Here is a 288358-nt window from a genome sequence, read left to right as displayed (position 1 = left end):
TTCCAAGAATCTCAAATAGATAACCCCACTCCACCTATCAAACGTCCATTGAGACAATACTCTCCGGTCCGGGGACCGGGGAGGGGGATAGGACAATGTTTAATAACCGATGTATATTGGTGTAGAACTGCCTACCCTTGACAAAACTAGTCTGTTCTTCCGAGATCATCCCGTGAATGTAGGACACCAACTGCATGGCCAATACTTTGGCCAGCAGTTTAGCATTGGCATTCAACAACGAAAGAGGCCGATATGACCCAAATTCTGTAGGATACTTAACCTTCTTAAAAATCAGTGAAATCGAGGTCTGTGCCAATGTAAATGGCAATACCCCTAACCTCCAACCCCTCCCCCAGCCAATGTATCATTAATCATATTCATTATCAGAGGGATGAACTACCCCACAATCGTCCTGTAGATCTTGATGGGTAATCCGTCTGGGCCCGGAACCTTCCCCAACTGCATTACACCAATGCATTTCAGAATGTCCGAAGGGTTCAAGCGTAATTTTAAATTCCTTTTCCACGCTCCATCAATTGGAGAAGGACAGCACATGCACAAACTGCATTATGGGAAATTCCCCTCTGGGGGGCTCCGATTTGCAGAGACTTTGAAAACAGTCTTCAAATATAGCATAAATCATCGCTGAGGAGGAAACCAACCTGTCAACCGAGTTCTTCAATCCCTCGAGGCAGCCTGCTGCCTCAGCTGGTGCGGTAAAAGGCGACTGGCGTTCTCCCTGTATTCATAAAATGTCGTCCTTGAGCGTCGCAGCTAGCTCACGGGCTTAACTATTGAGAGTTCCTAAAACTGGGTCTGCAACGTTTTCAAATTCGCATGTACTCCGGAGTAGGAGCAAGCGAGTACTGGCAGTACACCTGAAGGATGTAATGCACCAGCCTCTGTCGCTCCACCCTCGCAGGCCTTTCTTTGTGTGCCTTATAGGAAATCATCTCACCCTAATGACTGCCATATAAGTGCTTCCCACTAAGTAAAAGGTGAGATGACCCCACTCTTATTAAACATGATGTACTTCCCAATGGCGTAAAGTTTATCTGTTCCCCAAATCCAATGGCGGCCGTTGAGAATTGCTCGGCTCTAACATCAAATTCTCAAAATGTAGGGCAAGATCTGAGATAATAATTGCAGAGTACATCACCTTTTTCACCGAAGGAAGACGAGATCTACCCACCACGAAAAGTCAATCTGGGAAGAGACCTGATGGACCTGGGAGAAAAAAGAAAAATTGTTGCCAAACGGATGCAGAACTGCTGCAAGTCTGCACCCTCGCCCCTTCCACGCCCCACGCCATCCGCTCCATAAACGCCAATGATTCCTTTGCCACTTCATTTAAAAAAAAATGTTTTATTAAAGTTTTTCCAATCAGCATTTTTACATCAGAAAAATAGAAATACAGATGGTAATTAAAAATAACAATAAGCGTAGCCCAAAACTTACGATAAAACTAATCACAAAACAGAATTAATAAAAAAACAGAACAAGGTGGGTTTTGTCTCCATGCCCAACTCACATTATATCAACAGTACCCCCCCCCCCCCCACCTGAACACCCCCAGGATGCTGCTGCTGACACTTACTGCTCCCCTAGAAAGTCAAGGAAAGGTTGCCACCGCCGGGAGAACCCCACCAAGGACAATCTCAAGGCGAACTTTATTCGCTCCAGGCTGAGGAACCCCGCCATATCGCTATCCCAGGTCTCCACGCTCGGGGGCTTCGAGTCCCTCCACATTACCAGAATCCGTCTCTGGGCTACCAGGGAGGAAAAGGCCAGTACCTCGGCCTCTTTCGCTTCCTGCACTCCCGGATCCTCCGTCACCCCGAATATCACTACCTTTGGACTCGCCTTCAGCCGAGCGTCCAAAACCCTAAACATCACCCTTGCAAACAGCTGCCAGAATCCTTTAAGCGCCGGGCATGCCCAAAACCTGTGGCCATGATTCGCCGGACTCCCTGCACACCTCGGGCACCTGTCCTCCACCCCAAAAAACCTACCCATTCTTGCCGCCATTTTATGCGCCTGATGCACCACCTTAAACTGGATTAAGCCGAGCCTGGCACATGATGAGGAGGAGTTCACCCTGTCCAGGTCATCGGCCCATAGGCTCTCATCCAGCTCCTCGCCCAGCTCCTCCTCCCACTTCTCCTTCAACTCCCCCACTGAGGCTTCCTCTATCTTCTGCAGCTCCTGATATATGTCCGCCACCTTCTCCTCCCCTACCCAGACGCCAGACACAACCCTATCCTGGATCCTACGTGGGGGCAGCAGCAGGAATGTCCCCACCTGTTTTCTAAGGAAGTCGCAAACCTGAAGGTATCTGAATGCATTCCCCGGGGCCAGGCCGAACCTCTCCGCTAGCGCCTGCATGCTGGGGGAAGCCCCGTCTCTAAACAGGTCCCCCATCCTCCTAATACCTGTCCAATACGTGCCTTGGTGCACCCCATCCATCCTACCCAGAGCCAATCTGTGGTTATTCCGTATCGGGGTCCACACAGAGGCCGCCTCCTCTTCCCTGTGTCTCCCACACTGCCCCCAGATCCTCAGTGCCGCCATCACCACCGGACCTGTGGTGAATCGCACCAGCAAGAACGGCAGCGGAGTTGTGACACGTGCCCCTAGACTGGTGCCTCTACACGACGCCACCTCCAACCGCCACTACGCCGCCCCCTCCTCCATCATCCATTTCCTAATCATGGCCACATTGGCCGCCCAGTAATAGCTGCAGACGTTCGGCAGAGCCAGTCATCCCCCCTCCCCCCCCCTCCCCCAGCTACACTACAAGTATACCCTTTTGACTCGTGGGGTTTTATTCGCCCGAACAAATCCCTTAACAATCCTATTCACCCGCTGAAAGAAGGACTTAGGGATGAAAATGGGGAGGCACTGAAATACGAAGAGGAAGCTGGGGAGAACCGTCATCTTTATAGTCTGCACCCATCCCGCCAGGGAAAGCGGGAGCATGTGCCACCTTTAAACTCTCCCTCCATCGGCTCCACTAGCCGGGTTAATTTGAGCCTGTGCAGGGCATCCCAGTTCCTGGCCACTTGTATCCCCAAGTACCGAAAGCTCCTCTCCACTATCCTGAGCGGGAGCTCCCTCAGTCTCTCCTCCTGGCCCCTACCGTGGACCACGAATAGCTCACTCTTCCGCACGTTCAATGTATACCCCGAGAACCTCCCAAAGTCCCCCAGGATCCGCATGACCTCCCCCATCCCCTCTAACGGGTCCAAAATATATAACAGCAGGTCACCCGTGTAGAGGGAGACCCGGTGTTCCTCCCCTCCACTCACCAGCCCCCTCCAATCCCTCGAAGTCCTGAGCGCAATGGCCAATGGTTCAATTGCCAGGGCAAACAGATACGGGGACAGGGGGCACCCCTGTCTCTCCCCCGGTGCAGCCTGAAATATTCAGACCTCAGCCAGTTTGTGGACACACTCGCTACAGGGGCCTGGTACAGCAGCTTGACCCACCCGATAAACGCTTCACCGAATCCAAACCTGCCTAGCACCTCACATAGATACTCCCACTCCACCCCGTCAAAGGCCTTCTCCGCGTCCATCACAGCCACCACCTCTACCTACCAGCCCCCCCCCCCATCCCAGGGCATCATGATGATATTTAGGAGCCTCCTCACGTTCGTGTTCAGCTGCCTGCCCTTAACAAAAACCGTCTGGTCTGCCCCAATCACTCCCGGGACACAGTCCTCTGTTCTGGTGGCCAGAATCTTTGCCAACAGCTTGGCATCTACGTTCAGGAGTGATATCGGCCTGTTGGACCCACACTGAAGTGGATCCTTCTCCTTCTTCAGGATGAGCGAGATCAATGCCTGCGACATTGTCGGAGGGAGGGTCCCTTTCTCCTTTCCCTCATTGAGGGCTCTCAGCAGGAGTGGGCTCCGCAGCTCCAATAACCTTTTATAAAATTCTACAGGGAAGCCGTCCGGGTCCAGGGCCTTGCCCCTCTGCATGCCTGCCAGCCCCCTGACTACCTCCTCCAACTCAATCGGAGCCCCCAGTTCCTCCACCCGCTCTGCTTGCACCCTTGGGAATCTCAACCGGTCCATCAACTGCCTCATCCCTTCCGGGGGGTGGGGGGGGGGGGTTCCGACTCGTATAACTTCCCACAGAGCTATCTGAAGACTTCATTAATCCTCTCTGGGATCAGCAGCATGTTGCCTTCCCTATCCCACACTCCCCCAATCTCTCTGGCCGCCTCTCTCCTGCGCAGCTGGTGCGCCAGCATCCTGCTCGCCTTCTCCCCATACTCATAAACTGCCCCATTCGCTTTCCTCAGCTGCGCCTTCACCCTCCCCGTGGTCAGCAAGTCAAACTCTGCCTGTAATTTCCGGTGCTCGTTCAACAGCCACCCATCTGGGGCCTCCGCGTACCTCCTTTCTACCCTGAGCATCTCTCCCACCAGTCTCTCACTCACTGCCCTCTCCTTCTTCTCTCTATGAGACTTAATGGAGATTACCTCTCCCCTAACGACCGCCTTCAGAGCCTCCCAAACCATTGCCACCATCACCTCTCCTGTGTCGTTCGCTCCCACATAATTCTCAATACTCCTCCTTATCTGCCCGCACACCCCTTCGTTGGCCAGCAGCCCCACATCCAGTCGCCAGAGAGGGCGCTGATCCCGTTCCGCCCCGAGTCACAGGTTCACCCAGTGCGGGGCATGGTCCGAGACCAGAATGGCCGAGTATTTGACCTCCTCAACCCTCGGGATTAACGCCCTACCCAGCACAAAGAAGTCTATTCGTGAATAGACTTTATGGACATGGGAGAGAAAGGAAAATTCCTTTGTCCTTGGCCGCGCAAACCTCCAGGTGTCCACACCCCCCACCTAGCCCATGAACTCCCACAAGGCCCTGGTCACCGCCGGCCTATTTCCCGACCTGGACTTGGAACGATCTAAGCTCAGATCCAAGACCGTATTAAAGCCCACTCCCATTATCAGGTGACTTATCTCCAAGTCCAGGATCCTACCCAACTCGCGCCTCATGAAGTCCGCATCATCCCAGTTCCCGTCATATACATTCACTAACACCACCCGGGCCCCTTGCAGCTTGCCACTCACCATTATATACCTGCCCCCCCTTGTCCGCCACGATGCTCCCCGCCTCAAATGCCACTCGTTTATTGACCAAAATGGCCACTCTTCTGATCTTGGACTCTAACCCCGAGTGAAACACCTGTCCCACCCATCCTTTCCTTAGCCTCGTCTGGTCAGCTAGCTTTAAGTGCATCTCTTGCAACATGGCCACGTCCGCCTTCAACCCCTTGAAATGCGAGAACATGCAGGACTGCTTGACCGGCCCATTCAGGCCCCGCATGTTCCACGTGATCAGCCTGGTCAGGGGGTTGACCACCTCCCCCATTCCGCCAACTAGCCATCTGCCTTTTTCGGCCAGTCGTGTGACCCCGCCTCCCTCCTCCAGCTCTCCCCTCGGCGCCATCGGCCCGCCCGACCCTCCATCTGCACCCCTCACCTGGCTCCCCTTCAGTCACAAACCAGCACCCCCCCAGCCCCCCGGACCACCACCCTGCCAAGCATCCGCTTAGCTCTGGTTTCCCCCCCATTGTGCTTCCGTGAGTCAGCTCACCCATGCTGACCCCGGCCGCTCCCTTCTCTATATACCAACCGTTAACTTGCTGCCTCCTTTGGGACACCCTACCCCCTCCCCCGCAGGGTAGAGGGGCAAGCGCCACCTGGGACCTCCCCATGCACTGGACAAACCGTCCTGGGCGTTCCTTGCCCCCCGAGCACCGAACACCTGGAAAACAAAACACCTGGAAAACAAACAAAACAAACAACAAAACCACCAACCAAACTAGGGCAGACAGGCCCATAAACTTATGCTTTACCCTCTGTCCTCCCGTCGGTCCCTCCCCACCTGCACATTTCACCCCCATACAACTGTCCCTTAGTTCAGGTCCAGCTTCTCCTGCCTGATGAACTACCACGCCTCGTCTGATGTACCAAAATAGTGGTGCCTGTCCTGGTATGTTACCCACAGTCTCGCCGGTGCAGAAGCCCAAACTTCACACCTTTACTGTGGAGGACCGCCTTCGCCCGGTTGAAACCTGCATGCCTCCTCGCCAGCTCAGCTCCCAGTTCCTGGTAAATTCGGATCTCGCCATTCTCCCACTTACTGCTCTGCTCTTTCTTCGCCCACCGCAGGACTCGCTCCCGGTCTGCCAAGCGCTGAAACCATATCACCATCGCCCTCGGTGGCTCGTTTACCCTCGGCTTTCTGGTGAGAAACCTGTGCGGCCCATCCAGCTCCAAGAGCTGCGGGAAGGCCCCCGCGCCCATCAACGTCCCCAACATTGTGGTCACCTACGTGCTCGCGTCCGCCCACTCCGCTCCTTCGGGAAGGCCCAGGATCCACAGATTATGGCTTCGAGACCTACTTTAAAGGTCATCCAGCCTCTCCTGCCATCTCTTTTGGAGCGTCTCGTGTGCCTACACCTTCACTGCCAGGCCCAGGATCGCGTCCTCGTTCTCCGCCACCATCCTCCTCACCTCCTTGATCTCCTTCTCCTGTCACCACAATTCTTTCCATGGAGGCCAGCATCTCCGTTTTCAGCTCCATTAAGCAGCTTTTAAGGAGCTCCTGCTGTTCTCTGGCCCACTGGGCCCACACCTCCCGATCTTCTCCGGCCGCCGTTTTGTCCTCCCGGACCTTCTCGACCTTCTTCCCCGCGTTCGCGCGTCTGCCGGCTCCGCTCCTGGTTCTCTCCATGCACCCCCGGGAAAACCTCTTCCACGACCGTTCCAGTGCCGGTCCCTCCCGTCAAGTACCACCGCCGCTCCTTTTAGCGGCCCGAGAAACCGATCCCGGTGGGAGCTGCCGTTCGCCCGACCGAGCAGGTCATGGCCGCTACCGGAATTCTCCTTTGCCACTTCTGATGGAATCAGAGACTTCTACCTAGATCAGTCAACTGAGGGTCTAAAACACAATTCACGTCCTCTCTTCTCAAGGATTAGCTAACGTGACTCCTTGTGGATTAGAAGCCAGGAGTTTATTAATAAAATCTGTATCGTCCCAATATTGTGCATAAACATTAATTAGAACCACAGAGATGCGCGCCAAATACCCACTGATAATCACATGCTTCCCGTTCGGTTCCGCCAATATCTTAGCAGCTGAAAAATGAAACCTTTTCTTAATCAAAACGGCAGGCCCCCCGGGTTCCACCATCGAAACCCGAGTGGCATCCCTTTCTCACCCAATCCTTCAATAACGTTGTTTGGATCCTGACCATCAAATGGGTCTCCTTCAGAAACACAACATTCTCATTCAAACTTTTGAGGTGTGCAAATACCCTTGAACTTTTTACGAAGTCATTCAACACCCTTGCATTCCTAGTGGCCAGACGAACCGGGGATATTCTACCCGCACCCTTTTCCAAACCAGTCAGTCATTTCCGCCATGTGGGGCAATCCAACAACTACTAAGGGAGTATTGGCAATGATTAAGATGGCCGCAAAGACCCCCATCAGGTCGAAATAAAGAAAAAGCTTGAACAGCATCTGAAAAGTAACTTTACCCAGTTCGGTTCCCACATCCTGACAGAGCCTGGTGGCGCGCCCCTCCCATTTTTACTCCCGATGATCATTCACCACCCCAAGACTCATTCAACCTTCTCAAAACGAAGGAATCTCAGGATAATTGCCCGAAGCAATTCACCAGAACGGGGTTTCTGCCTGAGTGACCGGAGTGCTCGACCCAGTTCTGGAGGACACCAGTCCACCCTCACCCACCATATTTACAAACATTTTAGATATGTAGTCAGTCGGAATTGGGCCCTATGATTATTTTGCCATTCCTGATGGAGTCAGAGACTTCGGCCTAGTTCGGTCAGACTGAGGATAAAACACAATTCAAGTCCTCTCCCCGCAAGAATTAGCTGTCGTGAGTCCAAGTCGATTATAAGCCAGGAGCTTATTTTAAAAGTCTGTATCGACCCAATATGGTGCATAAACATTAATTAGACACACCGGCTGTCCTACGATTTTAAGGTTTTGTCTCCTGTAGCGATTCTCCAGATACTCCACCCTAGTCCTCAGTGCATTTTCCCCACCGGCCAACATTGCCATCTGAGCTTCCAAGGCAGCAATCTGATACCTCAACCTCGAGAGAGCTGCCTCCACAACCTGCATCGCCGCGCCATCGGCCTTTAGCGTCTGGTGCGTCTTCGCCAGTGCGAACGGATGGGAATAAGCCACCGTCTATCGCCTTCCCGAGGTCATCGGATATCCCGCCGCTATTCCTTAAACTCCGGTGCCAAGATGCTTGTCAGTATCTCGACCGTCAGTGGAGTGGCCCGAGTCGCGATAGTAGTCTCTGCCATTTATTGAACAGAAGATCCTCGAGTAGCTTCCGAATCCGTCGGCGATTTGTTGCTTGCCTGCTTTCTTGCCCTGGACTTTCTGGGCATTTCTCTTCTGTGGGAACGTCATCCCATCGAATTAGTACAGTTTTAATCCAAATAAGGCACAAACACGTGGGCGAAAAGCGCTAAAAATAAAGTACCGAGGCGGGAACCGCCTCGCGTACGATTACTACCTCCATGTCGCCACCGGAAGTCCCCCACTTTATCCCTTTCTTAACGAAAATTGATCTAGCTCCGGCGTTAAAATATTCAAAGTTTCTGCCTCCACTGTGTTTGGAGGAACAGTGTTTCAGAAACTGCAGCATCTGAGAGAAAATCGAAATATCACCTCATCTCTGTCTTGAACGGGCAATCCCTGACTTTTAAGCAGTGAGCCCCAGTTCTACACTCCCCGACAAGAGGAAAGAGCCGCTCCCCATCCACCCGGTCAATACTGTCAGGACCTTTAAATTTTCAATCAAACCGGCTCTTACTCTTTCAAGCGCCGGTGGCTGCAAACCTAACCTCTTCACCCTTTCCGCCTAAGACAACCAAGACACGTTAATAGGTGCAATGGTTGAACTGATGGTGTTAATTCTAGATATCCTTAGGAGGGCATATAACTCGAGGTGTTCTTTGATTTTTAAATGTATGTCACTTGATTGGAATTAACAAACGCAATTGGTGGATCTATATTTTTGTGTGATCTGAAGCAGTACATTTTTAATCTCACTCCTAAATACCATTCCGCTCGTTTTGTAATGTTAGCAGTATTCCAGCATGGTACCTTTATCTGTGACATAGCGCACACGTGCCTCTGTAGAAACACAACGTCAACAGTGAAGGAATCAGAAACGTAATTCCTTCGGATATTTCCTGCCACTATGAATTGCAAATAGTGCTTGATCTGTTATGTATATTAAAGCACATGGTAGGCGACCTCGTAGGGAAAGAATGTAACTTTCCGGGTTTGTGTTCAACGTTACGACTACCCTCATTGTAAATATGCACGCACCTGAATCTAACGAGACAATAGAGTCTCGCACGGTCGTAGCTGGACAGGAAACAGGCATTCACTCATGAACTCGGTATGAGGTAGCACTGGACATTTAGTGATCATCAACATTATTCCGTGCGTGCTAAACAGGTGTTGTGGCGATGTTTCTACGGAATGATCGAGAGAGCACTACATCGAATGGAGCTCCGAAGCCGTTCTCTGCCAATTCACAGTTTTGCAGTACATTTTCTACACCGAGACGCAGGTAGACAGAACATTGCATCTATTCAAACATTGTCGCATAAACATTGAAATTATAAAGATGTTTCTGGTTCCATATGGTACGAAGATCACTAGGCAGAGCGCCTGCGAGCTTAGACATTATCAGTCCTCCCCTATTTTCTCAGAGGTTACAAAAAATATATGTTGTGACATATGTTAATTCTACCATATGTAGTCACGGTATCGTAGTTGGTATGTTTTATCAACTTTGATTCTTGAGAAGAATAAGGCTGGTCTGGCAACTTATTCGATTGATCTCATCCGCCAATGTTTCGCTTCATTCGTGTAAAGTTCATTGCCCTACATTACCATGTAGCTAGCGGTGCATTTTACTCCACGTGCATGCAAACTGGTTATAATTCATTTAATATTATTTATGATCCCTTTCAATAAATTCGTTCATTCAAGTTATTGTTCCGAACAAGCGTATTGTTTTCCTTTATAGAAAAAGAATTAGATGCGAAAACGAAAGGTAAATGTTTGGCGAAAACCGTAAATTCAATTCTTCAAGCGATGTTCCTATAAAAAATGTAAAATAATTTTTATTTGGATTCTGATAACTTATAATTATCTCAATATGTTGTGCATGGATTGCATTGCAGAAAACAAACCCTGAATGCCGGTCAATGAACTCGAATGTGACGAGTTGTTATGTACCATGTCGCAAAATCTCGGCACTCGTTTGAACTTCAAAATTAAGTAATAGTTGCAAACAAACAGACCGTCGGGGGAAATAGCAATTGATTCGAAGGAAATCATGAGTCGCAGCAATACCATCGTTCCAAGTAGGTGAAATAGGAACAAAACTGTCAATTGATTATTAATTTACACAGACCATCCTGTACCATTTGCAAATTGCAGAAGTTCCAATATTTTCCCGTGCTATGAAACATATCATCATGATGGAACATTGTCCCACTGGTCTTATTCTGAAACAATTATTTTTAGGTCTACAACGCGTATAGATGGATGCGCTTCCACTTTGCGGATGCCATTGAGTCATAGAATCATAGAGTCAGAAAGCACAGAAATGGACCCTTGGGCCCATCATGTCTGTGCCGCTGATCAAATGCCAATAAATACTATGATCATTTTCTAGCACTTGGTCAGACCCACTATGCCTCAGCGATTTAAGCACTTGTCTAGATGCTTCTTAAATGTGCGAGAGAATCTGCCTCCACTTGGAGAGGCAATATTTGGTTATGAATAGTCAGCATGGCTTTGCCAGAGCGAAGCCATGCCTAACAAATTTGATTGAATTTTTTGAGCACGTGTCTAAGCATATAGATGAGGGTAGTGCAGTGGATCTGATTTACATGGATTTCAGCAAAGCATTTGACAAGGTCCCACATGGGACACCTTTAAACAAGGTTAATTCACATGGGCTACAAGGGAACTTGACAAGATAGCTTCAAAGCTGGCTGAGCTGTAGGAAGCACATGGTGAAGACAGACGGCAGCTTTAGTGACGAGAAGCCAATGTCCAATGGCACACCACAGCGGTCTGTGCTGGGTCCCTATTGTTCGTCATTTATATAAATTACTTTGCTGGCTAGGTGGGGTGTATTGCAGATGACACAAATATGCGGCGGGTATTTAACAGTGGGACTGAGTCTTAGGTTAAAGAACGTTATAGACGGGATGGTCAAATGGGCAGATTCTTTTAATCCTGAAAAGTGCAAGATGTTACCCTCTAGGTGATTCTGTTGGACTACCCATGGTTCTGGAATTTGTTGCCCGAGGGCGGGGGTGGTTGGGGGGGGGGATACTTGGTCCTTGACCGGTCCCCATTTTGTCCTGGGCCTCTTCATGCTGGAGGATCTGTCTTTTTGGCGTTGTTCTTGCTGCCCCAACCTCCTCCTTCCCCCACTCGTCCTGTTCCTTGGTGTCTTGTTGGCCCCTGTGTGGCCCCTGCCCTCGCCCTCTTGGCTTGTGGCTTCGAACAGATCCTGGAACAAGTTTGTGAACAGCCGCCACGTCTTGTGGACTCTCTCTACTGGCCCTCGGATGGTTAGTTTGATTTTCTCCAGGTGGAGGATTACCGACAGGTCTGTCAGCCAGTCTGCAGTTTTGGATGATGCTACTGATCGCCAGCCAAGCAGGATTCTTCAGCGGAGGATTAGGGAAGCAAAGGTAATTGTGTCAACCCCTTCCCTATAAATATTTCTGGTTGGCCTGATAGCTGAAGACTGCCACGTTCGGGCTTGCTCCACGCTGATCCCACAACATTGGACATTGCTTCAGACAAGGCTGTCCGGAACCCGACAAGTTTGGGGCACGTCGATGTGATTCACAGGGCCTCCCTTGCATCGTTCACACTTCTCTTCCACCTCTGGAAAGAACTTGTTCATTCCGAATCTTGTTACGTGCGCTTGACGCGCCTCTTTCAGTTGCATGAGGCTCAGCCTTGCGCAAGTGAATGTGGAGTTGGCCCAATTCATTGATTCGCTGCAGAGTCACCACCCTATTTCTATCCCTAGTTCTTCCCCCACCTATCCCATGTTTTGAACAATGAAAAACTTGCCATTTCTAATCGTCCTCCATACAGGTCCCCGCAATTCCCCCTCCCAGAATGCCCGCATCCAGTATTTCCCCCCAACATTGTGTGTCTCGGGGTCCATGGGTATGTTTTCGTCTCCTTGCAGAGATGGTGCTTTACCTTTTATCTTTTACTAAACGTTTTATTGAGGTATTTCTTTGGCATTGTAACAACAACAAAATCAACAATGTACATAACAAGGAAAATATTAACATAATGCAAATACCGCCTTCCACTCCCTCGGGTCCTACTACCCCTCCTAATCTATGCTAACCTAACCCCCTCCCCCCCCCCCCCTCCTTCTGATGACGATTAATTCTCTGCGAGGAAGTCGACGAATGGTTGCCACCTCCAGCCGAACCCTAACAGAGATCCTCTCAAGGCTAAATTCGTTTTCTCCAGGGAGAGGAAACCAGCGATTTCCGAAAGCCAGGTCTCCGATGTCCGGGCTTTGAGTCCCTCCATGCTAGTAATATGCGCCTCCGGGCTACCAGGGAAGGAAAGGCCAGAACATCTGTCTCTTTCTCCTCCTGGATTCCCGGATCCTGCGACACCCCAAAGATCGCCACCTCTGGACTCATTGCCACTGTCGTATTTAATATGGTGGACATGGCGTCGGTAAACCGCTGCCAAAACCCCCTCAATTTTAGAAATGTAGAACATATGGACATGGTTCGCTGCCCGCCCTCCCCCACCCCTGCCTCACACTTCGCACACCAATCCTCCACCCCAGAAAATCTGGTCTTCTGGGCCTCTGTCATGTGAGCTGGATGAACAACATTGAATTGGATCAGGCTGAGCTTGTCACATGTTATGGTCGGGTTGACTCTACCCAACGCTCCCCCCAGCTCGTCCTTCAACTTTTTATCCAGCTCTTCGGTCTATGTCTCCTCTGAGTCCTTAAGTTCTTTATGTGTGTCCGAGAGGCTGCGCTCTCCTATCCATCCTCTAGAAACCACCCTATCCTGAATCCCCCTGAGTGGCAGGAGTGGGAAGGTTGGCACCTGCCTCCGCAGAAAGTCCCGCACCTGTAAATATCGAAATGCATTCCCCCCCTGCCAATGCGAACTTCTCCTCCAGCGCCCTCATACTCGGGAAGCTTCCTTCAATTAACCAGTCCTCCATCCTCTCAATCCCCACTCTCTGCCAAATTCGGATCCGCCCCGTCCATCCACCCTGGGGCAAACCGGTCATCATCACAGATTGGGGACAACACCGATGCCCCCTCTGCTCCCACATGTCTCCTCGACTGCTCCCAGACTCTCAGGGCCGCCACTACTACTGGACTGGTGAAGTACCGCGCCGGTGGGAACGACAGAGACCTGTTTCCAATGACCCCAGACTTGTGCCCTTACAAGAAGCTGCCTCCATGCGCACCCACGCCGGCTCCCCCTTCACCCCCCTCGCCCCCCCTAAACCCCACCAGCCACCTCCTCACCATGGTTATGTTTGCCTCCCAGTAGTAATTGCTGAAATTCGGCAGCGCCAACCTTCAATCTCCCCCGACTCCACTCGAGCATTGCCTTCTTCACTCGCGGGGACTTGCCCCCCCCCCCCCACTCCCCCACCCCCCCACACACAAAACCCACAGTAATCTCATTGATCCGCTTCAAAAAGGACCGCGGGATGAAGATGGGGAGGCATTGGAAAACTAATAGGAATCTCGGGAGGACCGGCATTTTTATTGATTGAACTCTGCCCGGCAGAGACAACGGGAGCACACCCCATCTCCGGAAATCCTCCTTCATCTGATCCACCAACCGGGCCAAGTTCAATTTATGTAGCCGGTCCCAATCACGCGCCACTTCGATACCCAGGTACCTGAAACTGTCCCCTACCACTCTGAGTCCCCTATCAGGGGAAAACAGCAGCAGCCAGAGCAGTGGCACCACGGCTGGCTCTGATGTTCAGAAGGGAGGGTCAAAGCGCAGAAGAGTAATAGTTATAGGGGACTCTATAGTCAGGGGAACAGATAGGCGCTTCTGTGGACGTGAAAGAGACTCCAGGATGGTATGTTGCCTCCCTGGTGCCAGGGTCCAGGATGTCTCCGAACGGGTAGAGGGAATCCTGAAGGGGGAGGGCAAACAGGTAGAGGTCGTTGTACATATTGGTACTAACGACATAGGCAGGAAGAGGCATGAGGTCCTGCAGCAGGAGTTCAGGGAGCTAGGCAGAAAGTTAAAAGACAGGACCTCGAGGGTTGTAATCTCGGGATTACTCCCTGTGCCACGTGCCAGTGAGGCTAGAAATAGGAAGATAGAGCAGACAAACACGTGGCTAAACAGCTGGTGTAGGAGGGAGGGTTTCGGTTATCTGGACCACTGGGAGCTCTTCCGGGGCAGGTGTGACCTGTATAAGATGGACGGGTTGCATCTAAACCGGAGAGGCATAAATATCCTGGCCGCGAGATTTGCTAGTGTCACACGGGAGGGTTTAAACTAGTATGGCAGGGGGGTGGGCACGGGAGCAATAGGTCAGAAGGTGAGAGCGTTGAGGGAGAACTAGGGAATATGGACAGTGTGGCTCTGAGGCAGAGCAGACGGGGAGAAGTTGCTGAACACAGCGGGTCTGGTGGCCTGAAGTGCATATGTTTTAATGCAAGGAGCATTACGGGTAAGGCAGATGAACTTAGAGCTTGGATTAGTACTTGGAACTATGATGTTGTTGCCATTACAGAGACCTGGTTGAGGGAAGGGCAGGATTGGCAGCTAAACGTTCCAGGATTTAGATGTTTCAGGCGGGATAGAGGGGGATGTAAAAGGGGAGGCGGAGTTGCGCTACTTGTTCAGGAGAGTATCACAGCTATACAGCGAGAGGACACCTCAGAGGGCAGTGAGGCTATATGGGTAGAGATCAGGAATAAGAAGGGTGCAGTCACAATGTTGGGGGTATACTACAGGCCTCCCAACAGCCAGCGGGAGATAGAGGAGCAGATAGGTAGACAGATTTTGGAAAAGAGTAAAAACAACAGGGTTGTGGTGATGGGAGACTTCAACTTCCCCAATATTGACTGGGACTCACTTAGTGCCAGGGGCTTAGACGGGGCAGAGTTTGTAAGGAGCATCCAGGAGGGCTTCTTAAAACAATATGTAAACAGTCCAACTAGGGAAGAGGCGGTACTGGACCTGGTATTGGGGAATGAGCCCGGCCAGGTGGTAGATGTTTCAGTAGGGGAGCATTTCGGTAACAGTGACCACAATTCAGTAAGTTTTAAAGTACTGGTGGACAAGGATAAGAGTGGTCCGAGGATGAATGTGCTAAATTGGGGGAAGGCTAATTATAACAATATTAGGCGGGAACTGAAGAGCATAGATTGGGGGCGGATGTTTGAGGGCAAATCAACATCTGACATGTGGGAGGCTTTCAAGTGTCAGTTGATAGGAATACAGGACAGGCATGTTCCTGTGAGGAAGAAAGACAAATACGGCAATTTTCGGGAACCTTGGATGACGAATGATATTGTAGGCCTCGTCAAAAAGAAAAAGGAGGCATTTGTCAGGGCTAAAAGGCTGGGAACAGACGAAGCCTGTGTGGCATATAAGGAAAGTAGGAAGGAACTTAAGCAGGGAGTCAGGAGGGCTAGAAGGGGTCATGAAAAGTCATTGGCAAATAGGGTTAAGGAAAATCCCAAGGCTTTTTACACTTACATAAAAAGCAAGAGGGTAGCCAGGGAAAGGGTTGGCCCACTGAAGGATAGGCAAGGGAATCTATGTGTGGAGCCAGAGGAAATGGGCGAGGTACTAAATGAATACTTTGCATCAGTATTCACCAAAGAGAAGGAATTGGTAGATGTTGAGTCTGGAGAAGGGGGTGTAGATAGCCTGGGTCACATTGTGATCCAAAAAGACGAGGTGTTGGGTGTCTTAAAAAATATTAAGGTAGATAAGTCCCCAGGGCCGGATGGGATCTACCCCAGAATACTGAAGGAGGCTGGAGAGAAAATTGCTGAGGCCTTGACAGAAATCTTTGGATCCTCGCTGTCTTCAGGGGATGTCCCGGAGGACTGGAGAATAGCCAATGTTGTTCCTCTGTTTAAGAAGGGTGGCAGGGATAATCCCGGGAACTACAGGCCGGTGAGCCTTACTTCAGTGGTAGGGAAATTACTGGAGAGAATTCTTCGAGACAGGATCTACTCCCATTTGGAAGCAAATGGACGTATTAGTGAGAGGCAGCACGGTTTTGTGAAGGGGAGGTCGTGTCTCACTAACTTGATAGAGTTTTTCGAGGAGGTCACTAAGATGATTGATGCAGGTAGGGCAGTAGATGTTGTCTATATGGACTTCAGTAAGGCCTTTGACAAGGTCCCTCATGGTAGACTAGTACAAAAGGTGAAGTCACACGGGATCAGGGGTGAACTGGCAAGGTGGATACAGAACTGGCTAGGCCATAGAAGGCAGAGGGTAGCAATGGAGGGATGCTTTTCTAATTGGAGGGCTGTGACCAGTGGTGTTCCACAGGGATCAGTGCTGGGACCTTTGCTCTTTGTAGTATATATAAATGATTTGGAGGAAAATGTAACTGGTCTGATTAGTAAGTTTGCAGACGACACAAAGGTTGGTGGAATTGCGGATAGCGATGAGGACTGTCTGAGGATACAGCAGGATTTAGATTGTCTGGAGACTTGGGCGGAGAGATGGCAGATGGAGTTTAACCTGGACAAATGTGAGGTAATGCATTTTGGAAGGGCTAATGCAGGTAGGGAATATACAGTGAATGGTAGAACCCTCAAGAGTATTGAAAGTCAAAGAGATCTAGGAGTACAGGTCCACAGATCACTGAAAGGGGCTACACAGGTGGAGAAGGTAGTCAAGAAGGCATACGGCATGCTTGCCTTCATTGGCCGGGGCATTGAGTATAAGAATTGGCAAGTCATGTTGCAGCTGTATAGAACCTTAGTTAGGCCACACTTGGAGTATAGTGTTCAATTCTGGTCGCCACACTACCAGAAGGATGTGGAGGCTTTAGAGAGGGTGCAGAAGAGATTTACCAGAATGTTGCCTGGTATGGAGGGCATAAGCTATGAGGAGCGATTGAATAAACTCGGTTTGTTCTCACTGGAACGAAGGAGGTTGAGGGGCGACCTGATAGAGGTATACAAAATTATGAGGGGCATAGACAGAGTGGATAGTCAGAGGCTTTTCCCCAGGGTAGAGGGGTCAATTACTAGGGGGCATAGGTTTAAGGTGAGAGGGGCAAAGTTTAGAGTAGATGTACGAGGCAAGTTTTTTACGCAGAGGGTAGTGGGTGCCTGGAACTCACTACCGGAGGAGGTAGTGGAGGCAGGGACGATAGGGACATTTAAGGGGCATCTTGACAAATATATGAATAGGATGGGAATAGAAGGATACGGACCCAGGAAGTGTAGAAGATTGTAGTTTAGTCGGGCAGTATGGTCGGCACGGGCTTGGAGGGCCGAAGGGCCTGTTCCTGTGCTGTACATTTCTTTGTTCTTTGTTCTTTGTTCTTTGAAATGCCTCTCGTGACCTCTCACCTGGACCACAAACATCTCGCTCTTCCCCATATTGGATTGTATTGTATTGGATTGGATTTGTTTATTGTCACGTGTACCGAGGTACAGTGAAAAGTATTTTTCTGCGAGCAGCTCAACAGATCATTAAGTACATGAGAAGAAAAGGGAATAAAATAAAATAAATAATAGGGCAACACAACATATACCGCGAAAACTGGCCGAATTCCCCTAAAATTCCCATAATTTCTTCCTTCTCCTCCATTGGGTCAGAGACCTACAACAGTAGGTCGTCCGCATACAACGAAACTCCGTGCTCCACCCCGTAGGGCGTTCCGACCAATACAACCAGCTATAAAAGTCCCGAAAGGCCTTGCTCACCCCCGCCGAGTCCCCAACTAAGATCCCATCCCAGTCAATAACATTCCCTGTTTATCTAGCTGCCTCCCTCTTTCAGAACTGCTGTGCAAGCATCCTGTTGGTCTTCTCACTGTGCTCGTAAATCACCCCCTTCGCCTTTCTGAGCTGTTGCACTGCCCTCCCGGTGGTTAACAAACTAAATTCTGCCTGTAGCCTCCGGCGTTCCCTTAAAAGCCTTGCCTCTGGAGCCTCCGCATACCTCCTGTCAACTCATAGAATCTCGTTTCCCAATCGGCTCGTTTCTGCCCTATCTGTCCTGTCCCTGTGAGCTCGGATCGAGATCAGCTCTCGTCTCCCCATTGCCTTCAGTGCTTCCCAGATCACCGCTGCTGAGACCTCACCCCTACCATTTACCTGCAAGTAGTTCAGCATGTACTTCCTCAGCCTCTCACACACCGCTTTGTCCGCCAATAGCCCTACATCCAACCTCCATTGCTGCCTGCCATCCATACTAAGCTGAAGGTCCACCCTGTGTGGAGCATGGTCTGAGATCGTAATCGCCGAGTACCCCGTGTCCACCACCCCTGCCAATAGGGCACTACCCAAGAAAAAAAAAATCGATCCGGAAATACACCTTATGTAGGTGGGAGCAAAAAGAACATTCCTTCGCCTTAAGCTGCCTAAATCTCCATGGATCCACCGCTCCCATCTGCTCCATGAACCTTTCAACTCCTTTGCCATTCCAGGCACCTTGCCCGTTCACAAGGATGACCCGTCCAGACCTGGATCAATAACCATATTAAAATATCCTCCCATAATCAGCTTGTGTGAGTCCAGGTCCGGAGCCTTCCCCAGCACCCTCTTTATAAAATCCCCGTCATCCCAATTTGGCACATGTACATTGACCAGCACTACCTTCATCCCCTGCAGCTTGCCGCTAAGCATAATATATCGACCTCCCACATCCGAGACTATTCATCCCACCTCAAATGCCACTCGTCTGTTAATCAGAATCGCAATGCCTCTAGCCTTTGTATCCAGCCCCGAGTGTAAACCCTGACTAAGCCAGCCTTTCCTCAACCTGACCTGGTCCACTAGCTTAAGGTGCTTCTCCCGCAGCATTACCACATTCTCCTTCAGTCTCCTCAAGTGCGCAACCCCCCCCCCCCCACCCCCCACCGCCGATCAGCCATCCCCTTTCTTGGGCCCGCCTCCAGCCCATGCGCAACACCTCCTGCAGCCCTCCCTACGGCGGCCCCCACCCCGACCCCCTCAGTGTCCCTCCATCGAAGTCCTTCCCTCATCAGCAGAACCCATCCCCCTCCCCTCCTAGCAACACTAAAATCCAACCGATCTAGTAAACTAAGCGTATACACCCCCCCCACCCCCCACCCACACTGTGCTTCCTTGAGCTAGCTCACCCAGCTAGCTTGCTGGCCCCACCCCCGGCGCCAAGAAGTCTCCCACCTATTGTTCCCTCATTCCCCTCTCCCCGCTCATACAAACAAATTCCCTCATCCAACAATCCCCAAACAAACACCCAACAGCACGAAAACACAAAAACAAAATCACCACCCACCGAAACTCAAACGGGCACGTCTCCATCCCACAAAAGAGCACATCAATAAAAACACAAAAATGACATTGCCAACATGTACCGAGAAAAATAACCCAAAAACGAAAAATTGATTTCCCCCCTTTTCCCCTAAACAAAGCTCCAAAAACAGACACAAAACAATAAGAGACGGCATAAACAATTTAAAAACCAGGAAAACAAAACCCACAAAAACCAAAGGAGAGAAAATAAAAAACACAGAAAAACAGAAATAACGGGCCCAATATTGGCCAACAAGTTGTCTCTGAGTCCGAGAGTTCTCAGCCCCCCCCCCACCAGTCCTTTTCTTTTAGCAAAGTCCAACGCCTCATCGGGTGACTCAAAATAGTGATGTTGGTCCTATGTATGACGCAAAGACGCGCCGGATACAGCAGACCGAACTTCACCTGCTTCTTAAAGAAAATAGCCTTGACTTGGTTAAAGATTGCCCCCTTCCTCGCCACCTCCACGCTCAGGTTCTGGTGCACCCGCAGGTTGCTGTTGTTCCATTTACAACTCTTCGAGCGCTTGGCCCACCGACGAATGCACTCCTTGCCCAGGAACCTATGGAATCCCACCAGCATTGCCCTCGGAAGTTCCCCTGCCCATGGCTTCCGAGCAAGCGCTCGGTACGCTCTATACACCTCAACGGCCGGGGGAATGCCCCCTCCCCCAGCAGCTTTTCGAACATACCCGCCACGTATGCCTGAGCATCTGCTCCCTCAGCCCCCTCCGGGAGCCCGACTATTCTTATGTTCTGCCGGCGGGACCGGTTTTCAAGGTCCTCCATCTTCTCCAGGAGCCTTTTCTGCTGTTCCGAAGCATCCCCACCTCCAGCTCCACCGCTATTTGATGCTCCACTTCTTCAAGCAACGCCTTCTCCACGTTCAGAATCCTGGGCGTCCAGTCTGCTCCCTAACCGACCAATTGATTCTTTAATCTGGTCCAAACATTCCCGCTTCTGCCTGGCAAAAACATCCTGAATGGCCTGTATTACTGGTCGCTGCGCTGCCACCCCAGGGGTCCGGCCCTCGGCCATACTGTCTCCCGCAGCAGCTTTAGCACAGCTCGTGACTAACTTCTTGTTTCTGCCCTTTCGTGTACTTCTAGTCCTTTTTTCCATACACCGACGCGTGGAACCGGTGCCCAATTGCCTCAGCCTTCGAATTTGCCGTTTGAAACTGGAATAAAGGCCGGGGGAAAGGTCCAAAAGTCCGACACGAGCGGGGGCCACCAAATTGGGAACTTACTTCTTCATTGTCGCCACCGGAAGTCGGGAGTGCTTTACCTGTCGGTGTCACAGTTCGTTCCGGTTGGGTTGTTGCAGTTTTTATATCAGTTCCTCTAAGGTCCCTCGCCTGTCCTCTGCATAGAAGTCCCGAACAGTCAGCGTCCCCCCTCCCTCCGCCCATCCCAGTTCTGTCCCCACCTTTGAAAGGCGGCGTCTCGCATGGCTGCCGTGAACTTGTGGATGCCACACATGGTGGCCATAGTGGATATGTTTGTTATGCCGAAGTCCTGTCTCATTTGATTCCATGTTCGGAGTGTGGCTACCACTGCTGGGCTTGTTGAGTGTTTCGCTGGGGATGGGAGTGCTTCTTTGGCGAGGGCTTAGAGTGTTCTTTCAGCATAGGAGCTCTCATTCATCCTCACCCATTCCTCTTCCGGTTCTTTCGCCCATTCCCCTCACTCTTTCTGCCGTGGCTGCCCAGTGGCAATATTATAGATTTGGGAGGGCCAGGCCCCCCGTGCATCCTTTTCTTTGTAGGCCCTTTTTGGGGATCGTTGGAGTTCCTCCCCCAAACACACGCACAAACGTCATAATCATTTTAACGACCAAGTTAGCGAAGATCTCGAGGAGATAGATCAGTATGGACCTGAACAGGACGTTTATGTTGATCATCTGTACCCTCCTCGTCAGGGAGACCGATAGTGTGCCCATCTCTGTACATCCTCTTTGATTTCTCCTGCCAGACTGGCCAGGTTCTGTTTGTGGATCGTGTCCAGTCGTGGGCAACCTGGCTCTCCAGATAGCGCAATTTGCATCGGCCTATTTCAATAGTAGTTCCACCAGTTCTGCCCCTCGCACTTTCCGGTTCACACGGAAGACTGCACACCTTCTCAGGTTGAGCTTGGAATCAGAGAAGGCTCCAAACTGTCTCAGGAGCTTCATGATCCCTTCAATGCTGCTTTGCGGGTCCGAGATATGGAGAAGCAGTTCATCTAGAGTGAGATTCTGTGCTCTCTGTCTCTTCCTTGGATTCACTTCCAGGTTTTCAGCTCTCTGAGGGCGATCGTGAATGTCTCAATTGCCAGGATGAATAGGAGCAGGAACACCGACATCCATTCTTTGTGCCTCTGTGCAGCTGGAAGTATTCAGAGCTGGTGTTGTTGAGAATTCGCCATGGTGTGTTGTGAAGGAGTTTCATTCGTGATGTGAACCCTGTCCCTCACGCAACCCACTCTGTTACCTCGATGAGGCACTTTCACGCGACTCTATCGAAGACCTTTTCCGCGTCTAGGGAGATAATCACCTCTGGTGTTCTCTCACTGGATAGGGTCATTATCACATTTAGGAGTCGGCTGATGTTCGCTGTTAGCTGTCTGTCCTTAACATAGCCCTTCCGTCTTCTGCGGCCAGCTCTGCTACTCTGTTCTCTAGTCGGTTAGCCAGTTTTGCGAATATTTTGCATGCACATTGAGCAGCGAAGTCTGCTGTCTGCAGGAGCTGCATTCGGTTGAGTCTTTGACTTTCTTGGGTATCAGTGATTATTGGTTTGTATTAGCGTTGGAGGGAAGGAGCCCCTGCCCAGTGAGTCTGCGAACATCTCCTGCAAGTGTGGGGCTGGAACTGGAAGAAAATGTGTGTAGACGTCCCCTGGGAATTCCTCGGGTCCTGGCCCCTTCCCTGTCTGCATGGAACTGATGGTGTCGATGACTTCTCCCAGTTTTGGCTCTGCTTCCAGCCCCATCCTCCTATTGTCCCCAACGACTGGCATGTCAATTCCATCGAGGAATGGCTTCATCACCGAGACGCCGTCGGGGGCCTCGGAGGTTTGCACTCCCAATTGAAAGTCTCGAACGTTTCATTGACCTTTCTTGGTTCGGCTAACAGTCAGCCGTTTCCATCCTTCATATGTGCCATTGCCCTCATGGCTGCTTGCTTTCTAAGCTGGTGTGCCTGCAGGCGGCTGGCTTTGTCTCAATGTTCGCAGAAGGTTCCCGGTGTCTGGCGGGGTTGCTGCACATGCTTCCCTGCTGGATAGCAGGTTAAAGTCCATTTGTAGCTTTTTCCTCTCCGCCAGAAGTCGGGCCTTGGAGTATTTTTTGTCAACCTCCAGAATGGAGTCGATCAATTGCCGCCTAGCCGCTTTCACTTCCTTGTCCATGCCTGCCTTGTAGGCGACAACCTCTCCTCTAATCACCGCCTTCAGGGGCACTCAGAACCGGAGGGTGTTACCTCCTCATTCTAGTTGATCGTAATATTCTCGTCCATGGCCTGTATTGTTTTCTGGCAGAAGACCTGGTCAGAAAGGAGCACTGTGTCCATCCTCCATGGGGGGATTTGAGCACGGCCCGTCTCCAAACTCACATCCGTGCAGTGTGGAGCGTTGTCAGAGATTATGATTGCAGAGTATTCCACCCGTGCTATCCCTGGAAGCACCCATTTTCACATCACAGAGGTGTCGATACTTTATAGACCATGTGGATATGCGAAACGAATTGACAACTTCTTTTCACCCGGGTACATGAACCTTCATCTGTTCCATAAATGTTCCTAGTTCTTTAGCGATGTGAACCGTATTCCCTGTTTTGGGGGTGAGCTATCCATCAGTGTGGCCTGAACACATTTAAAGTTCCTCCCCTCCCTGCATGTTCAGCCGGCGTGTATCTATGTCTGTGATTTCTGCCATGGTCTGCTTTATAAATTCCGTGTCGTTCCAGCTGGGTGTATACATGTTAACTAGGACCACAGGTATCCCATCTAGGACACTGCTGGCCATCACAAAGTGTCCCCTTGGGTCCGAAATTTGTCGCATTAAATGCTGTCTTCCTGCTCAGTAGTATGGTAACCCACTCGATGTCGTCCCATGACATGAATGGTAAATCTGTCCCACCAATCCCTATCTTACCTGCAGTCGGTCCTTCTCTGTCAGGCGCATCTCTTTTGAGAAGACAATTTCGGCTCCCTTATTTTTCAGTGAGGTGAAGACTTAGCATACATTCACTGGGCCATTAAGTCCCATAACGTTCCAGGTGCCTATTCAGGCGGGGGGGGGGGGGCGGGGAGGGGGGTGGCGGTGAGGGGCGGTTTGTCCCTCTCCCTCTTGCGTGATCTACCAAAATTACCTTGTGGACGCCACTTGCTTTCTGGGGTTTCTCTTTGTTAGGGCACTATCCAAAATTGCCACGGTGACTGTCCTCACAATGAGGCCGGATCCCTGCGTTCTGGCGTTTTTCTTTAGCTCGGGGCCATTCAACATGGCCCCGCCATGTGTGTGAGACCCTCCATTCCGGGTTTCCCCTTTGTTCAGGGACCCTTAAAGGTGGCTGCTTGCGGTGCGCCATCTTCTTCGTTTACACGAGTGACCTGTTGAAGCTATTCGAGAGCCCACCAGCCATTTTGTTCCCCACGCGGTTTTGTTCCCCTTTCCCTCTGCTAACCCATCTCACTGTTGCCCCCCCTCTATTTCACTCCCCCCTCCGCATGTCCCAATGGTTGCATCCCCTTGCTGTTGTGTCCCCCCTTGCCAGGCGCTCTCTCCCTGCTGGGAGTTGCGCCGTGGTCTCGCCCTCACTCATATCTCCTTTGCGCTAGTTTTCTCGCTGATATGGCGCGGCCCCTCCTGGGGTCGGTCTGACCCCCTCCTATGCCTGCTATGCCAGTTTCCCCTCTGTCTCCTCCTAACCCTCTCATATGCTCTGCGCCATTACCCCTCCTCTCTGCGAACTAGTTCCCTGGTTCAAAACTTTGTGGTACAATTCTTCGCAAATTGTTTGATAGTTTTCTCTGCCACCTCTGTGCCCGCCTAGCGCTGCCTCTCTTTGTGCTTATCCAGTCCGTTCTTTTGGACGAACTCATCCACATTTGCAGGGGCAGAAAAATAATATTCTCTGTTTTGGTACGTTACCCACAGCCTGTCTGGGCACAGCATCCCGAAATTGATATTGCTCTTGTACAGGCCGACTTCGTCCTGTAAACTTGTGCCCGGGTCTTTGCCAGGTCTGCCCCAATGTCTTGATAACCTCTGATCCTGTGACCCTTGTAGCTGCAGCCCTTCGTTTGCTGGGCCCAGTGAAGGATCTTTTCCTGTTCTTGGTGTCGGTGTTACTTGGCAATGTTTGCTTTCGGCTGTTGCCCCACCTTGGGTTTCTGCCGGAGCAACCTAAGGGCCGTGTCGATCTCCAGCGGCTTGGGCAAGCAGCCCTTCCCCACTACGTTCCCCAGCATCTGGGCCACGCAGTCGGTTGTGTCCATGCCCTAGATTCCTTCTTGCAGGCCCACTATCCTGATCATCTGGCGTCTTGACCGGGTTTCCTGGTCCTCCACCTTCCCCTTCAGGTTCCCCTGAGTCGCCACAAACCTCTTTATTTCGGCCTCCAGGGCGATGATTCATAGAATTATCATAGCATTTACAGTGCTGAAGGAGGCCATGCGGCCCATCGAGTCTGTACCGGCTCTTGGAAAGAGCACCATACCCTAGCCCACACCACCCTATCCCCATAACCCAGTAACTCCACTCAACCAACACTGAGGGCAATTTGGACACTAAGCACAATTTTATCATGGCCAATCCACCTAACCTGTACATCTTTGTACTGTGGGAGGAAAGGAGGAAACCGGAGTACCCGGAGGAAACCCACGCACACACGGGGAGAACGTGCAGACTCCGCAGACAGTGACCCAGCCGGGAATGGAATCTGGGACCCTGGAGCTGCGAAGCAATTGTGCTAACCACTATGCTACCGTGCTGCCCGCCGTCCATTAAGGCTTTCTGCAGGTTATTTATCGTGTTCGCCATGGCCACTAATCTGTTTCCCATTTTGCCGAGAGCCACATTCATGGTGACTCGTGCCTCCGTCTCTATCAATTTGACATCTTTATATCCTCCTTCATCTCTTTCGGTTCCCCAGAGAGGAACGTCTTCCATCCACCCTCTGGCCGAGGGGGAGGGGGCTAGTTTTCCGAGTCGCTGGTCTTCCTCTCTTAGGAGTGGCTGGAGATCCGTCACCTTGTGGGTCCACTGTCCTGCTGGATCGCCGCTCTTGTCCCTTGCCACCTTTTCTCGTGTCTCTACGGCCTCTGGAACTGCTGTGTCCTGGCATATTTGCTGTTCTTTGCCGTGTCCAGGGTGAATGGGTATTTCCGTGGGGTGTTTGTGACCTAATTTCGGCGAAATGTCCCTAAATATGTCTTTCAGATGATAGCCACTGGATGTGTGACTGCTCAGCACATCGCTGATAAACGATGTCTAACACCTCCTTCTTAATTGTAAATTGCTCAAGTGTACTTGTTACCTGCTCTCTCACATGGACCTTTTTGTAACCTTTCATTTTGATAACGACACAGGAATGTACTCCGTTACTTCTGCTGCCTCCATCTGCGAATCTCTGCTTACATCCCCAGTAAGCCCTACATTTTAATAGACTTTTATTATTTACATCCTTACAGAAGATATTAAGATTCATCTTTATGTTAGATGCTTGTTTATTTTAATCCTCCCATATCACTTTTCTGATTAGTTTCTCAAATTCCGTTCTGGTCCTTTTAAATACGGCCCTCTGCTCCATTGTATTACCTCCTTGACATTCTTATCGGCTTTCATCTTTCATTCCCCTTCACCACTATCTTTCTCCTCATTCCTTGGAATTTCCTGCAACACGCTCTTTGAATGTAGCCTATTGTTCAGCAACCGTCCTTTCGACCACCATTTGATTCCTGCTCATTTGAATCAGATGCATTCACCTGCCATCGAAGCTGCCTTTCCCTCAATTAATTTCCTTACTCTGGATAGATACTTGTTCATTTCCATGGTCTACCAAACATTAAGGTACAGCGCACACTGTCCCCTAAATGCACTGCAACTGCTTTTGATGAGGTTGGTCCAACGGTTTCTGTGGAACCAGGTCCAACAGCGTCCTCCTTCTTGTTGGACCATCACATACTACAGGAACTTGCACACCTCTTCTCCAGTTGCATAATTTGGATTGCGGTTTATTCCGATACTTGCATTTGTCCATTATAATTACTCAGTACCTTTTGAACCTCTCTGCAATTTATTTGCAAACATGTTTCCATACATCACGTCCACTAGTTGGTGGTTTATATAATAATAATTTTATTGTCACAAGTAGGTTTACATTAACACTGCAATGAAGTTACTGTGAAAATACCCTAGCCGCCACACTCCGGCGTCTGTTGAGGTGCACAGTGGGAGAATGCAGAATGTCTAATTCACCGAACAGCATGTCTTTCGGGACTTGTGGGAGGAACCCGGAGACCTCGGAGGAAAGCCACGCAGACACAGGGAGAACGTGCAGACTCTGCAAAGTCAGTGACCCAAGCTGGGAATCGAACCTGGGACGCTGGTGCTGTGAAGCAACAGTGCTACCCACCGTGCGACCGTGCTACCGTACCACTCAATTGAATTGCACTTTTTACATTCTTACCTCCCATCTGAGAGATTATTTGACGTCTCTGGAATTTCTTTTTAACCATTAATCAACATTACGAGCCCGCCCCACACCCTCATTTTTCTCTCCTGCCTCTCTGAAATACATTGTATGCAATATTACATAACGTCTAGTGCTGCCCATCTTTCAGCAAAGTCTCTGCTATTGCGATAATATCATAGTTGCATTTGACAGCCTGAGACTCACATTATCCTGATTTACACTTTCAACTCCCCCCTTACTATGCCACCTCCTCGAAGACTTCCTGCAACCTGTTCTAGTTCTATCAAAGTAATCGAAAATTATATTTATCTTGATGCTGCTCTCTGATATATGGTCCTTAAAACTTAATAATTTTCGACTTTTCTACTTCCCAGTGTCAGATTTCCTTCTCCACTCTCTGAAATTACCTTCAGGTTCCCAATTCCCTTCGGTTACTTTGGTGGTTACATATTCGCTCTGTTCCTGTGCACTTCCTAGCTGCAATGTGATCACCACTTCCACACGTGCTATCCGTGTAACCTCAGCCTTCCGGTGTCACCATATTGACTCCAGCTGCCCCTTAGTTTCTGCGACGTGGAGCTGACGTTTCTGCAGCTGATGACACTTCCTTTAGATGCAGCCATCGAGGAAACCTTGTATCTGCACCATATTCCACACCTGATACGAAACTTAAATGTTTCTTGATCAGGAATTTTTGTATGTCAGTGTCGAGATCCATGGTAGGTGAATTAACTTTATTGCGAGAAGCAACAAGGACATCAGAATTTTGACGGACTAACATAATAATATGGAAGATTGTGGGAGGCCAGAAAGGCGTGTATTGGAGTACTCAAATGTAGAAGTACGAACGACTGAATACGACTTTTAGCAGCAAATGCATTGAGACATGGGAAAGTCAGGCGAAGTGAAGCTTGTGCACATTTAAGAACTGGCTTGGCCATATCGTCGGTGGTTGAGTTCGAGATGAAATAGAGAGTCAGAGAGTTTTCCACCAGAGGAAGAGACCCTTCGGCCGATCGTGTATGCGGCAATCGAAGAGCTATCCCATTTTCAACCATTGGAACAAAGCGTGATAGAATGAGACGTTTCAGTGCTCATCTTAAATGTTTCAAGGATTCCTGCCTCTACTACAATTTGAGTCAGTAAGTTACAGATTCTGATCACACTCTGTGCGAAAACGTTTTTCCTCAAATCTCCTTTAAATCTCTTGCCACTTACCTTGAATTACATAAGATCCTGAGAAGTTAGTTTTGGTGATGTCATTCATCACAAAATGTAACTGGAAATCAATATGAAAATTAAACTCATGCAATACTTGCAGTCAAATAACAAGTCTGCTCGTGTTCATACTGTGGAAGAATCGAGAGAGGTAGACCGGGGTGTCATAGAACCATCTAATCCCGACAGTGCAGAAGGAGGCCATTTGGCTTCCACACAGACAGTCACCCAAGGCCGGAACTGAACACAGTTCCCTGGTTCTGTGAGACAGCAGTGCTAACTACTGTGTCACCGTGCCGCCCCACCACATCGTCAGTGTAAATCTGAAAACCAACACTGTGCTTTCAAATATTTTCTTCTGATGAGCAACCTAATCAGGAGTAATGGGTGGGGGGGGGGGGGGGGGGGGCACAATGATGCATTCGTTAGGAACCAAAGTTAATTACGTTTCGGCAAATAATAACTCACCGCACGTGATCCATTGGCTCCGACAGGAAACGAATAGAAGCCGAGGAAGGCGCCCAATCCGCTTGAAATCTGGAGAATAGAATTGCTGGAGAATCCTGTGGACAATCATGGCAAAGGTTGCAGATAGACGAGTAGTGCCTGTTTGCCTTTGTCACGATTATTAAGCAGTGGATTGTTAGTAATATGTTCCGTTTTTGTTAATATTCTTTAGTATGTAGGATTTAATTAGTATGATTTTCACACATTTGGCGCTATATTTAACATAATCTTCGCTCTTCGATTTTAAATCATGTTTAATCCATTTATGTATGCACATAAATCCAGTTTTGGTACATCCGATACAGGCCGTATATTTCAAGTGGCAGGCAGTGACTAGTAGGGTTTTGCACGGGCCAGTGCTAGGACCTCAGCTATTCACAATGTAAATTAAATAATTAGATGAGAGAACTAATTGTAATATATCCAAATTTTCAGTTGACACAAAGCAGGGTGGGACGTTGAGCTGTGAGGAGGATGTAGAGATGCTTGAATGTGATTTGGACAAAACGAGTGAGTGAGAAAATGCATGGCTGATGCAATTCAATGTGAATAGATAGTTATCCAGTTTGGTAGCAAAAAAATGAATAAAGTCATTTTCCGAATGCCATAGATTGTGGGAGGGGAGTATGGAACCAGCCTTGGGTGTCCTTGTATATGGGTCGCTGAAAGTGCAGCATGTGGTGAATAAGTGTGTTCTTCTGGTAAGGCAAAAGATATGTTCGACTTCATAGCGAGAGGACTCAAATGCAGGAGCAGGACTGGCTTGCTGCAGTTGTATAGGGCCTTAGTGAGCCAACACCTGGAATATACTATGCAGTTTTTGTCTCCTTGCCTGTGGAGGAATGTTCTTGCTATGGAAGAAGTGCAGCAAAGTTTTACCAGACTGATTCCTGGGATGGTGAGACTGACGTATGAAGAGCGTTTGAATCGGTTGATACAATATTAGCCGTAGTTTAGAAGAATTCAATGGGAACTCATTGAACCCTAAGACATTTTAACACGAGTAGAAATGGCAGATGTATGAAGGATTTTGTCTATGCCGGGGGAGTCCCCAGAACCATCGTTCACCGTCAGAGGATTCGGGGTAAACCATTTAGAACTGAGATGAGGAGAAATTACTTCACCCACACAGTGGTGAGAATTCAGAATTCATTATCACAGAAAGCAGTTAAGCCCAAAACTTTGTATGTTTTCGTCTAGGTGTTTTCTTATTAGGAGAGGTTGAGTCGACTAAGTCTGTTTTCATTGGAGTTTAGAAGACTGGGAGACCTATTGGGAAGACCTATTGAGACATATCGAATTCAAGGATGCTTTACTTGGTAGATGCTGAGAGGTCCTTTCCTCTTGTGGCAGAGTCTCGAACCAGAGGGCATGATGAAATTGCACTGGGCCGTCCATTTAAGATACAGATGAGGAGGAATTTCTTGTCTCCAATGGTAGCGAATCTGTGACCTTCTTAACCGCAGAGCACTGTAGAGGTTGTGCCGTTAAGTATGTTGAAGGCTGAGAGAGAACGATGTTTAATCATTAAGGAAATCAACGGGTATGGGACAAGGCGGGAAAGTTGAGTTAAGAATTACATCAGATCAGCTATGAAAGCATTGAATGGTGCAGCATTGTCTTTGGGCCGAGTGGCCTACGTCTGCTCCTAGGTGTTTTAAATTATGACAATGAGTTGGATATTGCTTTTGCGACTAAAGGGATCGAAGAATCTGGAGATTGGGGTGGGGGAGAGGGGTTGGCGGGAAGAGGTTAGTGCGTTGGTTAATCAGCCATGATTGTCATGAAGTGTGAAGCAGGCACGGAGAGCCGAAAGGCCTATTCCTGCTCCTATTTTATATGTTTCTATGTTTCATTCTGGAAATTTTTATTTTTTATTTAGCTAACTGTTCTTGTTTAGGCCAACTTATGTTTATTGCGTGGTAGCCATACCCCACAACACTACATGCACCATAACTATTTGCGATATTCGCATCCTGTCCTGTGGAATTACTTGCCAGTCCTTTTGATTTCCCCATTATTTCTACATAATATTGTGCCAGTGTTCAATGCTACCGAATACCTCTCTTCCTCAGCCTATCTGTTAATACGTATGACTCTATTTCAACAAATTTTGGAAGATTGTATAGAACCTTAGTTAGGCTATACTTGGAGTATAGTGTTCAATTCTGGTCGCCACACTACCAGAATCATGTGGAGGCTTTAGAGAGGGTGCAGAAGAGATTTACCAGAGTGTTGCCTGGTATGGAGGGCATTAGCTATGAGGAGAGGTTGAATAAACATCGTTTGTTATCACTGGAACGAAGGAGGTTGAGGGGCGACCTGATAGATGTCTGCAAAATTTTGAGGGACACAGACAGAGTGGATAGTCAAATACTTTTTCCAGGATAGACGGGTCAATTACTAGGGGGCATAGGTTTAAGGTGCGAGGGGCAAGGTTTAGAGGAGATGTACGAGGCAAGTTTTTTACACAGAGGGTAGTGGGTGCCTGGAACCCGCTGCCGGAGGAGGTCGTGGAAACAGGGGCGATAGTGACGTTTAAGGGGCAGCTTGACCAATATATGAATAGGATGGGAATAGAGGGATACGGACCACGGAAGTGTAGAAGATTTTACTTTAGATGGGCAGCATGATCGGCGCAGACTTGGAGGGCCGAAGGGCCTGTTCTGTGCTGTATTTTTCTTTATTCTTTGTTCTTTCATTGCATATTATTTCTTTCTCGTGCTTTCATTATTATATATAACCTTAATGTTGTTAGACAGCTTTTCCGCTCATCGCCAAAATTCTGGTTCATTACATTTTCAAACATTTGGGTGCTCTCAGGGCATTCATATCATGGAAACATTTTGCAATTATTTTAAACGTTTCTTAATGCTTCTCTCGCTTTTTTGTCCAATTGATACCTGTGTCAGGTGCATTTCATTCTTTCAGTTTGGATTCAAAACATCCTATGGGTGATGAATGTCAAGTTGTTCTAACTTTTACTGATCCTTGGGGGTGTCGCTCATATGCGCAAATTATTGCCTGGGAAGTCAGTTTTCAATTACAGTACTAGAAGGGACATTGATACAATTAGAATAAAATAGTTGTTTACATTATGAAAGAATAATCTGCAGCCCGGATATTCTCCTGAGTCAACAAACCAAATATCTACTTTAATTACCCTAATTCGAGACAGGTAATTTTTAAACAAATCTCAGATTACATGGAGAAGCTGTTCACAGAGAAAATGTAACTTAATCTGCACAATGCTCTCCTACTTTCCGCTATTAACCTTCCTATCTGTGTTCCAAAACAGTCATTCGTATATCTGTTGATCGTTCCGAGAAGCGTAAATGGAGACCAAGTTTGAAAAGGAACGTGGATGGGTTTTCTCAATAAACTACTCAGCAAAGCGGCAACATTGCACAATTATTTCGAAATCCATCAACTCTGTGCTTTCGTTCTCTTTATAGCATGTGCTGGCATTGCACCAACACCCACGCCACCAGCACCTGGAGGTGCATCGGCCAAAGGTAGGAATGCAGATTTGTTGGTAATTTTCAAGTTTCTGTGTCAACTGGTCCATGATGAAACACGTTCGTTTTGCCTTCTTCGCAAATACATATTCTTAATAAAGTAGGTATACCTCAGTCTTTCAAAGATAAATCAAGTTACAAATGAGTAGTCGTTGCAGAACCTACAAGATTATTCGTTGTACGTACCCTAGCCCCGACTTCAGGAACCTTCAGGAATTTTCATAATACAAGCCTTTGGGAGAGTTAAACATATTGGATCAGAAAAAAAAAACTTTCGGATGTTAAAGGTATAATTTGCCAAAAGTAAAAAAGAAAATAATCCACCTGAAAGAATAGCATTAGGATTATAGATTTTTGTAATTTGATGCCTGTGCAATTTCCACCAGGAGCAAAATGATATTTTCACATTAAAGTAAACGGTTCTTAATATAATACATATAACACTTAACGTTGAGGCCAAATTTAGCAAATTGCTGTATAATTAGTTTCTGGCATAGGAAACAAAATTCTATGTTGTCGGGATCGTATTTTGTTGCTAGTTCATTTTGCGGAACGTCTGCTCTTTCTTTATCCTATCAAATTTATTTACTTTTTTATTGTAGAATGCGAAATATGTATCACATGTGACAATTTACGAGTCAATGGAGACGAAACATGCAACAGCCATTTAAATCACCGACCCTGTTCGGCCATTCAGTGAGTTTATCGCTGCTCTGAGAACCAGATCCCTATGCTCTACTTGGTCCCATGTGTGTTTACATCTTCGGATCAGGAAAATCCATATTAGACAAGTTTAACCTTTTGAATTAGCGTAGTGAAAGTGTGTTGTAACATTCTCCTACATTGCGTTCGAAGTTTGTTTCCGAATCTTATTCCTGAAAGTTTTGCCTCTTTAGGTGGACATGGCCAAGTTTCCCCACATTCTACGAGCAGCGAAATTTCTGTATTTCTATCTGAACTATTGACGTTGCATTACGTCTTAAAAATGTTGATAAAATCACCGACCAAATTTTCTAATTTAGACAAAGAAATACGACTTTGTGCAACCTCCCCTGAGAGCAGAACCCTAGGTGTACAGATATGTTTTGGTCAATTTACATTGATAAGTCGCGAATGTCAACATCAATCTCATAAGATCTGATGCACGGAGCTGCCAACAATATTCTCGGTGTGGCATAAAGAAGGCCTGGCATAGTTGAAACATATTTTCTGCTCCACACTACCTTCCTCTTTATGCGCATACTAAGATCCTATGAAACGTTATGTTCTGCAACATCAGGATATTTTATTGTTCCATGTGACTCGATCTAATTTAACTTTCAGAATCCGGTGATAACTATAAGTTGTATACCTTCTAAAGCTACAATACGTTTCTGAAGTTGTGGTATCCAGAATTTTGCCGAAGGAGCCTAACATGGGGATTGTATAACAGTAGCATAAGAACCTGCTTGCACTAAAGTCCTCTGGATGTAAAAATTAAAATTTAATTAGTATTTTGAATTAATATTCTTTGTGTGATCATGACGTTTCAGTGATCATATATCCGCACTCCCCACTCACAAGGCCTCTACCGATTGTAGTTTCATGACTTACAATTACCACGTTTTCTCCACCTCTCACCTGATTGGTAATCATTCGATTTGTTGGATTGCTGCAGTTAATTTTCTACTCATTGCAAACCGCAAAAACATAGAGAGTTCGGATTTAATATATTGTGTGTTCATGATGGATCTTCTTAGTTTGCTCAGATTGGTATGACGCCTAATATTCATGGAAAACAGATGCTAACAGCAAATAGACACTCAATATCCTGGTTTTTGGAACACAAACGATTCGCATAATTAATTTCGCAATTAGAGGATGCATAGTCAGAGATATATTATAATATGCTACCGCTTTTTACTTTTCAGATCTGGCTGACTGTCAGCAAAAACTAGCTGATGCAGGTAAATGATATGCCACAACAGTAATACAAATCCCAAACGCCCTCTTGTTCTGCAATAAAAAAGGGAACATGCTGAAAATTCACAGATTGCTCGCAGCCATTAGCGAAGAGAAAATATTGGCTATGACATCAATATGGAGATTGTTTTGCCTGTCTGTTAAATACTTAGTTCCCCCAAATGTGTTATTGGTAACAGATTAATAAACTTTAGGAAGCTTCAGTTTAGACTGCAACACATGAAGGATTACAATGGCGCAAAATTTATATTTGAAATGTGATGTCATGCAAAAACCAAACATTTGCTGATCAGATGCCTTTATAAAACGCAGGTTTATTTTATTTATATCCCTTATTCTCTTCAATTAAATCGGGAGTGCATGTTCTGCTAATTGTCGGTTTTATCAGAGTGCTTATAGAATGCCGACAATGCCGATGTTGAACATTTGGCCCACCGACTCTGTGAAATAGCATATTATCTAGACCCATAGCCGACCCCCTACGCCCCCCCCCCACCGGCCCTTCACCCCCAGAGCCCGCTGAACCTTTTGGACACTAAGAGGCAATTTAGAATGGCTAATCCACCTGACCTGCATATCTGTGGACTGTGGAAGAAAGTTGGAACATACGGTGGAAACCCACGCAGACAGGGAGCGAATGTGTAAACGCCACACAGACAACAGGGTCCCTGGTGCTGTGAGACAGCAGTTCGAGTACTGTGTCACCCACTTCTACTTAAAGGTAATTAAATTAGAAGCCACCTGAGACCAAATTGTTCAAAATTACCCGAGCATGTGTATATCTAAAATCAAAACATACTGAAAAGTCTTAACTTATCAGTCAGCATCTGCAAAAAGGAACACAGCTAACTTTTCATTCAAACCGCTCAACAAAACTGGAAAATAGTAGATGCTAATAGTCAGGTAAATATCTTTTGTGACAGGGGTCCACTGAAACAGGGTGAAGAATCTTATAAAAATACGTTTCCACACATACTGGGTCTGTCTGATCTTTGACTGAATGAGAATAGGCTGTTGATTAACCCTGCACAACCATTAAATCACTATCGCAGCATCACGCACCGGATAGACTCTGCCCTTAATGTCAATTCGTGTTTATTCGAGTGGAAACTATCTTTCCTCGTTTGTTTCCTTGATTCCTCCTAATGTGTAAGCAATGCCTGACCGGAAGCGAAACATGCTATTTGTATTAGCACGTTGAACAATTCGGAAGGTCGACATGTATGAGTTGAACAGCACTGAGATTAAAGTCAGCCGATGTCTAAATTATCTAATCCAATGCGATTGGAGTGGATAATTAAGTTCAAGGGTAGGAAGAGTGGAACGGGATGGAACTGGACCGATATCGTAGGCTACGGCCAAGCACGAAAAAAGAAAATCCGTGCGTTGGGCGGCTTCCCTCAGTTAAATGGCGTGATCCTTTCAATATTGCAGGCACGTTATGGGATTGCTGGTGTTCACCTCTGCAGCCGCTTTCAGCCCTCGTTCAGATCACTAGGGATTATTGACAATTCGCGGGAAGAATTTAAGAGGTCCGCTGAACTCCTCCGTTATTTTTTCCAGCAGTCAACGAAAAAGGGTGGTTCTTGCTGTTTCTCTTCTGTTTACAATTTCCAGTTATTATTAATCATGTTTTTCGTGCAAACGTAATGAGAACAACGCCACAAACAGGGGGCATTTTTAATGGACATGGAACCTGATCCCAGTGAATTTTACATGAATTTCCGAAATATTATGGAGGCACCGAAGCATTATTCAGTTACGAAAAAATAAATTATCGTAGAAACGAATTAGAGCGAATAAAGCAGTTTTGTCGGCCACGAGAAGAGAAGACCATCACTCCGGCATCGTTGGCAATATCCGTGTTCTATTCAGTGTCTCTGTAAACAGTCGAGAGGAAATGAGAGTTTTGAATAAAAAGGCCAGAAGGGTAATAGTCAGTTCCGAAAAAAGTCTGAATTAGAGATACTGAAAGAATCAAACTTTACGTTTCTCGTGAATTTCACGAATGGAGATTAAGATGGGTATATTGGATAATTCCAAATGTATTAAATCCAGTTCTACTAAATTATGATTCAGAATAGTCCTCAGCAATGAATATCTTGGCCGTTTTACAATTGACTTAACCAAGCCGAGGACATTTCGGAGAATGGGTAATTAGACCGGAAGGCAGATCGCCAGGAATAAACTTTAGATTTCAGGGCATGACACGATATCTAGGTGGTTATGTTGTTAAAAGCTGACAGCCCATATAGTTATCCAATATCTGAAAACTACTGAAAATTTTCGGCGTGTTGGGGCTAATTTTATCTTTTTGGCATTATCCGAATTCGGGCAGTGTCAGCTTAATCGCATATTTTACATCACTTCTGATTATCGAAAGTATCGGGCTGAAGATTAAAAACAGTTCCATTTAGATTAAAAACATCTTTGAAAATTAGCACACTGATTCCTATGTTCAATGTAATTCCCGCGTTTGTATTATAGTCATCTTACATTTCATAATAATAGAAGTAACATTCCGTTTTAATCCTTATTTTCATTGCAATTTAAAGAAAAAGGTAAGCACTGCATCAAGCTAATAATTGCTTAATTGTGTTGTTCACAATAAACATGACATTAATTGCGTTTATCTGCTTTAAATATTATTGCTCAACGCAATAATCTTTTATGAAGTTACAAAGTCCTAGTACATTCACTATTTACATTACAGACATAAGGTCTATGTTCCTGTATTCATAAGGGCAAGACAGTACAGAACAAAAACGAATAATTAAAAAAAAAATCAAAATGCATCTTTCGCAGCAGAGAATCCCTCTAGAAATGGTATAATATTTGATCATATGTTTACATCCATTTAGGTTACGATTGATGCAATTGCTGCTAATGTAATCGAGAATAGAGTCCCGGGACTGCATTTCTAAATTTCCGTCCCATCCTTCAAGATACTTGGCATTCACTCAAACACACTCGAGAATTTTATTGTCATTGCAGAGGTAATCGCCCTCCACCATTTCAAGACAATCGTTGAATGTGCGTTTGCAGATTTTTTTCATAATAATTTTCCTTTAAACTTGGAGGTATACGTACCCTCCAGAAAGAAATACTGTTGTATTATAGAATTTAACAGGGCAGAAGGAGGCCAATCGGCCCATCGAGTCTGCACCAGCCCTTGGAAAGAGCACCCCTCTTAAGCCCACCCTATCCCAGTAACTTCGCAATCCCCACCACAACCTTTTTGGACACTAAGGGAACTTTATCATGGCCAATCCATCTAACCTGCACATCTTTGGACTATAGGAGAAAAGAGGAGCACCCGGAGGAAACCCACCCAGACACGGGGAGAACGGGTACACTCCACACAGACAGTGACCCAAGCCGCGAATCGAACCTAGGACCCTGGAGCTGTGAAGCAACTGTGCTAACCACTGAATCACTACCGCATACGTTAATATGCTACGTGCAATAACGATTCAAGCAGGATTTTCTATACTAGATGCGCACTTCTTTTCCTATTGAATAAATAAAACGCTATTATGGTTGCTGCGGCCTTTCAATTCAGCCTGTGTTGCTGTCTGTTGCATTTTAACACCCAGTCATGAAAAGCACCTAAAAATTATCGTTTTTTGTTGAAGTCTGCAGGACGATATTAAACAGACTTTAGTTTGTAAATAACTTGAATGCTTAAATGTTGTTGAAAAAAGTAATCTGGAATCTTGGCATCCTGGAGTCATACGGACAATTCGTAAGACTATAAATATAAGGGGAATGTATACGCTCAGAGAAGACTGATTGTGAGAAGACAGTGCAGATTGTTCGACAAGTCGGCTCTGATTGATGGGAGCATTACCATAAAAAATGTACCAATTTATGGTGATTGAGTTAACTCCCAAGCATTATTTGTCATTGAAATCAGACAGCTTGACCCTGGTGTATGAAAACATTTCATTGGGGAATTAAAATTAACTTGATAACTCCAAATTTCAGCTTGTATAGTGAAGGATAATGAATACACGAATTTTGAATACATTGAAGTTTGCAATAATAGAGGCTGCAGTGAATAGCTGCAGAACGACATATAACGGATTAGTTAGATTATATAAGTATTTGTTCTTTTTACAATTGTACTATAATTTCAGCAGCATTTATTTATCCACCTAGAATATGGAAATGTCTTACTACGAAGCTGTATTGATGGCATTGTAACCTTTGGAGCTTCGGTTCATCAGGATTTGTGATATCGCAAGTCATGGCTCAAAATGAGGCAAGTCGACAACCAGGAAGTATCATTAAATTATCATACGTGAACCGGAAAATTAAAAGAAGGAATTGTATACGACGGAAAAATATACACTGGATTGCAACTTTTGGGGGCGCTGTTATATTGTCGGTTGATTAATACAACTCACATCCAGTCACCCGCCCATAACACACTTCACTTGATTGTCTTTCGAAAGACTTCGATCAAAAACAAATTGGGAGAGATTCGTGACGGCAAGATGATGCCATCGCAGCTAAAGTTACAGGACCAACCTTTGAATTACCTCAATTGAAATATCGCTGGGCGGAACACGAGCGACAGATATGGAAATAAATGCAAAGGGAATAATTCAACAAAGGTAACCATTCACAGTTAAATAGTAGAATGAGTTTGGACAATAATTGAGCACGAAATGTAAACGTTATTTTTTTTCAGACATCAAAGCATTACAAGCTAGCTCGTCTGCACCTGCCGGTGAGGAAAACTTCTCGATTTCTCATTGATTGTATGATTCAGTAAGAATATTCGAATTATCGCAATGAAAATAGACTGTTGGTTCCACATGTTTTATCTAATTTCGATTGATCACATTAGCCGCCTCAATTGGCACAGCTCGGCACACTACAGTATTAATTGAAGCAATATTGAACTGCATAATACTGAGATTTAATAGAGAGAGAACGAAGAGCTCTCTGGTGTACAGGGCCTTCCGTGCATTAGTACAAGAATCATAAAAAAATTGGGCGCAAGTGGAATGTTGTTTTTTATTGCAAGGGAATGTAATATAAAGGAGGGTAAGAGTTCCCTAGTAATACAGAATATGAACATTGCTGTTAAAACAGGAATGCTGTTTAAAGCTTTTCATTTCGCATTGAACAGGTGAACCAACTTCAGATTTCAAAGGGAACAATAATTCGTATTGCATGAGAAGGGTTTGGGGCTTTTGATTCATTGGCGCATCGGCACATGCACCGCCAAGCTACCGTCCGCCATGCTTTGGTGGGATCAAAATGTCCACCGTTTGGACATAACCCTTTTGCCTGCAAGTCACTGGTGCATGCATATGGATATTTGCAGCTACTGGAAAGTTGAACTAAGTTTCATGTCGACCAGACTAAATTCTTAGTTCAATCGGGATTGTTCAGCAAATGCTGCAGAGTACGTCTCACACGTGATATTAGACAGTGTTGTTAGGAGGTCAATTCCAAGATTCCGAACATTGTGGCACTGAAAGAATGGCGAACTATCCCAAGTCAGCGCATCGTATGACTTGGAGGGAAATCTAGATTTCCTGATCTCACATGTGCCATTTACCTTTTCCTTCTCGGTGCTGGTGGCAGCGGGTTTTCAGAGTAGCCATGACGAGTTCTTCCTAATTGTAATTTAGTTTGCGAATATTGCAGCCATAGTACATGTGCTGAAGAAGGAGAGACCATGAATGTAATGAATTGGAAGTCGAACATGACGTCGAGTTCCTAGATGGTGCAGAGTTTTTTTTACATTGTGGTCACAGTCGTGAAAGGAAATGTGCTTTTGATTTCAGCATCACCATTGTTACGTCACAGCAGGAGGCTATTTGCCCCACGTCATTGCTCCAGGTCTCCAAATGAGCATTATGGCTTTATGCCAGACTCTGACTTTTCCCCGTAACTCTACTCTTGTTTATCTTCAAATAATCATCTACTGGCCTCCAGAATGTATCTATTAGACCTACCTTTACCACATTTCAGGCAACGCATTCCAGACCGAACCATTCGTTGTGTGAAAACATTTTTTATCTCACATCATTTTTGCAAATCACTTCAAATATGTGCCTTCCCCTTCTTGACACTACACCAGTGGCAACGGTTTACCCCAATTCACTCTGCCCGGTCTCCTCAGAATTTTGAATTTCGCCGTGAACTCCCCTCTCAGCCTTCATCTCTCCAAGGAAGACAGTCCTAAACCCTCCAATCCATCCTCATAGTGAAGTTTCGCATTCTTGGAACTATTCTAGTGAACCTCTTTTGCATTATTCCCAATGCGTTCACATCATTCCTTTAATGTGACACGCGCAGAACTGTACATAATGTTTCATCTGAGTTCTAACTAGTGACGTGTATAAATTCAATATAACCTCGTTTTCCTTGCACTCAATGCCCTGTTAATACATCTCCGACTACTATATGCTTTAATAATTGCTTTCACTACGGTCCCTGCCGCCTTCAATGATCTATGCACGTGCATATGTCCCTCTGTTCCCACACTCCCTAAATAATTTGACCCTTTATTTTATTAGCGGTTTCTCCATCGTGTTTGCGTATTGAACATCAGCTGATATCTTTTTGCTCACTCCACAAATTTGCCTATGTCCCTTTCAGGGTCTAAACTGTCCTCTTCACAGTTTGCAACACTTCAAACTTTTGTATCATGGGCAAACTTTGAAATCATCCCCTGCACACCAAGATCTAGCGCATCTATATATATCAGGAAAAGCAAAACTCCCAACACCGACCCCTTAGGAACATTATTGCTCACCTTGCCCTTCCTGAGCATTGTTCATACTCTCTGCTTCCCACCATTCAGTCCATTTTGTGTCCACATTGTATGGTCCATTTATGGCATGAGCTGCAACATTTCTCACAATTCTGTTGCATGGTGCTTTATCGAATGTCTTTTCAAAGACCATGCGAAAACAACAAGAGCCTTAACCCTTACTGCTAGCTCCTCAAAAAAACCCCAGCAAGTTGGGAGTCCTTGTCACGATTCTCTTGAGGTTAACGTGCAAGTACAATCGGCAGTTAGGAAGACAAATGCAATGTTAGCATTCACGTCAAGAGGGCTACAATACATGACCAGGGATATATTTCTGAGGCTAAATAAGGCTCTGGTCAGACCTCATTTGGAGTATTGTGAGTACGTTTGGGCTCATTATCTAAGGAAGGATGTGCTGGCCTTGTGAACCTGGAGGAGGTTCACAAGAATTATCCCTGGAATGAAGACCTTGTCGTATGAGGAAAGGTTGAGGACTCTGGGTCTGTAATCGTTGGAGTTTAGAAGGATATGAGGGGATATTATTGAAACTGACAGGGTACTGCGAGGCCTGGATAGAGTGGACGTGGACAGGATTTTTCCACTTGTGGGAAAAACTAGAAGCAGAGCACACCATCTCAGACTAAAGGGACTATCCTTCAAAACAGAGATCAGGAATTTATTTAGCCAGAGGATGGTGAATCTGTGTAGTTCCTTGCCGCAGAAGGCTGTGGAGGCCAAATCACTGAGTGTCTTTAAGACAGAGATAGATAGGTTCTTGCTTAATACGGGAACCAGGGCGTATGGGGAGAAGGCAGGAGAATGTGGATGAACAAAATATCAGCCATGATTGAATGGCGGAGCAGACTCGATGGGCCGAGTGGCCAAATTCTGCTCCAATGTCTTATGGTCTAAGGTAAACATGATTTGACATTTAGAAATCCATGTTGCCTCACTTTCTAATCAACAGTTATTTTTCCGAAAATATGGTGGAATTTGAATTTTTGAGGGACATAGTTAGGGTGGAGAGAAAGGAACGTTTGAGCAGCAAGGTAGCACAGCTGGATAGCCCTGTGGTTTTACAGCACTAGGGTCCCAGGTTCGATTCCTCTCTGGGTCACTGGCTGTGTGGAGTCTGCACGTTCTCCCCGTGTCTGTGTCGGTTTCCTCCGGGTGCTCCAGTTTCTTCCCACAGTCCAAAGACGTGCAGGTTTGGTGGATTGGCCATGCTAAATTGCCAATCGTGCCCAAAACGTTTTGGAGGGGTTATTGGGTTACGGGGATAGGGTGGAAGTGAGGGCTTAAGTGTGTCGGTGCAGACTCGACGGGCCGAATGGCATCCTTCCACATTGTATGTTCTATGTTGACTGCTGTCTTTCGCGAATAACTGCTTCCAGCAGCTTCTCCACCACTGATGTTAAACTGATTGGTCTGTAGTTGCTGGGGATGTGCTTATACACTTTTCTGAACAAGGGCGCAATATTTGCTATTATCCTGCCTTCCGTCACCTCTGCTGTGTCTGTGGAAGACAGGAATATTTTGCAGAGCTCACCTGCAATTTCCATTTTAACTTACTTCAATATCCATGGATTCAGCTTACCCTTGTCAACGTAATTACCGACAATCTGTTCAACCCTTCCTCCTTATAAATTTCGTACCATTCAAGTGTCCTCGTCTATTGCCATGGCATGAATTGCAGTTAGATATTTAGTTTCATTTACGCAAACGAGGTGATTTTGGAAGACAATAGTGAGCGTTGAGTCGGCGAGTTGCTCTCGTAGCCTCGTAGCCTTCTCGCAGAAATAAGGGACAACTTCACGTTTACGGTTGTTATTTAAGAGGTAGTGTTCTACGTTCAAGCATCTTTACATGCTACATCAACATCATAATAGTAATCTTTATTATTGTCACAAGTAGGCTAACACTAACCTTGCAATGAAGTTGCTGTGTAAATCCTCCAGTCGCCACAGTCCGGTGCCTGTTCGGGTAAACAAAGGGAGAACTCATAATGTCCAATTCATTTAACAAGCACGTATTTCGGACACGGGGAAAACGTGCAGAAGCCGCACAGTCAGTGGCCCAGGCCCGTAATCAAAAGGGGACCCTGGCATTGTGAAGCAACAGTGCCACCATGCCTCCCATCATTCCGATCATTATAAGGTTGAAGATGGTTATGTTCGCTGATGACTTGACAGTGCTAGGTCCTGTCTAAATATTCCAAAGATACTGTCATTGTGTACAATGAAACGTAGACAACACTGAGGCTTGCCATAACATGCTGCAAATAACCGCAGCCCAACGCAAGTGCCTGACAATGACGGTATTTAACGAGCAATTAATTAATTCCCCACCATTAATATCCCGGGATTAGTATCATAGAACATTGAACAGTACAGCACAGAACAGGCCCTTCTGCCCACAATGTTGTGTAGACCATTTATCCTAATCTAAGATCAACCTAACCGACACCAATTTGCTGCTGTCCATGTGCCTGTCTAAGAGTCTCTTAGATGTCCCTAATGACTCTGACTCCACCACCTCTTCTGGCCGTGCATTCCACACACCCACCACTCTCTGTGTAAAGAACCTACCTCTGACATCTCACCTATACCTTCCTCCAACCACCTTAAAATTATGTCTCCTCGTGCCAGCCATTTCCACCCTGGGGAAAAGTCTCTGGCTATCCACTCTATTCATGTCTCTCATCACCTTGTACATCTCTATCAAGTCACCTCTCTGCCTCCTTCGCTCCAGTGAGAAAAGCCCCAGCTCCCTCAACTGTTCTTCGTCAGACATGCCCTCCAGTCCATGCAGCATCCTGGTAAATCTCCTCTGTACCATCTCCAAAGCATCCACATTCTTCCTGTAATGAGGCGACCAGAACTGGACACAGTATTCCCAGTGTGGTCTACTAGAGTTTTATAAAGCTGCAGCAAAACCTCGCAGCTCTTAAACTCAATTCCCCTGTTCATGAAAACCAAAACACCATACGCCTTCTTAACAACCCTATCAACAGGGTTTGCAACTTTGAGGGATCTATGTAAGTGGACCCCAAGATCCCTCAGTTCATCCACACTTCCAAGAATCCTGCCTTAACCCTGTATTCAGCATTCAAACTCGACCTTTCAAAATGAATCACCACATTTATCAAGGTTAAACTCCATCTGTCACTTCTCAGCCCAACTCTGCATCCTGTCACTGTCCTGTTGTAACCTGCAACAACCCTCAACACCATCTACAACTCCACCAACTTTCGTGTGATCGGCAAACTTACTAACCCACCCTTCCACTTCCTCATCAAGTCATTTATAAAAAACACAAAGAGCAGAGCTCTCAGAACAGATCCTTGCGAGACACCACTGGTCACCGACCCCCAGGCGGAATAATTTCCATCCACTGCCACTCGCTGTCTTCTTTCGGCCAGCAAATTCTGTATCCAGAGAGCCAGATTTTCCTGTATCCCATGCCCCCTAACTTTGTGAATGAGCCTACCATGAGGAACCTTATCAAATGCCTTACTGCAATCCATATACACCACATACACTGCCCGACCTTCATCAATGTGTCTCGTCACATCCTCAAAGAATTCAATGAGGCTTGTGAGGCATGACCTGCCCATCACACAGCCATGCTATCTATCCTTAATCAGACTATGTTTTTCGAAATAATCATTCATCTTTTCTCTCAGAATCCTTTCCAAAATTTTGCTCACCACAGACCTAAGACTGATGGGTCTGTAATTCCCAGGGATTTCCCTATTCCCTTTCTTGAATCGGGGAACAACATTCGGTCGCGCCAATCATCCGGTACTACTCCAGTGGAGCGTGAGGACGCAAAGATCATCGCCAACAGCGCAGCAATCTCCTCCCTCGCCTCCTGTCATAACCTTGGGTATATCCCGTCAGACCCAGGGGACTTATCTATCCCGATGCTTTTCAAAATTTCCAGCACATCCTTCTTCTTACTATCAACCTGTTCGAGTCTATTAACTTGGTTCACACTGTTCTCATGGGCAACACGGTTCCTCTCCAGTAAATACTGAAGCAAAATATTATTTTAGGGCCTCCCCATCTCTCCAGACTCTAGGCACAAGTTCTCTCCACTATCCCTGGTCGGTCCTACTCTCACTCTGATCATCCTCTTATTTTTCATGTAAGTGTAGAACACCTTGGTGTTTTCCCTAATCCCTCCCGCCAGAGCTTTTTCATGCCCCCTTCTAGAGCTCGTCAGTCCATTTTTGAGTTCCTTCCTGGCTACCTTGTAACCATCTAGAGCCGAGTCAGATCCTTGCTTCCTCAACCTTACGTAAGCTTTTTTCTTCCTCTTGACGAGAAGCTCCACTTCTCTTGTCATCCAAGGCTCCTTCAACTTACCATTCCTTCCTCGCCTCAGTGGGGCAAAACAAGTCAGCACTCGCAGCATATGCTCCTTAAACAATCGCCACATTACTGTTGTGCATTTCCCCAAGAACAATTGTCCTCACATTATGCTCCTCAGCTCCTGTCTACTAGCAGTATAATTTCCCCTCCCCCAATTAAATACCTTCCCATACTGTGTGTTCCTATCCCTCTCCATGACTATGGTAATGGTCAAGGAGTTGTGATCCCTGTCACCGAAACGCTCTCTCACCGACACATATGACATCTGGCCTGGTTTGTTGCCGAGCACCAAGGCCAATATGGCATCCCCCCAAGTCGGCCTATCTACATATTGAGTCAGGAATCCTTCCTGTAGGCACCTGACAAAATCTGCTCCATCCAAACCATTTGCACTAAGGAGGTTCCAGTCAATATTAGGGAAGTTGAAGTCACCCATGACAACAACTCTGTTACTTCTGGACTTTTCCAAGATCTGACGCTCAATCTGTTCCTCTATCTCTCTGCTGCTATTGGGGGGGGTCTGTAGAAAACTCCCAATAAATTAACTGCTCCTTTCTTGTTTCTGACTTCCACCCATACTGACTCAGTAGACAAACCCTCCTCAACTACCTACTTTTCTGGAGCTGTGGTGCACTCCCTAATTAACAGTGCCACTCACCCTCCTCTTTTACCTCCCTCCCTATTCTTCTTAAACCATCTAAAGCCCGGAACATCTAACAACCATTCCTGCCCCTGTGGAATCCATGTCCCCGTAATGGCCACAACATCGTAGTTCCAAGTACTGATCCATGCTCTAAGTTCATCTCACTTATTCCTGACACTCCTTGCATTGAAACCGACATACTGTAACCGATTCCACTGTGTACACTTTGCCCTATCAACTGTCTACCCTTCCTCACAGACTTTATGCATACTATTTCTGCCTGTGCAACAGCTACCCTATCCTCTGATCCATAGCTCTGGTTCCTATCCCCCTGCCAAACTAGTTTAAGCCATCCGAAGAGCTCTAGCAAACATTCCACCCAGGATATTGGTGACCATCCAGTTTAGATGCACTCCGTCCTTCAGTATATTTCCCACCTTCCCCAGAAAATATGCCAATGATCCACTTATCTGAAGCCTTCCCTCCTGCACCATCCCTGTAGCCACGTGATCAGAAGCACTCGCTCTCTGTTCCTTGCCTCACTTGCACGTGGCACCGGCAGCAAATCTGAGATCACTACTCTGCTTGTCCTGCTCTTTAGCTTCCAACCGAACTCCCTAAAATCACTTTTTAGATTGTCTTCCCTTTTCTTAGCTATGTCGTTGTTGCCTATGTGCACCACGACTTCTGGTTGCTCCGCGTCCCCCTTTAGAATCCTGTAGACTCGATCCGCAAGATCCCTGGCCCTGGCACCCAGGAGGCACCATACCTTCCGGGAGTCTCGCCCGCGACCACTGAATCTCCTATCTATTCCCCTAACCATTGTGTCTCCTATCACTATTGCTTTTCTATTCTCCCCCCTTGCCTTCTGAGCAACAGAGCCAGACTCAGTGCCAGAGACCTGGCCGCTAGGGCCTTCCCCTGGTAGGTCACCCCCCCCCCCCCCCAACAGCAACCAAAACGCTATACTTGTTCTGAAGGGGAACGGCCACGAGGCTTCCCTGCACTGTCTGCCCGTTTGTTTTCTTTCCCCTGAATGTAACCCAGCTACTCTTGTCCTGTACCTTGGGTGTGGCTACCTCCCTGTAACTCTTCTCTATTACCCTCTCTGCCTCCCGCATAATCCGAAATTCATCCAGCTCCAGCTCTAGTTCCCTAACACGGTCTCTGGGGAGCTGGAGGTGAGTTCACTTCCCTCAGTTATTGACATACGGGAACTCCGCCCTTCGACTCTGCTCCGAGTCAGCTGTACTCTCTGTAAACTCCCGGCTCCCTTCACGCTCTTTGAGGAAATATAGGAAATGAAATGAAAGGATCACCTTGCTACCTACTCACATCACTCCCTCAGTCACCAAACTCTCACTGAAGGACTCAAATGCGCCCAAATTCAACACAGTGCAAACAAAGTCTGCACTCGTAGCTGGCTCACCTTTATACTGTGACTCTAACTTCTGAAAACTGGCCTAATCCAATTAACTAATTAACAAGCTCCAGCTGCAAGTAGCTACAAGTAGAAACTTTGTTTAAAGCTGATTGAAAATTCACCTTCTTCTAGACCAAACAGCAACTTTTAAATTGATTAACTAAATAAAAGAAAGACTAGACTGCAGATAAAAATGAACCCGTAATATCTCTCGTAATAAACTCTCACTGTAGCACTCAAATGCGCCCAAACTCAGCACTCAGTGCAAACCAGTAAATTGTCTTCAGCAACCATATAAATACATTGGCTCCAAACGCGGATAGATGGCTGGCAATTCTGCTGTTGATGGCTTTTTCCCTGACGTCACAAGGCATCAGTACCATCTACAATTCTTAAAACAGACGGTTGGTGAATTTATTTGTACTCGACGTGAAGATTAGAATGGGAACTCTGTAACCTTGAAGCCATTCAAGACTTTGCCGCACGCTTGATCGTTAACCTGTTCAGGATTTTAAATATTGATTCGATGGCTTGCATATGGACATCGAAACAATGATGAAGCATTCAGCCCCTCGAGTTTTCTCCTCAATTTTAAAAAATAACGTATCATCTAACATAAACCACAAATCCCACTTCCCCAACCCTCGATCAACTAACACTCGCTTGTTTGCCTAGAAATTATTCACCTGCTTGAAAAAAAAAATTCAAAGATTCTGCATCCACGATTTTTTCAAAAGCACAGACAAACTTAAATAAGTTGGTTTAACGTGATTTGCATTTCGTAAAACCACGTTGGCTCTGCCTGATTACTTTGAGCTTACCGAAGTGCCCTGCTATAACTTCTATAATAATAGCTTCTAAAATTTTCCCGACGATAGGTGTCAATCTAACTTCTCTGTCGGTTCTGATTTTCTGTCACGTTCTCTTTTTGCATTATCCCGTTCATTTGCTATCTTCCAATAGAATGGGACCTTCCCGAATCTGGGCAAATTTGGAATTTATTTAAGATGTGGAGATGCCGGCGTTGGACTGGGGTGAGCACAGTAAGACGTCTTACAACACCAGGTTAAAGTCCAACAGGTTTGTTTCGATGTTACTAGCTTTCGGAGCGCTGCTCCTTCCTCAGGTGAATGAAGAGGTATGTTCCAGAAGCATACATATAGACAGATTCAAATATGCCAGACAATGCTTGGAATGCGAGCATTGGCAGGTGATTAAATCTTTATAGATCCAGAGATGGGGTAACCCCAGGTTAAAGAGGTGTGAATTGTGTCAATCCAGGACAGTTGGTAGGATTTCGCAGGCCAGATGGTGGGGGATGAATGTAATGCAACATGAATCCCAGGTCCCGGTTGAGGCGGCACTCATGTGTGCGGAACTTGGCTATAAGCTTCTGCTTGGCGATTCTGCGTTGTCGCGTGTCCTGAAGGCCGCCTTGGAGAACGCTTACCCGGAGATCAGAGGCTGAATGCCCTTGACTGCTGAAGTGTTCCCCGACTGGAAGAAAACATTCCTGCCTGCTGATTGTCGCGCAATTTCCTTCATTCGTTGTAGCAGCGTCTGCATGGTCTCGCCGATGTACCATGCTTTGGGACATCCTTTCCTGCAGCGTATGAGGTAGAAAATGTTGGCCGAGTCATGCGAGTATGTACCGCGTATTTGGTGGGTGGTGTTCTCACGTGTAATGGTGGTATGCATGTTGATGATCTGGCACGTCTTGCAGAGATTGCCATGGCAGGGTTGTGTGGTGTCCTGGTCACTTTTCTGAGGGCTGGGTAGTTTGCTGCAAACAATGGTTTGTTTGGGGTTGCACGGTTGTTTGAAGGAACATACCTCTTCATTCACCTGAGGAAGGAGCAGCGCTCCGAAAGCTAGTGACATCGAAACAGACCTGTTAGACTTTAACCTTGTGTTTTAAGACTTCTTACTGTATTTATTTAAGACGCTACGTTGAAGTCCATCATGATCCGAGGGCTTTTCAGTCGCCAACTCCAACAATTTGTTCACTACCAATTGTTTGGTGGCTGCAACCTTTCTGCGATCCCCCTTCCTTCCGTTTTCTGGTTTGCAACTCCTACTGGGATATTGCTTGTATCATCTACAGTGGATAATGTTGCAAAATGCTTGTTCAATTAATTTGCTATATGCTTATTTTCTATTAACTATTCTCCACATTCAATTTGTTTTTTAACTCATTTATTTTCTCAATATTTACGAACACTTTTACTATCTGTTTCCATATAGCTGGCAAGACTTCCTATTCGTTCTTCTGTTACCCTCCTTATTAATCTCTTAGCCATCCTGTGTTGTTCCTTATATTCTGTACAATGGACTGATCTTCCATCAGTCTTTGCATAATTTATGTTTTTTTCTTCAAGTTTGATACTACCGTTAACCTTTTCAGTGAACCGGATATGCTGAGCTGTCCTTTCGAATTTTACTTGCTCCTTGCAATGAATATATTCTGTGCATTCTGAAATATCCCCTTAAATATTTGCCGCTGCGCATCTATTTATCTATCACCTCTCTATTTGAGAATTCACTTGAGCCAACACTGCCTTCATGCCCGCATGATTGCCCTTATTTTAGTTTCTAAGCTTCATTTCAGACGCCCCCTTCACTCCTTTAAACTATTGTAATATTACATCATATTATGACCGTTGCTACCGAGGTCTCCCTTCACAAAAAGATCAGTAAGTAATCCAATTTATCAGCACAGTCCCAGGTGCAGTATAATTAGCTCTATGGTCGGCTCCAGAAAATGTCCTTTTACGAAACTCGACAAAGTAAATGATGTACTAATCTTGGCCACCTTTCTCCAACTGACATTTCCAGTCTTCGCCTAAATTGGTTATCTCACGATTCCATCGTGCCTTTCCGACAAGCTCCGATTTGTTCTTCCTTTATCCTCCATCCTGCTGCGTGCTTTCTGTTCGGGAGCATGAACATGCCTCTGACGGTTGATTTCTAGTAACGAGCAAGAAGTGTGCCCCTCCTAGAAATGTACTGGAGCATCTTGTCAACGGGCCTTGGACAGAATCTCCAAAGTCCCCAAACTCTCCGAATTCGAAGGGCAAGTGCCGGAGTTGCATGGAGCACCAACATATGCAGAAACTTGTGCAACTTACAGTATATCCACACTAAAAGGCATACCGCAATTCCTTCAACATCGCTTGTTCAAAATAATATACCAACTGCACACAATCCCATATATTTGATGGAGGTCAAGAAAACATCCCTTTTCCAACCGTCCAGCGAACTGTGCCTGTTCAGTTATTATTCCCTTGACACAAATCACTTGAGCGAATTATTAAAATGTATTTAAAACTTTAGGACGATTCTAAACATTCTTCGTTGTCTAAAATGCAGCTTATGGTGGCCTGAGTTCGAAATATGCTCTGTATAGACAGTTATTAAATTTCATTATTATTCTATTTTCATGGATTAGAATCACAACAGTGCAGAAGGAGGCCATTCGGCCCATCGGGTCGTATCAGGCCCTCTGAATAAGCTCTCTACCACTTCCTCGAGACCCTTTAAACCCACCTAAACATTTAGTGTTAGACCTAACGTGCACATATTTGGACTTTGGGAGGAAACTGGAACACCAAATCATGTGAGGAGCGGTTGAGGTCTCTCGGTTAGTACTCGCTGGAGCTTTGAAGGATTGGAACATACGACATAGGAGCAAAATAAGGCAATTTCTTTGAAATTTACAGGACACTGAGTGGCCTAGATAGAGTGGACATGGAGAGTATGTTTCCACTGGGAGGAAACACTAGAACTGCAGGGCACAGCCTGAAACTGAAGGGATGATCCTTTAAATCTGATTTGGGGAGGAATTTCTTCAGCCAGATGTTGGTGAATCTGTGGAACTCTTTACCACAGAAGGCTGCGGAGGCCAAAATACCGAGTGTCTTTGAGACAGAGCTAGATATATTTTTATTAACAAGGGGTTTACGGGTTATGGGTAAAAGACAGTAGAATGGGGATGAGAAATATATCAGCCATGATTAAATGGTGGAGCAGACTTGATGGGCCGAATGGCCTTATTTTGCTCCTATGTCGTATGTTCCAATACACGCAGACACGGGGAGAAAGTGCAAACTCCATACAGACGGTTACCCAAGTCTACAATTGAACTCGGACCCTGACGCTGTAGGCAGCAGTGTCACCGTGCCATCCTTCAGTTCATGCTCTTCTTCGTCCCGTAGTTAATCATTCCGACATTCCAGCACAAGTTGCCAAGTGGATTAGAATGGAAAAATACATATTCTGAACGTATTTTCAGAATTTGGAATCAATGTATCTGAATATTTTCACAGGTTTTTAATCTGAAACATACACACCCGCATTTTCTTTTTATGTTGTTACCAGGGAACATTATTTTCTTTAATGCAGTGTGTGATCTATTATGCTCACGAGGCTATTGGTTTAACAGTTCACGTCTGCAGATACAATATGCTCTATTAGGTGTCGTCTGTTTTCAATCTCTTTTTAGTCACAATATACACCAATATTCAGACGAAATTCCTTCGAGTCCATCCTTCTCTCTCAACGTCACTCAAAGTACATGCATCACTCACAAAGCAAGGAATGTAAACAAAATATGAATTGCTTGCCTGGATAATTGTTGAATTTGTCTCTACTTTTCCAGAAATCGCTAAATTGAAGAAAGATGTAAAAGATCTAGGTGGGAAAACTACCGAATATATATTCCTCCCATCGTGTTCGACACACTGCCAGGTGTGGTTCCAGATGTAGCTGCTTCGTATCTGCTGTAATATTGTGTGTGAAATTCTTACAGGAAGAAAATGATTACATAAATTCCCCGCTGCAACATTGCTTGTGTCAATCAGTAAAGTATATGTTCGACGTTCATGCAAAACCGTTTAGTACGTTCGAATGATCAACAAGGAAAACTCGCTTCTTTTTAGGCACTGCATGGAAACAATTCAGCCTTGCATTATGTTTCAAAATACGAAGCAACCTAAGCCATGTGCAACAGCAAAATACTGCAAATGTAAGTCTGAAATAATACACAAAATTGTGTAAATACTAAATACGTCTGAAAGCATCTGTTGGGAGAGAAACAGAGTTGAATTTTCAGCTCGACGCAATCTCGGTCGAACGGGAAAAATGGAGAAATGCAAGGTGAATAAAGTTTGTCGAACTTTCTTGTGTAGAAAAGAAAGTAAATATGACAGGTCCGTCGTAGTACGCAAGACAGGAAACATTTAATGACTAAGGAGTTGGTGGGTCACAATAAAGATAATTGGTGTTTGGACACGAAATGAAGCGACATAAGTTTCCACAACAGGGTGAATTTTAGAATAATGCATAACTGTCCCGAAAACAGAAGAAAATCGAGGTGAATATTAAGAATGAGCCACGTATTAAACAGGCAATAGAATGGTGACAAAGAGAAAGGAGTGAATTTCCTTTACACAATGTTGAGTCGAGACGTTGTAAAATACCTAAGAGAAGGAATAATTACTGTTTCCGAGCACCCCCAAGGTTAAATGGAATAATATAGCTGACTGAGCGTGGGCATAGTGTAAGGTCAAGTTGAAAAATGTAACTGCTCGGCCATGGGATGTTTGGGTTATATTTGCGGATTGAGCAAACGTTTTACATGAAACCGCCACAAAATCCTTGTTTGTTTTTGGAATCTGGAGCAGGACGTAACGTGTATAACGAATACCGGTTACTCTATTGAAGCTGGTAGTCGAGCCAACCCGAGCCTCAACCTCCCCATGCCAATATTCTGCCCCTTCTCAACGGCACTTTTACATTCATGTGCAGGAGATTCAACACCTGTCCTGTTAAGTGATCTCTCATTATCCAAGTTCAGACACACTCGTTCGCGATGAAACAGTGAAGGTGTTTCAGTTCAGCATATTGTGTTCAGTATTCGAAATGCGTTGTTCAGCTGCCAGAATGACCTCGGGCTTCTGATAGTCTGACATCTGAGTTCGCCGTTGAGCGCTGAAGCAATTTCTTCTGTAATTTACTAGTGTGGTATTGCAGTGATGCTCACGGAAACCTGTGCAGTAGTTCACCCTTCTATCAGGTAACTTACAGCCTTCTGGTGTCAGCAGGATGTTGAAGAATTGCAGGTCACATACTTGCCAGCAGTTGCATCCTAGCACTGATTGTCCCAGTCTTAATCATGCCTTCCCCTATTCCCACCCCTCTTGGGTTGCAGCTATTATAGTTTAAATTACAGCTCCGTTTGTCATTAATATTGTTTGGTCTCTTGACCAAAGCGATTGCGCCCCACGACCTATTTTATTATTGACTGTATCAGTTCGAACGGCATAATTCCTTTTGTTCTATTTTCCACGCTGACCCCACACCCGACCCAACACGCAAATACACACAATAAGTTGAAAGCTCATGCATTCGAAAATCTATGTCTGATTCTCTCGACACAGATGCTATCAGAACTGCTAAGCCTGTTAGACACTTTCTATTTTATACCATGATATACTTCGTGTTTTCTGTGGCGATGATTCAGAGCTCCAAATATTTACTTTCATTAACACATCACAACTTTTGGCTCTATGCGTATGTAACTTGACATATCTTTTGATATTCGTAATAGGGCATAATAATTTGTGTCTGTTTTTCCGAAACAGAACTTGACAATGAGGCGAAAGACAAAGGTAAATGGCGAATGAATCGACACATGTAATTTAATATTACTCAGTAATATTTCTGGTCTTGAGTGTCGTTAGCCATAAAATCACCGAGGGAAGTTAACATTCTTCCTGAGAAGAACGGTAGACCGTTCTTTAGAAATCCGGAGATAATTTACTCCGCATGGAATGGTCCACTTTGTATCTCTCGTACAGTTTCATGACTTAGTTTGTTGCCTTAACTTTTATTGTAAATGATAACCATTTTTTACACTCGCAAAAAGTTATTTCTTGGATGTCAACGACGAAAATGCCAAGGGTAATTATACATCTTATTTCAGTAGGTACAACCATTTACTTGCATTTATATCACCCCTGACCAGGATGCTGTCCATATTTTACTTCATTTGAGCTCGGACTTCTTTATCGAAGGTGCTGCGAATTAAAGTGAATGCTGTGCAATCATGAGGGAACATGACAAGTTCTTACGTCATGCTCGTGTTATCATCGATATCGTTATGCTTAATAGTCAATGCTTCAATAATTCTCGAGGAGCAGTGCTAGTCACGTACTCTTAAATACATTACCTGACAACTATGAATATTCGCTGCTTCGTACTTTTGGGAAGAATTCCTAATTCGGTTTGGAAATTCGATTTAACTTCCATCAATACAACATCAGTCTCGTATGAACTAGAAAAATACCTTCGGAACGTTCAAATGACGAGTGCCCATGGACAACCCACGCTTTACAACTTGATTTGAAATTGATACGATCACATCAATCAGACAAGGCACAAACATTGCAAATATTCGTGTTCTCTCTTTGGTTAGTTGAAATGTTTGGAGCTGTTCTGTTTCATAGAATTTACAGAATTTACAGTGCAGAAGGAGGCCATTCGGCCCATCGAGTCTGCACCGGCTCTTGGAAAGAGCACCCTACCCAAGGTCAACACTTCCACCGTATCCCCATAACCCAGTAACCCCACCCAACACGAAGGGCAATTTTGGACTCTAAGGGCAATTTATCATGGCCAATCCACCTAACCTGCACATCTTTGGACTGTGGGAGGAAACCGGAGCACCCGGAGGAAACCCACGCACACACGGGGAGGATGTGCAGACTCCGCACAGACAGTGACCCAAGCCGGAATCGAAATTGGGACCCTGGAGCTGTGAAGCAATTGTGCTATCCACAACGCTACCGTGCTGCCCTGTTGTTCTAGTCTTTGGTATGGACACCAGTTAATTTCCAAAAGCAGAAAGAAGGCTTATTTCTCTGTAATCTTTTTCTTTCACTCTTTCAATTTCATTAAATTGTGAAGAGGCCGGCACAAATTTACAGAAGAGCGGTGTCCATTTTAACTCAAGAAAGTTTGAAAATCATCGTTCGGGGATGTGCAACATGTTTCCAACATGTTTCCTTTCGATATCTGGCATAGAAAATTAGTTTTCTGGTGACTTGTCACTCTATAAAACCATTATTCTCTTTTTGCCTTTTGTTTTTCATAATTTAGCTTTATTGACACAGGACTCTCATTCAAGATTCGTTTCATTCAAATATCTGGCATGTTATGCCCTTATTCTGCTGTATGTATATATGCAAAGTAATACAAAGAACAAAGAACACAGCACAGGCCCAGGTCCCTCCGCCCACCAAGCCTGCGACAATCCAGATCCCTTATTTAGACCTACTACTTATTGCCCAAACGACGTGTTCCGATCCCATTCCCTGCCCGTTCATTTGTCTATCAAGATACATCTTCTTAAAAAATATTTTTATTCTCCTTATTCACTTTTTCATCAAATTTACACCCACCAATAAATAATCAAAAATAACAAATACAATGGCAATCGCCTGAACAACAATCCCTTCATCCTACCCACACTAAAACAGCCGCCAACATTTTAAATACAAAACAGGAAATAAAAATAATCAGTAATCCACCATCAACCCATACATAATCACCAATAACCTAAACATTCAACCTCCCCAATCCCCACCTCCCGCTATTGTTCGATGTCATCCAATTCTTAAAAAACGCATCATAAACAACGCCCATGTATTGTAGAACCCTTCCAAACTTCCCCTCAACTCGAACTTCACTTTCTTGAGCCACAAGAATTTCACCAGGCCCCCGTGCCATGCCGAGGCACGGGGCGGAGAAGCTGACCTCCACCCCTTCGGGCGATCAGCGAGGTGAAGGCTGAGCCATACGCCTCCGCATCCGCTTCCAAACTAGGCTGATCCGACACACCGAATGTTGCTTCTAGAGGACTTTGTTCGAGTCACACGTGCACCACCTTCGAGATACCCTGAAGACCTTCCTCCAATACCCCTCCAGTTTTGAACACTGCCAAAACAAATGGACGTGATTTCCGCCCCCACCCCCCGCCCCCACAGCCTTCACAAACATCTTCCACCCGCTCAAGGAGCCGGCACATCCTCGTTCTTGTGACGTGCGCCCTATACACTACCTTTAACTGTATCAGCCCCAACCTCACGAACGATGTTCAAGCATTTACTGTCCGGAGCACCTCACACCACAACCCCTCGCCCATACCCTCCCCCAACTCTTCCTCCCAGTTTGCCTTAATCCTCTGCAGCGATACTTTATCCTCCCGCTGAATCACCCCATAATTCACCGACACCACCCCGTTTTCTATTCCCCATGTCCCCATTGCCAACAGTGTGGAGGCTTGCAAACCGGAAGGCTCTGTACCTCCTTCTGAGCGAAATCTCGGACCTGTATAAATCTAAACATCTCCTCCTACCCCAACACACACTTTTCCCCCAGCTCCACTACTCACAAACCGCCCCCCGCCCCCCCAGAAACAAATTATTTAATACCCGAACTCCTATTCCTCCGAACTCCGAAAATTCCCATCCCAATTCCCTGGCACAAATATATGGTTCACACGAATCGAGATTCCCTTTGAACCCGCCCATAACCTAAAGTGTGTGCGCAACGGCCTCCAGATCTTCAACATCGCACGACCATCGGACACCGCAAATATTTTAAGGGCTATCGGGAGTGGGGCTGTTGCCAATGACCTGAACCCCCACCCCCAGCACAGACTCCCATCCATTTTAACACAGTGGGAGTCCCCCCACTAACCTAAATCCTCGCCTTTTCATCATTCACCACCCAGTAGTAATACAGTAAATTCGGCAGACTCAACCCCCGGTTTGCCATCCTATCTGCAACAGCACTTTCCTAAACCGAGCAACACCCCGCCCCCAAATAAACGAGTTAATTATCTTTTCCACTTCCTTAAAAAACACATTTGGCCGAAAGATCAGAAGGCACTGAAAAATGAGCAAAAACCGCGGCAATACATTCATGTCAATTGCCTGTACCCAACCCCCCAACAACAAGGGAAGACCATCCCACACTGACAAGTCCGCTTTCACCGTCCCACCAAACAGCACGGTAGTTTTGTGGATAGCACCATTGCTTCACAGCGCCAGGGTCGCAGGTTCGATTCTGGCTTGGGTCACTGTCTGTGCGGAGTCTGCACATCCTCCCCGTGTGTGCGTCGGTTTCCTCCGGGTGCTGCGGTTTCCTCCCACAGTCCAAAGATGTGAAGATTAGGTGGATTGGCCATGATAAATTGCCCTTAGCGTCCATAATTGCCCTTAGTGTTGGGTGGGGTTACTGGGTTATGGGGATACGGTGGAAGTGTTGACCTTGGGTAGGGTGCTCTTTCCAAGAGCCGGTGCAAACTCGATGGGCTGAATGGCCTCCTTCTGCACTGTAAATTCTATGATAATCTATTATACCTACGAAGCCCCAATCCCGTGCCACCTGCTCCCCCAGTTATCTAAAGTGAGTCTCGCCATACGGCATGCCTCCCCCCCCCCCCCCCCGCCCAACCAGGCGGCTGAAGCCCCGGTCGGTACACGATAAAATATTCGCTTTTGTCAAAATGTTGCTTAGACCCGAAAAAGACCAAAACACGCGAAGCAGCTCCAGCGTACCACTCATCGACCCATACGGTTCCGACAGACACAATAACAAATCGTCTGAGTACAGATACTCAGTGCTCAAGCCCCTCCCCCCTCACTCCCTCTTCCACACCCCGAAACGCCTCAACGCGATAGCCAAAGGCTCAATCGCCAGTGCAAACAATAGGGGAGACGCAAGACATCCCGACCTGGTCCCTCGGCGCAGAGCAAAATACCCCCACTTCATATTAATCGTGCAGACAATCACCCTCGGCTCCCTATATAGTAATCTTACACACTTCACAAATCGCGGTCCAATCCCAAACCGCTCCAAAACCACCAGCAAATACCTCCACTCTGCCCAGTCAAATACCTTCTCAGCGTCATCCAACGGTGCCACCACTTCTGTCTCCCTCCCATCCGCCGGTGCCATAACTACATTCAACACCCACTTAATATTCGAAAAGAACTGCCTCTCTTTCACAAACCTCGTGTGATCTTCCCAAATTACCTTCGGGAGATACTCCTCCAACCTACCCGCCAAATCCTTTACCAACACCTTTGCATCCACATTCAAGAGTGACATGGGCCGAAACGGCCCACATCCTGTCGGATCCTTATCCTTCTTGATCAACATGAGGATCGATGCCTGCCCCAAAGTTTGTGTCAACACCCTCTTCCCTCTCTCCTCCTCAAACATCCCCACCATCAGCGGCGCCAACGTATCCCTAAATTTATTACAGTACTCCACTGGAAACCCAATCGGCCCTGCTACCTTCACGACTGCATCCTCCCAATCACATCCTTTATCTGCTCCTCCCCTGTTGACCCCTCCAATGTGGCACTTTCCTCCTCCTGCAACTTCCGACCCATCCAGGAATTCTGCATCCCCCGCTCGTCCCCCAGTGGTTCCGACCTATACAATCTCTCATAAAACTCCTCAAACACACGATTAATCTGGTGCGGAGCCACGAACAACTTCCCTCCCCTATCCCGCAGCTGAACAATTTCCCTTGTTGCCACCTCCCTCCGAAGGTGGCCTGCCAGCATTCGCCCTTTCTTCTCCCCATACGAGTAGACTGCTCCTCTCGCCCGTCTCAATTGGCGCACTGCTTTCCTTGTGGACAGCCGATCAAATCTCGTCTGCAACTCCTTCCTCTTTTCCAACAGTGTTAGATCCACTTCCTCTGCACACTTCCTGTCCACCTCAACTATTAACTGTTGTCATTTCAGCCTCTCCGCCTTGTCCACCTTTGCCTTAAACTATTTCACCTATCCCCTCACCCTTGCTCTCAAGCTTCCCATACCACCGCATTCGACACCTCCCTCATACAAATAAACCCCACGTATTCCTCAATTATTTTCCCAATGAAATCACAAAACACTCGGTCCCCCAACAAGCCCTCATCTAAGCTCCCCGCCGGCCTCTGTACTGCTCCCTTCTACAACACCATGTCCACCCAATGCAGCGCCTGATCTGATATTGCAATTGCCGAATATTCCGACCCTTTGACCCCGGCCAAAAGTGCCTTCTCCACCGCAAGCAAATCTTTCCGTGAGTAGACCTTATGCATGGAAGAGAATAACGAATACTCCCGCTCCCCCGGGTGCAAGAACCTCCAAGCGTTCACTCCTCCCATTTCCACCATAAGTCCAGAGAACACCACCCTCCCCCCCAGCCCGCAGGATGGGCAAGTGACCGCGGCCGCGACCTGCCCAATATTGGCTCCTGCATCAAGTTCCAGTCTCCACCCAGTATAAATTCATGTGAATTTAAGTCGGGAATGGCCCAGCACACATTCCTTACAAACCCTAGATCATCCCATTGGACCACACACGCTTATCAACTCCACTAAACTACCCCCAAAGTGTCCCTGTCACTACTTCCCTGTTCCTCCACCACTTTCTCCATTTGGAACTGCACAATTTTACTAACCAGGACAGCCACTCGCCACGCCCTGCCATCAAAACTCGAATGAAACACCTGACGAAGCCAACTCTTCCTAAGCATCACCTGATCCTTCACCTTCAAGTGTGTCTCCTGTAGTATCGCCACACCAGCCTCCAAGCTTTCCAGATGCGCAAGCACCCTTGACCTCCCAACCCCTCACGCTCCATGTAACTTTAATAACACGGGCTCTCTCCGCTCCCTCTCTTTCTAACAACCATCATCACAACTCAGGGCCCCGCCATATGAGCCTGAAACGCCCCTATCCAGTGTTAACATCGAACAACCATTTCTCCTCCCAGAATCTTCCCTTGACTTCCTCTCGACAAAGCCTCACCCAGTATCGCCCCTCCCCCCTTTTCACACCAACTAAGCCCATTGAAACCGGCTCACCAGGCTTCAATGTCCGCAGCCGCCCCCCCCCCCCTAACACACCTCCGTTCACTAGCCGGTTTATGTTTTTTCGTGCGAGGGCCCATGCCCACATCTCCCCTCCCCTCCAGGCCCATTCCCAGGAAAGCAATCGAACATAAATCTCAGACAGAACTGTTGCTTCAAAGAAGAAAAATAAAAAAAACCCTCTAAAACAGAATGAAGAAAAAACATAAATCAAAGGATAAGGTAGCTGTTGAACAAGCAGAAATAGTTTGCAGCGAGTCTGGGAGGAGGGATAGACAGTTGATAGGGCAAAGTTGCACTCAGTGGAATGGGTTAAAGTGTGTCTGTCACAGTGCAATGAGTGTCAGGAATACAGGCGATGAAGTTAGAGCGTGGATCAATACTTGGGACTACGATGTTGTGGCCATTACGGAGACATGGACTTCACAGAAGCAGGAATGGTTGTTGGATGGTCGGAGGTTTAGATGTTATAAGAAGAACAGGGAGCGAACTAAAAGGGGAGGGGGAGTGCCACTGTTAATTAGGGAGTGCATCACAGCTGCAGAAAAGGAAAAAGCCGAGGAGGGTTTGTCTACTGAGTCAGTATGGTGGAAGTCAGAAACAAGAAAGGAACAGTCACTTTATTGGAAATTTTCAATAAACCCCACAATAGCAGCAGAGAGATAGAGGAACAGATTGGGCTACAGATCTTGGAAAGGTGCAGAAGTAACAGAGTTGTTGTCTTGGGTGACTTCAACGTCCCTTGATTTGAGCCTCCTTACTGTAAATGGTTTGGATGGAGCAGATTTTTCCAGGTGTGTACAGGAAGGATTCCTGACTCAACTTGTAGATAGGCCGACTTGGGGGGGGGGGGGGGAGGTGGGGGGAGGCCAAATTGGATTTGGTGTTTGGCAACGAACCAGTCCAGTTTTCAGATGTCTCGGTGGGAGAGCATTTCGGTAACAGTGACCACAACTTCTTGACCTTTACCATAGTCATGGGAGAGGGATAGGAACAGACCGTATGGGAAGTGATTTCATTGGGGAGGGTAAATTATACTGCCAGTAGACAGGAGCTGAGGAGCATAACATGAGAACGGTTGTTCTTGGGAAAATGAACAGCAGTAATGTGGGGGTTGTTTAAGGTACACTTACGGAGAGTGCTCGAAAGATTTGTCCCACTGAGACGAGGAATAAATGGTAAGGTGAAGGATCCTTGGATGACAAGAGAAGTGGATCTTCTCATCAAGAGGAAGAAGGAAGCTTATGTAAGGTTTAGGAAGCAAGGATTTGGCACGGCTTTGGAGGGTGCCAAGGTAGCCAGGAAGGAACTCAAAAATGGACTTAGGAGAGCTAGAAGGGGACTAGAAGTGAATAAGCCCTGGCGGGAGGGATGATGCAAAAACCCAAGGCGTTCTGCATTTATGAGAAAAATAAGAGGACGATCAGAGTGAGAGTAGGGCCGGTCAGGGCTAGTTGAGGGAACATGTGCCTAGAGTCTGAGGAGTTAGGGGAGGTTCTTAATGAATATTTTGCTTCAGAATTCACGAGAGAGAGGGACCTTGTTACTCATGAGAACAGTGTGAACTAGGTTAATTGACTCGAACAGGTTGATATCGAGAAGGAGGATGTGCTGGAAATTTTGAAAAGCATCAGGATAGGTAAGCCACCTTGGCCTGGCGAGATACACCCAAGGTTACTACGGGAAGCGAGGGAGGAGATTGCTGCGCCGTTGGCGATGATCTTTGCGTCCGCACTCTCCACTGGAGTAGTACCGGATGATTGGAGGGAGGCGAATGTTGTTCCCCTGTTCAAGAAAGGGAATAGGGAATTCCCTGGGAATTGCAGACTAGTAATTCTGATTAGTAAGTTTGCAGACGACACAAAGGTTGGTGGAATTGCGGATAGCGATGAGGACTGTCAGAGGAAACAGCAGGATTTAGATTGTTCGGAGACTTGTGCGGAGAGATGGCAGATGGAGTTTAATCCGGACAAATGTGAGGTAATGCATTTTGGAAGGTCTAATGCAGGTAGGGAATATACAGTGAATGGTAGAACCCTCAAGAGTATTGAAAGTCAAAGAGATCTAGGAGTACAGGTCCACAGGTCACTGAAAGGGGCAACACAGGTGGAGAAGGTAGTCAAGAAGGCATACGGCATGCTTGCCTTCATTGGCCGGGGCATTGAGTATAAGAATTGGCAAGTCATGTTGCAGCTGTAGAGAACCTTAGTTAGGCCACACTTGGAGTATAGTGTTCAATTCTGGTCGCCACACTACCAGAAGGATGTGGAGGCTATAGAGAGGGTGAAGAAGAGATTTACCAGAATGTTGCTTGGTATGGAGGGCATTAGCTATGAGGAGCGGTTGAATAAACTCGGTTTGTTCTCACTGGAACGAAGGAGGTTGAGGGGCGACCTGATAGAGGTCTACAAAATTATGAGGGGCATAGACAGAGTGAATAGTCAGAGGCTTTTCCCCGGGGTAGAGGGGTCAATTACTAGGGGGCATAGGTTTAAGGTGAGAGGGGCAAGGTTTAGAGTAGATGTACGAGGCAAGTCTTTTACGCAGAGGATAGTGGGTGCCTGGAACTCGCGACCGGAGGAGGTGGTGGAAGCAGGGACGATAGTGACATTTAAGGGGCATCTTGACAAATACATGAAAAGGATGGGAATAGAGGGATACGGACCCAGGAAGTGTAGAAGATTGTAGTTTAGTCGGGCTGCATGGTCGGCACGGGCTTGGAGTGCCGAAGGGCCTGTGCCTGTGCTGTACATTTATTTGTTCTTTGTTCTTTGTTGTTCTAGTCAGTCATACGTCTGTGTTGGACAAAATATTGGAAAGGATTCCGAGCGACAGGATTAATGATTATTTCGAAAAGCATAGTTTGATTAAAGATTGTCAGCATGGCTTTTTGACGGCGGGCCATGCCTTACAAGCCTCATTGAATTCTTTGAGGAAGTGACGAGACACATTCATGAATGTCGGTCAGTGGATGCGGTGTATATGGATTTCAGTAAGGCATTTGATAAGGTTCCCCATGGTAGGCTCATTCAGAAAGTTAGGGAGCATGGGATACTGGGAAATTTGGTTCTCTGTATACAGAATTTGGTGGCCAAAAGAAAACAGCGAGTGGTAGTGGATGGAATGTATTCCACCTGGAGGTCGGTGACCAGTATTGTCCCGCAAGGATCTGTTCTGGGACCTCTGATATTTGTGGTTTTATAAATGACTTGGATGAGGAAGTGGAAGTGTGGGTTAGTAATTATGCCGACGACACGAAGGTTGGTGGAGTTGTAGATAGTGTCGAGGGTTGTTGCAGGTTACAACAGGACATTTACAGGGATGCAAAGCTGGGCTGATAAGTGGCAGATGGAGTTCAACCTGGACAAATGTGAAGTGATTCATTTTGGAAGGTCGAATTTGAATGCTGAATACAGGGGTAAAGGCAGGATTCTTGGAAGTGTGGAGGAACAGAGGGATCTTGGGATCCACGTACATAGATCCCTCAAAGTTGCCACCTAGGTTGATAGGGTTGTTAAGAAAGCGTATGGTGTGTAGGCTTTCATTAACAGCGTAATTGAGTTTAAGAGCCGCGAGGTTTTCCTGCAGCTTTATAAAACCCTGGTTAGGCCACACTTGGAATATTGTGTCCCGTTCTGGTCGCCTCATTATAGGAAGGATATGGATGCTTTGGAGAGGCTGCAAATGACATTTACTATGATGCTGCCTTGACTGGAGGGCATGCCGTATGAAGAAAGGTTGATGGAGCTCGGGCTTTTCTCACTGTAGTGAAGAAGGGAGAGAGGTGACGTGATAGAGGTGTACAAGGTGATGAGAGCCATGGATAGAGTGGTTCGCCAGAGACTTTACCCCAGGGCGGAAATGGCTGTCACGAGGGGACATAATTTTATGCTGATTGGAAGTAGGTACAGGGGAGATGTCAGAGGTAGTTTATTTACACATAGAGTAGTGAGCGCGTGGAATGCACTGCAAGCAGAGGTTGTGCAGTCAGAGTAATTAGGGACATTTAAGCGACTCTTGGACAGGCACATGGACAGCAGTAAATCGAAAGGAACGAGGTTACAATGATTTTAGATTAGGATAAATGGTCGGCACAACATCGTGGGCCGAAAGGCCTGTACTGTGCTGTATTGTTATATGTTCTAAAACTGCATATATACACTCTCCCAACTCCAATTCCACAGTCCACAACACCTCCTCAGTCAAATTCTTCCCTTCTGCCCCAAGCCTTCTGCCTTCGCAAACGCCTCTGCCACTTATACCGTCTTAAAATTGAAGTCTCTGGAGTTGTAGATCACCCTCAGCCTCGCTGAATACACTACTCGAAACCACACCCCACTGTTTAAAATACATCTTCACTCGGATTATATCATAATATTTATATCATAATCCGACTTTGAAGTTTGTGTTTCAGTTGGGATATAGGTTTTAAGCAACGGATGAACGAAAACGAGTGCTGTTGAAGAGTTTCACCGGGTTTGGTCTAAAGACAAAGGTCTGGTTGTTAAATTGGCGCGGCATTCTCATTTCCGTGCTTGTGACAGTGGCAATCGTTAAAGTGAATGAGGTAACATTTTTTTCAGATTTACGATTATTCTATATTAGCGGTTTAAAGTCATCCACAAATATACAATTCAAAGAACAAAGAAAAACACAGCACAGGAAGAGGCCCTACGGCTCTCGAAACTTTCAGCGACCATGCTGCCCGTCTAACCTAAAACATTCTGCACTTCCGGGGTTCGTATCCCTCTATTCTTATCCTATGCATGTATTTGTCAAGCCGACCATGAAGCGTCACTATGGATCCTGCTTCCACCACCTCCTCCAGGCACCTACTGCCCTCTGCAAAAAACTTCCCTCGCACATCTCCTCCAAACCTTTCGCTTCGCACTTTAAACCTATGTCCCTTACCAATTGGCTCTTCCATCCTGGGAAAAAGCTTCTGACTATACACTCTGTCCATGCCACTCATAATTGTGTAGATTTCTTTCAGGTCATAGAGAGCATCATAGAAAGACCAAAGAGAGCAACGTACCTGGCTGCATTGCAGACTGCGATGGCAACTGCTCGGCCCAATACCGCAAGAAACTCCAGAGAGTCGTGAACACAGCCCAATCTATCACACGAACCTGGCTCCCATCCGATGTGCCCATCTACACCTCCCGCTGCCTGGCGAAAGTGGGCAGCATAATCCAAGACCCCTCCCACCCGGCGTACTCACTCCTCCAACTACTTCCATCGGGGTAGGAAATACAAAAGTTTGAAAACACACACGAATAGACTCAAAAACAGGTTCTTCCCTGCTGGTACCAGACTACTGAACGACCCTCTTACGGACTGACCTGATGAATACTACATCCCTGTATGCTTCACCCGATGCAGGTGTTGTGTAGTTACATTGTGCACCTTGTGTTGCCCTATTATATATTTTCTTTTCTTTTTATATACTTAGTGAACTGTCGAGTTGCTCGCAGAAAAATAATTTTCAATGCATCTCGGTACACGTGACAATAAACAAAATCCAAAACCAAATCCAGGTAGCCCCTCAACCTCCATCGTTCCAGTGAGAACAAACTACGTTTATCCAACCTCTCCTCATAATTAATGCCCTCCATACCAGGCAACATCCTGATAAACCTCTTGTGTATCCTCTCCAAAGCCTCCACCACACCCGTCTGGGAGTGTGGCGACCAGGATTAAACAATGTCTTGAAAGTGCAGCCTAATTAAGGGTCTATTCAGCTGCAGCACGACTTGTCAATTTTTATACTCAGTACCCGGGCCAATGAAGGCAAACATGCCGTGTGCCTTCTTGACTCTCATCTTCACTTGCGTTGCCACTTGCAGTGACCTATGCACCTGTTCAGATTCCTGTGCCTGTCAATACTCTGAAGGATTCTGCCATTTACTGTACAGTTCCCACCTGTATTAGACCTTCCAAAATGCATGAACTCACATCTGTCTGGATTAAAGTCCACCTGCTACCTCTCCGGTCAAGTCTCCAACTGATCTATATCCTGCTGTACCTGTGACAGTCTTCTCCGCTATCCACCTTTCCACCAATCTTTGTGTCATCTGCAAACCTACCTTTCAGATCAATTACATTTTTCACCAAATCATATAATTTTCTACAAACAACCAATGTCCCAGCACTGATTCCCGTGGAACATCACTGGTCACAGACCTCCATCCTGAAAAGCACCATACAGTGCTACCCTCTGTCTTCTATGACCGAACCAATTCTGTGTCCATCTTGCTAGCTTCTTTACTACTATACCACGAGGGGTTCTTGACAAGTCTTTCCTGAATCCATGGTGACAACATCCACTACCCAACTTTCATCAATCACCTTCGTCATTTCCTCGAAAATTTCGATCATATTAATCAGACACGACCTACCTTTCACACAACCATCCTGCCGCTCGCCAGAATGGGAGTAAATCGTGTCTCGCCAAATGCTCTCCATAATTTCCTACCACTGACGCAAGGCTCACCAGCCTTTAATTCCCTGTATTATCCTTGCTACACTTTTGAAACAAAGGAACAACATTAGCTATTTTTCAGTCCTCCGAGATGTTACCTGTATCCAGTGAGGACACAGCGATATATGTCAAGGTAATTTCCTACCTTACCACGCTCAATATTCTGGGATAGATACTATCAGGCTCTGGGGACTCATCTACTTTAATGTTTTCGGGACGCCGAACACCACCTCCTTCCTAAACTCAATTTGGCCCAGAGTATCTATGCATCCTTCCCCAGAGTTATCATACACCAAGTCCTTCTCTTTGGTGAATACTATGCAAAGGATTCATTCATAAATAGCAGTAATTTATTTTTATAAACGATGCAAATTATCATTAACGCCACTGCCACACTTTTGAGCCATATCGAGAGGAAAGCATTAATCCTTCTATTGCTTCCAGAAATCAAGAAATTAAATAGCAATTGCCAAAACACAGGTGAGGGAAGTATGGAGCTTCGAATCGCATTCAAAATCGGTATTCGTCTTTGAGTGGGTCGTCGGATTAGTTTGAATCGGGGTGCGGTGTCCCGTCTGGTTGGGGTTTCCTCCGCTCGAGTAGGAGGTATCTAAACTGAATGGGTTTGGGGACGTGCAGATGGTGTCCAGGGTGCTTTGACGGGAGTGGTGGATCGGGAGAAAGTGCTAGGTGCCAGATTGGGAGCTGGCCGAGTCGAATAAGCTGGAGCGGTGGGCCATTTCGTGTAGGATGTACGTAGGGAGTGGAGAATAACTTGAGGTTGAGCTTACTGGGAGAAGGGTGAATGAGTCGTCCTCTGTTCAGTAGGAAGCGTGGAGGGAGTCCTTACCTGGGATGTACCACGGTATATTGAGCATTGGTATAATATTGGCATTGGTATAATATTGTAAATCTCAAACTATCACCAGGAATTTCACTACATGTGCAGTATCGCAAATATATGGATGCTTTGTCGAATGAAGCAACCTTTATTTAATGGAGATTTTTTTTTTGCATTTTTTTGAACAAAAGTCGCTGCAAAGGACAAAGGTAAATCTATCTATCTATCTATCTATCTATCTATCTATATATTTATCTATCTATCTATCTATCTACATATCTATCTATCTAGCGATCTATCTATCTATTCTATCTATCTTCTACCTATGTAAAAAATTATATATACAGTAAGCAAAATACAGCAATTTTGATCAGAGACGTTTAACGTTCTGAAAAATATCTGCAAAGACTATGACTTTACGCGCAATTGCAATGCATTTGTAAAAATACTGGAATGATATTGATGTTGACTTGTATTATGGGATCCAGATCTGCAACGATTAATTTTGTAAAATACAAAATCAATGACAGCTCTATTTTTACCAATATTTCTAGTTATCCATTTAATTTGTCGCTATTGTTTCACGAAACAATCGATTTTTCAATGCTGAAATAATTTATCTATGTATCTATGGGTGCGCCGTTTAATCTTTTTTTAAAGTGCCATTTGAAAGCAGTCATAGAACACTGCACATAAGAAAGGTTGCTTGGAAGAACATTGCATACGACAAAAAAAAACTGACGTCAAAGTGAAAAATAGGATTGTTCCGTGTTATGAAGATTGCTTAGATAGACTGGTCCTGTTTTCCTTGGAGCAGTGTATACTGGAAGGGAGGAGCATGGTTGAAGTGATTACAATTGCGAGGGACATAAAATAGCGGACAGGAATAAACTTTTCTGATTTGTGTGTGGGGGTGGGGGAATGCTCAATTAAATGAACGTGGCAATGTTAGCAAACTTCAATGTTGATTTCCAGGGGCAAGAAATAACCACACTAACTGACAAACCTAGGGTTGTAGATATCAACATATTTATACAAATGCAAATAAATCATAATTTGTGGGTGTGCTCCGTTCCTATAGCCAAATTAATGCTCTATTCCCTCGCCTATTGATGCTTTTGGATGCATTCCTGGGAGATTGTTTGCTCTAGCGCCCATGCTTCATTGCCTTAAGCCACCTCGCATGTCTTGGAAGTTCAGATTGTGTGTGTTGGCTTTCCTACATTCCTCTTCTGAGTTGGCATCTATATTCCGACGGCCTATTTTCATTCTGTTCGGGCACAAAGGAGGGCAATTAAGGAAACACATTAAAATCAATGTTATGTCGCTTTTTTACATCACATTTTCTTTTGGGGCCTGTGCACCGCAGGCTAGTCCTGCAATTATGGACCATCCCAGGTTACCCTTAGGAAACTGATGGTGAGCTACCTTCTTGAACCGCTGCCCTGCGGTCTAGATACACCCACAATTGTATAATGGAGGGAGTTCCAGTAATTTGACCAAGCATAAGTGAGGGAAAGGCGACTTCTTCAAAGTCAGAATTGTGAGTGCCTTGTAGGGGAGGCTTCAGTGAGTAGTGGTCCCAGGTTTCTGCTGCCTTTGTCTTTCTAACGGGCAGTAGTCGCAGGTGGACGTTGCTGTCTAAGGTATCGTTTTGATTTCCTGCAGTGCATCTTGTTGACGGTAGAAACGGTTGGCACTGTTCGGCGATGGTGGATGGATTGAATGTTCATGAAAGGAATAGCACTTAAGCGGGCTACTTTGTCGTGGACGGAGTCGAGCTTCTACAGTGTTGTGGGAGCTGCACTCACCCAGCCAATTGGACAGTATTCCATCACACTCCCGACTTGTGCCTTATAAATGGTGGGCAGAGTGTGAGGAGCCACCTCGTGAGTTCCCTGCCGCAGTATTCTCGGACTTTGTCTTGCTCTTCGAGCCGCAGTATTTATTTGGCTTTTCGATCTCAAGTCAATAATAACCTTCAGGATGTTGGTAGTGGGGGATTTAGTGATGCCACTGTCATTGGGTATTAAGGCACGATGTTCAGGCCACCTCGTGCTGGAGATAGCTTGTGTGGCGCGAATGTTACTTGCCAATTGTCAGTTCAAAAGATACATAACTATTATAACATCGGTTGGCATTCATTGTTCCAACTATGTTGACGCGTTAAGCGAATGTGATGACCATGGAATGCGATAGAGGGTTGAAGAAAAGGCAATCTCGTGAGCCAGAAAGAGCCAAAATAACTTTTATAAAAATATGAAGAAAGCCTGGTCCAAAGTAGATTATATATATTTGGGCATAAAAATGTGCCTCCTGGATGTTTTACCTGATCTCACTATCCGACTCTTTAATGTTATAATTCGTTGAAAGAAAATCGAACACATGCGTCACAGACGCATGTCTTCTATATTTCCGCCAGTTAATTTTTTTTCACCAAAATATATCAAATCAGATGTATTGCTGTTACCCATTCGTGACACTTCTAAAATTGTTGCACTCAATTCAGGATGGCGTGAGCAGTACTGATGTTTACCTCAGAGTGCCGAAAGATGTGCTTCTTTGGTGAATTAGACGTTCTGAATTCTCCCTCTGTGTACCCGAACAGGCGCCGCAATGTGGCGCCTGGGGGGGGGGGGGGGGGAGGGGCGGGGTTCTCAGTAACTTAATTGCAGTGTTAATGTAAGCCTACTTGTGACAATAAAGATTATTATAAAAAAGATCGAGATTAATGTGTGGTCCGTAAGACAGGCTAAGCGGCGGTTTCGAAGGCCGGGGTGCTACAAATATTTTAAGTGAAAAAAATAAACTGTTCTGAAATGCTATCCTGAACACTGGGCATGTCAAAACAACGATATTGTACTTCGGGACCAACCACGCATAATCCGTCTTTTCTATCGGTATCTGCACCGACCGATCAACACAGTACACAGTGCCGGGTCCTGCTGGGGTCCCTACTTACCATGATGACCTGTCAAGAATTTTATTGTGGAATTTTTGTGTCGGAAGTTATCCTTCGTCTCGCAATAACTCAGAAATGCAGGTTACATTAGTCAGCGGGCATTCAGGATCTGTTGCGAACTAATCAAATAGGGATCGAAAAACAAGTAATTCTGCATCACTTTCATTCTCCATATCTCTGTCCACAGATCTGTCTCGCTGCGCGAATATATCACCCGCCTTCTCTGTCTTCTGAACAGGTAGCACTGTTTAAAGCAATGAAGTGTAATTTTCTTTAAGGAATTCATAATTTTTAAATTCCATTTTTTAGAAATAAAAGCTCTGCAAAAACGTCTGAAAACAGCAGGTGCGAATGATGTCGAAGATATATTATTCCCATATTACTTCCTGATAGACTGCAGTTGCTCATTTCAGCTGCTTAAATATTTCGATCGCGCGAATAAATCAATCGAGACCTGTCAAATACATCTTTGTAGCATTCACATTGAAGCTTTCCAATCATTTTCAGATCTAAATAAACTTTGATTTTAGAGATTTTAAGCTAGCGGTTCGGAACTGAACGATTCGCGGATTGAAACACAGGATAAAATAGTGGTGCACAAACGAAAATAGAAATTAGGACTAGGAGGAGGTCACTCAGTCCCTCAACTCTTCCGTCCTGTCTCCCGGAGAAAACCATCTTTCTAGCTCTGCCTGAATAATATGCAAAGTTACCACTTCCACTGCCGTTTGAGGTAAAGAATTCGAAAGTCCAACAACTTTCCAGAGTTACACAAAATAATCTTCTCTCACTGGACGAACCCTTATTTTTATAAACGCGGCCCCTAGCCCAGACTCTCCACAAGCCGAAACATAATTTCCACAACTATCCTGTCCAGCCCCCTCATGTAATAAGAACATTTTAGAAGAATTCTGCATTTGTTCTCCCACAATTTTGAACGTCACTTACTGCCTGTCTTAATTTTGACTTTTGTGCAATAACCTTCGAACAAATATATCCTTCGCCTAATGTCTCGTGAGAAAAAACACATCCTGATATGTTTGTACATATCTACTCGACAGATGATACAGTGGCAGACCAAGACAGAGGTGAATGATCTGTAAATGCAATATTTCAAAAATAATTTTTCGTAAAGTATATAAATAATGGCACATTTCAAAAAGCTGAGTGGGTGGACTGATATTCGGCAACTGAAATAAATACGTGACCCACCACTGCCTATATTGCTAATGGTCCAAAATGTCACCTTTGACCTATGGTTAATAAGGCAGCAAGGTACAGTTACTCACCAGAGGTGAACATATTAAGTTATATTATCGAACACTGTGATTTATTTAACTGCACAACTAATAGTAATCTTGTGCATGTTCGTATATTGTTCTTTAGAGCAGTAGGTGTCAAATCCGAAATTACTGTGGAGGAATATTAACTAGGCACGAATTACATTTCATAAATATGGAGAAGAGTACCTTTGGAGTTCCTTTCGCCGTTTGTTAAATTTTCCTATAATAAATTAACATTGAGAGAATCTTATGTACATATTGATGTTATCAGGGAATTGTATTTTTGTTGTTCATAATTGTTTCTAGTTAAATTCAATTCGCATTAATGAGTTACAATAATGTGATTGTGTGACCTATATGAACGTGTTCCATCTTTGAACGGTAATATTTCATACATAATGCTGTCAGAGTAAGAAGTATAGATTTTCATTCTTAAGTGGGATATATTGGAGAGCGCTGTTATTTAATTGTTCAATTTGCAAGATTATCTTTCATTGTTTGGTGCAGATGACTGCGACATAACTTCTGACTTCAATATGATAATTCCATTGTATTATAGTAGACAATGGCATTTATGCAGGCATGGTAGCGAAGGAATGGCCTCAACAAACCATACATCATGTGAGACACCGTGTTGAATGCAATGCTTGCGAACATTCGTCAGCCGATATTAATTATATGCTACTGTGCAACTAGTTTATAAATTTCAAGGCACTCGAATTTCAGCGCACATAAGTAAAAAAAAAGAGAAATGGCCTGTGTCGGATTCCAACCATGTGAGTTCAAAAGACTTACTAAAACCTCGATGTACTGCAAAATGTTAGTTCGAAATCCAATAATTGAAATAAATTGTATATGAATCCAAAAAGCAAGGTAAATAACAACACAGAAGGGGAAGTAATGATTGTCAGCTCATCTGAGAACTAAATTACCAACAAAAAATAAAAGTTGTGCGACAGAGGAAATACGTGGAAACGATGGAAAAAGCTATTCGCAGAGTCGAAAGAAAAGAAGATAAAATCACGGCAATTATTATTTTCCTCGGGTTCTTATTCAACCGTTAGAATTAAGCATTTTAAAGAACCCAACCCGCCTTCGGAAAGCAGACTTTTATTGTCAGCATCATCAATCTAGAATATTACTTCAAAACCACACTTCAATGTGTTTGATTTCCACTGCCTGTAGGGGTCGATTTTGCTTACTGTACACGGAAATTTTCGGAACGTTTTAGTGAACCAGATGTTTGTAATTCTCTTCTGTGCTGCTTTGGGATCAGCTGCGGAGCCCAAATTTCGAATTATCTTCTGCCTGTTTTTGGAATTGTTCTTTGAACCTGGTATTTCAAGGTTGTTAGCCCAGTATGATATCAGCATTTTCCGACATTCGATTAGTAATCTACATTTTTTTCTGCTGCAAATAAACTCTTACATTCAGACATTTCCACTCAAATTAGTGAGATACATTAGAAGTATTTGACACACGAACTTTTTGCTCACGGAGCTCATTTCCATTCCTTGCTGTTAACAATTTAAATTTAACCTATGGAGCTGCAATTTAAATGATTGTTAAAATTAAGAGGCAATTCGCAGCAAATGCCACGAATGCAGATTTCTTCCCTTTATCCTTTGAACATTTAAGTGCTCTTCTTTTTCCAGATTTGAAGAAATTGAAAAAAGATTGCACAGATATGGGTGAGGAAAATGAATTTAACAACGCATTCACAATTTAGCATAATACCCTAAGGAATAATCGCAGGAGACGGCCGTTTGGCCCCTTGAACTTGATTCATCAGGCAGGGTTAAATTGGAACAGATGTTTCGGGAGTTCACTGTACATTTCGTCGGCTGCCATAATACTTGGCAGCCTTGTCGATTAGAAATCTGTGCTATTAACCAATATATTGAATCGTCAATCCTCCAATACTTAATTGCGTAGTGAATTCCAAAAATTATCGACGCATTGAGGGGAAACGTTTTTTCTCACTTGCATATTAAATGCGATAAAAGGGATACTTTAAACAGATGCCGACTAACCCTAATGTTTTGGACGATCGGGAACGATCTACACTTTCAAGCGCCGTCAAAATGTTATATGTTTCTATAAGATTATCATAGAATTATAGAAAGTATCACGGTGGCGCAGTGTTTAGCATCGCTGCCTCACAGCGCCGAGGACCCAGGTGCGATCCCGGATCTGGTTCACTGTCCATGTGGAGTTTACACATTCGCCCCGTGTTTGCAAGGGTTTCACCCCCACAACCCAAAGATGTGCAGGATAGGTGGATTGGCCACGCTAAATTGCCCTTAATTGGAAAAAATGATTTGGGTACTCTAAACTTATATTAAAAAAATAATTGAATCTGGATTGGCGCAGGCTTGGAGGGCCGAAGGGCCTGCTCCTGGGCTATAATTGTTCTTTGTACTTTGTTCTTTGAATCATAGAATCCCTACAGTGCAGAAGGAGACCATTCGGCCCATCTAGTCTTTACAGACTCTCCGAAAGAACACCCTACCAAGACCCAATACCACATCCTATCCCCGTAACGCCACCTAACCTTGGATACATCTGGGGCAATTTAGCATTGACAATCTAACAAAATTGAACATCGTTGGACTCATTACATCTCATTCTTCTAAATTCCATTGAGAGTCGGTCTAACCGGTTGCAGATTTCCTCATACGGGAAACCTCAATCCAAGCAAAACAACGAGTAAACATTTCCCGAACTGTTTACCATTGCATTAAACTGTATATTTCCCGAAAGGAATAAAACATTACATCACGCAGCACTCCAGTTGTGACTCAGAAATATCACCTGAAGTTGTAACAAGAGTACGTTCATACTATTTCAATGAAGGCCCATGCTGCTTCATCTTCGACATGCATTCTAAATTGTTGCAATTCTGTGATAGTCTTCCCATCTAAGTGGAACACTTCCCATTTTACCATCTTTATTCTTGATCGGGCAATTTTTGCCCATATACTTACCCTATCGAAAACAATGTTTAGGCTCTTTGTGGTCGCTTCACAACTTGCCTTTCTACCTTGCTTTGCACAATCAGGTAATTGAGCTAAAGCACTTTTCAGGCATGATTATATATTGTAATTAGTCGATTTTCCAGCACCGATCCAGGGGATACCACACGAGTTACAGGTTACAGTTTGACAACCGGATTGGGTGCTCTTTCGGAGGGCGGTGCAGAATCCATGGAACGAATGGCCACTTTCTTCACTTTAGGGAATCTATGATTCTGTGATTGCAAGGAGTAAACATGCCAACTCTTCACCCAGTTTATTTAAAGATACTAGAACGGATGGAATTATGTAAACCCAATAGTTTTGCTGGTTCATTTCGCACAACGATGGTGAATGTTGAAATGAAAATCGCTTATTGTCACAAGTAGGCTTCAAATGAAGTTACTGTGAAAAGCCCCTAGTCGCCACATTCCGGCGCCTGTTCGGGGAGGCGGATACGGGAATTGAACCGTGCTGCTGGCCTGCCTGGGTCTGCTTTCAAAGCCAGCGATTTAGCCCAGTGTGCTAAACCAGCCCCTGTTGAGTACCTTATCCTCCCTATGCTACTTCACTTTCTTGCAATTCGTTCTGTGTCATCTATATTGAAGAGTGAGTTTAATTATTTGTTCAATCCTTCTGTCATTTTATTGTGAACGTGAAATGTCAAAGCTACCGGTTCCTATCTCTGTATTTTAGTGCGATTTGCACAGTGAAATCATTAGGAAAAGATGGAATGTTGCAATATATCATAAATATGCATTCAATTACCCACACGTATATCTTTAATTTTTGCATGATTGCTTTCTTATGTACTCATGTAAACAGAAGCTGCAAAGGACGCAGGTAAATGCATCAAGTAACTATAAAGTTTAAAATAAAAATGAAACTTCGGATTGCATGTTCTATGCATATAGATTTGAACGATTCTTAGTCCCTCTGTTAACTTCCCTGCACCTGATGAGCAACACTCTGAATCAAATCCTACGAGCTCTGTCCAGCAAAGTTTTCACGGATAGGTTTTATCTCAGAATTTCTATTTATCTTTGCAGAATGTTTGTTTCTCTTCACGTTAGTTGCTGACCAAATTTCGCAGTTTCTTTCTTTCGCCCTGCTCTCCTTTCTATCTGTCTATATCCCCACCAGTGCATTCATTTATTTATCTATCCATGGCTTTTTCTTTAGCTGCATCAAAAATGAGAAACAACACCCATTAAATTTCTGTGAAAGAGTGATGAAATGCAACGCCTCAAATTATCTTAATAGTTGTCATCTGAGGCCTTTTAAATTGAATCCGTAGCATTGACGGTATTTGTCTAATGGCTTGACATGCAAATAAATGCTATCAGAAGAACTGTACTATAAATGGTTCGGGTTTCTAAGTGTTCAGTTTTACTATTTAAATGCTTCGTTTAGAGAACATTTTGTATTATGCAAATCTAAGATACAATGTTAAGCTTCTCCGACATTTCAGTATTACTTCCGTTTCATCATTCATTTTATGGGCGCGATACTTGAACATTTTACGATTGAAGACCAATGTTTTTAAGTGTCAGTGTACGAATTGACCCTAACCAGAAAGTGACTCTACTGCGTATGATCTGTTTATAGAAAATAATGGTCTATCTGGTGATCTTAAAGCAAAAGAACGTATTCTCTAAGCATATGCAGTTGTTTCCTTGCAGTAAGTATTCCACCTGTACGTGGCGCACAGCATCGAGTGCAAGGTTGGACGTGTGGTGCCGCGGAGCGAAGGTGGTGTTGGAATCGTGACATGAATGGCATGCAAATATGTAAACACATAAGCGGTAATTAGTCACGGTTTAAAGATGGTGGTTCAGCCAATAATATTTGAAAAGTAATGCCTGGGACTTATCATGTCTCAGGAATGTCCATATTGCAGCTTGTTGGGCAGTAATATAAATGGACTGATGGAATAACTCCCAGATATTACGTAAGCAATGTACATAAAGATTGCATGCGTTGTCATGTGTTGAATGTAAAGTTGAAACATCAAAGCCCACTGGTGTAAGTTGATACCTTCCTATAATTCCGTCCGACTGAGACAGCAATCTGCATATTGTCTGTTGGAGGTACGTCTGTCCCTATTGGAGAAGATCGGAAGCCTTGGAGAGCTCGTACGCTTGTAAAAGGGTATACAATTTAGTGAACGAGAGCATTAATATTAAGCCATACTTGGATGAAGTAGACATTTTCTGCACTTCCATATCTATTGCATCAATTGTTCCAATTGTCTTTCCGTACATCATATCTGAGCACCCCGATACTTTTCCCTTTCCTGAACGATTCTTCAGGCTGTACCCTTGTATACCCTTGAGATACATTCGAAACGCATGATTTATTGTCAAAAGGTTCGCCTCATTTTTATCAGCGGTGAACTTTTCATTCAAGTTCGCATTGATCCACTGGACGATATGAATGATCTCCAGGTACTCAGGCTCAGAAAAATGCAATTGCAAATAGGGCAACACAATTCTGGCAACGTATTTTCGAGAACATTTAATTGATGAACGTCATGATTACTGACGTGCTAACGTGCTTTTCACTTGTAAGTATGTTACTGTACCCATCCTCGCTTCTTACCCTGTGACTTCGAACTGTTCCTTCAGATCATTAAAAAATACGTGAATTGCTCTAAAAGTTGCAGTATGGACGTTTATGAGACATATTAAGTCTGTTAAGTTTCTTTCAAATCACGGTTATGTCACAGGATTTCGCAGTGTGATTGATCACTGTTTCAAAGCTTCCATGGTTTTCATTTGCGCAGCTTGCTCCAGGAAGAGTTTCCACCCATTGTCCCCGAAATACTCCTCTTGTTTGATATTCTATGCCAGCGACAGTTGGATCATTCACTACTACGTGGATAATTGAATATGTTCATGGAATATCTTTTATTGATATGACCTTTATTTTCCCATTAAAAGTTAGTGAGCAGTATAGTCAGTTTTTGGTTAGGGCCATTATTTTCCTCCTGTAACTCTTCCCTTGCTTCTGATGAAGGCACTTGGCGCTTCATATCATTTACCTCTATTGATATATATGTACATCACCTTCCTGTATAGATGTAATCCTATGCTAAGGGGCAAAATCATTTGCGGAAGAAATATAATATGTGCCATACCTTATGGATCAGCGCTTTCAATAATTCTGCATAAATGACATAAGGCAAAATCACATCGGTTAACCAATAATTGTTTGACCGATATAAGTACAAAAGCAAAGTTATAATTCCAGTCATCGTTATCTCAAGAATATTCGAATATCTGGTGATCTCGTTTTGCTCATTAAATTATGGCAAGAGGGATTTTGTTTAAACACATTTTATCCTCCGATTGCTTAGCGGTGGGGAACCGACTTGGCTTTGTATAAATTGTTGAAGCTGATACATCTTCTTCAAACTTTGCATCCTCAATGGCAATATTCAATCTCAATTACTTAAGTCGTTGTGCACTGTGTTTTCCTGTCCCAACACGGCCCAGATGACCCTTCGGGACTCCAGAGCTCTGCTAATTGAATTGGCAGTCCACTTTGTGCAATATTCTAAATAAAATCAATTGCCAAGTGGAAGTGCAATTACCTGGTAGAAAATATGCTTTGGCCTTAATTTACGCGACCTTAGATGTTAAGTCGAGCAGTAGAAAGGAAACGCTTTTTATTTGTCATTTTATTATTAATCTCTGCAATCAATAGTTTATTGTTAATTACATATAATGCCATGGAATTGAACAGAGATTGCATGAACAACTGTTGTTCACTACAACCAGTACATTTTGCAGTGTATGCAGTTCATCAGTAACTTGGGCATGCAGGTGATCATATATTACTACACGCACGTATAAAACTGTTAATGTATCCTTTATTAAATGCCCCTCAAATTGGCGACGTTATTTTATTTTTCGCAAAACCGTTCCAAAACAATTTCATTGGTTTGTCTTACTGAATATTGCAGCATACGCGTGTGACTGGTGTAATCATTAGCTATTTCAACTAAATCCACCACGTTTCATTTATTAAGATTTTGTTCTATTCCCAGCAACCTGGGCTCAAATAATTTACTGTGACAAATTGAATTAGAAATGAACAATGGATATTTCTCTGGGCAAAATGCTGAGAAGTTGAATTACGTGCAGAGAGTACTGAGGATACTCAGCAGGTCTGAGTTTACCTGTGTATCGGGAGAGAGAGCAAGCGTTTCAGATTGTGCCTTTCATGAGGCAGTGACTTGAAGCGGCAATTTTTTGTTTTCCACAGATGCTGTCAGAACTCTAGGGTACTTGCAGCATCGTCTAGTTTATTTTCGTAACAGAGATGTCCGTTGATGTACAGAAAGAGTAAAACGTGTGAACAAAATTAAGTCTGAAGCAAGTCATGATCGTCTTTGGTTTTAAGCTAAATTGCTTTCCATAAATCCTGGTCTGGAAACGTGCGCTCTAAATAAGGGAGGAAAGGTATAACTTGGATGCTAAATACATAATAGAGCACATCGAAAGTGAAAATAGCGTTCGGTCCATCGAATCCATTCAGGAGCTTTGTCCAAAATTTTAATATGAGGGGTTTTCCCAGGGTGGAAGAGTAAATTACTAGGGGGTACAGGTCCGAGGGGCAAGGTTTAAAGGGGCTTTTCACGGTAACTTAATTGAAGCCTACTAATGACAATACACGATTATTATTATTATTAAAGGCGATGTACGATGCGAGTTTTGGACACAGAGTGTGGTTGGAGCCTGGAACACACGGCCGGGGGAAGTAGTAGAGGCAGATACGATAGTGACTATTAAGGGGCGTTTGACAAATACATTAATAGGATGGGAATAGGAGGATATGGTCCGGAGCTTTAGTTCAGCCGGACAGTATGGTGGATGCAGGCTTGGAGGGCTGAAGGGCGAGTTCCTGTGCTGTAATTTGCTTTGCTCGTTATTCTTTGGTTGCACACAGCAATCAGTTCTGCGTCGACTTTCTAATTACACGGTCAGCTTATATTCGCCTGAATGCCTTCTTGAGACACGTACTGCTGGGAATTAACACCTTGCTTGTTCGAGTATTTGTGAGTTGCTGGCGAAATAACGCACAAGTCCACCCGAGAGGATGAACCAAAGTCTTTAATATCACCTGCCATGCTTTCGATCTTTGAAACTGCTTACAATGTGCTTCAAGTCTAGTCTGTCCCATTCTTTCTTTTACTTCCATTCTTTGTCTCGCTGTCTGAATCTGGTACCTTTCTTTGTTGCAGTGTGAAGAACAGATATAATTACTAATTAGTTCTTACAAAATTCAATAGTTTAGCAATTACTTCTTTTTTCAGATATCGCAAGACTGCAAAAGCAATTAAAAACTTCAGGTGCGCCATGTGACCAGTTTCAACAATTATCTACTTTGCCTTTTCCATATACTTTAAGGTCATCACTTGAACATTGTATCAGCTACAATTGTGTGGCAGTAATGCTTTTAGACTAAAACGTATTTTGGACATCCCAGCTGCTGAAATATTTGTTGGGTGTGAATTAATCATGCATTGTTCTGAATCAAGCAATTATCTTTAGATTTTAAAACATTCCTAATTTCTTAGAAACACATCTGACTCTGCCCCACAGAAAACTCTTTAATTTGTCCAATTGGAATGGAGAAACTCACTTTTAAACCTGGCGGGAGAGGGCTTAGGCGTTAATTCTGAGTCTCCTTTAAAATTATATTTTCTCTGGCAAACACGTCTCCAGTTCCTCAGTTCGTTGCTTTTTGTTGTCCGCCCAACAGAGGACACAGTCGACGATAGAGATGCAGGTACATGATCAATAATCTATTGTCAATACTTCTTTATTCAAACAATTATTCAGTGTTTCTAAATTTTCTTTGAAACAATGGAGAAGATTTGATAATATTAACCGCATGCAGTAACTTGCTGTGTAACATCAGTTCAAGATAGACAAAAAACAACACGGTGTAATACCCTCCTTTTCCTTGCCCCATCAAAAACATCGATAGTGGAAAAACGTGCCGATGGTTTGCTGCTAATTTGACTACAACACAAAATCATTAAAAAAAATTAAAATGGCATTTTGGAATCCTTCAACGTCATTCCAGACGTTTTAGATAGAAGGAATTTCTAATATTACGTGTTACTTTCGGTCAGCCAGAAAATCGGAATTATTCTGCGAGAGATATGCAATGAAGTTTGGTGATCGGGTCCAGTTCTTTCGTTTAAAGCTCAGACAAATTTCAAATTGAGGGGCAACAAGTACTTGGAACTTTTAGTTTCGCCCTTTCTAATGTTCTTCAAAGAATTCAGTCAGAAACATGAATTTCATGCATTGCATCATTCGTCGATCACATCTGGTTTTGCATAGTTATGATCATGTCATTTCTGTCATTTCTTAACATTAAATTAAATTAGACACAAATTAATCGCAAAAGCAGCTATGTTTTGTGTGTATCAAAAATACAGATACATTGTATGAATGATTGATCATGTTTCCTGCATATTTCTAAAATTCAAACAGGGTGTGGACTTTGCTGGTTAGGCCCGCATTTATTGTCCATCTGTTCCTCTCTTTGGTGTTGTCTCTTAATTTGGCTCTGTTTAATTACGTTTGCCCAAGAGTTGACAGGTATCTTTTGACACCGCCACAAGGTTCAGAACCGAATACTGATCAAAGACTCGATACACCAGTTAGTACGTTCAAAAGCAATGTTCATTTATTTACACACAGTCAAATCTACTCATGCATAAACTCCACAAACTAAACTATCACCTATCAATAAAGCCTATACATAGCTTCGGGTGCCCATTCAGTCAGAGGAACAATGGCCGTTGCTCGGTTCTGAGGCTGCTGGGTTGAGCTGTTTACAGGATAGCAACTAGGAGCGTCTATCGCGTAGCGTGCATTGACTTGGAACTTACTTGGTCTGGCGAGCTGCTAGGCTGGTCTCTCTTCGCTGAGAGCCAAGACCAAAGAAGAAAGATTCTCTCTTGGGGAATAACTTTTATACCGAAAAGGGCTTTGCGCACTTTTGGGCGGGCCTTGAACTTGGCCTCAATTAATTGGGGCTTTCCCAATCATTCTTATCGATCTTCCTCCAATAGAGGGGTGGGTTCCCTGGTTGCTGGGCGTGTCCCTGGTGGCCGTTGGTTTGCTTTGTTTGAGTCTACTCTGGCGCCGGGGTGTCTGCCTTAACATTGTTTATCTAAATGTTTGCCTTTTGTCCCCGGAGATGGCTCATTAGTATGTAGATGGCTTACCAGTTTCTGTCCTGTCTGAGAGCCAAGGCTCTAATCAACAGACAGACCTTGCACCTGCTTGTTTTTCAGCATTGTCCAATTTTCCCTGCATTTTTTGCAAGTGTCCATTTTGTAAATCAGGACGTGGCCATCCTAGATGGCTACACATCCCAAGTTTCCCATACCATGTGGCCTTGACACCTATCATTGTGAAGTGCTTCGAGAGGTTGATCATGAGACACATCAAATCCATACTTCCAGAATGCCTTGCTCCACTGCAATTTGCATGCCGCCACAACTGTTATACAGCAGGCATTATCTCCATGGCCCCAGGCTCATCCCTGGAACATCTCAAGCAACAAGGACTCCTACCGTAGACTCCTATTCATTGACAGCAGCTCAGCCTAGAACACTATAATATCAGTCAAGCCCATATCCAAATTCAAAAACCTCGCACTTGGCTCCTTTTTGTCCCCGGAGAGGGTTCATTAGTATGTAGATGGCTTACCAGTTTCTGTCCTGTCTGAGAGTCAAGGCTCTAATCAACAGACAAACCTTGCACCTGCTTGTTTTTCAATATTGTCCAATTTTCCCTACATTCTTTGCAAGTGTCCACTTTGTAAACGCAAAGCGTGTAGGATCACACTACTGCTTCATCGTCATCCTCTGACCAAACGGGGCACCCATACTTAGGCTCTACACTGTCCTATACTATACAACACAATTTTACCTAAACCATTTTAAATACATTCGTTATCATAAAACTCTACGGGATGCTATGACATTAATACATGCATTACAGAAAAATAAAAAAACTGGAACCTCCAACTATTCGCAATAAACTATCCTCATTCAAACAATCCAAAAATCTACAACATCTTAAACTGTACAAAATAGCAGCACACAAATTTCTCTGGCCTGGCAGTCAGACACAGAGGTTTACATCTCTTTATTCCACAGAATACATAAAGAAAAATGGAGGCACTTTAATCCGCCCCAATGGGTTCGCGGTCAGGTGAAATCCCAAAATGGGAGACCTAAGCCTGTATACCGGGGTGCGAGAGTGATATGCTCTCTTTCGCCATTTCCTAACTCTAAATGTTTGCACGACACTGCAAAGTATCGCCAGCACTAACAGTACTTCGACTACATATGAGAGAGAGTACTAGGTGATAAACTTATCACACCAGGTCGGGGTATTGCTAGCTGTCGTGGGGATAGTTAACTCAGGGTTCCGTGTATTGCAGGGGTGAGAATTGCTTACAGTTTGTGTGGTAGGAGTCAGGGGAGGGGGCATCCGTGTGCAACTGAAGGGATTCTGTTAAGATCCATGTGAACACAAAGGCTGTCTTCATCTTTGTCGGTCTCCTTCTTTGTCTTCCTCTGGGGTTCCTGAGGTTCCGGAGTTCTGTGATCAAAAGCATAATTTCTGTTATTATCTTGCTTAAGATCTCGTATGCCTATCTGTCTGTCCTTTGGTGCCAATTTCCCTTTATAATTGGTCACTATCTGTGACTCCCTCATTTAAAAAAAAAAACCAAATATTTGGACAAGCAGTCGATGAAAAATACTGACATAGTGCGAGCTGTCTCACAGCCTGTACAATCTACCATCCTAGTGTTGAGGATGTAAATAGCATACCTAAGCAACCAAAGGCTTGCCAAAACTAAACAAAAGAATTTTGAACGTAACGCACCAAAATGGGGTGTATATGGGCCGCGGCGGGTAAGAAATGGGTGGAATCCCCGGGTAGGACGGTGATCAATGCCGTATGTGCTCCACCCGAGCGTAGCTGACCAGAGGGGGGGGGGGTCTTCAGGCAGGGCGGGGACCAATGCCGTTTCTCCACTACCTGAGCTACTGCCAGGAACGGGTAAGAATGTGGTTGTTGTGGGGGCTCCCTCTCGCATCAGGAGAGTAGCTATGAGTTGTGTTCTGTCGACAAACTAGTTCCTCTGAACGGTTGTCTGGCGACAAACCTGTACCTTTAAACTGGTTTCTGTTGACAAACTAGTTCCTCTGAACTATTGTCTGGGGACAAACCTGCTGCATTAACAGGCATTGGGCGTCAAAGGCGTGGTGACGTGGGGTCATGAAAACTTTCGAGTTTACGAAGAAAACTTAACGTTAACACTAACGGACAAACATACAACGAAAATGGTGCAGGTTCCAGAAAGGACACCGTATCTCTCCATCGGTTCCTTTTTTCTCCATCATCTGGACACCTCACTGCTCGTTGGCGAACAGGGATTTCTTTGGTGGGAGTCAGACTCTAAGTCACCATCTTCTCCCAGATGCCAAACTCTTGACTGTAATAACCGTGCTAAAGCTGCTTGGGGCGAATTGGGGTCCATCTCATCATTCCGGATGAACCTGAACAAATTGTCTCGTTGCCAGGATTGTGTGTCGAGGTTGGAGCTACTATGCTTCAATCTGTAATCGTCGGGCGGTTGGTCTGGGTCAGGGGGTTTGATATATGTAATCTCGAAGGGGGTCAGTGGAATCATGCTCGGATTCGCTGGGAATGGGGCCTGGTACAGGGGTATAGTCATAACGTGGTGTGCTGTGGCTATTGTCATCGTGATCGCTATCACTGTCGCTGTCACTGCTGGTTGAGGGATGGGAGAGGCGGAGTCGTGCCTCTGGGGGCGGAGTTGAAGTCGTGGCTGAGGGCGGGCTGGACTGGGTGGGGGAAGGGTAGGAAAACGTCATCTGTGGGCGGGGCATGCTCATCTGCTGCTGCGAGCAGAATGTGGTGTGTGTGGTTATTCTGCGAGCGATAAGCCTTGAGCTGGTTTATATGAAACCACGCAGACTTGCCATTGGGATAGGTTATTTTGTATACTGAGGGACTGACTTTGTTCGAAATGGAGTACGGTCCGGAAAATTTTGGGGAAAGGAATGAACTGGGGTTGTAAAGAGAAAGCATAACTTGTTGCCCTACTGTAAACTCAGTGACGTGCACTGTTTTGTCGAAACAAGCCTTGCTCTGTTTCTTCCAGGTTCCAGGTCTCACAGCTGCTGCGAGTTGGGCTGCCTTTATGTTCTCTAACAATTGTTGAACCGCATTTTCATGCGTGAGGGCTGTAACTGCGTGGCTGGCCAAATACGATCCTAATAAATACTCTGTCCCTTTCATGGGGCGTCCGGTCATGAGGGTGTGGGGGGGTGTATCCTGTGGACGTGAATACCGTGCTTCATACAACCATTAAAGCAAATTGGAGAACTGAATCCCAGGTGCTGTTATTCTGCTGTACCATCTTCGTGAGGGCTTTTAATGTCCTATTCATCCTTTCTACAATACCACTTGACTGGGGGTGGTATGCGATATGAAACTTTTGTCCAATGCCGAAAATCGTGAGGACGTTTTTCATTACACGTCCAGTGAAATGGGAGCCTTGATCGGACTCTATACTGCGTGGGAGTCCCCACCTTGTAAAGATGTGGTGTGTTAATATTTTAGCCGTTGTCTTGGCCGATTTAGTTTGCGGTGGAAAAGCTTCCACCCATTTTGTGAAGGTGTCTATGACCCAACACATACTTATAACCGTTTCTGCATGGGGTAGGGATGCTATATAATCTATCTGGAGATTTGTCCAGGGTCCATTAACGGGGTCTTTTTAGCATATCTGTCCGGATTGTTCTGGGCAGAGATTAAGCAATTCTCTATGTAGTGCGTTACATTGGTTTTTAAATCAGGCCACCAGCAGAGCGGTCTGAGGTGAGCTAGGGTGGGTTCAATACCTTGGTGGCCATGATTGTCATGGTGACGAATGTGATATAAAATAGTTACTTTAGAGATACTAGTTAATGTAATGTAGAAATAAGCCACTTTGATTTTTGCAGTTAGGGACAAAGGAATTTGGGACCGCATGGAAAAAGCAGGAAGAGGTGTGTCTATAAGAGTGAGGATGCATTGATAGGGGCCAGAGAAAGGGATTGGAAGTGAGCCAATCAGAATGGATTAAACAGGTCAGGAGGGACCTAGGCTGACCTATGTCCGTCGAGTATGTGAAACTTGATACCATTTGAACTGATTTTGCAGAGATTCCTTTGTCTGTTAGTTCAGTCGTTTTCTGGAGTGTAAGAGGCAGGACGTCCTGTTACATTCTGTAAGATGATAAAGCTTGCAAGCTAAATAAATAACTTCTGTTTACGTGCGAATCCGTCTCAACTTTTATTGAGGCCAGACTGACAGAAAAAGAAAATAGGAGATCAACATTTGGTGCCGAAAACCGGGATTTCTCTGGGCGATCCTGTTCCAACTGCGAAATCAGAATTAGACTGATTATGAACAGGAGGACGGGAACAAAGGGCCCTCAATGTAGAAATGGAAAACGACCAGCATTGATTGTTCCCCTCTTCCTATTGTCTGATTAGTCTGGTCACTCGCGGTTGGCACAGAAAGACCGCCTCGACGAAATCACAGGTCAGTCTGGGGATTAGCACTTTAATTGATGGGATTTCATATTGTTGTTTCGGCTTGGGTTAGGGTTTTGGGCTGATGTGACTTTAAATAATAAAGGTTCAGTCTATTATTGGGGTTCAGAGGCTGATGTGACTTTAAATAATAAAGGTTCAGTCTATTATTGGGGTTCAGAGGCTGATGTGACTTTAAATAATAAAGGTTCAGTCTATTATTGGGGTTCAGAGGCTGATGTGACTTTAAATAATAAAGGTTCAGTCTATTATCGGGGTTCAGAGGCTGATGTGACTTAAATAAATGGGGGTTCAGTCCAGTATAACTGTTTTTAAATCTGAAGATGGTTCAACTCTATGTGTGAGTGTTTTAAATATATAGTTGATTAAGCTAAAATTGTCTCCTTGGACTGTAAAGTTCCGAGGTCTAGTTGAGATTGTGAGGTTGAAGCAGAAGTCTCTCAAAGGGTTAACAGCAGCAGGCGGAGTTGAAAACAGACAGTGCTTCTCACTCAGGCCTTGAGATAACAGTCTGCAGTGTAATCGGATACCTTTCCTTTGAGTCAGTGAACACCAGCAAAGTTACGTTTTGAATTAATTAAAGGAAACCAGTGGGTTTCTCCACCTCTTTGATAAAAGTTATTATTTTCGAAAGCAATTGATTGAAATTGCCAGAATCTTAAGTTTTACTTACTTGAAATAAGGTTTATCTCATTTTATCTGGAGATTAATAGAAACTTAAAGAAGATCATGGACACCATTTTAAAAAGTGTAAATCTGGAAATTATAGTTGATTTTGCTAATACTTATGTGTATGTAAAAGAAAAAAAACTTGTTAAAAGAAAAATTGTTAAGATAAAGAAATAATTAAGTTGTAAATGTTGTACAAGTTTGTGTTAAGCAAATTGTAAATTTAGTTCTGAGTTGAGATCAGAGCTGAGCTTGCAAGTTGCAGTAATCCAATTTGAATTTTCAAACATTTTTAAGTTTTGGAAAGGGGCGCAAGTGGAGGAGGGACACGGGTCACACGGGAGATGAGCTGCGTGGTTTGGTGGCTGGCCTTGAGTTGACAGAAGAAGAGGGATTCAATGATTTGGAAAAGTCGGTGGGGGTTCCGTCTGCACCCATAGCATGGTCTGCGCTCATTCCAGAGCCACCAGAGTGCAGTGGTATATGCCCAGTCATTGCTCCCCAGATTTCAAGTATGCCGGAAACTCAAGCCCTTTTGGGTGATGGTGTGGGTCCTGTTTTGCCAACTTCACAACCGGGGGAGCAAGGGGAACTTTGTCCCACGGGCCCAGTTGGCTCTGGGACGGGATCTCGGACAGCGGGAGAGGGGCTTGAAGCTCACCGGAAACAATTGAGCATATCACCTCAGTCTCCCCAAACTAAGGAGAAATCACAAGAGTTGGGAACAAAGAAAGCTGAAACAACTTCGGTTGAAGAGAAAGAACTCCCCCTAGTGACAGGGAGAGACGTTGAAGTCTTGGAACAACCAGGGGAAATACCTAGAGTGCCCCCTGGTGACATTCGGAGACAGTTACCGATTAGGAAGATGAGAAACCCCGATCCAGGGACGGCGGCTGCAAACCCCACAATAGACGTTTACTTCCCATGGACACCCAGTGAGATGATGGCTATTATGACTACAATCCCAGATAGAAAAAAATCTCCTGCTGCCTTTGTGGATTCATTGAGAACTACTATCTCAATTTATCAAGCTGATTCAAGGGACCTCTGGGCCCTAGTTCAGCAGATTTTAACCCCAGCAGAGTACCGCACTTGTCTTAACCACCTGAATTATGCTAGTCATGCCGCACTCCAGCAGGCCTATGCGTTAGACGACGATAGAAGGACACAGATCTTGAATGCGTTGAATAGCACATTTCAAAGGCCCATAAATCTTTCTGTTATCTTAGACCTAAAACCTAAGAAGAATGAAGACCCAGAGGAATTTCTGGGGCGTTTTAATGAAATCTACAGGGGCCAGTCAGGCGATTTGCTGTATCAAAATGGTCAGAATTCCCCTCCATACTGTGCTATGTTAATGCATTGCCTACCACCTTCTGTGGTTACTGCTGTGAAATGTAATAACATGAATTGGACGGAGAACGACCCTTCCCAGATGGCAAGGGCAGTCAGATTTTACTGGAAGGAGGGTGTAGGCCCAGAAGGAGGCTCAGTTACAAAGGTTAAGACTGAGTATGTAATGAAAAAGGATGATCTACGACCCCAACAAGCGGCAGAAATGGTAGTTTACCAGCAGGAGCCCCAATATAGTGACTTTGGGTGGGTGGATCAGCGAAGAGGAGGATACCAAACCCACCCAAAGGGACCCTCACCCCCTTTTTATGGCCCACCGAACGAATCAACAGCTCTACAACCGCAGCCCCCTCTGAGGGGCCATTGGTCTACTGGAAGAAGAGGACGGGGCAGCCATGTCTTCTGTGCAATCAGCACTTAAATTACCATTATCCGACCACACGCAGCAATTGTCAGGGTTCCAAGGACAGGTGTGTGAGTATCCTATTTCTGAACCTGTGACAGTCACTTACGAGAATAAGTCTGCAGAGCATCAGGTTGTAGTGACTACTGGATTGGACTGTAATTTGTTGGCCCGAGATTTACTGTGTATCTTCCAGCTACAGCTAGAATGCGGAGATGAGGGGGTAACGGTTACATCATGGAGGATGAGACAACAGTGCTATATTTCTATCACCCCCCAGTGGTGGACGTTAGACATTGAACAGCCACTATCACTGCATCACGTTACCCTGGCCTATGACAGAACTGGACGAAACAGGGAGTTGGAGGACAAATACTGGCCATTACTTGAGACCGAATGGCCAGTCAAGGTTACAGCCACAGTCACGGGAAAAGAAGGTACAGCCGATTTTGTTACAATATCACCACATTTATGGCCACAGTCAGCTTCGGTAAGCCCTCATATTACACGTCAGGTCCATGACCGGTACCATGCCAGGGATATGGGGCGAATGGTCAGCATCTTACCGCAGCTCGTCAGAATAGGTATGAGATATACCTTTTGAACAATCCACGTCTGACATTTAAATACTGTACCACTATCAATCCAGCCTGTTTTCTTAGTGGTCCCCCTATCCATGAAGACGCACCTGGCCACGACTGGTTAGCCTTGATTCAGGAAACTACCACAATAAGGGGCGATTTGAGTGACATTTCGTCAGAACAACCTGACATGATTATGTGTGGTCAAATATCCCACCGGGGTTTAGTTAATGACCTACTGCAGGCCCTCCTTCTGCCAGCGCAGATTTCCGTTATTAAATGCGCTGCCCACACGAATGGTACAACCCCAGTTGACGTTGGTAATGAACGAGCAGATCGTGCAGCGCGCACAGCCGCACAAATTCAGCAAGTGATGGTGCCTAAAATGTTAAGTCAGACTAAACGATCTACTATGAATGTGTCTGCTTCTGACAAGCCAATGCCAACCATCCAAGACGTCATAAGGTTACAGGAGGACGCTCCTGAGAGTGATAAACAAATGTGGAAACGGTTAGGTTGTACATATGATTCTGTTTCCTCTTTATGGACCACGCCTGCACATCAGACTTGTATGTCTGATGTGCTGGCTTTATGGGTCATCGAATGTGTACACTTTGCAACTCATTGTGGGGCTCGGGGGACTAGTGATTTGTTGCTGGACACTTGGTGGCACCCTAAAATGCAGGGGTTGGCCCAAAGTATCAGTAATCGGTGTTTGATTTGTCAGCAATATAACACCGGAAAAGGTATCCCTTGTGGGAAGGGGCAAACCCCGTTGCCCAGTGGTCCCTTTGAGACGCTCCAAATGGATTACATTGAGTTGGAAAGGTGTCAATGTTATAAATATGTTTTGGTCATTGTGGATGTGTTCAGCAGATGGGTTGAGGCGTATCCGACTATCTATAGTAAAGCTGCTACTGTGGTTAAAGTCTTGATGAGGGAAATCATTCCCCGGTACGGTATACCAGCTCAGTTAAGTTCTGATAATGGGCCTCATTTTATTGGACAAATTAACAAGGAGTTTTGCTCCCAGTTGGGCATACGCCAGCAGTTACACTGTGCTTACAGACCGCAGGCAGCCGGGGTGGTTGAAAGACACAATCAGACCCTCAAAACTAAATTGGCTAAATTAAGAGCAGACACGGGACTGACATGGCTTAAGTTGCTCCCCGTTGCCCTCTTCCAGCTGCGGGTTACACCTGCGGGACCGGTCCGACTTTCTCCCGCCGAGATTCTTTATGGCAGGCCTCTTAGAACTCCTTGGAGCCTGCAGGTTCCCAGACGGGTTCAGTTTCATCAGATGACTGAGGAAATGACCACCTATGTTCTGGCCCTTACGCAAGTGCTCAAGGAACTCCATGGCCAGGTCCGCGCGGCTCACCAGCCATTGGCCCCAGTACCTAGCTCACTTTCAGTCCAGCCCGGTAGTTATGTAATGGTCAAAAAATTGGACTAGGAAGGGGTCGGAGCCGCGATGGGACGGGCCCTTCCAAGTTCTCCTTGCCACCCCCACAGCAGTTAAAGTGGAGGGGCGAAGTGCTTGGGTGCACCTACATCACTGTACATTGAGTCCATCTCCACTACTGTAAAAGGTCGGATACTAACCTGCCTCCCTTCTCCAGTGCTATTTTACAGGTGTGGAGCATGATGGAGTGGCTACGCATCGTCTGTCTGATATTTGGCCTCACTTCGCTTGGCGTGTTATTGGCGATGGACATGGAAAAGGGGAATATTATGTATCTGTGTAGCCCCAACCAATCTACAAGGATACATCACCTATGCACAGGTGATGTTCTTCACTGCCCCCATATACGAGGACATGGTATCGACTCATGGAAGGTCATCACAGGTAAGGAGAATGCGGGAGTCATGAAGCAGCTGCACCGGTCCCGGCGATGGGAAGGGAACATTATATGGACATTGCCTTGTTTTTGGAATACATGTAAATTCGATTTTGGATGTGTTAAGAGTGGTGCAAGAAAGGTAATATCAGGCTGTCAGAAGAGCGTAGGAAGAGGCTATGAGGAAGTGAAAGGGACTAGAGAGAGGATGGGGCGTATGAGAAGGGAAGTACAGCTAGAACGTAGGTTACCGGGAGATACACTTAAGTTAGTTAAAGGCCAAACTGAGGAAAACACGGGTAGTAAACCTTGGGAGCCCTCGGGGCAATAACTAAGGAGTTGTCTCAGCTACGGTTGTTTGCAATGCAGAACCGGTATGCTCTTGACTATCTTCTGGCCCGTGAGGGTGGGGTATGCGCCATAGTACAGGGCAAGTGTATTATGGGTGTTCAAGACTTGACCGCTAACATCACTAAATTTATGGATCGCATACGGGATCACTTGGACGGGATGCAGGATCCTGGCTCTTGGGGTAACTGGGGATTTGGGGGATGGAAGGACTGGTTGATAAATATGGCCATGTATCTAATGGTAGCTATCGGCTGCATCTTTGTGGGCCTGGCCATCCTTAAATGTGTGATGGGTAGAATGCGGGGTGCACTGGATCAGATCACCACCCCAATCACCGGCCAAAATTTAATTGTTAAAATCCATGAGGGTGAAGCAGATGAAGGGGGGCTAAGACAGGAATTGGAAATGCAGCGACGAATCTTTTTAGATGAGGAACCGTAGCTATAGATTGGATAGTTCGGTTATCATGGAATGATAAAAGGAGGGAATGACGAATGTGATATAAAATAGTTACTTTAGAGATACTAGTTAATGTAATGTAGAAATAAGCCACTTTGATTTTTGCAGTTAGGGACAAAGGAATTTGGGACCGCATGGAAAAAGCAGGAAGAGGTGTGTCTATAAGAGTGAGGATGCATTGATAGGGGCCAGAGAAAGGGATTGGAAGTGAGCCAATCAGAATGGATTAAACAGGTCAGGAGGGACCTAGGCTGACCTATGTCCGTCGAGTATGTGAAACTTGATACCATTTGAACTGATTTTGCAGAGATTCCTTTGTCTGTTAGTTCAGTCGTTTTCTGGAGTGTAAGAGGCAGGACGTCCTGTTACATTCTGTAAGATGATAAAGCTTGCAAGCTAAATAAATAACTTCTGTTTACGTGCGAATCCGTCTCAACTTTTATTGAGGCCAGACTGACAGAAAAAGAAAATAGGAGATCAACAATGGAACTGACAAACGATCTGGTTCCTGTCCTCGCTGGGAACTATATAGATGCCATCTTTTAAAATCACACCGTCGTGTGTGGTGATTGCGTTCTTGTATTTGTCATACGGGGCTGGGAAGGTACTCTTTAAAACTAGGGCTAGGGCGTCTGCTTTAACGTTACCAGGGGGGGATGAACGATGATGACTGCTAGCCTTAATTATACCATATTTCCAATACTTCACTGCTTCTAAGATATGGCGGAGTAATGGGGCTGAGGGTAGGGCTTTACCTTCCGCGGAAACAAATCCTCTTGTTTCCCAGACTGGTAGGAACTCTGTCAAACTATTACAGACATTCAAGTTGTCCGAATAGATGTCTGCTGGGGTCGGGAACGAGTCGGGGTGGTCTACAATGTATGCAATCGCTGCCAGTTCTGTTGCCTGCGAGCCTAAGTGTCCTGCCAACTTAAATGAAATTTCATCTAGGGCGCTTCCCTGCATGTCCTCTACATATATACCGCAACCGGTAATTCACTTTCCATTTAACACTGTGGAGGAGCCATCCACATAAATCTTCAGGGGTGTGCACGTGTCTGTGGGCTGGGGTCTGTGGCATGTACTACCTGTTTTCCTGGGGGGGGGTTTGGTAATAAATGGGCCTGTGTTCTGATTTGTGGTGATGATCTCACACCCATGAGGGGTGCCTGCACACTGCAAATTATCGGCAAGAAAGGTGTGGGTCTTGGTTCGTTTTACTGTCATGTCCCGTCCCTGTGAAAGAAGGGTCCAACGGGCTGCGTGGATTTGACAGACTGTGCCATCCTTAAGTCGGCCGTCCAACAATAGCTGTGTCGGGGTGTGTTCTGTGAGGATGGTGATGGGGTTAGTCCTGTAATGTAGGAGAAGTATTGTACTGCCCAAAAAACTGCGAGCAGGTACCTTTAACAGGCAGAAAATCCTTGCTCTACGGGGTTTAACACGCGTGAGGCATATGCTATTTGGTCATGGTGTTTCAGGAGGAGTACGGCCGAAAGGGTTCGGTCGGTGCTTGCAACTTCGATTGCGTATGGGGAAAGTGGATCTGGGACCTGTAGTGCGGAAGTGGATCTGGGACCTGTGAGCTCTTTTTAAAGCATCCACGGCATCCCTATGCTGTGGAAGCCATTCCCAAGGCGCTGCTTTAGTGGCAAAACCGTCAATATGGCTTCGGCAGTAGCCAATCAGTCCTAGAAATGACCGGAGGGCTGAGACATTGTGCGGAAGGGGCAATTTGGCGATCGAGTCAATTCTCTTTTGCTCGATCTCGTGTTTACCATGAGTGATCACTGTTCTCAAGTTAATCACTTTTTCTTTCAAAATCTGGGCCTTCTACGGTTGGCATTGCAACCAATTTCTTTTAGGAGTCCTAGAAGTGCGACGAGAAGCGAAATGTGCTCTTCCTTTGTGACTGTCTGTAGTAACAAGTCGTCTACATACTCGACCTGACAATCGGGGCGGGAATATTTTGCTAAACCATTTGCCAGCTGTCGGTGGAATATGGAGGGGGAAGCCTTGTGGAAGGCACGTCCACGTATACTGTTGCCCTTGGAATGTAAAGGCGAATTTGTACTGGCACGCTTTAGCTAATTGAATGGACCAAAAGCCGTTATTAATGTCCAAAACCGAATTTTTTTTTGACTGGAGTCCCTGTTTGAGCATGGTCTCGGGACTCGTGGCTACGGTGCGGGCTGCTGCTGGGGTTGCTTTGTTCAGTTCCCGGTAATCAATGGTCAGTCCCTATGACCCATCCGGTTTCCTGACGGGCCAAATTGGTGTGTTGTTTGCAGAGGCTAATGAACTGAGTACGCCTTCATCCAACAAACTCTCTATCACTTTGGAGATTTCTCCCTCTGCTTCCTAGGGAGATCCGTACTGCTTCTGGGGTTTAGGGTCGGGACCTGTAATGTTCACAAAGCTGTCCAAATTGCCACAATCGTGCTTGTGCTGTGCAAATGCTGCTTTATGTTCCTGCAGGACTGCCCGAACCTGTCTGTCTGCACTAGTGGTTCGAGGGTCGAACCAGAAGTCTTCTACTGAGCTAATCCCGTTTACGTGCTCTCCAACTGTGAGCGTGGCAGGGGCTCGTGCTGCCTTTGCCATTTTCCAAACACACTTGTTAACTGGGTCAAAGGAATGGTTACGGGAGCTCATGAAATCGATCCCAAGGATATGTTCTGCTGTCTGGGGCAGATCAACCAAAACTACGGGGTGCTTAATCGTGATGTTCCCTATTTGTATTGCGACAGGGGCTGTGATGTGTCCTTGTTGTAAATGGCCTGTAAAGTCGCTGAGTGTGATGGTGTCTGTTGTGGGCCACGTGTCTCGCTGAAACATTGTGGAGGAATTGAGTGTGGTGCAGGACCCTCCTGTGTCCCACAGAAATTCTACGGGGTGTCCCCGCACTTTGCCTGCCACTACCGGTCTACCGGACTTGTCCCAAAGGGTGTCACAGACCCAAGTTGGGGAGCCTGAACACCATCAGTCGGTGCCGTTCATGTCTGCCTTCTCTGAACGGGAGCTAATGCTATGGATCGGCTTTGCCGTATTCCTGTTTAGGCTGCCTATCTGTTATCTTCTCTGCTGCCTTTGGGACGCATTGCACTCTCATGCAAAGTGTTCTAGTTGACCACAGTTGTAACATTCCTGAGCTTTGGGCTGGGGTGGGTTTTTCCTGCCCTCATTTGCCCATGCGGGGTTCTGGTGCGCTTTAACTGGGTTCATCTCTGCCTGCTCTTCATCGGGCGTTATAAATGCGGTTATGCCTGTAATTGATTGTTCCCAAGCGCGGGACAATCTCTTCAAACCCCATTTTTCATTGTGGGCCTAATCTGAGGGGTCATAATTTGCGCAAACCTTTCGTCTTGCTTCTGTGGCGTGGGAGACTAGAATTCGGGTCCATTTGCCCATATTATCTTGGGACAAATGGGCACGGGCTAACTCTCCAAAAACTGCGGTGAAGTGAATCCACAAGCGTCCAGCAAACGCTGTGGGGTGCTCTGTTTTCTTTTGCCTACACTTGTTTCGGCCTTCTACGGGGTCTCCTCTGTTAAAGCCGATCGCATCAAGGATCGCTGTGTGCAGCTCTTGGAGTGTGCCTCCTCCTACGTTCTGTGGGTCGTGAAGGGCTGCCACGAATGAAGGGTCGAGGCTCAAAACTGTGAGCTTCACTTGCTCCTTTTCGTCCAGGCAGCGTAATTGGGTCACGGTTAACGGGGTTGTATAAAGGAAATCTGCTTCTCCTTCTGCTGTGGCCCTGCGGTGTGTGGTTACAGGGTTCATGGGGGGGAGGGGGGGGCGGTGATCTGCCTGTTCGCTTGGGGGTTGGGGCACTTTCCTTTTCTGGCAAACATGTACATGTCCTATGTACGTATCTCTGGGCAATCTCGTTCAATTCCTGCCAGTCGGGGCCGTTTTATTGATCTAATTGTAGTCCAAATGGGCTTTGAAACCCATTTTGAACGGAAAGCAGAGATTGCAATTCTACAATTTGCTTCCGGCACTTTGAGTGGACTACGGAGCTCTGCCTTTATTGCATCGTGGAAATATGGAGGGCTGGTAGGGCTGCTTTTCAATCATTGCACTGTTTCTGCAATTTCTAGACTTGCTGTTCTGTCTCTTCTCTTACCAAGACCGCACGTTGCATGTCCTGGTAGGCCTTATATTGCGTCTGAAAACTGTTCAAATGCGCGAGACAAGACTGATGTGCCCGCTTGGCATCATCCACCTCTGTGGCCCTTGCTGCTAACTGCCCTTTTAAACCTCGATTTTCCTTCTCTACCTCGCTCATGTCTACCTCACTACTTCTATCTCTCTTCTCTATGGTGCGTCCTAACAACCTCCTCTGTGCCTCGCAATTGTGCCAAACAGGACACGATTGCCATTGGCTTGCGAGCTTTCCCTAAGCACTTCTTGTGTATCTCTGACAGCTTCTCCCACCAAGTATGTCCTATACTCCCGGGACCTGTTTCCTCATTCACCCAGAATTCACTCCAAAGGCGCCATCCTTTCCCTTTGAGATATTTCCTGATTTCATCTTCCCAAACGGGACACTGTCCTACTCTACTGGTCGCTGCGACCTCGAATTCCTGGGGGTTCATAAAGCGTTCATTGCCTTCATTGCCATTTTCTCTATCTAGGTTCTCTGCTGAATTTGGAACAGGGGGTGATAAAGTGGTGATGTAAACACGGGTACGGCTTATGCTAATTTACCCCTGACAGTTTTACGCAACAAAATCTCTCAGGTTTACCTTATATCCCTGTTAGTACGCATGCATTAACTCACTTCCGAATCTCAGAGGCTTGATCAGTACTCTTCCTACGCTTGTTGTTTTCCTTTCTGTTCCCAATTGGATTCTCAATTCAAATTTCGGTTCTCTCGGAGTGGTTATCCCACTTATAAATCGAGTCCCGGCGGAGTCGCCAGTAAATGTTGCTCTCTTTGGTGTTGTCTCTTAATTTGGCTCTGTTTAATTACGTTTGCTCAAGAGTCGCCAGGTATCTTTCGACACCGCCACACGGTTCAGAACCGAATACTGATCAAAGACTCGATACACCAGATAGTATGTTCAAAAGCAATGCTCATTTATTTACACACAGTCAAATCTACTCATGCATAAAATCCACAAACTAAACTATCAAAGAACAAACAAAGAACAAAGAAATGTACAGCACAGGAACAGGCCCTTCGGCCCTCCAAGCCCGTGCCGACCATACTGCCCGACTAAACTACAATCTTCTACACTTCCTGGGTCCGTATCCTTCTATTCCCATCCTATTCATATATTTGTCAAGATGCCCCTTAAATGTCCCTATCGTCCCTGCCTCCACTACCTCCTCCGGTAGTGAGTTCCAGGCACCCACTACCCTCTGCGTAAAAAACTTGCCTCGTACATCTACTCTAAACTTTGCCCCTCTCACCTTAAACCTATGCCCCCTAGTAATTGACCCCTCTACCCTGGGGAAAAGCCTCTGACTATCCACTCTGTCTATGCCCCTCATAATTTTGTATACCTCTATCAGGTCGCCCCTCAACCTCCTTCGTTCCAGTGAGAACAAACCGAGTTTATTCAATCGCTCCTCATAGCTTATGCCCTCCATACCAGGCAACATTCTGGTAAATCTCTTCTGCACCCTCTCTAAAGCCTCCACATCCTTCTGGTAGTGTGGCGACCAGAATTGAACACTATACTCCAAGTGTGGCCTAACTAAGGTTCTATACAGCTGCAACATGACTTGCCAATTCTTATACTCAATGCCCCGGCCAATGAAGGCAAGCATGCCGTATGCCTTCTTGACTACCTTCTCCACCTGTGTAGCCCCTTTCAGTGATCTGTGGACCTGTACTCCTAGATCTCTTTGACTTTCAATACTCCTGAGGGTTCTACCATTCACTGTATATTCCCTACCTGCATTAGCCCTTCCAAAATGCATTACCTCACATTTGTCCAGGTTAAACTCCATCTGCCATCTCTCCGCCCAAGTCTCCAGACAATCTAAATCCTGCTGTATCCTCAGACAGTCCTCATCGCTATCCGCAATTCCACCAACCTTTGTGTCGTCTGCAAACTTACTAATCAGACCAGTTACATTTTCCTCCAAATCATTTATATATACTACAAAGAGCAAAGGTCCCAGCACTGATCCCTGTGGAACACCACTGGTCACAGCCCTCCAATTAGAAAAGCATCCCTCCATTGCTACCCTCTGCCTTCTATGGCCTAGCCAGTTCTGTATCCACCTTGCCAGTTCACCCCTGATCCCGTGTGACTTCACCTTTTGTACTAGTCTACCATGAGGGACCTTGTCAAAGGCCTTACTGAAGTCCATATAGACAACATCTACTGCCCTACCTGCATCAATCATCTTAGTGACCTCCTCGAAAAACTCGATCAAGTTAGTGAGACACGACCTCCCCTTCACAAAACCGTGCTGCCTCTCACTAATACGTCCATTTGCTTCCAAATGGGAGTAGATCCTGTCTCGAAGAATTCTCTCCAGTAATTTCCCTACCACTGAAGTAAGGCTCACCGGCCTGTAGTTCCCGGGATTATCCCTGCCACCCTTCTTAAACAGAGGAACAGCATTGGCTATTCTCCAGTCCTCCGGGACATCCCCTGAAGACAGCGAGGATCCAAAGATTTCTGTCAAGGCCTCAGCAATTTCCTCTCCAGCCTCCTTCAGTATTCTGGGGTAGATCCCATCCGGCCCTGGGGACTTATCTACCTTAATATTTTTTAAGACACCCAACACCTCGTCTTTTTGGATCACAATGTGACCCAGGCTATCTACACCCCCTTCTCCAGACTCAACATCTACCAATTCCTTCTCTTTGGTGAATACTGATGCAAAGTATTCATTTAGTACCTCGCCCATTTCCTCTGGCTCCACACATAGATTCCCTTGCCTATCCTTCAGTGGGCCAACCCTTTCCCTGGCTACCCTCTTGCTTTTTATGTAAGTGTAAAAAGCCTTGGGATTTTCCTTAACCCTATTTGCCAATGACTTTTCATGACCCCTTCTAGCCCTCCTGACTCCTTGCTTAAGTTCCTTCCTACTTTCCTTATATGCCACACAGGCTTCGTCTGTTCCCAGCCTTTTAGCCCTGACAAATGCCTCCTTTTTCTTTTTGACGAGGCCTACAATATCATTCGTCATCCAAGGTTCCCGAAAATTGCCGTATTTATCTTTCTTCCTCACAGGAACATGCCTGTCCTGTATTCCTTTCAACTGACACTTGAAAGCCTCCCACATGTCAGATGTTGATTTGCCCTCAAACATCCGCCCCCAATCTATGTTCTTCAGGTCCCGCCTAATATTGTTATAATTAGCCTTCCCCCAATTTAGCACATTCATCCTCGGACCACTCTTATCCTTGTCCACCAGTACTTTAAAACTTACTGAATTGTGGTCACTGTTACCGAAATGCTCCCCTACTGAAACATCTACCACCTGGCCGGGCTCATTCCCCAATACCAGGTCCAGTACCGCCCCTTCCCTAGTTGGACTGTTTACATATTGTTTTAAGAAGCCCTCCTGGATGCTCCTTACAAACTCTGCCCCGTCTAAGCCCCTGGCACTAAGTGAGTCCCAGGCAATATTGGGGAAGTTGAAGTCTCCCATCACCACAACCCTGTTGTTTTTACTCTTTTCCAAAATCTGTCTACCTATCTGCTCCTCTATCTCCCGCTGGCTGTTGGGAGGCCTGTAGTATACCCCCAACATTGTGACTGCACCCTTCTTATTCCTGATCTCTACCCATATAGCCTCACTGCCCTCTGAGGTGTCCTCTCGCTGTATAGCTGTGATACTCTCCTGAACAAGTAGCGCAACTCCGCCTCCCCTTTTACATCCCCCTCTATCCCGCCTGAAACATCTAAATCCTGGAACGTTTAGCTGCCAATCCTGCCCTTCCCTCAACCAGGTCTCTGTAATGGCAACAACATCATAGTTCCAAGTACTAATCCAAGCTCTAAGTTCATCTGCCTTACCCGTAATGCTCCTTGCATTAAAACATATGCACTTCAGGCCACCAGACCCGCTGTGTTCAGCAACTTCTCCCCGTCTGCTCTGCCTCAGAGCCACACTGTCCATATTCCCTAGTTCTCCCTCAACGCTCTCACCTTCTGACCTATTGCTCCCGTGCCCACCCCCCTGCCATACTAGTTTAAACCCTCCCGTGTGACACTAGCAAATCTCGCGGCCAGGATATTTATGCCTCTCCGGTTTAGATGCAACCCGTCCATCTTATACAGGTCACACCTGCCCCGGAAGAGCTCCCAGTGGTCCAGATAACCGAAACCCTCCCTCCTACACCAGCTGTTTAGCCACGTGTTTGTCTGCTCTATCTTCCTATTTCTAGCCTCACTGGCACGTGGCACAGGGAGTAATCCCGAGATTACAACCCTCGAGGTCCTGTCTTTTAACTTTCTGCCTAGCTCCCTGAACTCCTGCTGCAGGACCTCATGCCTCTTCCTGCCTATGTCGTTAGTACCAATATGTACAACGACCTCTACCTGTTTGCCCTCCCCCTTCAGGATTCCCTCTACCCGTTCGGAGACATCCTGGACCCTGGCACCAGGGAGGCAACATACCATCCTGGAGTCTCTTTCACGTCCACAGAAGCGCCTATCTGTTCCCCTGACTATAGAGTCCCCTATAACTATTACTCTTCTGCGCTTTGACCCTCCCTTCTGAACATCAGAGCCAGCCGTGGTGCCACTGCTCTGGCTGCTGCTGTTTTCCCCTGATAGGCTATCCCCCCCGACAGTATCCAAAGGGGTATACCTGTTCGAGAGGGGGACAACCACAGGGGATTCCTGCACTGACTGCCTGCCCTTTCTGGTGGTCACCCATTTCTCTGCCTGCACCTTGGGTGTGACCACACTTACATAACTGCGATCTATGACGCTTTCCGCCACCTGCATGCTCCTAAGTGCATCCAATTGCTGCTCCAACCGAACCATGCGGTCTGTGAGGAGCTGCAGTTGGGTGCACTTTCTGCAGATGAAGCCATCCAGGACGCTGGAAGCCTCCCGGACCTGCCACATCTCACAGTCAGAGCACAGCACCCCTCTAACTGACATTGCGTCAATTAATTAAAATTAAAATTTGTCTTTTTTTTATAAATACTTTTTTTTTTTTTAAATTACAAAGTTACTGTCAACTATCTGTTTCCTAGCACTAGATTTCTAATAGAAATGCGATAGCTAACTATAATATCCTCCGATCTCTGGCTTAGATATCCTCTAAATTATAATTAAGTTATTATGTTTAATTAGTTCCCAAATAGTCAAAAAAATTTAGGTTAGAATCCCAACCAGCCACTCAGGTCACAGCTTTTCTGTCCCCCCCCGACACACACAATTTGAAAAAAGGTATAAAAGTAAAAATCACTTGCTTACCTTCTGAGATGTTCTCAGGTTCTCTCGCTGACAGAGACTGCTCCTCCACCTCCAATCCTTGGCCTGCACAATGCTAATAATATATAATATAATATGGCACTTACCTTCCACCAATGGGTCTTATTATTAGGTTAGAGGAGGAGGGTGGGTGGGAGACACTACACTTGTAGTGTCTCGGGTTTCCTCTCCACCAGAATTTATTGGGGGGGGGGGGACTTGCCAGAGGTCGAACTTCCGGTTCCCGCCGAAATCCAAAGGGCTGCTCCTGTAAAGGTAAGTGCTTTTAAACTCACTACTCACCTCCAAGAAGGCCCCTGCGCACCGCTGCCGCCGAAATCCAATGGGCTGCTCCTGTAAAGGTAAGAGCTTTTAAACTAACTACTCACCTCCCAGAAGGCCCCTGCGCACCGCTGCCGCCGAAATCCAAAGGGCTGCTCCTGTAAAGGTAAGTGCTTTTAAACTCACTACTCACCTCCAAGAAGGCCCCTGCGCACCGCTGCCGCCGAAATCCAATGGGCTGCTCCTGTAAAGGTAAGAGCTTTTAAACTAACTACTCACCTCCCAGAAGGCCCCTGCGCACCGCTGCCGCCGAAATCCAAAGGGCTGCTCCTGTAAAGGTAAGTGCTTTTAAACTCACTACTCACCTCCAAGAAGGCCCCTGCGCACCGCTGCCGCCGAAATCCAATGGGCTGCTCCTGTAAAGGTAAGAGCTTTTAAACTAACTACTCACCTCCCAGAAGGCCCCTGCGCACCGCTGCCGCCGAAATCCAAAGGGCTGCTCCTGTAAAGGTAAGTGCTTTTAAACTCACTACTCACCTCCAAGAAGGCCCCTGCGCACCGCTGCCGCCGAAATCCAATGGGCTGCTCCTGTAAAGGTAAGAGCTTTTAAACTAACTACTCACCTCCCAGAAGGCCCCTGCGCACCGCTGCCGCCGAAATCCAAAGGGCTGCTCCTGTAAAGGTAAGTGCTTTTAAACTCACTACTCACCTCCAAGAAGGCCCCTGCGCACCGCTGCCGCCGAAATCCAATGGGCTGCTCCTGTAAAGGTAAGAGCTTTTAAACTAACTACTCACCTCCCAGAAGGCCCCTGCGCACCGCTGCCGCCGAAATCCAAAGGGCTGCTCCTGTAAAGGTAAGTGCTTTTAAACTCACTACTCACCTCCAAGAAGGCCCCTGCGCACCGCTGCCGCCGAAATCCAATGGGCTGCTCCTGTAAAGGTAAGAGCTTTTAAACTAACTACTCACCTCCCAGAAGGCCCCTGCGCACCGCTGCCGCCGAAATCCAAAGGGCTGCTCCTGTAAAGGTAAGTGCTTTTAAACTCACTACTCACCTCCAAGAAGGCCCCTGCGCACCGCTGCCGCCGAAATCCAATGGGCTGCTCCTGTAAAGGTAAGAGCTTTTAAACTAACTACTCACCTCCCAGAAGGCCCCTGCGCACCGCTGCCGCCGAAATCCAAAGGGCTGCTCCTGTAAAGGTAAGTGCTTTTAAACTCACTACTCACCTCCAAGAAGGCCCCTGCGCACCGCTGCCGCCGAAATCCAATGGGCTGCTCCTGTAAAGGTAAGAGCTTTTAAACTAACTACTCACCTCCCAGAAGGCCCCTGCGCACCGCTGCCGCCGAAATCCAAAGGGCTGCTCCTGTAAAGGTAAGTGCTTTTAAACTCACTACTCACCTCCAAGAAGGCCCCTGCGCACCGCTGCCGCCGAAATCCAATGGGCTGCTCCTGTAAAGGTAAGAGCTTTTAAACTAACTACTCACCTCCCAGAAGGCCCCTGCGCACCGCTGCCGCCGAAATCCAAAGGGCTGCTCCTGTAAAGGTAAGTGCTTTTAAACTCACTACTCACCTCCAAGAAGGCCCCTGCGCACCGCTGCCGCCGAAATCCAATGGGCTGCTCCTGTAAAGGTAAGAGCTTTTAAACTAACTACTCACCTCCCAGAAGGCCCCTGCGCACCGCTGCCGCCGAAATCCAAAGGGCTGCTCCTGTAAAGGTAAGTGCTTTTAAACTCACTACTCACCTCCAAGAAGGCCCCTGCGCACCGCTGCCGCCGAAATCCAATGTCACTATTACTAAAGCCTTTACTTAGCTTCGGGTGCCCACTCAGTCAGAAGAACAATGGCCGTTGCTTGGTTCTGAGGCTGCTGGGTTGAGCTGTTTACAGGATAGCAACTAGGAGCGTCCATTGACTTGGAACTTACTTGGTCTGGCGTAGCTGCTAGGCTGGTCTCTCTTCACTGAGAGCCAAGACCAAAGAAGAAAAATTCTCTCTTGGGGAATACCTTTTATACTGAAAAGGGCATTGCGTGCTTTTGGGTGGGCCTTGAACTTGGCCTCATTTAATTGGGCCTTTCCCAATCATTCTTATCGATCTTCCTCCAATAGAGGGGTGGGTTCCCTGGTTGCTGGGCGTGTCCCAAATGGCCGTTGGTTTGCTTTGTTTGAGTCTACTCTGGCGCCGGGGTGTCTGCCTTAACATTGTTTATCTAAATGTTTGCCTTTTGTCCCCGGAGATGGCTCATTAGTATGTAGATGGCTTATCAGTTTCTGTCCTGTCTGAGAGCCAAGACTCTAATCAACAGGCAGACCTTGCACCAGCTTGTTTTTCAGTATTGTCCAATTTTCCCTGCATTTTTTGCAAGTGTCCATTTTGTAATCAGGACGTGGCCATCCTAGATGGCTACACATCCCAAGTTTCCCATACCATGTGGCCTTGACACCTATCATTGTGAAGTGCTTCGAGAGGTTGATCATGAGACACATCAAATCCATACTTCCAGAATGCCTTGCTCCACTGCAATTTGCATCCCGCCACAACTGTTATACAGCAGACATTATCTCCATGGCCCTAGGCTCATCCCTAGAATATCTCAAGCAACAAGCACTCCTACCGCAGACTCCTATTCATTGACAGCAGCTCAGCCTAGAACACTATAATATCAGTCAAGCCCATATCCAAATTCAAAACCTCGCACTTGGCTCCTCCCTCTGCAACTGGACCATCAACTTCCTCATCCATAGACCACAATCGGTAAGGCTGAACAACGTCACCTCCTCCACGATAGTCCTCAATACCGGGCCCTACAAGGCTGCGTACGTATCCACCTATTATACTCCTTATACACAGACAACGTTGTTGCAAAATTCAGCTCAAACTGAATCTACACGTTTGCTGATTCCAGGATCGTGGTGGGTCGGATCTAAATCAATTATGAGACAGAGTACAGAGGGGAAGTAGACGATCTAGTGGCATGGTGCGACAGCAACAATCTCTCCCTCAATGTCAGAAAAACTAAGGACTGATCATCCACTTCAGGAAGTGAAGTGTCGAACACACCCCTTTCTGTATCAATGGTGCCGAGATGGAGATGGTTGACAGCTTCAAATTCCGAGGTGTACACGTCACCAACAATCTTCCCTGGTCCACCACGTCGGAGCTAAGAACACAACAACGTCGAGACTTCCTTGGGAAACAAAGGAAATTCAGCATGTCCACATTAACTCTCACAATTTTTTAAAGATGCACCACAGAAAACATCCTATCTGACAGCCTGGAATGGCAACTGTTCGGCCCAAGACGGTAAGAAACTACAGAGAGTCGTGAGCACAGCCCAGTCCATCACGCGAACCAGCCTTCCACCCATTAAATCTGTCTGCACCTCCCAATGCCTTGGGAAAGCTGGCAGCATAACTAAAGACTCCTTCCATCGGGAAGAAGATACAATAGTCTGAGAACACGCACAATCAGATTCACAACCAGCTTCTTCCCCGCTGTTTCCAAACTACTGCATGACCCTCTTATGAACTGAACTGACCTCTCTGCACATCTTCTCTCCTGTTGTAGCGCAATATCCGGAATGCTTCACCAGATGTCTATGTCTATGTTTTTACATATTTATTTTGTGTCCTATGATTTCATGTATGGAACGATCTGCCTGGACTGTATGGAGAATACTACTTTTCACTGTACTTTGGTAAACATGATAATAAATCTAAATCTAAATCTAAGAAGGTGATCGAGTTTCCTTCTTGAAGCGCTGGAGTCTCTGTGGTGTAGGGACACACCGTACTGTTATGCCAAAAATGTAAACGAAAGAGTTGGTCCCGATCACATTTCATCCGGAATGTGCCGTTGCTCCCTTCACTTAGTGTTTTTTAATCCACCCAATCTATTACTTTGGCATTAAAAACTGCATCGTTTGGTGCGGCAGGTGGACGAAATATCTTTTTAACTTTAAACTGATACATTAAAAGGGTTACTGCCGCCAATGAAGCTTTAACAGGCGCAACACAACACGGATAACGTAATACTGAATGCACTGTAGAATGTGGGTGTAATGAACGCGATCACTGGCTGGCCAACATGAATAATGAAATAAAAACTTAGGGACTGGCTGTTCCATTTCAATACTTGCGCTTTGCATGGTTTTCCCAATTTAATTTCCTGGTTGGAAATTATTCTGGAAAGAAAACATCTGCCATCCATATGTAGCATTTCTCCCTGGTCATTTTGGCACTGTAGCAATTACAAAAAGTGTGAGAATTAAGTGAGAAAAATTATTGAAATTAGAATTAAAATAGTATGAACAAAACACAGGAGACATTCTAGCGCCGAAAAGTGCGGGTCAATTTCGATTCCCATGGTCCCCATGTGTAGCTCACATGACGAAACAAGAACTTCTCATGAGGGTGCATGAACATCAGGAGGGAAATTAATAATAATTGGCACAACATATTTCTCGATTATTACCTGAGCTACACGACAATTAGTAGGGGCTAGATCAGTGAGTTAACGAAGAGGCCCAAAGTTTTAGATTGGATAAGCGGGTTTCGATGCTTAGATTGCAGGCACCAGCACTGAGGAAAAGTGGATTTGTATCGTTTGGGCAGGTTTCACGTGAGCTAGTATCATGGCGAATGATGTATGAAAGTCTTTAGAGAGGGCTTCAGGTAAGATTGTGGGGAGATGTGGTGGAGTTCACTTGATGAGAGACTCTGCACATTAAAGATAAATCAAAATAGCGCTGAAGTCTTATTGTACCAAAACTGTTGCACAGATTGTAAACAGATAAGCGAGCTTCAGCAACGGAATAAAAAATCAGAGCAGGCAAAATGGAAAAATAGCAGAATTTAAAGCAGTTGCTTTGAATTAACGTATACCAAGCACAATTCCTAGCATCATATGAGCCGGAAATTCTCTTTTTACGCTGGCACGGAATTCCATTGAATTTCTGGCAGCATGGGGTGCTTCAATGGGAAATCCCGGGCGAGATTTTCGGCTTGGGAGACTCTGTTTTCTCGGTGGAGCTCAATTTCTACAAAGTTGCACTCCGGAGCGCAAATCAGGAAGCAATTCACAATCTTTCCATGCAAATATATGGAAGGCGAGGATTGGAGAGATTCGCAAGAAAATCCCAGTATCAGGCCAACATTTTGAGAGGGCAGCCTGACATCGAAATGCAACTGCTGGCGAGCCCCGCCCGCCCCCCACGCCATCCGGAAGGTAGGTCAGCCACCCACCACGGATTTTCTGGAAGCCTTCCCTCAAATCCGAGATGATCCTACCCGTCAACTCCCTAGGCTCTCCTAAACAGGGAGACCTGCCAGGCACCCCGTAAATAGGAATACATCCCCAGGGACCCACTAAACATGGAGATCCCACAGAAATACACTATCTAAATGGACCCCCCACAGAGAGCCCCTAAAGAGTGAAACCCACCACAGGACACCTACCTAAAGGGACCACCCATAGGGTCCTATAAATAGTGAAAAACCGCCAGGTACGCCCGAACAAACGAGACGTCCCAGGGAATACCTAAATAGGGAGACCACCCCCATAGAGATGCACTAACTAATGGAAGCCTACACAGAGACCCCCTGAGTAGGGAGACTATCTACAGGCACCCCTTACCAAAGGGATGGGCAGCAGGGAAGCATTGTGGATAGCACAATTGCTTCAAAGCTCCAGGGTCCTTGGTTCGATTCCGGCTTGGGTCAGTGTCTGTGCGGAGTCTGTGCATCCTCCCCGTGTGTGCATGGGTGTCATCCGGGTGCTCCCGCCTCCACCCACAGTCGAAGGATGTGCAGGTTAGGTGGATTGGCCATGATAAATTGCCCCTATTGTCCAAAATTGCCCTTAGTGTTGGGTGGGGTTACTGGGGTATGGGGCTAGGGTGGAGGTGTTGACCTTGGGTAGGGTTATCTTTCCAAGAGCCGGTGCAGACGCGATGGGCCGAATGGGCTCCTTCTGCACTGTAAATTATATGATAATCTATGAAAGAGACCCTTGCGGGTACCTTTTACATAGGATACCCCCACCACCCCCCACAGGGACCCCCCAACTAATGCGAACCCCCACAGAATCCCCAAACGAAAGGGTACCACCACAGACTCCCGTAGAAAAGGGACACCTGTGTGGAAGCTAGAGAGCAGTACAGATAGCGGCAGTGAAAACAACTCTGATGTAACACTCACCTGGAAGCATCAGCTGCCAATTCCTGGAAAGAGAAATGCAGCAACCTGCGTTGAAAGCCCTGAGATCCGTTAGCTGCATTTCATTTCTATTAGTGAATGACAGCTTATCCAGAACAGCTGTGCGCCGTGGTTTGTTCATCTTTCTTCGTGGATGAGTAACTGCCCACCGTACGTATACGCATCAACCACATGTAAGAGTTTGGTTCTGTTAATCTCCAGCTCAGCATCTCAAAATTACTCATGTCCGTAGGGTGTTGATTGGAATCCAAGGCTAGCCTTTCAGAAGTTAATCTTCGTCCCACTGCGGGGTCCACCACGTCGGGACGACGCTAGTAAATACCAGTTGTGAACTTGTCCATGTGATTCCAGGCCCAGAGGAGCGGGGATAACGTGCTGACCAGGAGCTCTGGTGCCCCGCCCGCATTTGTATCCTCCCACTGGTGCACGGGTAGAAACCAAACCCCACCAGCGGCGGGGGACCGGAGCATCGCGCGTTTTATTCTGGGTGCCCGTGGCCGGATTCTCCATCAGCCAACGCCAGAATCGGGAAACGCGATTGGGTAGAAAATCGCACATGAGGCGAAAATCATTGCTGGCGCTGGGTGCCCGTCAGAATGCCATGCTCCAGTGACTCGATAGTGGCGTCAATCCATTCTACTCCGCACATACAGTTAGCACCGTTGGCATATCATTAGCGGGCCTGACTCTTTATTCTCCCTAGTCTCTGCGATGCCCCGCCTTCGCCAATAGAAATTACCGATGCCGTGTTTCACTTGTGGTGTTAAAAATCGGAAACAGGCGCTTGGCTGCTGAGGGACAGAGAGGAGATAGGGCATGCAGAGGCGTGACCGTGGACTGCCGAATCTGCCACTGGCAGGGCTGGCTGGGAGGGGAAGGGCGTCTGTCAAGGACAATGCAAGCACTACGGGGCGATGGAATGACCAGGGGATGGGCTGTGGATTTGGGGTTACCCTCCTGGATCGGAGCTTTCAGGCACGGACAACTATTGCCACAGCCTGCAATGGAGGCAGCTTGCTGCGCACCCTACTGGCCGCCCACCATGGCCCGTGGCTACCAAGAGTGACACCGGCCATATTGATGCCCCCACCCCACTACTATGTCACGAAGTGCACTCTACCACTTTTCCTAGGGTAAGCTATACTTCGCAATTCTTTGACAGCAGAACAAGGGCATTTTTGGAGAAATGGCAAGCATTTTGCTGCCGGGCCTTTACCTTTGCAAACCTTTGTCGAAATAGACCAATGAACCAATGTAATCTCAAGGTTTTGAATCCAATTGCACGTATTAGGGAGATCATAAAATCGTGTGATCGTAAAGAGCGGATATTGTACTTACGTGAAAGAGTGACAGACAGTGTCAATGGAAACCGGCTCGAATTTCCAAAAGGCGTATTAAAGGTTCAAACTCTTCTTGTCTAAGTCTCTATCTTAAATATGTTTATCAAATCTGCTGAGTCTCTAAATAGTTCATGGAAGAACTTTTTCTGCAGCATATTCCCTCACTTACATGCCGGTAACCCGTTACGAATGGTGCCCTTGTCGATCAAAATTCCTCTGTTAATCTGATCATACACTATGTTCCTTAAATGTTCTCTGCGCAGTAGAATTCAAAAGGATAATAATACACGGAGAGAAGAGCTTCCTCCATATTTGTGTCTTGCGTGGAAGACCAATATTTCAAAACGTTGTCCTATCATTATAGTTAATCCACAAAGGGAGGCGTCCTCTGAAAACTGACACTATCAAGCCCCGACAGATTACTTTGCATATCATAAGATAAATGTTGCTACTCAATTGATTATCGGGCGAATTTGGCCATGCTTGCATTAGAAGACACTCCTTTGATCACTTTACACAACCTGGTGCACATGCTCCAAACAACGTCGAATGCAATATACCCCACGTCATGCAAAGAGACCAAAATGCACATATACTGTATATGCACACGCCAATACCTTGCACAGTTCTAACAAAACCTCTCAATATTTCCAGACCGTCTACTTGCAGTAAACACAAACATTCCTTTTGACTTTTGGAATAATTGCTGACCTTCCTGCAAGTTTTTTGTATGCAAAGAAGTTCAGATTTTTTTTGCACTGCCACTTTCTGCAGACTGCCTCGATTAAAGTTGCATGCTGATTTTCTATTCTTCTTGATTCACGTTTTCCTCTATTTCATTTAATCCATACTTTGCCCTCGAGTGTTCCACATCTGGATTGTTTCCTCTTTGTTTCTTTCTCAGACCCTGGCAAACTTGCCCTCCTATTAATCTTTCGATTTTGCTAAATTTGGCTAAAATGTAGTCTATTCTTGTAAGGTATTAAGTTCGTTCATATATATTTGACGTCCCGGCACTGATCCCTAAGGACTACACTGTTTGCGAACCTGAAAATTACGAATTTATCCCAAGCATCTGGTTCTGTTAGTTGACCAATTCTCCTACCATGCTAATATACCATCCCACCAACAGAAACCCTTCTGCAATAATATTTGTTGTGTCACTTTGCCGAATGGGTTTTGGCAATCACAATGCAGTACAGTTACGTTATTTAATATTTGTTGTATCATCTTGCCGAATGGGTCTTGGCAATCCAAATGCAATACATTTACGTTTTCATCCACCGTGCTTGTTATATCCTCAAAAACTCGAAAACGTTTCTGACATAATTTCTAAGAAGGTGTTGACTCTGACTGTGTTAGGACTTTTATAAATGATATGCTGTTACCTCCTTAATCATGTATTCTAGTAAAGTTTGGACTAACGGGCCTGAAATATATTTTTATCAGTCTGCATTGATTCTAGATTTCGACATAGTATTGCCTTTCTGGAGATCAGTATGGTTTGTTCAGCTGTATTTGTTTTCAGGTTGCAGGTCAATGATAAACAATTGATGGACGAAATCTATTACCCTATATTGATATTAGAAATTATATGTTTAAAGCGAAGAGTTGCTTGCTAACTCCAGCGTCATTTTTACATTGCTGTTTGTTACATAAGATATAAACAGATGCTCAGGAAAAGTGCAGCTGTGGTTCCCCTGGCTGACCATTCAGTAGCAGCTTAAATTTAACCCATGAAAAGTATATATGAAAAGTAAGATTACTAATTACCATGAATGAAAAGGAGTCAAAAGGAGCACTAGTTAATGGTACGATTTGATCAATATTAAGACGAAAACATGCATTGCTTTCCTTCCAGAAATCAAAAAACTTAAAGACGAATGTTCGAAAATGGGTGAGAAAATGCGACGGGTTTCATTCTGCAGTTATAATTTCACATCAAATTTTGAATGAACTTAAAATGATTTTAAAGTCAGCACTAAAACCTCTTGATTATAATCTTGAGTCAATTTAAAGGCGTGTCTCTATTTCTGTTTGATTACCAAATGACGAGATTCGTTGAAAATGTGCACTGGAAACTGTTAAACCTGAGTGAATGTTTAAAGGTGAGATTGTCGATAAAAAAATCATGCGCTTCAATACATCGAAATATACTTTCAGGATATTTATCATATATCTGTCACACAAATTGCCGTTTCTCTAATATTGTAATGTTTGTTTTGACACATTGGTAAACAGAAGCGGCAAAGGACGCAGGTAAATGAATAAAGAATGAACAATGTTCGCAGACTTAATCAGTATGATGGTTTAGGTGTTAGAGTTCATTTTCTTTGCAGTTAAAATGCAATGGTTCGTGGTTTCAGAAAGTATACCCGGACGTTAAACATACACATTATACAAAATCCCATTCTTCCATTGGATTTCCAACTACCTTCATATATACAATTTTATGCAGAGGCCTACAAGCTGAACACAATCAGTCTCAGAAATGAAACAAATTGCAGCCATACCTGTCATTTCATTTTTAAATTAGTGTAGGAATTAAGGCGGCATTATAGTTTAGCAGGGACTGGATTCGCTGGTCCCCCAGCCGCGTGTTTCTTGGCGGGGCGCCGTTCGCTGGCTGCGAGATTCTATCTTCCAGCCGCTTGTCAATGGGATTTGTGACCACCGAGAAACCCGCTGGAGGGGGTGCGCTGCTTGCGGGAAAACTGAATCCCCACGGCCGGAGTCCTAGATGTTCAAATATCTCCTCTGGAAACACACGTTACTGTAATATTAATTCTTTTCATCAATGTTTCGATTCATACATTTTTATTAGCTCACGGTACTATGCGATATGGGACACAGTTGCGGTAAAATAAATTGGAAAATAAACTAGTACATTCTAATTGCATGGCACACAGGTTTCAAGGATATAACTGTTTTCCACGTGGTTCTGTTACATATTATTCCACGTGATTTAGGCGCTGGTTTGCTCATCCATAATTGCTCTTCAGCAGTCAGTTTTAAACTACCTTCTAAAATCCCACAAACCCCTTCTGTCCAAGTGGTGGCAGTGCCTCCACAGTATTTTAGGAAGGAGTTTCATGGATTTGAACCAGTCGAAGTTAAATTGAAGTGTTTTTGCGCTTTTGCATGCCACAAGCCGAATTAATTAAATTCAGTTACAAGCCTGGATCAGGTGAAATATCGCAATTGGCCCCTGCTGATACGTCCATCGGCAAAGCCTGAGACATTCAAATCAATGAATTACGTCCCTTACCTTTTACCCTCAATTTCCTGTAAAGTTACCGAAGGATCCCTAACAATGCTGTTTGCGGGGTGCGGGGGTGGGGGGTGGAGGGGGGAGGGTGTGGTGGCTAGCGGTGAGGGAGGTTTGAGCGTGTATTCAGCTTTGACCTGTTCAAACACGCTAAATCTGGGTGGCATCAAATCCATTCAGTTAAATGCCTCATGCCAGCCTCAGTACAATTCTGGAAACATGGTAGTTAATTCCAGATCTACCGCAGTACCAAGATCATTAGGTCCTAAGGACATAGGATAAGAAGTAGGCCATTCGGCCAATCGAGTATGCCGCGCCTTTAAATAGATCATAGCGGATCTGATACAATCCTCAACTACAATTTCCCGTCTGACCCCCTAAACACTTGATCCTCATACTGATTAAAAAGTAGAATTTGGATGTCGCGGCCACAGGCAAAGTGGAGACAATCAACATAGGAGAGGGTAAATGGGAACTCACTGCTCGGTAGCGTAAGATCAGGGAAGATCGTATGATTGTTGCTATTCTGGTCACCTACCTCAGCCAAAGACATAACTGCATAAGGTCCCTGTGGTTATTTTCTGGTTTGAACAAACTTCATTTGCTTCATCAATAATTGACTCTTTATCACTTCCTTTCCGGTGAACTTACGGATGTCTTCTGATTTCGCCTGAAATGCTGACATCACATGCAAGATGTTAATATAAAATTCGAGCATAAACCTCTGAGAGTTGGCTCAGCATGTGGACGTAATCAAATATCTTGGGGCGTCTTTGTAAATAGCTATGATAGTGACCCTGTCAAGAAAATAAACCCATTGCATGCGGGATAACGCCCCATTAAACTCAATGCTTTATTCACTTTAGTCGGAATATGCAAAAGATTTAAACCCACGACTCTTAAATTATAGACTCTCCCAAATACTTGTAATCATAAATGAGGTAAACGGATCGATAGTTCCCTGCTTTAAATATTCGTCTCACAACTAAAGAGTTAGCTGTGTTTACTCAATTTGAATTAATTTTGAACGTTTTGCAAGTAGATAAGCACCTTCCTTCCTTTCTTTCTTTCTTTCTTTCCTTCTTTGTTTCTTTCTTGCTTTCTTTCTTTCAGTCTTTCTTTCAGCCTTTCTTTCTTCCCTTCCTTCTTTATTTCTTTCTTCTTTCTCTCTTTCTTTATGTATTTCTTTCCTTATTTCCTTCTTTCTTCGCCTTCATTTATCCCTCGACCTGTCTCTCTATAACTCTGTTGTGTCAGGCCATTCATCATCCACCCTATACTTACCTTCCTTCCTTCCTTCTATCCTTCCTTCCTTCATTCTTTGGTTCCTTCCTTCCATCCTTCCTTCCGTCAATCTGTCCAGCTGCCTGTCTACGTTTCTATATATTATATAAATGTCATGCCAATTGTTGCTTTCCATAATATCCACGTAATTAAACTGAACGAGGGCAAAATCTGCTATTATTTATATTTTAACATGCAACTATTATAAAAGTGCTGATTTAGTTGAAATTCAATGCAAGTGATTTGATGGGAACATGCCCCTTGGCACGATCAGTCCATGCTCGTGTTTATATAAAGAATCGGGTAATCTTCCACAGTTTATGTGCTATATCAGTCCTCATAGAATTCAATACTCCTTTTCATTTCTTCAGGAGCCTGCTCGTTTTGATGTTATTGCCTTCGGAATCCAAGTCAAAATATATGTTAGAAAAATGTTGCTGGTTTGCAAGATTACGTATTGTTGACGGGGCCTACGGCGCTGAGGACTGGTGTAACGCTCTGTGTGGAGTTTCCACATTCTCCCCATGTTTGCGTGAGCCCCCCTCCCCCACACTCACAGCCCAAGGATGTACAGGTCGGCTAGATTGGCCAGAGTACATTGCCCCTCAATTGGAAAAAATAAGTGTGTGCTCTAAATTTTTAAGAAAATATGATGACAGGCATAATTGTCAGTTTTGTTTTCCGAAAATGAACAATATGACATTTATTAGTATTAAGTAATGTTCCTCGCGAACTTAAAACAGAATGTTTTTTTGCGCGGGGTCAGGGATATTCGGCAGTTACATCTAAGTGTGAAATCAATATTTGACTCAACACCAGATCAAACTGTATCTGAAACACATTTCCCAATAGTCTTGCATTTTCGCTAAATTTTCGGAGCATGCATTCATAATATCTTCCTAAAAATGCAGAGAGAGGTCTTAATTTTAAATGAATCCTAACTATGCATTTTTGTATAACCGTTTTTCCTTAAAATAGCAACCAAAGGCAAAGCAAAAATAAACTTTGGCAAACCAGCGACAGTTTTTTTGTTCAGTTTGTATTTGTATTAAAATGTCCCTTTGAACTGACTTATTTATCCTGATAGCCACTGCTGCAAATCGGAAGATTGCTGGTCAAACATGAGTCTCCAAAACAAAATTTAGAATCCTAGTTCACAGGACCCATCTGGGTGTGAACGTCAGCCAAAACGCATTTTAATTATTCAATCCCTTGTAATTTCACGAACATCCTGTTCGTTCATTTTTTCACGTTCCTAATCTATTTTGCTGTTCCAGTGTTTCTGCATCGATCACATTTACTGTCTGAAAGGCAAGGACCATTAAAATGGAGACATTTTAAAATAAGTCAAAAGCTGGGGGCGTCACTGGCGAGAGGATCATCAATTGTCCAGTCCAATTTACTTGGGAAGTTGGAGCGGACCTCCTTGTCAAAGACAATAGCGGATGGGCAATCAAGCCCCATGAATGAATAAAACTTGAATAATATAAAATATCATTTTTTTCAGAAATCGCAAAATTGGAAAAATTGAAAAAAGATGCAGGTTTGACATAAAGCGCAAGCATGCCATTTCCAAGTCAGTTGATAAAATAATGCAACATTATCGTTTTAAATTTATTGAGCATAATTAATTGACATTGGTCGTTTGTGTCTTCAATTATCTCATGATGTTCCCAAATAAGATATTTTTGTAATTTTAATTTTTATACATGGGAGCGAACTGCTTCGCTGAGGCCAGCCACTAAATGTTTTTGAGAAGATGGTGGCGAGCTGCAGCTTGAAACATAACAGTTCATGTGGTGTGGTTCCATCCACGTTGCTGCCAACGAGGTATTTCCGGCAGTTTCGGTAAAATAAATGTCGTAATCTATGTCTATTTCAGAATGCTGTATGACTTGCAGGTTCATTTGCACACGGCTCTGTTTTCATGCACGCATTGCTCGGCGCATCTCTGCATAGCTTTGAAGGTACTGTTGACGGAGTCCTGGCGAATTGCTGTATATGTTTTGTAAATGGTACACAGGGCTACCATTGTACGCCAATGAATGATTAAGTGAATTTCTAAGCAGAAGGAGAGAGATGCAGATTACACGAGCTGAATTTCTTCCCGCCTTATGTAGAACTTCTGAGTATTCTTGGAGCCTCAGTCATCCAAAAAGCGTGGCGATTCGATCACACGGCTTGTTCCGTGGTGATGGCGGACTCAGTTTTGGGAATCAATGGTTGGGTCACTGACAACAGAATGTCAAGCATGCAACGTCAACTCTTGCAGCCACAACTTTGACATGTTTTGTTCTGCTCCATTCTGGTAAATCGCAACTTTGATGGTAGCAAATACTACGATGATTTGAATGACAAGAATAGCTTGTTTGACTATCGCTAAAGACAGATAATAATCGCGTGGCAAAAGTGTGACGTCAGCAATGCCTTTTCCTCATGATTCAAACCTTGAATGTTATCTCGGCCTTGTGGTACGAGGGGGCAGACTTCCTGAGTATCTGTCAAGTTGCAAACAATTGAACACTGCGCAGTGGTGCCCCAAATTGTTTTCTGGAACAGTATATTGAGGAACACGTTAGAGAACGTGCTTTGGATATAGAATTGCGCAATTGTAATGTCTCAATTCATAATTGTAAAGTAGTGTTTAGGAAGAATGTCACCGACGTAATAAATGCCTCGTTAAGTTTAGAAAGTGACATCGTTCAATCGAAAAACGGATTGTTTAATGTAAATAATTGAAACCACCGCGTTTGGAGCAGCAATAGTCTGAGGTTGATTGTTGAACTGAATTGTATAATAGGACGATAGGCAGACATTTCTTCATGTTTAAATAGTTAGTTTTAGGCACAAAATGTACAAGCCTTTAAGGTACAACATGACTGCAGCAAATGTTGGGGGTGGGGGTCGGGGTGGGGGGGGGGTGGTTGGCAACAACTAGTTCGATTGTAGATCATAACGGAACTATTATTCATAAAACATAATCCGAGAGAAATTTATTGAAATAAAGGTTGACCATGGGCAGCACGATGGCGCAGTGGTTAGCATTGCTGCCTCACGGCGCCGACGTCCCAGGTTCGAACCCGGCTCTGGGTCACTGTCTGCGTGGAGTTTGCACAATCTCCCCGTGTTTGCTTGAGTTTCGCCCCCACAACCCGAAGACGGTAGGTGGATTGGCCACACTAAATTGCCCCTTAATTGGAAAAAATGAATTGGATAATCTAAATTTAAAAAAAAGGTTGACCATCCTCCTGACAGTATTGAATTTCATTCGGTTGTTGAAATAGGGGCATGACAAAATAATGGGTGAATTGGGGACCATTTTTCACAACACTATTGATGCTGGAGATTGCCTGAACATTGAAATGTAGTAAAGGTAAACCAACGATTTAAGAAATGAGAGAGTCAGGGATTATAGTCCTGTTCCCCTAAAATCAACGGTAGATGAAATGCAAGAATCTATTTTAATGATGTGACTATTGCTGATATAGGACAGTTAGGACGGATTTATGAATGGGTGACCATATTTGTAAAACACATATTTTGCTAACCTCGTGAAGATTTATGAATGCTTTAAGTTCAATTAATAAGTCGATTAATTGTGATGAATGGGGTACCACAAGGGTCACTGTTTGGAATCCAGATATTCACAATCAATATCAGTTATTTCGATGTACATTAGCAAGTTACTGAAGACGCAAAACCTAATGGAAGTCGAAGTTGGTAGGAGAATGCTAAGAGTTGTCAAGGTGATTTAGGCAGGTGAACGAGTAGGGGCGACAACATGGCAGGTATAATACAACAAGGGGGAATGCAAAATTATCCACTTTCGTAAGAAAACAGACATGAAAAATATTTATTTAACTAATGTTCAAAGAGATAGGATGTTCATGTTCATAAGTCATTGGCATCTAACATGCAAGCGCAGCAAGCCATTAAGACAAATAGTCGTTCACAATTTTGCATCGGGATTTGAATATAGTCATGAGGAAATGTTGCTGAAGTCTATAGAACCTTGTTATGGCCAAATCTGGAATGTGCAGTTATGGTGTCCTTTTGCAAGGGTCGAAATATTGACAGTAGAGTGGTTACCAAGGATATTCGCCGGTATTATAGGGGGATTGGCCGGACTTCCCTGTGAGCAATGATTGAGGAGACTGTGCCTTTATCCTCTGGAGTATAGAAGAATAAGAGCTGATCTCACGAAATTGTACAAAAGTCTTCCAAAGTTTGCAAGTGTAAAAAAACAGGGTAGATAATTTCCTGGCTTGGACGTCTAAACCCATGATGCATGATATTTCGGACACATATGAGGAGGTATTTCTTCAGTCAGAAGTTGATAAATCTTTGCAAATGTCTGCCACAGAGTGTTGTGAATACGTTTCATTGAATGTGTTGCGGCGGCACCGTGGCACAGTGGTTATCACTGCTGTGTCACAGCGCCAGGGCCCAGGTTCAATTAGAGTCTCGGGTGACTGTGCGGAGTCTGCACGTTCTTCCCATGTCTGTGTGGGTTTCTTCCAGGTGCTCCGGTTTCCTCCCACAGTCCAAAGATGTGCGAGTTAGGTCGATTGTCCATGCTAAACTGCCCCTTAATGTCCAAGGGTGTGCAGGTTAGATTATGGGATTACGGGGAAAGGTAGGCATGGACACTTGTAAATGGTTAGAGTGCTCATTCGAAGGGTCGGTGTAGACTCGATGGGCCGAATGGTCTCCTTCTGCAGTGTAGGAATTATATGATTATCTCAAAAAGTCGATAGGTCACTAGGTATCTGCGACATTAAAGGAGACAAGGATAGTGCCGGACAATGCTGCTGAAGTACAAAATCAGCCATGATATTGTTACATGAAGGAGTCAGAATCGCCTGCACATCCTCTGATATACTTATGTTCATAATCAGTGAGAATCGACTTCTGGCCTTATATTGGAGTTAATCTCATTGATGAAGCTGCCGCAAATGATTAGGCTCCAATCACGAAACTATGGAATTCTGGATTCCCGGGGCTGTCAACCACAAAAACGACCTTCCTTTACGGCCCTTGTTATAATCCAACAATTCTGTTGCTTTTCCATTGTTTGCCTTTGATTTCCATTTTACTAGGTATCCTTGATGCTATAATCTTATCAATGCTTTCTTGATGTTCATTGCGGCCGCGGCACTTCTGGAACATATGTCTTTCACTCACGGTTTGGCCAAGGTACTGACAGCTAGCGCTTGTAATATCTCCAGTGAGCATTGCCGAGCAGATTGTTTTCTGATTACGTGGCTTATTGGGATTGTTTCCAACAATTTGTTGATACTTGAGAGTGGACTGATATAATTCATTTCTTTCGATTTTCCCACACTTGTGTGCCAAGTGTGGGAAATTCCCAACTTTGTCGGATATTTGCAAGTTTTGTTGTTTTACTGGAATTACTTGGACAATGCGATGGCTAGTTCTGGAGAACCAATAGTCAGTACTACAAACGGCACAATTTCATGAGCGATAGCCTTCCCTGTATCCAGCGAATTCAGGCATGTATTTGACCCGCATAGCTTGAATGGCATTGGCTGAAGATTGGCGTTTATATTCCAGGGATGCTCAGGAGAAACAGGGATATAACATCCGATCGGAACCGATGACTGAAAATAAGTGGAAATGTTTCTGAGTGTTACTTAGCTTTGAAATGTAATTCATAGCTAAACGTGCGAAGCTTGTGACGTGTTTTCCTCTGGCTGGTTGTTTAAGGTTTATTACCATTCGCGATTGAATGTGGAAGGATTGAAAAGTTTTGATCTACTCCAATAGTTGTGGGAGCTTTGAGTTCTGACGACACCAGGTGGATTCTGTTTTTTAGCATGTATCTCATCTTACGTAGTAGATTTGGGAGATTGGCAGCTCAACTTTACGTGAACCTGGCTTTTGTTTCCTGCAGTCGGCCTGAATGATAGTTGTCCCAATCGCTTCGTACTAAATTCAAGATAAAGGTTATGCCACCCGAGGAAGTTACAGGTTAGTTTATAGAATTTTGCTGCTTATGATGTGCAGTTCCTCACAAAATAAAATATCTGGAATCTAATATTCCAGTCCGACGCAGTTCAAGTGCACAACAGGTGGAGCGGATTTATTGGGTGAAGATAAGACCTAATCTCCATAGCGCATGTATGATGTTCACTTCTAACAACGTTGCCATTGTCAACTGCACTGACTGTGACAGATAAATTGGCAAAGGCAGCGGTAAGCAGTTTTCACCATCACTTTGTTTGTCTAACCACATGCCCTTTGTTCCGTCTGGCACTTTTGACCTGCATTAATCAGTCAGCACCATTAATGACCCTGGTGATGGACTTGACTGCCCAATCAGAGGTCATAGATATATAGATAGATAGAATATAGGAGCAGGAGGAGACTTTTGGCCCTTCGAGCCTGCTCCGCCATTTATCACGATCATGGCTGATTAACCAACTCAATGGACTAATTCTGCTTTCTCCCCATAGCTTTTGATCCCATTACCCCAAGTGCTTTATCTAGCCGCCTCTTGGATATATTCAATGCTTCAGCATAAACTACTTTCTGTGGTAAGGAGTTCCACAGGCTCACCACTCTTTGGGTGAAGAAATGGCACCTCATCTCTGTCCAAAGTGATTTACCCTGAATCCTCAGACTATGACCCCTGGTTCTGGACAACCACCATGGAAAACATCTTCCCTGCATCTACCCTGTCTAATCCTGTCAGACTTTTATAAGTCTCTATGAGATCCCCACTCATTCATCTGAGCCGAGCCAAAACAATCCTAATCTAGTCAATCTCCCCTCAAGTGACAGTCCCGTCATCCCTGGAATTAGTCTGGTAAACCTTCGCTGTACTTCCTCGAGAGCAAGAACATCCTTCATCTGAAAAGGAGACCAAAACTGCACACAATATTCTAGGCGTGGCCTCACCGAGGCCCTATGTAATTGCAACAACATATCCTTGCACCTGTACTCGAAACCTCTCGATTTAAATGCCAACATACCATTAACCTTCTTTACTGCCTGCTGCATCTGCCTGCTTACCTTTAGTGACTGGTGCACAAGGACCAGGCCCCGCTGCACACTCACCTCTCCCAATTTACAGCCGTTCAGGTAGTAATCTGCCTTCCTGTTTTTGCTCCCATACTGAATAACCTCACACCTATTCAAATTATTCTGCATCTATCATTGTTTTGCTCACTCGCCCAACCTATCCAGATCATGTTGTAGAATCCCAGCATCCTCGTCACAGTTCACACTCACACCTAACTTGGCATCATCTGCAAACTTTGAAATGTTACATTTTATTTCCTCATCCAAATCATTAATTTATATTGTGAATAGCTGCGTCCCACACCAATTCCTGTCGCACCCCAGTAGTTACTGCCTGCCAATTTGAAAAGGACACATTCATTCCTACTCTTTGCTTCCTCTCTGCCAACCAGTTTTCTATCCATCTCAATATACTTCTTCCAATCCCATGCGCTTTAATTGTGCGAAAGCAGGATGAGGCTATTGAGTTGGATGAGCAGCCATGATCGTGATGAATGGTGGAGCAGGCTCGAAGGGCCAAAAGGCTTCCTCCTGCTCCTATCATCGATGTGTCTACATGGATCTGTGTATCGTCGATATACTTGCCATGTAGAAATGCCGCTGCACTCCGAGGTTTCCGTTTGTTTAGGGGCCACTCAAAATCGCCATTTTTGACATCCATGTTCCGACCTCACCATGTGCGGCCTGTTGCAACCTACCCTTTCCCCTCCGGCTCCTGCCCGTCGGCCTTCTATTGTTCTTTTCCCACAATGTTCGTGTCCCTGTGAACATTCCTCCGCCCCCCCCCCCCCCACTCCCCAAATTTCCCTCCTCCTTCTCCCTGATCTAGCGTTTTATCCCTCCCTTTCGGCAGGCACTCTCACGCTGTCAGGAACTGTGCCCCTCTCGTTGTCCTTCCCCGTGCTAGCATTCCCGTTAGTCCCGTTCTGGTACTTTTTTTTCTCGTCCACTCCTTCCTGGGGCAACGTCACCTCGCGTCCATTATTACTGTTGCTACTACTTCCCTAGCCCATGCTTACATACAAATTCACTCTGCTTCACCCAGTATGATGAAATAATGTTGTTTATTCTGGTAGGGTAACTATTGTTTGACACAGCATCCCTAACCGAAACTTGCTTTTAAACACGGAGTTTTTTGCTCCATTCAATTTGCCCAGGTGCTCGGCCTGGTACATTGGGGTGAGTGCCCTTCCCTTTGCAAGAGTTCAAGATTCGTTCCTTATCTTGGAACCAATGGAGCTTGATGTCAATGGCCTGCGCTGCTTTTCCTGTTTTAGGCCATGGCCAGAAACACCTGGCGGCTTTGCACTTCTGGAGGCATGGCGAAACAGTCGCCTCCAAGCATTCGTGCCACATACTCCATAGGGTTCTGCCCTCGGTGCCCGCAGGAAGAACCAATATTCGAAGATTCTGGTCGCCTGGCTGATTCTCTATGTCCTCCACCTTCTCCACCAGAATCCTTGGGTCGCCATCAGCGTTTCCACATCCGCACCCAAGAGGCGAGCCGGTTGCCTTGATCGGTAGCCGCCTGCTCAAGCTCCCGTATCTTGCATCTGCAGCCTCCGCTTCATCCAATCCAATGCCTCCTTGGAGGAAGCCACGGCAGTGCAACAATAATTTCGGTTTTTTATGGCGCCTCTATGCTGAAGGAGTTCCTGCGTTATGAGTTCAATGCATTGGCCTATTGGCGCGAAGGGCGGAATTGGTCTCGGCGACATTGCTTCTACAGCCAAGTTCCGTTGTACCTCGCTCCAGCGTGACCCCCGTCTCTATTTTTCTCTCCTGACTCCTGCTGGAATTACCATCGTTCTGGCCCTTTGGCTGGTTTGAGGCCATATTTCCGCTTCAGTGGTGGTTTCGGAGAAGGGTGATGGTGGTAGTGGTGGTGGTGGGATGGGGTATGCTGCTTTAGTGGTCAAGTTTCGGGCTAAATGTGCCTCACTCCAAGTTTCCAAGAGGATAGAACTTTCCTGCGTCTGCTCAGCATATCCCCGCCACCGAAAGTAGACTGTATACTATTCTGCAACCATTTATTGTAGACCTTTCCTGCTAGTGGGGCGGAATATACCCAGTAATGTGATCGGAAAATATGAGTCATTGACTAACCGATTGTGCGGTGTGCTTGAATTTGTCACGTTCATGCCCATTTCGCTGAAGGGTTATGCAAGTCCCCAGAATGTGCATAGCTTTGGCATGTCGATCTGGTGCCTGCTGTACACGACACAATTACTGATTGTGCTCTGGCATTTCACATGATAGCGTTGAGCGTCATCAGAAAATAGTAAGGATAGGAGAAGCAGCAGGCGATTCAGCCCATTAGGCCCACGCCACACGGTAGCACAATGGTTATACCCGTTGCTTCACAGCTCCAGGTTCGATTCCCGGCTTGGGTCACTTGTCTGTGCGGAGTCTGTGCGTTCTCCCTGTGTCTGTGTGGGTTTCCTCCGGGTGCTCCAGTTTCGCCCCACAGTCCAAAGATGTGTAGGTTAGGTGGACTGGCCATGCTAAATTGCCCTCAGAGTCCAAAACGTTTAGGTGGGTTTACTGGATTACGTGGATTACGTGGATAGGTTGGAGGTGTAGGCTTAGGTAGGGTGTTCTTTCCAAGGGCCGGTGCAGACTCGATGGGTCGAATGGCCTCCTTATGCACTGTAAATTCTATGATTCTATGATTCATTACGATCATGGCTGATTACCCAACTCAATAGTCTAATCCCGCTTTAGCTATATCCTTTGGTCCCCTTCGCCCTAAGTGCTGTATATAACTGCTTCTTGAAACCATACAATGTTGTGACTCAACTACTTCGTGTGGTAACGAATTCCACAGACTCAAGACTCTCTGCGTGAAGACTTTTCTCCTCATCTCTGTCTTAAATGGTCTATCCCGTGTCGTCAGACAGTGACTTCTGATTCTGGACAAGCCCACCATCGGGAACATTCTTCCTGCATCACCCTGCCCAGTCCTGTTAGAATTTTATAGGTTTCTATGAGATTCCCTCTCAAGTTTCTGAACGCCAGCGAAGACAATCGTTTTTTAAATAATTCTTTGTATTGGCATTTTCCACATTTATCAACAGTTATGTACAATTTTTGGCGCGTTAATTTATTGTATTATACAAAAAGCTTCATCCTGTCCTCCCGTTAATTTACTTTATGTACATGTTGCCGCCCTGTGGCTCGGCCTTTGGTCCCTTCCACCCCCATCCAGTTTCTCCCTGCCCCCCTCCCCCCCGCCTTCTGTCCTCTCCCTTTCCGTCCCTCCTCCCTTTTCTTCCCCCCACCACCGTCGACTTCGGTTGTGTTTGCTTTGTGGTCGGAGAGGGCGGGTTGACCCCCTCGCACCTGGTTTCCTTTTATGTGGCTTTCCAACCTTTCCTCTTTGTCCTCTGCCCCTTTCCCTCCACCCGGTTTGCGCATTCCTTTGATACCCCTTCTATCTTTGTTTCCCCCTTGTCATTCCTCTTTTTCCTCCTATCTCTCTCGTTTTTCTATCTTACTCTTCGTTGCTGGCCTCAACCAGGTTTTGGAACAGGCCGACAAACTGCCCGCAAGTATCCATGACGCCTTCCTCCGACCCTCGGATGGCATACGTAATCTTCTCCAGGTGGATAAATTCTGAAAAGTCAGCGAGCCAGTCTGTAGCTGTGGGTGATGCTGCCGATCGCCAGTCGAGCAGGATTCACTGGCGTGCAATTAGGGAAGCGAATGCTAGGGCGTTGGCCGTCTTCCCCATGTGTAGCTCTGGCTGCTCCTTTACCCCGAAGATAGCCACAATTGGGCATGGTTTCACCCTCACCCCACAACCTTGCACATTGCCTCGGAGAAGGGTGTCCTGAACCCAGCAATTTTGAGACAAGCCCTAAACATGTGGGTCTAGTTGGGCGGGACCCTCTGGCACCGTTCACATTTGTTCTCCACCTCCGGGAAGAACCTGCTCATTCGAGTTCTGGCCAAGTGCGCTCTGTGCAGCACTTTGAGCTGCATTAGGCTGAGCCTTGCGCAGGAGGAGGTGGAGTTTGCCATGCTCAGTGCTTCGCTCCAGAATCCCTACCCCACCCCTGTTCCCAGTTCGTCCTCCCATTTCCATCTGGTCTCGTCCAGTGGTGTTCGAGCTCACTTCAGCAACTGTCCGTACATTTTTACACATAGTCCCCCCTCTTTGCTGCTTGTGCCTATCAGGTCCTCTAATAGTTATGTTTCAGGGGGCCCTGGGTACCCCACAGTCTCCTAGCAGAGGAAGCGTTTTATTTGCAGGTGCCTCATTTCCTGCCCTTTCGGTAATCCCCACTTCTTCGTCAGTTCGTCCAGTGTCGCCAGTCTATGCCCTACGTAAAAGTACCTGACCGTCAGTGTGCCCCATCTCCATCTTTTGAAGGTGGTCTCCAGCATGGCGGGGGGGGGGGGGGGGGGGGGGGGGGGGGATTTGTGATTGCCGCAGATGGGCGCCATGGGGGACATCTTAGTTAGTCCGATGTGCGGTCTCAGTTGGGCCCACGTTCTCAGCATGGTTGCTGCCACTGGGCTCGTCCTGTATTTGGTCGAGGGGGATGGGGGTGGCTGCTATAGCCAGGGCTCCGAGGGTCGTTCCTTTACAACAGGTCTCCTCCATCCGTACCCACTCTGAGTGCGGTTTGTATAACAATCCCCACACTCTTTCTGCCGTTGCTGCCAATGGTAGTATTGTAAGTTCGGTAAAGCAATGCCACCTTTTATTTTCCTTCTTTGCAGTGTCGTTTTGTGAATTGTCGGGTTCTTACCCCCCCCCTCCCCCAGCCCTCCACACACACAAACGCCATGGTTAGGCCGCCTAGAATTTGGAAAAAGGCCTTGGCGATGAAGATCTGTTGGATCTAAACAGGAAGAGGAACCTTATCAGTACGTTCAACTTGATTGTCTGCATTCTCCACGCCAGGGAGAGTGGGCGTGAGCCCCACTTCTGCTGCTCCTTTTGTACTTCCTCCACCAGGATGGTCAGGTTCCACTTGTGGACCTGTGTCCAGTCGATGGCTATCTTGCTATGTGGGACGTGGACCCATGGAGGTACCTACACCCAGGAGAAAAATAATTTTCATACTTCCCACAAGTGCACGAGGTATACACCCGTAATGGAATCTATTCTGGGCCGTTTAGAACGGGAGACCCTCCAGCTCTGTCCCGACCCCAATTGGGTTCACTGGGAATGCCTCACTTTTGCCCAGGTTAGGTTTGTAGCCCGAAAAGGTTTCAAGCTCTTTCAGGATCTGCAGGATTGCCTTCAGTGTCTCCTGTTGTTTCGAGATACAAAGGAACAGGTCGTGGCATGTATGGCAGGGGTATGTCACTCGTATGGCAGGGTGGTGGATACCGGAGCAATACGTCAGAAGGGGAGAAATTGAGGGAGAACTCGGAAATAGGGCCAGTGTGGTTCGAAGGAAGAGCAGACAGGGTCATGTTGCTGAAAACAGGGGACTGGTGGCCTGAAGTGCATATGTTTTAATGCAAGAAGAATAGCAGGTAAGGCAGATGAACTTAGAACTTGGATTAGTACTTGGAACTATGATGTTGTTGCCATTACAGAAACCTGGTTGAGGGAAGGACAGGATTGGCAGCTAAACGTTCCAGGATTTAGATGTTTCAGGCGGGATAGAGGGTGATGTAAAAGGGGTGGAGAAGTTGCTTTACTAATTAGGGGGAATATCACAGCTGTACTGCGGGAGAACACCTCAGCGGGCAGCGAGACTATATGGGTAGAGATCAGGAATAAGAAGGGTGCAGTCACAATGTTGGCGGTTTACTGTTGGCCTCAGAACAGCCAGCGGGAGATAGATGAACAGATAGGTAGACAGGTTTTGGAAAGGAATAAAAGCAACAGGGTGTTGTGATGGGAGACTTTAACTTCCCCAATATTGACTGAGACTCACTTCGTGCTAGGGGCTTGGATTGGGCAGAGTTTGTAAGGAGTATCCAGGTGGGCTTCTTTCAATAATATGTAGATAGTCGAACTAGGGAAGGGGCTGTACTGGACCTGTTATTGGGGATTGAGCCCGGCCAGGTGGTAGAAGGTTCAGTCGGGGAGCATTTCGGGAACGATGACCACAATTCAGTAAGTTTTAAAGTGCTGATGGGCAAGGATAAGAGTGGTCCCAGGGTGAATGTGCTAAATTGGGGGAAGGCGAATTATAACAGAAATAGACCGGAGCTGAAGAACCTAGATTGGGGCAGATGTTTGACGGTAAATCAACATCTGACATGTGCGAGGCTTTCAAATGTTAGTTGAAAGGAATTCAGGAGCGGCATATTCCTGTGAGGAAGAAGGAGAAATATGGCAAATTTCGGTAACCTTGGATAACGAGAGATATTGCAGGCCTCGGCAAAAAGAAAAAGGAGCCGTTCATCAGGTCTAGAATCATAGAATTTTCAGTGCAGAAGGAGGCCATTCGGCCCATCGAGTCTGCACCGGCTCTTTGAAAGAGCACCCTACACAAGCCCACACCCTATCTCCATAACCCAGTAACCCCATCCAACACTAAGGGCACTTTTGGACACTAAGGGCAATTTAGCAGGGCCAATCCACCTAACCTGCACATCTTTTGGACTGTGGGAGGAAACCGGAGCACCCGGAGTAAACCCACGCACACACGGGGAGAACGTGCAGACTCCACACAGACAGTGACCCAAGCCGTGAATCGACCCTGGGACCATGGAGCTGCGAAGCAATTGGGCTAACCACCATGCTACCGTGCTGGGAACAGATGAAGCCTATGTGGAATATAAGGAAAGTAGGAAGGAAATTAATCAAGGAGTCAAGAGGGCTAAAAGGGGTCACGAAATGTCATTGGCAAATAGGGTTAAGGGAAATCCCAAGGCTTTTTACACGTACATAAAAAGCAAGAGGGTCGTCAGGGAGAGGGTTGGCACAAAGAAGACCCGGGGAGGGAAGCTATGCGTCGAGCCAGAGGAAATAGGCGAAGTACTAATTGAATACTTTGCATCGGTATTCACCAAAGAGAAGTAATTGAACATAGAACATAGAACATAGAACAATACAGCGCAGTACAGGCCCTTCGGCCCACGATGTTGCACCGAAACAAAAGCCATCCAACCTACACTATGCCATTATCATCCATATGTTTATCCAATAAACTTTTAAATGCCCTCAATGTTGGCGAGTTCACCACTGTAGCAGGTAGGGCATTCCACGGCCTCACTACTCTTTGCGTAAAGAACCTACCTCTGACCTCTGTCCTATATCTATTACCCCTCAGTTTAAAGTTATGTCCCCTCGTGCCAGCCATATCCATCCGCGGGAGAAGGCTCTCACTGTCCACCCTATCCAACCCCCTGATCATTTTGTATGCCTCTATTAAGTCTCCTCTAACCTTCTTCTCTCCAACGAAAACAACCTCAAGTCCATCAGCGTTTCCTCATAAGATTTTCCCTCCATACCAGGCAACATCCTGGTAAATCTCCTCTGCACCCGCTCCAAAGCCTCCACGTCCTTCCTATAATGCGGTGACCAGAACTGTACGCAATACTCCAAATGCGGCCGTACCAGAGTTCTGTACAGCTGCAACATGACCTCCCGACTCCGGAACTCAATCCCTCTACCAATAAAGGCCAACACTCCATAGGCCTTCTTCACAACCCTATCAACCTGGGTGGCAACTTTCAGGGATCTATGTACATGGACACCTAGATCCCTCTGCTCATCCACACTTTCAAGAACTTTACCATTAGCCAAATATTCCGCATTCCTGTTATTCCTTCCAAAGTGAATCACCTCACACTTCTCTACATTAAACTCCATTTGCCACCTCTCGGCCCAGCTCTGCAGATTATCTATATCCCTCTGTAATCTGCTACATCCTTCCACACTATCGACAACACCACCGACTTTAGTATCGTCTGCAAATTTACTCACCCACCCTTCTGCGCCTTCCTCTAGGCCATTGATAAAAATGACAAACAGCAACGGCCCCAGAACAGATCCTTGTGGTACTCCACTTGTGACTGTACTCCATTCTGAACATTTCCCATCAACCACCACCCTCTGTCTTCTTTCAGCTAGCCAATTTCTGATCCACATCTCTAAATCACCCTCAATCCCCAGCCTCCGTATTATTTGCAATAGCCTACCGTGGGGAACCTTATCAAACGCTTTGCTGAAATCCATATACACCACATCAACTGCTCTACCCTCGTCTACCTGTTCAGTCACCTTCTCAAAGAACTCAATAAGGTTTGTGAGGCATGACCTACCCTTCACAAAGCCATGCTGACTATCCCTGATCATATTATTCCTATCTAGATGATTATAAACCTTGTCTCTTATAATCCCCTCCAAGACTTTACCCACTACAGACGTGAGGCTCACCGGCCTACAGTTGCCGGGGTTGTCTCTGCTCCCCTTTTTGAACAAAGGGACCACATTTGCTGTCCTCCAGTCCTCTGGCACTATTCCTGTAGCCAATGATGACATAAAAATCAAAGCCAAAGGTCCAGCAATCTCTTCCCTGGCCTCCCATAGAATCCTAGGATAAATCCCATCAGGTCCCGGGGACTTATCTATTTTCAGCCTGTCCAGAATTGCCAACACCTCTTCCCTACGTACCTCAATGCCATCTATTCTATTAGCCTGGGGCTCAGCATTCTCCTCCACAACATTATCTTTTTTCCTGAGTGAATACTGACGAAAAATATTCATTTAGTATCTCGCCTAATTGGTGGACGTTCAGTCTGGACCAGGGCGTGGACATAGCCTGGGTCATATTGAGATCCAAAAAGATGATGTGTTGGGCGTCTTGAAAAATATTAAGGTGGATAAGTCCCCAGGGCCTGATGGGAACTACCCCAGAATACTGAAAGGGGCAAGAGAGGAAATTGCTGAGGCTTTGCCAGAAATCTTTGGATCCTCACTGCCTTCAGGTGAAGTCCCGGAGGACTGGAGAATAGCCAATGTTGTTCCTTTGTTTAAGAAGGGTAGCAAGGGTAATCGAGGGAACTGCAGGCCAGTGAGTGTTACGTGAGTGGTAGGGAGGCTACTGGAGAGAATTCTTCGAGACAGGATCTACTCCCATTTGGAGGCAAGTGGCCGTATTAGCGAGAGGCAGCATAGTTTTGTGAAGGGGAGGTCGTGTCTCACTACCTTGATAGAGTTTTTCGAGGAGGTCACTAAGATGATTGATGCAGGTAGGGCAGTGAATGGTGTGTATATGGACTTCAGTAAGGCCTTTGACAAGGTCCCTTATGGCAGAGAGGTACAAAAGGTGACGGGACACGGGATCAGAGGTGAGCAGATGGATACAGAACTGGCTAGGTCATAAAAGACAGAGGGTAGCAATGGAAGGGTGTTTTTCTGATCGGCGGGCTGTGACTAGTGGTGTTCCACAGGGATCAGTGCTGGGATCTCTGCTGTTCAGTGTATATATAAATGATTTGCAGGAAAATGTAACTGGTCTGATTCCTAAGTTCCCGGACATCACAAAGGTTGGTCGAACTGCGGATAGCGATGAGGACTGTCAGAGGATACGGCAGGATTTAGATCATTTGGAGACTTGGGCGGCGTGATGGCAGATGGAGTTTAATCCGGACAAATGTGAGGTAATGCATTTTGGAAGGTCTAATACAGGTAGGGAATATACAGTGAATGGGAGGACCCTCAAGAGTATTGACAGTTGGAGAAATATATTTGTATAGGTCCACAGTTCACTGAAACGGGCAACAGAGGTGGAGAAGGTAGTCAAGAAGGCATACGACATGCTTGCCTTTATTGGCCGGGGCATTAAGTATAAAAAATGGCACCTCATGTGGCAGCTGTATAGAACCTTAGTTAGGCCACACTTGGAGTATAGTGTTGAATTCTGGTAGACACACTACCAGAAAGATGTGGAGGCTTTAGAGATGGTGCAAAAGAGATTTCCCAGGATGTTGCCTGGTAGGGAGGGCATTAGATATGAGGAGAGGTTGAATAAACTTGATTTGTTCTCACTGGAACGAAGGAGGTTGAGGGGCGACTGATAGAGATCTCCAAAATTATGAGGGGCATAGACAGAGTGGATAGTCAAATACTTTTCCCCAGGGTAGAGGGGTCAATTACTAGAGCGCATAGGTTTAAGGTGCGAGGGGCAAGGTTTAGAGGCGATCTACGTGGTATGTTTTTTACATAGAGGTTAGTGGGTGCCAGGAACTCGCTGCCGGAGGAGGTGGTAGAAGCAGGGACGATAGTGACCTTTAAGCGGCATCTTGACAAGTACATGAATAGGATGGGAATAGAGGGATACAGACCCCTAGACGTTTAGAAGATTTCAGTTTAGACGGGCATCATGGTCGGCCTAGTCTTGGATGGTCGAAGGGCCTGTTCTTGTGCTATACTTTTCTTTGTTCTTTGTTTTGCCATCCACATAGAGTGAAACCCTATGCTCTCTGTCTCTTCTCTGGTCGCCCTTCCAGATTTTCGCATCCCACAGGGTTATGACCAGCGCAAACAAGAGTGGGTTCAGTGGGCAGCCCTGCCTCGTTCCGCTCTGCAGCTGGAACTATTCATACCTGGTGGCGTTATTTCAAACGCTCGCCTTGGGAGCGTTGTACAGGTGTCTCACCCAGGTGGTAAATCCAGCTCCTAGCCCAAACCGTTCCAGTACCTTGAGGAGATACTTCTTTTCGACTCTGTCTGGCCTTATGTGCACCAAGGAAACAATCACCTCTGGTGGTCTCTCTCCGGGGGTGGGGGGGGGGGCGGTGGGGGGGGGGTGGGGGGGGGGGGTCACTGTTACATTCGGCAGTGGCCTGATGTTTCCAGTGAGTTGCCTACCCTTGACAATGCCCATTTGGTCCTCTGCGACCACCTCCGGTACGCAGCCTTCCAGCATATTGGCCAGGACCTTTGCAAGCATTTTCGCATCAATATTCAGCAGCGAAATGGGTCTATATGATCCGAATTCCGTCGGGTCTTTATCCTTTTTGGGTATACGTGCGATTGTGGCCTGCGGTAGCGTAGGTGGCAGAATGCCCCTTGCCAGAGAGTCAGGAACATGTCCCTTAGGTGTGGTGCCAGAGTTGGTGCACATTTGTTGTAGAATTCCGTCGGGAACACGCAGGGTTCCGGGTCCTTCTCCGCCTGCATGAAGCTGATGCTGTCCATGATTTCTCCTAGATCTATTGGTGTTTCCAGCTCCCTCAGACTGCCTTCCCCCATAATTGGTACTTCCAGTCCGTTGGGGAACTGATTCATCCCTACGTCCCCATCAGGGGGCTTCGAAGTGTGCAGCCCCCGGTAAAAGGTCTCAAATGCTTGATTGACCTCTTTTGGTTCGTTTACCAGTCTGCGTCTGATATTCTTTATCTGGGATATTTCCCTCGTGGCTGCCTGCTCTCTCAGCTGTGGCGCCAATAGGCGCCCAGCCTTGTCTCTGTGTTCTTGACGGTCCCCCGTCTCTGGCGGAGTTGGTACATTGCTTTCCTGGTGGATAGCAGGTTAAAGTCCATTGGCAGCTTTTTCCTCTCTGCCAGCAGCTTAACGGTCGAGGCCTCGGAGCACTTTCTATCGACTTCCAGAATGGAGTCCACTCGCTGATGCCTGGCCACCCGATCTTCCCTGCCTCTGTTTGCCTTGTTGGGTATGATTTCTCCGAATCATGGCCTCCAGTGCCGCCCAAAACGTGGAGGGTGAGGCCTCCCGTTTTCGTTGTTACCAACGTAATCGCCTATGGCCCGCGATGTTTGTTGGCAGAAGGCCGTGTCAGCCCGGAGGTCCATGTCCAGCCTCCATGCGGGGCGCTGGGCACGGCCCGTCTCCAACTTCACGCCCATGTGTGGTCGGAGATAACGATCGTAGAATATTCCGCTCCCGTGATCCCTGGAAGCACCGATTTCCCACTGCAAAGACGTCGATACGGGTGTACACCTTGTTCACTTGTGGGAAGTATTAAAATTATTTTTCTCCTGGGTATAGGAACGCCTATGTCCACTGCCCACATCTGCTCCCAGTTCCATAGCCATGGCAGTCTTTCTTCCTGTTCTGGGGTTTGAACGGTCGGTCTGTGGGTCCTGAATGCAGTTGAAGACGCCCCCCATAACCAGTCAATGTCGGGGTTTCCGTCATGATCTTTGTGAATTCTGTGCTGTCACAGGTGGGAGCGTACACATTTACCAGTACCACCGGTGCCCATTCCAGGCCACCACTGACCATGTCCCCCTGGGTCCGTAACAGTCTTGTTTATGTAAACCTCGTCCTTTTACTGATCAGTGTGATTATTCCCCCACTCTTCGTCAAGTAACATGAATGGTACGTCTGTCCAACCCAGCCTTTCCTGACCAGAATTCGGTCCTTCTCCCTCAGGAAGGTCTCTTGCAGGTAAAGTATGTGGGCCTTTAGGCTTCTGAAGTGGGCGAAGACTCTGGGCAGTTAAGTCCCCGTACATTCCACGTAACAACCCTGGTGGGGGTTTCTGACCCCCCCTTGTCCTGCGGGATCCCCATACTTACCTGGTGGACGCGCCCCTGCACTCCGGGGTTTCCCTTTGTGAGGGGGCCGTCCACAATGGCCGAAGTCGTCGCTTTCGCAATGAGGTCGGGCCCCTGCGCTTCGTGTTTCCCTTTGTCCAGGGGGCACCCAACATGGCCACCAACTATGTGTACGCCACGTTGATGCGCCCCTACACTCCGGGGTCTCCCTCTGCCCAGGTGCCCTCCCGAGTGGCTACAGGCGGCGTCATCATGGTTGCTCGCCCTGCCCCATGCCTGCCGAGGTCTGCACATGTTTCTTTTCTTAGCCTTATCCTTTGTTGTTTTTCTGTCCTGCGCTCCCCCAATCCCCCTTCTCCCTTCCCCTACACCCCCCTTTAACCCCTCTCCCTCTATCCCCCCATGTATTCTCCCCCTTCTGCCATTGCATTACTGTAGGCGGGGAGACATGCGTCGGGCAACTAACGTCAATATTGCAGAATTGGGGATCACATGAGTATTTTTATGCCAAACGTCTACATTCACAAGCACCATTACTGATCCTAGTTTTCGTTCAAATAATATTCATTAGTTGAAGTTAAACTTCATCGCCTCCACGGTATGAATTGCACTATTATCTCTGGAGCATCAACTTCGGCCTCTAGATCAGAAGTAACATACATTATCACGAGGCGTACGTTCCCATGCTTACAGCTGGTTGTCTGTTTTAAAATTTAAAATATACAAGGAAATCGCGCAGTCATCCGAGTAAAATAAAATATATGTGCAGAACTGCAAAGGACATTTTTTCCACCCTAATATCAAAGTAAGTTCTACTTTACCATGAAAGATTTCAGGTTATTTATTTCCAAATGAGCAAGGCATCTTTTAAAACTTGGAAACTAAAATTCGATACCGTGGAAGACAAAATAAAAAAATATGCAATACGAATCTTTATTTTTTAAAAAATTGCCTTTGGTCTTACACCTCTGATAAAATACCTTGCTATCTGGAAAAATCTCGAATTAATCAAAATCCGTTGTTGATAATTTTCCCTCAACAGAGGACTTAGTAGTTGAAAAAGAAAAAGGTACGTGATTAATTAATTGTTCTCATATTTTTCTTTTCAAAAAGTTCTGCACTTTTTCTAGCTTTCACATTAAGATATAGAAGACGTATGCTCGAATACAAGATATTGACGTTGAATACTGCTTTATGGTAGGAATTTAGTATCTCCGAAATTTACATGTCTTCCCGAACCGACTGAGAATCTAATGGTACGCTTAATATTAAGATAACATGCTGCCAGTGATCTGCGACAAAATTATTGATACATTCTTTAATGAACATTTAAACTGCATTTCTGAGGAGATAATTGGTTGAACTTCTCAATATCGTTTCACATTTTGGTCTGCTTAAAATTCTATCCTTTGGCATGAGATATAACTGAATGCGTGTATTTAACCAATCGTGGAGCAAAGCTATTTTCTCTGACACGGTTTTATCATGGCTCCCCTTTCATCACTAATGTCTTAAATTAGATGCTTTTCATTTTTATGAATGCATTTTATCTGAATGCAGATTGTTTTTTTAGTAATTAATATAGCTATTGAGAGTTGAGAATGTACTTCTCGTCTCAGTCTATTCATCAAGGACTGATATGTTCTGTTGTTGCAAATTTTTCACTTATTTACTTCGTGACGATATATTCCATCGTTTTGTGATGCGTATTGGTGCAAAATGCCACTTCCAAATCAAATATATTGGGCATGTTTCTCCGGTTTCCAACCGCATGTTTTGTCAGCGGCGCACCGTTCGCTGGTGGTGGGATTTGTCTCTAGCCGCTTTGTAGCCGCTCCACGCTGCCGGTGGGCCTCCGAAAGCCAAAGAAACCTTCCCTGAAAGTTCCTCACTCCGTGGATTTTCCGGCACCCCAAGCTGCTTGTTACTTGCCAGCACGCCATTTGCTGGCAGCGGGATTCTCGACTCCAACCGCTTCAACCACCGGGGACCTGAGCGCCGGAGTACAGGAGGGCGTTTTGGAACAGCTTGTGATGGAGCCCACGAGGGAACAGGCCATTCTGGACTTAGTCTTATGTAATGAGCCAGACTTGATTAAAGATCTTAAAGTAAGGGAGCACTTTGGAGGCAGTGATCATAATATGGTAGAATTCAATCTCCAATTTGAAAGAAAGAAGGTAGAATCAGATGTAAAGGTGTTACAGTTAAATACAGGTAACTACAGGGGCATGAGGGAGGAACTGACGAAAATCGACTGGGAGCAGAGCCTAGTGGGAAAGACAGTAGAACATCAATGGCAGGAGTTTCTGGGAGTAATTGAGGACACAGTACAGAGGTTCATCCCAAAGAAAAGAAAGGTTATCAGAGGGGGGATTAGGCAGCCATGGCTAACAAAGGAAGTTAGGGAATGCATCAAAGCAAAAGAGAAAGCCTATAATGTGGCAAAGAGTAGTGGGAAGTCAGAAGATTGGGAAGGCTACAAAAACAAACAGAGGATAACAAAGAGAGAAATAAGGAGAGAGAGGATCAAATATGAAGGTAGGCTAGCCAGTAACATTAGGAATGATAGTAAAAGTTTCTTTAAATACATTAAAAACAAACGGGAGGCAAAAGTTGACATTGGGCCCCTCCAAAATGACGCTGGTAATTTTGTGATGGGAGACAAGGAAATAGCTGAGGAACTAAATAAGTACTTTGCGTCAGTCTTCACAGTAGAAGACATGAGTAATATCCCAACAATTCCGGAGAGTCAGGGGGCAGTGTTGAATATGGTAGCCATCACAAAGGAGAAAGTGCTAGAGAAACTAAAAGGTCTAAAAATTGATAAATCTCCGGGCCCAGATGGACTACATCCTAGATTCTAAAGGAGATAGCTGAAGAAATAGTGGAGGCGTTAGTTATGATCTTTCAAAAGTCACTGGAGTCAGGGAAAGTCCCAGAGGATTGGAAAATCGCTGTTGTAACCCCCCTGTTCAAGAAGGGAACAAGGAAAAAGATGGAAAATTATAGGCCAATTAGCCTAACCTCGGTTGTTGGCAAGATTCTACAATCCATTGTTAAGGATGAGATTTCTAAATTCTTGGAAGTGCAGGGTCGGATTAGGACAACTCAGCATGGATTTAGTAAGGGGAGGTCGTGCCTGACAAACCTGTTAGAGTTCTTTGAAGAGATAACAAATAGGTTAGACCAAGGAGAGCCAATGGATGTTATCTATCTAGACTTCCAAAAGGCCTTTGATAAGGTGCCTCACGGGAGACTGCTGAGCAAAATAAGGGCCCATGGTATTCGAGGCAAGGTACTAACATGGATTGACGATTGGCTGTCAGGCAGAAGGCAGAGAGTTGGGATAAAAGGTTCTTTTTCGGAATGGCAACCGGTGACGTGTGGTGTCCCGCAGGGTTCAGTGTTGGGGCCACAGCTGTTCTCTTTATATATTAACGATCTAGATGACGGGACTGGGGGCATTCTGGCTAAGTTTGCCGATGATACAAAGATAGGTGGAGGGGCAGATAGTATGGAGGAGGTGGGGAGGCTGCAGAAAGATTTAGACAGTTTAGGAGAGTGGTCCAAGAAATGGCTGATGAAATTCAACGTGGGCAAGTGCGAGGTCTTGCACTTTGGAAAAAAGAATAGAGGCATGGACTATTTTCTAAACGGTGACAAAATTCATAATGCTGAAGTGCAAAGGGACTTGGGAGTCCTAGTCCAGGATTCTCTAAAGGTAAACTTGCAGGTTGAGTCCGTAATTAAGAAAGCAAATGCAATGTTGTCATTTATCTCAAGAGCTTGGAATATAAAAGCAGGGATGTACTTCTGAAGCTTTATAAAGCATTAGTTAGGCCCCATTTAGAATACTGTGAGCAATCTTGGGCCCCACACCTCAGGAAGGACATACTGGCACTGGAGTGGGTCCAGCGGAGATTCACACGGATGATCCCAGGAATGGTAGGCCTAACATACGATGAACGTCTGAGCATCCTGGGATTATATTCATTGGAGTTTAGGAGGTTGAGGGGAAATCTAATTGAAACTTACAAGATAATGAATGGCTTAGATAGGGTGGATGTAGGGAAGTTGTTTCCATTAGCAGGGGAGACTAGGACCCGGGGGCACAGCCTTAGAATAAAAGGGAGTCACTTTAGAACAGAGATGAGGAGAAATTTCTTCAGCTAGAGAGTGGTGGGTCTGTGGAATTCATTGCCACAGAGGGCGGTGGAGGCCGGGACGTTGAGTGTCTTTAAGACAGAAGTTGATAAATTCTTGATTTCTCGAGGAATTAAGGGCTCTGGAGAGAGAGCGGGTAAATGGAGTTGAAATCAGCCATGAATGAATGGTGGAGTGGACTTGATGGGCCGAATGGCCTTACTTCCACTCCTATGTCTTATGGTCTTATAGTACGTTGCCGGGGTGAAAAGTACATTGCAACGGCCGGAGAATTTCGGCCAACGTGTTTAGTTCACGCCTTTCTTAAAACAGAAATATTCTGGTGCTTTCTACAATTTCAGTAACAACTGTCACGAATTGAAGGAAGATGTTCTGGATCCCTGTTTGAATGAGACAAAATGTTTTATTCTAAAGAGATGATACATGAAGACTTTTTACCTGTCTGCTCTGTGTTTAGTTCTGTTTACTTCTTGTGATGAATTTCAGTCCAGGAAAACTTCAAAATTCTGAGACGAGTTTTATAATAAAGTTTTACAAATTTGTTATTGCTTGATTATGCCACTCGATTGTCGTGCTTAAAAACAGACAGCAATGGTCATCTTATTTCATCAGCTTGTATTGAACGCCGGTTTTAACCTGGTAGAAGTGAATGACTAAAAGTAAATCTCAGGCCAAATTTACCAAGCGACCGGATGACAGCGAGAGGCTATTTGACATCTTGGGTAGAATGTTCTCTTTACACTGAATGGCGGTGCAGCTTGTGCAGACGCTGGCCAGAATCGATATCTCAGCTGTCTGATCGTAGATAGATTAATCTGTAGTTATCAATCTGAAATGATATTGTTGTACACTTGACTTTGCACATTCTTCTGCACAATAGTCCGCCTGTGTGCATTCGTTTCATAAGCAATTCTAATAAGCTTCTAGTAAGAGGATGCATCATTATAAATGATCGGTTATGTATCTATTTATGTTTCTGTACAGATCTGTGTCTTCCTTCTACATTTATATGCAATTGCATGTCATAGGTTTGCAGAAACGTTCACCTATTATCTATCTATCTATCGATCTATCTATATATTTATCTATCTATCTATCGATCAATCTATCTATAATCTACCTCCCGAACTACCCATCTGCCCACCTACCTTCCTTTCTAAGTACCTATGGAATAACTGACTGCATGTTTTTATATTTTGCTTTCAGATATCAAACAATGTCAGGATGATGCCGCAAAGATGGGTGAGAAATATTCAGTGAAATGCGCATTATTTTCTTCATGTCACATAAATTATCGAATGGCCGTACAGGTTCATTCAAATATAAATTGCCTTCATTCATGTTCCCTATGCCAGCCTTTGTAATTGACTTGCGAAAGGGGTATTTCTATATTTCATCACCACACGAGGTTTCGCTCTTTACTCTAAAACTAATTCCATACTTTGCATTTCAACAAGTTACATGATGAAAATCCGGCACGGCCAACTGCATAATAGATTTATTATTCAGAGTTACAACTGCCTATTTGATAATCCTGTACTTTTCATTAACATAAAAATGCATCCCTTGCTTGCAGAAAGTAAATAGCTGTGTTCTTGGATTTCGATAACCTTGCGATTAATATTTTTGCATGCTCTCGAATCAACAGAAGCGGACAAGGATAAAGGTAAATGTTTACATTTTCACCACGTTCATACTTTTAGAAAAAAAAAGTTTTAAAAAGCAAATCACATATACTGGTTCTTGGCGCCCTATTTGTAAAGTGGTTACAAACGTTTACCTTTACTCGCGAAGATTTCAATCTACTGGATTCGCAATTGCTACTTCATTTGTTTTTTTAGCGTGGCGAATCCACCTACGGTGCACATCTTTGGGTTGCGTGGGTGAGATCCACGCGGAGATCGGGGAGAACGTGCAAACACTTCAAGTTGATTGACCATGCGCCGGAACCAAGCCGGGTCCGCGGCGCCGTGAGGCAGCAGTGGTAACTATTCAGCTACCGCTGCGTCACTTAAAACCCTCATGGCATCTGTGATTACGCCACAACGTGGCTTGGTCGTTTTGAAATCCTCCAGGTTTGCGTTGTTTACTGACCTTCCTTGTTGCACTATTTCTATGTGATAATAAGAGGGCGAATTTGAGCCCACACTCCCAGCCCACGAGAAAGTCGACGCGGACTGAAGATCCGGAGAAAATCGAAAAACTGCGATTCTCCCTTGGGATTGGCTTATGCAATGTTCACCCCCTCCCCTCCAAACCCTTTGCGATGGAGTAGTGCGAAATGTTTGGTGGGTTCCCTGGAACCTGATTCTAATACATTAGCATGTCATTATCCACACACCCACCCAGTTGTCCATCCGTCCGTCCAACCGTCTGTCTGTCTGTCGTCTGTTTATTTATCTCACTGTCTGTTTGTCCGTCTGTCTGTTTCTCCCAATTTATATCTGCCTGTCTCGCCCTCTATCTATCTTTCTTTCTGTCGGTCCATCTCTCTATTGATATCGTAATCTATCTTGAATATTTTCCAACCCTCACATGCTCCGCTCTCTCACTTTCTGTCTGCCGATCTACCGCCCGACTCGGCAATCGTTAAATAGTCGATTTAATTGAATTCACCAATAACCGGATTCGACGTTGTTACTAATCAAAAAATGACAATCCGATTAGCTGCTGACACAACATTTATGTACAACCATTTCGATATATTTCTTGTAGAAATCAAAAGGGTGACGGATGATGCCGCGAGTATGGGTGAGATAAATTGAACCAACTGCGTACGGCTTTCATAAATTAATATCAATCCTTTAGCGGCTGTACAATAATGAACGGTGAATTTATTTTATTCGATATTGTTGTGGCTCTCTTTGGAATCAGCTGCACACGGTATTTCCATATTTTTCTACCAAACGGAATTCCGCATTTTAGAAAAAAATACTTTGTTTATTTCGGTTTAAACAAGTTATGAAATGCTCAATAGATACGGTGAACTGCACAGTAACACGTTTTTCGAAACCTAATATTGCCTATAAGAACATCTTGAAATCGCCATTTACTTTAAAATATATGTGTCTATTGATCAACCTTTTTATTGTACCGCTAGAATTTCTATAACTCTGCAATAAATATTTTACTTGCTTTCAAAAAAAAAAACAGAAGCTGAGAAGGATAAAGGTAAATTGTATTTCCTCCACGTGGCCATTTTTTCACGAATTCCCATTTTATGTTAAATGCAGATAAATTGCTCTCGTCGTCGTGTTATCGTCGTAAATTGGATATTACAATTTTCCTCAGATTAGAAAACATTCGCTTCTGTCGGGCCAGCAACTTTCCATTCACAATCAATGGCTCTTGCTTCTTCGACCGCTCAGTAACTCAGTGAGAGTCTTTGCGACCGTTTATTCACCTAGGTTTGCGTTTTTTATCGATCTTTGTTGTAGCTCAATTTCAATATAACGATAAGACTGCATCAGCAATTATCTGCACTCATGGCATTATCATTCCACTGAACTACATCAATAGCTTTCTGCCTTTTTCGCTAGCTACAGGTGTTTCCGCATACATTTTCAGCTGCCACTGCCCGCCGGAGTATACATTTAATTATTTGAATGGATATTTATCAAACAGCAAAATATATTACCTGTTACCTTTGAGGAGATAACAAGGAAGTTAGGCAAAGAAGAACCAGTGGACGTGATTTATTTAGATTTCCAGAAGGCATTTGGCAAGGTGCCGCAGAGGAGATTGTTAAATAAGTTAAGAGCCCATGTTGTTTAGGGTGCGATCCTGACATGGATGGAGGATTGACTGACTGGCAGAAGGCAGAGAGTGGGTAGAAAGCAGTCTTTGTTAGGATGGCAGTCGGTGACTAGTGGTGTGCCTCAGCTGTCAGTGCTGGGACCACACATTTTCACAATACACATTTCTGAACTGGAAGAAGGAACTGAAGGCACTATTCCTAAGTTTGCAGATGATACAAAGATCTGTAGAGGGACAGGTGGCATTGAGGAAGCAAGGGGGCTGCAGAAGGATTTGGACAGGCTAGTAGAGTGGGCAATGAAGTGGCAAATGAAATACAATGTGGAAAAATGTGAAGTTATGCACTTTGGAAGGAGGAATTTAGACATAGACTGTTTGCAAAATGGGGAAATGCTTAGAAATGGTGCAGAACAGAGACTTGGGAGTCCTTGTTTACGATTCACTTAAGGTTAACGTGCAGGTTCAGTCGGCAGTTAAGAAGGCAAATGCAATGTTAACATCCATGTCAAGGGGGCTAGAATACAAGACCAGGGATTTACTTCTGATACCGTATAACGCTCTGGTCAGACCCTATTAGGAGTATTGTGAGTAGTTTTGGACCCCGTATATAATGATCCCTGGAATGAACAGCTTCTCGTATGATGAACGGTTGAAGACACTGGGTCTGTACTCGTTGGAGTTTAGAAGAATGAGGTGGGACCTAGTTTGAACTTCCAGGATACTGCGAGGCCTGCATAGAGTGGCCGTGTAGATGATGTTTCCACTTAGAGGAAAAAATAGAACCACAGGACACCATCTCAGGCTAAAGGGATGATCCTTTAAAACAGAGATGAGGAGGAATTTCTCCAACCAGAGTGTGGTGAATCTGGTGAACTTTTTGCCGCAGAAGGCTGTGGAGGCTAAATCCCTGTGTGTCTTTAACACAGAGATAGATAGGTTATTGATTAATAAGGGCATCATGGGTTATGGGGAGAAGTGCGGAGAATGGTGATGAGACAAATATCAGCCATGATTGAATGGCGGAGCAGGCTCGATGGACCAAGTGGCCTAATTCTGCTCCTATGTCAAATGGACTTACTACCTACCTACCTCTCTATCCATCTATCAATCCATCCATCTATCTATCTATCTATCTATCTATCTATCTATCTATCTATCTATCTATCTATCTATCTATCTATCTATCTATCTATCTATCTATCTATCTATCTATCTATCTATCTATCTATCTATCTATCTATCCATCCATCCATCCATCCATCCATCTATCTATCTATATATCTATCCATCTATCTGTCTATCTATCTATCTATCTCTATATCCATCTCTCTCTCACTCGCTCTCTCTCTTTCCAACTATTGGAAAACTGTCAATTTAGCCAATATGTAACCGGCGAGCGGGGTTGCTTCTGCTCCTAATTAAGGATGAACATTCGGGTAAGCTGCTGCTGACACGAATTTGGAATCCATGTTTACATATTTTAACATTTTTCTTCCAGAAATCAAAAAATGTCACGACGATGCCACAGATATGGGTGAGAAATATTTAATCAATTGCGTATTGCTCTCGTGACACGAATGAATTATCTAACGGCCGTACAAGATTACGAAAAGACAAATTTAGTTTATTCGTCTTTCCTAAGCCAGCCTTCGTAATCTATCTGCAAAAGGGGATTTCGATATTTCAGCAGCAAGCTAGATTTCACTTTAAAATAAATAATATTTTGATGATTTACGTTTTAATAAATTATATGATGAAAATCCGTCATGGTGAACTGTAGAACAGGATCCAGACTGAAAACTGTCTATTTGAATATAGCGTGTTCTTCATTGGCCAACACACCGTTGCATTGATTGCACAAAGAAGGATAGCTGTACTGCTTTTATTTGTGTAACCTTGCGATTAATATTTTTGCATGCTCTCGAACGAACAGAAACTCAAAAGGATAAAGGTAAATGGTTACCTTTTGTCTACGTTGACACCTTTAGAGGAATTTTAAGTTTTAAAATGCAGTTTACTTGTTCTGGTTCGTGGCTCCCTCTTGCTAAGTGGATACAAATGTTTGCATTCATTAGCACACACCTGTTACTGTAGTATTAGCATTTCTTGCTTCACTTACCATCCGCATCGCATCTTCTGAATACCTTACTGCCTGCCTTGTTGGTATTATAACAATCGAGGCTTGCCTTACTTATCGATCTTGCTTGCTGTTGCACTTCTATGTGACACCAAATCTTTCCAGCAGCAATTATCTGCACTCATGCTCATAGTCGAATTAATTACCTGTGGTCCTGCACTGGCGTGTGCGTTTGCTGGTCGTACACAATGGTGGGTGATGAGGTCATCTATTTGCGGTGACATTGTGAACTCGGAGTTCGAGGGGTCGGACATTTGAGACAATTTGTGTGGTGTGTAGGGAATGGATGCGGACAGCAGCGGTGAAGGGGCTGGGCAACTGGGGCGCAGATTTTGATCGTGGGTGCAAATTGGACATTCGTGTCGCCGCGGGCATCTTTCACGAAGTTTGGGAGGAGGTCACACTGTCAGTTGAACAGATGGTTTAATGTCGGGGCGTCTGAGGAGCAATGTACGTGGGTTGAATGGGAGTTCCGGTTTATTGTTTCATTTGAGGGAATGGAGTGCCCCTGACGGAGGGGAGAGGATAATCAGAGTGGTTGCTTTTCTACTTCACTGCCACTGCAGGCAACTTTACGTTTTCCTCCATTATACACTACAGGACGGACCACACGGCAGCGAACAAGGCACCGGAAACGATAGTGGCAATCGGTGTCCTGCCGACCCTGCAATGTCCTCCTTACTAATGTCTGGTTGATTGTACTGAAGTTGGGAGATCTGTCTCAGAGTCTAGTTAAGCAACAGCCTGACAGAGTCATACTGACGGAATCATACCTTACAGACAATGTACCAGACACGACTATCACCATTCTTGGGTATGTCCTGTTTCACCCGCAGGACGGACCGAGCAGTGGTGGCGGCTCCCTAGTATACAGGCGACCTGGGAGTCCTCAACAGCGAATCAGGACCTCATGAACTCTCATGGCTTTAAGTTAATCATGGGCAAGGATACGTTCTGCTGATTACCACGTACTGACCACCATCAGCTGATGAATCTACTCCTCCATGTTGAACATCAGTTGGATGAAGCACGAAGGTTGGCAAGGGCGCAGAATATTCTCTGGGAGGGAAACATCAATGTCCATTGCCAAGAGTGGCTTGATAGTACTACCACAGACAGAGCTGGCCGGATCCTAAAGGGCATAGCTGCTGGGCTGGGGCAGGGGCATCATGTGGTGGGGGACCACCAAGAGGGAGCAACATATTTGGCGTCATCCTCACTAATCTGCTTGCTGCAGATGCATCCGTCCATGACACTATCGGTAGAAGTGACCACGGCATAGTCCTTTTGGGGACAAAGTCCCGTCTTCACATTGAGGATAGAGTTCATCGTGTTGTGTGGCATTACCACCATGCTAAATGGGATAGAATTCGAACAGGTTTAACAACTCAAGACTGAGCATCCGTTTAGCGCTGTGGGCCGTCAGCAGGTGCAGTATTGTATTCAATCACAATCTGCAACCTGATAGGCCGGCATTTCCCACTCTACAATTAACAGCAAGAGACATAATCAACCCTAGTTCAATGAAGAGTGTATGAGAGCATGCCAGGAACAAAAGCAGGCATACCGAACAATGAATGTCGACCTGGTGAAGCTACAACACAGGACTACTTGTGTATGAAACAGCAAAAGCAGCAAGTAATATATAGAAATAAGCGATTCCACAACGCCCCCTCCTGCCGAGGGGCAGCACGGTGGCACAGTAGGGCAGCACCACAGCAGAGTGGTTTGCACGGTTGCTTCACAGCGCCAGGGTCCCATGTTCGATTCCCATTTGGGTCACAGTCTCGGCGGAGTGTGCACGTTCACCCCATGTCAGCGTGGGTTTTCTCTAGGCCAGTTTCCTCCCACAGGTCATGAAAGATGTGCTTGTTGGGTGAATTGGACATTCTGAATTCTCCCTCTGTGTACCCGGACAGGCGCCTGCGTGTAGCTACAAGGGGATTTACACAATAACTTAATTGTAGTGTTAATGCAAGCATACTTGTGACAATAATAAAGATTTAATTTAATATAATTTTTCAGATATTTGCTCTGCAGTCCTGTCACATACAACCGCGAATAGTGGTGTACAATTATACTCACTGGAGGAGGGGCGCCACAAGAAACCCCATGTTCAATTATGGAGGAGCCCAGCACATATGTGCAAAGACAAGACTGAGGCATTCACAACGGACTTCAACAAGACCTGTTGAGTGAGTGATCCAACTTGGTTTCCTGCGGGGTTCCTGAGCATAACAGATATCTGTCTTCAGCCAATCCGATTCAATCCACGTGGTATCAAGAAACGGCTATGGGCCTAGACATATTCTGTCAGTAGTACTGAAGATCTGTGATTAAGAACTTGCTGCACCCCTGGCCAAGCTGTTCCAGGGCATCTACAACACTGGCAGCTGACTGACAATGTGGACAATTGTCCAGCTGTGCCCTGTACGCAAGAAGCAGGACAAATCCAACCCAGCCAATTATCGCCCTATCAGTCTACTCTCCATCATCAGCAAAGTGATGGAAGGATTCATCAACAGTGCCATCAAGCGGCACTTGCTCAGCAATAACCTGCTCACGGATTCTCAGTTTGTCTTCCACCGGGATTAGCCAGCTCCTGACGTCATTACAGCCTTAGTTCAAACATGTACAAACGAGCTGAATGCCGAGGTGAGATGAAAGTGATCACCCTTGAGATCAATGTTGCATTTGACTGAGTACGGAATCATGGAACCAAACTGAACTGGAGTCAATGGGAATAAGGGCGAAACTCTCCGCTGGTTGGACTCATACCTGGCACAAAGGAAGATGGTTGTGGTGGTTGGAGGTCAATCATCTCAGCTCCAGGACACCACTGCAGGAGTTCCAAAGGGTAGTTAGTGCCCTAGGCTCAACCGTCTTCAGCTGCTTCATCACTGACCTCCCTTCCATCATAAGGTCAAGAGTGGGGATTTTTGCGGATGTCTGCACGATGTTCAGCATCATTCGTGACTGCTCAGATAATGAAACCGTCCAGGTCGAAATATGAAAATTCATGCACAATATCCAGGCTTGGATTGACAAGTGGCAAGTTACAGTCGTGCCAAATCTGTGCCAGGCAATGGCCACCTCCTGCATGTGAGGATTTAACCACCGCCCCTTCACATTTAATGACATTACCATCGCTTAATCCCTTTGAAAAACATCTGGGGGTTACCATAGATCTGAAAATGAATTAACTAGCGATATTAATAATGTGGCTACCAGAGCAGGCCAAACGCTAGGAATCCTACGGCGAGTAACTCACTTCCCGACTACACCAAAGCCTGTCTACCATCAACAAGGCACAAGTCTGGAGTGTAATGGAATACTCTCCAGTTGCCTGGATGTGTGCAGCTCCAACAACACTCAAGAAGCTTGATACTATCCAAGACAAAGCAGCCCGCCAGATTGCGCCCAACCACAAAAATACAATCCCTCCACCACCGGCGAATCGTGGCAGCCATGTGTACTGTCTGCATGATGCATTGCAATAGCTCACCAAGGTTCCTTTGAGAGCACCTTCCAAACTCACGCCCACTGCTATCTGGGAGGATAGGAACAGCAGCTACATGGGAAGCTCACCACCTGCCCTCCAAATCACTTCTCAATGGTAACCCCCAGGATGTTTTTGAAAGGAATGAAGCGATGGTAATGCCATTAAATGTGAAGGGGCGGTGGTTAAATCCTCACTTGTAGGAGATGGCCATTGCCTGGCACTGATGTGGCACGAATGTAACTTGGGAATTATCATAGAATTTACAGTGCAGAAGGAGGCCATTCGGCCCATCGTGTCTGCACCGGCTCTTGGAAAGAGCACCCGACCCAAGCAGACACCTCCACCCTGTCCCCATAACCCAGTTACCCCACACAACACTAAGGAGAATTTTGGACACGAAAGACAATTTCGCATGGCCAATCCACCTAACCTGAACATCTTTTGACTGTGGGAGGAAACCTGAGCACCCAGAGGAAACCCACGCACACACGGGGAGAACGTGCAGACACCGCACAGACAGTGACCCAAGCCGGATATCGAATCTTGGACCTTGGAGCTGTGAAGCAATTGTGCTAACCGCTATGCTACCGTGCTTTCCAAATATATCGCCGTTCCTTCACTGTCGCTGGGGCAACATCCTGGAACTCCTTCCCTAACAGCACAGTGTGTGCACTCAGAGACTACAGCGGTTCAAGAAGGCAGCTCACCACCAATGACTGAAGGGCAACTAGGGATGGGCAATAATTGTTGGATTAATCAGAGACGCACACATACCGCAAATGAATAGTAAAAAATACCCTGAAAAAGGCTCTTAGTGATTTTCGGATGTGGTGGCCGAGTGTTGTTTTCACTGGATTACTCATACAGGGACTTCGGGTAAAGGAGAGATTTGAATTGTTGAATGCCCGTCTGAGAAATATCTGCCATCCATACCCGATATAGCCTACAAGTGACTTTAGATTCACAGCAAAGTTGTCGGAACCAGCATTGCAATCAAATCAATTCAATCCCGATTAAGGATGTTGAATAAATGGTGACATTACACGCAACGCTCAGAACCAATAGAAAAATACTATAATATGGCCTATTTTACGTTTTGCATATCTTGTTTGGAATATTCTGTCATGCCTAACCTTGCGTCGTCAGCATATTTAGCAAGCATACATTTTTGTTCCCTTAACAAAATCATTGACATTGATTGAAAATAGTTCAAACTGCTGCATGGTCACGTTAGAATACCTGCAGAGATTATCGAGTATTTTGTCTTTTGTACAAATACTAGGGATGGGCGGGCTGTCATATAAAAAATTATGTTTAGTAGAGTCATAGACGAATTGATCGAAACCTTTACGATCCTGAAGGATAAGGGAAAAGAGAGGAACATCCCTCTTGTCGGAAAATCGAGAACTAGTCTTCTCTGTTTAAAATAAGTGTCGCTAATTTCAAAATGAATTGTGAGAATTGCTTCCTCTCAGAGGGTCGTGAGTCTTTGGAGTTCTTTTAGTCAAAAGGCAGTTGAAGCAATGTCTTTGAATATTTTTTTTACGGCTTAGTATGATATATTCTTGAATAAAAAGGCGACGATCGGCAGCACAGTGGCGCAATGGTTTGCACTGCTGCCTCACGATTTAGATCTCGGCTCTGGATCACTGTTTATTTGGAGTTTGCACATTTTTCCGGTGTTTGCGTGGGTTTCGCCCCACAACTCAAAAGATGTCCAGGGTAGGGAGATTTGCCACGCTAAATTGTCCCTTAATTGGAAAAAATGAATTGGGTGCTCTAAACTTAAAATATAAATAAAAAAAACAAGGGCGCAATATAATCTGGGGTTGCCAGGAATATGGTGTTGAAGTTATAACCCAACAGTCATGATGTTATTGAATGATGGCTCAGGCTTGATAGGCAGAGTGGTTCTGCTGCTTCTATTCCCTCCGTCGGTAAGCAGGTATGCATGGAAGTGTCATATTCGTCCTCAATATCTGCTTTCTCTTATCAATCCAACGTTGGACGCCAATGATTCAGTGGCGTTCACGGACCACAGGTAGGTGGTGCCGCTCTGCGGGTCAACCCAAAAACGTCGCTCCACGGTCCGTTACCCGCCAACGGGCGCGACGCGATGGCTTCCGAAAGGGAGCATTAGGGAAAGTGGTCAAGGGTCCAGACCCCTCCAGCAGTCGCAATGTACGTTGTGTCGGACTTGGGGGAGGGGGGATTTATAACCCTACTGGAGGCCACGGGTTCTACACCATTCGGTTCCCGTGGCCTCACCTGAGTAGGATTTTAGCAGATGAAGGGGCGGTACTACGCACTTAACCAAGGATGCCCTGGATCACAAAACGTCGGCCTGAACGTCGGTCGGGATGTGGGAGATATTTTGGCCAGAAGAGTGTGAAGTGAGTAACTTACACAAAACTTTGTGGTCCCGATCCACCATTGCTTCCTCGTGGTCGCTTGTCTGTACCTTACAAGAGCCTTACACAATAAAAAATAGATTTGCAAGGAGAGAATTTACGAAGAGGCTTGGTAGTTCATTCAACACACAGCGCCTATGGCGTGGGAAATGTCCTTCAGAACTCTGTTTCTCACACGTAATTTCAGCTGTTGTCTTTGTTCTCCTTGTGGGAGCTAGTCAGTCCTCCAGCGACAACAAAACCAAATGTGATGAGAGACACATGCAGTGTTCACTAAAAATGGGAGCATGTCTACAGAATCACCTCAACCACATCTAAAGGGGTAAATCCAACAATGTTACCTTCAGACACCTGGAACAGCGACATGAAATGTGTGTTGTTTTCATTTGCCTGCTTCAACTTTCAACCTCTGTTTTCCTCGATCTCCCTGTTCTGCACCTCAGGATTAATAAATCTTTAATTAATTTATGCTGATGTATGTTAATTTATAATTTTCAAAGAGCTTCAATCTCCAGAGATATCCGGTTCTAAATCGCAGCTTTCTATTTCCTTCCCTTAGAAATTGCGAGGGACAGTTCCTTTCCACAATGTAGGGCCATATGAAATAAATAGAACATTTTGAACTACAGATTACATTACACAATGGGGATGTTCAGCACCAGTGGTAAATCAAAAAAAAACATAGGTGAAGAGTATGGAGGTGATGAGCAGAGATACTTGATTTTTTAAAGTCGAATGAAATTATAAAGATAGAAAACTGTGATCTTCAGATGTATTACATGTGGGCGGCACGGTAGCACAGTGGTTAGCACTGTTGCTTCAAAGCTCCAGGTCCCAGGTTCGATTACCGGCTTGGGTCACTGTCTGTGCGGAATCTACATGTTCTCACTGTGTCTACGTTGGTTTCCTCCGGGTGCTTCGGTTTCCTCCCACAGTCCAAAGATGTGCAGATTAGGTGGATTGGCTATGCTAAATTGCCCTTCGTGTCCCAAAATGGGTTAGGCGGGGTTCCTGGGTTACGGAGATAGGCATTCCAAGGTGTATGGGGTGCGACTATCATCGCATCGCCAAATGCAGCAGCAAGGTTGAAAAGACATTACGCACGCCTCCGAGTGCTGCAAGGGAGTGGAATAAAGTTCGTAGTTCTGCAAAATAATTTGCAACAGAGCTCAAGAATAAAGGCTTAATTCTTCTGACCTTTTATGTGGCTAATCCCCTGCCTCAAGAAAAGAGTGAGTGGAGGCGGCACGTGCCACAATAAAGGCTTCTGTGACGAAGACGCCCATGGAGGTGCGGGAGCAAGGAGAGAAGATGGAGGGACTGGGAGAGGCATTGCCGCAGCATGGCGAGTCACCTCGATGGGTGAGGATCTGCTGAGGGTGGTGGAGGTCAATAAAGTGCCAAATTGGAAGACCTGGAGAACAGGTCGCAGAGACAGAATTTAAGGACATGAGCTTACACGAGGGGGTGGAGGGCCGGGGGCCGACCGAGTACTTTGTGGAAATGTTCGCTAGGTTGGTGGGGGAGGAGGAAGTGCCCTCCCTCTATGATTTGAAAACGGCCCATCCGTTGTTCCAGCCGAAGCCTGAAACGATTGAACCACCGAAGGTGGTCATAGTCTGATTCCAAAGCTACAGGGTGAAGGATAGGATTTTGAGTTGGGCGAAGCAGAAGCGAGAGGTGAAGTGGAAAGGCATTGGTATAGATATATACAAAGATCTTACGGTGGAGCAGTCGAGAAGGCGGGCAGCCTTTGGTCGGGCAAAGGCGGTGTTGCACAGCAGCGGTGTGAACTTTGCAGTTGTCTATCAAGCGAAGCTTCAAATGGCTCAGAATTCGAAGGGCTTCTATTTTGGACAGCGGAGGTGTTCCTAAGGGCTGAAGGATTGCGACTGAGATGAGTTTGGGATTTGGACATGGACCGTCTGGACTGGGATCTTCCTTCTTTGACTTTTTTCACTATTTTCCAATGTGTTTTTTCTTTATAAATTTTTTAATTGTCACTGTTGATGTATTATTCCACTCTGACAGTATGGCTGAGGGGTGGAATCTTGCTTTTGCTTGATGTGGGGTTGGGCAGGAGGATCTTGGACACGGAAGGTAGATTGCCGTGTGTGTGTTTGGGAGGACAAGGGGGCTCTGGCGCGGGCCACCGTGCTTGCAAACAAAGGTCGGCTACTGAACCTGAGTGTGGTGAGGTCAGGGAACGCCTTCGTCGGAGACAATTGGACAGATTTCGATGGATTGAGAGCTGTGTACGGTGGTGGGGGGAGGATATTGATACTGGGTGAGGTGTTTGCATGTTGAAGTGCTGGGGGTTGACGGTGGGCGGTGTCGCAGATCCTCACCCATCGAGGTGATTCGCCATGCTGCGGCAATGCCTCTCCCACTCCCTTCATCTTCTCTCCTAGCCCCCGCACCTCCATGGGCGTCTTCGTCACAGAAGCCTTTATTGTGTCAAGTGTCTCCTCCACTCAGTCTTTGCTTGAGGCAGGGACTAAAGAATGGGCGCATTCTGCCAGATGGGGGATCCTGGTTAGTGACAATGGCGAATAGTAGGGGAGGATAGTGGGGAGGGGGTGAGAGTCCGCCGAGAAATGTTGATGTGGGACGTGCGAGGTTTGGGTGACTGCTGAAGAGTCTGAAAGCTACTGCGGAGATGCTACAGAGACCCACCTGAGGGTAAAGGGCGAGATGAGGATTAGGAAGGAATGGGTGAGCCGGGTATTTCATTTAGAGTTTGAACGTAGGGCCAGCGAGCGGGCGATTTTTGTAGGCAAGCGGGTGAGGTTTCAGATGGGCAAGGTAGTGGCAGATAAAGAGGTAGGTGCTTGAGGGTAATAGGTTCACTGGAGGGGAGATTAGTGGCATTGGGTAGCGTACTTGTCACCAACTGGGATCACCAGACGCTCGTGAAGAAAAAGATGTCTGTAATTCAGAATCTGGATACTGATGAGCTGATGTTGGGGGTGGATTGGAATACTGTGCCAGAGCCAAGGATACATAGTTACATATATAGAAGATAGGAGCAGAAGGAGGGCTTTTGGCCCTTCAAACCTGCTCCGCCATTCATAAAGATCATGGCTGGTCATCCAACTCAATAGCCTAATTCTGCTTTCTCCTCATAGCCTTTGATCCCATTCTCCCCAAGTGCGATATCCAGCCGCCTCTTGAATATATTCAAAGTTTTAGCATCAACTACTTCCTGTGGCAATGAATTACACAGGCCCACCACTCTCTGTGTGAAGAAATGTCTCCTTATCTCTGTCCGAAATGATTTACCCTGAATCCTCAGGCTGTGACCCCTGGTTCTGGACACAACCATCATTTAAAAAAAATAAAAATATTTTATTGAACATTTTTGGTCAACCATCACAGTACATTGTGTATCCTTTACACAATAATATAACAGTATAAGTAACAATGACCTGTTTTATAAACAAAGAATAAATAATATATAACAAAAACGAAAACTAAAACTAAATGGCAACTGCCTTGGCTCAGATAAACACTCTCCAAAAATATGATTTAACAGTCCAATATACAATTATTTATAGCAACGACCTATACATATTATACATATATATTAACAACCCCGAGAGTCCTTATGGTTCCTCTCCCCCCCCACCCCCCCCCCCCCACCCACCCACCCCCCCCCCCCCCCACCCACCCACCCCCCCCCCCCCCCCCGGGCTGCTGCTGCTGCCTTCTTCTTTTCCATTCCCTCTATCCTTCTGTGAGGTATTCGACGAACGGTTGCCACCGCCTGGTGAACCCTTGAGCCGATCCCCTTAGGACGAACTTAATCCGTTCCAGCTTTATAAACCCTGCCATGTCATTTATCCAGGTCTCCACCCCCGGGGGCTTGGCTTCCTTCCACATCAACAGTATCCTGCGCTGGGCTACTAGGGACGCAAAGGCCAAAACATCGGCCTCTCTCGCCTCCTGCACTCCCGGCTCTTGTGCAACCCCAAATATAGCCAACCCCCAGCTTGGTTCGACCTGGACCCCCACTACTTTCGAAAGCACCTTTGTCACCCCCACCCAGTACCCCTGCAGTGCCGGACATGACCAGAACATGTGTGTGTGATTCGCTGGGCTTCTCGAGCATCTCGCACACCTATCCTCTACCCCCAAAAATTTACTGAGCCGTGCTCCAGTCATATGCGCCCTGTGTAACACCTTAAATTGAACCAGGCTTAGCCTGGCACACGAGGACGATGAGTTTACCCTACGTAGGGCATCCGCCCACAGCCCCTCCTCAATCTCCTCCCCCAGCTCTTCTTCCCATTTCCCTTTCAGCTCATCTACCATAATCTCCCCCTCGTCCCTCATTTCCCTATATATATATCTGACACCTTACCGTCCCCCACCCATGTCTTTGAGATCACTCTGTCCTGCACCTCATGCGTCGGGAGCTGCGGGAATTCCCTCACCTGTTGCCTCGCAAAAGCCCTCAGTTGCATATACCAGAATGCATTCCCTTGGGGCAACCCATTTTTCTCGGTCAGCGCTCCCAGACTTGCGAACTTCCCATCCACAAACAGATCTTTCAGTTGCGTTACTCCTGCTCTTTGCCATATTCCAAATCCCCCATCCATTCTCCCCGGGGCAAACCTATGGTTATTTCTTATCGGGGACCCCACCAAGGCTCCAGTCTTTCCCCTATGCCGTCTCCACTGTCCCGAACCGTCTCCACTGTCCCCAAGACACAACCATCATTGGTAACATCTTCCGTACATCTACTATGTATAATCCTGTTAGAATTTTATAAGTCATTCTTCTGAACTCCAACGAGAACAATCCCAATCTTGTCAATCTCTTCTCATATGACAGACCCACTATCCCTGGAATCAATCTGGTAAACCTTCGCTGCACTCCCTCGAGTGCAAGAACATCCTTCCTCGGAGAAGGAGACCAAAACTGCACACAATACACGAAGTGTGGCCTCACCAAGGCCCTGTACAATTGCAGCATCACATCCCTGCTTCTATACTCGAAACCTCTTGCAATGAAGGATGGACCGGCCGCAGCTGCGCTCTCTGACCCCATCATTAGGGAGGGGGCGCTATGCGTTGGCGGAGTTAATTACAAACAAAGAACAAAGAACAAAGAAATGTACAGCACAGGAACAGGCCCTTCGGCCCTCCAAGCCCGTGCCGACCATACTGCCCGACTAAACTACAATCTTCTACACTTCCTGGGTCCGTATCCTTCTATTCCCATCCTATTCATATATTTGTCAAGATGCCCCTTAAATGTCCCTATCGTCCCTGCTTCCACTACCTCCTCCGGTAGTGAGTTCCAGGCACCCACTACCCTCTGCGTAAAAAACTTGCCTCGTACATCTACTCTAAACCTTGCCCCTCTCACCTTAAACCTATGCCCCCTAGTAATTGACCCCTCTAGCCTGGGGAAAAAGCCTCTGGCTATCCACTCTGTCTATGCCCCTCATAATTTTGTATACCTCTATCAGGTCGCCCCTCAACCTCCTTCGTTCCAGTGAGAACAAACCGAGTTTATTCAATCGCTCCTCATAGCTTATGCCCTCCATACCAGGCAACATTCTGGTAAATCTCTTCTGCACCCTCTCTAAAGCCTCCACATCCTTCTGGTAGTGTGGCGACCAGAATTGAACACTATACTCCAAGTGTGGCCTAACTAAGGTTCTATACAGCTGCAACATGACTTGCCAATTCTTATACTCAATGCCCCGGCCAATGAAGGCAAGCATGCCGTATGCCTTCTTGACTACCTTATCCACCTGTGTTACCCCTTTCAATGACCTGTGGACCTGTACTCCTAGATCTCTTTGACTTTCAATACTCTTGAGGGTTCTACCATTCACTGTATATTCCCTACCTGCATTAGCCCTTCCAAAATGCATTACCTCACATTTGTCCGGATTAAACTCCATCTGCCATCTCTCCGCCCACGTCTCCAGACAATCTAAATCCTGCTGTATCCTCAGACAGTCCTCATCGCTATCCGCAATTCCACCAACCTTTGTGTCGTCTGCAAACGTACTAATCAGACCAGTTACATTTTCCTCCAAATCATTTATATATACTACAAAGAGCAAAGGTCCCAGCACTGATCCGTGTGGAACACCACTGGTCACAGCCCTCCAATTAGAAAAGCATCCCTCCATTGCTACCCTCTGCCTTCTATGGCCTAGCCAGTTCTGTATCCACCTTGCCAGTTCACCCCTGATCCCGTGTGACTTCACCTTTTGTACTAGTCTACCATGAGGGACCTTGTCAAAGGCCTTACTGAAGTCCATATAGACAACATCTACTGCCCTCCCTGCATCAAGCATCTTAGTGACCTCCTCGAAAAACTCTATCAAGTTAGTGAGACACGACCTCCCCTTCACAAAACCGTGCTGCCTCTCACTAATACGTCCATTTGCTTCCAAATGGGAGTAGATCCTGTCTCGAAGAATTCTCTCCAGTAATTTCCCTACCACTGAAGTAAGGCTCACCGGCCTGTAGTTCCCGGGATTATCCTTGCTACCCTTCTTAAACATAGGAACAACATTGGCTATTCTCCAGTCCTCCGGGACATCCCCTGAAGGCAGCGAGGATCCAAAGATTTCTGTCAAGGCCTCAGCAATTTCCTCTCCAGCCTCCTTCAGTATTCTGGGGTAGATCCCATCAGGCCCTGGGGACTTATCTACCTTAATATTTTTTAAGACACCCAACACCTCGTCTTTTTGGATCATAATGTGACCCAGGCTATCTACACCCCCTTCTCCAGACTCAACATCTACCAATTCCTTCTCTTTGGTGAATACTGATGCAAAGTATTCATTTAGTACCTCGCCCATTTCCTCTGGCTCCACACATAGATTCCCTTGCCTACCCTTCAGTGGGCCAACCCTTTCCCTGGCTACCCTCTTGCTTTTTATGTACGTGTAAAAAGCCTTGGGATTTTCCTTAACTCTATTTGCCAATGACTTTTCGTGACCCCTTCTAGCCCTCCTGACTCCTTTCTTAAGTTCCTTCCTACTTTCCTTATATGCCACACAGGCTTCGTCTGTTCCCAGCCTTTTAGCCCTGACAAATGCCTCCTTTTTCATTTTGACGAGGCCTACAATATCACTCGTCATCCAAGGTTCCCGAAAATTGCCGTATTTATCTTTCTTCCTCACAGGAACATGCCGGTCCTGTATTCCTTTCAACTGACACTTGAAAGCCTCCCACATGTCAGATGTTGATTTGCCCTCAAACATCCGCCCCCAATCTATGTTCTTCAGTTCCCGCCTAATATTGTTATAATTAGCCTTCCCCCAATTTAGCACATTCATCCTCGGACCACTCTTATCCTTGTCCACCATTACTTTAAAACTTACTGAAATGTGGTCACTGTTACCGAAATGCTCCCCTACTGAAACATCTACGACCTGGCCGGGCTCATTCCCCAATACCAGGTCCAGTACCACCCCTTCCCTAGTTGGACTGTTTACATATTGTTTTAAGAAGCCCTCCTGGATGCTCCTTACAAACTCCGCCCCGTCTAAGCCCCTGGCACTAAGTGAGTCCCAGTCAATATTGGGGAAGTTGAAGTCTCCCATCACCACAACCCTGTTGTTTTTACTCTTTTCCAAAATCTGTCTACCTATCTGCTCCTCTATCTCCCGCTGGCTGTTGGGAGGCCTGTAGTATACCCCCAACATTGTGACTGCACCCTTCTTATTCCTGATCTCTACCCATATAGCCTCACTGCCCTCCGAGGTGTCCTCTCGCAGTATAGCTGTGATATTCTCCCGAACAAGTAGCGCAACTTCGCCTCCCCTTTTACGTCCCCCTCTATCCCGCCTGAAACATCTAAATCCTGGAACGTTTAGCTGCCAATCCTGCCCTTCCCTCAACCAGGTCTCTGTAATGGCAACAACATCATAGTTCCAAGTAGTAATCCAAGCTCGAAGTTCATCTGCCTTACCCGTAATGCTCCTTGCATTAAAACATATGCACTTCAGGCCACCAGACCCGCTGTGTTCAGCAACTTCTCCCCGTCTGCTCTGCCTCAGAGCCACACTGTCCCTATTCCCTAGTTCTCCCTCAATGCTCTCACCTTCTGACCTATTGCTCCCGTGCCCACCCCCCTGCCATACTAGTTTAAACCCTCCCGTGTGACACTATCAAACCTCGCGGCCAGGATATTTATGCCTCTCCGGTTTAGATGCAACCCGTCCATCTTATACAGGTCACACCTGCCCCGGAAGAGCTCCCAGTGGTCCAGATAACGGAAACCCTCCCTCCTACACCAGCTGTTTAGCCACGTGTTTATCTGCTCCATCTTCCTATTTCTAGCCTCACTGGCACGTGGCACAGGGAGTAATCCCGAGATTACAACCCTCGAGGTCCTGTCTTTTAACTTTCTGCCTAGCTCCCTGAACTCCTGCTGCAGGACCTCATGCCCCTTCCTGCCTATGTCGTTAGTACCAATATGTACAACGACCTCTGCCTGTTTGCCCTCCCCCTTCAGGATTCCCTCTACCCGTTCGGAGACATCCTGGACCCTAGCACCAGGGAGGCAACATACCATCCTGGAGTCCCTTTCATGTCCACAGAAGCGCCTATCTGTGCCCCTGACTATAGAGTCCCCTATTACTATTACTCTTCTGCGCTTTGACCCTCCCTTCTGAACATCAGAGCCAGCCGTGGTGCCACTGCTCTGGCTGCTGCTGTTTTCCCCTGATAGGCTATCCCCCCCCCCGACAGTATCCAAAGGGGTATATCTGTTCGAGAGGGGGACAACCACAGGGGATTCCTGCACTGACTGCCTGCCCTTTCTGGTGGTCACCCATTTCTCTGCCTGCACCTTGGGTGTGACCACATTTACATAACTGCGATCTATGACGCTTTCCGCCACCTGCACGCTCCTAAGTGCATCCAATTGCTGCTCCAACCGAACCATGCGGTCTGTGAGGAGCTCCAGTTGGGTGCACTTTCTGCAGATGAAGCCATCCGGGACGCTGGAAGCCTCCCGGACCTGCCACATCTCACAGTCAGAGCACAGCACCCCTCTAACTGACATTGCGTCAATTAATTAAAATTAAAATTTGTCTTTTTTTTTTAAATACTTTTTTTTTTAATTTCAAAGTTACTGTCAACTATCTGTTTCCCAGCACTAGATTTCTAATAGAAATGCGATAGCTAACTATAATACTCTCCGATCTCTGGCTTAGATATCCTCTAAATTAAAATTAAGTTATTATGTTTAATTAGTTCCCAAATACTCAAATTTTTTTTTAAAATTTAGGTTAGAATCCCAACCAGCCACTCTGGCCACAGCTTTTCTGTGTTGTCACTTCAGTTTCCCCCCGACACACACAATTTGAAAAAAGGTATAAAAGTAAAAATAAGTAAAAATCACTTACTTACCATCTTACCTTCTGAGTGTCTTAGATGTTCTCAGGTTCTCTCGCTGACAGAGACTGCTCCTCCACCTCCGAACCTTGACCTGCACAATACTAATAATATAATAATAATATAATATGGCACTTACCTTACACCAATGGGTCTTATTATTAGGTTAGAGGAGGAGGGCGGGTGGGAGACACTACACGTGTAGTGTCTCGGGTTTCCTCTCCACCAGAATTTATTGGTTGGGGGGGGGGGGGGGGATACTTGCCAGAGGTCCGCGGGTCGAACTTCCGGTTCCCGCCTTATATAAAAACAAATAAAACAGAAAATAAGAACAGACAGGGGACCAGGCAAGGCTTTTAAAATTCACTACTCACCTCCCAGAAGGCCCCTGCGCACCACTGCCGCCGAAATCCAAAGGGCTGCTCCTCCAAGAAGGCCCCTGCGCACCGCTGCCGCCGAAATCCAAAGGGCTGCTCCTGTAACGGTAAGGCTTTTTAAATACACTACTCACCTCCAAGAAGGCCCCTGCGCACCGCTGCCGCCGAAATCCAAAGGGCTGCTCCTGTAAAGGTAAGGCTTTTTAAAGTAAGTACTCACCTCCAAGAAGGCCCCTGCGCACCGCTGCCGCCGAAATCCAAAGGGCTGCTCCTGTAAAGGTAAGGCTTTTTAAAGTAAGTACTCACCTCCCAGAAGGCCCATGTGCACCGCTGCCGCCGAAATCCAAAGGGCTGCTCCTGTAAAGGTAAGGCTTTTTAAAGTAAGTACTCACCTCCCAGAAGGCCCCTGCGCACCGCTGCCGCCGAAATCCAAAGGGCTGCTCCGGTAAAGGTAAGGCTTTTTAAAGTAAGTACTCACCTCCCAGAAGGCCCCTGCGCACTGCTGCCGCCGAAATCCAAAGGGCTGCTCCTGTAAAGGTAAGGCTTTTTAAAGTAAGTACTCACCTCCCAGAAGGCCCCTGTGCACCGCTGCCGCCGAAATCCAAAGGGCTGCTCCTGTACAGGTAAGGCTTTTTAAAGTAAGTACTCACCTCCCAGAAGGCCCCTGCGCACCGCTGCCGCCGAAATCCAAAGGGCTGCTCCGGTAAAGGTAAGGCTTTTTAAAGTAAGTACTCACCTCCCAGAAGGCCCCTGCGCACTGCTGCCGCCGAAATCCAAAGGGCTGCTCCTGTAAAGGTAAGGCTTTTTAAAGTAAGTACTCACCTCCAAGAAGGCACCTGCACACCGCTGCCGTCGAAATCCAAAGGGCTGCTCCTGTAAAGGTAAGGCTTTTTAAAGTAAGTACTCACCTCCCAGAAGGCCCCTGCGCACCGCTGCCGCCGAAATCCAAAGGGCTGCTCCTGTAAAGGTAAGGCTTTTCAAAGTAAGTACTCACCTCCAAGAAGGCCACTGCGCACCGCTGCCACCGAAATCCAAAGGGCCGCTCCTGTAAAGGTAAGGCTTTTTAAATACACTACTCACCTCCCAGAAGGCCCATGTGCACCGCTGCCGCCGAAATCCAAAGGGCTGCTCCTGTAAAGGTAAGGCTTTTTAAAGGAAGTACTCACCTCCCAGAAGGCCCCTGCGCACCGCTGCCGCCGAAATCCAAAGGGCTGCTCCGGTAAAGGTAAGGCTTTTTAAAGTAAGTACTCACCTCCCAGAAGGCCCCTGCGCACTGCTGCCGCCGAAATCCAAAGGGCTGCTCCTGTAAAGGTAAGGCTTTTTAAAGTAAGTACTCACCTCCCAGAAGGCCCCTGTGCACCGCTGCCGCCGAAATCCAAAGGGCTGCTCCTGTAAAGGTAAGGCTTTTTAAAGTAAGTACTCACCTCCCAGAAGGCCCCTGCGCACCGCTGCCGCCGAAATCCAAAGGGCTGCTCCGGTAAAGGTAAGGCTTTTTAAAGTAAGTACTCACCTCCCAGAAGGCCCCTGCGCACTGCTGCCGCCGAAATCCAAAGGGCTGCTCCTGTAAAGGTAAGGCTTTTTAAAGTAAGTACTCACCTCCAAGAAGGCACCTGCACACCGCTGCCGTCGAAATCCAAAGGGCTGCTCCTGTAAAGGTAAGGCTTTTTAAAGTAAGTACTCACCTCCCAGAAGGCCCCTGCGCACCGCTGCCGCCGAAATCCAAAGGGCTGCTCCTGTAAAGGTAAGGCTTTTCAAAGTAAGTACTCACCTCCAAGAAGGCCACTGCGCACCGCTGCCACCGAAATCCAAAGGGCCGCTCCTGTAAAGGTAAGGCTTTTTAAATACACTACTCACCTCCCAGAAGGCCCCTGCGCACCGCTGCCGCCGAAATCCAAAGGGCTGCTCCTGTAAAGGTAAGGCTTTTTAAAGGAAGTACTCACCTCCCAGAAGGCCCCTGCGCACCGCTGCCGCCGAAATCCAAAGGGCTGCTCCTGTAAAGGTAAGGCTTTTTAAAGTAAGTACTCACCTCCCAGAAGGCCCTTGCGCACCGCTGCTGCCGAAATCCAAAGGGCTGCTCCTGTAAAGGTAAGGCTTTTTAAAGTAAGTACTCACCTCCCAGAAGGCCCCTGCGCACCGCTGCCGCCGAAATCCAAAGGGCTGCTCCTGTAAAGGTAAGGCTTTTTAAAGTAAGTACTCACCTCCAAGAAGGCCCCTGCGCACCGCTGCCGCCGAAATCCAAAGGGCTGCTCCTGTAAAGGTAAGGCTTTTTAAAGTAAGTACTCACCTCCCAGAAGGCCCCTGCGCACCGCTGCCGCCGAAATCCAAAGGGCTGCTCCTGTAAAGGTAAGGCTTTTTAAAGTAAGTACTCACCTCCCAGAAGGCCCCTGCTCACCGCTGCCGCCGAAATCCAAAGGGCTGCTCCTGTAAAGGTAAGGCTTTTTAAAGTAAGTACTCACCTCCCGGAAGGCCCCTGCGCACCGCTGCCGCCGAAATCCAAAGGGCTGCTCCTGTAAAGGTAAGGCTTTTTAAAGTAAGTACTCACCTCCCAGAAGGCCCCTGCGCACCGCTGCCGCCGAAATCCAAAGGGCTGCTCCTGTAAAGGTAAGGCTTTTTAAAGTAAGTACTCACCTCCAAGAAGGCCCCTGCGCACCGCTGCCGGCGAAATCCAAAGGGCTGCTTCTGTAAAGGTAAGGCTTTTTAAAGTAAGTACTCACCTCCCAGAAGGCCCCTGCTCACCGCTGCCGCCGAAATCCAAAGGGCTGCTCCTGTAAAGGTAAGGCTTTTTAAAGTCAGTACTCACCTCCAAGAAGGCCCCTGCGCACCGCTGCCGCCGAAATCCAAAGGGCTGCTCCTGTAAAAGTAAGGCTTTTTAAAGTAAGTACTCACCTCCCAGAAGGCCCCTGCGCACCGCTGCCGCCGAACTCCAAAGGGCTGCTCCTGTAAAGGCAAGGCCTTTTGAAGTAAGTACTCACCTCCCAGAAGGCCCCACCGTGGAGGTTCCTACAGCCGAGAGATCGGACATATTCGTTTTTCTCGCCGGTGTACAAGGTGCTAAAGATGCTGATTGTTTCTTTTGTGGGAATTACGCTGTTAACTGGAGTTAAGACGGCAGAGTATTCGGCAATTCTGATTTCTGATCACGCTCCATATTGGATGGAGGTGGTCCTGGTGAAGTGATTGGCTGAGAAGCCGGGTGGAGGCTGGATGTAGCATTGTTGGCGGACCAGAATAGAATAGGGAAGATAATTGATGAGTGTGGGGGTTTACCTGCATTGGGGTGGTTTGGGAAGCATTGAAGCAATGGTGATGGGGGAGGTGAATTCGTTTAAGGCTGAGGTGGAAAGAGAGGAGAGGGAGGAATGCAAATGATTAATAGAAGGAATTCTGAAAGTTGACGGGTGGTACGTGGGAGAACCGGACCAGGTACTCCTGATGATGAGAAAGGTTTGCAAGTGAGATTCGATGTACTGTCCACGGGGAAAGCGGTGGGTCAGTTGAGAATGACGAAGGGCCATCGATGAAAAGGCGGATTGTATGTCAGCAGGTCTGCTCCGTAGACAAGCTCTGGTAAGGGAGATGGTTGGGGGTCGGGAAAGGGTGGGTGAGCTTGGAGTTCTTCAAGATAATTAAATATATGCTGGCGCTGTTGTTAGTCAAAATATTCGTGGACGCAATGGTTAGAGGCTTTCGTAAAGTTGATGGGACTGGCCTCCACCTCGTTGCTGTAAAAAAAAGTATAAGTACCCGGTGGAGTGTGGGTCATACAGGCCCATACCTCTACTGAATGCAAACGCTAAGATACTGGTCGACTCACCAACCCGTCGACATTTGAACACACCATCTTATAAATTGGAGGGTTGAAACCTTAGAAGACATTGCATGGGTAAGAGATCCTATTCGTGAGGCTGCGGAAACGGTGGAGCAAAGGCCGGAATCTCAGGGAGCGTCACTACGAAACAATGGAGCAGTCTGTGGCCATCCACAAGGACCGGTTTGCGGCGTTGGAGGCGGAAATCACCTTAGTAGCTGAAAGTGATGGGAGCTGCGTGACAAGGTACATGAGCTCGAGAACCACGAGAGACGCCAACACAGTCGGAGGGGATTGAGGGCTCGAAGGCCACGAATTATGTTGCATGTATGCTGGAAAATGTGATGGGAGAGAGAGTCTTGACAGGTCGCTCGAGATGGACTGAGCGTACCGAGTGCTGAGAAAGAAACCAAAGGCAGGTGAGCAGCCAAAGGAGATGGTGGTCAGCCTGTCTAGATTCTTGGACAAGGACAAACTCTTGCTCTGGGCCGGGCAGACAAAGAAGAGCACCCGGGAGGGGCGCATGGTCCCAGTCTAGCCAGATTGGGGCACGGAGCAGGTCAAGTGCTGTGTCAGATTAAATAGAGTCAAGGCGTTCCTACAAAGGGAAGTTGTGATATTCGGGGCATTGTATTCAGCTTGACTGTGGATCATGTATTGAAACTTGCAGTTTTCAATGAGCACTGCAGAAGAATTGGGCAAGTTATTCTGTGACGACGGGATCGGGAACTTGCAAATATATTTGACTGAGGTTGAATGTGTTGTTGCCAATTTGGCTGTTGTTTCCTAGGACTTTTCGTTACCCGTTGCTCTATTATATTCTTCCCTGTGTTTTTTAATGTTGAATTCATTTGTTCTGGGGTTGGCTTCGTACAGGGGGTGGGGGTGAGTGGCGAGACAGGGTTTATTGTGTGTCGGGTGTGGGGGGGGGGGTTGAGGTGGGACCGGGAAAGGTGAGAACCTCCTGAGGGGGAATGAAACCAGCGGAAAATGCGAGGAAGTGGAAGCGATGTGGGGACAAAATGGAGATGGAGAGAGAGGGAAAATGTGTTTATTTCTTTCTTTAGCTTCGATTGGGGGTGGGGGGTGGGGAGGGGTGTGGATAGGGAGCAGCGTAGTGTGGCAGGGCATGGGCGAGCTGATGTGGAGAGCGCTGTTTGGGAGAAGGTGTACAGGAGTCGATGGCTGTGGAGGCCTGATGGAGGCGCTATTGTTTGAAAAGTTATGATGGGGGAAGTTCACTATGACAGAAGTACGGCTGATTTTAGGGGCAGGGGGTGGGTGCCCTCATATGCGATTAGTGGCTTGCAATGTTCGGGGACTAAGTGTACCTGTTAAGTGCTTGCGCATGTTCGCACATTTGAAGAGTCTAAAGGCGGACATAATATTAATACATGAAAGTGAAAGGGGTGGAGCACTCGAAACAAAGGAAGAGCTGCGTTTTACTTGGCACTACACATGATGGAGAGAGATGTAGCTGTGTTTTTTTAAGTAATTTATGGGATGTGGGGGCCGTTGGTTAGGCCAGCATTCATTGCTCATCCCTAGTTGCCCTTCAGAAGGTGTTGATGAGTTGCCTTCTAGAACCGCTGCAGTCCTTGAGGTGTAGGTACACCTATTGCACGGTTAGGGAGGTCCAGGATGTTGCCCCAGCGTCAGTGAAGGAGCGCCGGTATATTTGCAAGTCAGGGTTGTGAGTGCCTTGGACGGGAACCTGCAGGCGGTAGGGTTCCTAGGTATCTGCTGCTCTTGTCCTTCTATATGGGAGTGGTTGTGAGTTTGGAAGTTGTTCTCGAAGGAATCTTTGTGCGGTACTTCAGTGCATCTTGCAGATGGTGCACATGACTGCCACTGTTCGTCGGCGCTAGAGGGTTTCATGTTTGTGGAAGGGGAAGCAATCGTGGGCAGCATGGTAGCATAGTGGTTATCACTATAGCTTCACAACGCCAGGGTCCCAGATTCGATTGCTGGCTTGGGTCACTGACTGTACAGAGTCTGCACTATCTCCCCGTCTCTGCACGGGTTTCCTCCGGGTTCTCCTGTTCCCTCCCACAAGTCCCGAAAGACGTGCTATTAGGTAATGTGAACATTCTGAATTCTCCCTCTGTGTACCCGAACAGGCGCCGGAATGTGGCAACCAGGGGCTTTTCACGGTAACGTCATTGCAGTGGTAATGTAAGCCTGCTTTTGATAGTAAAGATTATTATTATTATCAAGCTGGCTGCTTTGTCCTGGATGGTGTCGAGCTTCCTGAGTGTTGTCGGAGCTGCACTCATCCAGGCAAGTGGAGGGTATGACATTACACTCCTGATTTGTACTTTGTAGACGGTTGACAGGCTTTGGGGGAAGCAGGACGTGAGTTACTCACCATAGGATTCCTAGCCTTGACCTGCCCTTGTAGCTACAGTATTAATGTGCAATGCAGTTTTGTTTCTGATCAATGGTAACCCCCACGATGTTGATTGTGGGGGATTCGGTGATGGTCATGGCTTTGAAAGTCGAGGGGCGCTAGTTAGATCCTCTTCTGTAGGTGTAGGTCGTTTGCCTAGCACTTGAGTGGCGCGCGTATGTAACATGCCACTGGTCAGCCACACCTGGATATCATCTTGCTGCATTTTCACATGGACTGCTTCATTATCTGAGGGGTACTGAATGGTGCTGAACATTGTGCAGTCATCCCCACTTCTGACCTTGTGATGGAAGGGAGGCCATTTAAGAAGCAGCGGAGGATGGTTGGACTTGATCAGCAAGAATTTGGCTTTCACAGAAGGAAAGATGATGACTGGCCCGGGAGGCAGATTTGTGTTGGTGAGTGCGAGATTCAGGTTCCCGGTGATGCTGGGAAACATTTATGCCCCAAACTGGGATGATGCGGAATTCATGAGGTGGATTCTTGGAAAGATCCTTGACTTGGACGCACACAGGTTGATCCTTGGGAGGCTGCGACTTTTAAACAGTCCTGTACCATGAGTTGACTGATCATATTCTACACCCAGGCAGATGTCACCAATGGCTAGGGCTTGATCGGAGTTGATGGAGCAAACGGGTGGTTTGGATCGATGGAGCTTCGAGTGACCAAGGACGAGAAAAATCTCCTTTTCCTTGCATTTCCACAAGGGCTATTTCCGGATAGTCTTTTTTGCCATGGTCAAGACATTGATGACAAGAGTGGCTGGGTCGGAATTCTCGCTGATTGTGGTGTCAGATTACGTGCTGAATTGGGTCAATCCATGCGCAGACACGTCTCAGTGCAGGATGCATATGGGACTTTGTGCGAGAGCGAATGGAGGCGGCCACTAGAAACTATGTGGACCAGAACATCACGGCTGAGGTCTTCGCTGGAATGGTGTGGGAGGTACTTAAAGCTATTAGGGGAGAGCCCATCTCACCCGCGTGCACAGGGTGAGATGATTGTTGGCAGAGCAGTCGAGGTTGATAGAGGCAATTTTAATAGTTGATCGAAAATACGCGCAGCGCCCAAGGGGGCACTGCTTAAGGAACGATAAAGGCGCCAAATGGAGTTTATAATAATCTCTACTGAAAAGGTGGTAAGGCAACTGTGTAAAGTTAAAGGGCTGATATATGAATACGGGGAGAATACCAACGGTCACTCTATATGTAGCCGACTTTCTCCTCTATATAGCAAACCCTGTGGTGTGCATTGTTACGATAATGGGGATTTAATAAAAGTTTGAATATTTGTTCAAAATGACAAACGTGAAGCGTTTCCGATTGATACAGGGGGAAGGAGAGTAATGTGAGTAAGCGGCCGTTCCGCTTGGTGAGGTTCAGTTTCCGATACCTGTGGATACATGTCGTATGAGACTGAACCGATCTCTATAAGTTAAATTTGACGGGGATCGTGGAGGGGATGAGGGAGGACGTCGAGAGATGTGACCTGTTGCCACTGTCGTTGACAGAGTTTAGACTGTAAAAAAGGTGGTTCTCTTGAATTCCTGGTTTGAATGTCGGAACCTTCCAAATTTCTGCCCAAGCTGTTCGTTCGGAAGGTGATTAGATGGCCTTGGGCTTTGGTGGGCGGGGAAGATTCCTCGAACCAAGGGTGCTTCCCAACAGAGAGATAAACAGAGATGAGGCATGGCGCTCGAAAATTTACAGAACTATTGTTGGGCAACAAACTTTGCCTTGGTCCGCTATTGGATGGAGCACCAAGGGTCGATGTAGAGCCAACTGGAGGTGGCCTCGTGTAAGGGAACCACCTTGCGAGCATTAGTTGGTGCACCTCTGCCATTCTCGCCAAAGCGATATTCCTCGGCTCCTGTGGTAATCTCTGCCTTGAGGTTGTGCAACAAGTGTCGGCCGCACTTTATATTGAGTGCATGTCCATGAGGGCACCTATCGGCGGCAACCAGTGATTTGACCCGGTGAGTCTAGATGCCAGGTTTCAGAGTGGGACCGGTTGGGGAATGGGTACTTTGAGGACCCGTTTGTGGGAAGATATTTGTGGACTTGTCGGAGCTGGGTGAGGTTTACCAGTTGCCAAATGGAAATGGTCCAGATACATTCAGATTAGGGCCTTTCTGAGAAACGAGGTAGGTTTGTTCCCAATTGTCGTCCTCAGGACTACAAGATAGTCTCCTGCCAGAGGAGGACATTGGGAAAGGCAGGAGCTTTGATATCTATGCGGAAGTGAGTAAAACGGAGGAAGTACCGATGGAGGAAATGATGCTAAAGTGGGAGGGGGAACTGTGGCTGGTAAGGGATATGGAAGGAGGCAATGCGCACGACTAATGCTTCATTGTCATGCGCAAGACTGACCTTAATCCAATTCAAGGTCGTGCAGAGAGCGCACATGACCATAGCGATCATGAATTGGTTCTCCAAAGGGATGGCTAACCAATGCGTGCACTGTGCTGGGATTCCAGCGAATCATACCCACATGATACCGTTCTGGAGGTGGTGTCACCGAGATGCTGTAAAAACTTTAGGAATACCCGCGGGTAGCAATTTTGGAGTACCGATGATCCAGGTGCTCTGGTGGGGAAAGACGCCAACACAGTTGACTTCGCCACCCTAGTAGCCCGGAGGAGGATCTTGATGAATTGTCGCGACTCAGAACCTCCAAGTGTTGAGATGTGGGTGAAGGAACGAGCACAATTCCTCCACTTAGAAAAGATGAATTTTGCCATTAGAGGGGTGAACGATGGGTGCTCCCGGAGGTGGATGCTGTTTATAGATTTCTTCGAAACGTACTGAAACGTCAGCGGCGGGAGGGGGAGAGTCTTGTGTTTCTTTATTTGGGTGAGGGGGGTCTTGGGTGTTATATTACATAAACATTTAATGGGGGTTGTATATACGTAGGGTTTGCTATGTTATGTTATTCTATTGTTATATGACATGGTATTACATCATGATTCGTATGTTATGGCTTTTAAATCTTTTGGTTTCTGGGTATATTTGAAAATACCTCGAATAAACTATCTTACACAAGTGAATTCATCAACAGAGAAGGAAGATACGTTTCCGCAAATGAAAAAAAAAACACTCGACGTCAGTTCCTGTATCGTATTTAGTCCTTTGCGGTGCACATTGTACTTGAAATGAAAGCCATGTGGATGGAGCAGAATACATGTAATTAAGTATAAAGGAAGGAATAATGTACAATGCGTTGGAAGACGTTTTGTTCTGTTAGCAAACTGACCCTGAATAGTCGGGGCGCTGCCATTGATGGTGCACAGTTAACTGATTTTACAGGGCAACCCCGCTCCCAATTGTTGGCTGACAATTCAGCAATCGCTATTCCTGCAGTACAAACTGTTGTTTTCTTTGCGGCTTGCTATTATTCTGAATTGTCCAGTTGAGTGCAAGCCGAAACATGTCAACATGTTAATTTGTTCCAACTATACTCGAGTTGTGATCGACCAAATTATTAAATATTTATATAGCTTCAGGAATTCATACACGTAGAGAGAAATACAAGTTATGACTGTTGTATTTAATGCAGTGAAGATGACGAAGGGATTGCATGGATGTCTTTAAATGCATGAATAGCTTTGAAACAAGGATTTCAGTGGCAGAGAATTCAATCACTATGTAAAGATTAGCAATGGATGAATCTTCAGGAAAGAACACTTTACATGTTGTGATTGGCTGTAACGCAACTTTGCCTGTATAGGAATACATAGGAGATGCATTGTCTAAAGGGAGTAAATTAAATATTAGGATTTATAATTGAAATTCCATGTACTTCAATGAACAACATTTGTAGGAGTGTCGGAAAAAAGCAGGAAAGGGTGTAATTAGACATATATTCCTAATAGTGCACACTGGTGCGATTGGTAAGACGATTGGGAAGACGATGTGAGGCTGTGAAATAGGATATCAAATGTAGATGATCGCCCACGTGCAGCTAAACTGTACATCATGCAGTCTGCGATTCTTTACTGCTCCAAACGCTGCACGTGAAAGGATATAACGTCGTCTGATTGGACTTTCAAAAGTATTGAGAAGTTTAAATTCGTTGTTATGACCTCATAAGCAGATTATAAAAATGTGCGTTTCTCTATTGCAGACTTAGTGTCATGATAATAATATGGTACGGCTGGATGCTCCGATTCTTCAGTCGCGTGTTTCTCGAAGGCTCGTCGTTCGCTGACGTCGGGATACTTTGCTCCCGCCGCTTGTCAAAGGGATTTCCCAATGAAGCCATCCCTCGCCACGAAACATCTAATCCCAACACTTTAGTAACTGCAAAATAACAGCGCTAATAATAATGAACGACGTTTACGTTAACTAATGTTCTTTCTTTGGCTCTTAATAATTGCACGATATTAAAATGAGTAATAATTACATCTAAAAGCGTTAAAGGCAGAAACAATTCTAATAATTTCGCAAATGACATTATCTTACCAATTATAAGCACTAGTAGAAAATTCATTGGCGATTAATAGAGTTGGAAGGAAGGATAACACGTGGATTTGAATCCACCATGTTCTATTCTTCTTTTTCCTGTACACAAGGAAATTGAATTCTACACCAATTTTGTAGCATTCGGCATATCACACGGTTATGTTCAAAGCCATCCAATTGAAGTGTGCTTATTCATTGTCCTCCAAAAGCAAATCTCAAAACCTCCATGCTGTGTCATGTCATGCAGATTTCTTAACTAGACAATGCGTGTATCACTATTACATACTTCCCCAGATGATATTTCCTTTAAATTAAATTTAGCTGATCCAAGAACTTCGAAATAAAACGGGTTCCACCGATATAAAACACATATCGTGAAATCAAAAGGCGCTCAGAATCGAGGATAATTGATTGTTATGGCTGTTGAGCTTCAAAGCATCTATTAGTTTCGGTTGAATAATACTGAGTTAGAAACTATTTCCTTGCCAAATGTTGGCTGTTCCAAAGCTTTACCTTGAAGATTAACGATTACCACCATTGACGAGAATGTTATTGTTGAACGCTTTTCAATTGACAGTTGCTCGGACATCTATTCAAGAGTATAACGGAATCTTATTCCCAATTTCAATAGCATAGAATATTTTGTTAAGTTTGATCCCGTTCACATTAAGCACTTTTGTTTGTAAGACTAGTATATATCTCCTTCATGGGAGCTCACAGAACTAGCAGGGAACAGTCGTCTGGAATGTCTGCTCTTCCCGTATTTTTTCTAACTGTTCAACTTGTAACAATATTTATGGCATTTCTCACATTTTGCTCTTGATTTGTAAGATCGAAATATATTTATCGTTCTTGCTTTTGCTCCAACTTTGAAAAATGTAGTCTTGTGATGGACAATGCAAAATGATTTAATTTAATCAAACTTGGAACTGTTCAATTTACGTTTTGCAGAAATCGACAAACTGAAGACAGACGTAAAGGATCAAGGTGTGGAAAACTATAAAACCATTATCTTCCTAATCAATTCAATAACATATTGCAACCTCTTGCATGATAGATGTTCAGTTACATTTGGATGTTCGCTTATAATTGTTTCTGACGTTTATCCAGTGTGGAAATTGCTCACATTTGAAGTTGCCGCATTTCTTAGACTACAATTAATTATGGAGTGTCGCGAGTGAAAAATCGTCTGAATAAAATTGAAAATGAAGTCCTGGATAATGCATTGAGAAAATTATGCGCCCTGCTGACCAGATAAATAGTTACTCAATTTGTTTCCAGTTTAGCAAAACATGGTTTGATGTTGCGAACAAAACTGGTGTGTACCATCTTAGACTACTGGGAAACAGGAAGCCATATTGCCCATCGAAACAATTCATGCTCTGCCTTGATCAATCCAGTCAGCTCGGCCAACCCTTTTCATGCTCGTAGCTCTACAGGCGTATTTTGTTTCATATGACCAGCCAAAATATTCCTTTGAATGCTGTCTACCACTGCCCTTGACCGGGATTTCCCGTCCATCAATACTCATTGTACAACCAAAAAGGCGTTTTTTGTAATCTATCCCCTCATTTATCAATAAACCTAACGCTACTATCACTTGACATGTGTTGTCAGTTAATCAGGCTGTTATTTCCTTTTCTGAAGCTATAGATATTCTGCGTACATCTATCAGACATTTCCTCAATGCCATTTGGTGTAAATTGAATAACCGTTGATTTCGCCAAACTAACCGTGTTACTTTAAACTCTCAGTGGAACCATCCTGGAATTCTATTTTGCACCTTCTGATTTACTTTCATGGTGATACTTGTTCAATTCTGTTGACCAGGCCTTGCCCCATCAATGTATTTGTGAATAAATATAGATAGTTGGAGGTTCAGTAGAATATGTCTGTTGCTGTACACAATTCTGTTTTTATGAAACTCAAAGTCACATATGCTTTGTCTCGCATATACATTCCCTCAATATATCTTGCAACCCGCAAATATCAATGCACATTCAACAAAACGTGCCGCTGGCGCTTGTAGTTCCTTTTAGACAGGTTGAAGTAAGTCTCTTAAACCGGTTCTTATTTTGTCAAAAGGCTTTTCCTCGCAGGTATCTAAATTACATTTCATTTACAGCTTGTCCATCCATTCTGCTGGTCTACGTCCTCTCTAAATCGATTAATATCATATTCACGATTTAGCAGTACTCGAAGTCGCTATGGTCGGATGAAAAATAATTTATTCTGTGCATTAAAACTTCCAATCATTCCGGCCAACCGTTGTCATTTAGCTTCTCGTCTTCCAAATGGCATTTCACCATCACTCGCATTGATTTTGCTGAAATTAAGTAATTATTAAATTGGAGGTCAATCTTCCGGTTCCAGGAGCCACAGTTGCACTGGCAAACATCTATCGATGCATTTTCTTGAAGACTTTCTTAAAATGTATTGAATTCCCTTCCTCAAACTCCGTTGTTAATCCGCGAGCGAATGAAACAAGAATATGCAAACACAAATTGTCTTGTACTAAGTGCCAAATTTAAATACATAAAATCTCTCTGATTCTCTGTATATCTCACCCAGAGAATTCTTTATAAACACTTACCACAGCTGGCGTTAAATCCACTGATCTGTTTTCGCTGAAATACTGAATGCCCCATTGAAAGAATACCTTCACCACCTCCTACTCCTTTGATAGCTCCCAAATTATGCGGAGAATTTGAGGATTGTGGCTCCAATTCCTTAATCTCCACTCCGACTTCGATTTGCAATTGTGTTTCTGGCGTCCTGGAACCTGCAGCGTCACCACTCTGAGGACAACCCACCTTTTCCACCTGTCCATCCTCTCTTTTCACCCCCGAATGACGTTTATGCATTCCGTATCGGCAGACAGGTTTTAGTATGCCTCTGCTTTATGAAGCACCAATTTATTAAGTATACTTGCCTGATGTTTAGAAGCCTTTATTTTTTTCTTAACACAGCCAATTATATTTATTTCGTTACGATGCATTGAAAGGGCATATATGACCATGGGCCACTGCTTTGAAACATGATGAGTCTTGTCCGGGCTCTAACGTCCGGTTTGACGTGCAGCGGAATGGTTTACAGGCCCATAAGCAATACGCTTGTCTACGTTATTGAACAATGATCTCTTCGCATTATTTCTCGTGTGGGATTCGAGCCTAAACCGGTTAGCTCAGAGATAGGGAGGTCAACCATTGTACCCCAAGGCCTCCGCAGATCCACTTAATGGCAGTGGAAAATTTTAAAGTGACTTTTTATACTCATTGCCATTCCATTTTTATATTCTCTCTTTGCTGGTTTTCCCCTTGAATTCCGGTTCCACGCTACGTTCATTTGACTTGGTTGAAGCTTGAATGATTCACGCATAATCCATCATGCATTGCCTACGCACCCCGTGCCTCATTTTCTTTGTCTCCCTACCATCGAAAGAACCCTGGTCCTGGTCACTGTACCACTACCCCTTTCTTTGAAATATCTTTCAAGTAATGCCTTTGAGTATCGTGATTCTGAGCTTAGAGTTAGTCGAGGTAACATTTGGTATGACTGTTCTTGACCATTCAGTTCTGTAAATTGATATGTTTCTCGAAATCAGTCATATAGTTATATGCATTCTCACTCAACAGAAAAAATAGTCGAAGAAAAGGAGAAAGGTAAATAATTGTTAACCAAATTATCTTAGGCATTGGTTGTTCGGAACTTGCTATTCTGTATGGAATTACGGCTGAGAAAAATGGTAGTTTGCAAACATTGATCATGCACCGTAACCCGGGTTTCATCTTGTCATGTTAGCGAATTAACTACACAAAATACGAAACATCTTTTGTTCTACTACTTCGGCATTGAGGTTAATTTTGAAAATGATAAATTTATTAGTACCTGACGCATGTTTCAACTCTTATTTGTTTGCAAATGCAAGAACATTTTAATAAAACGAATCAAGAGGAATAGGCCATATTGGTATTACAAAATGATCGTTGCAAGATATGATATGTGACAAACCTTTATGGTTGGCTAGATACGTAAGTAGATAATCTAATAATTTTCCAATGACGTTCAACTGCATTACCATCGTCGAACACTGCAAGGTGTACATGCAATGGTTTGCAATTTCCCCGTAAGTGGATCACAAATATAAATAGTCTGGTTAAAACAGCAGGTCAGAGTTTGGAATATCTATGCGAAGCACATGCTTCCTAAACAGCAAACAATATACGCGATCGACGAGCCACAATTATATTGTATTGAAGAAAATAAGACTATAATCGAGAGGGAGGAGTTATCATTTGAGTCCTCAAAATCTACCCCAGTCCCATAAAGACTCATGGCATCAGTGCGAACCAGGGCAAGGAGATTGCTTGATCATTACCATGTGCACTATCCTTGCCCTCGCCATCCGTCAGTGATGAATCATTACGCCTCCGTTTTAGAACACCATCTACATTGAGCGTGGCAAGAGTTCAAAATGTACTTTGGTTGGTGTACTCAATGGTCATCAGCAAGAGTGGGCTCCAGCGTGCACAAACACAATTTTCCAATTTCCTTTCAATTAAGCCATCGTGGAGCTCAACGCAGTCACTCTCCAATCCCATTACTGTCAAAGATTCTAGAGAGTTGCGCCGCCCTATTCAGTCACATGCGGCATTGATTCCAATTTCAGTCACTTTCAACTTGAGGTAATGAAATGAATGAAATCAAAATCGTTTATTGTCACAAATAGGCTTCAAATGAAGTTATTGTGAAGCCCCTAGTCGCCACATTCTAGCGCCTGTTCGGGGAGGCTTGTACGGGAATCGAACCGTGCTGCTGGCCTGCCTTGGTCTGCTATGAAAAGCCAGCGATTTAGCCCAGTGTGCTAAACCAGCCCCTAATGTGTTTAATCCACGTTTGGTCCAAGGTTGTTGTTCAGTCAGTAGATTCAGTAGATTGACGATGGAAAAATTGCAACTGAAATTCGGTCAGCAAGATAGTTAAATCCAAGTGTCGTTTCATTCTGTTGCCGAGGAAACGTTTTGTCGCTTTGCTGATGCTCATGAGTATATTGAAGGAAGGTTGGCTGGGTAGCGGGATATAATTCACCCATCGTATTGTTCTGGCTTGTGTACATAAATTAAGTCGTGGATTTTCCAAATCGTCATTTGAACCACAGTGGTTAATGCCACGCTGCAACATTTTGCCTGAGGGCACGGTGAGTTGGGGGATATAAGGCTTCAGGTCGAGAGCGAGAATGATCGATTTCTGCATGTCCTTTACTTCAGTCTTTCCTTGATAACATGTGGAGGAAAGAGTTTTAGCTGAAGATTGGAATCTGCGGTGCTGGGATCACTGGACGAGACTACGACCAATGAGCCGCGATGTCCTCCTGCCTGAAGATGTGAAATTGTTTCAGTCGTTTGTGGTGTTGTTAGCAACACCTTCACTGTTGAGTATTAGGATATTTGTGGTGCTTAATTCTACAGATCTCTTCATTCCGAGATGTGGCAGGATATTAAAGATTGCATTTGATACCCGATTCATTCATCTTTGTGTATATTTTCTCTGGCTATCAAACGATGCTTTTCCGTTTCACGGAATCTTATGTTGTTTCTTCGCCAGGCTTACTTAGCATTGCTGAATGCAGAAACCAATGTATTGATTGCAATATCCTTCTCAGATCGAACAGGTTTGTCCTTGGTGCACTGTACTCAGACTGCACTGAAAAGTAGTGACTAGTTTACGGAAAACACAATTAAAAGAAAAATCATGAAGGAAAAATATTACTGCAAAGTCTGATAAGTGGAAGAAAAATCACTAATATGGACTGGAGTTATAATTTTGCTGAAACATTCCTCCGATTTTCCTTCCAGACTTGGATAAAATGAAAAAGGATTGCGAGGCCATGGGTGAGAAAAAACAACGAAATTTAGAATAAACTAATTACTCAGGGTAAAGAATCTACAATCATTGAAAATAAACTGCATTTTGCCTAGACGTAGACGTCGCTTTAATTGTATTGATCGACGAATTTGACAATTTCGTGAATGTATTATTAGGAACTGAGTACCTTAGTATGAACATCTAAATTTAAAGTTGTCTCAGGAATTTATTTTTGTGATTCAGTTGTGTACAATCCAATAATTTACATGAAGGGTCTGTGTATATTGCAGCACATTGACTGACGATTCAAAGGACATGGGAAACTAAGCTGGTACTAATACAAAACGAGTCAAGCTTCATAGGTAAATTAACTGCGTGGCCAAACATTTGGAATATTACAAAGTGTGGGGCAGGGAATCCCCACTCAATTATCCACTCAATTAGGAAGAGAATAAAACAAATAAATATTTAAATAGAGACAGGCAACAGAAGGCTGCCGCACAGAGGATCCAAGTCTTTGCATCTGAAACACAAATTGACACTTCAGCTCATTACGGAAGGAAATGTGATACTGGCCTATATTGCAAGGGTACTAGAGAACAAACCTCATAACGTTTTCTGCTCTGTTTAGTGCAAAGTATAGAGAACATCGAGAGCATTGCGTAGAGATGTAGTTTGCTTATTTAGGGCAGGACATACTTACACTGAGATAGTAAGGGACGCTTTCACTACTTGGTTTATGAATTGAAGCTGGAGCCCTATGGAACTGGTTGTTGGCTGCATCTATTCTCACTGGAGTAAGCAAGAATGAAAGAATTTCTTTGTAAAATATATAAGCTTATGAAAGAGGCTTCAAGGAGAGTTGCTGAAAGAATGTTTATAGTACTTGTAGAAATCGATGGCATGGATTCAGAATAAGGGGCTGCGTTTAAAAAACAGTAGATAGGACAACAATGCATCTATTTGCAGAATTCATTCCCTCGGATCCACACCCGTTCTATGGCGCCCGTGACTGTCTATACTTCAAAATGTTGCCCTCGATTTCTCGATATAAATTAACGGTTCTTTCGCTGATACTTTCCAATGCCAAAATGATGCTTCATTTTCCGCTCAGTTTTATTACAAAACCTTTGCTCTTCCAATCCTGACCATGGCAACAATATTATACATTATTGTTGCCTGAAAACCTGAAAACCCATGATTATTCTTTCCTCTTCTCATCATGAAGTCAGTTGGTATGCCGCTTCACTTTGTTCGGCTTCTTAAATTTCAGTTGCTCGTTCGAGTGTGATAGATTTTGCACCCTTCAATTTGAGGTTCTTCGATATTAATCAGTCATTACGACATGTACGGAGCGTCTCTTGATCGGAAAGCCCATGCATGTTTATTAATCCCATTCATTATAAAATTGATTTAGTATGGGTTTTATGGCGCGTCCCCACTATTTACCCTTTCCATCTATTGAAGATTAACTGAACTCTCTCATGACTGAATATGTGGCGAATTAGACAGAAATCTTTCAGATCGGGTAGATAGATTAGTAGGCCCAAATCTGTGGAGTTGAAGCTCACGTAGAGAATATAGATAAGTTGTGAAAGAAAGGAATAAAGAAGTTCGCTACAGAATGATAAATATACCAATCAGCAATGGTGAAAACTGGAGAAAAAACGAGAAGCCAAAATAAAATGATGAGAAGGAATTTAACTCTCAGTATTTCATGAATGTTGTGATTCTGCAACGCAGAGTTGACAATTGTGATGAATCATTTCCGAAACACAAGACCATGATAGGCGGATGTTTGAACGAAGGGAGGGTTAATGTTAAGGGGATATGTGGGGAATTGTTATCGATGCCAATGTCCTATTGAACGACAGGGACAATTCAAAGTTCATATTTATATTGATTATATTCTTATATTTTCATTTCAAACCTTCAAAATTGAAGTTCGTCTGAAGTCCGGACTCATTAACAGCCCGCCAAAGCGATGGTATATAGATTCTCGTTCGACTTGGAGGTTCTTTAATGTTGTCATTATTATTTTGCTCTTTAATAAACAAACAGAAATCCAAAAGGACAAAGGTAAATTCAAAGTAAAATTATCTGTGTTCAAACTAGCTGTGTGTCTTATCAACTACAGAGCATGGTACGAGGGAGATCATGTCTCACTAATTTAATTGATTTTTTTTGAGGAGGTGACAAAAATTGTTGAAGAAGGAAGGGCTGTGGATGTTATCTACATGGACTTTAGTAAAACATTCGATATGGTCCTTCATGGCAGGCTGGTGCAAACGACTAAATCACGTGGGTCAGGGGTGAACTAGCTGGATGGATACAGAACTGGCTTAGCCATGGAAGACCGAGGGTAGCAGTGGAAGTGTGTTTTTCCGAATGGAGGTCTGTAACTAGCGGTACTGGGACTTCTGCTGTTCGTAATACATATATGAATGACTTGGAATATAACATAGCTGGTCTGGTAAGCAGCTTTGTGGATGATAATAAGTTTGCAGAGTTGCAGATAGTGATGAAGATTGTCAGTGAATAAAACAGAATACAGATCGACTAAAACATTGGGCAGAGAAATGGCAGATGGAATTTATTACGAATGCGAGGTGATGCATTTTGGTAAATATAATTCAGATGGGCGTTATAAAATTAATGACAGAACGATTAAGTGTATTGAGATACAGAAAGATCTCGGCGTGCGGGTCTACAGATCCTTAAAAGTGGCAGCACAGGGATACTAGCTATGAGGAGAGATTGAATTAACCGGGATTTTTCTCCCTGGAGAGACGGAGGCGGAGGGGCGACCTGATAGAAGTTTATTAAATTATCAGGGGTATAGATAGGGTGAACAGTTGGAGGCTTTTTCCCAGGGCGGAGTTGAAAATTACAAGTGGGCACAAGTTCAAAGTGAGGGGGGGGGGGGGGGGCGGCGGCGGACGTTTTTTACACAGAGGGTGGTGATGGTCTGGAATGTACTGTCAAGTGAGGTGGTTGAGGCAGATACGTTAGCGACTTTTAAGACTTATCTGGATAGGCACATGAACATATGGGATACAGAAGGATATAGGCGGTTGGTCTAGATAGGAAACGTGATCGGCGCAGGCTTGGAGGGCCGAAGCGCCTGTTCGTGTGCAGTATTGCTCTTTGTTCTTTGTATGTCAATCGTTTTGGCAAGTGTACCAGCATTAGATCCATCATAATTTACAGTGTTCTTACAAATTCGGATTATGCATTCGACGGAGAATTAAAATTGCCTTGCTTATTTCGAAAACTTGAAACTGTTTTACAATATTCTGAATGTGCAACATAATTTCCTTACTCTATCTATGCATATCTCCCTCTCTCTTTCTTAAACGATATGCGACTATCTAAGTCTTTTGTAGAAAAATACACAAGTGTCACGTCGATTGACTTAGAACATTGTATTTGCTTGAATGTGAAATATTGAGGTTTTGCTTCTGTTTCTCAGACATTGATCTACTGAAGGACAGTCTAAAAGTTTCGGGTAATTTTTAGTTAAAAACTTTTGTTCTTCCACCACCAATTTCTAATGTAACACAAAAGACAAGTCACTGCAGCTCACCAACATGTGTTCGACTGATTATTGTAGTGCACAATTGTGTGTGAGTTACATTATTTTCAATACGGCATTGTTGATCTATAACAATTGCTGACGGAAGGATACAGTGCAAATTTACCAGCGATCCTCTCGGAAATATTATCTGCGGAACACTGGAAACGAGGAGTATGGCATTTCATTAAAACTAGTCAATGAGCCTTTGAACAATTACATGCGAATTGAGCAATACACGGGTTGATTATCAAACTGCCAGTGTTGTTCACGTTCATGGTTAAAGCACATTAAGGAGTCTTACAGCACCAGGTTAAAGTCCAATAGGTTTGTTTCTAATCACTAACTTTCGAAGCACAGCTCCTTCCTCAGGTGAATGAGGAAGGAGCTCTGCTCCGAAAGCTAGTGATTCGAAACAAACCTGTTGAACTTTAACCTGGTGTTGTAAGACTTCTTAATGTGCTCACCCGAGTCCAACGCCGGCATTTCCACATCATGATTAAAGCAGTTTAATACGTTTTTTTTCCTCCGATTTTTTGTAACCATTTATTTCATGCCTCGCCGAGTACATGCTCCACTGTTAACCTACTGCAATGCATTTTTGCATTCCTACACAGAGGAAGCAACCAAACAGAAAGAAAAGGGTAACGACATCTGCACTTAACGAACCTATTTAGAATGTTGGGCATCTTCGGCAAATAAATATTATGACAAATACTATGCGGCTTCCAAATAGTGATCTTGTTCAGATAGTTAACAATTAGGATTTCGCACGTAGGATGTACCCGCTGTAATATCCATAAGCCATAAGACATAGGAACGGAAGTAAGGCCATTCGGCCCATCGATTCCACTCCACCATTCAATTTTATTTGCTTGAATGTGAAATATTTCACTGATTTCAACTCCAGTGACCCGCTCTCTCTCCATAGCCCTTAATTCCTCGAGAAATCAAGAATTTATCAACTTCTGTCTTAACGACACTCAACGTCCCGGCCTCCACCGCCCTCTGTGGCAATGAATTCCACAGACCCACCACTCTGGCTGAAGAAATTTCTCCTCATCTCTGTTCTAAAATGACTCCCTTTTATTCTAAGGCTGTGCCCCCGGGTCCTTGTCTCCCCTGCTAATGGAAACAACTTCCCTACGTCCACCCTATCTAAGCCATTCATTATCTTGTAAGTTTCTATTAGATCTCCCCTCAGCCTCCTAAACTCCAATGAATATAATCCCAGGATCCTCAGACGTTCATCGTATGTTCGGCCTACCATTCCTGGGATCATCCGTGTAAATCTCCGCTGGACCCGCTCCAGTGCCAGTATGTACTTCCTGAGCTGTGGGTCCCAAAATTGCTCACAGTATTCTAAATGGGGCCTAACTAATGCTTTATAACGCTTCAGAAGTACATCCCTGCTTTTATATTCCTAGCCTCTTGAGATAAATGACAACATTGCATTTGCTTCCTTAATTACGGACTCAACCTGCCAAGTTTATCTTTAGAGAATCCTGGACTAGGACTCCCAAGTCCCTTTGCACTTCAGCATTATGAATTTTGTCACCGTTTAGAAAATAGTCCATGCCTCTATTCTTTTTTCCAAAGTGCAAGGCCTCGCACTTGCCCGCGTTGAATTTCATCAGCCATTTCTTGGACCACTCTCCTAAACTGTCTAAATCTTTCTGCAGCCTCTCCACCTCCTCCATACTACCTGCCCCTCCACCTATCTTTGTATCAACGGCAAACTTAGCCAGCATGCCCCCAGTCCCGTCATCTAGATCGTTAATATATAAATAGAACACCTGTGGCCCCAACACTGAACCCTGCGGGACACCACTCGTCACCGGTTGCCATTCCGAAAAAGAACCTATTATCCCAACTCTCTGCCTTCTGCTGACAGTAACTTCTGGATCCCAGTTACTGTGTGCATATAGCTACTGCAATATTGCTGACAGTTTAAGGTCGGAGCAATCGAGAACGCTCCCCGTCTGGTTGCAGTTGCCATCATAAAATGTAAGCCAGTTCTTCTATCTCTCTTTGTGTCACATATTGGTATCATATATTCAGTCAGCATCTCACTCGCTGCCACTTTCTAGGTCCCTTATATTTCTACAGCCTGAAAACTAATGCTGGACATTGACCATATTTAAACCTTTCTCAAAAATGATGACTCTGTCAATAATGTAAGCTATTTTTGACCCAATGTTGCATTTACCTTATTGTTTATCATCTGTGAAATATTAACAATAAAAACTGATTGAGGCAATGCACCGAACCAGGATTTAATTTTTGTGGCTTCCTGTCACAAACGGTTGAATATAACTGATTTTCGTTTCATCACGACGTCTGTAACGAATTTAATTACCATATTATTCTTTTGATTGAATACTAGTGTCAATATTTGTGAACTATATTTTAATTTCAGCTCTCCCCATTGATCTTTTTAAAATATCAGCCTTTTCATTGCCTGTGACTGTTATGGGCAAGGGTTGAGAAAACTCCGATGTGTATAATGGAGTTCACGTGACCCACGACTTTTATTGGACTTTGGTTGTGGGGAGCCCACTTTATATGTGTGATGCAACAGAGGTCACAAATAGTCTTAAAACAAAACAATGTTCATTCTATGATCCCAGTTAACATTCTATGAACACACAGATAACATCTTATTAACTACCAACACACGTAACCCCACATATACAATACAAGTAACCTCACAGATACAATACTATATAGGTAACCCTTAATATCTCCAAGCAACATCCATATATTAACCCCTTTTCAAAGAAAGTCAGCACGTTTAAGTTCTCTACAGAAGCAGGTGTTACTTTAAAATCCTCAAATGAGCTGAGCACATTCTGTAACTTGCAGAGAGATCCATACACATCTGTTGCTTTCACTGCAGCTCTGCACCTCTGAAAAATAAACCCGAAACACAGACACACACCAGCTTTTCTCTCAAAGCGAAAGTAAAAAGGCGGCGCCCAAAACCCAGCTCCACCCAGACTCTGACATCACTGCAGGTATTTGATAAACGCCCATTTCTTAAACGTACACGCACTACAGCTATTTGATATACACCCATTTCTTACAGGTACTCGCACACGCCAGTGACTGATAAATCCCCACGATTTCTGGGCTACATTGATAGGGAGAGATATTCATGTGGTAATTTTAAATTGTACGTTAGTGAAACGAACAAAATAAGCTCAAAAAGAGTCTTGAAAATTATAAAAAAAGGATAACAGAAGAACGCCTTTAACCATTCCTAACTTGATTTTCATTGCAAAAGCTAAATACACTTTTCAAATGATTGGCTGAAAAAACAAGAGGGTGAAAATATATATTCGTGTTCATATTTGCATGCTGGATTTTCAGTGAATATTTGCAAATAGATCCCAGAGTGGTGCTACTTTTTATTGCAGTAACCTGCACAGTAACGCTGAGGTGCCCAAATCTGTTTTTCGGAGTATTATTTTTAGTAGCCACGCTGAGCTGCTTGGGCTGATTCGTGACATTGTTATTTAGAATGCCATTCCATCTGTGTATTCCATGATCATGATTTAAGGTTAAATCTGAGCTAGATGTTCCAAATAGATCGTTTATGAAGACACATAACTTTATTGTCTAAACTCTGTCGAAGAAGTAGGTGTGAAGCAGACATGAAAAGGATGCGAACCGATACAGATAGGTTGAGTGACTGGGCATGAAATGTGGTATAGTCGGAATAACATGTGAAAATATTAAATTGATAACTTTCTCAAGAGGAGTAGAAAGAAATAGAGGGGGGGGGGGGGCTGCTATTTCGAGCCCTTTCACTCGGTCCGTGAGAGAATCATGCGGGCTCAAATCTCGGTGACATTCCAAATAACATTCTCTCCATTGCGGTTAGCTTTCAAAATCGTCCATTCCTCCGTTCAGTAGAGCGTTGCGCCATTATCGAGCACTCGCTACAGATCTCTCCCCTCCCCTTCACCCATCACGTATCTTTAACCCGGCTCTGGGGTGAAGTCATGTCGTCGTCATTCACACTAAGACTGGACTGACACGAGGCAGTCGAGGTGATACCTCCTTCGCATCAGAGGTAAGGATAGCCACTGGGAGGGGGGGGGGGGGGGGTAGATGGATATGCAAGCCGGATAGTGCCCAAGGACTATCAGCTGCCCCAGCAACAGATTGGCACTGTTTGGTGGGCGCTGCCATACTGACAGTGCCAATGTCAGTGCCAACCATTGCTGGGGCAGAGGCAAGGCAGGATCATTGTGGGAACAGCCTTGGAGGAGTGGGTCGGATGGGGGGAGGGTTGGAGCTGCTGTCACTGTCGTCGGGTAGTGATTTGGCGGGGGTGGTGGAGCTACCTGCGTTGACTCGGGATGGTGGAGGTGGAGCTACCGAGGTTAACTTTGAGAGTTCTGGTGGGGCCTGCTGCAGATGGCTGTCGGAGGTGGTGGGGGTATCTGCTGGCAATCCATGTGAGTGTTGTTGCTCCGAGTTTGGGGCTGTGTCTGGAGGATCCATGGCGTTTAATGTGGGAAAAATTGGCGAGGCCCCAGCACCCATCCCCTGACTGGTGGGGGGCTAGCAACGCGCCTCGTAAAATCACGGTCTTCCCTATTTAAAGGCATGGAGAATTGCCGCGTCCGTGGACCCTACCTGCCAGGTTGTGGACCCCACCTGCCAGATTCTGCCACCCGGACACCCCCGCGCTCTCCCCGGGCCACCCACCAAGCCCTCGCCCCGAAGGACTCCCGCCAGCAGCGCGGCTCCCGCCCGTCTGTGGCGGCGATGGACACAGTCCACAACTACTACGCCAGGTTCCTGACCGTTCAGGCCACGGGGTGGATTCACGCAAAACGGGGCTCTGTTGACGTGAAAACCGTGGAGTTTCACAACGGCGTTATCACGCCCCAAGGTAGAGCAATGCAACAAGGGCTAGCATGGCAGCATCTTGCAATGTCTGTCGGATCGGCCGGCGCTTCGCTGGTTCCGTTATTGACATGACGCTGCGGCTGACGATAAATATCCCCCCTCCCCACACACACACAGCGTCGCAGGCAAAATGGTGGTGCGAAGAGCAGTGCCATGATTTAGGGACGGAGAGCTCGAGACGCTTTTGGACGACTTGGCGTCCGTATCGGCATCATCAGCGATGACCGCAATGGGTAAACCCTGTCGCCCATCAAACAGCCCCGCAGCCGGTGGGGGTGGGGGGGGGGGGGGTGGGGGGGTGGAGGTGGGGGGGGGGGGGGGGGGAGTGTCCCTCGAATATGCCGGGGATGACTGATTGGGCCAACACAAACGAGTCATGCACACTGCGTAGATACCGGGCGCACAAGTGCAGGATACTCATCTGGTGGTCACGGACAACTTTGACGTTCATGGAGTGGTACCACCTTTGGCTGGTGAACAGCGGCCTGTTATCCACAGTTGGCCGCACGGCGAAATGCAGCCAATCAACTATCCCTGGACCCGGGGCATCCTGGCGAGGGCAGCGAACCCCGCTGTCCGGGCATCCTGGTGGAGCCAGTCCACAGGGAACTGGATGTCCAATCCTGCAAGGGCTCACATGCTGTCAGGGATAGCACGGATCCACCTGTGCACCAATGACTAGGAAATGCCAGACTGGTTCCCACACACTGACTGGAAAAACCCCGTTGCATAGAATTTCAGGGCGACCGTCACCTTGATGGGCGACAAGAGCGGATGTCCACCGCCACTCCCACGCGGTGCCAGGTGTGCAATCATATGTTAGATATGTCCGGCTGCCCCCGGCCTAATTCGCAGTCTCCTCCAACATGCGCGGTCTGGGAGTTCCTCAAACGACAAGTGGCACACACGGGGCCTCATCTGACGATCCTTGGGACCACCACCACCGTCTCCTCCTCCTCCTCCTCGTCTTGTTCCTCCTCCTCCTCGACCTGTCGGTCGGGCGCCCTCCGGCCTGAGCGGCTGCCATTTGCCCTTCTGCAGCCCGTTCCATTCCTGCCGCCTCCGCTTCCTTTTGAATCGCCTGTGCAGACGCTGCTGCAAGACTGCATGCAGGGAAGCGGCCCCGACACGATCGCCAACATCGCTCGGTGGTTGCCAAACAATATGATCTGCACGGGGTGAGGGCTAAAATGTCATCATGGCGCATGGACCCGTGCACAACCAGGTGCATGTGCAACATGGTGGCCCCCAATGGACACCGCTTACTGCAGCCACGCATGACCCCAGCACCGCCCCATCGCTGCTCCTGGCGCCAGTCCCTGCTTCCAGGTCCACCGTTTCATGGCATTGCCATCACTGGGGGCCGCCATCGGTGTGGCTCTACGTGTTCCTCCGGTGCTGGGTGAGTGGGGTGGCCGGGGAGGGAGGTGGCCGGAAGGAGGGCGGCATCCACCTTTACTGGCGTTGATCCTGCGTTCATGCAGCGCCCGGGTAGTTGGCCAAAAAGGTGGCCGCCATAATGGTGCTCCTTTCATGGGCACCGTCCTGTCATTGCGGAGGCTCCATGACTGCTCGGCCTGGCCCCAACATCCCCTCCCCACCCCCTCCCCTGGCATGCCCCTCACCCGCAGGAAGCATGGCCAGTGTCTGTCCCGGGAGCCCGCGATCCCCCACACCAACCTCATCTCCAGCCATATCCGCTACAGCCAGCACGCCGACTTCAAGAATTTTACTGGGTGGTTAGAACTACGCCATCGGGAAATCGGCCCATTCTGGCAGCAAAATCGCTGAGGATCCGGAGAATCGGTCGTCGGGGCACTTGAGACAATTCTCCGGCTAGCACGGCGGGTGCTGTGATTTCGTCGAGTTGGGGGGTGCGGAGAATTCGGAATCGGCGTGAAACCGGCGTCAAACCCGTTTTCGGCCTCGTAGCCGGGTCGAGATTCTCCGACCCCCGCCGGGTCAGAGAATGGCGTGAATCCCGCCCCCCCCCCGCCCCACCGCCGGTTGCCGAATTCTCCACCACCGGATATTCGGCGGGGGTGGGAATTGCGCCACGCCGGTTGGCGGCCCACATCCCGCGCTCCCCCCCCCCCCCCGCGATTCTCCGGCCCGGATGGGCCGACGTCCCGCCGCTAAAATGCCTGTCACGCCGTCGTAGATTAATGCACCTACCTTACCGGCGGACAAGGTGGCGTGGGCGGGCTCCGGTGTCCTGGGGGGAACGCGGAGCGATCTGGCCCCATGGGGGTGCCCCACAGTGGCCTGGCCCGCGATCGGGGCCCTCTGATCCGCGGGCGGGCCTGTGCTGTGGGGGAACTCTTTCCCTTCCACCTTCGCCATGTTCTCCACCATGGCGGAAGCAGAAGAGACTCCCTCCACTGCGCATGCACGGGAATGGCATCAGCGGCCGCAGATGCTCCCGCGCATGCGCCACCCGGAGATGTCATTTCCGCGCCAGCTGGCGTGGCACCAAAGGCCTTTTACGCCAGCTGGCGGGGCAGAAATTCGTCCGGCGCCGGCCTAGCCACGAAAGATTGGTGCTCGGCTCCCAAAGATGCTGAGCATTCCACACGTTTGGGGCGGCGCGATGCCCAACTGATTTGCGCCGTTTTGCCCCCCCCCCCCCCAATTCTCGAGCCGAACGGGCTTCGCGATTTCAACATGGTGGACGGGATTCTCCACTCCCACGCCGAAGTGGCCGCGCCATCGTGAACGCCATCGAGGTTCACAACGGTGCGGAACGGCCCCTGTCCCGACCGATTCAGGCCCTGACAATGGGCCAGTATCGGGGAAGCGTCATCTACACGCACCAGGCCTTGTCGCCCACGTAATAGCGTCGCCGCATAGATGACGCGGCCGGTGCCGCATAGCGGATGTCATCCGCACATGCGCGGGTTGGCCGGCGCCAACCCGCGCATGCGTGGTTGCCGTCTTATCTAAGTCCGCCCCGCAAGAAGATGTGGGACGGATCTTGCGGGGCCGCGGAAGGAAGATGCTCCCCCTTCAGAGAGGACGGCCTGGCGATCGGTGGGCACCGATCGCGGGCTACCCCACATTCCAGGTGAAGCCCGGTGCAGGATCCCCCCCCCCCTCGCCCCCCCCCCCCACAGGCCACGCCCCCAGCGTTCAGGCACCGCCCACGACTGCAGCGACCAGGTGTGGACGGTGCCGGGGGCAACCCACCGTTTTGGCCTGGCCGCTAGGGCCATCCGGGCCTCAGAATAGCGGGGGTGCCGAAGAATCGCCATTTTGGGTGTCTCCGGCGATTCTCCAGCCTGCGGCCCACGAAATTCGACCGGGCCGTTCCCGCCGCTTGGGAGAATCGCGGGAGGGCGTCGGACCAGCGTCCCCGGAAATCTTGGCGGCCCAGGCGATTCTCCCAACCGGCGTGGGAGTGGAGAATCGCGCCCGGTGTCTCGGAGAATCCTGCCACACATATCCCCGAGCAGTCGGGAAATCGGCTCATCAGGGCGGAGCATCGGGAGAGTGCCTTCAGATAACGTCCTTCGGCTGTCCCAATGCCGTGGTGACTGCTCCTCGGTGATGCCTTTTTGGAAGGGGTGGAGCATCCCAAAATAGCCACTGCCCCCTCCCTCCCCCTCTCCCCCCCCCCGCGGCGATTGGGTGGTAAAAAGCCATTCTCCGCCGATCGCTGATTACGAATTCAGCGACGGGGATCGGGGAATCCCGCCCAGCAGCGTGTTGTAGGACGGTTTGTTCAATATTTGTAAGTCCGAGGTAGAATCATGTACATCCAACTGTGCATGAGAACGCCATTGCGGCCAGAGAGTCTGCACCGAGCATCGAAAAAACATCCATTCTAGGTCCGCTCCTGACCTATCCCCGTAACCCACCCAAACTTTGGACACTAAAGTCCAATTTATCATGTCCAATGCATCTAATCTTTGGACTGTGGGAGGAAACCGGAGCACCCGGGGGAAGCCCACTCAGACACAGGGAGAACGTGCAAACACCATACAGACACCCAAGGTGGGACCTGAACCTGGGCCACTGGCGCTGTGAGGCAGAAGTGCCAACCACTGTGCCAAAGTGCCACCTCTGTCATATGAGGTACATAAATTCATGTTAGGAAATTGAATCAAATATTATCGGGACTAGATGGGAATGTAGAATTTGAAACACAAACAGACGAGTCATGATCTTATTGCGGGTCGATCAGGCTCGATGGACCAAAAGGAGTACTTGTGCTCCTCTTCCATATGCTCACTTATTCGGTTTACCGTTTGCACTGTTTTGTAGTAATGTATTTATTGCAATGGGGTAATGTACATCATAATCAGTAGATAAACTAACAAAAATTTAGCAAACTACTTTGCTCACATTCCATCCACCAATGGCGTCAAATTTCCCACCTTGGGCCATATGTTTGCAATATAATCAAACTCAAACCGTCCTGAACCAGTCCACCTCAAAACCAGCGAAACTTATGACTATGATGCTTGAGCTGGCTGAAGCCAAATTTACTACGTAGACTGTGCATTTCAGGCTCATTAATGTTGGTAGCATATTTTACCATAAAGTACAACATTGAAGGACATGATTTAAATCAATTTCAGAAAATAAGGGGATTCTATAAAGCTTAATTTTACGGTTTTTGTCAATAGACATGACAAAACATAATATTTTCTACCGTTTCCAGAGCTTGACAAAATGAAAAAAGATTGTGAAGCCATGGGTAAGTGTCAATATGATTTTCATATGTAATTCATAACTTAGACCAATAACCTCGTGAGTAGATTTTAGAGAGAAAGAATAGCGTTGTCATTCTCAGATTAGCAGGATGTGAAAATTGTGATTTCAGAAAAAATAGTGCTTGGGCCCCAGACATTCGCAATCTATACCAATTATTTCGATTTTGGAACCGTGTGTAAAGTTTGTAAGTTTGTTGATGAAAGAGAAATTGTTGAACACACGATGACGAGGAGGATGTAAATAGGCTTCAATGGGATTTTGACAACTAAGCAAGTGGTAAGAATAATGGCTGATGGAATGTGACGTGATAAAAACGAAGTTATGAATGTTGGTAGGAAACAAACAGGAAGGATGTGAGTTCGGAAAGTGTTGATTTAAAAACAAACTGATTGTCCTTGTTCATTCGGGACTGAAAGCTAAAATTCGACGGGACTTTCTTGCTGGATGTTGTGCGTAAAAACAACCTTAAGTATTGCTTCAGTGAGACATCATCTTGACTATTGTTGTAGTTTGATATCATGGTCCAATGAAAGTGTAGCTTATCATTGGCCAGGTGCAACAATTGTTTAACAGATCGATTTTGGGAAAGTAGAATTTTCAAATGAGCAGAATGGAGACTGGGTCCGTGTTCTCTATTGTTTACAGGAATTAGAGATGTTCTAATTGGAGCATTCAGAATACTCTATAGCTTGATTCGTCGGTCCAGAAGCAGGGAGCACACACTCAGAATTACAAATGGAGCATATCCATCGGAGATGAGGAGGAATATCTTCAATCTGAAGGCGGTAAAGCTTAAGAATCCTCCACTCCATAGGTCATTAGAGACACACTCATTGAGTATGTCCAAGACAGAAATCAGTAGATTGCTTGACATCAAATATGAACTTTAATGTAGGAATAGTGGGAGGAAGTATAATTGAGATAGGTGATTAGCTATGCTCAAGTTGGATAGCAAAATAGGCTTCAGGCACCAAATTACATATTCTTGTTCCTATGTTCGTAGAAACACATATTTATAACCTATGCATTTTTTTGTGCAATTGTGATCTTACAAATGGAAATATGCCAAAAGAGGTTCCATATATTGTGTACGTAATTGGCTATCCGATGCTTTTGGATAATTGAAGCCAAATCGACAGTGATATATTTTAATTCATATGATTATTAACTTTACGTGTGCACAACAACAGAGAAAGCAAAGGACAACGGTAAAATGCTTATCTAAAGTAACACGATGCACAAAATGATCAGTTTGTTGCTCTGAAAGATTGGTTTAACTTCAAAGAAATGAATTCTACTGTCTAACACATTAGTTTTCTTCGTCTCAGAGGGTGGTCAGGCTTTGGAGCTCTCTTCCTCAAATACCAGTGGAAGCAGAGCCATCAACTATTTTTCTGGCGGCCCTGGAGAGATTATTGATAAGCAAATTGGGTGTTGTTATTAGGTGTAGGTGTGTTGTGGTTAAAGGCACATCAGGAATTATGTAGTTGAAAGACAGCACAGACCTCAGGACCAACTGGCAGTCGCATGCTCCTAATTCCTTCTTTCGATGTACATATATTAATTACAATTAAAATAACCACGAAATAACATTGAAAAGCAGAAGTAACTAAAATCTATTTCATGGACTTGCTGGGCAGACGACCGAGGAAAAATGGCGCAAACCTTAACCGCATAGTCCTTCAAAACTATGAACTTAATGAGGACCGATTTCCAACATATTTTCGTCAGGCTTTATACAACATCAAAGCAATCAGCAGTTGTACTTCATGCCGACAACTGTCACCATTTCCTGATTATTTCCACTGTGATAACAAATCAAGCATTCTTGGTGTCTTTTCATCTAATGCTTCCGGACATTATATTCTTCCACTTCATCCCACAACTCTCACCATCGGTGTAAATAAACGATTTTTCCTCTTCACCTGTTGTGGAACCGGTCGATCCTGCCGTACTTCACATCTCCATTCACTGCACAAATACCGGGCCTCCACAAGGTGCAGCACTCGCTAACCACACTAGATGGTGCCCACCAGAGAGTGGCAAAATAATCAATCTTTCATGCAAGAATCCTCTCCTCCATCCGTACACCACACTTGTGTCTATCTATGCAAGGTAAAGGCGCCATCGTCCCAGGTGACCATAGGCTGCTCTCCCCTTTGACGGAGACAGCTGGTTGGTGGAGGTTTATCCTGCAAACCATCACACCTCAGGTCAAGGGAACGCTTGAGAAGGCGGGCTTGCGTCCGTCTGTCCACACACCCACTCACTCACTCACACATCCAGCCATCCATCCATTCATCCATCCATCTATCCACCCATAAACCCGTCCACCTACCTGCATCTCTCTCCCCCTCTCTCTCTCCGTTCTCTCCCTTGTTTTATCTCTCTGTCTACCTATCTATCTATTGATCTATCCATCCAACTTCCTTATTTTGTCTGACTGTTTGATTACACGTTCAGACGAGTCCGCCACGCACCTGCGCATCCTCGAGTGCCGTCGCGTCCGAGCACAACCGTTTTGAGGTCACTGATAGCATCGGGGGCGAGCTGGACAGGAATGATGCACGACGTGCCATTTCGCAGCCTGGTATCCAGCTAACATCTTGGCCACCCAGTACGTCCCCGATCCTGGTCACTCCCGCAGCCACAGCCCACCGGTTCTGTTTGTTGAACCGGCCTTTAGTGAAGGTTTGTGCCGTTAGCTGGACAAGATCCCCGACGCCTTGACCATTGTTAGGTTGAAATGGCTGCAATGCCTACAGTGAGTGGTCGAATCATTTGTTAGTTCAGCAATTCTCCATTTTTAAAAGCAGAGAAAAGTGACTATAAAATATTCAGTTGCTGAGTAGATATAATATTATGCATATATGCCGCCACGTCCTGGCCGTGACAATAGTGAAGACAATGTGAATTTTCATAACAAAAATTACAATTTTCGACGGAATGTCAATTCAACTGTATTTAGGAAGTGATTAAACCGTTATCAGGGACAAGGCATCATTGAACAATTTCGGGCTTTGCTCAACCGTTTTTATTGGGAGCACTACTGCGGAAAAGTGGATGTTCTCGACAAGTCAAAGATCCTCTATCGATTGCGTCCTCTGGTTCAGTTAATATTCCACGCCATGCGAAACGTAAGATCAGTAACATTCATCTGTAAGATTCCGTTAAGGACTCCTCACCTTCGTACACTGAAAGAATCCGAAGAACAATATCATGCCGCCGTTGTTGCCACCACGGACCGTAATTTTGCTGTACTTGCAAGCGAAATATCAACGATGAACTGGAAAAGTGCTATATTTTGCTCCTTCCTGCTCAGTATCCTTTTAATAACATCCTAAACCTTCATTACTTATGTAACATAATTGTTTTGCAACAAACATTTAATTTCACGAGTGCTCAATGTGATTCCCTTTAAGGTTGAATGATTAGCAATAGTTCAAACAAAACAACCATTAGATCTATACTGGCTTTCTGGCTCTGCTCTATCTCTATCTATCTCCTTTAAAACATCTTTCTATATTTTTCTCTTTTTTCAAATTATGCGGGATTGGTGTCAAGATGACGTAACAATTCCCGACCCTGAACTCAGCACTTACTATATCCCCGATAGGGTGATTGGTGTGATTTATTAACAGTTGAAGTAATTTAACATTTCTTCGAGCATCTTCAGGAAACGTTAGAACCTACAGTTAATCAGCAAATTTTCTGTATTTTTAGTCGCTCATAGTTATTCCCGGCAAAAAAAGATAAACGGCTGGATATCAAACCAGTCATGGCTCCTGAAACGCGACAACGGTTGACTGTATATTATCGGGATTCACGAGGAAACGACTGTGAAAAGATAAACACCTGCTGTACTCTGCGCACACTGGAACTCTGTTTTTTTCTTATACTCAAAATGAATTCAATTGAAGATGATTAATTCATTAAATGAACGCATTATCGCAGAATTTGTCCCCTGAATGTAAAAGTCATGATTAATTTGACAGTGACTACAAGTGACAGATTACTGCTTTTGTCGTCGTTAACTTTTATGTTACTAGCCTATAACATCAAGGTTACGCTAACACAATGGCAAACCATAAGCAATTGTTCCAGTCCAATGATGAGCAGGTTGAGTGGATACGCCATGATAAAATTCACAGATAAGTTAGGTGCGGTTATGGGGATGGGAGTGGGTAATGGGCATAGGCAGGGTTACCCTGCTCGTTCAGAGAGACGGTGCAGACTGAATGGTCCAAATGGCCTCATTGTGCACTGTTGGAATCTGTTATTCGAATTGTTGGCTCATTTATTGCTAGCAACTGGTTATGCATTCACCCAAAGTGCTATATCTATCTGCATCTTGAAACATACGGGACAGGATTATCCGTCCTGGTTTCTGGTGCGGCGTTGCTCTGCCAGCAGGGAGATTTTCCATCCCAGTAGCCGGCCAATGTGGCTGCCCATTGTGTGCACCCCCAATCCGTCGGGAAATCCGCAGTCGTGAATGCGCTGCCGACAGAACGGGCGATCCCGCAGATGGGGAATCCAGCCCACGATGTTTTGCCCTCAACTACTTCCTGTGGCAATAGATTCCACAGGCCGACCACTCTCTGGGGGAAGAAACGTCTGCTCATCTTTATGCTAAATGGTCTACCCGGTATCCTCCGACTGTCGTACCTGGATCTGGACACAGCTATCAATGAGATCATCCTTCCTTCATCAACGCTGTCTAGTCATGTTGGTACTTCCGAGATTTCTTTGAGATCCACCCTCATTCTTTTGAACTCCAGCGAATGCAATCCGAACCGATTAAAACTCTTCTCATACGTCAGTCCCACCACCTGACAAGTTAGTCTAGTAAACCTTCATTGCACTCCCTCTAAAGCAAGAACATCCTTCCTCATATACGGAGCCCGAACTGCAGACAATACGCCAAGTGTGGCCTCACCACGTCCCTGTATAATTATAGCAAGACTTTACTACTCCTGTACGTGAATCCACTAGCTATGAAGACCAACGTTTAGCTTCTTTACCAGCTGCTCTGCATGCATGCTTACCTTCAGCGACTGGTGTACGAGGACATGCAGGTCTCGTTGCATATTCCCCTATCCTCATTCATGGCCATTCTTATAATAGTCTGTCTTCTCGTTTTTGCTGCCAAAGTGGATAACCACTCTAAATGATACTGCATCTGACATTAATTTTGCCACTCGTTGAACGCATCCAAATCAAACTGGAGGATCTCTGCATCCTCCACACAGTGCACCCTACTACACAACTTGGTATCATCTACACACTTGGAGATATTTCCTTTGTTTCCTCATCTAAATTATGAACATATGTTGTGAATAGCTGGGGCCTAACACTGATCCTTGCGGTACCCCGCGAATCATTGACTGCCAATTTGATCAAGACCAATTAACTGCTACTCTTTGTTTCCTGTCTGCTAACCAGTTTTCCATCCATCTAAGTACACTAGCCGTAATTCTATGAGCTTTAATTTTACAGACTAATCTCTTGTGGGGGACTTTGTTGAAAGCCGTCTGAAAGTACACATCCATTGGCTCCCCCTCGTGAACTGTACTAGTTATATCCTCGAAGAATTCCAGTAGATTTGACAGGCATGTTTTTCTCTTCAAAATTGCACGCCTTCTCATCTTGATTCTGCCACTATTTTGTAAGTGCTCTGCTATTAAAGTTTTGAACATAGATTCTAGAATTATCACCAATATCGATATGAAGTTGCTTCGTCTATAATTCCTTGTTTTCTCCCGTACTCCCTTTTTAAATAGTGGAATTACATTTGTTACACTCAAATCTGCTCAACACCAAATCTGTATTAATACTGATCTATTTCAGTTCCTCTCTCGCACTAAACCCCACGTTCCCCAACATTTGTGGTATCTGCTTTATGACCTAATTTGTGAAGGCAGAACCAAAGTATGTGCTATGTTGCTCACCCATGTCTTTGACTCCTATTATACATTCCCCTGTTTCTGACTGCAAGGGACCTACATTTGCCTTCACCAATCTTTCTCCGTACAAGTGTCTATCAGAACTTTTCCAGTCGGTTTTTATGATCTCTGCCAGTTTCCGCTCGTACTCTATTTTCCACTTCTTAATCAATCGGTGGTCCTTTCTTGCTGAATTCTATGCTGCTCACAGTCCTCAGAACGTTTCTTGGCCAATTTCTATGCTTCTTCTTGGATCGAATACTATTTCTAATTTTCCTTGTAAGCCATGGTTTGGCTACCTACCCGTTTTACTTTTGTACCAGACAGGAATAAACAATTGATGCAATGTCCCCATGCGTTCCTTGAACGTTTGCCGTTGCCTATCCACTGACATCCCTTCATGTAACGTTTCTCAATCTTTCATACCCAACTTGCACCTCATACCATCGTAGTTTCCTTTATGTTGATTCAGGACTATTGTCTCAGAGTCAACCGTTTGACTGTCTATCTTGATAAGCAATTCTATCATATTATGGTCGCTCAAACATGCGGGGTCACGCACAACTAGATCGTGAATCATTCGATTCTCATTACACCGTAACCAGTTTAGGGTGGCCTGCTCTCTAGTTGGTTCCTCAACGTTTTGGTCCAGAAATCCACCATGTACACTACAGGAAGCCGTCCTCTATGGTATTATGGCTAATTTAAGTTGGCCAATCTATATGCAGATTATAATCACCCATAATTTCCCGTTTAATGCTATTCCCAACTTCGCCACTGCAGATGGGTGTCGATACAGGACACCCACCAATCTTATTTACCCCTTGGTGTTCCTCAGCTCTCCCCATACAAATTCCACATTGTCAGAGCTAGTATCCGTCCTCACTATTGTGTTAATTTCCTCTTTATCCAGCATTGCCATTCCACCCGCTTTTCCTTTTTGTCTACCCTCCTAAATACTGAATACCTCTAGACATTCGGTACCCATCCCTGGTCACCCGGCAGCATGTTGTCCGTAATCCCAATCATATCCTATTCGTTCACATCTATTTGCATGATTGGTACATCCGTTTTATTGTGAATACTCCGCACATTAAGGCACAACGCCTTTAATCCTGTTTTCAGAACATTATTTGTTTCGCTCACAACATGTTTCACCGTGGCCCTGTTTCAATCTGGGCCTTGGTTTCTTTGCGCTCACTTTTCTTATTGCCCTTTCTGGATTTTGTTTTCGGCCTTGTTTCTTCCTCTGACTCCTTGCATAGGCTCCCAGCCCCCTGTCATTTTACTTTAAGCACTCCCCAACCATTCTAGCAAATACTCCCGCTAGCACATCAGTCCAGTTGCTGACCAGGTATAATCCGTTCAGTTTTTACTGGTCTTACCTCCCCAGAACCGGTCTCAATGCCGCAGGAATCTTAAACCTTTCCTCTCACACGATGTGCTATTCATCTAATATAACCTGCTATTTATATTGTGACCAGCACGTGGCCCTGTGTCTCCTTCACATTATTTCGGCTGGTGAACGCAAGCCTGTACCTAAATGTATTGGCCAAACATGCACAGCACAGCTTGAACGTCCTGTTGGTGTGTTAGCATTTCACAATGAATGGGTTGACTGACGGACCATTCGTTCAGGGAACGCACTTAAAGCCAGGTAAAGAGTAAATGTTCTTATATGGTAGACAGCTCAGCAGGTACAGACTCTCTGTGATGGGACAAGGCATATTGTGGATCACTATCGGAAATAAGCTCCTCCACGGATTGAAACACGATTAAAAAAGCTCCATATTGTTTTTTCTACTGCTGCACTAGATGCTGTACTAGATCTCTTGAAAATTGAACGATCTCAAATGTTGTGGTTGGTGACCAAGAGATAATCATCATCAGTCACAATTATCAACCTTGAGCATGGCGGCGTCCACGATTGGAGAAATGGCAGCTGGTGAAGATCCTCCAGGATTCGATACAGCAGTTGACAGAAACCGACGCCTTTGCAGATGGCACTTTTAACATCTGATTTAATAGGGTCATATTTGGTTTTGTCTTTTGGAACTGATGATATGTTCACCTCGTGGCTTGGAACGAATATAGGTTGCATATATACTGGAAATCCTGCTGCCAGACAGGAACGTTGTGCTAATTATGGCAATGGTGCCACACCTGATTAATGCTCAGTGAACACCATCTATCCTGTCACCCAATTAATAAACTTGCTACTTACACGCGAAAGTACATCGAATATGCACTCGCACATAAGTCTATTCGACGTAATTAAACAATCCATGACACAAGAACTAATATTTGTGCACCATTTTGAAAACATTATTTGTTTGATGTGCTGTTTTCAAATGCCTTTTAAAGCTCACAATGCCCCTGCCCCAACCACTACCTCCAGCAGGTCATTTCACATACGTACCGCCCTCTGTTTAAAAATGTTTCTCCTCATGTTCCCATTATTTTATCCCCTCTCAACTGAAAAATGAGCCCTCTAGTTCTCGATTTCCAAACCCTGGAAAAAAGACCGAGCGTTCACCCTATCCATGCCTGTTATGATCTTATACACCTCGAGAAGGTCATCCCTTACTCTCCTAAACTTCTACGAAAAAATCCTAGCCTGTCCAATCTCTCCCTATAACTCAGACCTTTGAGTTATAGCAAGTCCGATACATGTTCTATATTCCGAAGGCTTTAGGAATAACCATAACATCTACCCAGCACCGTTGCAGTTTTTCTAACTGCACCCTTCTGACGTTGCCAGTACATCGCTCGTTTTCTCAAATTCCTACATAAGTGCAGCTTTTACGATAATGTAGCAGTAACATTGTGGTAAGATGATCGACTTCTGAAACGCAGTTTCAGGTTCATTGTATAAATCACAACACCACTTAATGGGATTCAAAGTTCAATGTATCCTGAATTGAAAAATGAAAATCATGGACGTCATTCTCCGACCCCCACCGGGTTGGAGAATCGCCGGGGGCTGCCGTGAATCCCGCCCCCGCCGGTTGCCGAAGTCTCCGGTACCGGATATTCGGCGGGGGCGGGAATCGGGCCGCGCCGGTTGGCGGCCCCCCCCCCCCCCCCCGCTCGATTCTCCGGCCCGGATGTGCCGAAATCCCACCGATAAATTGCCTGTCCTGCCGGCGTGGATTAAACCACCTTTTGAACGGCGGGACAAGGAGGCGTGGGCGTGCTCCGGGGTCCTGGGGGGGGGGGGGGAGGGGAGGGCGCGGGACGATCTGGCCTCGGGGGGTGCCCCCACGGTGGCCTGGCCCGCGATCGGGGCCCACCGATCCGCGGGCGGACCTGTGCCGTGGGGGGCACTCTTTCCCTTCCGCCTTCGCCACGGTCTCCACCATGGCAGGCGGAAGAGACTCCCTCCACTGCACATGCGTGGGAAACTGTAAGCGGCCAATGACGCTCCAGCGCATGCGCCGCCCGGGGATGTCATTTCCGCGCCATCTGGCGGGGCAACAAAGGCCGTTTCCGCCAGCTGGCGGTGCGGAAATTCTTCCGGCGTCGGCCTAGCCCCTCAATGTTGGGACTCGGCCCCCAAAGATGCGGAGCATTCTGCACCTTTGGGGCAGCACGAAGCCCGTCTGATTGGCGCCGTTTTGGGCGCCAGTCGGCGGACATTGTGCCGTTTCGTGAGAATTTCGCCCCATGTCATAGAAATCGGGAAGTGCCCTCTGCCATCCTGGTCGATGCTGCTTTGCATGCCATTCTCGTCCTAGAAAGTCTTTTAAAATTATCAGCGACCTCGGGAGAAGTACAACTAACAAACTGCACATCTTAAAATCGAAAATTGAGCCCAAAACGATTTGGCCATTTGGCACACCTTTGAGCAACGCATGTACACCTTGCCCGACAGGCTGACATCACATAAACAGATGCAAACTATAGAATATTACTGGAAATTTAATTTATTTTTTTTATGTTTTCAGAAATCAAACTATGTAAGGACGATCTAAAAAAATCAGGTATGAGAAATACAAACACATTTATTCCTAATGCTGGTGCATTTCTGCTGCTTCGTTTCAGCAAATTTTACAACTTGTTTTGAACCATGTAATATTGGTTGAACTAGAACCTGGCAGATATTGGGTGATTAGTAAACATTAGTGATTATATCTGCTGAAATATTCATAGTTATAAAATTACTTATGTAATGATGGCAGTGAAGCATTAGGTGTGTGCATTAGGATTACAATTCCCCACTGGCAGCGTATCCCCGCCAGTGGGTTTCGCGATGGAGTACCGGTGTTACATGCATTGGCAAGTGGCGGAAGATAGAATACGGCCACCAGCGAACGATACACGGCGAGGCACAAGCGGGTGGCGGACCAGAGAATCCGCTTTCATTTTGTTTGGAAACAGGGGGTGCTGGTGGTGGTGGTGGGGTGGTGGTGATTGTGATTGGGGGGGGGGGGTTCTCTTCATCCGCCAGCCGCGCAGCACATTTGTGTGTTTTCTGGCGGCGGCAAGTGGCTTCAGTGGGAGTTTCAATTGACAATCGGCGGGAGTACAGAATCCCGCCGCCAGCGAACTGTGCGTCACTAAATGCTGCACATATCCACGACTAAGGACACCAACTATCGAGACATATATTTATTATCAAAATTCGGACATAAACATATCTCATTATCCATGTTTCTTTACGATGCAAAGTTCCCGGCGGCGAGATTCTCTACTGCTGCTGCGTGTCAATGAGATTTCGCATTGAAACTGACCACGCTGCCTGGAAATCCACAGGTGGGAATGCGCTGTCGGCAGCAACAGTGAATTTGAACCCATGTGTCAAAAAACAAATGGGGAGGCAGAGGCTGATTGCCGTGTTGTCTGGAGACGGATTATTTAGAAAGTAGGAGTAAATGAAATAAGGTTCAAAACACACAAATGACGATAATGGGCTCCGAGTGAACAACCTATTTTCATTTAATTTATTGGATGAGACTAGGCTAGCATCCACTTGCAATCTCCAACTGCTGTTCAGCGCGTGATGGTGGGTTAATTTATGTAGCCGTTGCTGTCACAGCATTGCAGGTAAACGCACAGTGTTGTTATGGAGGGAAGACTTTGAGTGAACGGCAGCGAAGGAACTGCAATTTCTTTCAAAGTCATGGGTTGGGTTCTCTGGGAGTCCGGCCGTGTATTTCTCGGCGGCGCATCGTTCGCTGGTGACAGGCCTCTCCCGCCGCCTGTCGATGAGATTTACAATTGAACCGCTCCCTCCGGAAATCCGCGGCAAGAGGCGAAGTGCAGGTGGTAACCGAGAATCCCGATGTCGAATGACATGCAGGGGAATTCCAGATGTTGCAGCACCACGACAGCAAATACAGAGACTGACATTTGAAAATTGATTCTCTTAGTCATAGAAGGCGATGCTTTGTACAGAGATCGCCATCAATGCACAAACCTCAGCAGGATTCTCCGTTCCACCGGCAGCGCACACCTCCCCGCAGCTTTCTCGACGGCGTTAGGTTGCCTCAATGGGAAACTCCATTGGCTGGTTGCGGGAACGGGGATCCCGCTGCCAGCGGGGGTGACCTGAGGTTCGTTCTGAGCAGACCGAAGGACACCAAAGTATACAGTACTTTCCGAATTTATTAAGGATAGAACAATGCACCTTTTGAACTGTGGCCTATTTATTTTTCCGCTGGTAAATGGGGTGATGAGTTTCAAATGTTGATATTTTGCCTTTAATATGTAAGTCCATGACCAGATATTTCTTACTAGTAATATATCCCTGATAAACAATTCGGCCTCTTTATATATATTACACTCAACAGAAGACAGAATTGTTCTCCAAAACCAAGGTAAATGATCAATAATGATATCGGTTTTCACTTTGGTTCAGAGAGTATTTGCATCAATAATTGCAAAAAAACATAAAAAGTTCCCAAATTGAGATCATAGAGATCAACATTTTTAAACTTATGACCTAATTGAAGCAATTGTACAGTGATATTCAAAATCATGCCCCCTTTCTCCATCACCACAGCTCATGATTAATTAAAAGTTGAATCTGGAACACGCCGTTACCCTTCCTTAAATAGGCTCAAGATTCCTCTAGGTGATTTAATTCAATTCTGCTAACAACAAAGGAGAAAGTTCGAACAGATAATCGGAGGGCTGATGCAGGAGTACGTCTTAAAAGATGAGCAATGTTCACGTAAACAAAACGTCACTTCGCACATACGGCCTTGCATCTAAACGAGAAAACCTGTATCAGTACTTTTGTATTTATATACGATCTATTTGATGGAACCACATTGTAAGATTGGTTATGTGTTCCTGTAATATTTCGCAATCGGGCTGGGTATTTTGCATACTTTTTTGGTCCGGATCCTGCAGGCGATGACAGCAGTAAATCGCATAGCAAATTAATAGCATCTTATGATGCAAAGTTGAATTCAGAAATTTCGAAATTGCTTTCAGCGAGAGGGAAACAATATCATGACAATATCTTCAGGGTATAATCGACAGTAGGTAAGAAGAACCGCCGCTATTTATTTACCTGACATTTTTCAGAGATTTCTTGTTGTTGCAGATTAAATATTTAAGCTGTATTGCAGACATTCCTATTCAGTTGGCGATCTGTGGTCCTTTTGAACAAGCTTGACCTTCTGTGAATTACTTTCCTTGATTAATTAATAAAGTGCACCCTATTAGGCAAAACACCCGTCTCAAAAGCATGCTCTAATCCAAATTATGAATCGTTTAAACCAATTGATTCATTGAATTCTAATATTAATGTTGAATATGATCGTCTTACACTTCAACATCATCTGCCTGGCAAATATCCTAATTTCCCTTTCCCGAAATTTGTTTCGTATCTTGGTAGCAACAGATCTGGTTTTACTTTATTGATACTTGAATGCCATCGTTCCATTGATGTTTGATTTTCCATTTGGAGTTTGGTTGTGTACGGAGGTCGAATGTAAAATAGTACTCAAAACGTAAATTAAAGGTTTCAATGCAATCTGCTAACGAGCGTGAAACAGATTTGATGGCCAAAAGCACGTTATATAAATATATGACTTGCGCCAATCACACAGTTACATACCTACATTCCAATGTATGCTTCATTTTTCTGGCTACACGCTCGGCAGTAAAACTGATGTACTGGAGGCACTTGTTTATTTGTTTTATTTATTCTGTTTTCATCCCAGTGCTTCGATATACTGGTTTAGCTGGTTTAACTCAGTGGGCTAGACAGCTGGTATGTAATGCAGAATAAGGCCAGTAGAGCGGGTTCATTTCCAGCGCCAGCTGAAAATTCTGAATTCTCCCTCTATGTACCCGAACAGGCGCCGGAATGAGGCGACTGTGGGCTTTTCACAGTAACTTGATTGCAGTGTTAATGTAAGTCTACGTGTGACAATAAAAACATTATTTAAAAAAAATAAAAAGATCATTATATCCGCCCTGGCAGAAGAGATTCGTGTCAAACTAGGCTTTCATTTATGCGGACTGTATCGAATAACACACGCCAATGCACTGGCAATCCCTTGGTGTTCCTATAATGTGTTTTCAGAAGTTAGGAGGCTTACAGGCCGTCGACTAAACCAGCAAAGAGAAAGAGTAGGCTACCAGCCCCTTGAGCCTGCTCTGTCATTTTATAAGATCAGAGGTGATATGAAAGCAACATTTAATCTGCTTTCCGCCTACCGCCAAGTAAGCTATCAGCACCTTGCTTACTAAGAATCTATACAACTGCCTCAAAATACTCGAAAGGTCTTTCTGATTCACCATCTCGTCAGGAAGAGATTTCCACAGACTCCGCCCTCCGAGGAAATGAAAATCGTCTCATGTGCGGCGGTTATTATTTAAATGAGCGAATCCTTATTATTTAAAACAAATGAGAAAATGCTGGAAAATCTCAGCAAGTCTGGCAGCATCTGTAGGGAGAGAAAAGAGCTAATGTTTCGAGTCCGATGACTCTTTGTTAAATCTCTTATTATTTAAACGTCCTCCCTAGTTCCAGTTCATGAACACAAGGAATCATCGCCACATCCAGCCATCAACGTCATCACGATCACATATTTTGAAGTCAAGTGTCCTCACAATTTTCTACAGTTCAGCAGATGCAAGCCAACTCCTGAGCAACCTTTATTCAACCGACCTATTGTCCGAATGCGTCTGGTAAGCATTCTATGAACGGCTTACAATACACTTTTTGCCTTCAAGAATATGACAAATACATTACACAGTACCCCAACTGTGTTCGCACTGGTGACACTCACAACTGAAACATGATCTCCCTACTTTCGTATTCGAATTCCTCAATCTAAAGGTTAACGTTCTATAAGCGTTGGTATTTTTTTTGTACCTGTGCTGTATAGTATTATACTTGATGCCTATTTTGAATTCATACCCAGGTCACTTAGATCTCTGAGTACCTCAGAGCTCTGCAACCTCGTACAATTTGAATAATATGCGCCTTGTTCTTTCTTTCTGCCAAAATAGATGATTTCATATTTTATCAAATGTTATCCGTCCGTCAGATGATTGCAATCATGATTGAGTCTGGCAATATCTTTTTGCAGCCTCTTATATTCTCTACACAAGTTATTTTTCTGGCAATATTCGTGTCATCAAGTAATTCAGCAATCATTTTATCCATCTGTTCATCCAAGTCATTTATAGAAATTGCAAATAGTTGATGTTCCAGAACTGATCCCCATGGGGCATTATTCATTATATCTTATCAGCCCAAAAAAGACCCATGTTTTCCTATTCTTTGTTTCCTCTTAGTCAGCCATCTTTTATCTATGCATTACATGATCTCTGCTTTTCGACAATATTTTTTAATATGACACTGTATCAAATGAGTTCTGTATTTCCAAGAACAGTAAATTCATCGTGTTTACCTTCATTCGCAGCACAGGGTAATTCCTCAACGGAATCCAATAAGTTAAACAGAATGAGGAAATTCTCCGGCTGTCTGGATTCACCGCCGAAGTGGCCGCGCCGTCGTGAAAACCGTCGAGGTTCACGACGGCGCGAAACGGCCCCGATCCCGACCAATTCAGGGCCCGAAAATGGGCTAGGATTGGGGCCGCGAGAACCTCGGGGGGGGGGGGGATTGGGAGGCGTGCCGTGAAGGCTGCGTCGTCACCGCGCGGCACCCGAATGACGCAGTGCTGCATCATAAATTGCGCGATCCACGCACAGAGGATCCGGAGGAGAACAGAGGAGATGGCTGAGCCCTGAATAGTTGCACCGAGGTTCCAGGACACGGACCTGGCCACCCTGGTGGATGAGGTGGAGCAGAGAAGGGACACCCTCTGCCCAAGACGTGGGCATCGCCAGCCATCCAGCGCGGTGAGGCGCGGCTGGTGGGAGGTGGGCACCACAGTCAGTGCTGTGGGGCAGACCCCCCGGACGGGGAGCAGTGCCGCAAGAAGCTGCACGACCTCACACGGGCTGCCAGGGTAAGTGCCATGAGGGTGCCCCCAGGACCTCCCCCCGGCACGGGGAGGGGATCAGGGGGGTATGGGGGGGGGGGGGGTCACGGTGCCCAACTATCTACTCGACCCACATGAGCCCCGCGACACCCCTGGAGCGAAGCCATGGCGTGCTGTCTCCTGAACCAGCAACAATGTTGTCTATATCTGCATGCCCTGATGATACCCGCCTAATGGTGATGTTTTATCCAACCCCCCCTCCCCCCCCCCCCCCAACCAAGGACAAGACAGCGCACAACCAGCGGGAGCGCATGAGAACCAGAGGGGGTTCTCCAGTCCTGCACCCCCTAACTGTTCACGAGCAGAGGGCCCTGGACCTCGTTGGGGGATCTGCCACCCGGGAGGTCGCGCCATGCCAGGTCGAAGGCCCAGACGCAAGTGAGAGAACACTGCATGTCCTTTCCACCCCCAACCTGTCATCGCCCCCCCCCCTCACACTCTGGCCACTGCACCTCCGATCCCATCCCCCCTCATACTTTGGCCACTGCACCCACGATCCCATCCATCCTCACACTCTGGCCACTGCACCCCCGATCCCATCCCCCTCACACTCTGGCCACTGCACCCATGACCCCATCCCCCCTCACACTGTGCACCCACCACCACCATACACCCGGGCCACCGTGTCTAACGAACTCCGAATCTTTTATGTTCCCCAGGGCCATCCGCCGAACCTTCAGGGACATCTCGCCCAGGAAGCGCACAATGCCGCCCACCGCAACTGCACCCAGGGACGCACGCCAGAGGCTGGCAGTTGGTCGGACAGGAGGGCAGACCTCACAGTCTGGGACACAGGACCGGGACAGACATTAGTCAGGGGCACAGAGTGGACAATCATGCCGAAGCCCACATCACGGCCACACACCCGCTGGATCAAACTCAAGACGACATGGCCCGCATGGAACTTACGCCGGGCCATGAGGGGGACCAGTACACACCAGACTTCTGGACGAATGATGACCTCGAGCTTGCGGCACTGCTGTCTCCCACACCATTCACCATCGCAGAGACACTCACCTCGGTTGGGCATATAAGTGATGAGGCTCCCGGGTCACTGTCTGGTGCGCACCCCACAGCCGAGCCGGTAAGCAGGTGCAGTTTGGATCAGCTGAGGGGCTGGACGGTCGGAGGGCAGCCCAGGCCCAGCAACCAGCTGCCACCCAGACGGTTCCCGGGTTCCTGGATGTAACTGACCCACCCGGACAACCGATGCGTGTGGACACCCAGGGACTGAGTAACGGGATGAGGGCCATCTTCCAGGACCTGCAAACGCAGTTGGAGGAGAATATCCGCGTCCAGGAGCAGGGAGTGGTGACGCTCATCGCAGCCACCCAGGCCGACACCGCACGGGTGGCGTCCGTGGTTGAGGCAATGGGTGAAGGGGTTTCGGCCATGGGTCAGGTTCTACAAGACGTTGGGCTTCACGTGCACGCATCATCCATGGCCCAGCAGAGGGCTGCGCTCTCACAGGCAGCCATCTCACAGAGCCAACACGACATTGCCGCTGCTCTCCGGGCCCTGGCTGAGTCTCACCATATCATGGCCCGGTCCCAGCAAGCGATGGCACTGTCCCAGCAGTCGGTTGTGGAGAGCATTGACCGCCTGGCGCACGTGATGGATGGGGTCACGCACTCACAGGTCGAGATCGCACAGACCTTGGCAGGAATGTGGCACTCCCTGGGCCCCGTCTCGGCAAACATTCGGACCGTGGTCGATACCGCTGCAGGACTCCAGGACTGGCAGCGCCAGGTGTCTGGGGTACGACGGGGCATGTCTCCGAGCCGAATTGGTGCCGTGAACGCGGTGCGGGTGGGGGGGGGGGGGGGGCGAGGGGGGGGGGGAGGGGGGGAGGTGGTGGGCGCTGTGTGGTGCCCGTGTACAGGAGTGACGGTACAAGTGGCAGTGTTCAGCGAATCCCACCACCACAGTTCGTGAACCGTGCAGCCACCAATGCATCGCATGCCCGCTGTCCGCGGCGGTGCCATCGCGCAGCCTCCTGGACGTAACGAGCAGCCAGGCAGTGCCTGCGTCCTCCGCCCCTCCCCCACCATGATGCACCCCATCATCCTCATCCTCCGCATCCTCCTCTTACCCATCCCCCTCGTTTGCGTTGGCTCTGGTGCCGTCGGGTCCTCCCTCCGGCTCCTCCATCAGGTCATCTCCCCTCTGCATGGCAATGTTGTGCAGCGCACAGCAGACCACAACTATGCGACCGACCCTGTTGGGTTGGTACTGCAGGGGCCCTCCTGATCGGTCGAGGCATCTGAAGCGCATCTTCAGAAGCCCGAAGCACCGCTCCACCACACCCCTGGTTGCTGCATGTGCCTCGTTGTATAGGCTCTCCGCGTTGGTGTGAGGCCTCCGTATTGGCGTCAGCAGCCACGACCTTAATGGATAGCCCTTGTCACCCAGCAACCAGCCCCTCAGCCGGGGGTGGGGGGGGGGGGGGGGGCATCCATCGAACATTGCGGGGATGAACGACAGTGCCAGATTGTAGGTATCATGCACAGTGCCGGGGTACTTTGCACACACGTGCATGATCTTCATGTGGGTGTCGCACACCACCTGAATGTTCATGGAGTGTGCGCCCTTTCTGTTCATGAACACTTCCCTGCTGTCTGCAGGCAGGCGCATGGGGACGTGTACACCATCGATGACACCCTGGACCATCGGTATCCCGGCCACCTTGGCGAATCCACGTGCCTGTGCTTCCTGCTGTGTTCGGTCCTCGGGGAATTGAATGTACCTGTCCGCGATGGCATACAAGGCGTCGGTGACGGCCTTGATGCACCTGTGGACCGATGCCTGTGATATCCCGGATAGGTCCCTGCTCGGCGCCTGGAAGGAACCGGTCGCATAGAAGTTTATGGCCACCGTCACCTTGACAGAGACTGGTATCGCGTGTCCTCCTCCCATTCCACGTGGTGCGAGGTGCGCCACGAGCTGGCATATATGTGAGACCATCGCCCTGCTGAACCGTAGTCTCCTCCTGCATGTGATGTCCGTTAGGGCCTCGAAAGACATTCTGTCACGGTACACCCTCGGCCTTGCTGGACGCCTGTGGCGCCCTGGCACCACCATCAGTGGATCCTCCTGCTCCTCCTCCTCCTCCTGCTCCCCCCAAGCACTTCCTCTTCATTCCTCGTCGTTTGGCGGTCAATGTTCCCCTCGGCATCCCACTGTACATTCGGGTACTGAGCGCCTGCGGCCTGCGCGGCGACGACGGGCCACTCCGCGGCCATCCCCTCTGCTGCACCGGCGACCGCTGCATCTGCAGCCACTGGGGGCCGTCCGACTCTGCGCTGCCGGATGGCAAACTCCAGAGCTGCTGCTCCAACCAAGGCAGTGAACATCGCTGTCTGGTTGGCATACATGGTGACCTGCAGGAGGATGGTGGGGGGCAGAGAAACGACATGTTACACGGAGGTTCTTCCAGAACTTGTCAGCCGGGCTGAATGGGATACCTGTGTGCCCCGGTGGCCTGGTCGCGCTGCAGACACGCAACCAGCCTAACACCTGGTCACTGTCTGCGCCCAATGGTCAGTTCACACCGTACTGCTCACCAGTGTGCCACTCTCCTCTGCCCATCAGCCACACGCACCCTGTGGCCATGTCCTCGTCACCGTCCCACAGAGCGGCTGACCTGTGGCATCCGCGGATGGACGATACCATCCACACTCTCCCTCACCACCCTCCCACCTGCACGCTCACCCACCCCCTCCCACCTGCACGCACTCCCACCCCCGCCCCTCCCAACTGCACCCTCTCCTCCCTCCCACCTGCACGCTCTCCCCCCCCCACCTGCACGCTCTCCCACCCCCCTCCCACCTGCACGCTCTCCCACCCCCTCCCACCTGCACGCTCTCCCCCCCTCCCACCTGCACCCTCTCCCACCGCCCCCCCCCAACTGCACACTCTCCCGAACCCCCCCCTTTGGCCGCAGCCTTCTCGGGTAAGCAGACCCGATCTCCAGGCGCTGCGCAACAGTCCGTTCACCTCCTCCCTGCTGAGCGTCAGCCAGCACGATTGGCTGACGACTTTAAAACGCAGGTGTGAACGGCGACGGCGTGAACTGGGGTCACGCCGTCGGGACTTCGGCCCATCCAGGCCCAAGAATAGCAGGGCTGCCGGAGAATTGCCGTTTTTGGGTGTCTCGGGCGATTCTCCGGCCTGCGCAGCGCGGAGCTCGACGGGGCCGTTCCCGCCGCTTGCGAGAATCGCGGGAGGGCGTTGGACCGGCGTCGCGGGAAATTTTGGTGGCCCAAGCGATTCTCCCAAACGGCGTGGGAGTGGAGAATCGCGCCCCGTTTCCCAAAGGCAATGCAACCCTGCCAGTGGGATTTGAGGCGTTATGGGGTGGTTTCATTGGGAAATTCAAGTTAGAATCACGCTGCCAGTGAAATGCGAGCTGCCAAGAAACCCATGGCTGCGGAACCGAATAATTACGCCCACTTTCCCATGCACAAAACCATGTTGAATCCCTCTGCTTAGTTTGACTTAACAAATGCCCTTTTCTAACTTCTGGAAAAATAGTTTCTAAAATTTTGCGAAGGCATGTTCAGCTCTGTTTCTTGTAGTTTTTAGCGTCGTTCCCGCTCACTTTCTGAATTCTGCATTTACATTTGATACCTACAAATCGAAGGGAATCTTTTCAGACACTAGAGGGATTCTGAGAAATGAAACTCATGCAGCAACAATCTCACGAGGAACGAAGAACCTAGAAAGAAGTCCATGAGTACTTGGGTACTTGTCAGATCGCAGCTTCAACAGTTTACTCAGCACAACTTCTCTGTGATTGCAATTTTCCTCCCTCCTTAAGATTTCCCGTTGTTCACCGTTTCTAGGACCCGCTGGTTAGTCGTAACCTCTATCATGAATACTGATGCAAAATGCTTGTTGAATTCATCTACCATCTCTCTGTTGACCGTTATTAATTCGCCAGACTCATTTCCTATGGGTCCAATAATGAATTTGTTAACTTTTCCTTCATTTTTAATAGTTGCCAAAACACTTTTTATCTGTTATTATAATTCGGGCTAGCTTTTTCTCTTTCTTAAATTTCCGTAATTATGAACATTTTAGTCGACCGTGGCCTTTACTTATATTCTATCCAGCCATCATACCAACGACCTGGCTGTGCACAAATGTTCTTTGAGTTCGACACTATATCATAGATGGTGATTTTGCCTCTTCGACTTCTGTTCACTTGTGGGAATGTATCTATTCTGTCCTTAGCACGTAAATACATGCCACTGTGCAAACCCAACCGTTTCTCCAATTTGCCAATTGTCTTTAACTCGGTCAGCTTTCTTGTCCTCATAATTGCCCATATGTATGTTCAAAAACCCAATCTCAGATCCACTCCTCCCCCTTTCAATTTGAACCTTTAAAATTTTTTTTAGAGTACCCAATTTATTCTTTCTAATTAAGGGGCAATTTAGCGTGGCCAATCCACCTAGCCTACACATCTTTGGGTTGCGGTGGCGCCACCCAGGCAAACTCGAGAGAATTTGTTAACTCCACACGGACATTGACCAGAGCCGGGATCGAAGCTGGGACCTAAGTGCCGTGAGGCTGTCGGGCTAACCCACTGCGCCACCATGCTGCCCTCAAATTGAAACTTAAACTCAGCCGTATAATTGTCTCTGCTGTATAGGTGAGTCTCAACTATGGGATCATTAACACGCCTGACTAGTTACACAATATTAAATATAATAATATTGGTATTTGGGTTGGCTCCAGAACAGATTGTTTGAAGAAAGTATCCCGAAATCATCCAGTGAGCCGATCATGGGGCAGGGGCTGTTTAGCACATGGCTAAATCGCTGGCTTTGAAAGCAGACCAAGGCAGGCCAACAGCATGGTTCAATTCCTGTACAAGCCTCCCCGAACAGGCGCCGGAATGTGGCGACTGGGGGCTTTTCGCAGTAACTTCATTTGAAGTCTACTTGTGACAATAAGCGATTTTCATTTCATATAGGGTACCTTTGCTTATCTCATATTTCCAGACTATACGTAATTCCTAACCTCCTATAATTATTTTCAATACGTTTCTGACAATCTCCAATTATTATTCCCTTATACTCCATCCAACCATATAGTTATTGTTAGGAGGATGTACTCGACACGTACAAACGAGTTCTTCCATTTGCTTTCATGTCTCTCTAGTGGCTAGCATATTCATTCTTTGTACGCTCTCAGTTTGTCTGTTTTGTTTCGAGTGCTGCATGCATTCAATTGCAGGGATTTTAGTTTTATGCTTGTATATTTTGTTGATCCCAATTCTTGTCTGTTGATTACTGTTTGCCCTGTACTTTTTACCCTTTCCTATCACAAAATGGTTTTCATTTCCCGTAATAATGTAACCTTATCTCAGCTTTTTGATTTACCACTTTTGCAAAATATGATCGTGGCCTCCATTATATAGTTTAAATCCATCTCAGTTCCCTACTTATGCGACTTGAAGGACTAACTGTTCCAACCCGGTTTGTTGTGGAAATCCCAACGGTACAGATCCATGTTTCTCCAATACTGGCACCTGTGCTCCAGGAACCGGAACAGTTATCCCACACCAATATTTCAGGCACGCCTTCATCCCTCTAATCTGATTTATCTAATGTTAATTTGCGCGAGGCTCAGATAATAACCTACAGATTGTGACTTTTGAGATCATGAACTTTAATCTGTTGCTCAAGTCCGAACACTGACTATACAGAAACCCATCTTTTCTGCCGAAATCGTTGGTATTTGCCTGCAGCACGACGACTAATTTCCCAGTTTCTGTCTTTAGCGCGATTATCTCTTTCTCATTCATTGTCCAATAAACCCGTGTTGCAATTGCCACGAACATAATTATTTAAAAGATACGAACTGTTGCCCTCTGTCTATCTTCTTTCAGAAATCGTAAAATTGGGAAAAGATGTCAAAACGGAAGGTCTGTAATTGTACAAATGCGTTGTTGTTCATTTCATTTCACAAAGTGATGCAAGATACCCTTTAACACCTTTTATCAAAATGTTGTGAAATCCATCCTGTCGGCTGTAATGTCCCATGCAATTTTCTTTCAGTAGCATTTTGCCTTTGCTTCCTCCTTTTCGAAATTGTTGAGTCAAAGGATTGCATGTGGGCATTAGATGAAGAACATGACAATGATCTTCAAAAAATTACTTCCTTTTACGTGAATCTTTGACGAAGTTGTGCTGAATGACGCAACCTGTGCTTTGCGATGTAAGGTACGACGATGTAATTCAGTAAAATATAGGATAATTTCAATCGCATTCTGCCGAAATATATTGGGATTTTGAACTTAATTTCGTTAGCAGCGCAATTTGACCAATGAGCAGCTAGCATAGAGGGCAAATAGAATCTGCAGGTTCGACTCTTCAAGATAATCTAACGAGGCATAAGCCATATATTTCTCTCCAACAGAGCAAAGAGCCGAGGCAAAGGAGAAAGGTACACGATCAATAAATGCATTGTTTTACATGTTGATTGTTCAGACGCATATATATCGGATCTAAGTTCAGTAAGATCAACATTAAATATTTCAATTTTTTAGCAACATGACATTCAGTATCACATAATCACAGAGGCAGTCACAACAAAAGACTGATCTGGTTATCTTCTGGACATAGATAACGATTAAAAATCACGAACTCTTCTGTGTCCCAACTCCTATCCGATGACTGCAGTACGGAGCTGAGGAATATTAGTGAAACGGTGAATGAAGGCATTCGCCACTGGCAGGATGCCCATGCAAATACCCAACCAACTAATGCCGCGATGATTCCAGGGGAGGATCGCAAAGACATTTCTGGGGAGGATCACATTACTGATTTTCAATTGCCCTGCATAGGGAACAATGAGGAATGCGGTATACATCGCCAACTTCAAATGTGTTACATCCACGTGTACAGAATAAAGTTCTACTAACTGGAAGGCCTTGTACCTTTTTGTTAACTGCTGCACAAAGTTACAGCGAAAACACCCCCATGAGAGTGCATCCGCATTTCATAATCCCCTGGGACATCCAGTGCCCTAAGCACCACCCACTCAGTTGCATAGGCCCCTTCCCCGCAAATAAGCTTGACTCGAAACGACTCAGTTATTCCATCCCAACGCGCACTTGCGTTCCCCGACACGCAATGCCGATCCCATAAATCTAGCCAATCGCCCCAATATTGGCCCAATCTGACGTCACCTACGTGCCGTAAACCGATCGCTGCCCATGGCCGGACGCAAAGCTACCCCACCCACTGCAAGGCCCGACTCGAAGCTGCACAAGACAAGACTCAACCCGACCCTATAACATTGCCGGAAATGACAGCCCCAGACTTATGCGCAACCTGATCAACTCGACCCTCTCAAGGCCTACCTCGGTCTACTCCACAAGAACCACCACCACCTTCACAATCGCGAGACCAACTCTCAAGATCCGATCCGAAGGCGTAACATCCGACCCAACCGACGTCCAAGTTCTGACATGCCTTCAACCTCAGAAGTGGTTTAGAAGTGGACAGTTGTTCGCAATCAAACATTACATATTCTAGCTCTTCAAGTCTGAAGAAGAGTCAAACGGACTCGGAACATTAACTATTTCTTTTCCCATTACACTGCCAGATCTGGTGCGATTTTCCAACATCTTATATTTTATCCAAACTTGACTTTTGGACCTATATTTGTGCCTGGGGAAATATCGATTCTGAAAGGAAAATCAAAGAATCTATAGTCGCAACTTGTTTTTTTAATAGAATATAGAACATACAGTTCAGAAGGAGGCGATTTGGTCCATCGAGTCTGCATCTACCCACTTAAACCGTCACTTCTACCCTAACCCCGTAACCCAATAACCCCTTCTAAACTCTTTGGACACTAAGGGCAATTTAGCATTGCCAATCCTTCTAACTTGCACATCTTTGGACTGTGGTAGGAAACCGGAGTACCGGAGGAAACCCACGCAGACACGGGTAGTGCGTGCAGACTGCGCTCAGACAGGGACCCTGGCGCTGTGAAGCCACAGTGCTATCCACTTGTCCTACCATGTTGCCCATTAATTGAATGTAGACATTCAAAATATAAATAATACTTCACATTAAGACGTCATTGTATTTTCCTTCAGCAGGTGATACGAATGGTGACATGATTATGGTCAATTTAAAACCTTATTTTGCTTCTAGAGTTGGAGAAACTGAAGAAAACCTGCACCGCGGATGGTGAGGAGAACATTGTTGACTTGCAGACTGGTTTCATAATTAACTACAAACAGGTAAATACGCAGAATCTGATGTTAAGGCTTAAATAAATTGCATTTCTCAGTGTCACTAATTCAATATCGAGCCGCATTTCTCAGGATTTGTCAATGAAGCATAGTCTATAGTGATTCTAAATCTGAAGACAATTCAAAAGAAGATGTACAAAATACAATCTCAGTGCATTCAGGTGGGTTTCTAAATACAAATGGGCATATCGAATGCTGTGCTGTATGTACGTAAGAACATAAGAACTAGGAACAGGAGTAGGCCATCTGGCCCCTCGAGCCTGCTCCGCCATTTGCTGATCTTTGTGGACTCAGCTCCACTCTCCAACCCGTACATCATATCCCCGAATCCCTTTGTTCTTTAGAAAGGTTTCTATCTTTTTCTCAAAAACGTTTAAAGAAGGAGCCTCAACTGCTTCACTGGGCAAGGAATTCCAGAGATTCACAACCCTTTGGTTGAAGAAGTTCCTCCTACACTCCGTCCTAAATCTACTTCCCCTTATTTTGAGGCAAGGCCCCCTAGTTCTGCTTTCCCGGACCAGTGGAAACAACCTGCCCGCATCTATCCTATCTATTCCCTTCATAATTTTATATGTTTCAATAAGATCCCTCGCATCCTTCTAAACTCCAATGAGTACAGTCCCAGTCTACTCAACCTCTCGTCATAATCTAATCACCTCAACTCTGAGATCAACCTAGTGAATCTCCTCTGCACTCCATCCAGTGCCAATATGTCCTTTCTCAGGTAAGGAGACCAAAACTGAACACAATACTCCAGATGCGGCCTCACCAACACCCTATACAATTGCAGCATAACCTCCCTAGTCTTGAACTCCATCCCTCTAGCAATGAAAGACAAAACTCGATTAGCCTTCTTAATCACCTGTTGCACCTGCACACCAACTTTTTGCGACTCGTGCACCAGCACACCCAGGTCCCTCTGCACAGCAGCATGTTTTAACACCTTACTGTTTAAATAAAGTCCATTCTGCTGTTGTTCCTCCCAAAATGGATAGCGTCACACTTGGCAACATTGAATTCTATCTGCCAGACCCTAGCCCATTCACCTAACCTATCCAAATCCCTCTGCAGACTTCCGGTATTCTCTGCACTTTTTGCTTTACCACTCATCTTAGTGTCATCTGCAAACTTTGACACATTGCACTTGGTCCCCAACTCCAAATCGTCTATGTAAATTGTGAACAACTGCGGGCCCAACACTGATCCTTGAGGGACCCCACTAGTTACAGGTTTCCAACCAGAGAAACACCCATTTATCCCCACTTAGGTCAAATGTCAATTGAGTTCTACTTGGCGACTTCTGTAATCTTGCATTTTTGTTTTCTCGTTTATAAATACAGGAGCTGCAAAGGACGCTGGTAAATGGGCTAATGAATTAGATTCTCAATATATACGTTCGAATTGAATTAAAGTTTTATTTTTCACGTTAAATTGGAACACGCTGCATTGGTTTGGGTTGATTTGTGTCGCCAAACCGACGTAAATAATTGCACAATGAAAACCTTGAGTTGCGTTTCTTTTAATCCTCCATCTTTGATTTTTCACTTATGTCCTACACGTGCGATTTTGCATCAACATTGCCTGTTTGTCTCCAGGTCTTCCCCTTTCTACACACACGCATTAAAAAGAATATGTAACCCGAGAAATCTCGATCCAAATTCCTCTGCACGTAAAGAGGAATTACCCACACTATTACAACTTTCATCGTGCAGAATAGGTAAGGTGTGTGGCCTCGAAAATATCTCATACGAAATAGAGTTGGTCTTCTCCGTGAATAGCACCAGCAAGATACACAGCGAGGGTACAGCTAAACAAATCAAGCCCCAGGAGTTCGAATTGCTGTCGCAAGGGAAGCATGCCAGTTGCTTTCAGAAGTCACACATTATCATCTTCGAGGCGCATGTTTCCGTCATATGGCTGACAAGATGGCGAACGTATACTAGGGCCTGTTTAGCTCAGTGGACTGGACAGCTGTTTGTCATGCAGAATAAGACCAGCAGTTCGGGTTCAATTCCCGTACCGGCTTACCCGAACAGGCGACGGAATTTGATGACCAGGGTCTTTCACAGTAACTTCATACTTGTGACAATAAAATATTATTATTACCTAGCCTCCCCTTGCTTAAAATCAGAATCTCCTCCGTCGTCATCGCAACTCTGCCCATTCGTTGCATCTCTCCCTACTAATTGAAATAGGGTTGATCAGGAGGAGAAAAAAAGTTGGCATCTCATTCAGCTGCCATCAGCAGAGCTCAGCTGTCCTTTAAATAAAGGCAGTATTTAACCGAGTGCATTGTTAAGGAATACAAGCACACCTGAAGTCATTACGAATCCGAACAACTCCCCCCGCCTCATTGGTGCTATACCTGGCACATAGGGAGATGGCTGCGGTGGCTGGAGGTCAATCATCTCCTCTCGTAGGAGAGACTCTTAGGGCCAACCATTTCGCCAATAACCTTGCTTCCAACATAGCGCCTAAGTGGGAAAATTCACTGAGGACTGCACAATGCCCAGCAACATTCCTGACTCTTCACCTGCTGAAAAGGTCCGTGTCCACGTGCAGAAATACCTGCATAAACCGGTCCACAGTGCACGCCATTTGCCTGGCCATGCACTGGAGCATCTGGACAACAAGAAATCCTACGTCAGACTCCTATTCATTGACATAACCCAAGCCAAGCTCATATCAAAACTCCAAAACTTGAGATCTGGTGCCTCGCTCAGCAACTAGATCCTCGACTACTTGACTTATAGATCACATCTGTAAGGATAATCAACAACTCCGCCTCGACGATAGTCTTCAAAACCGGGCGCTGCAAGGCTGCATACCTCGCCCCTTACTATATTCCCTATACAGACACGACTGTGTGGCACAATTTGGCTCTAACCATCTACAGGTTTGCTGATGGCACGACTGTAGTGGACCGGATCTCGAAAAACGACGGGTGATAATAGAGGAGGGGATAGAGAACCGAATGGCGTGGTACAACGCCAACGATCTCCCCCTCAACGTTCGCAAAACTAAAGAGTTGGTCATTGACTTCAGGAAGCAAAGTATCCTCCACAGCCCAGTCTGCATCAATGGTGCCGCGCTGGAGATGGTTGACAGCTTCAAATTCCTAGGTGTGCAGATCTCCTACGTGGGTGGACCAGGACAGATTGTTGGTGATCTGCACACCTAGAAAAGCACAACAGCGCCTATACTTCCTCAGGAAGCTCAGGAAATTCGGCATGTCCACGTAGACATATCAATTTTTACAAATACGCCATAGAAAGCATCCTATCCGGCTGCTTCACAGCCTGGTATGGCAACAGCTCGGCCCAAGACCGTAAGAAACTACAGAATGTCGGGAATACAGCCCACTCCATCACGTGAACCAGCCTCCCATCAATTCGCTCTGCCTACACTTCCCGCTGCCTTGTGAAAGCAGGCAGCATAATCAAAGACCCCTCCTACCCGAGGTTTTCTCTCTTCCAACGTCTTACATCCGGAAGAAGATACTAAAGTCTGAGAACAGGCACGAACAGAACAGGTTCAAAAACAGCCTCTTACCAGCTGTTACCAGGCTCCTGAATGACGCCTTATGGACTGGACTGATCACTTCACACGTCTTCCTTGCCGAGAAGTACTACACTCGGTATGCTCACCCGATGCCGCTGTGTATGTATTTACATTGTGTTCTTATGTATGTCCCATGTTTTTCATGTATTGAACTATCTGTCTGGATTGGAAGCAGAGCAATACCTTTCACTGCACCTCAGTACCCGTAACAATATTTCAAATTCAATTAAATTCAATCAAAATCAATTCAATGTGCAATACCAGCCTGGGGCTCATAAAGCACATGCAATATTCACGTCACACATTAATCAGCAGTGACCATCTTAAAGAGCAGAGGAGCTGAACAGCGCCCCTGACATTCAATGGAATTACTATAGCTGAATACCCATTATTAATCAGGGGGTTAACGTTGACCAGAAACTGAACTGGACAAGGCATTTAAATTCTGTGGCAGCAAAGCAGGTAAAAGCCTCGGCATCCTGTGCGCAGTAACTCACCCCCTGACTCCAAAACACGTGCGCAGAAATGACGAGGCACAGCCCCGAGTCTGATGGAATTGTCTTAATTTTCTTGGACGAGTACAGTTCCAACAACACTCAAGAAGCTCGATATCATCCAGGCAAGGCATACCCCTAGATTTCTACCGATTGTTCAAATATTTAACTCTCCAACATTGAAAACAGTGCGACAGCGTAAACCAACTTGAAGATGCACCACAGAAAATTCATTAGAATTACTAAGGCAGAACATTGAAATCCCAGAGATACTGAAATCTGGAAGGATAAGGGCAGCTTGACTTGGAAAAGTATTGTTGTTCCTTCACTTTTGCTGGGTCAAAATCCTGGATCATCGGGGTCCTGCAGTGTTCTGCCCTGTCTCCACCCTTGTACACTTCGTTAAAGTCCAACAGGTTTGTCTCGAATTGCTTGCTTTCAGAACACTGCACCTTCCTCAGGTGAATGAAGAGGTGGGTTCCATAAACATTTCTAGAGACAAATTCAAAGATGCAATACGATACTTTGAATGCGAGTCTGTGAAGATAATTAAGTCTACAGGACCAGACGAAGCAACTGGAGTGAGGGATGATCACAGGTTAAAGAGGTGTGAATTGACTCAAGCCAGGACAGTTGGTCGGATTTCGCAAGTCCAGGCCAGATGGTGGGGGCGGCGGGGGGGGGGGGGGGCGTTGAGGGGAGGGGGGTGGTTGTGGGGGGTGGTGAATCAAATGCGACATGAATCCAAGGTCCAGGTTGAGGCTGTACTCGTGTGCGAAACCTGGCTATAAGTTTCTGCTCTGCGATTTTGCCTTGTCGCGCGTCCTGAATGCCACCATGGGGAATTATTTCCCAAAGATCAGAGGCTGAATGCCCATGAATGCTGAAGGGTTTCCCGACTGGAAGGGAACATTCATGCCTGGCGATTGTCACGCGATGTCCATTCATCCATTGTCGCAGCGTCTGCATGGTCTCGCCAATATTCCAAGCTTCGGGACATCCTTTTCTGCAGCGTATGAGGTAGACAATGTTGGCCGTGTCGCATGAATATGTACCACGTACCTATGGGTCGTGTATCACGTGTAATGGTAATGCCCATGTCGATGATCTGGCCTGTCTTGCACTGATTGCCATGTCAGAGTTGTGTGGTGTCATTGTCGCTGTTCTGAAGGCTGGGTAGTTTTCTTAAACAACGGTTTGTTTGAGGTTGTGCGGTTGCTTGAATACAAGTAGTGGGGGTGTAGGGATGACCGTGGCAAGATATTCGTCTTCATCGATGATGTACATAGATACATAGGGCATACAGTGCACAAGGAGGCCATTCGGCTCATAGGGTCTGCACCGACCCACTTAAGCCGTCACTTTCACCCTTTCCCCATAACCCAATAATCCCTCCTAACCTTTTTGGACACTAAGGGCAATCTGGCATGGCCAACACACCTAACCTGCACGGCTTTGGACTGTGGGAGGAAACCGGAGCACCCGGAGGAAGCCCACGCAAACACGCGGAGAACGTGCAGACTCTGCACAGACAGTGACCCAGCGGGGAATCGGACCTGGGACCCTGGCACTGTGAAGCCACATTGCTAGCCACGTGTACTACTGTGCTGTGTTGAAGGCTGGGAAGATACTACGCGTGACGCATTTCTCTCCCTAGTTTATTATGAGACAGCGTACTCATTGAAAAACCTGCTGCGTCATCAGCATCAGTTGACGTTGTTACGTGTGTCTCTTCTGGGCACAACACGGTTGTAGCTTTCTGGACGTTTCCCTCCCCATATTCATGCCAGTCTGGTTGGTTCATATCCTGTTTTCTTTTCGGGTTTTCATTTTCTGCTTTACGCCCATTATTTTTAACTCTTCCATCGATTCCCGACAACGCACAAGGAAGATATTCGGCCCATCACGTCTGCACCGACTGTCCAAAAAACCACCGTACCTAGACCTAATTTGCCACTCTACCCTGTAACGTCGTCAGACCTTCGGACACTAAAGTTAATTTTTCATGCCCAATCCATCTAACTCTTCTGGGCCTTCTATGTTATTATCTTAGTTGTGACTACCACCAGCTTTCTGCTTTTGTTTTATCCTACATCATATGGATTGCGGTAACCACCGGTCTCTCGATTGGCAGCATCACAGGGTGGGGATGAATCGATCTAATTTCCGTCGACTCCCGCTTTTGAATATTTCCCACTGATTTAAAACCATTTCTCATTCGCTATATTGGTGGCCCTTTCGTCAGTTCCCTTTTGCTTTGCAAAACCTGTCATGCCCCAATTTTAAAATATCTTTTGGTCTTGTTCTCTATTCGCCATGTTACAGCGTAACACTAAAACCAACTGTATTATGATCACTATCTGCAAAATGGTCCCCACTTTCACTTCATCCACTGCCATGCTTCACTTCCTAAGATTAAATGTAGAATTATGTCTGATTTCACTGGGCTTGTTACATGGGAGCTAAAATAACCCTCTTCAATTCAAATTGCTCCCTCTGTGCCCTTTTACGCTTTAAGTATTCGAAATAATATTTGGGTAGTTTAAGTTCAGAACTATTGCTTTTCTATAGTTTTTGCACTCAGTAATTTGAGGAAAAATTGTTAATCTAATTACCGTACACCAGCTGGTGGTTTATAATTGACTGCATGAGTGTGGCCGCCCATTTCATATTTCTAAGCTCATCCTATATTATCCCATTTGACGTTTCGTGTAGAATACCTTCTTCAGAGCTGTAATTGCTTCTTTAATCATTAATACTATGCCCATATACGTTTTGATTTTTCCTTTATCTTGCCTAAATATTTCTCTCCGGCGATTCTGTGTTTCCATTTCCCCCTCCTTAAACCATGTTTCTGCAGGAATTAACTTGGTATCATAGTGTCATAGGTTTATCTGTGCCTTTAGCTTATCCACTGTATTCGCATACACCTGTCTTTACATATATATCGTTTGACAATGCCAAATCAGATTTGGATCACATCGAACATTAGGGGGGGGTTTGGGGGCTGGGAGTGTTGGGGGAGGGGGACTGTTTGTGTTAATGGTGACTATGTGTGATTCCTGATTCCTTTTTGTCATTTGTTTATGTTAACATGCGGGCTAATGTTTGGGTGTTTGGTGGAAGGATGGGATCGATATGGGGATTGACATTGCATTCGTTACTGATTATTGTTTATTGTTGGGTGTCAGTTTGGGAGTAAATGTGAAAAAGGAGGAGAATAAAACAGTATAAAATAAACAATGCCTATTCCATGTGGTGGACATTTGATTTTTACATTTTCTTCTGTCTGACACAGTCATTCACTAAAGTGCTTTATCCCGTTTCTTGCTCTGAATTGTCTCGCTGTTTTCCAACCACATGACAGCGACATTAAACCATCTTACTCCCACTCCCGAACAGAAGCACTAGAACGTCTCAAAGCTCCGTTCAGCTATAGATCCTTCGGTTTTCACAGGACCCAGCTTCCCTGAGCTTGCACCAGTGCCTAAGAGAATTGAGACTCCGCATCCTACTCCAGATTTCGAGCCAGATCATCAGACACTATGGTCCTACCTCTATACTAACTGTCAAGAGGAGTGATTTGTGATAATTGTATGAGATTCCCTGCGCTTTCACGATCTGTCCAGCTACCTGAAGTATACATTTGGTATCCATCTGCTCGACTATCTGTGGCTTTTGTACTATTGTGGGCCTCGAAATCTGGCTTATCACTCTCACTCAGAAGAAAATCCTGGAGTGCTCCCTGCCATCTTTTTCCCTGGCACCAGGGACGTAATGCGTTTTCTTTGAATCGCTTCAACAGCCAATTAAATCTTTGTGCTTTCTTAACAGTAGATGCTCAGATTAACATCGCTTTTTTTTCTCCTTCCTCCACTTGTGCACTGGAGAGCAGGCCTGTGCTGAAATGTGATTATGGAGCCCATTTTTTTTTTACAGCCTAAAGGTATTTTGGACCTGTTATTTTTCCCCTTTCAAAAAATATCTGTATTTCATTTGCGAACTGATCAGCATCTTGCACTATTGAAATTAATGTTTCATTTTATTATTAGGTATAAAAATAAATTGCTATATGTTGTCAAAATGTAATCTGCGTTCAAATGCAATCCACACTGAGTAGCTGGAACCAACCTTTACAATCAAACTAAATTTGAAAGCCTGAATTTTGATACACGTCTCTCTATTTTATATTCGCTTGTTTCGTCATTTCGTCAAACTTGCATCAACAACATGTGTTACGTGAGTGTCATTATGTGAACTTTACGAATAAGGACGGCGATGAAGTGCTTATTCAATTGTAATGTCTATTCCCTGCCGGGGCCTGAAAGCATTTCTATTTATTACAACATAGGAGACAGGTAATGTGTCCATCCTTCTGCCTGTGGTGCAATCAAATCAGTCCTATATGTCCTTTCATTCCTTGTATCCCTGCAATTTAATTTCCGTTAGGTACTGAGAAAAGTAGCTTTAAAATAATTAAATTCCGTCATTCCCTGAAACAACCAGCTTCAAACTATTCCAATTTTCTGTGTGAAATTTTCTTCATCATTGCCCGACACAGCTTGTAACCAAATAAGGATTTTTTAATGCAGTCAGCAAATTGCTTCACTTTATATCTGTGCTTATTATATCTAAACCATGTTTAGTCTTACGTACAAGTGTTTAATCTTTCCTCAATATCATTTGCCTCATAGATATCTACCCCATCGAAATCGTTTTTATGCAGTTTCTTACACATCAACACGTTTTGATCGTCCTTCCAAAGTTTCCTTCGCAGAATACAAAGCAATACAATCTTATAAGTATGCCCAAATGTTCGTTTCATTAGTTTGTATACAGCTATTGCTTACATAGTATTTACGTTTATGAGACAATATCTCACATACTCCCTTTTCATCCATCTATCCATTCATCTATCCATCCATCCATCCATCCATCCATTCATCCATCCATCCGTCCACCGTCTGTCCGTCCACCCGTCTGTGTTACACAAAATTCAGCAGTATCTCTCCATTTAGGTAATATTCTGGTGTTTTATTTCAGATAAGATTGTGAACAATTTTACATTCTCCCAGATGATATTTGAACATCAGTTTGCTGCCAACAAACTTAATCTATGCATCGCTGTTGAAAGAATTTGTTTTCATACTCTTCAAAACTTGATATCCTACCTGTATTTGAAATATCAACAAGCTTGTCTACAAATCATTTGGTTCCATCACCCATGTAATTTGTATTATACCTAAATAGTTGTGTGTCGAACACAGATCGAGCTGGCACTCAACTAATTACGGATAACCAACGTGACAATGAATAATTTATCCTTACTACCTCTTTCCTGTTTGTTAGCCAATATAGTTGATATGCCAACCTGAGGACGAGAGTGTCCATTTTCTGCTGAAAATATGACGTGACACCTCCATCAAATGCTTTTTACAAATGTAAAAGAAGTTCAACTCCTGGTTCGACATGATCACTCCTGCTTGTTTTAAATCCTGTAAAACTGTAATCATTTAAAAAAACGCAATTTTCCTTTTGGACACCCAAGTTGACTTTGCTGTATTTTAGAACTGTATAGACGCCCTGCTACGAACTCCTTGATAATGAATACCAGAGTCTCGCTATGAAATATGTTCCACAAATCTGCACGTAGATTGCTGTGTTCAGTGTTGCACATTTCTTGAAGAGTTGTGTTACTTAACTGGTTCTCGCATGCTACTAGGCTGGGACCTTGGCACTGTCTGAGGCATTTTCCGAGTAATACATCCAACACATTTTGTCAAGGAAAGAGATAGCCTTAATTATTTAATAATTTACTTTTTGTGAATATGGTACATAATGTACATCATTATCTATGCTTGATGTTTGTTTCTGTATTTGAAAGCGTTAATAATTTCAAATTAATTCAGATGCCTACATGCTAATGAGTGTTCATGACTTTAGTGTAAGTCCAAGGTTTTCGAACAACGAGGATGCGCAGCACCTAAATTGGGATATGTACAACGATTTAGTTTTTTGTGGCTACAGCCAATAGAAGCCCGACACAAGATAGGAACTACATACAGCAGATTTCCAAGAGAAAAAAGCCAAATAAGCCAGTGAGTATGACAAAAAAAATCTCAGGAAGAATTTTATCTATGTCTATGAAGTTGATCATCCTCTTTTTGAGGTGAACTCGGGTAAACAACAGATAAACTGAGCTGCGAGAAACAGATGCAAACTCGGCCAGCTGATAAGTCAGTTATCTGACGGAATAAAAATGTCGATGATCCATTGATATAGACTGTGAAGCAATTATGTGCTGTTGGTAATCTTGTCTACCTGCGGGGATGTTTGGAAGCTTAAAATGAAAATCACTTATTGTCACAAGTAGGCTTCAAATGAAGTTACTGTGAAAAGGCCCGAGTCGCCACATTCCGGCGCCTGCTCGGGGAGGCTGTTACGGGAATTGAACCGTGCTGCTGGCCTGCCTTGGTCTGCTTTCAAAGCCAGTGATTTAGCCCTGTGCTAAACAGCCCCTGTGCAAGTTGGCAAAATAATATCGAAAAGATAATTTGAAATCCTTTGTGAAGCCATCGGAGGGAAATCCTTACTATATTTGCCGGACATCCTGTGACTCTGGTCATCCACTTGCATAAACCAAAAAAGATCTAACAATCCAGATTCCATCCTGAGATCTGGCGTATTCACTGTTTACATGAGTTGCGGTAGTAAATATCCATTAATCCCTATAGCCACTTCCTCGAAGATTCGTGAGAAGAGCCAACTGTCCAGGGACTTAGTCGCTATTCATTGAATTAGTTTGTCAAATATTTTTTAAATTAATGGGTCTGGGCAATATTACTAAATGAAAAGGAATTAGGTACCTACTTTATGGGGAAACTTATAAAGCTATAGGCGTGAGCAGGTCTCAGCAACAAAATGAGCTCAAAAAGCGAACTGACACTGATGCAACTCAATGAATATATAAATGTACATTATATTGTTCAATTATACTGAGAACGTTAGTGAAACCTATTGTGTGATCGTTCATAGCTAAAACGTAGCAGGTTGCTGAACACGAAGCAGAATTCCTGCAGCCTCCACTCAACTGCCTAAATAAATGTAGCGAACCATGAAAATATTATCCCTCGCCCTTATTTAAGAAAAATGAATACGCAATTTTATGATTTCACGCTGAATCATCTATTTCATGCAAAACAGTACTCTGATAATATTGTCTGTCTGGAAATTCAAAAAATAACATGGCACATGAACTGCAACGAAAACATATTCTCGTAGCTTGCCAAAGACGAGGAATTCAATTGCATTCCAAACATAAATCTTCGCATTATGGAAAACTAGCTTGCAATTTAACCACGTTATGCAAGGAACTCCTTTTTAGAACTGTGCTGTAAACTAACGATACAAACTTTAGGCATGAGTGTTGGAGCCAAAATATACAAAGCCCAATTTTTAGAATCTTGTTCGTTGCCCGAGTTCACCAGAAGGCATTGCATATTTGTTCAAAATGGAATGTAGAGTCAACTTAATTTTACGTGCCTAATGTTTTGTTCTTCCTTGTACAAACAAATAAACATCACTGCAGTTGGTAAAATATAGTGGCATTTAACATATCCCTCTAATTTCAAGAATGGTTCTCTCTCAGGTGAATTGAATAATCTATACGTTGTATCATGTTCTCGTGCTTTACTTTTGCCTTTATCTCGCTGCGTCGCAAGAAATATTCGATAGTGCTAAAGACAATTTAAATTTAACTGCATAATCAATTGATTTTTTAATACCCATTTCAGAAATCCAGAAACTGAAAGCTGACTTAAAGGCGTCAGGTGTGAAATTCGAAGATACTTAATTATTGCGAAACAGTAATGCATCATTGAGCAAAATATCTTGGCATACTGCTCACCATCGAGTTTTAAATTCGGCTATACTTCTGCATATATAATGTTATATATTTTTTGGGAAGAAACCTTTTATGCATTGTTGCTTGCAAAAGAATTAGAAACTCCAAATCAAACCAACAGAAATCAAAATAGAGTTCTTAGCCGCTTATTGTGAGGTAGACACATTTTTATCTTCTGCACTGTAAATTCAATGATTCTATACTTTCAAAACAAGTTTTACTGTCGCTCGGAGTTGTTAACGGCGGTAGCCAAAATGAAGCAATATTGGCTCGAAAATTAGACAAATATTGTCCTTTCATCTGAAATGAATGATTCCGAAAATGTGACCCAAGCTTCAATTTTAATGTTTCTTTATTTGAATGGCAGACCTTGATGATACATATCTGCAGGAAGCTGGTTGTCGCTACAAAAAATGGTGTATAATTTTATTTCTGTACTTCTCCCTAAATAGAGGCAGACATTAACACCAAACAGAAAGGTAACAATTGTGATTTGAAATTATCTATGCTGTTGCCTTTTCAGAAACGTCCATAATGCGTAGAATTTTGAGATCGAACAATTGCAAACTTACAAAATATTGATTTTGTATTATAACTCACGGTTAATTTGATACACGTTAAGGCCGACTTGCATTGCCATACTAAAAACAATACAAATACCCATTAGTCTGCAAACTATGCAGGTGGGCAGAACTGATTGTGATTCGGGTAGTTTAAGACAAACGGTGTTCATTTCTACATAATTATGGTCACGGAATAATATCAGATGCAAAGAAGCAGATCACCGAGAAGCAAGTGAATATCCAATGAAGTAAAAATACATGTTATCTGCTTTGGTCCGCAGAAATGCGTACCATCCTTGCCTCATTTGTGGATACGTTTACCAGTCAATTCACAAGTACTAAAGAAGTCAAATGCACACAGTGTAAATACATTCAAATTTCGCAGATATTGATATTTATAATCTTCAAAAATTTCCTCGATGTCAATTTAGCTTCTTCTAAAAAGCTCACTTTTGTGTCGCAATCGATTTTCCTTTACCACACAATACATTTCTAGTAAATTATTATTATGCATTTCATTCAACTCTCTGAGGATAATTTAGTGAAATTGCATTATTACAGATGATTTCAACTCTGCATGTGAAGTAATGGGTATTTGTCAATATTTGCTTCCTATATCTAAGACCATAACCCATAGGAGCAGAATTAGGTCACTCGGCCCATCGGGTTTGCTCCGCCATTCAATCATGGCTGATATTTTTCTCATCCCCATTCTCTTGCCTTCTCCCCATAACCCTTGATCCTCATATTAATCAAGAACCAAGAACCAATCTATCTCTGTCTTAAAGACATTCAGTAATTTGGCCTGCACAGCACTCTGTGGCAAAGACTCCGACAGATTCACCACCCTCTGGCTGAAGAAATTCCTCCTCATCTCTGTTTTAAAGGATCGTCCCTTTAGTCTGAGATTGTGTCCTCTGCTTCTAGTTTTTCTTCCAACTGGAAACATCCTCTCCACTTCCACTCTATCCAGGCTTTGCAGTGTCCTGTAAGTTTAAATAATATCCCGCTCATCCTTCTAAACTCCACCGAGTAGAAACCCATTGCCCTCAACAGTTCCTCATACAACAACCCCTTTATTTCAGGGACCATTCTTATGAACCTCTTCTGGATCTTTTCCAAGGCCAGCATATCCTTCTTCTGATACGGGGTCCAATACTGCTCACAATATTCCAAATGGGGTATGACCAGAGCCTTGTATAGCCTCAGAAGTACATTTCTGGCCTTGTATTCCAGCCCTCTCGACATGAATGCCAACATTGCATTTGCCTTCCTAACTGCTAACTGAACCTGCACGTTAACTTTAAGACAGTCGTGAACAAGGACTCCTAAGTCCCTTTGTGCTTCTAATTGCGAAAGCATCTCCCCATTTAGAAAATAGTCTATGCCTCCATTTCTCCTTCCAAAATGCCTAATCCCACACTTTTTTATGTTGTATTCCATCTGCCTCTTTTTGCCCAATCTCCTAGCCTGTTCAAGTCCTTCTTGAGCCCGCCTGCTTCCTCAATCCTACCTGTCCCTCTACAAATCTTTGTATCATGTGCAGACTTAGCAACAGTGCTTTCGGTTCCTTCTTCCAGATCATTAATTTATATTGAGAAAAGTTTTCGTCCCATCACGGACACCTGAGGCACATCACTAGTCACCAGCTGCAATCTGAAAAAGACCCCTTTATCCGCACTCTCTGCCTTCTGCCAGTCAGCCAATCCTCTACCCATGCCATGATCTTACCCTTAACACCATGGGCTCTTAACTTATTTTACAATCTCTTCTGTGGGTCCTTGTCAAAGGCTTTCTGGAAATCTAAATAAATCTCGGTCTCTGGTTCTCCTTTGTCTAGCTTCCTTGTCACTTTCTCAAAGAAATCTAATAGATTTCTCAGACATGACCTCCCCTTGGCGAAGCCATGTTGGCTCAGTCCTATTTTATCATGCACTTCCAAGTACTCCCCGATCTCATCGTTCACAATGGACTCTAAAATCTTACCAATGAACAAAGTCAGATTAACCGGCCTAAAATATCCCGGCGTCTGCCTCCCACCCCTTTTAAACAGCAGCGTTACATTCGCCACTTTCCAGGCGTCTGGGACCCTTCCTGCCTCCAGTGATTCCTGACAGATCGCCACCAATGCCTCCGCAATCTCCTCAGCTATCTCTTTTAGAACCCTGGGGTTCAGTCCAAGTGAATTATCCACCTTCAGACCTTTCAGTTTTCCGATTACGTTCTCCTTAGTGATCGTCACTGCATTCACCTCTGTGACAGCTAAACATAGACGTGTATCCCATTTTACGTTGCATTCTCTGGAGTTCACTTTTTTCTTCCTTTTTCACTTAATCTTGCAATATCGGAACAAAAATGTGTCACATAACCTCTCAAGTTTGGTCTGAAATTCAGTACAGTCATAGCCCTTTTGCATCCTACCTTAATCTTCTCACATCAGTTCCCAACCTTCCAAGATGTTTGGCTAAGAAAATAACACATTTCAGATACAAAATTATCAATTAAACGTCATCTATTGCCTTCTGTGCGATATTATTTCTCAATTAATTTGACGTAATTGTAAATGTTGTCGCCTCAATTCTCCTGCTGAGTTCTCCAGTTCCAATGTTAATGCCATGCCATTTGATACAGATTGTCCCACGTCCATTAAATATTTATTATAATCTCGCCGATTGCCTGTTTTCAAAATCTGATAATACCAAAGTCAATCATCCACTACCATTCTGCATCAAATTACGAGCACATTTTCTGTACCTTCTTGAAAATGTATTGCGATATATTCAATTCAGCCATTTTTCAATGGTTTGGTAAGATTTTATTTAAATTACTCATTCGTTATGACCCTACCAGGGTTAAGTGCGTGTCCGGATTAGACTCTTATAAGTGCGTTAAAGAATCCAAAGCTATCGCGTGAAAGACAGCACTATTGTGTCGGCAAGTATCTAGTTTTACTGCCAAGACTGTTAAGTTTTGATTCCTTACTTCCTACGTTATATTTCTCTTTTATTATTATCGCCATTTTAGGCTTTTCAAGAAATCAGAGAGACAGCACACGCACTGTTTGAAAAATGCTAAAATCCTTTATTAGAAATACATATTAAGTTCATTCAACATGCTTTCAAGACGGAAATTCATGGTGGATAAAATAATTAGTTTCTTGAGAATGCACCCAGCAGCAGGTTGAACGGCAGCCAGCACATTCCTTAAAATTTAATTCGGAAAATGCACTGGATTAGCTCCCACTTTAATATTTAACAGCTAACCTACACATTTCTACAATGGGATAGTAGGTCAAAGGTCAGCAGGCGCCGAGCCACAAAGGCTGAAACCTATTACTAAGGAAGAATAGGCAATTCGTTTGGAAATGCAAACCACAATCAGTCAAAGACCACATGGCTGTACGGAAGATAAATCGGTGCTTATAAATATTAGACGTCTCAAAGAGTAGCTGCGAGTGTGTATAAAGGAGAACAAAAGGATGTATCATACTGGGATTTGCAAACTTATCTGATAGGGGTCCACGCTACCGGTCAATGCACATGGTGTGCACTCGTAGAGTTATTGTAATATTTTAGCATTGATTGATGAGGGACTAAAGGACAAGAAAGCGTGGTCATAGACACATGTAGAAATTTCACGAACTCTCTAAGTAATTTAATGCCTTAAGAATCAATGTTGGACCTCCACTGCGCACAGCCGATATTTAAGATGTAGACAAAGAAAGCCAGCCGACATCATGTGGAATTATCAGGCGACGTACGAATGTTAGGTGCCAACATGTAAAGAAGAATTTGCAAAGGGAATGCGAAACAAGGATGCAAGTGAAGAATATCGAGCGGAACTCTCGACTATTTACATTCGGTATAAGAAAATCTGATTACTTAACAACATGTGTAAATGTTGAGAAGCGTAGTGGCGCAGTGGTTAGCGCTTCTGCCTTACGGCACCAAGCTCCCAGGTTCTATCCCGGCTCTGGGTCACTATCCTTGTGGACTTTGCACATCCTCTCCGTCTTTGCGTGGGTTTCGCCCCAACAACCCAAAGATGTGCAGGGTAGGTGGATTGGCGACGTTGAAATGCCCCTTTTATGGAAAAAAAGAATTGGATACTCTAAATTAAAAAAAAGATAATTAAATGTTGATGTGGCAGATAATTTGTGTCGCTCATGCAGGAAAGATATATGTCAGTATGTATGATCGGCAGTTCGTTAGGAAGACAAAAACATGTCATATTTTATTGCAAATAGACATCAAAGGCGTCTGTCCACAGCTATATCGATATGTTTAAAACTACATCGGAAATATGGTACACATTTCTGTATCAATATCTAGAGAAAATACTATATTTGACATGGGGGTAGAACAGCGATGATAGAACAGTTTGATTTCGAATTTCAGAGTCATTCTATATGGGTATATAGAATTTTAATTTCTCGGCCAATTGATACAAAGAGGCTGAAAGGGGTGTTGAAACAAAGGATCAGCTATCACTTCATTGATTTTCATTAAATCCTCGAGTGACCTCACCTGCTAATTATCCTTATAATCACAGTTACTACTTATTGCTCAAAACCAAATCTAATTTCCTTCAGAAATCACAAGGTTAAAAGGTCTAATGGGTGAGAATATTTTATTTGTATTGAATAATACATTAGTATAAATACTTTAAAAAACATTAAGGAGAGAATAAAGATTATATTACTTTCCATGGCTATATATGCCAGTCAAGTGCAACACGTTGGCGTATCTATGTTATATACACACATATATATATATTTACGCTCACAATATATTAAAGGAACTAGTATGATTTGCCAAAAGACAAAATTCTATGGGGAAATTTAAAAAAATACATTTATGTTGTACAGCATCAAAATAGCTGTCAAGTGCTGTGTTTAAATAGTGATCTGATCGCTTACAACTGCTGCATGATATTGAAATTCATATCTTACATACACATGTAAACAGCTACGGACAAGGATAAAGGTAAATACTGAAAAAATAAACAATGGAAAATATATATTTTTGGGTTGATTTCAAGATTTCCTTCATTACAGAAAATGGTGGAGTTGCCTGACTGCCTTGGAACGGAGATAGATGTGATACAAGGATACGATATATGAATCGGCATATTTGGTGCCTCATTGTGAAGCGCTCTTTTCAGTGCGTTCCGGATCTACTACAGGACCCATCGGCAAAAAGACTTTGGCAACCTGCAATTAGACCAGCGTGTATTAGTGTTAATACCCCGTCAAGGACATGGAGAAGATTATCGGCGACAAGCTGACCAAGCTGTAAGAAATTGAACTCAATTAAACAAAGGAAAAAAATTGCCTGTTATGAAGTTTCGTGAACTAGCTTTATAGGGAAACCGCGGAGAATGTCGACATCCGATAAAAAAAATAACGAAATCATATTTGGGGGATTCCTGCATTTCCCTCCTCCAAAGTGTGATCATGATCCTCAACCTTGCTTTATACATGTATGTTCCTACTAATTTCTATGAGTGTATCGTCCGCGTATCTCTGAATATTTTTCTGATGTATTCGACCACTCATGGTCTCTCCATGCATATTATTATTTATCTACCAAATTAGTTAACTATGTACGAATCTGCCCAGAACCTCATTCGAATTTAGGAGGTATTCCAATGATGTGCTCGGCAAACCCGTTCGAAAATAATTAACTGATAGTGGCCCAGGAGTGTTATTTTTATTGGACTGGAAACAACTGGAAAAGGGCAGCACGGTAGCATTGTGGATAGCACAATTGCTTCACAGCTCCAGGGACCCAGGTTCGATTCCGGCTTGGGTCACTGTCTGTGTGGAGTCTGCACATCCTCCCCGTGTGTGCGTGGGTTTCCTCCGGGAGCTCCGGTTTCCTCCCACAGTCCAAAGATGTGCAGGTTAGGTGGATTGGCCATGCTAAAATTGCCCTTAGTATCCAAAATTGCCCTGAGTGTTGTGTGGGGTTACTGGGTTATGGGGATAGGGTGGAGGTGTTGACCTTGGGTAGGGTGCTCTCTCCAAGAGCCGGTGCAGACTCGATGGGCCGAATGGCCTCCTTCTGCACTGTAAATTCTATGATATATATGAACCCGACAGAAACTCCTTAACTCGTTAGCTTCAAGTTCTGCCAGTTAAACACTGATAGGTACTCTGAAACAGTTAGAGGTAAAAACAATCACTTCCAATTCCAGAGTAATTATTCCGTAAAATCCAGACTAGTCTCGCACACAACAGGCCCCACATAAGACCCCCACGGGTTGCAACGCACCATGCCCACCCCAGTCAAATCTCACGACCCGGCACGAACCCCTGCCATCTCCTGCGAATCCACACACTCCTCCCGACTCGGCTTCAGGAACATGTCGGAGAAAATCAAGCAGTCTAGCAACACCTTTGGATCGAGAAACATCGCAAACGTTTCGAGTATAATATGACTCTTGTTCGGTTGTGAATGTATCACTTCTAAATAAAATACCGAAATAAGCTATTTTTACGGGAATTATATTGCTACAATGTTCTCTCTCTCTTCAGAAATCGCAAGACTCGAGGGAAAATTAAAAAGGGCAGGTACGAGAAATGAAAAAGATATCCAACATTAATTTCTAAAATGTTTCAATTTAGGAATTCTTCTGATATTCCCTGCATTTATTGGAAGCACTATGCAATCGCTGCATTTAACTCAAGAGACATACTATTTCTCACATACTGCGTAATTGGAAGCTTTATGTTGGAGTAGACCGTCATTCTTAATCAGACACACACTCACACGCGTGCGCATATCATGCTCAATCACGAACATATTTTTGTTAATTTCTCTTGGACAGAAGAAAAAGTCGATTATAAAAACGCAGGTACGTGGCTCGTTTAAACTGTGTATTGTCTATTTCTAATTCTGTTATGGAGATTCTAGAATGTTCAAAAAAATCTTGCCACGTATGGCTTTCTTCCATTTAATACCATTTAACCGTTCAGATTTCCTGTTTTTGAAAAACATAGTTCAAATATTAAGCACAAAAAATTTACGCCTCCATCGGCACGTGAACGGTCGAAATTTGAATCTGAGATTTGCCGTTAAATTTGATGAAAACGGTTACATGTAGGCTGAAACCAATATATACCGACAAGCTGTTATAACATTTTCTATATTCCTGCAGAGCTTCTGGGAGCACAATTGCATTTTCTGTCATGGGTCTCAAATCAAGTTGAGTTACACAGGGATAAAATGTAATGCACCATATTCTACATTTTTAAACTTAGGATAATATAATACTAGAATCAATAATATATGAAATTCAATTACTCTTAATTTAATCTAGAGAAGTTACCGATTTGGCGAGGGGGAATCGAATTCGCAGAGTTTCATTCCTGGATATCATTTTCCCGTGTTCTTTGTCGCCTCCTTTACCAAGAATGTTGATTGAATTACGCGAGAACTGCAGATTTCCCATGTATTTTAGCATACTTTTATATTTTGGAAGGCAATGGTTTCGTCATCGGCTTGAACTATAATAGTCGGGTGTTCTTCATTCCTCACATTTCATGCACAATATCCTGCAAATTATATTTTACCCCGTCTTCAATAATTCCTGCTGGGCGGTCAAATTCGTTCTTTCAGTGGGTAAATTGGAAGGTACAGTGCCCTTACGTTAAATAAGGAATCCATAACGGTATGGTTGTTGGTACCATATTACCATGCTACATTGAGGAGAATCACCACGATAAGCAAGCAACTGATCAACAAGCCCCACGAGAAGGGGACGTAGAAAAGCCCTGCCGGGAAGGATTAGGGAAAACCCGAAGGCGTTCTACACTTACGTGAGAAATTAGAGGAAGATCTGAGTGAGAGTAGGGCCGATCAGCTATAGTGGAAGGACGTGTGCCTCGAGTCTAAGGAGGTAGGTGAGGCCCTAAATGAATATTTTGCTTCAGTATTCACGAGAGAGTGGGACCTTGTTGTTCATGAGAACAGCGTGAACCAGCTTAACAGATTCGATCAGGTTGATATGAAGAAGGAGGATGTGGTGGAAATTTTGAAAAGCTTTAAGATCGATAAGTCCCCTGTGCCATGTGGGATATACTCAAGGTTACCACGGGAAGCGAGGGATAAGATTGCTGCGCCGTTGGCAATGAACCTTCCATCCTAACTCTCCACTGGAGTAGTATCGGATGATTGGAGGGGGGCGAATATTGTTCCCCTGTTCAAGAAAGGGAAATTGCTGGGAATTATAGACATATCAGTCTTACTCCAGTCTTACTACTTTCTAGCAAAGTACTAGAAAGGATTCTGAGAGATAGGATTTATGATTATTTGGAAAAGCATAGTTTGATAGTTTGCATGGCTTTGTGAGGGGCAGGTCATGCCTCACAAGCCTCATTGAGTTCTTGGAGGATGTGACGAGACACATTGATGAAGGTCGGGCAGTGGATGTGGTGTAAATGGATTTCAGTAAGACATTTGATAAGGTTCCCCATGGTAGGCCCATTCAGAAAGTCAGGGGACATGGGATATAGGGAAATGTGGCTGTCTGGATACAGAATTGGCTGGCCGAAAGAACACAGCGAGTGGTAGTGGATGGAAAGTATTCCGCCTGGTGATCGGTGACCAGTGGTGTCCCGCAGGGATCTGTTATGGGATCTCTGCTCTTTGTGATTTTTATAAATGACATGGATGAGGATGTGGGAGGGTGGGTTCATCAGTTTGCCGATGGCACGAAGGTTAGTGGTGTTGTAGATAGTGTCGAGGGCGGTTGCAGGTTACAACAGAACAGTGACAGTATGCAGAGCTGGTCTGAGAAGTGGCAGGTGGTATTCAACCTAGATAAATGTGAAGCGATTGATATTGGAAGATCGAATTTGAATGTTAAATACAGGATTAAAGGCAGGATTCTTGGAAATGTGGAGGAACAGAGGGATCATGGGGTCCACGACATAGATCCCCCACAATTTCCACCCAGGTTAATAGCGTTGTTAAAAATGCGTGTGGTGTGTTGGCTTTCATTATCAGGAAGATTGAGTTTAACAGCCGTGAGTATTTGCTGCAGCTTTACAAAACCCTGGTTAGACCACACTTTGAATATTGTGCCCACTTCTGGTCGCCTCATAATAGGAGTGATGTGGATGCTTTGGAGGGGGTGCAGATGAGATTTACCAGGATGCTGCCTGAACTGGAGGGTCTGTCTTATGAAGAAAGTTTGAGGGAGCTAGGGATTTTCTCACTGGAGCGAAGAATGAAGAGAGGTGACACGATAGAGGTGTGCAAGGTGATGAGATGCATGGATATAGTGGATAGCCGGAGACTTTTCCCCAGGTCGGAAATGGCTGTCAACAAGGGGACATAATTCTAAGGTGTTTGGGGGAAGGTGAGGAGAGAGTGGTGGATGCCTGGAATGCACTGCCAGCGGAGGTGGTGGTCAGAATCATTTGGGACATTTAATTGACATTTGGACAGCACATGGACAACAGTAAATTGAAGTGGTGTAGGTTAGGTTGATCTTAGATTAGGATAAATGGTCGACACAACATTGTGGGCCGAAGGCACTGTAATGTGCTGTGTTCTATCTTCTATGTTCTGTGTTCTATCTATGTTCTATGATAACAGAGCGATAAATATAATGCCTGCGATTTCTTATCTTTTCCTGTAAACCTATTTGCAACCCCAAACTGCTTTCCATATTTCAAATATTTTCAATTTCACTGACAATTATTTTGAATCGACGTGTGATTAGTTGAAACGATTTCAGACGGAAGTATCTTCTGTCCAACGTGAACATCTCCCATGGGCCCATCAGCCTACATCAAGTCGAATATAGTTAGATAAGAGCAGTTAATTGAAAAAAGTGCGGTTGAAATCAAATGCATGGAGGAACGTGATTGAAATACAAAAAAAAGTTAATAACATGAAAAGACAAAGAGGCAAAGGAGCAGTGAACATAATATTTAAAACATGGATATAAGGAGAAAGAAACACAGGCATAATTGGAAAATGGAAAGTTAGGCAGTCAAGTTAAAGAGGTCCATGGGCAAGCATACTTGTAGGATGTGGGACTTGTAGGATATGATATAAACTTGCTTAAACATGGAAGCAGCATGTTACTTCAAAACAGCAATGCCGATAGTTACTCTTGCGATTGGTTTGGTACCTTTATCCTTCCATGTTGTGGTAACCTCAATGGAGATCCCGGGATCAGGACCAAAGGATTCCCCAAGACCTTCGCGGAATATGAACTTCCTCTTTAAGGGGTCGGGGCGTCTACTTTATGGGACGGGACTGCCCCTCTCCAGCTGTATAAAATCCCCTGCTGCTTGCAGATCGGATACGGAGGCCCAGAGGTGAGGGGAGGAGTATTGGAATTATATTCAGATAAACCTTTCGAGTACATTTCTACTATCGTCTATGCATTGTACTTATCGCGGATTAAACACTAGTGACGAGATTTCAATGAAGCTGTTGTCCAACCCGGTTCCTCAGCGCCGTGCCCATCTGGTCCATGTCTGGTAGACCAACTTACTGCCGAAATGCTGCACATAGAAAAGCTGGAAATCTTTCATGCAGGTACAGACGATTGGGGGTAACATGTTGAACGCATGACTACATTTTTTCGAACAAATGCAATTAATGACGATGAGAGATAAGCTGTGATGTTACAAATGCCCACCTGCAGTGTGATAAAGAGCCTTACTCACCCGGACGCCCAGATACTCGGTTATTTGTCGCCCTCGCGGCCCTGGTGGGGAAACATTTCGACATGAACCTACCTCTTGTGCGGTGGAGATAGCCATCTCCAGAGAAAGTGCCAAACAATGATCCAGCAAATCCAGGGACTGGCACTGCTCAGGCCACGACACCATAGCAAGTGCCAATCAGACTCGGCTAGAACTGAGGAGGTTGGTTCCATCCCCCCGCCCCCCCCCCTCCCCCGAGAATGGGACACCTACCGGAGGAAAACTGGCCACCGTAATAGTAAAGTTCTTAACTGTACACTGGACAACACTTAACTCAATATGTAGAGGATCCAACAAGGGATGGTGCGGTGCTGGACCTTTGCCAGCGGAATGAAGCCGGACAGGTGGCTGATGTGTTGGTTGGTGAGTATTTTAGTAATAACCGCCACAACATGGTTCAATTTAAACAAAGCAATAGACAAGTTGCAAAAAGAAGGTTTGGATTAGGGAGAGTGTATTTTTACAAAATAAAGCTGGATCTGGCCAAGGCAGTCTGGAAATATTCACTTTTGGGGAAACCTACAGAAGAGCAGTGGGCGGCGTTCAAAGTTGAAATAGGACGGGTACACTCCCAATATATTCACCCTAGGGTAATAGGAAGGTGTAACAAACCCAGAGAATCATGGCTGACCAGAGACACTCACTCAGGTTACGATTAGAAGGAAAAGAGAGATTTTCAACATGTCTAAAGGAGCAGGTCTGCAGAGGCATTTTTTGGACTACATAAAATGCGGGATGAAATGAAATGAAAATCGCTTATTGTCACAAGTAGGCTTCAAATGAAGTTACTGTGAAAACACCCTAGTCGCCACATTTCGGCGCCTGTTCGGGGAGGCTGGTACGGGAATTGAATCGTGCTGTTGGCCTGCCTTGGTCTGCTTTAACAGCCTGCTATTTAGCCCTGTGCTAAAGGAGCCCCTATGGAACTTAACAAATTAATTGGGGAGCAAAGACGGGATCTCAGAAATCTCTGGCTGCTAAAAGTAGGGGAAATTCCAAGATATTCTGTGAGTGTATCAATGGGAAGAGGATAACAAGAGAAAGGTCCGAGCCCATTAAGGACCAAGGGGGAAATCTGTGGGTGCAGGCAGAGCACATTGGTAGTGTTTTGAACGAATGTTTCACATATGTCTTCACCCAAGAGAGTGAGATGGTAGTTATGGAACTCGGGAAGGTATTGTGACGTTCTTGAGCATAATGTCATCGGGAGTGACTATGTTTTGGCGGGACAAAAAGTGGACAAATCTCGATGTACGTGTGAATTGTGTCCCACGCCCCTGTGGGAGGCGAGTGAAGAGATTGCCGGGGCTCTGATCCAAATGTTTAATTCCTCTAGCCACGGGGGATGTGCCGGAGGACTGAAGAACACGTAATGTGGCCCCACTATTGATCAAAGGTTGTAGAGACAAGTCAGAAAACTACAGACCACTGAGCCTCACGTCAGTGGTTGGGAAACTACCCGTGCCGATTCTGAAAGAGATAATTGATCGCCACTAAAGACTCAAGGTTTGATCAAGGGTAGTCAGCATGGCTTTGACAAATCGAGTTCATGCCTATCAAATTTGATTGATTTTTTGAGCATGTAACCAAGTGTATAGATGAAAGTAGTGCAGTTGATTGCATTTACATAGATTTCAGCAAAGCCTTTGACAAGGTCTCTCATGGGAGACTTATTAAAAGGCAAATGCACGTGGTATACAGGGTGATTTCATAAGGTGGATTCATGATTGGCTTCGTGGTAGGAGACAGAGGGTGATGATAGACAGATGGTTTAGTGTCATGATGTCAGTGACCAGTGCCAAACACTAATGCGTGTCTGGCCACTTCTATAGGGGAACCACTACCAAAAGTGGGCCCTTCCACTGTTCTAGTCGAATATCGTGAACAATTTCCAAACCTTCCTCTGGTGGCAGTCGACGAGAGCGGTCCTAACTTGGGGCATTACTGGTTACATCTCCTCGGTTAGATCGGTTAGATTGGCGATGTGTATGTCATGCGCACCCATTTGGCCCTGAACCGGTTCTGGCACCATTTCCATCGGCCGTCCAGGATAGCTTGGCGCCATTAAAGTAGCCGTGGTCCAAAGAAGAGTGGGCACAATGGTTCAACAAGGCTTCTTCCGTGCGCGACGTGTCCGTCTTGCAAGGCGGATCCTGAATAGGACCGGATGCAGTATTTGGACATCATATGGTCGCTGCAGTTCTCCGTCGGGCGGCTCTGGTCATCCCGGTCATGAAACCTGATGGATCGGTATGTTTGTGTGAGGATTAAATGATGATGGTCAAGCATGTGATTTGACTGGTTCATTATCTGTTGACTAAAACAGGACCTTCACGCAAAATTCAGGGAGGTTCGCACGTATACAAAACTCGACATGAGTCACACTTACCTCCAGTTGGTCGTGACTCCCGAGTCCAGATGCGTCCTAACCGGGGAGATACAGAGGCAGCTACATAAGACCATAAGACATAGGCGCAGAATTAGGCCGCTCGGCCCGTCTGGTCTGCTCCGCCATGCACACATGGCTGATATTTTTTTCACCCCCATTCTCCTGCCTTCTCCCCATAACCCCTGATCCCTTTATTGATCAAGAACCTATCTATTTTTGTTTTATAGACCCTCAGTGATTTTGCCTCCACAGCCTTCTGCGGCAAAGAGTTCCACAGATTCACCGCACTCTGGCTTAAGAAATTTCTCCTCATTTCTGTTTTAAAGAACCGTCTGATTGTGCCCTCTGCTAGTTTTTCCTGCAAGTGGAAACATTCTCTCTACGTCCACTATATCCAGGCCACGCAGTATCCTGTAAGTTTCAATAAGGTCCCTCCTCATTCTTCTAAACTACAACGAATACAGACTCAGAGACCTCAGCCGTTCCTCATACGACAAGCTCTTCGTTCCAGGAATGATCTCCTCTGGACCCGTTCCAAGGCCAGCACCTTATTTCTTAGATACGGGGATCAAAACCGCTGACAATACTTCAAATGGGGTATGACCAAAGCCTCAGAAGTACATCCCTGGTCTTGTATTCTAGCTCTCTCGACATGACTGCTAACATTGCATATATCTTCCTAACTGCCGACTGAACCTGCACGTTAACCTTAAGAGAATCGTGATCAAGGACTCCCAAATCCCTTTGTGCTACTGCTTTCCTAAGCAGTTACCCATGTAGAAAATAGTCTCTGTCTCTATTTCTCCTTCCAAACTGCATAAGCTTACACTTTTCCACATTGTATTCCATCTGCCGCTTTTTTGCCGACTCTCCTAGCCTGTCCAAGTCCGTCTGAAGCTCGCCTTCTTCCTCAATACTACCTGCCCCTCTACAGATCTTTGTACCATCTGCAAACATAGCAACTGTGCCTTCAATTTCTTCCTCCGGCTCATTAATGTATATTGTGAAATGTTGTGATCCCAGCACCTGAGGTACACCACTAGTCACCGGCTGCCATCCAGAAAAAAAACTCCTTTATCCCCACTCTCTGCCTTCTGCCGGTCTGCCAATCCTCTATTCATGCCAGGATCTTACCCTGAACGCCAAGGGCTCTTAACTTATTTAACAGTCTCCAACGCGGCACCTTGTCAAAGGCCTTGTGGAAATCTAAATAAATCACGTCCACTGGTTCACCTTTGTCTAACGTTGTCTATAAATACACCCGTCTTCCCTTCGGAGGTCCCTCCCCGCATAATGCAGAACATCTTGCAAGGCGAATCTTGTGTGGCAGTCTATCTAGATGGCGCCCTGATCAACGGCTCGTCTGACTAGGAGCACCTAGACACGCTAGCCGAGGTGCTGAGGCGTTCTGAAGAAGCTAGCATCAGCTTCGGGTGGTAGAACTGTGTCTTCCATTCTGCCGAAGTAACGTACCTCGGCTACAGCATAGATCACAATGGCTTGCCCCCGGTGAAAGGAAAGGGACATGCAATACGGTAGGCTTCCATACCAGGGAGCCCAACTCTGATCAATCCTTATCCTGGTAAATTACTTTGGCACGTTCCTCCCAAACATGGCCACGACTTTAACCCCCATCCACCGTCTGTTAAAAAAGGGGCAACACTAGGAGACGTCCCCGAGAGCAGCGGTCTTCATGAAGGTAAAGCAACAATTCTCCTCATCAAGACTGCTAACCCACTTCGTCCATTCCCAACCGCAGGTGTTGATCAGTGATGCCTCTCCACATGGATTCGGCCCGTGCTGGCTTACACCATGGTAGACGGATCTGAAGGTCCCATTGCCTTTGCCTCAATAACGTTGGCTGACACAGAGATGTGATATACGCAGATCAAGAAGGAGGAATTGACAGTAGTTTGTGGTCAAAACATTTCTTCACTATGTCTACAGGCATCGCCTCACCGTTCTCAACGACCATACGCCCATCCTGTGACTTGAAGGAACATCGAGCGATTCCGCCATTGCTTCCGCCCACATCCAATGCCGTACATTGCTGCTCGCAGCCTATGACTATATTTTGGAGCATAGCTCCTGGGCCCAGTTTTCCCATGCCGATGCGTTCAGCCATCTAGCCCTGCATAACCGGGCACTTGCACCAGCAGCGGCCGACAGGGTCAGTGCCACCCCCCACGTTATGGACTCGTTACCGGTCATAGAGTCGCACATCCGTGAGTGGACCCAGACTGACCATCAGCATGGTGCAGTACGAGGCTCAGCACACGGCTTTACCGCAGGACTGACGGCATACACCACACATATGCAGGAGCATAGCATAAAGGATGGCGTGTTCCTTTTGGGGGGGGGGGGGGACTTCATGGCGATCCCTGAACGTGAACGCAGCTCGCTTCTGATGGACCTTCATAATGGACACCCAGGCGTGTGCAAGATGAAAACATAGCTTAAAGCTACGTTGTAGTTCCGGCATTGATGCAGGTATCGAGCAAATAGCCCAACACTGCGTCCAGTGTCAGGGATACCAGAAGTTCCCTCCTGCAGCCCGATCCACCCGTGGGAATGGCCAGGTCGTCTGTGATCTCGCCTCCATATAGACTTTGCGGGCCCCTTTCAGGCAACAATGTTCCTCGCCCTCTTAGTTTCCCACTCCAAGTGGATGGAGTTCCTCAATATAAAGGCGACGGTGGCCGGGTCACCATAGAGACACAACGACACATTTTCAGCATGCATGGTGTACACGAGGCGCTGGTATCAGACAATCGTACCCCATTAACAAGTGCCGAACCCGTGGCATACGTGCGCACCAATGGGATCCGTCACATGATGACCGTACCACACCTTCCAGCTTCAAATCGGTTGGCCGAGCGGGTGGTGCAAACAGTTTAGATCATAATGTAAAAGCAAATATCTGGATACGGGGTGATCCGTTTGAAAAGGTTCTTATTCTTCTACCAGGTAACCCCGGATACCACAACAAGCATCACGTCAGCCACGATTTCGATAAGTCACCGCTTCCGCACCCATTTGAGTCTTGTGTTTCTGGATATCGTTCGGAAATTCTGCTCTACTCACAGAACTCAGGGGGGGGGGGGGGGGGGGGGACACCGTTGCAGGCCACTGCCTGGATTTGCGCAGGAGGCGCGTTACATGTACCGTTATCCTGGCAGGGAGGTTTGCTGGAGTCACTCGGGTGGATTTAAACTATTATGGCAGCGGAGTGGGAACCAAAATGTGAACGGAGAAAGTGTAATAACTGAAGGGGAAATAGAGAACCAAAACGCGAGAAGAGAATCATCCTCAGGCTGAGCAAAAAAGATGACAAGTGTGAGAAGGTCAATGTAGGATTGAGTGTGTTGTACCAACATGCACGCAGTATATGGAACAAGGTAAATAAGCTTGCTGCGAACATTGAAAGTGGCCGGTATGATGTTGTGGGCATCACAGAGATGTGGCGGCAAGGGGATCAGGGCTGAGATCTAAATATCCAAGGGTAGTCCTACTAAAGGTGTCCTATCTAAAGGACAGGCAGAAGGGCAAAGGGGTCGTGGTTGCATTGTTCGTAAGGAATTAATTTAAATCGATAGCAAGGAGCGTTAGAGGATTAGAAGACGTAGAATCTCTGTCGGTAGAGTTCAGGAATCCCAAAGGTAAAAAGACACTGATGGGAGTTATGTACAGGCCCCCTAGCAGTAGTCAGCATTTGGGGCAGCAAATAAATCAGGAGAGAAAAAAGGCATGTAAAAAAGGCAATATTCCAATAATCATGGGGGACTTCAATACGCAGGTGAATTGAGAAAATCAGGTTTATCGTGCATCCCAATAAAAGTCATTTGTGGAATGTCTAAGACATGTTTGTTTTGGAGCAGCTTGTGACAGAACCTACAAAGGAACAGGCAATTCTGGATTTGGTGATGTGTAATAAGTTAGACTTAATTAGGGAACGTAAGGTGAAGGAACCCTTCGGGAGCAGTGACCACGATATGATAAATTTTCCCCTGCCGTTTGTGAGGGAGCCGCTGTAATCAGATGTAATGGTATTAGAATTAAATAAGTGTAACTTCAAAGACATGAGGGCGAGCTGGCCAGAGTTGATTGGAAAATAAGTATAGCAGGGAAGACAGTGGAGCAGCAATGGCAGGAGTTGTTTTGGGCTATTCGGGAGGCACAATAGATATTGATCCCGAGGAGGAAACAGGCTGAGGGGAGGACAAGGCATCCATGGCTGACAAGGGAAATCAAGGACAGCATAAAAGCAAAAGAAAAAGCATACAATGTGGCGAGGATTAGTGTGAAGCCAGAGGATTGGGAAGCCTTTAAAAATGAGCAGAGGACAGCTAAAAGAGCAATAAGGGGGCAGGAGATGAAATATGAGTGTAAGCTAACTAGTAATATGAAGGAAGATAGGAAGAGATTTTTTCAATATATAAAAGGTAATAGGCAAAAAAAGCATTGGACCACTGAGAAATGTGGCTGGAGAAGCAATAATTCGAAACAAAGAAATGGCAGAGGAACCGATAGTTTACAACAGTCTTCATGATGGAAGAGACCAGTGGGATGCTAGAGCTCCAAGAGAATCAGGGGGCAGAGGTGATTGCAGTGGCCATCACTAAGGAGAAAGTTCTGGGGAAACTGAAAGGCCCGAAGGCGATTATATCACCTGGACTGGACGGAATCCACCTCAGGGTTTTAAAATAGATAGCTGATCAGATTATGGAAGCATTGGTGGCGTTCTTTCAGGAATCACTGGAGGCGGGAAGGGTCCCAGAGGACTGGAAAGTGGCTAATATAACACCGCTGTTTAAGAAGGGAGAGAGGCAGAAGAGGGGAAATTATAGGTCGGTTAGCCTGACTACGGTCATTGATAAGATTTTAGAGTCCATTATTAAAGATGAATTGCGGAGGACTTGGAAGTGCATGATAAAATAGGACTGAGTCAGCACGGCTTCCTCAAGGGGAGGTCATGTCTGACAACTCTTAGAATTCTTTAAGGAAGTAACAATGAAGTTAGACAAAGGAGAACCAGTCGACGTGATTTATTTAGAGTTCCAGAAGGCCTTTGGCAAGGTGCCGCATAGGAGACTGTTAAATAAGTTAAGAGCCCATGGTGTTAAGGGTAAGATCCTGGCATGGATAGAGGATTGGCTGACTGGCAGAAGGAAGAAAGTGCGGGTAAATGGGTCTTTTTCAGGAAGGCAGCAGGGGACTAGTAGTATGCCTCAGGTGTCGTTGTTGGGACCACAACCTTTCACAATATACATTAATGATATGGAAGAGAGAACTGAAGGCACTGTTGCTACGTTTGCAGATGATACAAAGATCTGTAGAGGGACAGGTAGTATTGAGGAAGAAGGCGGCCTGCAGTAGCACTTGGACAGGTTAGGAGAGTGGGCAAACAAGTGGCAGATGGAATACAATGTGGAAAAGTGTGTGGTTATGCAGTTTGGAAGGAGAAATGGAGGCATAGACTATTTTCTAAAGCGGGAGATTATAAGTAAATCAGAAGCATAAAGTGACTTGCGAGTCCTTGTTCATGATTCTCTTAAGGTTAACGTGCAGGTTCAGTCGGCAGTTAGGAAGCCACATGCAATGTTAGCATTCATGTCCAGAGGGCTAAAATACAAGATCAGGGATGTATTTCTGAGGCTCTGGTAATACCTCATTTGGAGTTATTGAAACTTACAGGATACTGCGAGGCCAGTATAGAGTGGACGTGGAGAGGATGTTTTCACTTGAAGGAAAAGCTAGAAGCTGAGGACACAATCTCAGAGCAAAGGGATGATGCTTTAAAACAGAGATGAGGACGAAGTTCTTCAGCCAGAGGGGGGTGAATCTGTGGAACTCTTTGCCGCAAAAGGCGGTGGAGGCCAAATCACTGAGTGTCTTCAAGGCAGTGATAGATAGATTCTTGATGAATAAGGTTATCAGGGGTTATAGGGAGGAGGCAGGAGAATGGGGAAGAGAAAAATATCAGCCATGATTGATTGGCGGAGCAGACCCGATGTGCTGAGTGCCCTAATTCTGCTCCTATAACGTATGGTCTTATAAATATGAAGCAGATATTGACCATTGCCCATTACTACACATTGAAATCGTCTGTCTTAATGCAATTTCACTAAATTAACTTGGAGAGAGTTGAGCGAAATGCATAATAATAATATACCAGAAATGTGTTGTGCGGCACCTAAAGGAAAATAGATTGAGACACAAAAGTGAGCTTTTTCGAAGAAGCTAACTTGATATCGAGGGAATTTGTGAAGATTATAAGTATCAATTCTACGAAATTTGAATGTGTTTTACACTGTGTACATGTGTCTCCTTTAGTATTTATGAATTGACTGGTAAACGTATCCATAAATGATGCGAGGATGCTCCGCATTTCTGCACAGCAGAGCAGATAAGATTTATTTTTACATCATTGGATATTGACTTGCTTCACGGTGACCCGAACCAAAATCAGTTTCGACCAGCTGCATAATTTTGCAGCCTAAAGGGTATTTGTATCGTTTTCAGTATCACAATGTAACTCACCCTTAAGGTGCACCCAAATTAACCGTGTGTTACAATACAAAAACAACGTTTTGTAATTTTGCAATTGTTCCATTTCAAAACTCATTATGGACGTTTCTGGAACGGCAATGGGATAGATAATTTATCTTTGGTGTTAATGTCTGCTTCTCTTTAGGGAGAAACACAGAACTAAAATTTTACCATTTTTTTTCACGGCAACTAGCATCCTGCAGATATGTATCATCAAGGTCTGCCATTCAAATGAAGAAACATTAAAATTGAAGCTTGGGTCACATTTTCGGATTCATTTATGACAGATGATAGGATAATCTTTGCCTCATTTTAAAGCCAATATTGCTCCATTCGGACTACATCCGTTAACAATTCCGAGCGACGGGAAAACTTGTTTTGAATGTATGGAATCACAGAATTTCCAGCGCTGAAGGTAAAAATGTATCTCCTCAAAATAAGCCGCTAATGACTCTACTTTGATTCCTGTTGGTTTGATTTGGAGATTCTAATTCTTTTGCAAGCGACAGTGCATAAAAGTTTTCTTCCCAAAAATTAATACCGTTATATATGCAGAAGTGTAACCGAATTTAAAACTCGATTATGAGCAGTGTGCAAAGACATTTTGCTCAATGATGTCTTACTGTTTATCAAGAATTAAGTATCTTTGAATTTCATGCCAACGTCTTTATGTCAGCCTCCAGTTTCAGGATTTCTGAAATGGGTGCAACAAATCAACTGATATGCAATCAAATTCCAAATCATCTTCAGCACTATCGTATATTTCTTGAAATGCAGTGCGATAAAGGCAAAAATAAAGCACGAGAACGTGACGAATCTAATAGATTATTGTATTATCCTTCGAGAGAACTAATCTTGAAAATAGAGGGATATGTTAAATACCACTGTATTTTATTAACTGTAGTGATGCTTATTTGTTTGTAAAATTAAGTTGATTCTACATTCCATTTTGAACAAATATGTAATTCCTTCTGGTGAACTCGGACAACGAACAAGATTGTAAAAATTGGGCTTCGTATATTTTGGCCCCAACACTCACGGCAAAATGTTGAATCGAGTTAGTTCATAACACAGTTCTAAAAAGGAGTTCATTGGACAACATGATTAAATTGCAAGCTAATTTTCCATTATGGTAAGATTTATGTTTGGAATGCCATTGAATTCCTCGTCTTGGCAAGCTACGAGAATATGTTTTATTTTTGGAGTTCATGTGCCATGTTGTTTTTTAAATTTCCGGATAGACAATATTGTTAGAGTACTGTAAAGCAGGAAATAGGTGATTCAGTGTGAAATCATAAAATTGTGTATTCACTTTTCTTAAATAAAAGCGGGGGATAATATTTTCACGGTTCGCTACATTGAAATGAACATGGAATGAAATGAAAATCGCTTATTGTCACCAGTATGCTTCAAATGTGAAAATCTCCCAGTCGCCACATTCCGGCGCCTGTTCGGGGAGGTTGGTACGGGAACATTTGTATAGGCAGTTAAGTGGAGACTGCAGGAATTGTGCTTCATGTTCAGAAACCTGCTAATTTTCATCTATGAACGATGAAGCAATAGCTTTCACCCACGTTCTCAGTATAATTGAACAATACAATGTAGATTTATATATTCAGTGAGTTGCATCAGTGTCAGTTCGTTTTTAGAGCGATCCATTTTGTTGCCGAGACCTGCTCTGTCCTATAGCTTTATAAGTTTTCCCATAAAGTGGGTATGTAATTCTTTTTCATGTAGTAGTATTGCCCAAACCCATAATTTCAGAAGTGTTTGACAAACTAATTCTACGAATATCCGACTAAGTCCCTGGTCTCTACTCGCGCATCTTCGAGGAAATGGCTACAGGGATTAATGGATATTTAATACCGCAGCTCATGTAAACACTGAACCCGCCAGATCTCAGGATAGAATCTGGATTGTTAGGACTTTTTTGGTTTACGTAAGTGGATGACCAGAGTCACAGGACTGCCGGCAAATATAGTCAGGATTTCCCTCTTATGGCTTCACCAAGGATCCACCTCCTAGATTTCAAATTATGTTTTCGATATTAATTTGCCACCGTGCATTTAAGCTTCCAAACATCCCCGCAGGTAGACAAGATGACAAATTTTCACAGGCTATATCAATGGATGATCAACATTGTTATTACCTCAAATAACTGACTTATCAGCTGGCAGAGTTTACATCTGTTTCTCGCAGCTCCCTTTCTCTGTTATTTACCAGAGTTCACCTCAAAAGGACGACGTTCAACTTCATAGTCATAGATAAAATTATTCCTGAAATGTTTTTGTCCTACTCACACCCTTATGTGTCTTGGAAACCTGCCGTTTGTAGTTCATTTTAAAAAAATGTAGAGTATCCGATTCATTTTTTCCAATTAAGGGGCAATTTACCGAGGCCAATCCACTAACACTGCATGTTTGTGGGGACGAAACCCACGCAAACACGGGGAGAATATGCAAACTTAATCGTCGTATATGTCCGAATATGGGTGCTACGAACCCTAGGTTTTCGAAACTCTTGTCGTGCCAGCCCCATCATTAGCACGTAGACATCTGAATTAATTTGAAATTATTAATACTTTCATTTACAGAAGCAAAAATCAAGCTTATATAATGATATATCTCATTTATGATAGCCATAAAAAGTAAATTATTAAATAATTAAGGCTGTCTCTTTTCTTGACAAAATGTTGGATATATTACTCGGAAAATGCCTCAGACTGTGCGAAGGTCCCAATAGCATGCGAGAACCAGTTAAATAACAAAACTCTTCAGGAAATGTGCAACACGGAAATCCGCAAACCACGTGCCGATTTGTCGAACATCTTTCACAGCGAGGCTCTGGTATCCATTATCAAGGAGTTCACGGCCGGGCGTTTATACCGTTGTAAAAGCAAGCAGAGTAAACTTGTGGTTGTAAAAGGAAAATTGCGTTTTAAAATTTATTAGAATTTTTTAGGGATAAAACAAACAGGGGTGATGATGTCAAACCAGGAGTTGAACTTCGTTTGCATTTGTAAAAAGCTTTTAATGGGGGTGTCACGTCAAATTTTCAGCAGAAAATAGACTATCTCGTGCTCGGGTTGGCATATCAACTATATTGGTTAACAAACAGGAAAGAGGAAGTAAGGATTAATTATTCATTTTCACGTTGGTTATCCGTAATCAGTAGATTGCCAACTCGAATTGTGTTCGACACACAACTAGTCAGTTACAATACAAATGACTTGGGTGATGGAACCAAATCTTTAGTAGCGACGCTTGTTGATATTTCAAATATAGTTAGGATATCAAGTTTTGAAGTGTATGAAAAAAATACTTTCAACAGCGAGACATAGGTTAAGCTTGTGTGCAGCAACCTGATGTTGAAATATCACCTGGGAGAATGTAAAATTGTTGACAATCTATCTGAAATGTAACACCAGAATATTACCTAAATGGAGAGATACTGGAGAGTTTTGTGTAATACAGACGGATGGAGGACAGACGGTGGATGGATGGATGGGTGAAAAGAACATATGTGAGATATTGTCACATACACGTAAATACTGTGTAAGCAATTTCTGTATACAAACTAAAGAAACACACGTTTGGTCATACTTATAGGATTGCATTGCGTCGTGTTTTGATAAATAGACGTTGGAAGGATGTTCAAAATGCGTTGAGGTGAAAGGAAGTGCATAAAAAGGATTAAGATCGGGTAGATACAATGAGGCAAAGGAGATTGAGGAAATATTATACAGTTGTACGTAAGATTAGACATGGTTTAAATAAAGTAAATGCAGATATAAGTGTTGCAATTTGCTGACTGCATAGTCTGTATTTCACAATTTTCCCTATTTGGTGACAAGGTGTGAGGGGCTGTGAGGAAGACAATTTCACATAGGAAATTGGAATAGTTTGAAACTGGTTGCTTCAGGGAATGACTGAATTCAATTATTTTAAAGAGAATTTTCTCACTACCTTACGGAAATTCAATTACAGGGATAGAAAGATGGACCGGATATATAGAACTCATTTGTTTGCACCACAGGGAGAAGGATGGACACATTATCTGTCTCGTATGATGTAATGAATAAACATGCTTTCAGGCCCCGGCAGGGAATAGACATAACTATTGAATAAGCAATTTATCACCGTCCTTATTCGGGAAGTTCACATAATGGGACTCACGTAACACAAATTGTTGATGCAAATTTGACGAAATTACGAAAGAAGAGGACATAAAATGGAAAGAAGTGTATCACAATTCAGGCTATGAAATTTAGTTAGGATTGTAAAGGTTAGTTCCAGCTACTCAGTGTGGATTGCATTTGAACGCAAAGAGATACGTTTTGACAACATATAGCAATTTGATTGTTATACCTAGTAATAAAATAAAACATTAATTTCAATAGTACAAGATGATGATCAGCTCGCTAATGAAATACTGTTATTTTTTGAAATGGGAAAAATAACAGGTACAAAATACCTTAAGGCTGTAAAAAAACGATGGGCTCGATAATCTCATTTCATCATAGGCCTGCTCTACAGTACACAAGTGGAGGAAGGAGAAAGAAAAAACGATGTTAATCGGAACATCTACTGTTAAGAAGGCACAGAGATGTATTTGGCTGTTGACGCGATTCTAGGATAACGCATTATCTCCCTGGTGCCAGGGAAAAACATGCCAGGCAGCATTCCAGCATATTCTTCTGAGGGAGAGTGATAAACCAGATGTCGAGGCCTACATTAGTACAAAAGGCACAGATAGTCGAGGAGATGGATACCATATGTACAGTTCAGGTAGCTGGATGGATGTTGAATACAGAGAATTTTCTGTAATTATCACAGAATTACTCCTCTTGCCAGTTAGTATAGACGTAGGACGATCGAGTGTCTGATGATCTGGCTTGAAAGCTGGAGTACGATGCAGAGTTTCGATTCTATTAGGCACTGGTACAAGCTCAGGGAAGCAGGGTCCAGTGAAAACCGAAGGAACTATAGCTGAACAGAGCTTTCAGATCTTCTAGTGCTTTTGTTCGTAGTGGGAGCGAGATGGTTTAATGTCGCTGTGATGTGGTTGTAAAACAGTGAGACAATTCAGAGCAAGAAACGGGAGGTAGAACATTAGTGAATAACTGTGAGAAACAGAAGAAAATGGAAAAAACAAATGTCCAGCACATGTGTTTGGCATTGTTAAACGGTATATGTGTAAAGAGATAGTGTAGCAAATACAGTGCATGCGCTAAAGGCACAGATAAACTCATGGCAGCATGATACCAAGGTAATTCCTACGGAAACATAGTTAGAGAAGGAAATGGCAACGCAGAATCGGTGGATAGAAATATTTAGGCAAGATAAAGGGACAGATCAAAACGTATGTGGGTGCAGTATTGATGATTAAAGAAGCAATTACAGCTCTCAAGAATATATCCTACACGAAACGTCAAATGGGGTCATAGGATGAGCTTAGAAATATGAAATGGGCAGCCACATCGATGCACTCAATTATAAACCGCCAGCTGGTGTACGGTAATTAGATTAACAATTTTTACTCAAATTACTTCGTGCAAAATCTACAGAAAAGCAATTGTTCTGAACTTAAATTACTAAACATTACAGGATACTACGAGGCCTGAATAGCGTTGACGTAGAGAGGACGTTTTCACTTGTCGGAAAAACTAGCAGAGGACACAATCTCAGACTAAAGGGACGATCTATTAAAACAGAGATGAGGAGGAATTTCTTCAGCCAGATGGTGGTGAATCTTGGAAATCTTTGCCGCAGAAGTCGATGGAGGCCAAATCACTGATCGACTTTAATACAGAGATAGATAGATTCTTGATCAATAAGGGGATCAAGAGTTATGGGGAGAAGACGGGAGAATGGGTATGAATAGCGGAAGAGACTCGATGGGCCGAGTGGCCCACTGCTGCACCTATGTCTTGTGGTATTATGGTCTTATGGAACTTAAACTTTGTGGCCGCTTGGATCTCACGTGCTGTGTTGGCGAAAACTGGTCTGGTGTCAGACCAAGCATGGACACAGGGCCGTGGGTATAATCGCCACATGGCCCATCTCCGAAGCTGAGTGCCAGATACTCCAACCATACTGGCCATGCTTTAGACGTTCTGGCACCGCCGTCTTCGCTGCTTCCCTGGCCGCTCCTTTTAATGTCGCCGCCACCAGGTCCACAGGTTGTGAAGGATCCAGGGGCCAGCTTTGTGGACACCGAGATATCGGAGAAAGATTGCCTAGCCCCGACTAGGAAACGGAGGTGGACATTCTACTGCTGCCCGAGGCGCCGTACTATTTCCTGTGACCATACCAGCAGTTCAGCGACCGCCCAGACGCTCTTCATTTAACTGCATGTAAACATCATGTCATTCCCCTGTCGGATATTCGCCTCCTGACGCCTCAATGCCTGTGCCCGAAAGCCGTCCACAGGCAAAATGGTGAAAAAGCCCATGACTGTCAACTCAGTCATAGAACATAGAACATAGAAAATACAGCACAGAACAGGCCCTTCGGCCCACGATGTTGTGCCGAACCTTTGTCCTAGATTAATCATAGATTATCATTGAATTTACAGTGCAGAAGGAGGCCATTCGGCCCTTTGAGTCTGCACCGGCTCTTGGAAAGAGCACCCTACCCAAACTCAACACCTTCACCCAACACCAAGGGCAATTTGGACATTAAGGGCAATTTATCATTGGCCAATTCACCTAACCTGCACATCTTTGGATTGTGGGAGGAAACCGGAGCACCCGGAGGAAACCCACGCAGACACGGGGAGGACGTGCAGACTCCGCACAGTCAGTGACCCAAGCCGAAATCGAACCTGGGACCCTGGAGCTGTGAAGCAATTGTGCTATCCACAATGCTACCGTGCTGCCCTTGAGAACAAATAAATCTACACTATATCATTTAACCGTAATCCATGTACCTATCCAATAGCTGCTTGAAGGTCCCTAATGTTTCCGACTCAACTACTTCCACAGGCAGTGCATTCCATGCCCCCACTACTCTCTGGGTAAAGAACCTACCTCTGATATCCCTCCTATATCTTCCACCTTTCACCTTAAATTTATGTCCCCTTGTAATGGTTTGTTCCACCCGGGGAAAAAGTCTCTGACTGTCTACTCTATCTATTCCCCTGATCATCTTATAAACCTCTATCAAGTCACCCCTCATCCTTCTCCGTTCTAATGAGAAAAGGCCTAGCACCCTCAACCTTTCCTCGTAAGACCTACTCTCCATTCCAGGCAACATCCTGGTAAATCTTCTTTGCACCTTTTCCAAAGCTTCCACATCCTTCCTAAAATGAGGCGACCAGAACTGTACACAGTACTCCAAATGTGGCCTTACCAAAGTTTTGTACAGCTGCATCATCACCTCACGGCTCTTAAATTCAATCCCTCTGTTAATGAACGCGAGCACACCATAGGCCTTCTTCACAGCTCTATCCACTTGAGTGGCAACTTTCAAAGATGTATGAACATAGACCCCAAGATCTCTCTGCTCCTCCACATTGCCAAGAACTCTACCGTTAACCCTGTATTCCGCATTCATATTTGTCCTTCCAAAATGGACAACCTCACACTTTTCAGGGTTAAACTCCATCTGCCACTTCTCAGCCCAGCTCTGCATCCTATCTATGTCTCTTTGCAGCCGACAACAGCCCTCCTCACTATCCACAACTCCACCAATCTTCGTATCATCTGCAAATTTACTGACCCACCCTTCAACTCCCTCATCCAAGTCATTAATGAAAATCACAAACAGCAGAGGACCCAGAACTGATCCCTGCGGTACGCCACTGGTAACTGGGATCCAGGCTGACTCATCTCGACTGACTGTGAGTAGCCTAGGAACTGGTGTCAAGGAGCGGGTAAACACAAAGCAGATAGTGTTTCCCTCCCTTCTTCTCCTCTAACCAAAAAAAAAACATTTTAAGGAGGTCATGCAGGGTAAGATTATTGTTGTTATATCTTTATGAAATGTACAAAGGCATAGATGGCAGTAAGGGCAGAGATATGTTCCTCCTGTCTGATGTGGGATATCCGAGAGCTCTCTACCATTCCTGACGACAATGTCTGGAAGAAGTGAGATTAGCTGTAACTCTTCACAGACCGCATAGTTCGCCTGGAGAAGCATCGGGACACATTTTGGAGCGTACAGGGGGCAGAGAATTGACAGATACTAGCTTCAGGGAGGTGGTCACACCACAGGTATATACAGCTAAATGGGTGACCGCCAGGAGAGGCAGGCAAGTAAGACAGGAACCTCGTGTGGCTATTTTCCTCTCAAACAGGGATATTACTTTGGATACTGTTGGGTGGGATAGCCTCTGACGGGAAGATGTCGGCTTCAGCGAAGCCTATGGCATCACAACTGATTTCGCTGGAGAGGTGGATCGGGTTAAGTCCAAGCGAATGTTCGTTGTAGGGCACTCGATAGTCAGGGGCACAGACACGCGTTTCTCTGGCCGGAAACGGGATTCCAGGATGGTGTTGTCTTTCCCTGGTGCCTGGTTGCCAATTTCACCTAAATTAGACAGGAACTTGGGAATATGGATTGGGAGAGTCTATCTGTGGGTAAATCCACGTCTGACATGTCGAAGGCTTTCAAAGACCAGTTGATTGAAGTGCTGGACAGGCATGTCCCCGCAGAAATGAAGAATGGAAATGGCAGGCTTCGGGAAGCATGCATGACAAGGGAAAGTCAAAGATTAGTCAAAATCAAAAGGAAGCATATGATAGCTCTATCCATCGAAAAACTGACAAAACCCTTGAATAGTACAGTGGAAGTAGACTGAACTTAAGGTGAAATTAGGAGGGCAAGAAGTGGCCATGAACTGTTTTCAGAAAATATGGTCAAGGAGAATCCCAATGCGTTTAAAAAAAAAAAAGTTATTCTCCTTTTTCACATTTTCTCCCACATTTACACCCATCAACAATAAACAATAATCAGCAAGATATGTCAATCCCCATAATAAAAAACGATCCCATCCGCCCACCAAGCCCCAAACCTCAGCCCACATGTTTACATGAACAAATGACAAAAAAGAACCAGGGATTACCCATAGGCACCCTTAATCAACACAGCCCCCTCCCCCCCCCCCCCACCCCACCCACCCCACCCACCCCCCCAACTAATATTCGATGTTATCCAGTTCTTGAAAGTGTATAATAAATAGTGCCCATGACTTGTAGAACGCCTCCGAGCTCCCCCTCAGTTCGAACTAAACCTTCTCAAGGGTCAAGTATTCCAACAGGTTCCCCCTGCCACGCCAGGGCACTGGGTGGAGAGGCTGCTCTCCATCCCAGCAGGATCCGCCTTCGGGCGATCAACGAGGCAAAGGCTATGATATCTGCCTCCGCTCCCGTTTCCAACCCTGGCTGGTCCGACACCCCGAATATGGCCTCCTGGGGACCCGGGTCCAGTTTCACACGCACCACCTTGGAAATTACCCTAAAAACCTCCTTCCAGTACTCCCCTAGCTTTGGGCAGGACCAAAGCATATGAACGTGATTCGCGCCCCCCCCCCCCCCGCCCCGGCAATGCTCACACACATCCTATACTCCTTCAAAAAAATCGGCTCATCCTCGCCCTCGTGAGGTGCGCTCTATATACCACCTGCAGCTGTATCAGCCCCAACCTCGCACATGAGGTGGAGGCATTCACTCTCCGGAGCACCTCACACAAGACCCCCTCCTCTATAACCTCTCCCAGCTCTTCCTCCCACTTTGCTTTGATCCCTTCCAGTGGTGCCTTATCCTCTTCCAGAATAGCTCCATACACCGCTGACACTGCCCCCTTCTCCAGTCCCCTTTTCGTCAACACCTCCTCCAGCAATGTGGAGGCCGGTTCCTCTGGGAATCTCTGTATCTCCTTACTGGCAAAATCCCGAACCTGCATGTTCCTGAACACTTCTCCCTGCTCTAGCCCATACTTCGCTTCCAGCTCCCTCAATCCTGCAAACCCACCCCGAAGAAACAAATCTTTTAGCGTCTTAATCCCCTTCTCTTCCCATTTCCGAAAACTTCCATCCCACCTTCCTGGCTCCAATCTGTGGTTCCCCCAAATCGGCATTTCCCTTGACCCCAAATCCAACCCGAAGTGTTGGCGAAACTGCCTCCAGATTTTCAATGAAGCTATTATTACCGGACACCCTGAATATTTCCCCGGAGCTATCAGGAGCGGCGCTGTTGCAAGTGCCTTCAGCCCCAACCCCCTGCACAAACTCTCCTCCATTCTGACCCACTGAGAGTCCACCCCTCTTACCCAGCTCCGCACTTTCTCCACATTCGCCGCCCAATAGTAGTACAACAAGTTCGGGAGACCCAAAGCCCCTGCCTACCTTCCCCTCTGTAGCAGCACCTTTCTCACTCTGGCCAACTTCCCTCCCCATATGAATGAGGTAATCCTTCCCTCAATCTTCCTGAAAAAAGACTTTGGCAGGAAAATCGGTAGGCATTGAAAAATAAACAGGAATCGGCTTTCACTCTCCCCACCAAACTAGTGATGTTGTACCTGCGAAGCCTCCCCCACTGCCGGGCAACCTACACCCCCAGATACCTAAAATGAGTCCCTGCTCTACGGAATGGCTAACTTCGACACCTCACCCATACAATTACTAGGGGTCTCTCACCGCCCCCCCCTACCTTTCTTATCCACCATCACCATGCCACCGGGCCCTGCCCCATAAGCCTGACCCGCCCCTGTCCATTGTTAACATCGAACCCCTTCCCCCCTCCCAAGAAACCCCCCCCCCCCACAAAAACATCCCCCAACATCCCTCCCTCCATCCACTCTTGCTCGCCTCGTAGGCCCATTGAAGCCTGCTATCCAGGCGCCAACATCCGCTGTCCTCCTCTCACCTCACCCCCGTTCACTAACTGACTCTAGTTAGCTAGCGCGGGTGGCTCCCCCCCCCCCCCCCCCCCCGCCGTCAATACCTCTCGCCCCTTTCCGCCCAGTCCCAGAGAAAGAAACACCATAACAAACCCAACAATCCAACCCCTACAATTCACGAACATAACATTTAACCATGCAACACAGAACGCCATTAACTTGAACTCTGTAACAATGCAAAGAGAAGTAAATTCACATCTGTCCCAAGCCTTCTGCCCTCACGAACGCCTCAGCCGCCTCCGCTGTCTCAAAATAAAAGTCTTTGGCTTTATATGTTACTCTTAACTTCGCCGGGTACACCACACCAAATCACACCCCCTTCTTGTACGAAGCCGCCTTCACTCGCCCAAACGCCGCTCGTCTTTTTGCCAACTCCACCGTCCAGTCCTGGTAGATCCGAACCGCAGTACCATCCCACAGCAACTCACGCTTCTGGTTCGCCCAGCTTAATACTTTCTCCTTCATGCAAAACTTATGGAAGCAGATAATTACTGCCCTTGGTGGCTCGTTCACTTTGGGCTTCGGCCTTAATGACCGATGAGCTCGGTCTAGCTCGTACAGGGTGGGGTTCTCACCCTCCCACATCAGCTCTGCCAACTTCTTAGCGAAGTATTGCGTTGGCCTTAGGCCCTCTCTCCCTTCGGGCAAGCCCACAATTCTCAAATTGTGCCGCCTTGAGAGGTTTTCCAAGTCTTCCAGCTTTGCTCGGAGCCCTCTGTTAACCTCCACCACCCTCCGCTGCTCGTCCCCCATCGAGGTGACCTGGTCGCTGTGTCGTGTCACGGCCTCTTCCACCTCCTTCATCTTCTTGCCCTGCTCTCTCACCTCGGCCAATGCCTTTGCCACCTCCACCCTGATCGGGCCGATTGCCTCCTCCAACAATGACCTCACCACGACCACCATCTCGTTCCTCAGGATCTCCATGTGCCTCACCAAACGTTTTTCCAGCTCCACCACCATCACCTCGGTCATCTTCTCCACCGTAAGTAGTGCGGTCCCGCCTTGCAGTTCGGCTTCTGCCATCCTGTCAACACTTTTGCTTTTGCTCATCTTCTCCTTCAGCTGCGAACCCGCGTTTCCTCCTTTCTTTGACGCTGCTTTTCGCATCTTTTAGCGGCTTATTGTTTTTTATCTTCTTTCCTTTCTCCTCTCTCCCCCTTCACCGTCCTGCCCTTCATCAATCTGACATTCTTCTGTTTTGAGAAAAAAAACTTTTTACCAAACTTCCATAAATCTTCTTTCTTTCTCCTCTACATTCACCTGGGACCAGGCTTCAACCTTCTTCTTCCTCGGTGGGAGCCATCCGACGTGGAGCACCCTCCCTACATGGCGCTCGGGCCTGCCGCCACGGCCTCTTCGTAGCTCCGCCCCCGCTGCTCCGACCTGCCGGGCCCGGCGCCTCAGCCTCCGCCGCCCGACACCCGCGCGGGGTTCTTCGCCGGCTTTTAAACGGGCCCTGCTGGCTGCTCGTGGCGGCCCCAAAGGCCGACGATAGTCGGGGAGTGCGTGGGGTCTCGGGGATTTCCCCGAAATCGCCGCGAATCGCGGCCACCGGCCGGATCTCTTTTTTTGCGGCCGCCCTGCTCGCCCACCCCACCGGAAGTCAATCCCAAGGCGTTTTATGCATATATTAGGAGCAAGGGTATAGCAAGAATAAGTGTGGGCCCACTCAAGGACAATGGAGGGACGTTATGCGTGGAACCCCAGGAAATGGGTGAAATCCTTAATGTGTACGTTGTATCGGTATTCACCAGGGAGAAGGGGTCGGTGGATGTTGAGGTCACGGATCGGTTGTAAACTGTCTTGACAATGTGAATACACAAAATATAGAATTGTTAAGTATCCTGCATTGCATTAATGTAGAGAACTTCCCGGGGCAGGCTGGGATCTATCCCAGGTTACTGCGGGAGACAAGGGAAGAAATATCTGGGGCGTTAACAGATATTGCCACAGGCGAGGTTGTAGAGGACTGGAGAATAGCCGATGTTGTTCACGTGTTTCAGAAAGGAAGCAGGGATCCAGGAAATTATCGGCCGGTGAGCCTGGGTACCCGCCTTGGTCCTAGCTACGCTTACCTTTTTATGCGCTTGGTCGAACATTCCTTGTTGCAGGCCGACCCGGGTACCCTCCCACAACTCCTTTACATTGATTGTTATTTTGGTGCCGTTTCATGCTCTCGTCTGGACCTGGAAAATTTCAATAAGCGCTTCCAGCTTCCACTGCTCCATCACTTTCACGGGGTCCATCTCAGAGACTTCCCTTCCCTTCCTTGATCTTTCTGTCTCCATTTACGGTAATAGACTATCTACTAATATCCACGACAAGCCCACTGACTCCCACAGCTATCTGTGCTACAGCTCTTCACACCCTAACCCCTTTAGGACTCCATCCCTTTCTCTAAACTCCTTCGCCCCATCGCATTTGTTCCGATGATACCACTTTCTAAAATGGTGCTTCGAAAATGTGTTCCTTCTTCTTCAACCATGATTCCCCACCTGCAGTTGTTGACAGGGCCCTCAACAGTGTGTGGTCCAACACCCGCGCCACGACCGTCGCCCCTTCCGCTCCCTACCAGAAAAGGATAGAGTCCCCGTCGTTCTCACACTTCATTCCACCAGCCTCCGTGTGCAAAGCATAATCAACCGCCATTTTCGCCAACTCCAGCGTGATGCCACCACCAAACACATCTTCCCTTCACTCCCTCTGTCAGCATTCCGCAGGGACAGTTCCCTCTGAGATAATCTGGACCACTCCTCCACCATACCCAGTACCTCTCCCATCACCCATGGCATGTTACCATGCAATCGCAAAATGTGTAACAGCTGCCCCTTTACCTCTTCCATGCTTAACATCCCAGTCGCAAAATACTCAGTCCAGGTTAAGCAGCGTTTAATTTGCAGCGCTTTCAATCTAGTCTATTGCATTCGCTGCTCCCAATGTGGTCTTCTCTTTAGGAGACACCAAACGCAGACTGGATGATCGCTTTGCTGAGCAGCTTCGGTCTGTGCGCATTCAGGACCCTGACCTTCCCGTTGCTTGCTATTTTAGCAAAAGACCCTGCTCCCATGCACACATATCTGTCCTTGGCCTGCTGCAATGTTCCAGTGAAGCCCAACGCAAACTGGAGGAATAACATCTCACCTTCTGGTTAGGTACGCTGCAGCCTTCCGGTCTAAACATCGAATTAAACAACTTCAGATGATTAGTTCTACCCCTCCTTGACCCATTTATTTTCATCCCATTTCATTTTAACTGTCTTTTACCATTTCTTTCTTTCTTGTCTTTCTTAATATATATTTAACCCCCTCGCATCTTATCCACCTTTCCTTATCCTTTCTCCCCTTTGCTTCCCCCTTCCCCTCTCCCTACATCTATATCTGTCACAGATTGCCCTCTGATGTTAGTTTCTCTGCTGTTTGGCCTTTCACACCTTTTGTTCTCTCTGGGGACTGCCATTAGCACTCTTTGCCCTTGGTTTCTGTGGCTCTAAGCACCCTGTTTCCCTGGGTTTCTGTGGCTATGACATCTTTCATTCTCACTCCACAGTATAAATGGGCAGCACGGTAGCCTTGTGGATCACACAATTGCTTCACAGCTCCAGGGTCCCAGGTTCGATTCTGGCTTGGGTCACTGTCTGTGCGGAGTCTGCACATCCTCCCCGTGTGTGCGTGGGTTTCCTCCGGGTGCTCCGGTTTCCTCCCACAGTCCAAAGATGTGCGGGTTAGGTGGATTGGCCATGATAAATTGCCCTTAGTGTCCAAAATTGCCCTTAGTGTTGGGTGGGGTTACTGGGTTATGGGGATAGGGTGGCGGTGTTGACCTTGGGTGGGGTCCTCTTTCCAGGAGCCGGTGCAGACTCGATGGGCTGAATGGCCTCCTTCTGCTCTGTAAATTCTATGATAATCTATGATAAATATTTCCCACTTTCTCTGTCTGTTAGCTTTGACAAAGAGTAATTGGATTTTTTTCTCCCTGCAGATGCTGCTCGACGTGCTGAGATTTTCCACCAAATTCTCTTTCGAGCCTGGCGTCAATACTGGGGAAGTTTTTGGAAACGATCGTGAGGGAAGGATCTATGCAAATTTGGAGGAAAATGGACTAGCTAGTGACAGACACCATGGTTTTGTGCGGGAAAGGTCTTGTCTCACCAACTTGACTGAATTTTTTGAAGAGGTGAACAAGAACATTTATTTATTTTTCTAAATTTAGAGTACCCAATTATTTTTTCCAATTAAGGAGCAATTTAACGTGGCCAATCCATCTATCTTGCACATCTTTGTGTAGTGGGGGTGAAACCCAAGCAGACACGGGGAGAATGTGCAAACTCCTCACGGACCGTGACTCAGGGCCAGGATTCGAACCCGGGTCTTAGCGCCATAGGTAGAAATGCTAACCACTGTCCCACCGCGCTGCCCAACAAGAACATTTATGAGGGAAGAGTTGTTGATGTAACTTTTATGGATTTTCGTAAGGCGTTGGACAAGGCCCCACATGGCAAATTGGTGCGTAAACTAAAATCACATGGGATTCGGATGGTATGGGTTTTATGGATGCAGTACTGGCTTGGTTATTTGAAGCCAGAGAGTAGCGATCGAAGGGTGTTTTTCAGAATGGAGGTCTGCAGCTAGTTTCGCTCCATAGCGATCAGTGCTGGGACCTGTGTTGTTTATAGTATATACACGCGATTTGGAGTAAAATGTGGGTGGTGACGAGTAAGTTTGCGGATGACACGACGATTGGTGGAGTTGTTGATAGTGTCGACGATTGTCAGATGCTAAAATAGGATGAAGATAGATTGGAGACTTGGGCAGAGAAATAGCAGATGGAGTTTAACCCGGATAAATGTGAGGTGATGCATTTTGGAAGATAAAATCTAGATGTGAATTATACTCTGAATTGCAGAACCCTTCCGAACATTAATACATTGATACACAGAGGGATCTGGGCGTTCTGGTCCACAGTTTCCTTAAACTGGCAACACAGATGACCAAGGTCATTAAGAAGGCATATGACATATTTGCCTTAATCTTCCGGGGCATTGAATACAGGAGTTCTGAAATCATGTTCTGCTATATGAAACATTAGTTAGGCCACGTTTGGAGTATTGCATGCATTTCTGGTCACAGAATTATCAGAAGGACGATAAAGCTTTGGAGAGACTGCAACGAAGGTTCACCAGGACGTTGCCTGGTCTCCAGGGTGTTGGCTGTGAGGAGTTGAACAAACTAGGATTGTTTTCATTTGAAAGACAGTGACTGAGTATGGACCTGATAGAGGTCAAAAAATTGCGGGAGACATAGACAGTATGGATAGTCAGATGCTTTTTCGAAGGATGAAAGTGTCAATTACAAGGAGGCACTTTCAAGGTGATAGGGGTGACGTGTAAGGGAGATGCACCTGGTATTCTTTTCAAGTAGAGAGTGGTGTGTACCTGGAACGTGCTGCCAGAAGATGTGGTGGGGGCAGGCACATTAACAACGTTTAAGAGGCACCTTAATGGGTTCATCATTAGGGAGGAAATAGAGGGATACGGACCAAGTAAGGGCAATTTGTGGGCCACAAAAAATTCAGCACGACTGCATAGAGTCAATTAGAAAGTAACTTTAATTACAATATATACACAGCAGCAGTAGTTCACCATTGCTTTGTTATCTAATCGGTACCACACTGGCCATCTGCAACTATCAGTGGGGGAGCATTCACCCAAGAATCATGGGAAATCTAATTGCCCCCAGCCAATAGGATTCAGGCAGGTTATAACAGGCAGACGTTTTTTCTAATATTAGGGCATCATGATAGGCACAGGCTTGGATGGTCGAAGGGCCAGTTCCTGTGCTCCACTTTTCTTTATTTTTGTTCTCATAGAGTCATAGAGTCATCGATGTTTACAACATGGCAACAGGCCCTTTGACTAGCTTGTCCATTCCGGCCAGTCCCTATCACGAAGCTAGTCCCACTTGCCCGCATTCGGCCCATCTCCCTCGATACCCACCCTGCCCATGTAACTATTTTGTAAAGGAAACAATTATACCCGCCTCTGCCACTGCCTCTGGCAGCTCGTTCCAGATGCTTACACCCTCTGTGAAGCAATTTCCCCTCTGGTGTCTTTTGTATCTCTCTGCTCTTACCTTAAACTTATGCCTTCTAGTTCAAGACTCCTCGACCTTTGGGAAAAGATGTTGACTATCTACCTTATCTATGCCCCTCATTATTTTATAGACCTCTGTAATATCACCCCTAAGCTTCCTACGCTCCAGGGAAAAAGACCCAGCCTATCCAGCCTCTCCTTATAGCTCAGACCTTTAAGTCGTGGTAGCATCCTCGTAAATCTCTTCTGCACTCTTTCTAGTTTAACAATATCCTCACTATATTAGGGTGACCAGAACTGAACACAGTATTCCATGTGTGATCTTACTAATGTCTTGGACAACTTCAACAAGACGTTCCAACTCCAGTATTCAATATTTTGACCAATAAAATGTAGCATGCAGAATCCCTTCTTCCCCAGTCTGTCCACTTCCAACTCCACATTCAAGGAGCTATGGACCTGTAACCCTAGATCTATTTGTTCTTCAACTCTCCAGGACTCCCTACCATTAACTGAGAAGGTCCTGCTTGATTTGATCTATCAAAATGCATTACCTCACATTTATCCAAATTAAACTCCATCTGCCATTCAACGGCCCACTGGCCCAATTTGTCAAGATCCTGTTGCAATCTTATTTAACCTTATTCACTTTCCACTATGCCACCAATCTTGGTGTCATCTGCAAACATTCTAACCATGCCTCCTGCATGTTCATCCAAATCATTAATATATATAACAAATAACAGAGGACCCAGCACCGATCCCTGAGGCACTCCGCCGGTCACAGGCTTCCAGTTTGAAAAACCACCCCCCCCCCACAAACAACCTTTGGCTCCGGTCGCCAAGCCAATTTTGTATTCAATTGACTACCTCACCCTGGATCCCGTGAGATTTAACCTTTTACAACAACCTACCTTGTCAAAGGTCTTGCTAGAGTCCATATAGGCAACGTAGACTGCACTGCCCTCATCTACCTTGTTGGTTACCCCTTCAAAAAACTCAATCAAATTGGTGAGACATGACTTTCCCCTTACAAAGCTATGCTGACTTTCCCTAATTAGCCCCCTGCCTGTCTCAATGCTTGTAGATCCTGTCCCTCAGAATATCTTCTAACAATTTCCCACTACAGAAGTAAGGCTAACCGGTCTGTAGTTCCCACGCTTATCCCGACAGACCTTCTTAAACAGGGGCACAACATTTGCTACCCTCCAATCTTCACGCACCTCTCCTGTGGCTGTCGGTGATTCAAATATCTCAGCTAGGGGGCCGGCAATTTCCTTCCTGGTCTCCCACAACGTCCTGGAATACATTTCATCAGGTTGCGGGGTTTTATCGATCTTGATGTGCTTTAATACCTCTAGAACCTCCTTCTCTGTAAGACGTACAATCCTCAAGATATCACTTTTTATTTCCCCAATTTCGCTAACATTCGTCTCTTTTTCAGCAGTAAATACTTCCGAGAAATATTCATTCAGGTCCACTCCCATCCCTTGTGGATCTGCACATGGATAACCTTTCTTTTCCTTGAGGCCCTACCCTCTCCCTAGCCACCCTTTCACCATTTATGTGTCGAAAAAAGCTCTTTGGATTTTCCTTTTCCTGATCTGCCAAGACAACCTCATGTCCTCTTTTTGTCCTCCTCATTTCTCTCTTACCTCTACTCCGACAAGCACTATACTCAGTGATCCATTTGATCCCAGCTGCCGATGCATGTCACATGCCCCCTTCTTCCTTTTGACCACGGCCTCAATATCCCAAGTCATCCAGGGTTCCCTCCTTCTACGAGCCTTACCCCTCACTCTCAGAGGAATGTGCTCACCTTGAACTCTAGTTAAGACCTTTTTTGGAAGCTTCCCACTTACTAGCTGTCGCCCTGCCTGCAAATAGGCACCCCAATCAACTTTCGAATGTTCCCGCCTAATACCCTCGAAATTGGCCTTGCCCCAATTTAAAAATTTGCCTCTGGGGCCAGAACTATCATTCTCCATAGCCATCCAAACACTAATGGAAATCTGGTCACTGGTCCCAAAGTGATTTTTCACTAACCTTTCCGTCACCTGCCCTTCCTTATTCCCCAGGAGGAGCTAAAGCTTTGCTTCCTCTCTGGTCGGGCTAACAAAAGATATCGAATGAGAAATTCTTCCTGAATACACTCCACAAATGCATCTCCATCCAAACCCCTAGTTCTATGGCTGTCCCAGTTAATGTTGGGGAAGTTAAAGTCCAACTATTACAAACCTGTTTTTCCGGCAACTATCAGTAATCTCTTTACATATTTGCTCCTCAATATCCCGCTGACTATTTGGGGGCCTACATTATAGTCCTATCAATGTGCTCTCACCCTTCTTAGTTTTCAGTTCTACCCATACAGACTCAATGGCGAACCCTCGTATATATCGTCTCAATGGGCGAACCCTCGGATATATCCTCTCTCTGTACTGCCGTGATACTGTCACTAATCAAAAACGCAACTCCCACTCTTCTCTTAACTCCTGTTCTATCTTTCCTATAGCATCTGTACCCCGGAACATTCAGCTGTCTTCTTTAGCTAAGTTTCAGTAATAGCTATCATATCCCAGTCCCATATACCTATCCATGCGCTGAGTTAATCTGCCTTGCCTGTTAGGCCTCTTGCATTGAAAGAAACGCAGTTCAATCTGTTTCTCTGTCTTCCACTTTTCTCCTTAGTGACTTTCGTTTCTATCCTCTCTTTACTACCCTCCGACTTTCGGCATTGGTTCCCACTCCCCTGCCACATTAGCGTAAACCCTCCCCAACAGCGCAAGCAAACAATCCCCCTCGGACATTTGTTCCAGTCCTGCCGAGGTGTAGATATTGCTCCGGACGTGGGTTGTAGTAATGTAGGGATGTGGTAATCCTTATAGAGTCCCTGGAGCAGAACATTACAATTTCCAATTATATCCCGGAATTTGAACTCCGCTTTAACGGGGGCAGAACTTCCCCTTTAAATAGCAGGGCTTCCCCTCTACTCGGAGAGCCCCAGCTATATAAGAATCCCCGCCTGGGAGCGGGTCGGGAGAGCAGCACCTTATGGGAAGTATTGGAATGGTGTTGAAATAAACGTTGATCATAAATTTATTCCATCATCTATGCGTTCTACTTATCGTGCTTCAAATCATGTTACTTTTCAAACTCGCTGACCGATAAGTGCTCTTTGGCGTTCAATTCCCACATTGCATGAGATTCCAACAACTTTGGGTCGACGGTTTGTGTTTCAAATATTATTAATGAGCTGCTAAATTAAGTTACAATTAGTTTATTAACAAAAAATCCTAAAACAGGTTGTTGTTTTTCCACCCGAAACACAGCTGTTGGCGAGCAGATAGCGACTACAGTACAAATCACAATTGTTTGCTCGTTTTTTGATCCATTCAGTATCGTTACCAATTTAGAAACTTGCTATGCAATGAAAAATGAACGAATCATGAAGTTTTGCAGAAGGAAAAAACAGACTGAACATGTTTAACATGGCATAAGTGTTGAAATATAATTTAGAGTATGATGTTACATTTTGTTTTCATTCCAGAGATCGCAAAATTGAAAGCAGATATTGCAGCTGGAACTTTAGGTCCAGCTCCAGCTCCAGCTCCAGGTGAGTTTTGATTACTCAGCTTTGTTGGGAGCTCACAAACCAAATACGAACATACGAATTCGGAGCATGAGTAGATCACTCGGTCCCTCGAACTTGCTCCATCATTCAGTGAGATTATGGCTACTGTTATTGTAACTACAACCTCACATTCCTCCCTCGCCCCGATAAATGTGGATCAATCTCGCTCTATCGTCAAGCCAAATATTCTGTTCCACTGCCTTTTGAGGAAGAGTTCCCCAAATTCCTGAGCCTCTGACAGAGGAAAAAGAAATGCATTCCTCTTTATCCTAAATGATCGCCCCGTTATTGTAATATACTAATACCTAGTTCTGGATTTTCCGACTAGAAGACACATCATAAAAATATAGAGAATCGGAACAGGAGTGGGTCATTCGGCTCTTCGAGCGTATTCGCTTATCAACATGTTCATGCCTAATCCTCTATTTCAAAGTAATTCTGAAATGCTCTCAAGATACCACTTGACACCTTGGTAGTCCAGAAATCTCTTTTATTCTCAAATATATTCAGTGATTTGGCCTGAACAGCCTTCTGTGGTAGATAATTCCAAGGTCGATTGTCTATTCAGTGATTACATTTCTCATCTTATCAGTCCTAAATTACCGAAGCAATGTCCTGAGACTGTGACCCCCTTGTTGTAGATACCCCAGCCAGAGGAAACATAGACAGTGCATCGAGGCTGTCCGGTTCTGTAAGAATTGTAAAAGTTTAAGTTAGATCCCCTCCCATTCTTCCAAATTTCAGCGAAAACAGGACAGTTTACCAAGAACATAGAACATTACAGTGCAGTACAGGCCCTTCGGCCCTCGATGTTGCGCCGACCTGTGAAACCAGTCTAAAGCCCATCTACACTATTCCCTTATCGACCATATGTCTATCCAATGACCATTTGAATACCCTTAGTATTGGCGAGTCCACCACTGTTGCAGGCAGGGCATTCCACACCGTTACTACTCTCTGAGTAAAGAACCTACTTCTGACATCTGTATGATATCTATCTCCCCTCAATTTAAAGCTATGTCCCCTCGTGCTAGACATCACCATCCGAGGAAAAAGGCTCTCACTGTCCACCCTATCCAATCCTCTGATCATCTTGTATGCCTCAATTAAGTCACCTCTTAACCTTGTTCTCTCTAACGAAAACAGCGTCAAGTCCCTCAGCCTTTCCTCATAAGATGTTCCCTCCATACCAGGCAACATTCTGATAAATCTCCTCTGCAGCCTTTCCAATGCTCCCACATCCTTCCTATAATGCGGCGACCGGAATTGCACGCAATACTCCAAATGCGGCCGCACCAGAATTTTGTACAGCTGCAACATGACCTCATGGCTCCGAAACTCAATCCCTCTACCAATAAAAGCTAACGCACCGTACGCCTTCTTAACAACCCTCTCAACCTGAGTGACAACTTTCAGGGATCTATGTACATGGACACCAAGATCTCTCTGCTCATCCACACTGCCAAGAATTTTACCATTAGCCCAGTACTCTGTCTTCCTGTTATTCCTTCCAAAATGAATCATCTCACACGTTTCTGCATTAAACTCCATTTGTCACCTCTCAGCCCAGCGCTGCAGCTTATCTATGTCCCTCTGTAACTTATAACATCCTTCGCACTGTCCACAACTCCACCGACTGTAGTGTCATCTGCAAACTTACTCACCCATCATTCTACGCCCTCCTCCAGGTCATTTATAAAAAAGACAAACAGCAGTGGCCCCAAAACAGATCCTTGTGGTACACCACAAGTAATTGGACTCCAGTCTGAACACTTTCAATCAACCACCACCCTTTTTCTCCTTCCAGCTAGCCAATTCCTGATCCAAGCTGCTAAATCTCCCTGAATTCCATGCTTCCCTATTTTCTGCAGTAGCCTACCGTGGGGAACCTTATCAAACGCTTTACTGAAATCCATATACACCACATCAACTGCTTTACCCTCATCCACCTGTTTGGTCACCTTCTCAAAGAACTCAATAAAGTTTGTGAGGCACGACCTCCCCTTCACGAAACCGTGTTGACTATGTCTAATAAAATTATTTCTTTCCAGATGATTACACATCCTATCTCTTATAAACCTTTCCAAGGTTTTGCCCACAACAGAAGTAAGGCTCACTGGTCTATAGTTACCGGGGTCTCTCCTCATACTGGTATCCTCATCTTTCCAGCCTGGGAATCAGTCAAATGGATGTCCATTGCACGCCCTCTATGGCAAGTGTTTATTATCTTAGATAAAGAGAACACCATTCCTGATGTGATCTACCAAAGGCCCTGCACAGCTACATTAATTTTTTAAAAATTTATTTGTTTATAAATTTAGAGTACCCAATATATATTTTTTCCAATTAAGGGGCAATTTAGCATGGTCAATCCACCCACCCTGCAGATCTTTGTGTTGTTGGGGCGAAACCCACGCAGACACGGGGAAAATATGCAAACTCCACACGGACATTGACCCAGAGCCGGGATCGAACCTGGGACCTCAGAGCCGTGAGGCAGCTGTGCTAACCACTAGGCCATCGTGCTGCCCCACAACTACATTAATTGAGCCTTGCTCTTGCACTCAAGTCCTCTTGCAGTGAAGGCTAATGTAGCAATAGCATTTGCCTTCCTATTGCTTACTGTTCCAACATGCTTGGTTTCGCTGATTTGCATACCAGGGCACCCTTGTTCCTTTGTGCGTTAGCATTTTCCATCTTTTCAAGAATACTGTTTCTCTGTCCAAAGTGGATGATTTCATATTAATCCGCGTTAAACAGCAGCTGCCGCTTCCTTTCCCTCTCATTCAACTTGAACAAATTACCTCATCAACACTCACTTCCGCACCAAATTTTGTCTCATCAGCAAATTTATAACCTTTGGCACCTCATTACAATCATGCATGTTTATTGTGAATAGCTGGGGTCCCTGCACGGAAAGCTGTGGGACCCCACAACTCACTGCCGAGCACTTTGAAAAACATCCATTTATTCCTATTCTCTGTTTCCTATCGGAATATCGATTCTTAATCCATGCCAAAACATCAACTCCAATCCATGTACTTTAATTGTGAACGAATATTTTCTGTGGAACATTATAAAAACTTTCTGAAAATCCAAATTTACCACGTTTTCTGGTTGACCCAAAAAAGTTCTGCAATTACATCCTAATAAACTCCAGTTCCTTTGTCAAACATAGTTTTCAGATAGCCATGTTGACTTTGTCGAATTCTGTTGATATTTTCCAAATGTCCCGTTATTCCATCCTTTATTATTGACCCTGGCAGTTTCTCTGCTAATACTATTAGATTAGTCGATCAGCAATTCATCGCTTGCTCCTTCACAACTTTTTTGATGAGTGAAGTTACATTTGCCATGCTCCAATCTTCCGGGACTATGCCACAATCTACAAAGTTCTGTGAAATGACAGCCAGTGCACGCACAATTTCCAGGTCCTTCAGCATCGGTGCACGGTTGCGGCCTGTGGAATTATGGATTTTCAACCCCATTAATTTCTCCAACACTGTTTTCCTACTAATACTAATTTAACTGTCTCCTGTTTTATGGATCCCATCAGTTATGGAATCAAGTGTTACGGTTAAAGGGCAGGAGAATGGTCATGGCGAAAGGCAAATGAACCATGACCCGATTGAGTGGCTGAGCACGCTCTCAAGTATACGAAATGTCTACCCCATAAGACCATAAGACATCGAAGCAGACTTAGACCACTCGGCCCATCGAGTCTGCTCCGCCATTCAATCATGGGTGATATTTTTCACAGCTCCATTTTCCTGCCTTCTCCCCATAACCCATGATCCCCGTATTAATCAAGAACCTATCTATCTCTATCTTACTCCTGTTCCTATTTATTTTGCCCCCGTGTTCCTTTGGTTAACATAAGAAGACGATTCATTAGAATGGAAAGTAAAGGTGTCTGATTCGAAACTGGGCCCTTATATCTAAATTAGTGAAATCCGAAGGTATGAGGCGTGAGGGAACTAAGATGAATTGGGGAAATTCGTTAAAAACACGTCGGTGGATAGCAATGTCCAACACTTAAGGAACAAATACATGCATTGTAACAGTTATACATGCCTTTCTGGCACAAAATCACAAGGACGGCTGCCCAACACTATCTTAAAATACAATTATGTATCGTATTTAATCGAGAGAGGAATTAAATACATTTGATAGAAAAAGTCGCCAGTCTGAGGATTGGGTAAACCTCAGAATTCAAAATAGAAAGACAAAGAGATTGATTAAGAGGCGAAGATTGTGTATTAGAGGAACCTTCCAAGTAGCACAAAACGCAGTGCAAAAGTTTATACAAGTATATAAAAAGGAGAAGTTTAGTGAAGATTAGTGAAGATGTGTTGTAGTTGGAAACAGGAGAATATATGACAAAGAACAAAGAATTAACAGATCAACTGAGCAGTTACTCCTGTTTTGTATTCAGGAAGATACTAATAATTTCACAGAACTGCTATGGATTAAAGGTTCTTACTGAGTAGGAGGAAGAGTCTCCCATGAACGGAAACGCCCACTTAGTATTTACCCTTTCAAGACCCTTAAGAATCGGATATGTTTCGATGAGATCGCCCACGTTCCTCTGAATTCCATCATGTAGATTCAAAACATTTTTCACGTTAGTTCAAATGATAATCTCTCCATACCGTGGATCATCCTAATGGAAATTCCCGGAACCTCCTCGAATTACATAATATCTTGCATAACACAGGGGACAAAAACCTGCTCACAGTATTCGAGGTGTGGTCTCACCACCATAGATGTAAAAATGATTTAAAATACAGGTCTTAACGCACGTTATCTGAATGCACAGAATATTCACAATCGGGTAGATCAATTAACAGTGTAATTTGACCCCATCGGTAGGGTATGAGTGCGATTAGGGTGAAATGGCTGCAGGGTGACCATTGTATAGTTGCTGTGTTCCCTACTCTTATGCACCAGTTCCTTGAACTAATGGTCTTCCTGATTACCTGCTGATCATGTGCTCTAGCTTTCTGTGCTTTCAGCAAACAGTATAAATTCAATGATAATCTGTGATTAATCTAGGACAAAGGTTCGGCACAACATCGTGGGCCGAAGGGCCTGTTCTGTGCTGTATTTTCTATGTTCTATGCTCTATGTTCTGTGTTCCCAGCGCAAGTACCCCAAGTCTATTTGTCATGCAGCTGTTTGTATTGTTCCCTGTCAAAATAATATTCTAAATAATATTGTTCTCTCTCACAAAAAGAACAACTACACATTTTCCAACATTATACGCCGTTTCTCAGCTTTTAGCTCACTTACTTAATGTATCAATATATTTTTGTAAACTGCTGATATTTCTCTCGCAACTGGCCTTTCCACTTACCTTTGTATCGCTCATAAATTTGGGTACAGTATTTTCGCCTCCTTCCTTCAAGTCATTAATCTATCTTACGCTCCAGCACTGATCGCTGTGGAACCCCACTGGTTGCAGGTCGCCAATCAGAAGACGAATCTCCCTTCCGAACTCGTTGTTTCCTGCCGTTACCGAATTATCTAAACATGCCAATACACTACCTCCAATGCCATGGGCTCTTATTTTATAAGTTAATCATTTGTGAGGTGCCATGTCGAACACATGTTACAGTCAGTGATACAGACAGGACATCACTCAATTTAATAACTCGTTTCTCATTGAATAATACAAAATTTGGAATAGCATATTGCCTTGTTGGTTCATCAGCATACTGATCTAATAAAATATATCTTACACACACAATGAATTCATCTGCCACTGTACTGTTGCTAATTTCATTTGTCCACTTATGTGTAAGTTGAGGTCACCCTTGATTACAGTAGTGCACGGTAAGTGTATTTAAAATTTCCTGTTTAAGGCCATCACGTACCTTACCACTACTGTGTGAAGGTCTATAGGCAAGTGTTACTAATAGATTCCGCCACTTGATATGTCTTATCTCCAGCTAGACTAATTATACCTCTAGATTTGGAGATCCAACAACCTCTCGAACTGTTGCACTATTTCCAATCTTTAGAAAATACCGCTCCACCTATTGCATTTCTCCTGTCCTTCCTAAATGTGGAATACCCTTGGATATTCAGTTCCCAGCAATGGTCACCCCGCAGCCATCTCTCCCTAATCGCACTCATACCCTACAGGGTTTGATGGGGTCAAATTGCACTGTTAATTGATCTACCCTATTGTGAATATTCTGTGCATTCAGCTAACGTGTGTTAAGACTTGTATTTTAAAACACTTCTACACCTATTTTTCGATGGTCCTATTTGATTCTGGCCCTCGTTTCCTCTGAAATTCACGTTTCCATTCTACTTTTCTATATTTCATTTATATCCTTGTTCCTCTCACTTGTGTCGTCTCACTCATGTTCTCATCTCGCCGTTCTGCCGTTGAAATCATTTAAAACAGCAATAGCAAGGGCCCCTGTGAGGATTTTAGTCCCGTTGAAACATGTCCAGCTTGTACATGACCCCTCTTATCTAGAATCTTGACAAAGCTAATAAATCAAAATACCACCTTCGATATCAGCCGCGCACTCATCGGGTTCATTTTAGTTTTCCTGCTCTTTCGATCAGGTGGCATCATGAGTTATCCTCAGATTATCTTCTTTGTGGCGCTCCCTATATTTTGCATTCAGGACTGATCCGTCTTGTTACCTACGTTATTCATAGCAATCTGAACCACGCCCTCAGTCTCTTTGCCCTCCATCTTCAGAATGCATTAAACTACTCAGTGACACCCTTGCTCCTCGCACCAGGGAGGCGGCAGACCACCGTGACGTTACATCTGTGTACACAGAAACCTACATATTTTATAACGATATAATTCACTTTTATTTTTCTCCCATAATGAGCTCTCACACTCTGTCAATGGTCCACAGTGACTCCAAACGCAAATGCAGCCACGACGCACTGATTTCAAGTAGCTACATCTGGAGAGACGTCCTAAACACGTAGGCACCATGGAGACTCGAAATTTCCTTGACTTACCACATCACACAAGAAGAGTATTACACCTGGACGAACTAGCCTGCCATGACGCACCTTTTAATATTCGCTTCATTTTTGCATCCGCGAAGTGCCCGTCATGATCTGAAATGTATCTCTCAAATCAGCAAATGCACCTAAATCCACAATAGGGTACAACAATTAACAGTGCAATTTGACACCATCTGTAGGGAATCTTCTCGACTTGAGTGTGTACAAACCTAACCTCTCCAACGTTTCATCCCAAGACTCTCCACCCAATTGAAACAGGCAAATAAACTTGACGTGTTTCTAAGGATAACACCGAGATCGTTTCATTTATTTGATGAGAAACGTTGGACTCCTGCATTTCTTAAAATGTTAAATAATACATAATTCCACCAAAATGGTCTGAACATTTATAACTAAAATGTTCTACATTCATATTCGTGATGTCCATACAGGCCCAAAGGATAAAGCATCACCCTCACAGCCCGCTGCAAAAAAACCCAGATTTTTTTGCAATACCGACCAGCGTATAAAAGCTTTTTTGACAAATGAAAGTATGGTCTTTCATGTTGATTGCTAACAAAGAAGGGGGGGGGGACCGACATTCATCCAGCATAAACCAAAAATTGACGTAATGTGTTCGGAGCTCACTTCCCTGCACTCAGGCAATTCATAATGTCAATTCTTTGAATAAATCATGTTAATTATGATATTGTTCACAATCCTATAACATTCGCAATCGATTCCTCGAGCACATTTTAAAATACCTATCTATCTAAGAATCGCCCTATCTATCTATCTATCTATCTATCTATCTATCTATCTATCTATCTATCTATCTATCTATCTTTTTTTAAGGAAACATTTTATTGATGGTTTTATAATTGTAACAGTTTAACATATTATCATTCAAAATAACAGAACCGTCCGAAACACGCAAAAATCCGACAGTAACATACCCAGCTGGCCCCCGCCTTAACTCCGAGCTACCCATTTATTAGATTCCCTGCCCTTATATTCCACTTCTATGCCTCCCCCCCCTACAACCCCACCCGTCTACTGACGGTCAGTTTTCCTTAAAGACGTAGATGAACGGCCGCCACCTCCGAGCGAACCCCTGTATTGCACATCTTAAGGCGAACTTAATCGTCTCTAAGCTGAGAAACTCTGCCATGTCACTGACCCACCCCCCCGACTTTGGTCGCTCCGAGTCCGTCCATCCCAGCAAAATCCGTCTCCGGGCCACCAGGAAGGCAAAGGTCAAAATGTCGGCCTTTCCCTCCCCCCCCTCTTCCCCCCTCCCCCCGGGCTCCCGGATCTGACACTTCAAATATTGCCACCTCTGGACTCGGAGTCACCCTCCCTTCCAGGACCTCTGACATGACATCTGTGAATACCTGCCAAACTTCCCTCAGCTTCGGTCATGCCCAAAACACATGTACATGATTCGCCGGACTTCCCCCGCACCTCCCACACTTGTCATCCACCTCCTCAAAAACCTACTCATCCGGGCCACAGTCATATGAGCGCTTGTGGACCACCTCGAACTGGATCAGTCTAGACCTGGCACACGACGAGGATGCATTGATAATTTCAGGGCCTTCTACCATAGCCTGACTTCCAACTCCCCGCCCAACTCGGCTTTCCACTTGCTCTCCACCTCCCGATTGGGACTCCTTCCCACTCCATCAATTCCTTATATATTTCCGAAACCTTTCCCTCCCCAACACCTGATTATGGCATCACCTTATCCTGAAGTTCCCTTAGAGGGAGGCGGGTAAGCTTCGAACCTGCCTCCGGACAAAGTCCCGTACCTGCAGATACCAAAATGCATTACCACCCGGTAACTCAAACTTCTACTCTAACACCTCCAGGCTCGCGAAACCCTCCTCAATGAAGAGGTCCCTAAATCGCTCAATCCCTGCCCGCTGCCACCTCCTAAAGCTCCCATACAGCACCCCGGAGTGAACCAGTGGTTGTCACAGATTGGTGGCCACACCGATGCCCCCTCCAGTCTCATATGCTGTCTCCATTGCCTCCAGACTCTCAGGGCTGCCACTACCACTGGGCCTGTGAAGTACCGAGCCGACGAGAATGGCAGAGGTGCCGTTAAGAGAGCCTCCAGACTTGTTCCCTTACAACATGCCACCTCTACCCGCTCCCACATTGACCCTTCCCCCACTACCCACTTCCTAACCATCAAAATATTAGCCGCCCAGTAGAAATTAGTAACGTTTGGAAGGCCCAAGCCACTCTTCCTGCGCCTTCGCTCAAGTAGGACCTTCTTCACCCTCGGGACTTGGCCAGCCCATACAAAACCCGAGATCGCCTCGTTCATTTTCCTAAAAAATGCCTTGGGGATAAAGATTGGGAGACGCTAAAACACAATCAGCAATCTCGGGAGGACTGTCATTTTCACAGTCTGTACTCTCCCCACCAAAGACAGCGGGTGCACCTCCTACCTGCGGAAGTCCACTTTTATTTGCTCATTCACCCTCCCCAAATTTAATTTCTGAAGCTGACCCCAGTCCCTTGCCACCTGAATCCCCAGAGACCTAAACCTCCGTCCCACCACTTTGAAAGGCATCTCCCTCAGTGTCCTCTCCTGCTCCCTAACCTGAATTTCGAAGACCTCGCTCTTGCTCCTGTTTAGTTTGTAGCCTGAGATCCGGCCACATTCCTCCAGTATTCCCACAATTTCTGCAATCCCCCCAACGGGTCTGTTATATACAGGAGCAAATCGTCCGAATAAAGCGAGACCCTATGCTCCACCCCCTCTCACTACCAAATGTTCGATACCCTCCGCGCCATTGCCAAAGGCTCTATGGCCAGGGTGAAGAGTAGTAGGGAAAGTGGGCACACCTGCCTTGCCCCTCTGCAGAGACTAACATACTGTGACTGGACCCGGTTTGTCCTTACATTCGCCACTGGTGCCTAACATAGCAAGCGGACCCAATCCACGTATCCCTGACCAAACCTGAACCATTCCAGGACATACCACAGGTACCTCCACTCTACCCGATCAAAGACTTTCTCTGCATCCATGGCCACCACCACCATCTCCAGCTCGCACCCCTCCGCAGGCATCAATATCACACTTAGGAGCTGTAGCGCACAAAGACTCACGAGAGACGAATAGAGATGAAGTCGATGAGGCTTTATTAAGCGTGACTTGTTCCCCGCAGTTCAGTAACAGACTGGCCTGCGGGGGAGAACTCCTGGTTCTTATACTCCGCCTTCAGGGCGGAGCAAGAGGTCAACAGCCAACCAGGACCCGGGATCTGTCAGCCAATGATATCACGGCTTCACAGTCCCACATGACCCCTAATGCATACTACCATATTCACCCCTTGTTAAAAATGAACCCGGCGGGGTGGTGCTTCGCATGATGGTAAGGGTTTACAAGGCTGGTCCTGGGAGGAAAATGTTTGCATGTCATCACAGTATGTACAGGGTTTTTTTTTGTTTTGCACTATTTACAGTAGTCGTAAGGGGGAAAAGAAAAAAGTTCTCGTTAAAGTCTACAACATTGTAGTGTTCCATCCATGCCACGAGTCGGTCGGGCGGTCTGGTCGTCCTTGTCGATCGCCTCGGCCCCGGTGGTGGTGCTTGTTCCCGTGTTGTCGTCCCCGGGAGCCTTACGGTTTCTGCTTCAGCTTCACTTCTGGTCGGACCTGGGAGGAGTTCCGATCCTCCCGGGTGGCGGGGTGCGCCGGTGGCAGGGAGGGGGTGATTGGTGTCGGGGGGGGGGGGGGGGGGGTGCGTGTTGGCGGCGGGCGCCAGATCTCGCAGGGAGACCGTGTCCTGTCGGCCGTCCAGATACTCCACATAAGCGTACTGCGGGTTCGCGTGCAGGAGGAGAACACTCTCGACCAACGGGTCCTACTTGTGCGCCCGCACATGTTTTCGGAGCAAGATGGGTCCTGGGGCCGCCAGCCAGGTCGGCAGCGACGTTCCAGAGGAGGACTTCCTGGGGAAGACAAGGAGGCGCTCATGAGGCGTTTGGTTAGTGCTAGTACACAGTAGCGACCGGATGGAGAGGAGAGCATCCGGGAGGACCTCCTGCCACCGTGAAACTGGTAGGTCCCTCGACCGTAGGGCCAGTAGGACGGTCTTCCAGACCGTGCCGTTCTCCCTCTCTACTTGCCCGTTCCCCCGGGGGTTGTAGCAGGTCGTCCTGCTCGAGGCTATACCGTTGCTGAGCAGGAACTGGCGCAGCTCGTCACTCATGAAGGAGGACCCCCTGTCGCTGTGGACGTATGCGGGGCAACCGAACAGTGTGAATATGGTGTTAAGGGCTTTAATGACTGTGGCCGCTGTCATGTCAGGGCAGGGGATGGCGAAGGGGAAACGGGAGTACTCGTCCACCACATTCAGGAAGTATGTGTTGCGGTCGGTGGAGGGGAGGGGCCCTTTGAAATCCAGACTAAGGCGTTCAAAGGGACGGGAAGCCTTGATCAGGTGCGCACCATCCGGCCTGAAAAAGTGCGGTTTGCACTCTGCGCAGATGTGGCAGTTCCTTGTGACTGTACGGACCTCCTCCACAGAGTAGGGGAGGTTGCGGGACTTTATAAAGTGGTAGAACCGAGTGACCCCCGGGTGGCAGAGGTCCTCGTGGAGGGTTTGGAGGCAGTTAATTTGTGCGTTGGCACATGTGCCGCGGGATAGGGCATCGGACGGCTCGTTCAGCTTTCCGGGACGGTACAGGGTCTCATAGTTGAAGGTGGAGAGCTCGATCCTCCACCTTCAGATCTTGTCGTTTTTAATTTTGCCCCGCTGTGCATCGTCGAACCTGAAGGTTACCGACTGTTGGTCCGTGAGGAGAGTGAATCTCCTGCCGGCCAGGTAATGCCTCCAATGTCGCACAGCTTCCACTATGGATTGGGCTTCCTTTTCCACTGAGGAGTGGCGGATTTCTGAAACGTGGAGGGATCGGGAGAAAAAGGCCACGGGTCTGCCCGCTTGGTTAAGTGTGGCCGCTAGAGCTACATCGGAGGCGTCGCTCTCGACCTGGAAGGGGAGGTACTCGTTGATGGCATGCATCGTGGCCTTTGTGATATCAGCTTTGATGCGGCTGAAGGCCTGGCACGCCTCTGTCGACAGAGGGAAGGTCGTGGTCTGTATTAGGGGACGGGCCTTGTCTGCGTACTGGGGGACCCACTGGGCGTAATATGAAAAGAACTCCAGGCAGCGTTTTAGGGCTTTTGAGCAGTGAGGGAGGAGAAATTCCATGAGGGGGCGCATGCGTTCGGGGTCGGGGCCTATTATCCCATTGCGCACTACATATCCCAAGATGGCTAGCCGGTTTGTGCTGAAAACGCACTTGTCCTCGTTGTATGTGAGGTTCAAGGCTTTCGCGGTCTGGAGGAATTTTTGGAGGTTGGCATCGTGGTCCTGCTGATCGTGGCCGCAGATGGTTACGTTGTCGAGATACGGGATCGTGGCCTGCAACCCGTGTTGATCAACCATTCGGTCCATCTCTCATTGGAAGACCGAGACCCCGTTTGTGACGCCAAATGGGACCCTTAGGAAGTGGTATAATCGCCCGTCTGCCTCGAAGGCTGTGTACTTGCGGTCACTTGGGCGGATGGGGAGCTGATGGTAGGCGGACTTGAGGTCCACGGTGGAGAAGACCTTATATTGGGCAATCCGATTGACCATGTCGGATATGCGGGGGAGAGGGTACGCATCTAGTTGTGTGTACCTGTTGATGGTCTGGCTATAGTCTATGACCATCCTTTGCTTCTCCCCTGCCTTTACTACTACCACCTGTGCTCTCCAGGGACTATTGCTGGCCTCGATTATGCCTTCCATCAGTAGCCGCTGGACTTCGGACCGAATGAATGTCCGGTCCTGGGCGCTGTACCGTCTGCTCCGAGTGGCGACGGGTTTGCAATCCGGGGTGTGGTTTGCAAACAAGGATGGGGGCTCAATCTTGAGGGTTGCGAGGCCGCAGATAGTGAGTGGGGGTATTGGGCCGCCGAATTGGAAGGTTAGGCTCTGCAGATTGCACTGGAAGTCTAATCCCAGTAATGTGGGCGCGCAGAGTTGGGGAAGGACGAAGAGCCTGTGGTTTTTAAACTCCCTCCCTTGCACCGTTAGGGTTACTATGCAGAAGCCTTTAATCTGTACGGAGTGGGATCCTGCAGCTAGGGAAATCTTTTGCGCGCTGGGACGGATGGTCAAAAAACAGCGTCTTACCGTGTTGGGGTGGATGAAGCTTTCTGTGCTCCCGGAGTCGAGCAGGCATGGTGTCTCGTGCCCGTTTATCAGCACCGTTGTTGTCGTCGTCTGGAGCGTCCGGGGCCGTGCTTGGTCCAGCGTCATTGAGGCCAGACGTGATCGTAGTGCTTGAGCGTCTTCCTCGAACCCCGTGGAGCCGTCGACACTGGGGTCCGTTGTTGCCGTCCAAGATGGCGGCGGGGGTGAACAGAATGGCCGCCCCATGCATCGCACATGGCTGGGGGTCACAATATGGCGGCGGGGGTGGACAGAATTGCCGCCCCCATGCGTCGCACAGGGCTGGGGGGTCCCAAGATGGCGGCGCCCCTCCTCCCCTCGTGGTGGCCGGGACCCAAAATAGCGGCACCTGCGGGTCGCACATGGGGCGCTGGGGGGGTGTTGGGGAGCGTTTGAAACGCGCAGGACTCCTTGTTCTCCGGGGACAGCGGTGGCTGGGACCCAAAATTGCTGCGCTTGCGGGTCGTACATAGGGCACTGGAGGGGGGGGGGGGGGGTTGGGGAGCGTTGGAAACGCGCAGGACTGCTTCTTCTCCTGGGACAGCGGCGACCTCCCGGGACCGGCACACAGCCGCGAAATGGCCCTTTTTCCCGCAGCTCTTGCAAATCGCTGTGCGGGCCGGGCAGCGCTGCCGGGGGTGTTTCGCCTGGCCGCAGAAATAGCAGCATGCTCCCCGGGACGACTTGGAGTCTGAACCGTGCAAGCCTGTGGGGTGGGGGGTGGGGGGGGTGGGGGGGGGGGGGGGGGGGGGTTGTCGCGACGGGGGTCCACGGAGCCCAAGGGGCTGCCGCGCTGTTGGGGCCGTACGTGCGGGAGTTTCGCGCGGCTACATCCAGGGAGGCTGCAAGGGCCCGTGCCTCTGAGAGTCCCAGCGACTCTTTTTCCAAAAGTCTTTGGCGGATTTGGGGAGAGTTCATACCTGCGACAAAAGCTTCGCACATCAACATGTCCATGTGTTCAATCGCGTTTACCGGCTGGCAGCTGCAGGCCCGTCCCAAAATTAGCAGCGTGGCGTAGAATTCGTCCAGCGATTCTCCGGGACTTTGCCGTCTCATTGCGAGTTGGTAGCGTGCGTAGATCTGGTTCACTGGGCGAATATAGATGCTCTTTAGTGCTGGGAACGCCGTCTGGAAATCCTCTGCGTCTTCGATGAGAGGGAAAATTTCCGGGATTACCCTCGAGCGCAGGACCTGTAGTTTCTGGTCTTCTGTGACCCGGCCGGGGGCCGTTCTGAGGTAGGCCTCGAAACAAGTCTGCCGGTGTTTAAAAACTGCTTCTGAGTTCACTGCGTGGGGGCTGATCCTCAGGCATTCCGGGATGATCCTGAGCTCAATAGTCCTTTAAGCACGCTTAATAAATTGTAGCGCACAAAGACTCACGAGAGACGAATAGAGATGAAGTCGATGAGGCTTTATTAAGCGTGACTTGTTCCCCGCAGTTCAGTAACAGACTGGCCTGCGGGGGGGGGGGGGGGGGGGGGGAGAACTCCTGGTTCTTATACTCCGCCTTCAGGGCGGAGCTAGAGGTCAACAGCCAACCAGGACCCGGGATCTGTCAGCCAATGACATCACGGCTTCACAGTCCCACATGACCCCTAATGCATACTACCACAGGAGCCATCTAATATTGGACGTCAGGTGTTGTTCCTTCACAATCCCGCCTGATCCTCCCCTATAACCTCCTTGACACAATGCTCTATGAGCATGGCCAAGATCTTTGCCAGCAATGTAGCATCCACTTTCAACAGGGAGATCGGTTTTTATGACCCACAACTCTCCGGATGCTTATTCCGCTTCAAAATACGCGAGATCGATTCCTGGAATAACGTTGGGGAAGTGGGGGGTGGGGGGGGGGAAGCACAGCCAGCTCCTTGGAATCATTAAAAACCTTTACCAGGAGGAGCCCTAGCAACCCGGAAAACGTTTTATATACCTCAACCGGGCATCCGTCAGGTCCAGGGGCCATACCCGATTGTATCGCCTCCAACCCGTCTATAACCTCCCCAAGCCCAATTGGGACTCCCAAACTCTCCACCAACTCCTCAGCTATACTCGGGAACTCCAGCCCCCCCCCCCCCAACCCCCACCCCCACCCACAGGAATCACGTCATACCCTCCTCTCAGGCTGGGGCATCCAATTTATACAATCTGCTGTAAAACTCCAGAAACACAACATTCGCCCCCGCTGGATCCAAAGTCAACTCCTCCCATGTATCTTTTACTTTCCCAATCTCTCACGCGATCTCCTGTTTCCAAACCTGGTGAGGCCAACATCCTGCTGGCTTTCCCCCCATATTCATATACCGCCCCCTTTACCCTACTCAGCTGTCCCTCCACCTTACCTCTTATCAGGAGCCCAAATTCCAGCTGCTGTCTCTGACGCTTCTTCAGAAACCCGTCATCCGGAGAGTCCGCATACCTCCTGTCCACCTGGAAAATTTCGCCTATAAGCCTGTCCAACTCCGCCCACTCAGTCTTCTCCTTATATGCCCGAATTGAGATGAATTCCCGCCTAATAACCGCCTTCAGTGCCTCCCACACCATCCCTGCCGAAACATCACCTGTGTCATTCATCTTTACATATCCCCGAATCGCCTCCAACACACGCTCGCACAGCTCCTCCTCTGCCAACAGCCCTTCATCCAACCTCCATTACGGCCGCTGGGCCTTTGCGTTGTTCACTTGCAGGTCTACCCAGTGCGGCATGCAGTCTCACACCACAACTGCTGAATATTCAGCATCTACCACCTCAGCTAGCAAAGTTTTATCCAAAGCAAAGAAGTCTATGCGGGAATATACCTTGTGTACATGGGAATTGAACGAAAGCGCCTCCCAAATTTCCACGGATCCACACGCCTCCTCCCCCCCACCCCCTCCCACAATGCATTCCATAACCCCTGCACCTCCTTTGCCATAGCTGATACGTCCCCAGACCTGGAACACGCCCGCTCCAGCCTCGGATCCAGGACCGTGTTATAGTCTCCCCCCATAATCAGTCGATACAAATCCAGGTCTGGGATCTTCCCCAGTACCCGTCTGATAAATTCAACATCGTCCCAGTTTGGGGCATATATATTTACCAATACCATGGCCTTTCCCTCCAACGTCCCACTAACCATAACATATCTACCCCCGGGTCGCCTCTATATTCCCCACCACGAACGCCACCCACTTATTCACCAGGTTTGCCACCACCCCTCGTTTGAAAGTCTAGTCTCGAATGAAATACCTGCCCAACCCATTGCTTCCTCACTCTAATTCCTCACCTTCAAATGTGTCTCCTGCAACATGGCCACGTCCTTATCTTGACTCGTGCGCGAACACAAGAGCCCTTTTTACTGTCTCAGTCAGTCCCCGAACGTTCCACGTGACCAGCATGGTCGGAGGGCACCACGCCCCCCCCCCCACCCCCGCTGCCAAGCAACCATAACCTCTCCTGGGCCAGTCCCGCACCTCCCCTCGCCGGCCACGGGAAAACATCGTCATCAACCCTCCTCATCCTCCACTTTGAAAGTGCCCTACCCGTCAGCAGTCTAGACCCCCCCACCCAATCCCCCCTCCCCCACCCCCTTCCATCTCCCCACCCACATCGGCCTTCAGCTCACCCATCACTTTGGTTCCGTGTACTATCCGTCTCAGCTAGCGTGGCAGCCCCCGCCCATGGCGCCTAGCATCTCACCCCGCACTGGTTCCCTCCCCCCCCCCCTCGCTCTTAGTGCAAACAACGAAACAAAGGCTGGAAGCAAAAACAAACATTCCCTCCCAAGGTCCGAGCATAAACCCCCACCCCACCTCGCTTTACCAATTACTATTAACCAGCCTATCCCCAAACCGAACCGACCCCCCCCCCCCCCCCCCCATAAACAAGCAAAATCCCAAAAATATGTCCAAACTGCACAGATCCAATGTTTAAGAAAACTTAGTTCAGTTCTCATCAGTGAAAGTTCAAGATCCTACTTCTCCTGTCAATCTATGCTCCTTCATGAAGACCGCTGCATCTTCCGACTCGCCAAAATACCATGCCCGGCCCCCAGAGATCACCCATAGACGAGCCGGGCACAGTAGTCCGAACTTTATGCCTTTTTTGTACAGGGCCGACTTGACCTTTTTAAAGCTCGGCCTCCTGGTTGCGAGCTCCGCTCCCAGGTCTTGATCCACCCGGATCTCGACGTCGTCCCACGTACATCTCCTCGTGTGCCTGGCACACCACATAATGCCTGGTCCAGCAACGATGCAATCCCACCATCATTGACCTCGACGGCTCACCCCGCTGGGGCTTGCGCATCAGTGCACTGTGGGCACGATCCACCTCCAGCGGTCGATAAATCGCACTTCCCCCAAGCAGCTTCTGCAACATCTTCCTTACATACTCACCAGCGTCCGATCCTTCAATTCCCTCCAGCAGGCCCACGATCCGAGTGTTCTGCCTCCGATAACGATTTTCTAGGTCCTCCACTTTCTCCAGCAGCCTCTTCTGCAGGTCACGCAAAATCCCAATCTCTGCTGCCATCGAAGTGGACTGGTCCTCATGCTCCTACGCCCGCTCCTCCAAACTATGGATCGCCGGACCCTGGGCCTCCAGTTTCGTTAACACGTGGCCAACCACTACCTTGGTCGACTGTACCACCCGGGCCAGGTCCTCCGCCCTCTCCTTCCGTCACTGGGTCAACTTCTCATTCAAGAAGCTCACGAACTGGCCCATCGACCACTGAGCTGACGGGGTCCGACCCTGTTAGTCGGCCATCTCCACGCGCGTTGTCCACTCCTCACTCGCCAGCACCGCCTGGTTCGTTCTTTTCCGATGACTTCGGGCCGCAGATCCATAAACGGGGGTCCCTTTCATCTGTTCTTCCTTCGACACCTTTTCTCTACAAATGTCCTGCAACAATCTGGCTTAAAGGTCACACAAAGACCACCATGAGCGGAGCTGCCAAATGTGCGACCGTTCACTCCATGGTCGCCACATGAAGTCATATCTATCTATCTGTCTATCTATCTATCTACCTATTTATCTCTGTGCATCCGTATGTCGATTTATATGTTTTCAAGTGTATCTTGCTGATTATTTCTGTATTTTTCGGCTTTATCTCCAGAAATCCTGCGCTTTGTGCCCTGGAGACAACGAGAAAACGTGAAGAGTTGTGATGAGGGGCTGGGAGGACATTTCCCATCTGAGGATTGCGTAACAATGGTCCGTGCGCATCAAATCTTCCTTCGGCATAATTACTCCAAGGCGAACCATCCAGTAGGGCGATGTTAATCACAGATTCGAAACTGTTTTCTCCCTTACCAGAATAGTTATCCAGGACAAGTCATAAAAATGAAAACTCTTTTTGACTCCTGGGCACATATGGTCGAACGTTGCCATTCAATCCCCCCCCCCCACCCCGCCCCGCCCCACCCCCATCCTCGCGCACACTAACAACGCCACCACCTTCGAAATCCATTTAAACTTTCACCATATCCCTCCCCCAACTAAGAGCACTCCGCCACTACCTCACTAGAGTTCTATATTCCGCAAGACCACAAATAGACAATCCAATCCTGTGAATCCGCTTCGGATGAAAGAGCGATGCCGCGCCTAAACAAAGTACATAGAACACAGTGCAGACATTGTAACTCTCCATTCTAAGCTTCTCGATGTCTCTCCTCACGACTGAGTATTGTCCAAATCACCCGCGTCCATTTCGTTTTCTATAACACCCCACAACTCCACACTACAATCCCTATCCGGCTGACCATTAACAGCCTCGCAACTCCACCGCCCATCCGTGGCCCGATTCATCGCACAGCGCCTCATGTTGTCCCTTATCTCGATGTTGCGCTGCGGCGAATAACTACGTCATCATCAATGAACAAACACCCCAATGAGTGTCCGGCTGTAAAAGAATGCTCAGTTTTGCACTAATCACCCAAACACACCTTAACCGAGCAATGACGCGATTGTTCTTTCGAGACTTTACGAAACAACCATCTCCTGACCACAAAAAAGTCTTCTGATCACCATTCACTGACTAGCCGAAACACCATTAAATCCACCTATACTTAGCACTGGCCATCCACCCATACTCTTTCACCGATTACCCGTAAAATCCTGAAAGTGTACTAAATACGCCACCCACGAGACCGTCCAACGAAACTCTCCTCATCCTAGCATTCCATTGTCCCCGGATTAGCTGGGCCTTTAAACCTTTTTTAACGCCACTAGTGTCGTAACAGCAGGTCTCGCGCACTTTTGCTGTCTCAGTTGTGCTCTGACGACGGATTCAGTGGAATATTACACTGCTCTCTTTCTGCCCTGCCCTACCGGAAAGCCGGGACAGAAGTTTGCAGCTACACTTCCTGCAAGTGACAATAGAAAATACATTAAGGTTATGATGTTTCTTCTTTACAATGCAGCCGCGTCATATGCTGAAACATGGAATGGAAATATAATGTTAGAGAGGTGTGTTAATAACTTCTACATTTTCAATCTTTATTTACTTCCTGTAAATAAGGTTTCGCAGCACCTTTCTGTCCCGGCGTTCCCGTAGGGCAGAGGAGAAGGAGGCAGTGTAATTGTCCACCGAGTCGGTCAGCAGAACGCAACTGAGACCGCGAAAGGGCGCAACGAGAGTTTCATTAGCTGATAGACTCCGTTCTGCACTTCGCTCCACCCCCCCCCGACACCCACCAGCAGACCCAGACATCTCCGCTCCTGTGACTGCACTCACAATACAAACATCCTGTCGCTGGGCCCTCCAACCGACCAGTCCCCTGGTGTCTGTCACGACCAATCTTCTGACCTCCGGATGTCCGGTTTCAAATAATTACCTGGACACGTTATTCCGCCTGAACTGTAATTTCCGTGGAGCCTTTTAACCAAATTGTTGGCAAACCATTGCAGTAAAAAAAAGGCGTGGCCTCTCTGAGTTCGCGGCTGTTGCTGCAGCTGTGGCCTTTGGCACGATTAATTTCAAATCAGTGAAATTCACTTTACACACTGTTGCCAATCCGGCCATGACTTCATAGGTGGGTGCAGCCGCGTTGTTTAGGAAGCTTGGTATCTAGTGTCGTCTCTCAGAATATGTAATTGAAATAAAAGTGGTATTTTGGTGTTGCCACTTCAATGCTTATTGCCTTTCTATAACCCCGTGAAAATAATTCGCAGCATTCAAATCAGGATCTGTATCCTGTTTATCTTGCTATCTGAATTCGCATGAGGAATGCGGCAATATTTGTGACAATCAATCGCCCTAAGAACTAAATTATTTTTGTGTTGCCATCTTTGTAAAAATAACCAATTCTAATTATTTATGTTAACATATCATTGTTTTTTTCCATGCCGACAGGACAACCAGCGACCGGTGATGTTGGTAAATGGCACTCAGTGATGCAGTCATATGTAAATTGTATGCAATGCATCAGCACCAAACTTTGCTGAAATACGTAACACGAGCGTAATAACATGTTTCTGAGCTACACGTTCTAAAATACGACATTCAAATATGACTAACGACGCACTTAAACGTACCTTTGCACAGGATGTGCTAAATTGCGTGGCAATAAGGAATGTTGGAGAATTTGAGTTAACAATCGTCACATAGTTCACATATAGTCGTGAAAATATGTTCAAAAAGCATGATAGATAAAGTAATGTTTCGTGCCCCGAGGGCATCAATATGGTTTTAACAGAATAAAGAACGGAACATGGAAACATTTATCAAATGAAGCATTGACACAATAAAGATAACTGTGGAGGAAAGTGTCATCAGATGGAATCAGCATGTTTAGAATTAAGGATCAACACAGTAATTAGTTCGATCCATAGTATAGGCAATAAAATATTGGAATAACGACAGAGGAGTTATCTTCTATTCACGTTATTCAAACTAAACGTGCTAGATTTAATTATGAACATCAAGTGTCCTTGTGTAGACTAGGTTAAACCAACGTGGAGCTAAAGATGAAGAGGTGTTGTCAGTGAAGGATGAATATAGTACGATAAAATATTGGCATGGAAATCTACATGTAGAAGCAGTCTGGCTGGAATATTATGTGGTGGAAACCACAGGCCTTTAATCAGCAGTGATCAGGTCGCATGTGGCCTTAAAATGGATATTCCAGATGCATGTAAGATGTACCACAATGATCAATAGTGACGTAAAGTTACATATAAGTTGGCGAAATACAATTAGCAATAATACTGTGGCAGATACATTCCTGTAGTGTGTAAGAGATGTTTTTGTAGGCAATGTGTTATTTTAGATTTGGTATGATGCAATGAGAAGCCGTTAATTAATAATGTTCTGTGGGGTCCTCTCTGG

At 45.8% G+C, this 288358-nt stretch overlaps 1 protein-coding gene and 1 long non-coding RNA gene across 2 annotated transcripts; both read left to right on the top strand.

Moving 5' to 3' along the window:
- The first annotated feature begins 52389 nt into the window (after window positions 1-52389).
- On the top strand, window positions 52390-67630 carry LOC140389400 (uncharacterized). The gene is made up of 3 exons (XR_011934380.1): window positions 52390-52426; window positions 54375-54401; window positions 67595-67630. It is a non-coding gene; the product is annotated as an uncharacterized lncRNA (long non-coding RNA).
- A 5583-nt stretch (window positions 67631-73213) lies between these two features.
- Window positions 73214-225930, top strand: LOC140389104 (uncharacterized). The gene is made up of 30 exons (XM_072473263.1): window positions 73214-73295; window positions 73892-73927; window positions 76076-76093; window positions 80571-80606; window positions 81020-81046; window positions 111676-111711; window positions 112056-112073; window positions 115874-115909; window positions 134894-134920; window positions 139222-139257; window positions 139664-139681; window positions 140731-140766; window positions 141169-141186; window positions 143270-143305; window positions 143705-143722; window positions 171202-171237; window positions 173886-173912; window positions 176106-176141; window positions 178177-178194; window positions 179588-179623; window positions 180307-180333; window positions 189276-189311; window positions 190519-190536; window positions 199221-199256; window positions 201066-201092; window positions 211645-211680; window positions 212175-212201; window positions 213923-213958; window positions 215364-215381; window positions 225872-225930. Exons 1-30 carry the CDS (start codon window positions 73214-73216, stop codon window positions 225928-225930), a joined length of 951 nt encoding a protein of 316 aa, XP_072329364.1.
- Window positions 225931-288358: the final 62428 nt, after the last annotated feature.

Source organism: Scyliorhinus torazame, chromosome 14, assembly GCF_047496885.1.
Source record: "Scyliorhinus torazame isolate Kashiwa2021f chromosome 14, sScyTor2.1, whole genome shotgun sequence".
Lineage (NCBI taxonomy): Eukaryota > Metazoa > Chordata > Chondrichthyes > Carcharhiniformes > Scyliorhinidae > Scyliorhinus > Scyliorhinus torazame.
This window is presented reverse-complemented; position numbering and strand designations above follow the sequence as displayed.

Excerpts from the sequence above, each read along its gene's own strand:
- LOC140389104 (XM_072473263.1), top strand. The coding sequence starts at position 73,214 with ATGGAAAAAGCTATTCGCAGAGTCGAAAGAAAAGAAGATAAAATCACG. Across the intron at positions 81,047-111,675 it reads AGTCGACGATAGAGATGCAG|AAATCAAAAAACTTAAAGAC; the intron begins GTACATGATCAA and ends CTTTCCTTCCAG. Across the intron at positions 134,921-139,221 it reads AGTAGTTGAAAAAGAAAAAG|ATATCAAACAATGTCAGGAT; the intron begins GTACGTGATTAA and ends TTTTGCTTTCAG.